This window comes from Anabrus simplex, chromosome X (assembly GCF_040414725.1).
Source record: "Anabrus simplex isolate iqAnaSimp1 chromosome X, ASM4041472v1, whole genome shotgun sequence".
NCBI lineage: Eukaryota > Metazoa > Arthropoda > Insecta > Orthoptera > Tettigoniidae > Anabrus > Anabrus simplex.
In genome coordinates this window covers 223,110,112-223,398,469 of record NC_090279.1, presented here as the reverse complement: position 1 = coordinate 223,398,469, position 288,358 = coordinate 223,110,112, and the positions used below count along the sequence as shown (strand labels likewise).

The following is a 288,358-nucleotide window of genomic DNA, read 5'->3' as shown; positions in this document are numbered from 1 at the left end:
ATTAGCTGCCTGATTAACGCGTGATAAACAATCACACCGCTAATAGAAGGAACAAGCCAGGCACATCACAAGATGTTTTTCGATTAAACAACAAGGCCATCGCAGCTGCCGTGAGACTGGACACGGAAATGAATGAATCACTGAACAGATATGAAATAACCAACAGACCAGGACTTGGTCACACTCGTGCAAGGTCTGAGCTCGTGGCCATTTAGTGATAGCAGCCAACGGCCATGTAAGAAAGAGAATATTTTTTAAGATCAAACAGAAGTAGTACACACAATGTGTTCAGGTTTGTTTAGCTTATCGCACAGGGACTTTGACCATTTGTTGTTGTTGCAAAACTGCATGTAGTATCATATTTCACACACAAATAGTCACAATGCAGATTGCAAGATGAAAGCCACGACACGCAAACCTGGTCGTCATCGCGAACGGGAGAAGTGCTCGCTCACGGGGGTAATCAGAGTTGTGGTAACTATGGCAACCAGAGGACGGTGGGTGGCGAGGTCAGGATGTGTCCATGTTTTCTAGCGGCCCCGGTCTCTAAAGACTAGACCACACGGCACCTCGTGCCTTCGGGGCTGTCTGGTCACAGCAAAGCCCCTTACAAAGGTAATCTATGTATATAAGCGTTTCGTCTGTACATTGTTCAGAATTTAAAAATTACGGTATTTCTATATCGGTAGTGTCCATAGCAACTAGAAAATGCACTTTTTAATTTTCCGTAATGTCTGTCTGTCTGCATGTATGTACACGCATCACGAGAAAACGGGTGAAGAGAATTTAATGATAATCGGTATGCAAAGTCCAGGTCAAAACCGCTACAATCTAGGCCATACATAATTTTATTCATGCTGAGAGAAATGGTGCTTAGGGAAAGGCCTAAAACTTAATTCTCCAATATTTATGTTATTAGTGGTCTATCTTAATGAAAGTCGGTATGTAAAGTCCGAGAATAAGTCGCTACAGTCTGGGTCGAAAATAATCTTATTCACACTGATGGAAATGGTAGTTTAGGGGAAGGCCTAAAATTTAATTCTCAAATATTTATGTTATTAATTTTCCTACCTTAACGGAAATCGGTATGCGAGTCGGAGAATAAGTCCTTACAATCTAGAGCATAAATAACCTTATTCACGCTGAGAGAAAGGATAGTTTAGGGGAAGGCCTAAAATTTAATTCTCAAATATTTATGTTATTAGTGGTCCTATCTTAACGGAAATCGGTATCCTAAGTCGGGGAATAAATCCCTACCTTCTAGGTCGAAAATAATCTTATTCACGCTGAGAGAAATTGTAGTTTAGGGGAAGGCCTAAAATATAATTCTCAAATATTTGTGTTATTAGAGGGCATATCAACAAATACTACACAACTAAAGCTATATAGTATCAAATTATATATATCTTTCCGATCATTTAGGTCTTATACAGTTTTACTGTACCAGCTATGATAACAGAGATATTAATGAATTTGCATTTTTGTTACTAAGTCCATATCAGCGCCGAGTCACGGAAAAATGGGTAAACAGAATTTAATGAAAATGGTATGTAAAGACGGGGAATAAGGAACTACAGTCTACGCTATAAATAATTTTGTAAGGGGCCCTAATATCAGAGAGTCGAAAGAAAACTAACTGTGAAGACCTACAATACAGAAAGCTCATACCATTGATCAACAACATCACATTGACCATTGTTTCTTGTGATGAGCTTTGTGTCCTCTTGCCACTCATCTCCGATAGATGGGATTACTGCTGTATACGGAGTATTTTTTTAAAATTTGTCTTACGTCTCACCGACACAGATAGGTCTTATGGCGACGATGGGATAGGAAAGGCTAGGAGTGGAAAGGAAGCGGCCCTGGCGTTAATTATGGTACAGCTCAAGCATTTGCCTGGTGTGAAAATAGGAGACCACGGGAAACCATCTTCAGGGCTGTCGACAGTGAGGTTCGAACTCACCACCTCCCGAATGCAAGCTCACAGCTGCGCGCCCCTAACCACACGCCCAACTCGCTCGGTCGTACGAAGTATAACAGACTGCCTGAATATTGGCGGGAAGTAGCTGGGGAGTTAGATAACTTTCTTCTTCAGCATTGTAACTGTTTCCTCTCGTCAAAACACTTGAGGAGATGAAAGTTATTATCTTGGGACACATGAATATTAAATAAACTATTTGTGGCGTGCCCGCAAATTGCCACGCAAATAGAAACAATTAACATTCCATGGTTCCCCATTTCTCTATGTAATGTTTGGGCGCCATGGTTACTAAACCAAAATTTATATTTACTAGCATAGAGACTTATACTTAAATCACAGGGGTAGGATTTTAAATAATTAACCATTAAGTATCGCTTAAGAAAGAAAATTAACGCAATATAAAATACAAATGAATTTATTATACAAAAAATGAGATGAATCGGAAAAGTTTCCTTAAAGCGTGGAGGAATTTATAATTTACTATTGCTTGCTTTATCTAATTGAAGCTCACCAATTGCAACTTCCGTTGAAGTCATCTGGTTTCCGTGGTTACTCGTTCTCTTCTTCTCGATGTAGAATTTGCTCCAAGGGCATCCTTCCTTCCTTCTCTGAATTGGTACGGGCTATCTGGACTAGCACTCCCTGCTTGCCTAGTCTTTAAATTAGACATTGGCCCTATATTTGTAAAAACTGATCAGCTTTGATCGTATGAGGAGAAAATTCAGAGATATGAATTTTTCCATATTAGTAGAAATCTCAATCCAACTGAGCTATACTATTTATACGGTACAGACTTGTACCAAAATTCCGTAGACTTGAACTAAACATCGTTCTTCGTCCAGAATATTTGCTGAAAATAACACAAGCCGTAAGCTTGTTTCGTCTCACGTAGATCCGATAACATTACCGCACGTAAGTACTGTATCGAAGCGATAATACATTATACAAAAATAACTATGTCGCGGAGCGACCACACACTGTTTCAAAAATCGAATCACGTCGTACAAAGTAGATGTTCACAGTAGATAGTGATGGAGTTTCCCTAAGTATCTCGCTGTACGGTTGTAAGGTCCCGTTCTCGTGTTGAGAATCAATATATATCCGGGCTCACCCCCACTCTTGGTAACAGTTCAATCTCAAAACTCATATACAACGAAGTATCTGATTCGATAGATCGAAGCATCAACTCCCCTTCTCTTCATCTCCACAAGTCCAGAAGGCGTGGCGATGATATAGCTGACCAGCTTGCAAGCCTCGCGCACGGGTCGCTGTTTACTAGCCTTGGTCATAAAATAAACCCACGACTCACGCGAAATCCCAAGCTTCAAGAATAACCCTTCGTATACACAAACATGAGATGAAATGAAAACAACTATGTCTCAACATATTGACCGTATTTAAAACATAATGAATTCTTATCCTACATAATATAATAATTTAAATACTAAAACGATGTTATTATATATAAAATATGATTCCATAAAGCCTTGATTACAAATGATTGACGTTGAATAAATATGTTATTACAAATAATTGCCGATGGCGGGTAAACTTGATATCAAATGATATCGCGTAAAATGATATTATATTACATTAGTAGGGCTGGAGAAGCCTGGACGGTTACAGCATGTCATTTCTCTGGTTCATTAATTTTCTGATATTGGTACGTAACACACTGGTTCATCATAGCAATCCAGCTACTCAATCCCTACTCTGAGGCACTGATTGGAATGAGCAGTGTGCATATTTAACGGAATAATGACAGAGGAGTGTTCACGGCTGTCTGCGGCCTGGTTATTTCAGCTCTGGAACTTTGGACTGTTAGATCGGCACCGTAGTACTGTTCGTTGAAAGTGAGAAAGTGCGCGGTTTTTCATTTGATCGAGTATTTTATATGATAACATTGCTTTCAATCGCTACATTCCTATTGACGTTTTTGTAATGACCTATGTTGAATTCAGTTAGGAAAACCACCAAGTCAGTCTTTCTGAGAATCCCGTAGCGAAGCATGGGTATATCATTTAGTGTATCTATATAAGAGTTTTGTCTGTACATGATTCAACATTTAAAAAGAATGCTATGCACTTTTAAATTTTCCGTAATCTCTTTCAGTCTGAGTCTGTCTATATGTATGCATGTTTGTACGGCATGACGAGGAAATGGCTCAAGAGAATTTCGTGAAAATCTGTATACACGCCGAGTGAAATGGTATTTAGGGGAAGGCCTAAAGTTTAATTCTCAAATATTTATGCTATTAGTGGTCCTATCGATAAATACTACATATATCTAAAGTTACATAGAATTTAATTTCCGATCATTTATGTCTTATACATTTTTACCATACCGGCTGTAATAACAAAGGTATTCATGAATTTTGATTTTTGTTGCGAAGTCCACATCAACACCGAACCACGAGGAAATGGGTGAACAGAATTTAATGAAAATCGGTGTGTAAAGTTTGGGAATAATGCACTACAGTTTAGGCTATTGTATTGGTGGTTGGTTTTAAACCCCTATCGAAAAGTATTACATACCGTACCCACTTTTGTTGTTTAGTCCCGAGCATGTGTCGCGTGGCCATGGGAAAATTGTGAATCAGAGGAACGTTCGCTTGAAGAATAAGACATGAAAGAAGGGAGGAAGGTGCTATAATATCCCAGAGGCTGAAGAAACTACAATATCAAAAATGTCATAAACAGGGTTAGGATTTTTAGGTGCGCACCTTTATTGTTAGGGTAAATTAAAGCTGTTCGGAAAGATATCACGGTGTGAAATTTTGTTTCTAGTGGTAAAAGAGGCATTTTCTATGCACATTTCCCCCCTTTTTGGGACATTTTTTTCCCCAACGTAGCCCATAATCTCCCTTCCCCCCATTTTTTTCTTTTAAGTTTAATTCCAATTTATTCTATTAGATTTAATCAATATAAAATATTTAACTTTCAATTAACGTCTCCTCAGCTTGCTGTGTACGTGCGAATTGTAAAGACCGCGCGGGAGTTTCTCTCGCTTTACCGCTATAATGCTCAGCCTGCTGTTCGCATGGAGGCGGAGCCTGCACGAATGAGAATATGTCGCAATGAGTTAGCACTTTGTGTCCAGTACCCTATTTACTGCTCTCACACTGATGGAACTGTTATGCGATGTACTATTTGCTATTCAAGAATTTTGTTACATGAAAAACACCAGGGATATCGCATCAAGAAACACATTCCCAGCTCTAAGCATCAAATGAATAAAACTCTTCAAGCAAACAAATCGCGGTAACCTCTATTACGAAATGCGTTCCAACTGAGTTCTTCAAAAAGCCAAAATCTGAAGGAATTAAACATTGATTTGTGTGCAGGTTTTACACAAGCAGGAATTCCTCTCAATAAGGTGAACCATCCATTCTTGAAAAATACACAAATATGTCAATGCCCGATGAGAGCACTTTAAGGAAAAGCTACATGGAGCCATGCAGAAAGTGTCTGATTGCGATGTGGGAATCACTGTCGTTGAACGATATGTCTTGAACATTAGCAGGGCAGAACGTTAAAAATGCACGAGCTGCAGAGAGCCAATGCCTGTACAGTGATGCAATCAATTATGAACTACTGGTATCGAGTTTTGAAAAACTTCTTCTTGTGGTCACGGACCAATTTCCAAGGCACAGCAACTTCTGTTACTGGATAAAATACATAATTTGCAGACAGAACTATATTGTGTCCATAGTTACAAGTACCTGACTGCAGTTATTAAACGATTAAAAGAACAACATATGGAAAAGGAAATACAATGGGGTATTTTTACTTCCGTGAGGGAGCAGTTAGATGGCTTTACCAAAGACAAACTTCAGTGTAATCTTGAGAAGAATCCAGACATTGAGGGATTCGCCACATCTGTAGAGTTGCCATTCCGAGTGGAGTGGTTTCTGTGGATGTCGAAAGAAGCTCTATCCCCTAACAGAAACAGACTTGATGCTTGTTGTTTAAAGGGGCCTAACATCGAAGGTCATCGGTCCAGAAACAGAATTACTTTAAAAAAGTAGAGATGCTTAATGTCTTGATGAACAACAGCTTCATGTTTTTTCCTTCTTTCGATGAGTGATAATTTGTTTGTAATTCAATAAACTAGCATAGAGAAAAGATAAATTGTTGAATTAGTTGAATAAACCACCAGCTTTTTGTCCCCTTTTTAAACCTTATTAGAGCATGTCTTCCCTTACTTTTTTCGTATAAAATTTGCACCTAAAAATCCTAACGTTGGTCATAAAATTGATCAACACTTACATTACATTGATCATTGTTGTGATCTGATTTGTCTCGTCAGTTGCTACTCATTTCCGACTGGTGCGTCTCAAGTAGCTGGGCACATGCTCGTCTTCTAGAAACTCTGCAACAAACGTTACCTACAACCAAATCGCAAATTTCCCCCACGCAAACCAGAGAAATCAAAGGAAAACCTATCAAAACTAAACAAAAGAAAGTTCTGTCACGAGAAACTCCTCAACAACCAAATCACAAGTTTCTCCCTCTGCTGATACTACAATTGCACTCGCACCAACTCAAGCAAACCTCGTCCGCAATCTTCCTTAATTTTCATGTGCTATAACTGTCTACAGCTAAATCACTCAGCCGCTAATTGTCCTGAGACGCGCTGTAACAGATGCAGTGATCATCACACGAGACCAACCCAAATGTACCAACTGCCAAGGCAAACACGCTGCGTTCTACCCAGGCTGCCCATGCTTTAAAAAAAAAAAAAAAACAGTCAAAGCTCACTATATTGGTAACACGCATCTCCATCCCCAAACACCAAACCCAAAAATTCCTTATTTATTAAATCTAAACGTCAACCAAAATAATAACCACTCAACTCACTCGCAACCTCTCATGAGAGAACTTACTTCTCTCTTCTTACAAGCACAAATTAAGTCAGGTATGCTTAAAACCCAAGACCCATCCCAACCGAGAAACACTGTATGCCTCAACAGCAATACCGGACGCCTCTAGACCTCAAGCTAGCCAGACGGTGGCAAGCGCCTCCAGAAATGCTAGTAGTCACACAACCCTTGCCCACCAATTCTGGACTAGACAAGTCGCCACCGCCACATTTCAACCACTCCACATTCGCACACATTCCTACCTTCCTCGAAATACTGGAATATTGCAACTAGAAACAACGTAGCACAGCAACAAAGTTGAAACGAAGAAGGCTCAAGGAATTGATATGGGACATAGGACCGCCAAGGTCTCATAAGCTGCTAGTGATTGAAGGTAGCGGGCGTGGCACAACTCCTAACTCGCTCAGTATCAACAGATGCATGGTTACTGGTTGAGGCTACGAATATCACAAGAACGGGACGGAGCCTGGTCAAATTCGTCAGCCTCGTGTCGCTAAATTTATAGGCACGTAAATGAACAAAATTCCGACACATCGGCGTTTCCGAAAACCGTGGAAGTAATTAGTGAGATGTAGAACCAGTGCCATTATTATTAATTATATTTCTACACATTAATCATTCGTAGGTTGATTTTAATATTAAAATGAATTAAGTGTCATTCTAAATACGTAGCGGTACCTTTCAGAGGTGGACCCTGCGTGAATCGCACCGGCGATGAACTTCCCATCTCGTAGACCACGCTCTACTGGATTTAACAAGGCGGAGTTCATGACTAAAATAACCCTCTGCTGCCTTGTTCGGTTGATCGAAGATGTTAGAAAAAACATTTTACACGCCTGTGTGGAGTCGTAGGCTGATGACACACGGAGCGGCGCATGTTTCTATTGTATCAGATGGGATGAAACAGAGACAGCGGTGCTCGCCGACTCGGCCTGTCATTTAGCTGGCGGTGCAGCGAGCGTTTTGAAGACTTTGTGTGCGCTCTGGAGCCGTTGATTTAATACATTCAGCTGAATCACGGCCGACTTGATGCGTCGCTCTAGCGAGGGATCCAATCGGCCGTGGCTGAATATACGCAGCGATTGCATCATTGGTATGTATTCCTCTATTAGATATCATGAGGTATCTTTGAAATTCAATAATATACACGTAAGAGAGTAAGTAGACTTTTGGAATAAGAATAAGAATAAATTATTTTTATATAATGTTAGCTAGCTTCCTCACCTAACGTCGCGCTCACTAACGTGTTTTGTCCACTGCCTGCTCGATACGCACCCGATGACTGCTTATAAGCAGTCATTTTAGATGCATTTAGTAACACGGTGGCCATTACATCGCGGATAGCCGGTTCGAGTCCCGCCTGTTGGTGGAATAATTGTTGACCAGCTTGTATACTGTAGCGAAGGCACCCGATGACTGCTTATAAGCAGTCATTTTAGATGCAGATCGAGCAGGCAGTGGTTTCGTCACAGTCGGCAAAAACCGCTCTGTCTATCAATCACAGGCGGCGGCCGCTCCGTGTGTCATCAGCCTTAGTGTCCAACTGTCAGTAGAAACCAAACAAAATGTGACGTGAAAAGCGGGAGAAAGGATTTAGTTTCCTTTTCTCCGTGGTTGAAGGGACGATTGTTATTTCGCTTCTAGTAACACGGTGGCCATTACATCGCGGATAGCCGGTTCGAGTCCCGCCTGTTGGTGGAATAATTGTTGACCAGCTTGTATACTGTAGCGAAGGCTGTGTACAGTGATGGCGTTGTTGATTGTGATTCAATCCATGGGACGGGTAGGCTGCGTGCCGACACCGGGGCAGGCACTACAAGCCGTACGACGAATACAAGGTCACAAACTTCACGAAATAAGTGTTCCAAATGAACGAATACTGTCTATGGAAGAAAAACTATACCGTAATATTTCTCCAAGTTAACAGTAGCAAGAATATGTAATGAATTTTAGAATTCAGTTTTCATTTGATCAGATAACACTTGTGAGAGAAAACACACTTCACTTTTAGATGTAATTTGTAGTGCAAGCAGCCTACCCATCCCATGGACCGAATCACAATCAACAACGCCATCACTGTACACAGCCTTCGCTACAGTATACAAGCTGGTCAACAATTATTCCACCAACAGGCGGGACTCGAACCGGCTATCCGCGATGTAATGGCCACCGTGTTACTAAAAGCAAATAACAATTGCCCCTTCAACCACGGAGAAAAGGAAAGTAATCATGCAGGCATTCAAGAGATGGTGAGTCCCATCGAGCATGTGTGGGATAGGCTTGACAGAAGTTAGACCCTCCAACAGGCTCTCATTGAAGAACGTGACCTCCGTCCACACGTAGGGCATACACCATACTGAAGCTCTCCAACTGTGATGTTTTCGCCCCTATTTGGACATTTCCGTTCTGAAAATGAACGCGAATCCATCGATGTTCTTTTGTATACTTCAACGGTAAAGAATAATGGTTTACTTTGGGTGTGAGGTATTGGCAAACGTTCAAAAATATATTCCCGTAATTTTTTTGACCTGTGTATTGTTGTCACTGCTCTCGTCGAGTCTCATCAGTTCTCGGACCGTTGTTTTCCCATCCCCACAGCCTGCTGTACAACTTCCATCACTGAAATTACAATATGGTGTAAAACTATTGTTGTGGAAACTGAATTTTTGTGATGACTGGCGTTAGCCGAGCTACACGAGATCATCATGGATAACATCGAACGCAGAGCCATGACTCAGGTTGAATGCTACGGCATTTTAACCCTAGTAACTCACCTTAGTCAGAAATTACCTGCTTGATACAGTTTCAACAACCAAGTTGAAATTTGTCTTCTATGTCTAGAACCTCTCTCCAGACTCCAGTCTGACCACAAATCCTGCTGAAGGATTCAGTCCCTCTGACTACAAAATACAAGTCAGACTGTATTGCTTTTCCACTAAGCAATCCCATGTTCTACAAACTATTGTGCAGACTTAGATGTCACGAGTATTTTGTCCTGAAATAAGAAGCGTGTAGTTTTGATATCACATCAAGTTTTATGTGAAACAGGACTTTACCAAAATTACATCGACCGAGACGTTGATAATTTGTGACTATTACTCGTAGCTAATCTCTCATGTTGGGTGTGTTCCAGGCCTCGTCCAGCAGGCCGCTCATGGCAGGAGTGCACTACACCCACATGTCCTGCTTCGGAGCGATGGGTTCCACAGTGGTGGTATCCTCTACGGGTGAAGTACTGGCCGGAGCATGGGCCACCGGGGTAATTAATGTGACCCGCCTCTGGTGGTTTACTGACAATATCGTCCCCAAGAAGGGTCAGATCGACGTACCTCGGCTGATGAACAAACTGTGGGCGTCTGCCACACTTCGAGATAACCTCGTCACTGTGCTGGGATTTATTCTCCACGTTCCCAAGAACCCGCTGTCTTACGAGCTGCACTACACTCTAACGCAGATCTACGACCAATTGCGACATCGAATCATTGGAGTGACCCCTCTACTCACCGGACTGCAGCAGCTGTCTAGCTTGCCACCGGGACAGCAACTTTACTTTATCTTTCAGCAAATGAAGAAATACGCTCCTGCCTACCTTCAGTGCGCGATCAACATCTGGATCCAGGCCTTGGCAAACAAGGAAGTCAATATAGAGAGTATGCTACAACCAAATGGTGAAGATAATTTGGTCGACGTCCTTGCTGGAATCCCTCCTAAACTGTTTGAGGGTATTAGTGAACCGATTTACTTCAGTCAGAAGGTTACCAAGTCTGTCTCTAAAGATATATCCACCTCAATGGGCTCACTCATAGCTAATATATTCGCTGCCTTGAAAGAAGGCTACTTACAACTTTCTCAAGACTTATTCGCAGCCATAATAGTCCACAGACCTCTCAACTACAACTTGCCGCACTTTATGGAGTCGGAGCGTTTCCTGGTTGATTACCTCAGAGTAGTTGACCTCAAGGTTTGGAACGACATTATTGGCAGTGTTACTGAAAAAGACATGCAGACCCCAGTCCTTTTAATGAGGACAATTTTAACTATGATATCTGAACATAACGTAGGTCCATATATCAGATATATTGCACGATTCATTTTGCCACAGACAGTTGAATTAAGAACGACCGCATCCAATTACTTGTATCCGTTCACGGCAAAAATAATGACAGAACCAACAATTGACATCCCATACCTTTTGACAGCCATAACTACAATTGAATACCCAGAAGATGTAGTGCGCTTGCGTGATAGAGTTCTTTACTACATTGAGCACAAGCATATCGACGTGGATGCAGTTACTTCAGGCTTCAACAGATTTGACCACACAATGCCGTTGTCCCTCCTCATTGGATTCCTCACCAGAGTGCCCCACAAATTACCAGATCTCCCAGAAGAAATACTGTCTACGGTAAAGGCCTTACAATTGTATCTCATCTTCCGATCATTCCACAGCACTTTCTCCCCCGTGATATCAAGCGATTTCATGGATATAATCGGCTTAGTGCCAGCACTGAAGTCACCCATCATACCAAAAGATATCAGAGAGATGGAAGTGCCACTGTATCTGGAGATGCTTGACCTGAATATCAAATGGCCGAAGGAGCTAGAAAGCATGCCCACTGAAGACTGTTCAGAACCAGTTCAGTGTCTGATAAACTTACTTATTACTTCGTGGGATCATCTTACTGACAAACCAAAAGATGACATTATACCTAAGGTGATAGAGGCAGTACAGAATAAAACAAAACCAAGGAAAATCAAAAGAATTCAGGGTGAATATCAAACAACAACGCCATCTTCGTTCGAAGTAACGGAAATGTTCCCACAAGGGGAAAGGAAAAAACCACCAAAACACCATAAATTACCTGGAGGAGAGGACTCAGAAAAGCCTGGATCACCAAAAGGACCACCAGGTGGCAACCCAGGTGATAATTATCCTCCAGCAGGGCACCCTGGTAAGCGTCCAGGCGGAGGACCAACTTATCCTTCGGGACCACCAGGTGACAATTTTCCTCCAGCAGGGCACCCTGGTAAGCGCCCAGGCGGAGGACCAACTTATCCTTCAGGACCACCGGGTAGCGATTCAGAAGACCAGTATCCTCCAGCAGGTTACCCTGGTAAGCGCCCAGGCGGAAGACCAACTTATCCTTCAGGACCACCGGGTAACGATTCAGAAGACCAGTATCCTCCAGCAGGGTACCCTGGTAAGCGCCCAGGCGGAGGACCAACTTATCCTTCAGGACCACCGGGTAACGATTCAGAAGACCAGTATCCTCCAGCAGGTTACCCTGGTAAGCGCCCAGGCGGAAGACCAACTTATCCTTCAGGACCACCAGGTAACGATTCAGAAGACCAGTATCCTCCAGCAGGGTACCCTGGTAAGCGCCCAGGCGGAGGACCAACTTATCCTTCTGGACCACCGGGTAGCGATTCAGAAGACCAGTATCCTCCAGCAGGGTACCCTGGTAAGCGCCCAGGCGGAAGACCAACTTATCCTTCAGGGCCACCAGGTAACGATTCAGAAGACCAGTATCCTCCAGCAGGGTACCCTGGCAAGCGCCCAGGCGGAGGACCAACTTATCCTTCAGGACCACCGGGTAGCGATTCAGAAGATCAGTATCCACCAGCAGGGTACCCTGGTAAGCGCCCAGGCGGAGGACCAACTTATCCTTCAGGTCCGCCGGGTAGCGGTCCAGGTGACAATTATCCACCAGCTGGGCACCCTGGTAAGCGCCCAGGCGGAGGACCAACTTATCCTTCAGGTCCACCGAGTAGCGGCCCAAATGACAATTATCCACCAGCAGGGTACCCTGGTAAGCGCCCAGGGGGAGGACCAACTTATCCTTCAGGTCCACCGGGTAGTGGCCCAGGTGACAATTATCCACCAGCCGGGCACCCTGGTAAGCGCCCAGGCGGAGGACCAACTTATCCTTCAGGTCCACCAGGTGGCGGCCCAGGTGACAATTATCCACCAGCTGGGCACCCTGGTAAGCACCCAAGCGGAGGACCAACTTATCCTTCAGGTCCACCAGGTGGCGGCCCAGGTGACAATTATCCACCAGCTGGGCACCCTGGTAAGCACCCAAGCGGAGGACCAACTTATCCTTCAGGACCACCAGGTGGCGGCCCAGGTGACATTTATCCACCAGCTGGGCACCCTGGTAAGCGTCCAGGCGGAGGACCAACTTATCCTTCTGGACCACCGGGTAGCGATTCAGAAGACCAGTATCCTCCAGCAGGGTACCCTGGTAAGCACCCAGGCGGAGGACCAACTTATCCTTCAGGACCACCGGGTAGCGGCCCAGGTGACAATTATCCACCAGCCGGGCACCAAGGTAAGCACCCAGGCGGAGGACCAACTTATCCTTCAGGACCAGGTTATCCAGCAACCCCAGGCTGGCCTGGTGAACCTCCAGGTTTCCCTGGTGGATTCCCTGGTTTCCCCGGCTTTCCTGGCGGATTCCCTGGCATCTCTGGTGAATCTCCTGGTTTTCCTGGTGAATTCCCAGGTTTTCTAGGAGAACCTCCAGGTTCCTCTCCAGGATTCCCTGGTTCTTCAGTGGCAATTGTGGAAGTTCCTACCTGGTATGAAATACCAGTGGAATTGGTAACATTTATCCACGTAATTCGAGCTGAACATTTCCCCAAGATAGACAGACAGGATGACAGCAAGAAAGCCAATCCTGATAAACCAGGAGAATTAATTCCAGTATATTCAGCAGGGTCACCAGAAGAAACAGCTCTGAAGCCTCTCCGAACATTTCTTTCTAAGCCTGATCTGTATGCTGTACTTGGGCCAGATTTTAATCCTACACTGTACCCAACGAAAGGTGAACTGAGGATTGCGATACTTGAGGCATCCCTCCACACTAAATATGTACTCGAAAACCCACAGTTGCAGGCCATTATCATCATGTACCTCAACTATCTGTTAAATCCACTGTCGCCTGAAGTAGAGTATCCCCCAGGAACTGTGCCCTATCCTTACGGACAAACACGCCTCCTCTTTGCGGAAGAGCCTTTTCCACTTATAAGTATTGTGTTCTGGCAGGAACAACCACGAGTTGACCACCCAGAAGAGCTTATACCCAGGTTTCCTCGAGGCAGTGTGATGGACGTGAAACTCCGCCCAATACGTGCGTTCCTATCACAGCCTAAGTTGTATGCGTTACTTGGAAGCGACTTCAACCCACAGTTGTACCATACCAAACTAGATCTGCTGCGTGCAATAATTCAAGCATCTATCAAGATAACAAAAGTTAAACAAGATTATGTACTTTATTATATATTGTCCAATTTCTTGAGGTATCTAGAAAATCCTTCAATGGAACGTCAGATCTCAAGCTTCCTAATGCTTCTAAAAGCCTTACCAGAACCAAGAGGAGTGAAAGAAAAGATGATGTATTATGAACTGGCAAATTTTCTAGGAACACCCGATTTGTTAAGTTTATTTGACGACACACAAAACTTAACCATGTTTCACACTATTGGACCTTCACTTAAGTTCCTACTCGAACAGGCTCTGAAAATAGAGGAGGTGACGAGCAACGCCAAACTTTTGGAGGCTGTCCAATACTACGTAGATAAAGTCCGGATGGATCGTTATGGAGCTCATCCTATCAAGTGGATCTTACATGAAGTGACATACACACAAATTACTTTTGATCTGGCAGACATATTTAAGTCCATTGACACCACGAGCCTCACACCTCAAGCCAGGGAGGCCAAAAATGATATTGTTAAGTATCTTAATGCTGGTTTCGATCCAAAACAGCACTTCAAAGGATTTAATGTCCGGAAATACAAGACAAACGGTGAATTACTACGGGCAGCTTTCGAGTGGATTCTAGATCACGACACTGTACCCGCGCACATTAAGACTAGTATCGGCCTGGTGCTGCCGTATGTCCGCACATCAGGACCAGGGGCAAAATCTGTTAATTTAAATGCTTAACTGTCAGTATCATGTATGTTATATAAATGTACTTTAGCTTGTAGAGAAGTGCTTTCCATAAAAACGTACTTTTCAAAAAGAAGGCTAGTATCATTTAATAACTGAGCCCGTCCAGAAGCGAAAATGGTAATCCTCAGCTCCAGGTGTATTTTATCTGGAGTCAAATTTCGAATGTTTGAGAGAAGGTTTGGAATGATGGTGAGTACAAGGTAAGATTATTCGGAATATTCAAACAAAGTAACTGTCTATGAAGTAACGCATCAATAAAGTGCAAAGTGGTTGTGTCATTCTGTAGCAGTACAGTAATGTGTGAACAAGCTCTACGGACACGCTGCCTACAAGCAGCTCATTATACATTTTTTACAATAATGTTTTACACTGATATTGTCATTTAAGACTTGGAAACCCATTCATTATCTCCATACTGCGCGGTTCACCAGCCACTTATTTTTTTCGGAAGTGGGTAACTCAACTAACGCATATCTCACAGTCATCCGAAAAACATTACTGCCTATTACTTCATGGCCTTGCTACATATAATGCTCGCGAATATGGTAGAAATCATTGGCAGCAGTGTTATTGAGACTATAATGAAGATCCTGCGTTTGGATATGAAGTGTCTATAAGGACTACAAGGTGCTAGAATGCAGCACGACTCGCATCACTGCCGTAACATCAGCCTAGGTTCGACTCACGGGGTGATACACACTTTTTTCCTTGATTAACGCGGTATACAGCAACTCATATCATCCTGTTCCAAAGAGTGAATTTTTATTTGCTCCTAAAAACGACCGTTCTTATCCGATGTTACGTATCCAGGTTGGACTACGACATGATTGTCTGTAGGTAGAATGTAGAGTACCCTGTATTTTCAGTGTAGTGGTTAGTGTGATAAGCTGCCATCCCCGGAGGCCCGGGTTCGATTACCGGCTCTGCTACGAAATCTGAAAAGTGGTACGAGGGCTGGAACAGGATTCACTCAGCCTCGGGAGGTCAACTCAGTAAAGGGAGGGGGTTCGATTCCCTCCTCAGCCGCACTCGAAGTGATTCTCCGTGGTTTCCCACTTCTCCTCCTCCCCAGTTGTATCCCCCGAACCAATGTACCAAGCCCTTCAGTCCGAGGGAAAACCAACCCTGGAGGGTAAAGAAAGACAATTGTTCTCTCTTGGTTTATGCAGATTTCAGCACGACGTTGTAAAGAGATTCTTGTATGTTGTAACAGCTTGGCATCCCTCGGTTATCAGTTGCCCAAGGTGACCAGGATCTTCAGGATCCTCCTTTAAGTGACCCCACAGGAAGAAGTCAAATGGCGTTAGATCGGGTGATCTGGCGGGCCAGTGAACGGGCCCCCCACTTCCTATCCATTTATTTGGATACGAAGCATGAAGATGGTTCCGAACGACTACTGATCCGTGAGGTTGGGCCCCGTTCTGTTGAAATCACATTCGTAATCGCTCGCGCAGTGGTACGACCTCCAGCAACTGCGGAAGGTCATTTTGAAGAAAAGATGTCCGCCGAAGAAATATGGTCCAGGATCACACACCAGACACTGCACTTGAAATGGACCCTATCTTACCAAACGGGGATTCTCCGCGCTCGAATAGAGCATATTGTTGAGAAATCGTATTTAGTTTTAAAACAGGACTCTAAAATAAAAGGCTGCATTAATGGTCACACTGCGTAAGCCCCATCGATAAAATGTTACTATAACATCGAACTGCTGCTGTAATAGCAGGTGATATGGGTGAATACAGTAACGCATGGCAGATGATGGTATGTTGTGCGTGTACTAATATGACAAAACAGCCTCTTCAGACGTTATAGGAATATCTCTAACGTAAGTGTTCTAGTTGACCACAATCTTCGTTCAAGGTTTCGGAACGTATCGGTAATCGGTAGTCTTCTGTCAGGAAAACTTCGTGATAGAGACGTTCTGCCTTGTTTCCGCATGAATGAGCAACATATCAACGTACTCGTCACACTGTGAGTGAGTGAGTCCCTTAAAATGGTGCACGACTATCGGTCAAAAACATATGGTTAGAATCGAACCGGTATCCAAACACGTTGCGTCAGCCACAACATACCAGATGCTCGCTAAAGGATTATTAGTTATGTATGGTCGTTCCACATCGAAAGCTAATATCCGTGTCAAAGTCTTCAAAAAGTCTTTACAGTGTTCATTTAACACTTTAAGATTCTGGAGCACGTGGCATACATATTAATTCGACCTACTTCCTCCAAAACATTCCAACGTTCACTTCCAGTACGTTCGCAACCTTCGTGGAGTGCAGTCGCTTTCGTGCTCGCTACGTGTGACTCATATAGTGTTCGTGAACAGGACTATGAATGATCCGCCCTACAGACTTGTTACGCAGATCCAGCTACAACACCTCTTGATCTTCAAGCCCTCCCAGTGGAGCAACATCACACTTTACGTACTCGACATCATGAAGAGAACGTCAGCACCAGCAACTTATCAACACAACGAGGATTAAGTACAGGTACACATAGTCATAATACTTCTAACATGAAGTACAATTTAGACCCTAAAACTAAGCGTCTTCGTGCCGATCCCAACTTACATACGGAACAGTTAATAGACATGGATACTGAGAAAGAAAATAACTCTTCCGACACAACTAATGACACAAGTGCATCAAACCAACTTTCTGTCAATACCCCATCATCTTCATTAAATCTCAGCCATAGACGCCCAAGAGAGTTTCGGTTTACTCGATCTGCCATCTAGTGGGGGCCTAGAGTAAAACGTTACGTCGAAATTGACGAGCAGACAGCCAGATGGCGTCAAATTGAAATGTCTGCACACGGTAGCTGAGGCCATACGATTATAATTCGCTGGGGCCATCAAGGACCACGTTATGTCTTGTTGCATTTGACACTGAACTTGGCCTTCTTTACAGCCCAAATTTCCCTCATTCTTTGTGAGTGGGCCTGCTTACGCTCCTCTGTCCAAGGGGCACCGTGTCTTCTCTTGGGTTGCTCGTCTCGGTTTAGCCGGTTCGTCAATATTTTCTTGCGGAAGAGATCTCTGTTAAGGGCGTCTTGAGCTGAGATATGTAGCATTTGCAGGTCTTCTTTCGTATTTCTAAACCAGGGAATTGTGGTTTTGGGGTTTGAATCAAAAAAGTGAAATATTTCTTTAGTTAACTTTCTTCCGTCCATTCTTTTCAGGTGACCGTAAAATCGTGCCCGTCTTTTTCTGATTGTGTCGGTAATTTTCTCTATTTTGCTGTAGACTTCCTTGTTGGATCTCTTTTGATGGATTCCATTTCTGTACTTTGATCCCAAGATTCCTCTCACAATTTTGCGTTCTCTTTTCTCCAGTTCTTCAAGGAGTCCTTTGTTGGCATTTAGAGACAGGGTTTCGGCTGTATATAGAACTACTGGCTTCAGAACTGTTTCATAGTGACGTATCTTGGTGTTTAGGGAAAGGCATTTTTTGTTGTAGATTGTGCGGGATGTTTGGTAGGCTATTTCCAGTTTGCGTACTCGCTCCTGAAGTGCTTCTTTGTCCAGTCCATTTTTCATGATGATCTCACCCAGGTATTTGAATTTGTCTACTCGGGTGATGTCCCCGTATTTTGTATGGAGTTTTGGTGGAGCCTCTTTGATGTTAGTCATTACTTCTGTTTTCTCAAACCAGTTTGTTCGGCAATTTCCTTTAAAATTTCAACTTGAGCTCTAGCGGTTTCTATGTCGGTTGAGAGAACAGCAATATCATCGGCAAATGCTAAGCAGTCTGTTGCGATCCCCTTGGATTTGGTTCCTATTCTCAATGGACTGTAGTTGGTTTCCTGTAATCTCACCCGCCAGGTTCTAATGATCTTTTCAAGAACACAGTTGAAGAGTATCGGGGATAACCCATCACCTTGTCGGACTCCTGTTTTGATGTCAAAGGAATGCGAGAGACATCCGTGGAACTTCACCTTGGATTTTGTATCGGTCAGGGTGGCTCTAATTAATGCCAGCAGTTTCAAATCAACTCCAAATTCATTTAAGATGTTTAGCAGGACTTCCCGGTCAATGGAGTCGTATGCTTTCTTAAAGTCCACAAAGACAGACACATACTGCTTGGACCTTAGTGTAGAATATCTGATGATCGTTTTGAGATTTTGGATCTGTTCAGCTGCTGAGCGACCTTTTGTGAACCCTCCTTGGTATTCACCTATTTGATGTTCGACTTGTGCTTCCAAACGCTCCAGGATGGCAAGTGATAGAATTTTGTAAGTCACGGGTAGCAAAGATATTCCTCTGTAGTTGTTGATGTTCTTCATGCTGCCTCTTTTGTGTAATGGGTGGATCAAAGCTATTTTCCAATCTTCGGGTAGGGTCTCCTTGCTCCAAATTTCTTCTATTTGCTTTTGCAAGATATATTATTATTATTATTATTATTATTATTATTATTATTATTATTATTATTATTATTATTATTATTATCTTCTACACCGCCGTCATCCCGTCCCAGTCAAAATAATAGGTACAATAATACTGATAACGGACCGTTCCTTGTTGTTGTTGAAGGGAACTTACATCCGATGTCAATAGGACGATTGATCTTGAGTGAAAATATCACTTCCCATCAACAAGTTCTGGACATTAAACCTTCTGGTAAGAATAAACTTCGTATCGAGACCTTATCCGGAATAGCAGCAAACAAACTAGTTGAATCAAACGTTCTGAAGGATAAACACCTTGATGTCTATATTCCAAGCAGTGTTGTGCACAGACTCGGGATTATCAGAAATGTAGACACGACATTTAGTGAAGATGAAATTCTAAAGGAAATTCAGAGTGCTATTCCCATTTCCCAAGTCAAACGATTTACAAAGAAGCTTCCCAACGGAGACACGCGAACAATTCCAGTCTGCCTCATAACACCTACCTCAACATATTTACAGTATATCCTAGTAACACGGTGCGAAGTTCAACCTTACATCTTTCCAGTGATGCAATGTCACCGATGTTTAAGATATAACCATTCATTATCTCAATGCAGAGGACAGCAACGCTGCAGTAGGTGTGCGGGACCCCATGACGTAAGAACTTGTACTGACACTGCACCACCAACATGCATGTATTGCCGCGGTCCACACTTAGCCACGGATAGAGAGTGTCCCGAGTAAAAGAAATGGTCCGAAATCAAATACCTTATGGCTCAGAATAATGTATCTCAAAAAGTAGCAATCCATATGTACCATAAGAGGAATTATTCTACTGCTGTAATGGCCCCGTCTTTCAATTGGCAAAGCAGGGAAGAATTCCCCCCTCTCTCACAATCAGCGGTCCCGTCTCCATCTGACTTTCACGCACGGATATCTCGCCGGCTAACATGCAGCCTCGGTATCCAGAACAGGTTTCTCGGCAAGTAAACAACTTGACCAACTCACAGCACCATCAACAACAAATGATGCCTCCTCAAAGACAACAAACGCCGACGAGAGTGCATCCTCGCACACCACAGCAATTCCACCGGCCCCAGAGACTTCCTCCCCCATCTACACCGCAATCAAATTATCCATCGATTCAATAACGTCAGTATATTCCCCGACATTTGCCTGTAACACCAATTTCCCACAACCCCTATTCCCCCCCCCCCCTCAACCTAAGAACATCATGACAACCGCCTCCCAAAATTATGAGCATTTGATCGGAAATATATTTAACCTTATCATGCTCCTCCTTACTCAAGCTCAATCTACAACGCCCGAGGCCTTTAACCCGGCTATAATACATAACATGATCGCAAGTATATTTATTTCAGATAATGAATAAAAATTCTCCAATGGAACGCACGTTCCGTACTTGCGAATAAAGAGACCTTACGGAGAGTTTTATACATTGAAGATATTGATTTCGCCAACTTGAGTGAAACCTGGCTTAAGAACGATTCTAATCTAACCATTCCTGGCTATCATGCCATCCGACAGGACCGAGAAGACGGTTATGGAGGGGTAGCAATATTAACCAACCGTCTTACTAATAAACGGTGTATAACTTTTATACAATGTTTATACACCGTTTACGCGAAATTCGTTACTAATAAACCGTATATAAGCCTCCTGCGTATACATCTGTTATAGTTATTCACTGAATTGCTTATACAGTCCAGGACCCTTGTATAAGCGTTGTATAGCAGCGTGTAGCGGAAAAAAGAAACGAGTGAGCAGTTTATTTTCGTGGTACTTATTGTCGGCAGTAATATAATTGTTGTGAAATATTCGACTTATCCATTTAACATTGAACACACGTTGAAAGAATGGACGATGATGTTGATGATCTTCACGATATTTTAAACATAGAAGACATACGGTACACCATTCAGAGGTTATGGAAGCTAGACATCTTCGTAAAGTAAAACACTTTAAAGAGACGGAATGACAATGAAAAACTATAAAAGAAATGATGGTTGGGCGTATTTTTGTGTAATAATGTGTTACAGCTTAATAGACCTTTGATATTGCGAGTTTATTATACACTATCTGCCCCTACAAAGATCTTTCTCAATTGAGTACCTACCGTATAAAAGGGGACATATTCCTCGAGATAAAAAGTGGCATAACTTGAAAACCATACGTAATATGATTTCCATACTTTGTAGTTGAATATGCAGAAATATGATGTACAAATGCCTAATAGAAACTTTTTTGATCAAACCTTTCTTTTAAGCTACAAAACAGTTTTTCCTTTCTCCTGAAAAGTAAGGATTTTGGAATGTGTACCCTTTTCAACTCGCCGATTCAATTACAATTGCTTGCGTTTTCCGTACTACCCCAGTTAGGAGCTTTTGGTATTTTCTTAAGCTTTTCCATTTCACAAGCAAGCTGAAGAAATGTTGATATCAGTATAAGTCAATTTCCAGCTGTCTCACGGAATGACAATGAAGAACTATAAACGAAATGATGGTTGGGCGTATGTTTGTGTAATACCGTGTTACTGCTTAATAGACTTAAAATTGCGAGTTTATTATACATTATCTATCTCTACAAAGATCTTAGATCTTTCTCAAATTTGAGTATAAAAAGGGATATATTCCTCGACATAAAAAATGGTATAACTTGAAAACCGTACGTAATATGATTTCCATAGTTTGTAGTTGAATAAGTAGAAATATGATGTATAAATGCCTAATAGAAACTTTTTTGATCTAACCTTTTGTTTAGCTACAAAACAGGTTTTCCTTTCTCCTGAAAAGTAAGGATTTTGGAATGTGTACCCTTTTCAACTCGCCGATCCGTTTTCCGTACTATCCCAGTTAGAAGCTATTGATCTTTTCTTAAGCTATTCCATTTATTTTTTTGGCGTTCATTACACAAGCAAGCTGAAGAAATGTTGATATCAGTATAGGCGAATTTCCAGCTGTCTCACTTAGTGTTGCCACTGCCTTTTCGATATGCCGTGCTACTGTGCGACTTTCCGGAAAGTTTTGCTCGTAGATAACCAGCAGAAGCGATCATATAGGCGGTGAACGTGCGAAATACGTCAGTGAACTGCAGGAAGAGATTCCTACTCCTTGGAACGAGTGTATACGTGTTGTTTAGTAATACAATGCGTATACCCCGTTTATTAGTAAGAAAAATGTAAAACGCGTATACAGGGTTTATTCACTGTATAACTAAACAAGAGTTAAACAACGGTATAAGGACTTTTTATTAGTAAGACCCCAAGAATACAATTCCATACGTAGAAGCAGTTATTGATCATTCGCAGATTGCAAGTTTTCAGGCCGTTGCCGCAAGAGTTCGCATTAACAACCAAGATATTACATTGGTCTCATTATATAGCCCTCCACGAACAAAAATTCAACTTCAAGAATGATATCGGCTTACGCAACAGATAGAGCCACCTTTCCTCTTTTGTGGAGATTATAACGCACATAGCACAACATGGGGTTGCGAGATAAATGATACATATGGTGATGCTGTCTTACAAATAGTGGATGAGTTCAATTTATTTGTGTTGAACGATGGACCGGCTACCCTGTTACCAGTACCGGGACAACGTCTCTCCGCTGTCGACCTAACCATTTGTTCTTCTAATATCTCATCTAATTTTCATTGGAAAATCTTGCCGTATTCAATGGGTTCTAACCATTATGCTATCATCATTCCGCCTGTTTTACCATTTCGTCCTTCACCGGTCAAACCCACTATTAAATGGAACGTTCAAAACGCTGACTGGGTCAAATACAGAAGGGGGATAGACGCAAATATATACTGTGTGTTACATAAAAAAACACGCTTAATAAATACAACGCCTTCGTACACACCATTAATTTAGTTGCCGCCATATCCATTCCTGAACGAAAACAAACCAACATCTCAAAAAGATTCCCTGCTCCAGGGTGGAATTCCGAATGCAGTCGACAGATAGCTAAGAGAAATCAGGCCCCCAGAAAGTTATAGCGAGCAACTACAATGGAACATTTCCTCAATTACAAGAAAATAGATGCGGCAGTCAAACGCTTTCTGAAAAGGGTAAAGAAGAACAGCTGGTGATCGTATTGTGAAAAACTGACCAAGGATACACCCCTATCGCAAATATGGTCGATGGTTAACAAAATGAAGAAAAAAACGCCAATCCCTAAAGCACTTAAATGTTGGGCAGAAGAGTTTTCAGATCTTATTTGCTCCACCTACGACCTCGCTTCCTCCAAAACAACGTCCACCGTTCGAACTTTCCCGTCCTACGCAAGATATTCTCACATCACCTTTCACGCTACATGAATTAGAACAAGTTTTAAAAACTACTGCTAACTCTGCGCCTGGATATGACCATATACATTACTGCATGCTTTCTAACTTATCTCGTATTGCCAATGAAATATTGCTATTACTTTTCACATATATTTGGAATGAAACCAATTTTCCCGACGACTGGACAACGCAGATTATTGTCCCAATTTTTAAAAAAGAGGTAAAGACCGAACGGAGCTTCTTCTTACAGACCCAACGCTCTATCTTCATGCATAGCTAAAACTTTTGAACGGCTGCTGAAACTTAGACTGGAGTGGTGGTTAGAGTTTCACAATTTATTGCCTCGATCTCAATATGGGTTCCGGAAAAGTCGTTCTACTTACGACCATCTTAGCATTCTGACTACGGACATTGAACATACATTTCTAAACCTTGGTTACCTTACAGCCATATTTCTCGACATATCTGGGGCATACGACAGCGTTAGTACATAAGTACATTCTGAAAAGCTACATGACCTTGGTCTTCCCGAAATATACGTGCGAGGTATATATGATTTATTTTTCCGGCGGACAATCTATATTCGAACCCAACATAACACCTTGTATGGGCCCAGACTAGTAACAAAAGGACTCCCGCAGGGTGCTATACTGAGTCCTTTACTGTATGCCATCTACACTGCAGATCTCGATCACATGTTTCAACAAACAGTCAAAGTTCTTCAGTATGCAGATGACGTATGTATCTACGCATCATCGCAGTCTCTTTGGTTAACATGTTTATGGTAGTTGACGCTGCAAGGAAACTCCACACCTGAACCTTTCAAACAGGTCTTAATTTATCCCCAACAAAATCCTCCATTATTGTCTTCACTCGAAAGCAACACCACTAAATATCACCATCTGTACATCTTGGGCTATATTTCTTCCCCTTACGGACTTCAGACAAGCTCCTAGGCTTATACCTCGATAGTAAACTTACATGGAGAGCCCACGTCGAGTACCTGGCAACTAAAGTGGGCCGAACGTTAAACATCATCAGAGCATTATGTCGAGTATGGTGGGGAGCTGACCCATCTGTTTTACTACTACTATATATATCGTTAATACGATCTGTACTAGATTATGGTTGCATCTGTTTCGCCAACGCAAAGCAGTATGTTCTTCGAAAACTAGATGTCCTACAGTTACGCGCACTCAAAATATGTCTCAGAGCCACGAATTCAAGTCCTACTAACGCACTATTGGTAGAGACTAAAGAAATGCCGCTTCAGATAAGACGTGATCTGCTTGCCAACAACTTTCTTCTGCAACGCTCGCCCATAACTAGCCACCCTCTCTCATCTAACCTGCGCCACCTCCTTCCACTGTGTGACAGAGGAACAAACAGAAGACTACGGACACCTCTATTGGTCAAAAGCATCAAGAAATTGCAGCACATCATACCCCTTACTCTTCAAGATACATCGCTTCTCAGTATTTCGACAGAGGTATGAACTTTCAGTATTTCAGTATTTCAACCATCCACATTTCACATAGCAACGAAAAAGTAACAACTTTCATCAATGCATATTGGGGCAGTTATACTCAAATACACACAGATGGGTCTAAGACCGACGAAGGAGTCGGATATGCGTACTACTGCCCTGCACTGAACACTTGCAAAATGTTCTCTCTTCCCAACGAAGCCTCAATATTCACCGCTGAAATACTTGCCATTAACTCAGCCATCACGTACGGCGTCCAGCACTTCAGCAGGATATTAATTCTCTCGGACTCCAAGAGTGCACTGCAAAAACTAGAACAACCATGCAGGAACACGCGTTCGCATCGTAAGTAGTATATACCAAGCTAAGAAAAACGGAAAAGAAGTTCATCTTATGTGGATCAAAGGTCACACTGGAATTATACACAATGAGACCGTAGACCGACTGGCAAAAGCAGAGCATTACAGAAGGCCAGTTCCAAGCACTACGCCTAGCATACACGGACTTCCAAAAGCCACATCAAGAAACAGGCCTACAAAGAATGGTCAAATTACTGGGCAACAACTCAACTCATCAAGGGCAAGCATTACGCCGCTATCCAGGGACACATACCACAGAAACTATGGTTCAATATACTATCTCTAACTCGCCGCCATATCACATCAATTATCAGAATGCGACTTGGACATGCATCTTACCCCAGTCATCTGTTCAGACTCAAAGTTATAGACTCCCCAAATTGTCCCTCTGGCCCCAATCAAGAAGCAGACCTCAACCATACAATTTTAGGACGCACTAGATACAAACCACAAGTAACCAATTTATATCAAACGCTTATACAACTCAAAGTTCCACTTCGCACTTCCGTTCCGTCGTTGTTCAACAGCTATGTCATCCGTACATATCGAGCAATAGCCAAATGTTTAAGTAAAGCCAATTTAACATTGTGATACATTTGTTCTATAGACTGTAGTTAAACTGTTCTCATCCAACACAAGGTCCTGTACCGCGGCTTTCTATCACCAATTAGTCACAATGCCATGAACGGTCCCATGTTGTAAAGATGTTGCTCTTTGACCTTCCTGTTTTCTAAATGTACAGAGCTGGCAGCATGGTCTTACGGACCAAATGCCAAAATGTTAATAAAAAATTAAAAAAAACGTTCACTTCATAGGGATGCATCGTGAGAAAACATGTAAGTGCTGTGATGTGACGTGGTAGGTGTGGATTATTATTTGTGTGCGTTGGACTTGGGAGCTTGTAGATTCGAATCGCATGCTGGCCGTCCTGAAAATTTCCCATTTCCACCATCAAGGAAATATCGGGACGATGCCATAATAAAAGACTAAGACCGATTTAGGGGAAAGCCGCCAAATCAGAGTGCATCCCTTAAAACCAAAAAAGTACTGAGTATTGTATCCACATACCTCGTGCTCCAGCCCTTTACAGATTCCGTTAATATCGTGTCAAAGTCTTTACAGTGTTCATTTAACTTCTTTACATTAGCCTCCATGGCTCAGGCGGCAGCGCGCCGGCCTCTCACCGCTGGATACTCTGGTTCAAATTCCGGTCACTCCATGTGACATATGTGCTGGGCAAAGCGGAGGCGGGGCAGGTTTTTCTCCGGGTACTCCGGTTTTCCCTGTCATCCTTCATTCCAGCAACACTCTCCATTCTCACTTCATTTCATCTGTCAGTCATTATTCATTGCCCCAGAGGAGTGCGACAGGCCTCGGCACCCGGCACAATTCCTATCCTCGCCGCAAGTTGGGGGCTTCATTCATCCCATCCCTGATCCGTTGTAGGTTTTCATTTAACTTCTTTACATTACGGAGCTCGATCGTATTACGGGTACCTGATCTTTGCAGAATGGTCCTTAGGATTTGGCGCGGAAATTTGCATAGTGGTTTTTATTCCCTAGATCCACGAATCAATTTACAGTGATGACACACAGGTAGCGGAGAGCCTTATCAACCTGAAGGAGAAATTTCAATTTATTTGGTGTTCATAAAATCAAATTATAAGGATTCTTACGCGTTTATTAAATCTAAAGTCTACCCGGCGTTCTCAGGTTTATTATTAAATAACGCACTTCACAACCTTTTAATTTTAAGACTTCAGTGTAACTTTTATTTCATGTCTGATTGTTTTGTAAACTCATTTTGGAAGCATAATATTCTTTTGCAATCTCACAATGAAGCATTAGCTATAGTATAGTTGAGACGTCAAGGAATATGTATACTTACATGGCAGATCCCTCTACAGTAATCCTACATACTGTGCCACCTTTGAGTCGCGACTAATTTCCAACGACTCAAACTAAAACAATAAATCAGAATAAAACACAGGAGTAAAATTAAACAAAATGAAACCGCTACTGAAAGTCAATCACAATCATGTCGAAATCTAGCAGGTAGTTGCACTTTACGTCCACACCTAGTTCGAACATGTCAAATTTCCCCACTACCATCCACACTATTCCCGACTAAAAGTTCATCTTCTGCAGATGCCTCCTTTGCACGAATTTCCAAAGGACTAGTCGGGAAAGGATCCCTGCTGCAGTCTTCAGCTTCACCAGACGAATTTCTCCATCACGTCCTGGAATAAGCTGTTCCACTACAGCTAAAGGCCAATCGATTCTTTTGAGGTTGTCTGCTCCAATAAGAACAACTTCCCCTAGAAGCAATTGACTACTCCTCTTTTGAGCAGTTAATGCTAATTGACCTAAATATCCTCTCCTAAATCGCTGACGAAAGCTATCTCGTATCCTTTGACGATTTCTGTTCCGTCGGTTAAGATCAGAATACACCACATCACAGTCAGCTAAGCCCATTTCTTTCAACATCTAACAAAAACATATTAGGCGAGATAGGGGCTAGATCAGCACTGTCTTCTGATACATATGTGAGCGGTCAAGAGTTCATCACGGCTTCGCAATCACACAAGACTGTTTCCAACTCTTCATAGAATAGCGAAGCTTTGCCAAGAGTTTTCCTTAACAGCTGTTTCAGCAGCCTTATTAGGCGCTCCCACCATCCTCCCCACCATGCCGCTGTGGGAGGATTGAATCGCCAGTCAATCTGATGAGCATAGTTGTATTTGGAAATCTTGTTCCAGTCCAACTGACTGAAAGCTTTGTGTGTCCCAACAAAATTTCTACCATTATCTGTATATACAACTGAAGGTCTACCTCGGCAAGCTACAAATCTTCTGAAAGTTCGTAGGAATGAACCAACGGAGAGTGACGACGTCAGCTCAAAGTGGACTGCACGGTACACCGCACAAGTGTATACATATCCACACTTTGCGATTATTTCTCAAAAACAATGGACCAGCGAAGTCAATACCAGTAGTCTCGAAAGCAACTACATCCCGCACTCGTGGCTCAGGTAAAGCAGGTGTACAAACGGAAACACTTCTCGCTTCATGTCTCCCACAGACAACACAACCTGTTAGAATGGCTCGAATAGTTTTCCTTCCTTTGAGGATCCAAATTATTTCCCTTAAGTGGCTTAGGAGACCTTGTACTTCTACATGACAAGACTTGATATGTGTCCAGAGCACCATCTTGTCAACCACAGGATGTTTAGAAGGCAGCATTGCAGGCATCCTGAAGTCCTCTAAATCTCTTCTTGCGGCTATCTTCGTTTTTAGTCGAATTATACCGTCGATATCCATAAAGGGACACAACGTAGATAATGTATCATCTTTTACTCCACTGAAAGTCTCTTGTTGCACCAAACGTACAAGGTGTTTCTCTGCTACATTGAATTCCTTCAGTTGAAGTCCACTTTGTTTCACCACATCTTTCCTTCTACAAGAAGTAATGAACCGTAATATCCAAGCAATGGCCCTTACAATTTTATCATAATCACTGGAGAAGTTACAGAGCGGTTCAGAATTACCTTCCTTCTCTCCTGTCCTATAATTTCTTCATCCGGTTCTGGTGCTTCTGAAGGCCATTCTCCAAGTGGAAGTTTCAGCCATGGTGGGCGCTCCCACCATCTAGACTCAAGCAGCTGTACAGCACAGCATCCGCGACTAGGAAGATCAGCAGGATTCATATTGCCTGGTATGTGTCTCCAAGCTTCCTTCACAGTCAGACTTCTGATCTCCTGAACCCGGTTCATCCACGTGATGACAGTAGTAGAGTCACTCCAGAAGAAAAATTATGTGTCTCTTTGTTCAAACTCCTTCCTCAAAGATGCAGTTAACCGCGCTCCGATGTTTGCAGCTAATAACTCCAGCCTCGAAATTGTCATTCCTTTGAGTGGTGACACTCTAGATTTTGCTTGTATCGGCTGTACATGTACACAGGAATTATATTCTAAACGCAAGAACACTGCTGCGGCATATGCAAACCTACTGGCATCACAAAAGGTGTGCAGCGAACAACTTGTTATCATATCACTCATTCCCATGAGCCAGCGAGGTATCTTCACTTCTTCAAGTTAAGGAAGCTCTTGTAACCATGCCAAGAACGCGTTTTTCACATCATCTGGAACTTCTTCGTCCCATCCCCCTTTCATGGCCCAGCATCGCTGCAACAAAAGCTTTGGACAAAGTGACACAGGACACGTGAAACCAATAGGGTCAAATACTCTCTGCGCTATTGACAGTATAGTTCTTCGAGTGACCAACTTTATGTCTACAGATTTGTGGCCACTCATGGCTAGAGTATCAGATCTTCTGTCCCAATAAGGCCTAGAACAGGAGTCGCAGTCTTATCTTTTAGGTGAAAGTCTGAATACTCCCAACCTCTCAAGTCAAATTTGGCCTGAGCAAATATTCTCGTTGCTTCTTCCTGAAAACAGCGTAGATCATCAGCTGATTGTAAACTGGTTACGCAGTTGTCAACGTAAAAACGTTTTCTAAGTTTCTTGATGGTAGCTGGAGAATACCTTCCATTTTCCACACTTTGAATATGTTTCAGATAAAAATAAATCACAGCACTCAATAAGAACGGGCTGCTTGTCACCCCAAACACAAAACACAGGTATGACGGAATATTTTCATTTCTCCCTGCATGTCTAAGGAAGTCCTGATCCTCTTCCTAATTTGGTAGAACCTAAAACGGAGAAGTAATGTAGGTATAATTTCAATTAGATTAATCCCTTTATCCAAGCATTGATACAACGAAGGATAGCCACACTCTCTAGAAGACGCATCGAAAACAGGTTTGACTCTTATTGTACCGTTTTCCTTAAATACGGGTCGATGTGGCAAATACTGCCCTTCATTCCACTGGGAGACAGGTACTTCTTCGATGATTCGTTCTTGTCCCCATTCATTTAGAATTTCATCATACAATGCTTTAGAACCATTTTCTTCTAGTTTTTGAGGGCATGTTCCATTCTTCTTTTCCCCAAATTGAAGTTTCTAGGAACTGGTGGATGTCCTTCAATCCATGGTAATCTCACTTCATAGCGGCCCTCTTCATTTACCTTAACAGTATCGAAAAAATTATCTAGAGTCGCCTGTTCTCTTTCTTCTTTATTTTTCCTTTCACCTGGATCTTGAATACCAAGAGTATCTAGCTCCCAAAGTTTGCTCACAGAATCAGTGTGAACAAACAGACAGTTCTGTCATAGAGTTGGAAGATTTGTGACCCTTTATCTTCCCTGTTATAATCCATCCTAGATAAGTCAAGTGCGACAAGTCCACACTCTAGAATCTCTCTTCTTCCAGTGAGAAGTTTTCCATATATATCCACTCCAACCAAAACTTCAACTGGCTTATCTTCATCGTAGAGCTTGATATCTTTCGCAATGGTCTCAATTAACCATGAGCCAGGCTGAATGACAGGCATTTGTGAACAAATGTTTTCTTGGTCTAGTGCTTCAAAATTACAAGCATATGTCCCATCTAGACTTCTTAACCTCACATTGTAAGCGAGGTGTGTTTCTGGATTAGTTGCCTAAGCCCCGAACAAACCATGAATCAGTGTCTCATCTCCGATGGGTTCATATCCCATACACCGAGCAGTGTCTTTCCTAATGTAAGAACGTTGTGATCCAGGATCCATGAGAACACATACTTCTTTTACCTTTTTTCTTATTATGGTCACCATGAGAGTTTGTAGAAAAACCTGACTACAGTTCACGTTCGACAGAGAATTCTCAACTGTTACATCTTCTTTTGGAGTTGGTTGTTTATAAGTTCTGGGACACATAACTGGGAAATGCTTTCCTTCAAATATTAAGCATTTCAGAATAATTTTACACTTCTTACTGACATGATCATTCTTAAGACGAGCAGAACAAGTTTTTTCTATTTGTTAGGCTTAAAATTAACGAGGCCGGCTGCTGTAGGAATGTTATTATGACTGCTTGAGTCTGCTCCTAATGCTTCGATACCGCCTTTGGAAGTACTTCCTATCCTAAACCCTTGGACTGCCTTTGTGATTTGCTCCTAATTTTCGACTTTGCATTCAGAAAAACTATTAATGTATCAAGTCTGGTTTTACCATCAAATTGAGCTGAGTTGATGTTACAGCTCCTTTGCCAAGCTCGCAAGACTTCAGTGAGACACGATTTAACTAGTGGAAAGAGCATTGCAGCATGTCTCTGTGTTTACTCTTAGGGTTTCTAGAGCCCTTGACTGGGTCTCAATTTTGTCATACAGGGAGGAAAACTGACCTGCTTGTGTTTAGAATTCATAGCTAAAATCAATTTAAGTAGTTCCCTGACATAGAACTCTACTAACACATCATCCCCACCAAACCTAGATTTCAGCACTCAATAACCTTGCTATAGTTACAGCCTATAGGGGAGAAAATTTTTCACCACTTCCCTAGCTCTAGTGTTTGGCTCCATGGCTTGTAACAAATATTGAAATTTATCGGAATCATCTATGTCAGTATAATCATTTATTTTCTTAAATTGTCCCCAAAAGATTAGCCATTCCTTAACTTCACCACCGAACTTCTTTAACTCAAGAGCAGGCAATTTAAATTTTCTCCTGGTTACGTTTGGGTCAGAAATATAATCATCATTAGCATTTAGAGACTTTTGCAAGTAAAGAGTGAGTATTCATCCGCGGCCTGCACCTCCGTATTCAATTCTTTTGTTTTGGTAGCTGTATTTCGTATCAGCAATTCTAAAATTTCTACATCCAAGCGCGCCAGCTCCTCGAATTTCTCAGGTAGCAATTCCAGATCAGCCATAATCTCCACATTGTCTTGAGCTTCTTCATTTACTCTAGAGTTTCGTCTTTCTTCCAAGAGTAAATGCCGCCCGTACTACCGCTCTTTTCTTCTTCAACGTATCCATCTGTCTGTACAGTTACACAACAACTGGGGATGGATATGTTCACAATTTACGTACGGTATGTTGCAACCCACAATTTAATAGAATCCTGTCATGGTCGCCATATATTAAATCTAAAGCCTATCCGGCGTTTTCAGGTTTATTATTAAATACCGTACTTCACAACCTTTTAATTTTAAGACTTCAGTGTAACTTTTATTTAATATCTGATTGTGAGATTGCAAAAGAATAGAATACTTCCAAAATGAGTTTACAAAACAATGACACGTCAAGGAATATGCCAGAGCCCTCTTCAGTAATCCTACAGCGTTATTTGGGCTGGTGAGCCACAACGCTACTGTATGTTTCACAAAACTCAAGCTCTTAAACCAAACATGCGGTTTGTACCAAAATCTTCCAATTCGTCTCAATAGTAAAGAAAAAAAACTTGCATTTCTTGAAAAGTCAACGGAAATAATTAATACGGTCACTTTCTTTTGCGATCACTACCATGGAAACCACGAAGATGATGTGCACTCTACTTTATATTCAGGCGTTGCCTAGGATATTTCCGCCGGCGCTGTCAGTAAGACCGAAATTCACGGTTTCCTCGATCTCAAACAAGTCGCATAATTTAGAATTCGACCGCTTGCGCTGCGTATAACACGAGATAGTATCATACGAGTCTTGAGATGGCCGGGCTGAGCAATATAATGTACATTATGATAATGTCGTTGGTTTTGTTTCCTTTTAACTCTACTAACACAGGAATGAAAATTATGATGAAAGAAAAGACCGTTTAGAGAATAAAAATGGAAACCAGTCTTTGCGCAGAGATACGGAAACTTCCCTGGTGCCCGTTATCTGAAGAGTGTTTACCGCACTGACACCGCAGTCACCACATTCCTAGTCTTACCCTGTCCTATAGATGGTGCTGATAGCTCTGAAGATGGTTTCCCGTAGTGACACTACACAGTCACCACATTCCTATAGATGGTGCTGAAAGCTCTGAAGATGGCTTCCCGTAGTGACACTACACAGTCACCACATTCCTAGTCATAGCCCTGTCCTAAAGATGGTGCTGATAGCTCTGAAGATGGTTTCCCTTAGTGACACTACAGTCACCACATTCCTAGTCATGGCCCTGTCCTAAAGATGGTGCTGATAGCTCTGAAGATGGTTTCCCGTAGTGACACTACACAGTCACCACATTCCTATAGATGGTGCTAATAGCTGTGAAGATGGTGTCCCGTAGTGACACTACACAGTCACCACATTCCTATAAATGGTGCTAATAGCTCTGAAGATGGTTTCCCGTAGTGACACTACACAGTCACCACATTCCTATAAATGGTGCTAATAGCTCTGAAGATGGTTTCCCGTAGTGACACTACACAGTCACCACATTCCTATAAATGGTGCTAATAGCTCTGAAGATGGTTTCCCGTAGTGACACTACACAGTCACCACATTCCTAGTCATAGCCCTGTCCTATAGATGGTGCTGATAGCTCTGAAGATGGTTCCCCGTAGTGACACTACACAGTCACCACATTCCTATAGATGGTGCTAATAGCTGTGAAGATGGTTTCCCGTAGTGACACTACACAGTCACCACATTCCTAGTCTTAGCCCTGTCCTATAGATGGTGCTAATAGCTGTGAAGATGGTTTCCCTTAGTGACACTACACAGTCACCACATTCCTAGTCATAGCCCTGTCCTATAGATGGTGCTGATAGCTCTGAAGATGGTGTCCCGTAGTGACACTACACAGTCACCACATTCCTATAGATGGTGCTAATAGCTCTGAAGATGGTTTCCCGTAGTGACACTACACAGTCACCACATTCCTAGTCATAGCCCTGTCCTATAGATGGTGCTGATAGCTCTGAAGATGGTTCCCCGTAGTGACACTACACAGTCACCACATTCTTAGTCGTAACCCTGTCCTATAGATGGTGCTGATAGCTCTGAAGATGGTTTCCCTTAGTGACACTACACAGTCACCACATTCCTAGTCATAGCCCTGTCCTATAGATGGTGCTGATAGCTCTGAAGATGGTTTCCCTTAGTGACACTACAGTCACCACATTCCTATAGATGGTGCTGATAGCTCTGAAGATGGTGTCCCGTAGTGACACTACACAGTCACCACCTTCCTAGTCATAGCCCTGTCCTATAGATGGTGCTGATAGCTCTGAAGATGGTTTCCCGTAGTGACACTACAGTCACCACATTCCTATAGATGGTGCTGATAGCTCTGAAGATGGTTTCCCTTAGTGACACTACACAGTCACCACATTCCTATAGATGGTGCTGATAGCTCTGAAGATGGTTTCCCGTAGTGACACTACAGTCACCACATTCCTATAGATGGTGCTGATAGCTCTGAAGATGGTTTCCCTTAGTGACACTACACAGTCACCACATTCCTATAGATGGTGCTGATAGCTCTGAAGATGGTTTCCCGTAGTGACACTACAGTCACCACATTCCTATAGATGGTGCTGATAGCTCTGAAGATGGTTTCCCTTAGTGACACTACACAGTCACCACATTCCTAGTCATAGCCCTGTCCTATAGATGGTGCTGATAGCTCTGAAGATGGTTTCCCTTAGTGACACTACAGTCACCACATTCCTATAGATGGTGCTGATAGCTCTGAAGATGGTGTCCCGTAGTGACACTACACAGTCACCACATTCCTAGTCATAGCCCTGTCCTATAGATGGTGCTGATAGCTCTGAAGATGGTTTCCCTTAGTGACACTACAGTCACCACATTCCTATAGATGGTGCTGATAGCTCTGAAGATGGTGTCCCGTAGTGACACTACACAGTCACCACCTTCCTAGTCATAGCCCTGTCCTATAGATGGTGCTGATAGCTCTGAAGATGGTTTCCCGTAGTGACACTACACAGTCACCACCTTCCTAGTCATAGCCCTGTCCTGTAGATGGTGCTGATAGCTCTGAATAAGTGTTGTACGACTTGGTGCAAAGTAAGACACAGAATACTACAAATATTGTCACGTTATTGCAAAATGTATAAGAATGCGTCCGACACAAGAATAACACGTAACCTGCTGCACCTTGAGTTCAGGAAAGCAGAATGCTGTCGATGTCTTAGAAATCAGCACGGACCATCCAGGTCTCATAGACAATATTGCCTGCTTGTATCAATATGACGGTCAATGGGGTATTTCCTTATAGTTTATTTTTTTACAATTTACGTCGCACCGACGGAGATGGGTCTTAGGCGACGATGGGATAGGAAATGGGAAAGTAGAGCTGCCGACAGCAAGCAAAGCACGCAACACGTCCCTTTCCCTTGGGGTTTATTGATCCTCATACGAAATGCCAAGTCAATTGGAAACTGATGTCTCTTAAAAGAATGATCGGAAGTTAAGTCAAATCGAGGGATTAGAGCTCTCTGTAGCTTTAACTCCGCTTATACATACTTCCTGGAATTAGGCCCTTATCTGGTTCCATTTAGGAGCCGTCACGAGAACAAGATTATGTGGAGGCAAACCATTACGCAGGAAAATGAAGTAGCTATCGTCGACGCTAGTGTACGGCCAATGGCTGTCACAGTAATTAAGAATGGCAACTTTTGTCATCTCTAGCAGAAGCGAGTGTTTTGTTATAAATTTCAATCACGATATCATCTGTGCTGAAATTCTGGTTTGTATTTCAATATCTGTCACCATCTGCAGCGGCGTGTTTTGAAGAAGGGTCAAACAGAACGCTCCCCCAAGAATAATAATTGTCGCACCAGAAGGAATGGATATGTCAATTCACACACACTAATGAATGACTATTTGCCATTGGGACTTTATCCCATATTGAGCCGCGCCTATCGAATATCGTCAGCTGCTTTGGAATTTTCATATTTGAATTTTGAGGAGGTGACCCCTCATGGGCCTGCACGTTATAGGGACTGCAACTGTGACCACACCGTTATTTTCATGCAAGATTGGGCAACACTCTCACAGGTTTGCTGCGAGAAACCTTCAGTAGCGACTGCACCATCTGTAGGCGGGTTCCCCCGAGCTAAATAACTTCTGGTTGTTGGGATATTTGCAGGATAGTGTCTATCAGAGACAAGGTCGCTCTGATTTCGTTCGATATGCTGCGGGAAAGTGTCGACCATGAGGTGTTACGGATGCAACATGCTGCTGAGTCGGGCCAGGATAACCGTTATCATGTGTTTCACCTTTCCAGCTTACAACGCCATATTTTCCCCTGATGGCAAGACTTGTGGCATTATTGCTTAGTCAGCTACTGTGCCGCGCTCAACACAGTCAGTTTAATTTTGGACACCCGGTAGGGTATAACACCTCCAATCTGAGCTAAAAATAGTTCTCATTAATTTCGGTGAAAAGGAAGGCTTAAAATGTAATTCTCAAATGCCAATGTTATTAGGGGTCCTATTGATAGACACAGTATATCAAAAGATAAACACACTTCCAAAAAATTAAGGGAACATATTTTGTAAAGTTAATTTGGTAGATGGGGTTCCAATGGTCGTACAGCATACCTTGAGACCTTAGCTACTCAGCGCATGTCAAATTGAATTTATACTCCATCTGTTTTGAGGAGTCACCTGACAAAGTGAACAGCGGTGCGTCCGTGTGTCGTTGTCAGGTACACACACTACTGCGGTCATTTGAGCACGTTGTACGTCAACCAGCACATCCCGTGAGACATCTTACTGAGGTTCAAGTCGCAAGGGCCATCACTTTGATCCAGGAAGGATGGACTTTTCGTCCTGTTGCTGTGGATCTCAATGTCTCTCCGTCAGTTATTCACCGCTTGTGGAATCGCTACAATGAGACAGACCAGTTCACAAGTAGGGTTGGACAAGGTGGTGGGAGCATGACAACCCGACAGAATGATCAATATCTAACCATATGTGCGTTGCGGCGTCGTTCAGCAACTGCCAGAGAACTGCAACAAGACACCAGAAGGGTCACTGGAGTCACGGTTTCTGACGAAACAGCAAGGAACAGGTTAAGAGAAGTGTCCTTACGACCCAGATGTCCTGTTCGAGTGCCCCGTTTAATGCAGCAACATCGCGCAGCTCGCCTTCTGTTTGGCCGAACCCCCCAATGGAGACCTGTGTTGTTCACAGACGAGTCCAGATTTCTCCTGACACAGCGTGATGGACATGAACGTGTATGGAGACGCCGTGGTGAGCAGTACATTAGGTCCTGTGATGTTGTACGGATCATGTCTTGCGAGAACTGGACATTCAAGAGACGGAATGGCCAGCAATGAGTTCCGACCTTAATCCTATCGAAAATGTGTGTCGTGTTCCACCACAGACCCTCCAAGACCTCGAACAGGCTCTCATTGATAGTGCAACGTGGCCTCTGTCGACTTATACGGAGCATGCCACGTAGGTGCCAAGCTGTGATAAATATACGATACTGAAGCTCTCCAACTATGATAAAAATCCACCCTGGAGGACTCTTATCACTTTGTTTTCGCCCCTATTTGGACATTGCCGTTTCTGTTCTGAAAATGAACGCTCTTTTGTACACTTCATCGGTAAAGAATGTCCGGCTCCATGGCTAAATGGTTAGCTCGCTGGCCTTTGGCCACAGGGGTCCCGGGTTCGATTCCCGGCAGGGTCGGGAATTTTAACCTTAATTGGTTAATTTCGCTGACACGGGGGCTGGGTGTATGTGTCGTCTTCATCATCATTTCATCCTCATCATGACGCGCAGGTCGCCTACAGACCTGCACCTGGCGAGCCGAACTTGTCCTCGGACACTCCCGGCACTTCATTTCATCGATAAAGAATAAAGGAGGTATTGTGTTGTGAAGCTTGGCATACGTTCAGAAACATGTTTTGAACTGTGTAGATCATTTACCGTACCGGCTATTGTTGCTCAGTCCATATCAACGCGTAGCCAAACAAGGCCCTATGGTAGTTTAGCGGAAGGCATAGATGACAAAAGGCAAATAAAATACAGTTCTACCATACCGGCCATAAGATATATTCATCAATTTAGACTTTGGTTGCTTAATCAATGTCAAAGTCTAGCATCGCTAACAAGGAAAACTGTGTGGTCATCAGCCCATATCAGCAAGGAAGACTGTACTATCAAAATGAGAAAGAACGAAGAAGGACATATCATAGTCGGAAGAAAACTAAATATAAAGGTCACAATACATTTTCTTACGTCGCACCGACACAGACAGGTCTTATGAAGCGGTCGTGGCCTTACTTAAGGTGCAGCCCCAGCAAGTTCAGACCTGCGTACCCCTAACCGCACGGCCAACTCGCCCGGTACCCAAAAATATAGAAATTCCATAGCAATGATCAAGACTAGCGTTTGTTGGAATGTGCGGGAAATAGATGTTCATACTCGTTCATCGAGCTATGAGCAATGTGGCGGGGTCATTCCAGCACCGGAAATTGCCACTCTATTGTACTCACGTGATTCGGTTTAGAATAAGGTTGCTATACGAGACACCTGGCTTCCTCTTACACGGAAAGGAAGAGACTGAATCAAGATCAGCAATAAGAGCGACAGAGAGTACGTCACAACAAGTCGATCCGGCGGTGGAGCAATATGTAATCACGAGAGACAGGAATTTGCCTATTTTTTCCTGTGTTCAGAAACGTAGGCTTTGGACACATAAATCCGGTTCCTATCCGTTCCGGATCTTGGCTGTGCTCGTCCTGTCACTTGCGGCTCTGTACAGGTCCACGTTCTCATGTTCTTCTTCTTTTTCCTGAAATTTTTCCTTGCAGGACGGTCGTATCCGCTGTTGTTCCGCATCATGTAATGGATCCTTCTTGCTTTCACGGTGGTCAATACTTCTTTCTCTTTCTTCATAGAATCTCGACATTTGTGACATGCGATGTATTCTTAACATTCTTCTATATAGACACATCTCAAAAGCCTCCAAGCGCTTTGTTTCAACACCATAGAAGAGTGAAGTCTGATCTTCGTCGACATTTCTAACCCGTGATTCTTAAACAGATTGCTCATCTTCCCTGGCTTCTCCAATTCGGGTCTTCACCTCATCGGAAAGATCCCACTGGTCATTTATGGTGGTACCAAGATACGTGTATTTATGAACTTGTTCAATGTTGTTCTTAAGATGACATGCAAGAGCATAGTTTTCGTTTTTTGAGTGTTGACATCTAGACCATATTCTGAGCTCGTTTGTGTAAGTCTATCTACAAGGTACTGTAAACTATCCTCACTATCAGAAAAGTCGTCGGCATATCGGATGTCGTTGATCATCTCCACTTCATCAAGAGCTTCCTTAAAGATGCGTTCTGAATAGATCCTGAAAATCAGTGGCGATAATATACAACCCTGCCTTACACCTCGTAGAAAGTCTATGTCCTCCTTATTTTCTCTGTCCAACCTCACAGAAGCCGACTGGTTCCAATATAAGTTAACTATTATAAGCACGTCCTTGTCATCGAAACCAATGCCTACGATCTTGTGGTGTTTTGTCTTCCGGTTATCAATAAAACAGGCATAAATGTCGCACTTCAGGTCTCTGCACCTTTGAAACAGCACCTGGATACAAAACAATGCTTCACGCGTACCAAACTGTGTAGGAGAAATTTGTTCTTCACAGATCTTGTATATTCTTCGGTGAATGATCCTCAAAAATATATTTAGTAAGTGACTCATGAGGCTGATGGTCCTGTACTGTTTTAGCTCCGTATTTGTTTGGGCAATGTACTAAATTCAGATCTAAGCCAATCCCGTGGAATGCAACCAGAGTCGTAGATGTCGTTGAATAATACAGTCAATCATTTTAAATTATCTTCACAGAGAAGCTTTAAAATATCAGAATTTACATTGTCGGCGCCAGGTGATTATCGCAGTTTGCACTTCTAGGTCCTCTATCGCAGTTGAATTCAGGAGGTTCAGGACGATTATTGATTTCATTGTGCCTATAAATGCCTACTTCAAGGGTCTGTGCCTATTTGGACTATAATTGCCTATTTGATGCCTTTTGAACCTATTTTAAATAAGCTGATTTTCTTCCAGTGCATTATATTGTAACTGATGTGCTCGACAGAATTATTTTCTCATTTCTCAAGATCTGTTTACGCCACGAAGAAAAATGGGAATTCTCGGAAGTCACCAGAAATAGTTCTTGGGAAATGTCCGTCAGAAGAAACACGGAACAATTTGACTTCGAACCCTTCAAGCCTTCATCATTTGATGGTCCCAAAGAATGTCTTAGGATTGCGGCGGATTCCCCCGCTCCTGTACCATTTCTCAAAATTGAATTGAATAATGAATCTGTAACTGCTCTATTAGACTCAGGCAGTGTTTGTTCCATTATTTCGGCTGAATGGTATTCCAAATTAAAATCTGTTTGTAAATTTTACGATTTTTGTTCGTCTTCGGTTCAATGCATTTCGGCTAACACTTCTCCGTTAGAAATTTTAGGTTTTCTGTATGCCAAAATTAGAATTGCTAAATTTACGTGGAAAATTAAACTGTTTGTGGCTAAGCACTTGTCTTACCCCATTATACTGGGAGGGGATTTCATGTCTCACACCAGTCTAGTGCTCGACATTCAGAGCAAGTCGTGCACTTTCAAATTTGCTGGTAATTTCAAAATCCCCTTACTTAAATGTAGTTCTGTGTCATGTTCATCTGTTTCGCCTACCCAGGATGAGATGTTGTTAGACCTTAGACATCTACCTGAGGAGCAGGCTGATAGTATTCGTAAGTTGTGTCAGTCGTTTCCAGAGGTTTTCTCCGATACTCTTGGTGTTACTGACCTTATTGAATACAAGATTGAAGTTACGGATTCGATTCCCGTTCGATTTCCACCTTATAGGTTATCTCCACCTAAAATGAAGGCTCTGAAGGAGATCATAGATCAGATGTTAAAAGATGGTATACTTCGGCCCTCTAAGTCGGCGTATTCATCGCCTATTTTTCTAGTTCCGGAACCCCAAGGTGGCTTCAGGCCTGTGATTGACTATAGGGCTTTTAATCGGAAGGTGGTGTTACAATCTGTGCCCCTTCCCGACCTTCACTCTTGTTTTTCATGGTTTCGAAAAGCTAAGTTCTTCACCATCTTAGACCTCAATCAGGCGTATAATCAGATCCCTCTAGCTGAAGAATCCAAACATCTTACAGCTTTTGCCACGGATTGGAACTTGTATGAGTACAACCGCGCGCCTTTTGTGCTACCCATGGGAGCACCTGTGCTTACGAGACTGCTAGATAGGGTCTTCTCCGACATCAAATTCGAGTATTTATACCATTATCTTGATGATGTCGTCGTATTTCCTGAGACCTTTGAAGAACATCTAGATCATCTGAAAGAGGTCCTGAGTCGCCTGCGTAAGGCAGGGTTAACGGTGAAGTTGTCCAAAGTTGCTTTTGCTAAGCCTTCCATGTCATTTCTAGTGCATATTGTGTCGCCCGATGGTGTCGCTGTAGACCATTCTAGAACACAGGGCATCCGTGATTTCAAACATCCCAAGGACATCAAAGGTATTGCCCGATTCATTGGCATGGTGAATTTCTTCAGGAAATTTATTCTTAACTTCGCTAATAGAGCGGCGCCCTTGAACTTACTCCGTAGGAAAGGCGTTAAATTTGAGGGGACACCTTCTCAACAAGCCGCTTTCGAAGATCTCAAATTAGCGCTGTGTAATGCCCCTGTCTTTGCCATGCCTGATTTCTCGAAGAAATTCATCGTCCAAACCGACGCGTCGTCGTCGGCGGTGGCTGCAGTCCTTCTTCAAGAGAATGAACTAGGGAGGCGACCCATCGCCTATGCGTCTAGAATTTTATCGGCTCAAGAAGCCAAGTATTCAATTTATGAACTTGGAAGGTTTGGCAGTCTTATATGCTCTAGAAAAGTTCCGCCTCTATCTGGAACATGTCAAGTTCGACTTGGAGACAGATAACCAAGCCTTAAGTTGGGTCTTAGGTAGGCCGCGTCGCACTGGTCGCATAGCCCGCTGGGCCATCTGAATTTCTGCCTCCCAATTTGATGTTAGGCATATAAGAGGAACTGAAAATGTTGTGGCTGACGAACTAAGCCGTATGTTTTACAATGATGTAGAGCTCCTTGAACAGGAACACAGTTCTTCAGTTCCCGAGTCCATATCACCTGGTGTAAATGCCATACTAACGGATGCTCCCATGTTGTTTAGGGATCTTGAAAAATATCAACGTGAAGATCCAATGCTGGCTCCTATTATGGAAACCCTTTCTTCTGTGAACATGTCGTCCCTTATGTATTGAGGAATGGTGTTTTATGTTGCCCGTCGAGGCATGATCAGAAGATGAAAGTTGTGGTTCCAGCTGTTCTTGTACCTATGATCTTCAAGTACTACTATGAGACCCCATTAGGGGGGCATTTAGGCATCTTCAAAACTCGAGAAAATATCCGAGAAATGTTTATCTGGAAAGGTATGGACGCTGAAATTCGTGAATTGGTAAAAGCCTGTAAATCTTGTTGGCTTAGTAAACCCACCATGTCCACTAAGCAAGGGCTATTGTCTTCTCATCAAGCGTCGCGCCCCATGAAACGTCTTTATATCGACTACGTAGGACCCTTCCCCCAATCAAAGCGGAACGCCAACAAATTTATTCTTGTGTGTGTAGATCGTTTCACACGATTTTCCTGGCTATTTCCGACTAAGCTGGCTACCGCTCAGTCCACCATTTCTTGCTTAAATTCCATCTTTGCTTCTTTTGGTCCGTGTCGATATTTAGTGTCCGATAATGCCAAAGCCTTTACCTCCAAACTCTTCCGTAAATTCTGTTTTGATCTCTCCATCTCACATGTAAAAACTTCTGCATACTATCCTCAACCATCTCTGGCTGAACGTGTCAATCGTAATCTTAGGTCGGCTCTAATTGCCTATCATCACGATGATCATTCTAGGTGGGACACGTCCTTGCATTGGTTAGCTTTTGCTTTGAACTCAGCGGTTCATGAATCTCATAAGTTTACTCCAACTTCCTTGATGTTTAAGTTTGTGCCCAACACGCCGCTCTTTAACCTTTGGTCTCTTAGTGATATTCTACCCGAGACAATAGATCCAGATAATATTAGAGATCTATGGAAGAAGGCTAAGGCCAGTCTTAAAATTTCTCATGAAAAGGTTAGGGAAAGATATGATCGTGGACGGAGGCCCACCAATTTAAAAATAGGAGACCAAGTGACGGTCAAAAACTTTGTTCCCGCGGGCAAGCTTGCCCCCAGATTTCATGGGCCGTGCACCGTTTTGGATTTCTTAACTTCGGTAACATTATTAGTAAGCAATCCAGCCTCCGAGAGGATCTTTAGGGTTCACCTGTTTCAGGTGAAACCGGTGTAATGTAATTGCTAACTTGCCATCTGTGTCTTCCAACGGTGTAAACGTTATATCTTCTATTAATGTTAGGCCTTCTGCCCTTTGTTTTCTCATCTGCTTTGTATAAATATGTAAGACCTTCTCCTAAGGTTACTCTGCTGCCTCTTCCTTCCGGCCATTACCAAGCTCCCGTCTCCTGCTAAATCATACCAGTGGCTGTAAAAATAAAAAAATAAAAAATTATCTACGCCGCTGACCCTTCTGCCTCACCAACAAGATCGTACCCTAAAATAAGAAATCATATGTCAACAACAATTCTGCCGCCGAGATTTTATTGTTTCAGTGCCCCGCAGCCGTTCGGCGCCTTACCGCCACCGTGGTGGGGTAAGGGCCCACTCCACTCCCGTGACGTCCTACAGTGTACGGCGCGCCGGAGTGTATCTCCCGGCACAGGCTGAAGTGCGGCGCACCAACCGCAGCTTATCTGGGGACTGTAAACAAACTTCACATCTGCGGCGTCCTTCACCACGACTACCACTCTCATAGTAGCGGGAGAGGTGTATCTCAGGGTACTTGAGGGGTCCAGGCGACCTCGACTGGGCATTGGCAGCGGCGACTGGTCTGGCCGTCAAAATTAGCAACATGTATTTGGCAGCATACAACAAGAAAGACACTCAAGTCTGGAATTTATCTAGTCATCCACCAAAAGGACTTTGAAATTTTTTTTCTTTCTTCAAAATTCTTCTTCTATTCAACGTTAAGAGACTTTTCATCTATTAATGTTTCTTCCATGTACTTCAACAAATCTATTTGCAAGTAAGCAAACATTTTCTTGAAGTGATGATTAATGTTGGGTTAAACAAACTTGGACTTTTGTTTTGGAAAATTATTCTCTTCAACATTCTTCTGTGTTACCCCTTGGAAGGACTTTTGGGGGGGGGGCGGGAGGTCTGTACCGGTTAGTACACCTATACGCCGCACATATGAATTTTCCGCCTCAAAGTACTCCTCTACAGCTGAAACTCTGAACTTTAAAACTGAATTAATTCAACCGTTTATCAAAAGATGTCACTGAGTTAATTTCGAATTGTTTTTGTTTACTAATTATCAGGAAGTGTGGACATTCTCTCACAGATGTCTCTACCAAAAACTATGATCATGCACCCTGGTGCGAAGTGAAGGAACTTTTCTTGAAGATGTTTTGTATTCATAAGTTTGTTCTTTACTAAATGCTGTTCTTTCATTTGTGGGTTGGCAATATTAATCTTTCTTTCCGCCAGTTTTGAAATGAGCCAATCGTAAATTTCTGTCATTAATTTTTAGCCAATGGCGTCTTTCTTCCCCACTGTTGAGGTGTAACTGTAAGCTACCCAATAAACGTCTGTGGGTGTGTCTTAATCATTCATGAAAGGTCTCGAATCTTCCCCGTGAGTATAAAAACTGCTGATTTTCCTGGCTCTCCGCCACTCGTACAACATCTAGTTTAGTGTATGGAAGTATAGCAGGAGGCGGGAAGCGCCTCTTTCATCCGCCAGCAGCTCTTCTTAAGGTAATGGCCTTTTAACATCTTTAATTCTTGCTAGCTCAGCAGTTTAGCCCTCGGGGAAGATCCAAAACCTTTTCAATGTAACCTACCTTTCGAAAATGTAACTTGAGTGCCGGCTTATGTAAAAGTTTCTTATTATGAAACTGTAAATCGGGGATAGAGAGTGCCTTACCCTCTCAAGCTCCCCTTCATTTTGACTTGAGGTGACTACGTTTTCATAACCGATTTTCTTCTCTTAATGTATTAAAATTGTCTTATACGAGTCACCTCCCTAGTTTGGGAATAACCCCTGTATCACCGGCCTAGTGCCCCTTAGGTTTTATTAGGTTTGATGCAGGAGCGCAATCGACGCCTCCATTCATATCGGTATTTTGGGCCATTTAATTAACCTATTATTTTTTTAAGGCCCTGTAGGCTGGGTACGAGATACCCCTGTTTAATTCTTGTAAGTTGCGCCTCTATGGCAAGTGATTGTAAAGCATTGTATTGCCTTTAATAGGCTTGAAAGATTGAGAGCGGGTCAGCTCTTTATGGTGTTTTGAAAGGTGCCTCTAGGAGGCTTGACATTACTAGGCGGGAGCAAGTGCTCCATGTAATTAGGGGTTTTCTGCCCTTTCGTAATTTGTGGTTGTGAGCTGAGAGCTCAGGAATTATAAATCGTGGGGCTCGTAGCCCAGATCTTGTAATGATCCCCTAAAATTTGTGTTTTCGCTCGTAAAATTATTATTGTACCTGAATTTTCATTGTTATTTCACCCAGTGAAAATTTGTTAAATCTTGTTGTCTATTGAAAATATAACCTTTATTTACATTTTAATTTATCTTTCGGCCTTGTAGTTAGACCCATTCGAGCCCGCGCCTTCTTTCACCTCTGCTGATCCACGGGTATCCCCGTAACATTTTTAAAGGAAAGAAATGGTGTTGTTGGTTCCCTTGTTAAGAAAAGAATATTTTCACACGAAAATATTAATGTCGTGTGCACTACGTCTGCAAAGATGGGCAAAGCAGAAGTTCAGAGCTGGTATAATGACATCTTAAAACCAAGTTTACCCAATGGACAAAACATTTTATTGTTAGATTCCTTCTCTGGCCACAATGCGCTTGTTCATGGCACGGAAGTAGAAGTTATGGCGATTCCAGACGGCGCTACAGCCATTTGACGTGTATGGGTTTCGGATTTAGAAAACTTATACAAGACGAATGTATTCCAGGCTGCGACTTATGAATACCGGTATCGTGCTACACCACCGTAACACCATGTTAAAGTTGCAATCACAATTACATTTCCAGTTGAACCCCCAACCCCCATGGCACTACAGCCCTTGAAGGGCCTCGGCCTACCAAGCGACCGCTGCTCAGCCCGAAGGCCTGCTGATTACGAGATGTCGTATGGTCAGCACGACGAATCCTCTCGGCCGTTATTCTTGGCTTTGTAGACCGGAGCCGCTATCTCACTAACAGATAGCTCCTCAATTGTAATCACGTAGGCTGAGTGGACTTCAAGCCAGCCCTCAGGTCCAGGTAAAAATCCTTTACCTGGCCGGGAATCGAACACGGGGCTTCCGGATAAGAGGCAGGCACGCTACGGAGCCAGCTGACATCTCGTCGATTCAAAAACATGTGGAAGTACTATACGCGAACCTTTTCTTGTGCCGCTGAATCGGCAGACCTCGGTTATCTTTGACATCCATATCGGCAACCTTTGAAACACAAACATCTGGCGTACACTTTACGAACAAGTACTGTTTCTGTTCACACAGCAGAAGCCAAACTATATCATTCATGCTAGTAACAAGATTCGCATCGAGAAATGTTATATAATGTATGTGTGACACAGCTGTTGACGTAAGATAATAAATGTTTAAAAAATTCAAATAGATCGATCATATTATCGATTCAATTCAGATTTAATGTTCATCCTGTTGGCAGTATAACTGGAACCGCCAGCGCTCCCTCGGGCTCAAGAAAAGGTTCGCGTACGCACTCGCGGTACCGCAGTGGATACCTTGATGATCATCCTGGACAATTTGAACACCCGAGGAACATCAATGAAACAGCGTATGGCTTTTAGTGCCGGGAGTCAACCTGCGCGTCGTGATGAGGACGACACATACACCCAGCCCCCGGGTCAGCGAAATTACCCAATGATGGTTAAAATTCCCGACCCTGCCGGGAATCGACCAGGGACCCCAGCACGCTAACCATTTAGCCATGGAGCCGGACTACTATTGTAAAGCATACGTGCCGTGATAAAAGCATGGTGCCTGTTGTTAATTGAGTTTTCTTTTCACTATTTTTTAATGTTTCGAATATACCAATGATTGTTTTCATTCACTATCAGTTACTGACGGTGAGTTTGTCCGATGTAATGTATACGGAGTCATTTATTGTGTTGCCTTGTAATTGTTTGTCGTTGTACCAGTTCGTACAATAGCCATTTAAATTTTTGCGTATGTAACTCCTATTGTACACTGTAGTGTGATACCGGTACTTGTTGAATACATAGACCTTCGTCAGCTATAACGCAAAAGTACTGGTAAAGTAAGACTACAGGTCTGCCTGTATATCTACTGCATATATAAATGCACATCTTTTTTTATTTTTCAAGGCTTTTCTTATTACGTCTCACTTTACTACATTCCATGTCATACTCATATCAAAGTTGTTTATGCATTAAATTGATTTATATTCGACAACCATTGCTGCAATTGAAATGTGTTTTGTCTGTCACTGCAAAACACAAGTAAAACGTTCAGTACAAGCACATATAAAACATTCTACCTATATTCCTTAGTACGCAATACGGAAAATACCTGTAGTTTCAAACTCGGAGTTTATAATTGATGTTGCTGTCGTCGTCCGCGATTTCGATTCGTTATGACACAACTGACAGCGTACACATTACATTCATTGAGATCCTCTACACGGGCACGTTATTTCTTTAAATAAAAAGATGTTTAACGTTGTTTAAAGGTGGGTGATTTAATTTAATTAATTTCATATGTATGCCCACTCTAAAGGACACTACCGACAGCTTTAAGGCGTTTTAGAAGTAAATAAAAATTTAAGCGTAGGTCGGACGCGGAACCCCATCCCACGTTTGACCACGTCCGATGGTGCTTAACTCGGGGTTGTACCCACGAATGTGACAACTCACCGGAATTAGCAGCAATGAAAATATAAACTTTGAATAAAATATGGGTATATTGGTTTAGGTTATTCATTATCATGTGTGAAATGAAAGGTTATTTAAAGGATTTCAATAATTATAGTACAAAAGAAGCAAGGTATAGCGCCAGCTAAGCAGCCGGCAAGCGCGGGAAGAAGGAACACGTGCGGCGGCGAACCAGTTGGTGGGGGCAGAGGTGCGTCTCCAGGCAGGCAGGTATTCTTCGCTGATCGCGCGGAACTTGAAACTTTTTTCTTTTTGCTAATGGCTTTACCGTACGTCGCACCGACTCAGACAGGTCTTATGCAACTTTTAGGCCCCTTAGTTATCGCCCTAATGAATGTCGGCACCCATAATTGATGCTGGCATAATTTTTAAGTGTACCTCAATGTGTTTTCCAAGTTTCATCGCGATCGGCGACTTAACCATTGCCGATGTTCCCTTGTCAGAGCAAGTAACTTCAGAGTAGGCGTACTGCCTATCTGCTTATTCACAAAACCACACGAAATGAAGAAAACAGAACAACGAAAGAAAAGAAAAAGGAACGATCAAAACGAAATAAAACCACAGTTACATTAGCGCCATCATTTAATTTAAGACCCCTGCTCCCGGGTTCGGATGCTAGTACCGGTGCGTTATAACGCTCCTCACCTAGCAGTTTAGTGAAAATAATATGTAAAGTATATTATTTAATGGATTGTGTTACGTTATTAATGTTCTTTTGTAAAGTAGCTATTAACAGAACAGTGGCGGCTCGTGGCTGTAAAGTATGGTGAAGAGCTATTGCCCGTTCGGTTTCGAGCGACAGATTTAGGAACTTCTTTCTTTCTTAATCTGCTTACCCTCCAGGGTTGGTTTTTCCCTCGGACTCAGCGAGGGATTCCACCTCTACCACCTCAAGGGCAGTGTCCTGGAGCTTCAGACTCTGGGTCGTGGGATACAACTGGGGAGGATGACCAGTACCTCGCCCAGGCAGCCTCACCTGCTATGCTGAACAGGAGCCTTGGTGGGGGATGGGAAGATTGGAAGAGATAGACAAGGAAGAGGGAACGAAGCGGCCGTGGCCTTAAGTTAGGTACCATCCCGGCATTTGCCTGGAGGAGAAGTGAGAAACCACGGAAAACCACTTTCAGGATGGCTGAGGTGGGAATCGAGCCCACCACTACTCAGTTGATCTCCCGAGGCTGAGTGGACCCGTTCCAGCCCTCGTACCACTTTTCGAATTTCGTGGCAGAGCCGGGAATCGAACCCGGGCCTCCGGGGTGGCAGCTGATCACACTAACCACTACACCACAGACGAGGACAAGATTTAGGAACTACGTGTTGTTTTTGGTTGTTTTGTACTCGTACCTGTGACTGGCGGAGGGTCCAGCACCTGACCACGATTTATTGAATTTAATGTTTCGTCATGACCACGAAAAGCTAGTTCTTGCTTACTTAAATAGAGCACTGCATCAATTACCAACTGAAGGAAAAGCCTATTTAAATGTACATTTTCACTGAACTGTACAATTACAATATAGAGTCTGGCATTTTCCTTCAGGACATCAAAGATCGTATTTTGGTTTGTTTCCAATGTCTTGAAATCTAGCTGCCGTATTTTATGTTCTGCAGAGTCCGAGTGCTTATGTAAAGAACGTGTTATGTTCAAAAGGGCTGAAAATCCTTCTTTATTCCAAACGTTATTTTTATTGATAAAAGGCAAGCAACAACTTCTGTAGAGCTGGAGAGGAGCACAACCATGGAAATTCCTTAAACCACGATTTTTTGAAACTATGATTGTAAGATTTACCGGAATGTTTCACTTCTTTTGTAGCACAAATTTGCAGTAATTCAGTAGGGCGATCAAAACGCAGAACTTCATTCTGATCTCCGTTTCTCCAATGTGAAAATGGTGTTTATAATAAAATGCACACTATGTCATAAATAGGATACATATTTAAATAAAACAGCACAACACTACGAATGAACCACGATGCATAAGTACTCGTACTTCACACAGGATGACGCAGGGAAGACGAAACATTCCGCTCTTCCAACAACTTCACCAGCACATTCCGCTATGAGTAAAGTACGCGGGTGACGTCACGGTTGTCATGGCAACCGCCAAGGCCAAGCGCTAGGAGGGAGCACTTGGGAGGTAGAGCCAGCTGCGGAATCTCTCGTCTTCACTCAGTCGCACGCGCCGTATTGTGGCCGACAGCCGGCGCTTTCGTGAGTTCCCCTGGTTCTCATCAGGTGATGAGGTGCTCCAAACGCCGTACAGTAAAACATTTTCTTTCCGTAAAACCAACAAATGCCATAAGAAAAATAAATTTAAGTAATTCATTATGGTAAAAAATAAGTGGTGAAGTGGCACTTCACCTACTTCACCTGAAAAGCCGCCGCTGTAATAGAATGATAAGAGTTTTAGTCATTGGTCACCCATCCAGGGGATGTTGCTTAAGTTTTGAATGCAGTTGAGAATAAGTTATTGATTTGTAGTTATTAATGCGGTTAGATGGAGCTCGTTTGGTTTATTCACTAAGCGTATGGCTGACGCAGTATTTAATGGTTCAAATACGCGGCAGAGTTGGGACGGTCACCCATCCAAACGCTAACCACGCCCGAAATTTACCATTTATGTGGTAATATCTGACTACACATTCTGCAAACTGTTTCGTTTGCATTTAATGTGAGTGTGCAGATGTAATTTGGAATAACAGCATTATTAATGGGCAGCATGTCGTTATGTGCACCGCCTCGTCTCCGAGAACCAGTGCTTCATCTTATTAGGTGTTTTCAAGGCCTGTGAAGGCTGGTGTAGTGAGGAAGTACTTGATGGTTCTTGCTTTACTTGGCGGGAGAGGGAGGGGGGGGGGGGAATTACCGATTTGGTTCTTCAGGGTCTCGGCTACTCAATCCACGGAGGGGCCCTGAACGTTGTGGACTTGATTAGATATGAGGGTGAGGAGTAACGTGAGAAGGGAATTAGTTACTTGGTTGGGTTGAAACATGTTTAGGTTCGGTTGGATTGCACGTGTTGGCAGTGATGATGGTGGTGGTTGTTGTGCTAGGGGTGGCAAGGTTTGGGCTTTTTTAGCTTTGTTAAGTGAGTGAGTGGTTTTCTCGTGTTTGCTAATAACTGCTTTTTTGAAGTAAGGGCAGCCAGGAAACGAGGCCGCGTGGTTGCCGTGGCAATTCGCGCAGCGCGCCTGGCCCCTTGGCACCTTGCAATCGTAATGACGGTGGGGGCCACCGCAGCGACTACAGCGGGTGCTATTCTTGCAACTAGCTGCTTGGTGGTTTAGCTGGAGGCAGTTATAGCAGAGAAATGTGAGTGTTGAGTGTTGGAGGGAGGGGGAAGTGTGCTTTGGTGCAGTGCTGGTGTTTGGCTTCTGAGGCTTGTGTTGAGTGTGGTGTTTGGTTTTCTTCTTAGGAGCCTGTGAGTTTCTGAGTTGGTGTGGAGGTGGTGGTTTTCTTGATTTGGGTTGACTTGTGGATTTTGTGTGAAGGTGGAAGCGGCGGGGGGGGGGGGGGGTACTGGGATAGTTTGAGAGTAGGTTTCTTCACTGTCTGGACTGGTCTGGTCGTTAAAATCTGAGGTTTGTGGGACGGCTTGGGAGAGAGAATCTGCTGTCTTGGGAGTAGCTTTGAGGTTGGGTCTGTTGATTCGTGACCTTTGGGTCAATCTGGACATGTTGGTTGGATGTATTATTTAGAGGGTTGATGATAATTGGTGTTGGAATATTTGTTGGTTTGAGGGCGTCTAGGATGTTACGAAGGGATGTGTTTCTGCGGGGGGGGGGGGGGGGCTGACCATCAGTAAGTTGTTGTGGGATTCTTCTATTACTGCAAGGTGTTCCTCGAAGATTGGCATTAGGGCGGTGATAATGGTTTTCCTGGTTAGTTGTACCGGATCTGGGTTGGTAAGTGGGAATATTAGTACTTTGCATTTTGGTGAAACTGGGAAGGTGGTGTTATTTCGGACGCAGAATAGAGGTTCATTGTAGTCAATCTCTTCTTGGGTTTCTTCTTCAGCTGTTGGTTCTTCTTCTTCTTCTTCTTCTTCGAAGTTGCTTTAGCTGTCTGCTTCAGGTGGGGCGGATTGGATGAGCGGTGGAGGGGGCGGCGGTGAGTACCGGGGGGGGGGGGAGGGGGATAGGGCGGAGAGTAGTTTCGGAGTGGGCTTGGATTGTGTTGAACTGTTGGTGGTGATGGGATGTGTTGTGCTTGAGTGAGAAATGTGTCTTGAGGAGCTGGCAGATTGGTAACAGAGTCACATAAGGCTTACCAGGCTTGTAGAGTGGAGTCTATGTAAGACTGCCATTCTTCTGACTGGTTCATAGTATTTAGTGTAAGGAGAGTGGTAAGGTGAAGCACTGGTTGGGTCAAACTCTAGTGAGGACCGGCGTGATAGGCGCTCTCTTAGTGGACACGATCGGAACAGGTATAGTCCGGTCTGGTCTCGTATGGCTGGGTGACTGACGGCGACCACAGAAAGTCCTCTTTGACTACATCAAATTGGTCGGACCGCTCTGAAAAGTTACATTAGCGCGGTCTCGTTCAGCTAGTGCGTTGCCTACGACATATACTAGGCCGGGAAGTGTGCGCTAGTTCCCAACAAGGTTCGCAGTACCGCTGCCAGATGTCTCGACATCGTGCTATAGTTTGCATGTGCTGTAGTGTATTGACATATGGAGAAAAGTGTTTTTAATACGTTTACTAATAGATTTTACTTACTGTTAGTGTTCAAATGGACTCCAAGTAAATTTCATTTACTCTATAAAATATGATATATCTTACTGTAAGTCCAATTCGTCAAAAAAAAAAAAAAAAAAAAAAAAAAAAAAAAAAAAGAGAGAGAGAGAGAACAATTGGAGTTTTCAATCATTTCCAGCCGATCCAGTTATAAAGGAGAAGTGGATAATTGCTACGTCCGGACAGGGGGGGGAGGGGTGCAAATTAGGTTCGCTTTGGTCGCCTGGGACGTCATCCAAACTCTGTAATTTACATTTTAAATATTGAGACTTCAGTTAATGGATTACAGATTCATTAGATCACTTCACTGCCTCCGACTACCGCATCAAAAGACACGAATTAGGCCTATGTTGGCTTTCCGAATGGAAAAATTACTAGAATAACATCCCTAATAAAAAATCCCCCTGTGGGTGGGGGCGGTAGAATAAAACCCACGGTATCCCCAGCCTGTCGTAAGAGGCGACTAAAAGGGGCTACAGGGGCCTTAAACTTTGGAGCGTCGGTTAGCGACCACGGGCCCTTAGCTGAGTCCTAGCATTGCTTCAACTTACTTGTGCTAGGCTTCTCACTTTCATCTATCCTATCCGACTCTTCTTGGTCAACTCTTGTTTTTTCCGACCCCGACGGTATTAGGTTACCCAGGCCTATGGAGTCTTTCATTTCCACGTGGCCCCTGTCTTCCTTTGGCCGATATCTTCATTTTTTGAAGTGTCGAATACGTTCATTTTTCCCTCAGATTAGTGTTCGCGATTATTCTATTTTCTTTCAGATGTACTAATTTTAATAGGCCTAAAATATATGGAAGTCTTTTTTTGCTATTGGTTTTACGTCGCACCGACACAGATAGGTCTTAAGTTGACGATGGCATAGGAAAGGGCTAGCAGTGGGAAGGAATCGGCCGTGGCCTTAACACTCCAGTGGTCGCGCGGATCACAATAGTGATCCAGCCGTTTAGTTTGTTTCGTTGCTATTTTTCGGTATGAATGTTGACCTTGAGCCAGTGGCGGCGCGTGACTTTCGTCACTGGGGGTTCAACACAAGGAAGAATTCTTGTGCCCCCCCCCCCCATTCGCCCCCACATACTACCACTCCGACTTTGGTCCAAGTCCCTTCGCTTTCATCACTCACAAAAAATAAACAGGGAAAACAAAACATCCTGTTGGTAATTTCGCACCCACACATCCACTCGATTCTTTTGCATAGGGCCTATATCCATTCTGAATTTACGCACGATTTCTTTACTTTTAATCTGCATCGTTATATCAAGATCAGGCAGTGGGCGGCCGGCATTCTTAATCTCAAGTTTGCGCTCAAGAGAGAGAGAAGAAAATTTTGTCTTTCTAGGTATCTGGACACTGTTCATACTCATTTTGTAGCTCCTTACCTTTCCCGAGCACTAAGATTGTGGACGCAACCACAATGCACAAAAACACACACACGGACATTAGACTGTAACTTCTTTATGTTCTAAAAATTAAGTTTCTGTACGACGCAATAGTACACTGACACGCTTGCACAGCGTACAATAATATAACGAATCATGATAAATACTGCAAAATTTTATAAACACTAGTATCACATTTGAAAAACAGAAGGAAGCTTTAGGGATGTGTGTTCGCACTATTGACAACGTTGGTAACTTAATTTTACGAACTCGTGTGGGCAGGGCAGTTAGCATTTTCATTGGTATTATCTTCCCCTAGTTTTTGCCTCAATGATTTTTAAGTTAAGTTTCTCTCCAAGAAGTAATTACTCCAAAGAAGGCAAATGAATAGATGTTCAGTAAGTATTAATAATATATTTGGGACAAAATATCAATCGGAATTTGGCAGTTTAATGTGACTTTTGGTGGTAATGATGCTTTCCAACACTAGTGTTAACTATATGTACTATTCTTTGCTGCCGTAGTTAAATTCCTGTAAGGGCAACAGATGGCAGGCATGTACTAGTTTTTTAACCCCAACAACACGACTTGCGATTACGAAGACGGGTGAGAGAGAGTGGCATATTGCGCATGCGTAAATCACGGATATTCGTTTCTGCGATATCCTAGTCGGCATCTCCCCGCACCTCACCACACCCTTCGCCAAGGTACGGACGGAGATGTGGCCTTGCATGGGGGGTGCATTCCAGACGAGTATCCAGCTCGCTTGAATTGAAAGTCAGTACGAGTATATTACGGATAGATGAGCTTAGCAAAGGCTTCGAGATTGACAAGGCACTTGTGAAAATTAAGTAGTTAAGTACAATGTGATATAAACTGGAGGTTCATTGCTCCGTTGCGCTATACCAGAAACCGCCACTGCCTTGAGCATCTGTGTACCTTCCTCGCGCCCCATCCCCTCTCTGATAATGCAGTAGTCTGCTAAGCTTGACTGATGGATGTTGCGTTATATAGCAATTTATTCTTGTGGATCACAACTGTGATCCGTGCGACCGCTAGCGTGACTTCTTTTGACTTTGTTTGTTTTCTTATTACGGTGCCTAAGCTCAGTTAATGTGCATATATCTACTCTGTTTTATGAGTTTATATTAATTATTGATATATAAGTACAAAATGGATGACTATGAGAATATAAATCGATGGCTGAATGAACCAGACAGTGAGGTACCTCATAAACATTATGGAGGGAGTAAGTGAGACAAATCACAACGGCCGGTAATTTTTCAGGTAATTTTTATAAATGCATGCATAAATGTATTATATTGTACAGAAAATAAAGTTATTTTCACAATGCATAATCATATTCATTGAATAAATAGCACAGAATAGCCTTATATCACAAAGAAAGTACGGATCACTTGTGATCCGCGCGACCACTGACGTGACGTTTCTTCGCGCGACCACTGGAGTGTTAAGGTACAGCCCCAGCATTTGCCTGGTATGAAAATGGTAAAGCACGGAAAACCATCTTCAAGGCTGCCGACAGTAGGATTCGAACCCACTATCTCCCGGATGCAAGCTCACAGCTGCGCGCTCCTAACCGCACGGCCAATTCGCCCGGTTGTTTTATATTATCTTGGATGCTATTGATATTAAGATGCCTTTTCAGAAAAACCTGTCAGTCTGGAGTTGTCTTCCTTGGTTATCTTGTTCGAGTTGCGGAAGAAAATTCCATGTGGGAATCATGCTTGAGAGACTACTGACAGTCCATTGATGTGCCTCATTAGGATGGAAGATCGTGGAGCATTACGCTACCCCTCAAAATATTTGTTTACTTCCTGCAAAATGTATTGAATTTTACGCGTCACTCATTACGTTATCTCGGAAATACGAATTTAGTTTTAAAAAACCTAACGTTGCTCCTAAGTTCATTGAAGCATTGACGAGTGTGATCAGAGAGTACTGATTGCAACACTCATTACAAAACTTTCAAAACCAATACTCGACAATGAAGCTCATACAATTACATATGCTCATGCCTTGGAAAAGAACTTCAGGACAAAGCCTTTAAGGTGGAAGATCTTAAAAATGTGAGTGATACGAGCACTAATCATGGTAAGTCATTTTAATGTATTACTTTTATTATTTATTGCACTTGACTTCGTCTAAAGTATTCCGAATACCACTTAAATGTGCTTTACTTTACATCCAATCACTCAAAATCACATTTAGGTGGTCCTAACTTCATTATTTGTGGATTTTTACGTCTTTAGAAACCAACATGTACTATTAATTGAATGTATTTCGCGCGAGCAGCATAGCACGAAGTCGAGACCTCTAACGGACGTTTGTAAAACTACTTGCGACCCGCATTTCTATCGGTCCACTTCCCGGCCTTGTATATCTCGTAGGCAACGGCTAGTGGTAGAGCATGGAAGCGCGCATGCGCGTTTCGTGTTTGCACGGCCGACTAGATGTTGGCAATGTGTTCGCAATGAGGTGCTTCTTGGCATGATATTGAAATCTGATAGTTATGCGCTGGTGAGTTTATTTTTTATTGTGTAGTGTGGTGATTATATTTTTTAAATTATGCTTACAAACCTTGGAATTTGTGACATTCTTCTGCGCCTGTTCGTACTTCGAGCAGAAATTTTATGGAAACAAGAACAAAGTGATTTCTCGCTATAACTTCGTCCTGAACAAGGATTTTAATTTATGTGCTAATTCGTTTTTTAATGGTGTGGTGATTTGCTTTTCTTTAAGTGTGTTAGGAAATATTCGAATATATATCGCTGTGTGCCTTTTTTGTATTCCGGACAGGAAAAAAGAGCAAAGTGACACTATCATTTCATGAATTCTCTGTAGACCAGAACAAAACTACGGAGTGGCTAAAAGCAGGTAGCACTCTCACCGTAGTTTTCCGTTTCTATTTCGGGTATTTACCTTCTTTCTTTCTTGCTCTGTTTACCCCTCCAGGGTTGTTTTTTTCTGGGACTCAGTGAGGGATCCCACCTCTACCACCTCAAGGGTAGTGTCCTGGAGCGTGAAACTGCGGGTCGGGATACAACTGGGAAGGATGACCAGTACCTCGCCTATGCGGCCGCAACTTCTATGCTGAACAAGGGCCTTGTGTTGGATGGGAAGATTCGAAGGCATAGACAAGGAAGAGGGAAGGAAGCAGCCGTGGCCTTAAGTTATTTACCATCCCGGCATTTGCTTGGAGGAGGAGTGGGAAACTATGGAAAACCACTTCGAGGATGTCTGAGGTGGGAATCGATACCCCCCCCCCCCCCCTTACACAGTTGACCTCCCAAGGCTGAGTGGTTGCGTTCCAGCATTCGTATCACTTTTGAAATTTCGTGGCAGGGCCAGGAATCGAACCCAGGCCTCCGGGAGTGGCAGCTAATCACGCTAATCAGGTATTTTTACCCATGAATTTTCTTTCATAGAATAATCCTTTAGGCCGTGTCGTATTTGCCATATGACAGCAACACAACACATTTTTTCCAAGATAATCTGAACTTTAACATTTAAACATTGACAAGTAAGAATCCCTACTGCTATGACGGTAAGGCCAACGTATGAAGTGTTGTTACCTGAGCAAGGGGGCCGATGACCTAGATGTTAGGCCCCTTTAGACAACAAGCATCATCATCGAGCAGAAAATAGTTTACAATTTATTTACTCAAAATACTTTTCTCTCACTGAATTTTCATTTAAAATTCTTCTTCTTCTTCTTCTTTCGCTATTTGTTTTACGTCGCACCGACACAGATAGGTCTTATGACGCCGATGGAATAGGAAAGGGCTAGCAGTGGGAAGAAACCGGCCGTGGCCTTAATTAAGGTACAGCCTGATGTGAAAATGGGAAAGCACGGAAAACCATTTCCAGGGCTGCGGACAGTGGGGTTCGAACCCACGATCTCCCGAATGCAAGTTCACAGCTCACAGCTTTACGCCGCGCGGCCAACTTGTTCCACCCTACTGCATTTCATGTAAAATTTATTGTCTGAATTTAGCACGGCCATCTTGCCCGGTATATAACATTCTAGAGAAAGGTATGAATGAAATGTAATCTGAAACTATATATATTTTGAAATTAAAATTTAAACATGTTTGACCGAACTCGATAGCTGCAGTCGCTTAAGTGCGGCCAGTATCCAGTATTCGGGAGATAGTAGGTTCGAACCCCACTGTCAGCAGCCCTGAAAATGGTTTTCCGTGGTTTTCCATTTTCACACCAGGCAAATCCTGGGGTTGTACCTTAATTAAGGCCACGGCCGCTTCCTTCCCACTCCTAGCCCTTCCCTGTCCCATCGTCGCCATAAGACCTATCTGACCCGGTGCGACGTAAAGCAACTAGCAAGAAAAAAAAAGTTTGAGTTTGTTATGCATACAACGAATATGGAAAAAGTAAGACTTTTATGTTTTGTCCAGCCCCATTCCTGAGAGCAGCGCTTGAAGAATTTTAAAACTCTAATTGAACAATGACTCTTAATCTCAATATTAACATCAGAAGACAAAAGTATTGTGGTAAGTTCTGCTATGTATCTAAATGCCATGATAATAAAAACGACTACTATTATTCCTCAAAATTAAGGAACGTCAGTTGGACTACTCCACCCTCCGCAGTTTCATTTCACGACGTTGTTTTGACACATATCAATGAAAGTTGCCTTTAAGATTAATCACTTTAACAATACTAGTCAATGTAACATACTATTTTATACCCTAAATTAAGATACAACGCCAATCAGAGTCAATATCAGAACGTCAGCTGGACTAAGTCATCTCCCCGCAGTTTCATTTCACGACATCATTTTGGCAAATAACAACGAAAGTAACCTTTAGGATTAATCGTTTTAACAGTTTTAACCTATGTAACATTCTCCATAACTCTAAATTACGATAAATCGGTAATCAAAGTCAATATATTTTCCATAAAGAAGTATGTATTTCTACCGCAAATAGGTCGGTCGCCAGCGCCACGTGTCGAGCTGTGTAACTACTCCGATTACAGTGCGTGGTCCCGATTGTCAAGGCCGGTAAGGAGCTAACTAGAGCGACGCATCAAGTCGGCCGTGGTGTTTGGTTCATAGTACGATCCTGTCACTGGGCGCTAGTGACTTGCAGTAGCCGTTAGTCTGTTGCAAGGTTCTTAAACACTACCATCGCCCTCTACTATGACTGCGCTAATACGCCGTCCCAATACAGCAATATACGCGATATGGGCCTAGTTCCCATTTCCACCACCGAGCGCTACTTCGCTGGCATTGAAACACGATTGTTCATTACAGCACACGTTAAGTGCTTAGTATATTTCCGTTCAAATATATAGCCAATCACTCAAAAAACATATATGAATCACACCTTAATAAAGAAATTTAGTGAAGAAGGTACCCCTCCGCAGCGGGAAAGCTGTACAAAATAATGTTAACGGTTGATAGTAAATACTGTAGAGAATTATATTCATACAATTTTCTGTTGAAGTGTTTCGCGTTCTCGCGTTCAAATCTTCCAAAGATCTGTTATTTATGTGGCTATGTTAGCACACTCGCAAATAACTTCGCTACCGGGCGAGTTGGCCGTGCGGTTAGGAACGCACAGCTGTGAGCTCGCATCCGGGAGATAGTGGGTTCGAACCCCACTGTCGGCAGTCCTGAAGATGGTTTTCCGTGGTTTCCGATTTTCACACCAGGCAAATGCTGGGGCTGTACCTTAATTAAGGCCACGGCCGCTTCCTTCCCATTCCTTGGCCTTTCCTGTCCCATCGTCGCCATAAGACCTATCTGCGTTGGTGCGACGTAAAGCAACTAGCAAAAAGAAAAATAACTTCACTCAATAACTATGAATGTCCGATTTCAGAACAACTGAAGTGAGGAAAATCACGCAACACAGGCACTAAATAGTCACTCATAGATGCAAGAGGATTTTTATGCACAAATGGTTGTGCTTTCAATACAAAATCATGAATAACTTTAAAAATTCACAGTGGCAAATCAGATGGGTACTGCAGCCTGCTGTTTTAATCTCTTTTATAAATCAAGTCCATTAGCACTGTTGAGCACCTTGGTCTTGTCAAAAGAATCAAGCATCTTGTCCGGCTGCAATGTTGCTACATTTGTGCTACGGACACGTATGTCGAATCAATTTTTTATCGATAACTTGTATTTGACAGTGGTACCTGCATTAAAAATCGTGAATATATGTATACGAATGGTCTTTTAAATGTTATAACGCTATTATTACTTCAGTCGCGAAAATATATTTCGGGCGCAGCACATTCATTTTCTTAAACTTAGGCGGCTCGATGTTTTTGCATGTAAAAAAAAATGAACCTGTCTCACAGTTTAATTTGATTGCATCTGATACAGTTTCTTGATAAAATCACCATTTATATCCTGGGAAACATCAAACATAGATAATTTTTTGTGTGTGTGTGTGGGGGGGATTTCTTACTTTTCAGAATGTGCCATTTGTCAAAAGCAAGAGGCATTTCACTATCAACAGAATAACAGATCTTCGGTTTAATGTGTTTTGAACAAGACATTCTTCTTATCCTGCTAACATTAGTCTTACGATTGTCACTCACAATGCGCAACACGAATAAACCGCAAGCTTCGAATTCCTTTACTGTTTTGAGTGTTAATATATAGCTCTGTACCTAAAAGCCTCCTAAACAAGAAAAATGCTGCTGTAACCTTTATTTTGTAGTCACAGCAGAAATTATAAAACAGAAAAGGTTATTGACTAGGGTAATTCGATTTCTACTTTCGCTTGCACGACAATCATCTTGAGTAGTATTTATTCGCTAACATGGAATGAAGCGTCTTGCTGTTGAAAGAAGGTGTCGAGTTTCTTGTCATATAACAACTGCTGTTCGATGGACTACCAACAAACACAATCTCTCTGCTTCATTTAGGCGCTGACTTTCTGCTAAGAGGCGCTCTTTTACTGAGAGTGTTATTCCAGGCTCGCAGTTTATATTTCCTACATAGCGTGAAAGTGTGGATTTATTCGGTGTGCCAAACATATCGTTTCGGTGATCTTGAATTGAAATTCGACGAGAAATTCTGTTTTGAAGTAACATTTAGCCATTGATGACGTTATTCATTGAAAGTAAATTCATGAAACCATTCCACTTGCCGATCTGCTTTTCATCTTACATTAAGGCACACAGTAGTAAATAATATTATGAACATAAACATTAAAACGGTTCACGACCCAAGAAACAAGCCAAATAAGGAAAACACTGGCTCAAATTACACCAGCACTATTAGCAATGATCACAGAGTGTGTGTCGTCAAGCAGACTAATGCCAGCTTCTCAGCGCTCCTAGCGCCTGAACTTGTAACTACGCCGTGTTCGCTCGTTTACATGTGTGACTGGGCGAATGAGAAGGCGTATTAGCGCAGTCATAGTAGAGGGCGATGACACTACTAAAGGTTGGGCCCAACGCGAGCCGAGCTGCTATTGGTTAACGAAATGACGTCACAGTAGGAGCAAAACAGCCGAGCCCAGAGCGCGCAAATCAGTAAGAATCCCATAATATCAGCAACATTACAGATTCTCAGAACTAATTGCAGACCAGACAAAGATTACTGCTGTTATAAGATTGAAAAAGAGTACAGCATAGTAACTTTTCATTATTTCCATTACGAAAAAGGCGTAAATGAACCGTGACGGCACACTGACCAACGCTTGAAATTTATTAACATTTCCAAGTTCCTCTATTTAGTTTGAGGAAGGTTACGCGCTCTCAAATCTGTAAACATAAATATTTAGAGATATGAAATCTTTGTCATATTAAATCTTTACAGGAAAAATTCCGTGATGGAACTACCGTATGTTAACATACGATATACTGACTCACTTCCGCAGGTATCGAGTTTAAAGCTTAACACATATTATAACAGCAGCAGAAGTAAGTTCATAGATAGTGCTGGAAAACCTGCAACCTGTTTTCCAGTCTTTGACCGGTCAGGGATGTAATGTATGAACCGTATATAGCCTATTATTACAATGGGGTCGCCACTCACAAAGTGATTTATTAATGACTGATAAATGCTATGAAATGATAATGGAGAGTGTTGCTGGAATGAAAGATGACAGGGAAAACCGGAGTACCCGGAGAAAAACCTGTCCCACCTCCGCTTTGACCAGCACAAATCTCACATAGAGTGACCGGGGTTTGAACCACGGTATCCAGTGGTGAGAAGCCGACGCGCTGCCGTCTGAGCCACGGAGGCTCCGCATAGATAGTCTACTTTTTAAAAATTAAACAATAAGAAAGAACAGGAAAAACACTTCATTAGAACACAGTCCTACCTGTGAGATTAGATGTCATGAAGTGGTTGCTTTTGAAGTGAAATCCCCTGTCGTGCCTTTCGCCGATGAGCTGCTATGGATTTTTCAGTTCTTGTCCGAACGTTCATTTGACGTATGCGTATAAATATTCGCGTTCTAACAAACATTTTTTAAATATTTCTGGTGGTACAGCGGGGAATTTACTGCTAATTATTTGACACACTTTGAGTATACTATTAGGTATGCGACACAGTTCAGCACGTCCGTGAGTGTCCCTGAAAATTAACTCAAATTCCTTTATTTGGTTTACCATTCTAACGATGGAACGAGTACACCTCCCCGAGATAACATTTCTATCCATCCCCCCAGGGGCTGTACCAGAAGAAATGTAAAGCATTTCCTCAGTGGGACTTCGCATTGACCTGTCATATTTTCTTTCAAGGTCGGCGATGTACCCTGCGAGGTACCGAAATCCCTCTGCTGAACAATCAGGTGTCGCTGTAGATTGCGGTGAACCTTTTTTTTTTTTTTTTTTTTTGCTTTACGTCGCACCGACACAGATAGGTCTTATGGCGATGATGGGACAGGAAAGGCCTAAGAATGGGAAGGAAGCGCCCGTGGCCTTAATTAAGGTACAGTCCCAGCATTTGCCTGGTGTGAAAATGGGAAACCACGGAAAACCATCTTCAGGGCTGCCGACAGTAGGGTTCGAACCTACTATCTCCCGAATACTGGATACAGGTCGCACTTAAGCGACTGCAGCTGTCGAGCTCGGTCGGTGAATCATTAACGGCACGGTTTTCTATCGCAACGATACTGTACTATGAACACACAGATTTCACTCCAGCTACTATGACACTGTTCACGCAACTAATGAAAAGAAAATAAGTGCACCTCACTGCACGAAACACAGCAACTTAACAGAGATCTCACAGAAACGAACTACGACACACACACTACGCAAAATACAGTAGGCCACTATATAAACCAACAGCAATATACGGAAAGAAATTACGTATAGTTATTACGTGAAAACTAACATCTACTGCGCAACCAATCTGGGCCACCCGTGAGTCTGTTGCAAGGTTCTTGGTCTGTTGGGAGCCATAATGGCGAGTGGAAGCATGTTTCATTGCGGATCTAGGCTAGCCCTCAGTGGTTTTTTTTTTGCTAAGGGCTTTACGTCGCGCCGACACAGATAGGTCTTATAGCGACGATGGGATAGGAAAGGCCTAGGAGTTGGAAGGAAGCGGCCGTGGCCTTAATTAAGGTACAGCCCCAGCATTTGCCTGGTGTGAAAATGGGAAACCACGGAAAACCATTTTCAGGGCTGCCGATAGTGGGATTCGAACCTACTATCTCCCGGATGCAAGCTCACAGCCGCGCGCCTCTACGCGCACGGCCAACTCGCCCGGTAGCCCTCAGTATAACCATGGATTATGGCTAATTAAGATTGTGCGAGGATGTTGTTCATCGTCAAGAAATCTTTGGTTTCTATTTGACATATTTCGTTTCCTTCTGGTATGTAACAACGCGTGACTCCAACATGGAAGCTTCATCGGATCTGTAAGTTACCTTTCCCTTGACCTTACCCTGCATCAAAGTTTTCATCATCAAAAGATCTGCGACTTCGTGAAAACCTATCTCTCCGAAAGTTTTCTGGACTTAAAGTGGTCCTTTGGAAATCGTTTGATTCTTGAAATTAATCTAAACTATTTAAAAGAAAAAATTCGGTCTGTTTGTAATTCTTGAGAAGCATGGGTTTCTCATTTTGTAATTTTCAAAATACTTGCTCCCAAATTTCGATTATTGTTATTATTTAATGTTTAAAGTTATGTTCTCGGGAGTAACGTGGTGGTACGGTACCGGTACTGCTAAGTGTAATGCCTGAAAGAGTTCCCACAAGCGTTTATTTATAGTTTTCGGTCCCTTATGGATTATATTTATTGGGTGTTATCCTTCCTCTTAATTTTATCTTATTTACTGGAGATTAGTTATTCTTGATTCTCTTTGTTCTTTCCGTTGCCTTGAAATGCACTCGTGAAAACGTGTGACATCCTAGTTCACCATTCAGCCGGATCGCGTTCTTGCCCCCTTGTATTCGCATGGCCGTATATGTCAATAAGTAAATTATATCCTAAATAAAACTAACAATGTTTTTGCGAGTATTGACAGTGCTTTATTTATTGAGCGGTGCTGCATTGGCTTGGATATGTGATTGAAGTTTTAAAACTTTCCTTTTGAGAGGCTTCTTATCAAGTTTCAGAACTTTCGGTCTTCTACTTGAGTGGCTTGAACCAATGTTGTCTAATAGAGTTCGCACAAATTTTCATAGCACAGAAAGAGGAGGTTTCTCGTCTTTACGCTTTCTACGCTTAATTCCACTGTTGAACATGTCCTTCGAAAAAAATCACCTTTTAGTACTAACTCTCTTCGGGGCAAGTAGGCTACTGCGTAGCGGAGGTGACAAATTCCGTCGTTCACTGCGGAAGTGCCACAGACGATGATTTTTGGTATCTGAGGGCTCCTCGACCTTGAAAACGAATAAGACACAATAATAATAATAATTTCGTGTGGCTATTTCTAACCGAGTGCAGCCCTTGTAAGGCAGACCCTCCGATGAGGATAGGCGGCATCTTCCATTTGTAGGTAACTGCGAGTTGTTGTGGTGGAGGATAGTGTTATGTGTGGTGTGAGAGTTGCAGGGATGTTGGGGACAGTACAAACACCCAGCTCCCGGGCCATTGGAATTAACCAATGGAGGTTAAAATCCCCGACCCGGCCGGGAATCGAACCCGGGATCCGCTGAACCGAAGGCCAGTACGCTGAACATTCAGCCAACGAGTCGGACATAAGGCACAATGTTGGAATTTGAGTAGCTGAAGAAGAGATATGTTCTAAACAGCCTTTATAGTCTGTTTGTTCTTTTGCCACACGAACCATAATGACATTTTTCCGCTTAGCGTCTTAGATAACTGAAGAAGAGCTCGATTTCATCGCTTGTTAGGTTCCTCGTCAATGTATAATGCAAATCTATACTTACAAGGCATTTTACGCAGGCCACAGTGGATTGGGTAGTCAAGATCTATGCCTGATACATTTCCCCCGTGAGTCTTTTTTACTTTCTCTGAATGCATTTGAATTTTCTTAATATATGACAAGAAAACATTCATTAACCAACTGAGGCGTTCATCTTCAGTACTAAAATATGCTCGTTTGTTCTCATTTCTGGAATATGTCCCATGTGAGGTGTTGCAGACGTCATGCGCACGGAACAATTTCATAAAATGCTCCCTAAAACAAATCGTTTATTTTCAACTGTATTTAATGCTTTCGGGACCAACCACCTCCATACTTTTCAAACCAGAGATTATTTCATGGGAAAATACAATATTTTTGGCTCTTGCTATATTCATTTTCTCAAAATTTGTTGGGCGAGTTATTTTTCTGGTTGGTTTCCAAATTTAAGATTTCTGAGTTTGATGAGGCCTCTCAAATGATCGCCGGTCACGGTAGCAATGTTTATAAAAAAAGTCCAGTGATAAATTTCGGCATCGCCCGATTCTTATGACGTGCCGGTAACTCGAATCAAAACTTAGGTACAGGGGCCTAATTTCATCAGCTTGAAGTCGTATCTCATGCGTAATACTTCCTCTGTATAATGTTTCGAACATTGAACAATCACTGGAAACTTGTGAAACGAAATTCCACTACCTTTAATTTATCGTGAATAAACCATGACTGGAACTTCGAATGCTTAACATCAGACGAATACATAATGCATTTACAACCAACTCGGTTAATAAACACGTTTACAGGCGCGAACCAGCAAGACAGGGGGCAAGAAAGCGATCCTAGCGGTCCGACATTGAACTTCAGAGTGACCACTTCAATAGCGTTTTACGGGCTCTATTTCCAGGCCTTGTATTATAACGTAGGCAACAGTTCTTTCTTTATTCCGATTATTGTGGGATTGCTGCGTTGCCTACGCTATAATACAAGGCCTTGAAATGCACTCATGCAAACGGGTGGCATCCTAGTTCACCATTCAGCCGCTAGGATCGAGTTCTTGCCCCCTTGTATTCGCGTGGCTGTATATGTCAATAAGTAAATTATATCCTAAATAAAAAGAACTGAGTGTTTCTGCGAGTATTGATAGTACTTTATATATAGAGCGACGCTGTACTGGCTTGGATATGTCACTGAAGTTTCAATACTTGAGGGGCTTCTTACCAAGTTTCAAAACTTTCACTCTTCTACTTGAGTGGCTCGAAGCAATGTTGTCTAATAGAGGTCTCAAATTTTCATAGTAGAAAAAGAGGTGGTTTGTCGTCTGTACACTTTCTACACTTAATTTCACTGTTGAACATGTCTTTTAAAAAAAAACGTACACCTTTTAGTAACTCTCTTCGCAGGTACGGCGTAGCGGAGGTGACAAATTCCGTCGTTCACTGCAGAAGTAAACACAGACGATGATTTTCGGTATCTGTGGGTTCCTCGATCTTAAAAACGAATAAAACACAATGTTGGACTTTGAGCAGCTGGAGAAGAGATATGTTTAAACAGCCCCTACAGTCTGTCTGTTCTTTTGCCACAGGAACCATAATGTCATTTTATTCCGCTCGGCGTCTTAGGTAGCTGAAGAAGAGCTCGATGTCATCGCTTGTTAGGTTCCTCGTCAATGCATAATGCAAATGTAGGCTATACTTATGAAATATTTTACGCAGGCCACAGTGGGTTGGGTAGTCAAGATCAATGCCTGATACATTACCCTCGTGAATCGTTTTTACTTTATATGAATGCATTTCAATTTTCTTAATATATGACAGAAAATCGTTAATTAACCAACTGAGGCGTTCATCTTCAGTGCTAAAAGATGCTAGTTTGTTCTCATTTCTGGAATATGTCCCATGTGAGGTGTTACAGACGTCATGCGCATCGAAGAATTTCATAAAATGCACCATAAACAAGTGGTTTGTTTTAAACTGTATTTAATGCTCTCGGGAAAACCACCCCCATACTTTTCAAACCGGTGATTTTTTCAGGGGAAAATACAATATTTTTGGCTCTTGCTACATTCATTTTCTCCAAATTTGTTGAAAAAATTATTTTTCTGGTAGGTTTCCTAATTTAAGATTTCTGAGTTTGAAGAGGCCTCTCAAATGATCGCCGGTCACGGTAGCATTGTTTACAAAATAGTCCAGTGACAAAGTTTGGGATTGCCCGATTCTTATGACGTAACTAGGATCAAAACTTGGGAACAGAGGCCTAATTTAATCAGCTTGAAGTCGTATCTCATGCGTAATACTTCCTCTGTATAATGTTTCTAACATTGAACATTCAATGGAAATTCCACTACCTTTAATTTCTCGTGAATAAACCATGAATGGAACTGCGAATGCTTAACATCAGACGAACACATAATACATTCACAACCAACTCAGTTAATAAACACGTTTACAGGCGCGAACCTGGTAGAGAGAGGGCAAGAAAGCGATCCTAGCGGTCCAGCACTGAACTTCAGATTGACCACTTCGATAGCGTTTTACGGGCTCTATTTCCAGGCCTTGTATTATAACGTAGGCAACGGGCTGGTGGCTGCTTGTAAATTTGCCTGCACCGGTAACCATGGTGATGTTTATTAAATGAAGATTGTTGAAGTTTGAATGATTTGATGTTGTGGCAATATAATTTTTCCCTGGCATGAATTCTGTATCCTGAGCTATAAGTCGCGTGAACTTCGATTTGATTATTTTTCGTCCCCCTTCGGAGGTTGTTTTCTTTAGCCTATTTCTGGCTCATGATTGAATTCTTATTTATTTCTAAAGCTTGTGAAAACTCATGGCATGAAACTTGACCCTACTCAAGTTTATCTAAAATCTCTGAAGTGTGACTGCTAAATTTTGGTGGAAATCAGTTGAGATCGAGGGTCAGTAATTGTAGGTGGGCAGTAATTAATCTACCAGATTATCTTTCTTAACTTAAATGACGGCCGTCTATACAATATTTGATTACCTTTTAATTATTTTTCCTTCCAAGTAAATTTTATTAATTCACTTTATTATGTTGCAGCTCATTGAGCCTGATTTGATAGTATTGTTCCTTCCCAGTTGTTAAACCAGTTCTAATACTTTAAAATTAAACCTTTTGAAACTCAGTATCTGGTTGGTCTTTCTTTCAACTAATCTTAACCGGTTAATACTGTGCCAGCTTAACTCAAGGTATCCACGGCAACTCCTTGTGTACTGAAGGTAAGTTTTTCTTTGCTTTGGTCTTTATTCGTGTGGGGTATGTGCCCAGTTCTTCGGTTCGACTTATGTATTGTTTTACCTTGTCTTGTACTCATACCAGCTGGTGCACTTGGAACATGAAATACAATACATTTTCAGAAGTAGGACAACACACACAATCATAAGTTTACTGAAATTAAGCATGATATGGAAATCCTCAAAATTATGAATAAAGGACCCCTCCTTAACATAGCAGAGAACTGCTTTATACATTTGGACCAATATTTTAATCCAAATTACAATCTTAATGACATTTCTGAAAAACCAAATATTCTATTTGACCTGATTCACATTTTCAGAAACACAAAATCAAATAGTCAAGGTCTGATTTTTCGTTCTATTTACAGTACTTTACTTAGGCATTCTTCTATATTTCCGTATCCCTCAGCCCCAACTTGACAACCACCCCTCCCCCCGACCCTTTTCTTTTTCAGCTTTCGTTCCTTCCTATCTCCTCTCTTACTCCCCGCACCTCCTTCAAAAGACTTTGTTTGAATCTTACCCACTCCACTCCTCATTCACGCTTCATTTCCAGCTCCGCTCAGCTTGTTACAACACAAGGTAAATCCCATATGGCATATTTCATTTACATATATTCTTCCCCGTGACTTAACTCTTTCTATCTTAGCTGTCATTTATTCAGTGTCGACTGTACGGTCCGCATTGAACTGCGAAATCCAACCACCATTATTTACTATTATGTATTAAGCCTCCATGCGCAACAATCATCATCCTTCAAGATTCTAAAAACAGAAGAGCCTTTCTATCATCATGCTTTGCATCCACGTGTACTGAATTTATGAATATCTTGAGAAGACAGAGTATCTTCGGCTCAGTTGATCTTTGAATGGAAAGCAGCATCTCTAAGGAGCCAGCCTATATTGAATTCCTTGACCAGCAATTTAAGGATCTCTTTCTTTAACAACTTTTTAAATGTTGTACAGTGCATTAGTTTTTTTATGAATCTCTATCATGGAGCTATTTTTAATGTAGTGCAGCGCATCTCTCGAATCTTAACTTCTTACATGGTATGTACATTTTAAAGACCTTTGTGTCTTTACATTGTGTAATTTCTTTCATACATTTGTGTTTGATTTGCTTTAGGCTGATGACCTACTATTAGGTCGAAACTAGTCCCTGAACATGTAAGTAATTTAAAACATTGTACAGTTTGTATTGAAAAGGTGGACCTTAATAATATATTATTTAAATACTATGGTATATGTTCTGGCAAGAGAAATGTTTTTCATAGAAGATCTCCGCCTACAACTGCAAGTACCCTCTACACCGGCATATCAGAATTTGCTCAAAGACCTTCAGAGAAAAAGGGAAGAAATATGGCTGGAGTTCTACTCTACAGACGCTATGTTAAACAGCGAATGGAAAAACCCCGGATATGAACTTAGACATGTAATGACGCGATTTTCTCTTCACGGATTTCACCACCGGATATGCAGCAGAGCCAACTACCATGAACCAAACGAATTACAGTGTTTATGCAAATTATGCGGGAAAAGCTGTGAGAGGTACCACACAATGTCATGCTGGAAAAGATTAGTGTCATTGACTAAATTCTGTCTCGATGAAAATGAGAGCTAAAAGTTTCTTTGCACATTGTGGGAATCTTTTCTCTATTATTATTATAATTACCCGACGGAGTGACGGTATCCTCTTGCGTGTTGAAAATAGCTGCTAATCGGTGCGTTTAATTTCCTATTTTTTGCTCAGTTTATTAAAATGTTTGTGACAGTTTTTGATCAAGAAAAACAATTTGCATCAGAAGGATTTTACGAGTTTGATGAAACTAGAAATACTGTAAAGTGCGGAATTGAGTAGCAGAGAAAGGACACATGCCTGAAACAAGGAAAAGGCGCTAACGATGACAGGCAGGGGTAAAACGAGCAAAATATGATACAGAAGCATTCATTTTATCTATAACTCAAGTTTTTATGGAGGCATATATTCCACTGGAAAAAATTGATCATCCGAAGATGAGAGAGTGGATGGAGAAATATATACCAGTTTTGTGCAATACTATACAATTTTTCTGAGGAAGAAATTTGAGGTTATGTTCTTCTAATAACTTTGAGTGGTTATGCTAGTTTTCTCGTTTAATGACATTTAAGCCTATAAAATGTATGCTGGATCCCTCATTTACTTAAAATTATAAATCATTTAATTCATTCAAGTGATATTAAAGAGCCCTCTAATATTAGGCCTATTGATTTTTTTTATGGTTCATGTTTGTGGGTTACTGTAGTCACGTCCTAGTTTGTGAACCATGGGCAACGGCGGAGTGGCCTAGTAAGTGGTCCTGAAAGTCGGGATACCAGTTGCTATGGAATGGGAGTGGGCATCTCGGACATATACTGAGTCATGGCCCTCCTTGTGCTCAGGCGGCTAGGACTATAAAATTCACCGGTGGTCCATAACCCGTTAGAGGAGAGATCCTCACTTGGACTATGTGCAAGTAGGGTAGCATCCTGCTTCATGAATTTACCGAGCTCAGAACATTTTAAGCAAGCCTCGGACCTATGGGAGTAATGGAGTCCCACTCCCATTTGACAGGCGAGGGACTCCTTGGAAACAACTCGGCGAACGAAATGGAATTCGATGGGGAGCTATCAATATTAATGGGGCTTATGGAAGAAAGAAAGTAGAACTGGCTGAGTCAGCAAAGAGGATGCATGTGGATGTGCTAGGAGTAAGTGATATTCGGGTAAGGGGAGATAACGAGGAAGAGATAGATTATAAAGTGTACTTGATGGGTGTTAGAAAGGGAAGGGCAGAGTCTGGGGTAGGGCTCTTTATCAGGAATACCATTGCACGCAACATAATTTCTGTTAGGCATGTAAATGAGCGAATGATGTGGGTAGATTTGTCATTTGGAGGAATTAGGACTAGAATTGTGTCCGTGTATTCACCATGTGAGGGTGCAGATGAGGATGAAGTTGACAAGTTTTATGAAGCATTGAGTGACATCGTGGTCAGGGTCAACAGCAAGGAGAGAATAGTGCTAATGGGCGATTTCAATGCGAGAGTTGGGAACAGAACTGAAGGATACGAAAGGGTGATTGGTAAATGTGGGGAAGATATGGAAGCTAATGGGAATGGGAAGCGCCTGCTGGACTTCTGTGCTAGTATGGGTTTAGCTGCTACGAATACATTCTTCAAGCATAAGGCTATTCAACGCTACACATGGGAGGCTAGAGGTACCAGCTCCACAGTAGACTATATCTTAACCGACTTCGAATTCAGGAAATCTGTTAGGAATGTACAAGTTTTTTGCGGATTTTTCGATGATACAGACCACTATCTGATCTGTAGTGAACTAAGTATCTCTAGGCCTAGGGTAGAGAAAGTGAAATCTGTCTGCTGCAAACGAATAAGCGTTGAAAATCTCCAGGACGAGGAAATTAGACAGAAGTACATGGATATGATTAGTGAGAAGTTTCGAACAGTAGAGAGTAAGCAGGTTCAGGATATAGAAAGTGAATGGGTGGCATACAGGGATGCTGCAGTGGAAACAGCAAGGGAACGCCTAGGAACAACTGTGTGTAAAGATGGGAAAAGGCGAACATCCTGGTGGAATGATGAAGTGAGAGCAGCCTGTAAATGTAAAAAGAAGGCTTATCAGAAATGGCTCCATACAAGGGCCGAGGCAGACAGGGATTTGTACGTAGATGAAAGAAACAGAGTGAAACAAATAGTAGTTGAATCCAAAAAGAAGTCATGGGAAGATTTTGGTAATAACCTGGAAAGGCTACGTCAAGCTGCGGGGAAACCTTTCTGGACAATAATAAAGAATCTTAGGAAGGGAGGGAAAAAGGAAATGAACAGTGTTTTGAGTAATTCAGGTGAACTCATAATAGATCCCAGGGAATCACTGGAGAGGTGGAGGGAATATTTTGAACATCATCTCAATGTAAAAGGAAATCATCCTGGTGGTGTTGCAAACAGCCACGCTCATGGGGGAGGAGGAAAATGATGTTGGTGAAATTATGCTTGAGGAAGTGAAAAGGATGGTAAATAAACTCCAGCAGGAATAGATGAAATTAGACCTGAAATGGTGAAGTATAGTGGGAAGGCAGGGATGAAATGGTTTCATAGAGTAGTAAAATTAGCATGGTGTGTTGGTAAGGTACCTTCAGATTGGACAAAAGCAGTAATTGCACCTATCTATAAGCAAGGGAACAGGAAGGATTGCAACAACTATCGGGTATCTCACTGATTAGTATACCAGGGAAAGTATTCACTGGCATCTTGGAAGGGAGGGTGCGATCAGTCGTTGAGAGAAAGTTGGATGAAAACCAGTGTGGTTTCAGACCACAGAGAGGCTGTCAGGATCAGATTTTCAGTATGCGCCAGGTAATTGAAAAATACTACGATAGGAATAGGCAGTTGTGTTTACGTTTCGTAGATCTAGAGAAAGCATATGACAGGGTACCGAGGGAAAAGATGTTCTCTGTATTGGGGGACTATGGAATTAAAGGTAGATTATTAAAATCAATCACAGGCATTTATGTTGACTATTGGGCTTCAGTGAGAATTGATGGTAGAATGAGTTCTTGGTTCAAGGTACTTACAGGGGTTAGACAAGGCTGTAATCTTTCACCTTTGCTGTTCGTAGTTTACATGGATCATCTGCTGAAAGGTATAAAATGGCAGGGAGGGATTCAGTTAGGTGGAAATGTAGTAAGCAGTTTGGCCTATGCTGACGACTTGGTCTTAATGGCAGACTGTGCCGAAAGCCTGCAGTCTAATATCTTGGAACTTGATAATAGGTGCAATGATTGTGGTATGAAAATTAGTCTCTCGCAGACTAAATGATGTCAGTAGGTAAGAAATTCAACAGAATTGAATGTCAGATTGGTGATACAAAGCTAAAACAGGTCGATAATTTCAAGTATTTAGGTTGTGTGTTCTCCCAGGATGGTAATATAGTAAGTGAGATTGAATCAAGGTGTAGTAAGAAGGAAGAAGGAAGTCAGCTCCCAGACGAAACTATCTTTACATCGGTCTGTTTTCAGACCAACTTTGCTTTACGGGAGTGAAAGCTGGGTGGACTCAGGATATCTTATTCATAAGTTAGAAGTAACAGACATGAAAGTAGCAAGAATGATTGCTGGTAAAAACAGGCGGGAACAATGGCAGGAGGGTACTCGGAATGAGGAGATAAAGGCTAATTTAGGAATGAACTCTATGAATGAAGCTGTACGCATAAACCGGCTTCGGTGGTGGGGTCATATGAGGCGAATGGAGGAGGATAGGTTACCTAGGAGAATAATGGACTCTGCTATGGAGGGTAAAAGAAGTAGAGGTAGACCAAGACGACGATGGCTAGGCTCGGTTTTTAACGATTTAAATATAAGAGGTATAGAACTAAATGAGGCCACAACACTAGTTGCAAATCGAGGATTGTGGCGACGTTTAGTAAATTCACAGAAGCTTGCAGACTGAACGCAGTGTTAATAAGCAGTAAGGGCCTCTGATGCTGTTGACGGCGATTTGTCTCTCGGACTGGGATGTTAAGCGTTGGATCAAACACCTTGGAGTAAGCTATGCGCAGACACTGGGTTTCACCCTCTCCCAGGCCTTTTTGGAGGCCATACAATATTGATCAATGAATCATTACATCAACAATTATTAGTATAAAAACAAACCCTATGACTTAGATGAGTTTTAGATTCTTGGTGACCAAAAATTATTTTAAATAAAGAGCATGAGAACAACAAGATTTAAATGGAAAAATCCACGAAGAACAAAAGACCAAGAATGGAGGAGGATAGGTTCATCACAGTGGGGTATGGCCCAGCTTAGTTTTACAAGTTTTATTTCATCTTTTACATAAGAAATACAAAGCAATATTATCATTACTACATAGCTAATGGTCAAGCAAGGTGATGGATATCCTGAGCAGCCACAGTCCTCAGAACGGGTAGTTGGGATGAGACTTCATTCTGAAACAGAAATAAAACTCTTGTCCAGGAAAGAGAAGGAAGAGTAGAAATGGATGGAAACAAAGACAAATATTATGACGTTACATCTTCTATTTTAGGAACAAGAGTCCTTTGCGTATGTTCTGGAGAAAGAGGTCAGGACACTGTAGATGTGCCAGCATGGCCTGCTGACCTGGACATGTTTTAAGGTCCACTTTGTATGTACAAACTATAAAGAGCATGAGAACAACAAGATTTAAATGGAAAAATCCACGAAGAACAAAAGACCAAGAATGGAGGAAGATAGGTTCATCACAGTGGGGTAGGGCCCAGCTTAGTTTTACAAGTTTTATTTCATCTTTCACATTAAGAATCTTCCCATAACCACCACAAATTGCATGGCAAACAGTGTGTCAAAGATACAATAACCCTAAGCTTATAGCAATGTCTGCTAAACCTTCCATCGCTAAGTAAAGCGTCATCGACAGATCTATGATCGCTTCTAAATCAAGTTTCAAGTAATATAAATGCACTTGAACTTATATTCCTTTGCATGAAACTCTCATATCACAGTTGATTCTGCAACAAATTGATGAGACCAGCAGAAAACAATGGGAGCTGTCGTCATCAAAATAAAAATTTGCGAGACTAGACAAATTATGTCGATTTTTAGAAGACATTAAATCAGATCAGACGTCCAAACCAGCTGTATCGTCCCATTTACGGCATGCTACTGACATCAAACACACTAAAATGTCTCTACTAGCAATAGTGATCGTGTTCATCCTCTTTACAAATGTTCAGATTTTTCTAGCAGCAATGTCCAACAACGAATGGACTTTGTCAAAGAGCATAGATTGTGTTCAAATTGTCTTAGGCCTGGACACTTCATTAGTAACAGTTCTTCAGGCTCCTATTATTCATGCGGCTTGAAACATCACACTCTACTTCATTGAGCCAATCAACCAGTCCCGCGAAGGCAACTTGAAGCCACGCCTGGAAAATGCTGATGTCAACCAGCAACAAACTGTTACAGCAACGTACTGATCGTTAAAGGCAAAACCTCAAATCCAGATATTACCTTACACTGCACTGGTTAAAGTACATGATGGATATGGAAGACTGCAAACTTGTAGAGCGCTCCTAGACTCATGTAGCCAATTACACATCATTACAAATGCCTGTGCAGAACGTCTCAGCTTAAGGAAGGTTCAAAACCGAATACCAATACAAGGTATAAGCAACGCTACTACCGAATCTCGGTCACAGCGCTACCGTTAATGTTCACTCCATGCACAACGATTACGAAGTAGAAATCAACTGTCCTGTGTTGCCAAGAATGGACAATTGACCATCTGGTTCAACACTTCTGGGAACTAGAAGACATCAATCAGCCGATCAGATCACAGGACGACCTGGAGTGTGAGAAAAATTTTACTGCCAACACCAGGCGAAATGCTGAGGGAGATTAATGGTACATCTCCAACTTTGCGAGGATTCAACAGAACTTGGTGACTCGCTCACAATGGCTAGGTCACACCTTCATCGTCTTGAGAGACTACTGAAGAGGAACACCCAACTCAAAAAAGACTACATGAACTTCTTAGAGGAATACGAAGCTTTGGGACATATGGAGGCTATAGACACGTCGCAACCTCATGAACACAGCTACTACATGCCCCATCACCCAGTTCTTAAAGAGGCAAGCTCTACTATGAAGACGAGGGTTGTATTTGACACTTCTGCCACCACTACAAGTGGAAAATCGCTCAACAACATCCTCTGAATTGAGCCGACTATCCAGCAAGATATCTGGTCCATCATTACAAGATTCCACACTCACGAAGTGTTTTTATAGCCGACATTCGCCAGATGTATCGACAAGTAAATGTTGACAATCGTGACTGCAACCTTCAGAGAATCGTATGGCACAGATCGCCGAAAGAACCTATAAGACATTAACAGCTGAAAACAGTCATGTACGGAACAGCTTCAGCACCCTTTCTCGGTATTAGGTGCCTTCAGCAGCTCGCTATTGAGGAGTCTAGCAGTATACCCAAGGCAGCAGAAATTCTCCAGAGAGATTTCTATGTGGACGACTGCATGTCTGGGAAAGAACCCTTTGAGGAAGCTCTACGAATGCAAGAACAACTCATTGACCTCCTTCAAAGGGGAGGTTTTCAACTTCGAAAGTGGTATTCCAATCATCCACGAGTACTCAAAGCTGTTCCTCCAGAATACAGAAGCCCAATTGCCCCTTCAACTCGATAATGGCAATAATGTCAAAACTTCAGGACTCTTGTGGCATACTGCCACTGATCAGCTACAGATTGTGAATGGCACTGGGTGTACTGACGTCAACGGAACTGTTACGAAAAGAAAGGTACTTGCAGTCATAGTGTCAATATACGATCCGTTAGGACTGATGGGTCCATTCATCATCTCCTGCAAATATTTCCTGTAGCAACTCTGGCAACTGCGCTTAGGTTGGGATGAGAAGCTACCGACAGAACTACTCCAGTTCTGGGAGCAATTGCAAAATCAGTTTCGTTTGTGGTATTTGAACCAAGTATTGGCAAGGACTAAATTATGATCAGTGCAGAATTCAACCAGCCGACTTCCTCTTTCGTTCCTTTGTCCCAATCCGAATTCTCCTACTGTATTACCTTCCTTCCTTCGCCTACCACTGCATTCCAGTCTCCCATCACAATTAGATTCTCGTCACGTATTACATACTGTATTAAATCTTCTATCTCTTCATATGTTCTTTCGATTTCCTCATCATCCGCTGAGCTAGTAGGCATTTAGACCTGCACTATTGTGGTGGGCACTGGTTTGGTGTCTATCTTGACAACAATAATTCTTTCACTATGCTGGTCATAGTAGCTTACCTTTTGCTCTATTTTCTTATTCATTACTAGCAAGATACCCGTGCTTCGCTACGGTATTATACGGAAATTTATAATTGAATGCTTATTGTTTTAGATATATAATCTGACGAAATTCACGATCTGACTCGTTTTCTGCGAGAATCCACCAAAATTCCCGATCTGACTGGTTTTCTATTATTTTACGGCACGTTTCCTCTCATTTTTCAATCTTCCTTTCCAGCAATCGATTTCGTACTTCCCGGGCTAGGCTCAGGTATTCCTCCCGGTCAGATGGGTCCGTAAATCTTTGCCATCTTTTCCTATAATCATTTTTAATATGGATAAAATCCTTCAGGAGATCCGGCGTGGTGTCACATTGGGTGCCTTGGAGGCACTGAACCCGCGGCCGCACTGCATTCTTAGTCATTACCCGTCCAGGAGCCGTTTCCAGCGCGGTCCGCACATTTGATGACGGTCCGGAATATTATTATTATTATTACTATTATGTATTGCTGGAATGGCTGATGACAGGGAAAGCCGGAGTATCCGGAGAAAAACCTGTCCCGCCACCGTTTTGTCCAGCACGAATGTCACATGGAGTGACCGGGATTTGAACCACGGAACCCAGCTGTGAGAGGCCGGCGCGCTGCCGCCTGAGCAACGGATGATCCTTATAAGTACATTAATAACAGTAAAATCAATTGGTCTCACCTCCTTCTACATCCCACCGCCGTTAAGTTTATTTACCGCCACCCCCCCCCCCCCCCAAATTAAAAGAATGCTTGTTTCTTTATGTTTAAGGGAGATTCCAAACACCAATGTTCACGTCTATTACCTTCAGTTTTGAGATATAAGTATCCCAATAAAAATAATTTACTTTCTGCACTTCATATCACAATACTCCCCCCCCCCCAAGTGAATTTTCCCGCAAAAAAATACTTGTTTCTTTAATAGTAAAGGATCTTCTTAAATACCAATGATCACGACTCTAACTTCTTCAGTTTTTGATTTATGTGTCCTCATGAAAGGAATTCAACTCCTTTACACTCCCGCCCTCCAAGATGGTTTCCCCACCAAAACGCGCTATTCTTTGTTTTTAAAGGAGATCCAAATACGAATTTTCACGTCTGTAACAACTTTAGTTTTTATTAGATGTATGTATTCTCCTACAGTTAAGCCAATTAATTTTTTAATTCTTCCCCCCCCCCCCTTCATTGCATTTTCCGAGAATACGTGTTTCTTTGCTTTTAAAGCAGATTGCAAATATCAAATATCACGTCTGTAACGTCTTCATTTTTGTGATATCAATAGCCTAATTAAAAGAATTCAACACCATTTTCAGTCACTTTTACCACCCCCCTCCACCCAAGTGGTATTTCCGAAAACTAAAAACACACGTTTCTTTATGTTTAATGGAGATAAAAAATACCTTAACTTCTGTAACATGTTAAGTTTTTTTTAGATATACTGTAAAAATTATAATTTTAAAATTTCACCCCTTTTGAGTTCCCCTTAAGTGGAGTTTCCAAAAACAAATCACCTCTGTTTATTTACATTTACAGGAGATTCCAAACACCCACTTTTTACGTCTGTAACGTTTTACGTTTCCAAGATATTCTGTAGATATAGTCTTTCAAAAAATTCACCCCAATTTGTCACTCCTGTTTAACCGCCATTAATTGGATTTCCCAAAACTAAGAATTACATGTTTCTTTATTTTTAAAGGAGATCCCATATACAAATTTTCAGTTCTGTAATATCTTTCGTTTCTGAGATATATGTATCCCCATTAAAGGCATTCAACCCATTTTTCACCCCTTTTACACCCCTCCTATTAGGATTTACAGGAAACAAAAAAATACGTGTTCCTTTATTTTTAGAGGAGATTCTAACTACCAATTTTTACATCTGTAAATTTTAAAGTTTTAAGATGTAGACGCACTCATTTTAAAAAATTCACCTCCCCCTTTTCACCCCCAATATTTGGATTTTCCAAAAACGAAAAAAATACGTGTTTCTTTACTTTTAAAGTAGATCCAAAATACCAATTTTCAGGTCTGTAAAATCTTCAGGTTCTGAAATATAAGTAGCCTCATTAAAGGCATTCAACCCATTTTTCACCCTTTTACACCCTTCCTATTGGGATTTTCCGAAAACAAAAAAATACATGTTTCTTTATTTTTAAAGGAGATTCTAAATACCAATTTTTACATCTATAAACTTTCAAAGTTTTGAGATATAGATACACTCATTTTAAAAAATCACCCCCTTTTCAACCCCCCAATCATTGGATTTTCCACAAACAAAAAAATGTGTTTCTTTATTTTTAAAGGAGATCCCAAACACCAATTTTCAGGTCTGTAATATCTTCAGCTTCTGAAATATAAGTAGCCTCATTAAAGGCATTCAAACCATTTTTCACTCCTCCTATTGCGATTTTCCGAAAACAAAAAAATACGTGTTTCTTTATTCTTAAAGCAGATTCTAAATACCAATTTTTACATCTATAACCTTTAAAAGTTTTGAGATATAGATACACTCATTTTAAAATATTACCACCCTTTTCACCCCCCCTTAATTGGGTTTTCCAGAAACAAAAAAATAAGTGCTCCTTTATTTTTAAAGGAGATCCCAAACACCAATTTTCAGGTCTGTAATATCTTCAGTTTCTGAGATATAAGTATCCTCATTAAAGGCATTCAACCCAGTTTCACCCCTTTTCACTCCTCCTATTGCGATTTTCCGAAAACAAAAAAATACGTGTTTCTTTATTTTTAATGAAGATTCTAAATACCAATTTTTACATCAGCAAACTTTAAAAGTTCCGAGATATAGATTCACTCATTTTAAAAATTCACCCCCTTTTCACCCTCCCATTAATTGATTTTTCAAAAACAAAAAAATACGTGTTTCTTTATTTTTAAAAGAGATCAAATGTACCAATTTTGAGGTCTGTAATATCTTCAGTTTCTGATATATAAGTACCGGTATCCTGATTAAAGGCATTCAACCCATTTTCACCCTTTTTCACCCCTCCTACTGGGATTTTCTGAAAACAAAAAAATACGTGTTTCCTTATTTTTAAAGAAGATTCTAAATACACAATTTTCACATCTATAAACGTTTAAAGTTTTGGGATATAGATACACTCATTTTAAAATTTCACTCCCCCCCCCCTTTTCACCCCCTTACCGAAGGAATATCCAAAAATCCTCTCTTAGCGAGCACCTACATCATAATGTGAATGTATACCCCAAAATTTCATTTCTTTATGTCCAGTAGTTTTGGCTCGGCGATGATGAATCAGTCAGTCAGTCAGTCAGTCAGGACAAGCTATTATATATATACAGATTAAACCAACTCCTGCATTTCCTCTGTTTGATTTTGTGTTGATAATTCGGTAGTCGCCTGACCAAAAATCCTGTTCTTCCTGCCAACGTACTTCACTTACACCAACTACATCTAACTTTAGTCTATCCATCTCCCTTTTCAGATTCTCTAATCTACCACAACGATTCAAACTTCTAACATTCCACACATCGACTCGCAGAATGTCAGTATCTATTTTCCTGTTGATCGCCCGCTCTCATGTAGTCCCCACCCGGAGATCCGAACGGGGGACTAGTTTACTTCCGGAACATTTTACCTAGGAGGAAGCCAGCATCAGTACATCATTCACACGGAGAGGGCTGCACGTCCTCGGAAGTTAGTTACGGCTGTAGTTTCCCGTTGCTTTCAGCCGTGTAGCAGTATCAACACAGCTAAGCCATGTTGAGTATTATTACAAGGCCGTATCAGTCAATCATCTAGACTGCCGCCCTTGCAACTTCCGAAAGGCTGCTACCCCCCTTTCGATGAACCATTCCTTAGTCTGGTCTCTCAACAGATACCCATCCAATATGGTTGCACCTGCGGCTCGACTATCTGCTTCATTGGGACATGCAAGCCTCCCCACCGCGGCAAGGTCACGTGGTTCGCAGGGGAGAGAAGTCATGTTATGCAAACATCCAAATATTCACTGTTAAATCCAAAATCTTCAAAATATGCATTATGCATGCATTTTCTCCTAAAAAGGCCAAAACATGCAAACATGCACGGAAAAAGAACGATTATTTGGAATTGTTAAGTCATAAAACGAACATTTGCAAAATTTGAGAAGTGTAACTAGCTTAATAGAAAACATGCATTTAAATGGAATTCTGGGCTCTACTCATCATACTCTGCTATTACGGACTGATGAGTCAAGTAGCAGTAGCTGTGGCGACAAGGAACTCCTATAGATCGCTCATCATGCTCACAGGGACCAATAACTGGAAAATCACAATTTAATATTCCTCCTATCTTTGGCAGAGAAAGAGTTATACGCCATGTACCGTGCATTTGTAGAATTTTATTTTTTCACTAAGAAAATGTTGAACCCAATCACACGTTTTTAAGTGTTGTGCTTAACAGGCCAAACCCGCATACAGGAAATTTTGATGCAGGGCTCACTTTGCCAAACCCATATATTTACGGGAAACGTGATTTGAATTCCTGCTGAATGGCCAATGAGCCTCAAGTGTACAGCTATGTTACATTTTGTTGCCGTAGTTATGAGAAGAAGCATTCAATATTTACAGTGGAACCTCGATTCTCCGTTTTTGGAGGGACCACAAAAAAAAAAAAAAAAAAAGTACAACACGGGAAAACAAAAAATCTACGAACGAATGAATGATCAACAATTTGGCTAAACATCACAAAAATGAAATATGTATACTTATAATCTTACAAACGCCCGTAAACCAAACCAAACTACAGCTCCAATGGGCCTTCCGCCTACCAAGCGACTGCCCTCGGTCCGAAGGCCTGCAGATTACGAGGTGACGCAGGGTCAGTGTGACGAATCCTCTCGGCCGTTGTTCCTGGCTCTCTACAACGGGGTCGTCATATCACTCTTAAATAGCTCCTCAATTAAAAGGTAATCGTAGAATGACTGAACTTGGAACCAGCCCTCATATCCAGCTAAAAATGCCTCACCCGGCCAGTAATCAAACCCGGGCCCTTCGGGTGAGAGGCAGGCAAGTTAGACCGCGGGGCTGCCTTCAAACGTTAATTACTGGTACGTGACGTAAAAAACTTGCAACTTTACATTCAGTTTTACTGGGGAAACTTTGTCAAATTCCTTCGAAAACTTCTTTTATTTCAGCTACTAACCTGTAATACCCATAACGCCAAGCCAAGCAACAATCGACCACAAGTAGTTTTTCATTTTCTAATCTAATAAAATAAAGCACATTAGATACAAAAGCGCCCAACATGATGGCGAAATCCTTTTTTTTTTTTTTTTTTTAATCATCCATTGTAATTCGGTCACTGGTATACTGTTCCTAGTCAGTTTATGGAAATCTAGTACCGCGTAAATTAAGTCTACATCGACTTTTAAAGGTTACCTTGAACTCGAGAATATGGTTTTGAATGTAATCAATCCTCAAGTTCTCGAATACGTTATATTCAATTCTGCCCGTCACTAATCACAATCAAATTAGAAAGAGAAAAAATATCATTAACACTTCCAAAATTATGATTATTCGCGACCTTGAGCACAGCTGGAAAGCACACTCACTGTATAAGTCGGTACGAGTGCGAAATGATACAAAGTTTTTAAATGTAACGCGCGCAAATAAAACGACTGCAGTTTTTATAAAATTTTAACACAAAACCGTGAAATTCCAAGTCTTATATTAGGACGAAAACAGTAATAGGTAAATCCCAAAACATCCCATGGCTTTATGTACCGGTATGTAAGGTGCAACATCTGTTCTGGTCTCGATAACATAATCGTATGCGATAATATTAAAATACTAAATATGTGTTACTTAACACATTCACGCCCATCATCTGAGTGGCTATTTAAAGGGCTGGCCCAGCTATTCCAGCTGTTAGTGGCAGAGCAAACAACAACGAATTCTTTTCACAATAAGTTCTAAACGGAACAAGCTATGGAAACAAAATTTTCCACATACCTCAATGAAGTCCTCTAGTACCTCTGTAGGGTGTGGTAGGTAATGTCACACTTTCCTGGGGGAATGGGAACACTAAACATTCCAAAAAATAGCGTGTTTCACTAATAATTTTATTTTTGAAGCACACTTTGCACCTTCTTCAGGGGAACTTGTCCATATTTGATGGTGGAAACTTTAAGAGAATATACTCTTTTATCTTCGCATCTAACCTAAATGATTGATCCTTGGCCGGTGCCCTTTTTGGCGGCAAAATTGCAGGACGTTGACTTGGAGCTAATGACGTAGATGAAGCTGAGATTTCGGAGAGAGGTGACTGTACTTGTATGTCGGGTTCACTTTTTACCCCGTTTGAGAATTGCCTGGTGTTCCTTTAGGTCTTTTGGTACACCCCTATTCGACCGTATTGTTTCACATACGGCAGTGTTCTGTTCCCGTAATTGTTTCACGGGTCAAACGCTATTTGTAATAATTGTCCATATAGACTGTATACCCCTGGCCAAGATAATTTTCAAGCAGCTGAAAAACTGTGCTTTGTAAATTCGCATCACTTGCATAATTTATATTGTCCCAACACGCCATGGTTATACTTCAGAATGCGACTATACACACGCTTGTGCTATCACAAACCAACTACGCAGCTAGTTGTGCGAGCGCTGGGCTACCTTCAGAAACAAAACAAAGAAAATGCATTGGGAGGGAAAATCGCTGTGGCCATGTGGTTTTCGGTGAGTAGAAACATTCATAAGGGTATTACTTTCATCTCTCTCGCACATATTTGTGACCAAAATAGATCCCACCTGCGTAGGAATGGCTCGAGTTCAAGGTTGCGCTTATCCGGGCTAACTTGGATGCGGTCCACAGCATGGTGACGCGCTATAGGCAATAACTCGGATACGGGCGTGAATGTGTTAAGTAGGAGCAGTTTTGATTCCTGCCTGAAAGCCCAGTGACTATACAGTGCCTGAGGGAAATGCCGAAAACCTGTTCGGCGATACACTCGAAAAAAGTAAAAAAATAAACACCTAACCCTGTACATCATGCAGACGTTTTGCAAGTACGAACATTTGACGAAACTCATTCCGTCTTCAAATAGAGCTACCGAAATGCGCTCTGTTTCCTTCCAATTGTTGTGGGCACACTCCGCTTTATGATTTCCGAGGATTCTCTAAACAACAGTATCCGAATACGATGCTAAAATGATCCCTAAGTTCTACGCCGATAGCTTTTCCATGACAGCACTTCCTCAAATGAGCACAATGACGGGACGTCAACATCAAGATTCGTAAGTATGCCGTAGCCGTCCTTTCGTAAGATACAGTTTCTTGAAAAACACGTGATCGAGGATTTAGCGTTGATGGGACTGACATTTCTGGACGGTTGATGCGGGAAATTGTTTCTTTGAGGAACGGATAATGCGGGATTTTTACAACGCAATTTAATTAGGATGCTCGCGGGACCACGTAATCTGAACGAATAATACGGGAAAACTTAGTTTCCGGGAACGTATAATCGAGGTTCTACTGTACTTGTTTATCAAGTATTATATATTCTTCCTGTTCTGGTTCCAAGGTGGCGTGTGAAGGTAAACATTCATCTCTTGCCAACGAAGAAACTTAACCTTTTCTCGTGAAGAGCAATTCTGAAGAGGAATTTCTTGAACATGAATATGTGTTCAGTGATATTCGTCAACAGGAAAACATGTCATGTAGTGGAAGTGAGGTCTGATGAGGAAAAAGTGCCACCTCCTACCAAGAAGTGGAAGACATCAGGCAAAGTAAATAAAGGCTCTATTTTCGTGGTTGTCAGATATGTTCTTTCCCATCATTCATGATTTTTATGATGATAAAGTAAACTCGTGTCCTCATCCCGAGGTGGTGCAGCTGTTTTCAGGCACACCCCCATTGTAGGTGAGTTGCATGTACCATTTCAACCACATACCAGCCCTCCTGCCATTCTTAAATTTCTGGCAGTACAGGGAATCGAACCCGGGCCCCCGAGGACGGCATCTAATAACACTAACCGTTACGCTACGGAGGCAGACATGATGATGATGATGATGATGATGATGATGATGATGATGGTGGTGTGTGGCCCCCGAAGAGGCCGAGTGCAGGTCTTTCGAGTTGACGCCGTATAGGCGACCTGTGCGTCTGCGAGAATGGGGCCCTACTTGTGATGAATTCTAAAGCTTAAGTGCTGAAGACGGCACACACACCCAGTCCCCGAGCCATTGGCATTAACCAATGAAGGTTAAAATCCCTGACCCGGCTGGGAATCGAACCCAGGACCCTCTGGACCAAAGGTCAGCACGCTAACCATTTAGTCATGGAGCCGGACATTTTGATGATGATGGTTGTGGAATAAATCATGAAACTCTTCATGATCATTCTTTCATTAAAGCTTCAGATATCAAATTCCCAAACTGATACAGATTTCAAAACCCATAGGGAACTGGAAATATTTGTCCTGAATTGTAAAGAGCTTTTCAGCTAACTCATTCTTGGTTACCAGCATTTCATCCCAGTGTGCCAATTCGGGCTTATCAGTTGGCAACTAGCACACCTGCAAAGACACAGGCAAAGATTCGAGGTAGTCTGTGCAGTAACCTTCCTTAAACGCTGGCAACCAACAATGAGTTGGCTACAAAATTTATACTTTTCAATAACTTGATCATAAGTAGTTCCTCTTGAAGTACTTATCAACTAATTTCTGCCACCGGGCGAGTTGGCCGTGCGCGTAGAGGCGTGCGGCTGTGAGCTTGCATCCGGGAGATAGTAGGTTCGAATGCCACTATCGGCAGCCCTGAAGATGGTTTTCCGTGGTTTCCCATTTTCACACCAGGCAAATGCTGGGGCTGTACCTTAATTAAGGCCACGGCCGCTTCCTTCCAACTCCTAGGCCTTTCCTATCCCATCGTCGCCGTAAGACCTATCTGTGTCGGTGCGACGTAAAGCCCCTAGCAAAAAAAAAAAAAATTTCTGCCATTATTTCACAAGTCGTTACTTTAGACAAGCCTCATGAAATTGATAAAGAGACTGAGTGGTTTAGTTGCTAGCTTCCCATCCACAAGGCTGAGGTTCGAATCCCGACTAATCCTGGGTTCACATGGCGACAGGACGAGCATCCAGCCTAACCCCTGGCCAAAACAAAAATTACCCCAGATATAACTGGAATAAGTAACTGATAACCTGCTCTAACATATCGTAAATAGTTGTGCTGTCAACCTATTGCAAATGTAACCCATCTCTTTGACAAAACAGACTCGTGACAAACCAATTTAAACCCAAATTACACACACGCATATGTTTTAAGCATGCCTCAGACCTATGGGGGTGACCGAGTCCTGCAACATTTGATAAGCTATCAGCTATCAACTGGAAACAACTGGCGAGCAAATTTAAATACAATATTCATGCAACCGTTGCTGGATGAACACAAGGCGGTGGGGGCAATGTTATGGTCTTGGAAATGTTCTCGTCATAATCTCTAGGTCCTATTGCCCATATGGAAGGCACATGAATCCATCCTCAGCAATCAGATCCATCTGTACATGATAAATATCTTTCATCAGGATGAGATCTTCCACCACAATTATGTGCCTTGCCACGTGACAAGAAGTGTCCGCACATGGCTGGAAGAGCACGATGAAGACGTCAACATTCTTCCCTGGCCCCCAAACAGCCCCGCCCTGTATCAAATTGAACCGCCACACATCCTTCAACAGTTGTGGGGCGCACAGGCTCCAGATACCCTTGAAGACCTATCAGCATCTGAGTCGCTATCTGTGCTCCGAAAGATGGTTACAATGGTCATAATAATGTGCATATGTACTCACTCTGAAAACGGACAAGTCCTGGTGTTGTTGTCCAAGGAGTCCATGAATGCCATCTCGTCATCACTCAGAGAGAAATCAAACACCTGGATATTTTCTTCAATGCGGGACTTGTTGGCTGACTTGGGGATGGCCAATGTTCCAATCTGTATCTGTAACAGAAACAAGACGGGCTCTCTAACCACAACATATAGCCACTGCTTTATCAAGGAACCCGTCAGTGCACTGACATATAGCTACATCTTCAAATTTACAATCTCCGACCTTACGTCATGAAATGAAAGTTTCCTTGAACTTATTTTTTTCATGATTTTATGATTTCCTCAAAAATACACTAGGATTTTGAAGTCCCATGGTAAGGAATGATCTTATTGGTTGCCTACTGGTGAGCAGAATGATTACATTACACACATTCCTATTGGTGATTGTAGAGAACTAAAATAGATACAGACTTTAAAAAAAAAAATTTGTAAATTTAAATGTATAGAACTATGGCAATAATCGATATATCGGCGGCCTAGTGAGCATGAGAATTGTAGAGCATAGTATTTGTTTGGCAAGTCAAAGCAGCAAGTTGCAGCAAGGAATGAAGGTTAAACAAAGCAGCTGGCATTCTGTTTATTGATGTAGTGAGTTACACTGTTTTGGTAACTTTTCTGAGTTGTAAAGCATTGTGTGACATGTGGTTATGGAAAATGGAACACCTTTTCACTGGATGAGAAAATTAATTTTTTTAACAAGTTGATGCCCACGTGGGAACACAAGTGAACTTGGCTCAATCTGCATATTTCTACATTCCACACAATCGTGAAGAAACAAGTGGAAATCAAAAAGTTTTGTCTGTTGCGGCCCTCCCTTCTCAAAAGATTGCAAATCCATAAAGAGGAGTCGGAGTCTCATCTGAAGGAAAAGGTGCTACATATCGCTGCGGATCTACACCATCAGGGCATTAATCGACCTAATCTTGTTTACAAGAGTGTGTGCTACGGTGAGCACGTCATTGTCTTCATCCAATCATGTGTTTCTCCTCATCACTGCTCAGGGGACAGCGAACAACTTGTTTGCTTGGGTTTGATCAACCTCCAGAGATTTGGATCAAACTGAATCAGATAGGGCAAATCTGCTGTACAAATAGAAAAGAAGACTTTCGATATATTTTGACTGCGGCATGGAGAAGGCGGCGACTTGACTAAGCCTGCAGACAAACTTGATCCTGTTATTTTGATGTGTTATATGGTTTATATTTCATTTTCATTATTCCTGCATTATTTATATGATTACTATTGGATAATTTAATAGTGTCCGGCTCCATGGCTAAATGGTTAGCGTGCTGGCCTTTGGTCACAGGGGTCCCGGGTTCGATTCTCGGCAGGGTCGGGAATTTTAACAATAATAGATTAATTTCGCTGACACGGGTGCTGGGTGTATGTGTCGTCTTCATCATCATTTCATCGTCATCATGACGCGCAGGTTGCTTACAGGCATCAAATCAAAAGACCTGCATCTGGTGAGCCGAGCTTGTCCTCGGACACTCCCGGCACTAAAAGCCATTTCATTGTTTGTTAATGATATCCGTTGCAGAGGACTGTAGAGCGACATTTTAAGTGTTATTTACGTTTTTAGTATTTTGTTTACAAGTACGGCAACCATATGCTGCGTTACTACGTGTGACCAAGTGCTAAAAGGTTATCTTATTGATATATAGTCAGCGCTATTCTGTGTTACGGATTCATTTTCACGGTCGGTTTGTAGTTTATATTTTTTAAGGTTCTTTATTCCGCTTTACGAGGTCTACGATAAATTGTGGTACCATCTTTCACTTTGTGTTTATGATATTTGTTTATATGATTGCTACGGAGTGATAACAAGATATTATTTCACGCTCTTTTATGTAAAGCTTTCCCAAGAGAATTTTTGATCAGTTTTTGGCGTTCATTTGTTGTTATTAAATTAAAAGTCAAAGCATTTTTTGGGTCTTTTTTCTAATCTGCGACTTTACAGAGAAGTGTTGACAGCATTGTCTGCGTGCCCGGTGGTTGTCGACGTATAGTGTTATATTAATCTCAGTTTAATCGTACAGACTTGGTAGTTAATAAATTGTAAGAGCATAAGCTGATAAGGAAAGTCAAATTAACAAACGCAAAGCTTGTTAACAACACCGTATTACATTTTATGACATGGAGACGGGATTCGTGAAAGCCAGTAATGGAGCAGCAGATTCTTCGAGTGTTGTATATCATGTTGCAAGCTCCCAAAATAATTTAAGTTCGAATGGAAAACCACGATTACCCTGTCCCCACTGCAGCAAACACTACATAAACCTTAATACGCACATAAGTCGATCTCATCCTGATATCCATCGTAAAATAATAGTATAGAGACAGCCTACCATAAACCACTCTGCCGCTTCACAAGGTGATGAAACGCACAATAACGAAGAATTTCGCTCTCAAAATGAGAGTAGAAAACCGGTGGGACCAATAGACGAATATAAAAAGAGCTTGAACCCGTGGAAATGTAAGTTTTCTTAAGAAATGAGCACAGATCAATTCGACAAGACTGTCGACGAATTCGCTTTTTGTCTTGGCCGAAGTCATAGATGCTCTACCAGGTCCTAAACACCCGGCAAAAATACTATGAGGCAAGAAAAATGAAGAGAGATGCAAAGTTACAGAGAACTTACAAGCAGCACTCAAATCCGCAGAGGGCAACAAATAGAGATAAAGAAAAGAGACGTAATAAGTACCAATATCAACAAACGCAGTATTTCTATTACAACCAGCAAAGAAAAGCCATCAGAAACGCTCTGAACGACCAAACGACTCACTGTACGGGTGATATCGAGGATACTGAGAATCATTCTTCATCTATTTTTGCCACATCTAACAACTGTGAACGCGAACATTACTACGACCTGCTGTACAAGACGAAACCTTCAATGTAACGGTGCACAAAGACGAGGTAATCCTCGTGATGAAACGAATGGCTGAGGACACGTCGGCAGGACCCGACAGAGTTCTAGTCAGAACCATCAAAGATGATATGGCATCAACTAGCATAGCTAAAATTGCTACGAGAATGTCCGACAGGGCATGTTCCATTACTGTTCACAAAGGCGCGCACCATTCTGTTACCTAAAAATGGAGATCCGACAGAACTGTCAGAATGGAGGCCAATCACTATATGTTCAGACCTTCATCGTGTCATCGAGAAAGTCTTTGACGCAAGATTAAGGAGTTACAACCAATTTAACGAACATCAAAGAGGATTCATCAAATCACCTGGCACCATCATAAACACCGCTTTACTCAGATCTGTATTAAACTCAGCAAAACACAACACACAAGATGCTACCCTGGTCTTCCTAGGCATAAGCAAGGCTTTCGACAACGTGGGCCATTTACACTTAATGAAAACGTTAGCTACGTCAACTGCGCCAAGCAAGCTGAGCAATATAATTTGCAAGCTTCAGGAGAATACTACAACAAAGATCCAGGCCAATTTCAAGAAAATGAATCCCATTAAATTACGCCGTGGCGTAATGTAAGGATCCCCATTGTCGCCAGTTTTATACAATCTCACAACAGATCACATTTTTCGAGAAATTGGTGAAAAAGAACTATGTGACATGCATGGTTATTCCCTTGTCAACGGACTGCAACTTTTAACAATATTAGGCTTCGCAGATACGGTTATTGCAGGAATAAACCGAGACTCTGCAGTAGAACTGACGAAACTAGCTTTACAAAGGTTTCGTGAACTTGGTCTAACAATAAACCCTGAAAAACCTAAAGTTATTAATATCAGTAGAGGAGAAATACACGAAGGGCTCATTACAGTTGAAGAAGGTATGGAGATTAAATGTATTTCGTGGAACGAATGTGTCAAATACTTAGAGATAAATTATGCAGATACTATGTTATTTGATTCCAAGAAAATGACACTCCTTCAGCACAAACTCACCTCATTATCATCCTGTCCCTGGCTTCATCCGGATCAGAAATGTTCAATTCTAAATTGTACAGTTTTCCCTACGTTGACTTATGTGCCGAACCAAGCCTGCCTTGGTGGTGTACTTCCTTTATTCCTACTTCTCCTTGACTGACGTTGTCGCCATTAGCGATAACATTACCCGAATGTGACGTGAAACTTATAATTTCTCATTGAAAATGGCGCTCTAGCCATCTGTGTTTATACACAGTCTCTTTGACACAGTCTGTCTCTCGCTCTCCGAGTGTTAAGTTGGTCTGCTCGCGATGCCAACAATGGTCGGATCGAACGTGATAAGCAGACTGGAATTTAATATGTGCTTCTTGATCTGCGAATTGCTATTATCGTGGATTTATTTGTTTCAAGGCTCGGTTCTCTGCTTGAAGTTATTTTGATTGAGATATATTTCATGACTCCTGATTGCTGCTTCCAGGTATTCATTCATTTTATTTCATTTACATGCCAGTTACAAAAACTGTTCTGTGTGATTGTATTTCGGTAGTCTTTTATCACCTGTCTTTGCAGGCTCTTAATTACTTCATTTTATGTGTGTGTTTTAATTTTTCCTTTCTTTGTGTGCACACGCGTGGGAACGGAGAGCGGTATTTACCTATCTGTTTGTTTGGGCCTGTGTGTGTTTGTGGGTTTTGAGACCATGCATTTTTGTTTACTCATCATTTGAAATCATGGCTGAGCATTGGTGTATTGTGTGATTTGACGCTACGGGGTTTAATCCATGTTTGTCCACGTGAGGCAATTTGGATGCCCCGTGTAGCGGGTCGAAGAGTGTTATGATTGCTACGATTATATTTGGATCAGCCTTGCCTATATTTCGCAGCGGTCCAGCAATGCATCTGCGGTGTTCGAACCATGCTCGTGAGCCCATGATATCTTTTGCTATCCTGTGCGATAGTATACGTCGCGTGCCTTTACACTCCAGCCTGATCTGGGTCGATTTTATATTGGGTCTCTCTTCTTGTTCATACGTGTGTGTGTGTGTGTATGTGTGCGCGCGTGCCTGTGCTGTCTGCTTGTGTACGGTCTATAGTACTCTCCGTATCTCGTAATTTTAATTTTTCTTTATTTCATTTTATTTTTCGTTTTAGTTGGCCGGTTTGGGCCATGTGTAGTATGCTATTTTATATTTCTAGGCCGTTATTTGGTCCATTGTCGGCGATTAGTTTTTGTTTTTGTAACTCTGGCAACATCTTCTTCTCCTTCACTTCTGCTCCTTTTTGGGAGGCTGTGCTTTGCTTTGTTGGAACGCGCTAGCATGGAATGGACGCTCGCTTGGAGCGCGGATGCAAACTGTTGATATCTGCGCGGCCCGTATTACCGCGACTGTATCATTGCTTTAGTGGTTCCATTTTCTGATTCCTTCGATAATGTGTTTCACGTCACATTATTTTTCTCAAACGAATTTGTAAATTCTATGTTGTCATACGTAAGTGTGTAGTGCGATCGTGTGTGCTGGCGGCCTGTTACACGAATCTTACTATGTCACTGAACGGGATACTACTTGATGTTTCAATTTTCTACAATTATGTAAGTAACTTTTAATGCAGCCTCACATTTCTGTTTTCATTCTTATATTATGTGTGTTTATAATAAACCCCAGTTTCCTTGATCCATTCTTTTATTCATGGGGGTTACGGGTTCATGCCTTTCTGTCCTTTCGCTTCCCTTTGTCTACGCACGGATCCAGCTCCGAGCTGTTTTAGCTCGTTCCAGTCCATCCACAGCAATTTGCGAAGAGAGGTAAGCGAGGTAAGTATCTGCGCATATATGTCGAGTACTGTGTTGATGTGTAACGGTAGCAGGGTATGGGGGTGGTGCACTTACCAGTTCCTCTGCGTTCCTGCAGGTAAAATACCACGGCGATTTTTGTAAGATGCTGATAAACGTGTTAAGATTACACTAAAGGAGATCTTATCCCTTCCTACTGACACTCCGGATTCTATGATTTTCTCAGATAAACAGTGCAAAGGGTTAGGTGTTTTTAGGGCAAGCTGGAAAGCCTTGATTCAGAATATAAACTGCTGCAACATTCTGGAACGGAAGGGGAAGCAAAATATTGAAGCCACTAGAAACCTAGATGAAAAAATTAACAGATGCTTAACTGAGTTAAACGTAAATGGTAAAACTGAGGATATGAAGAACAGGCACGGAGAGTATGACACCAAGAAACTCAGAAATAAATTACGAGAAACTGAATTTGAGAAATGGGGCCAGTTGAGAAGTAAAGGTCAGGGAGTGTGTCTGTACAAGGAGTTCCCTCCTGCAAACCGCTGGGTTAGAAACCACGATGGCCTTTCTAGCACGGAGTGGAGAGATGCACTGAAAATGGCATGCATCCGAGTGGAGGAAGATTTTGAAAATATCGAGCTCGATAGCTGCAGTCGGTTAAGTGCGGCCAGTATCCAGTATTCGGGAGATAGTAGGTTCGAACCCCACTATCGGCAGCCTTGAAGATGGTTTTCCGTGGTTTCCCATTTTCACACCAGGCAAATGTTGGGGCTGTACCTTAATTAAGGCCACGGCCGCTTCCTTCCCACTCCTAGCACTTTCCTGTCCCATCATCGCCATAAGACCTATCCGTGTCAGAGCGACGTAAAGCAACTAGCAAAAAAAATTGAAAATAAAAATACTTGGATGACATTTGAATAACAAGTGGTTTTAATGACCGACAGAAAATCACTGAAATGCAACTGTAAAATGACTTGTGATATTTTGAGCATTTGTATGTAAACAGATCAGATTATCAGGTATTTGCTATGAGTACATCACTTTAGTAACAAGAAACTTTTAAGGACTTTCAGACAGTTCAGAGTGTAAAAAATAGATTAAAAAAGGTTGGTGCTAGAGCTTAAAAATGTTAATCATTGTATTTATTTGGTGAAAAATCGTCTATGAAGATGTGTATCCCTACATGTCACCACAGCAATTTTAATTAATATGTCGAAACCGGTACCACTATTGAATAAATGTTGTAGATAACATGTTACACAACTTGTAATTTGTACTAAAACGTATCTCTGTGATCTCAGTTCAATACGGAAACAAAATGAAGTTTATATCTTTGAAGTACGCTCAGAGGGCAGAGGATGTTGGGCGTAAGCCATTCAACTATGTATTTTTTAAGCAACCATAGTGTTGGCTTCCTATTCTCTTGTTCATTGTGATAACTACCATTATATTACACTATCACAGTGTTTGGAATTGAATTCGGTAGCAGTTACCTTTCCACCCAAAATGAAAAACTGTTTAAGTCCCCTGTGTTTTGCTTTGATCTGAATATCAATAAGGTGTTGTTTACAGAGCTTTCCTCTCCCCCAGCATTGTCAGAATGATGGGCAGAGCGAGTAGAATGAAGGAATGTCTCGTCTAAACACACTATTTTCCAACCATTATATCCGCACTGACAAATTTTTCTGAGGTACCTTCTCATCCATGCCACGATATCAGGTTTTTCTATCAACAACTTTCGAGAATTAGGCACCTAGTCCATTGGAACCCCATCTCTTTCAATAACCTTCAAAGATACTCTCTGCTACAGTTAAGTATTTTTTCTGATTTTAACACACGGTTCAATTTCTTCAATTTAGGTACAGTTTTTTTTCCCCCCTTCCATCACATAAAATTCACTTATTTTCCGACGTATCACACCTTTTGTGAAGTTGTGTTTTGATCCTTTTCTTATGGACAATTTTCATGTCATCAGATGTAGAAAACTGCAGACGACCCTTAGCTATAAACGTCTTCCCTTTCGCTATTATACGCATTACCAGTGTCTTTGAAACCCCATTGCTTCACTTGTTGAAGCCACAACATTATAATTCAGTTTATGAACGGTTTTCTGTTCTCATAGGTGAGCAGCTACGCTATAGACTATCTGGCTTGTCCCGTTAAAAGCCGTCCAGATTTGCTACCAGACTAAAATGACATCATCATCATCATCATTTAGGTCTTCCTGCAGGTCCTTTCCCCTCCACCTGTCTTTCCAAACTTATTTTGGCTGTTCTTGTAGGCTCCACCCTCATCACTTGCCCGTACCACCGTAGTCTGGATGTGCCAATTCGGTCTAATAGGGATGCCTTTATTCTGGCTTCTTTCCTCACCACCTCATTTCTTAACTTGTCCACCTTGGTCTTCTGGATGGTGGATCTAAGAAATTTCATCTCTGATGCTTGCAGTCTTGAAGAATCTCTCTTTGCACGGTGCAGTACCATAGGTCAATATTGGTATGAAATAGCTGTTAAACATCATCAGTTATGGAACAATGTCATTGCATAAAAGTGTTCTTACTTGTTGGCAGAATGCTGATCCCTTTTGCACTCTGTAATTATCACAGGAGATTACACTTCCAAGGTAAGGAAAACTATACACACACTCTAGCTGGTGGTCTCCTAGCTTTACACTTGCTTCAAATGACATATGCTACACAACACTATATGCATACACAGTACACGCTAAGGGAGATGGGATGATAGCACTACAACAAAAGAAGAAAATATGTAAAACAGACAAAACAACATGAGCGCGAAAACGGATACAGGAGTGGCAACAAAACAATTCTCACCACGTCCTCACAGTGTGCACAGTACAGTGACCCCCTCCACCACTCATCCATTCTGAGAGAATGTGCGGGGAAGTGAGGTTTCAAGGAAAATGCATGGGATACAACATTTACTAGTGAATGGAATACAGCATGAGCGCGGTATCAGCTGTAAACACAGCGAGTGCACAAGCGTGCCACCAGAGACATTTAAAGCATCATTTCCTTCAAGTTTTCGCGCTTGTTTGCTCCGCCAAGAAACACATAAAGCATTAAAGGTCATAGTACTGACGATACATAAGCAATCACCACCGAACATATTTCCTGAGTGGCCTAAGGACTATAAAGACCCAGCCTGTTACATCAAGAAACCTACCAAAAGACAGTAATAATGCAAGAAACTCTTACTACACTCGTCAACAGACAGGACGTGTTTACTTCTGTTACATGGGTATGTCATTCATTAGAGTGGATATACACAAAGTTTACTGATATGCTTCATAAAACACTCGCGTAGAACTGTGAGTAGATTTACTGTTAGTGGGCACGACGATCAGATGCTGCTCTGTAAAACGCCGCCATTACATGTGAGCGGGTGACGTGTCAGCACCGCCCAATGTTATCAAGCATGAGAGCTTGACGAGCCATATGCGGACACAGAAGTTGCTCACAACTGAACTTACATCTCTCTGTCGATTCTCTTGTGAGCTGTCACAACTGTCCGCCTCCGTAGCGTAACGGTTAGTGTTATTAGCTGCCGTCCTCGGGGGCCCGGGTTCGATTCCCGGTACTGCCAGAAATTTAAGAATGGCAGGAGGGCTGGTATGTGGTTGACATGGTACATGCAGCTCACCTCCAACGGGGGTGTGCCTGAAAAGAGCTGCACCACCTTGGTATGAGGACACGAGTTTACTTACTAAGTACGCTAGAGATCAATTTTTGTTTTAGGACACTACGTCCTCTAACAATTTCCGTAAATTATTTTCAAAACACACGGTATATAAAGACATGCATGTTTGATGTCCTAAGGCTGTGGAGCAGGAGATGTGTGGATTTCTGTGCTTTCCATTTCCTTACCAAACTCGATAAACTTGAGCATATTGGTCCTTAATTCGTCCGTATTGACTCGTAATAATAATAATAATAATAATAATAATAATAATAATAATAATAATAATAATAATAATAATAATAATGTACAACGGGTGATTGTTTGGTCCGCCCTGTCAATATATTTTTAGTATTTGAATAATTTATACGTACAGGTTTCGGGAGCCTTAACCCCCTTCGTCAGCGTATTTACATCAAAATCTACCTTATCCAAGTCTCAAGATACAACATCTCATCACATTAAGAATTTTCCTGTTTAACCTCAACACCAGTCACTATACAGTACGTACACTTTGCTGTTTTTTGTATAATAATGCCTGTTGTACCCAACACGTAACACATGGAACACTCGTGAATTGTCCACTCATTCCTCCTATCCTTTATACTCTTATGACGTGTATCATCACCCTGGATGGATCTACTGGCTGAGTCAGGCACTGGATACCTTGTCACTGCCACCAGGAATCTACCATCTTAACATCCAATTTGACATCCTTTGAAGTTAATACCCTTATAGGTTGCATTGATATGTTCGTCGTCGTATGCATATTAAAGATTTTAGCCATGTACGTGCCGTCAGGGCAGAAGACGTTTGCTCGATTGTTGCAGGACCAGACTTTTTGAATCAGAGCGGAACAAACCTCCCGTTATGTTTCCTCTTGTACTATAAAAAAGAATAAAGAAAAGCAATTTTTACCTAGTTAAAATGTATATTAAAATACTTTGTGATATAAAATATTAGGCCTTACATATTGATAAAGCGGAGGAAACCTATCCGCTTGCCGGCCAGCCACATAACCTGACTATTTAAGAGGGGAAGGGGTGTGGGCCGGATAGTTATAACTGATGCTATCTATTATCCTTCTTCTTTCTCTTCACATATTGGTTAGCCAACTTAAATAACGGATTTTCTGCCTTAATGTGTTCATTTAAATTGTTGTCAATATTTTGTTTGTGATCTATGTAAATTTCTAATTTCTCCAGGATGTCCATGTATTTCCCTTTGTTTGCTGAATGTATTAATTTCATGTCTTGTTCGACGTTGGTGAACGAATGAGTATTTTCGAGGATGTGTTCGCACAAGGGCGAATATTTTCCGTACTTTTTGGCGTTTATATGTTCTTTATATCTAATGGCTATATTTCTTCCTGATTGTCCGATGCATTTTTGGTTACAGTTACGACATGTCAGTGTGTATATCCCTGATTTATCGAATTAATTGTCTGTGTTAATCTTGCTTGAATTTGCGAACATATTATTATTAGTACAGTATGCTACTTGAATACTGAATTTCTTAAATGTGTTAGCCAGATGGTATGAATGCCTGTTCCTATATGTGAATACTACATGTTTTTCCTTTCTTTCTGTTTTTCGAGATGTATTTTTTGTTTATTGATAATACTATTCTTTATTTTATTGACAGTTTCTTGTGTAACCATTGCTTTTTGCTATATCATAAATTAATGTCATTTCTTTTTTTTTCATTCTTTTTCTGACAATGGTGTGTTTATTGCCCTGTAGATAAAGCTAGAAAAAGCAGCCTTTCTATGCTGTCCTGGATGGTTGAACTCATTTCTAATTATATTATTGGTATATGTTGGCTTTCTATATATTTAGTATTCAAAATGGTTATTATGCCTAGAGATTGTTATATCCACGTAATTCAAGGATTTGTTCTTTACTGATTCTATTGTGAATTTAATGTTTATCCATGTTATTTAAAATGTCCAATAGTTCCTCTGGTTTTAGAATTTGTTCATTAATGATCACAAAAACATCATCTACATATCTCAGGCATAGCTCTAACCCTTGTATTTTATCTATTATCTTAAAGGCCTCCAGGTGATCTAAATAAATATTTGCTAAAATACCTGACGCAGGTGAGCCTATTGCCACCCCCTTTTCCTGTTTGTAAATCTTATTATCAAATGAAAAGAAGTTATTCTCCAGTGTGAAGGTTAGAATTTGTATAATAGAAAAAATTAACATCATAAGAAAGAATCTGTTTCAACACAGTGGGTTAAATAAAGTAGAAATTGAAGAATTTATACATATTCTAACAGGACAGGACAGTGAGACGAGAGGAGACAGGGATAAAGTAAGTTCATCACACAAAAAGTTAGTCACCCTAGGGCACACGCACAGATGAATCGTTAAGCCTGTAATAGGAAGAGAGAGAGAGAGAGAGAACAGGACAGTGAGACGAGAGGTGACAGGGATGCAGTAAGTTCACAACACAAAAAGTTAGCCACCCTACTGCGCACGCACAGGTGATCGTTAAGTCTGTAATAGGAAGAGAGAGAGAGAACAGGACAGTGAGATGAGGAGACAGGGAAGTTAGTCACCCTAGTGCGCACGCGCAGATGAATTGTTAAGCCTATAATAGGAAGAGAGAGAGGACAGGACAGTGAGATGAGGAGACAGGGATAAAGTAAGTTCACCACACAAAAAGTTAGTCACCCTAGTGCGCACGCGCAGATGATCGTTACGTCTGTAATAGGAAGAGAGAGAGAGAGGACAGGCCTGTTGTGTGTGTCCTCCGCCGCCTGCAAGCTCTGCAACCCACCCAGCATCGACGCTTCTAGATACCACGAGGTGTGACTGCAGCGCGCTGACATAATCGTGTGTGACGTTAGTCAGCAGATATAAATTGGGTGACGTCTTCTCCACTGCAGGCACTCCCACAATGTCCAGCAATCAGACTACACCGTATGTCAGACATGGAGGTACTCTCTTAAAAAAAGTGTTCTGAACAGGTGGACTAATTCTGGTCGGGAGGTCTCACCTCAAGACATCTCCGCCTCAAGTTTCCTGCCTCCCGTATCACCGATATGTGTCCTGTACTAACATTCTGCTATTCATAAACTTTACTACAAGTTTGCTCCAAGTTCTCCAACTTCGACCTACGATTCTCCTATCACGAACTTTAATCCAAGTTCCCTGTATAATTCTACAAACTACAGATAGTCATCAGCTATCACGGACATTCGTTCCTTCAAGCGTCCTATCATATCAAGATAGACAGCAATGTACATACGAATATTAATACATATGATTGTACATATTTTTCTGACTATCAGTCTACTAGTTTATGTCATTATTTAACGTGTGCAGAGCTTCAAGCATCAAGTCAGTTTTCGTTCCTTTTTTGTATATATTGTGTAAAGATTTACAAATAATAAACTTTTATGTTGTGCTTTGTACATCGAGTTCCTTGTATACAACACAACAATATGGCGACGAGGAAAAGTTAACACCGCCATCGACAATATGGCAACAAGAAAACATAGACACGCCATCAACAATATTCTGAAATTCATTCTTTACGACAGTATATTCGCCATAGTGCCACGTTATATTCCCTCAGCTCACTAGGACAATATTCTATCGCCGACATTTAGCATTTGTGCAGTGCCATTATTCGGAGTGTGTACGCCCAGTCGATCTGTGGACACCAGGCCAACATTTCACATCACGGACACAGCACCTGCTTTTCCAGTGCATTCTTTCTCCTCTCTCTCTCTCTCTCTCTCTCTCTCTCCGCTACGTTCGCTGAAGGTCAAGCTCACAGCTGGTTCTATGACACCCTGCTGCAAACGTTGTGCTCACTGTGTCATCCGCAAGCATGGCTAATACGGAACAATTAGCGGCTATATTGCAAACTTTGCAACAGCAATTTATGCAACAGCAGCAATCAGCATTGCTTACAGCCATTCAGGCTCTCTCTTCATCAGCGCAGAACACTGCCGTTCCTGCCTTTTCTGCCTTTGACCCAGAGAAAGAAGAATGGTCGGTACATTTTGCTCGCCTTCAACAGCACTTCATCTGTCACGCCATTACGGACGAGAAGCGCCAACAAGCTCTTTTTCTCAGTTCTGTAGGAAATGCAACCTGCGAATTACTTCAGAAATTAAACCCAGAAGAACAGATATCAGAAGTTCCTTTCGCTCAGCTCCTAGCTCGCCTAAATGAACATTATGCCAAGGATCCCCACATTGTAGCAGCTCGCTATAAATTTTTTCAATGCAGAATGAAACTGCACCAGACTCACACAAAATGGAATGTGGAATTACGTGCTCTCACCAAGAGTTGCAAGTTCTGTTCTAAGGATGGTTGTAGCACGCCCTACACTAATTCGCTCATTCGGGACATGGTCATTCTCCATACTCCACAAGACAAAGTTCGTTTTGACGCTGTAAAAAGTCGTAAGCCTTCTTTAGAAGAAGTACAGCATATTGCCACAGTCTATGAAATGACTACTAAGACTGCAGCTGAAATAGTTACCAAACATGAAGTCGCTCAATTATCTCATCCGGCCAGCAAGCATTCTGTTCCTTCGAACCGCCAGGTCAGCTCGCTCACTTTGAAGCGTTCCCGACAGGTTCATTCTCGCTCTTCTATGAAGACACACATTCAAAAGAAAACTGCACAGCTCCTGCCTTCCTGCAGAGGATGTTTTAACCATCACGAACGCCGTGACTGCCGCTTCTTCAAGTCCTCCTGTGATCGCTGTCATAAAATAGGGCATGTCAAGACTGTCTGTCACAGTACGTCCCGCCCTGCCCGTACTGCTCCTGCGAAGAAAACTACTCAGAAGACAAGACAGCGCATGGAAGTTGATCAAATCAACCTCATTCTACCTACAAGAAATTCTAGTAAGAACATCATTCCGATCGCTTTCCCAGGTCACTCGACTGACTTTTGATTAGATACTGGATTGCCTGTCTCCATCATCAATCTTTCTACATATCACAGCTTAGGATCGCCGCCCTTCTCTCCTGCTGATGTCCAGCTTGTTACTTTTAACAAGAAAAAGACTGATATTAAAGGAAAAATCACTGTTCCCGCAAGATATAAAGATATTCATCAAGTAGTTACCTTACTGGTTGCCAATAACTATACTGCAACCAACATTCTAGGCATGGATCTCTTCAATTTATTCGGATTTCAGCTACATGACAAGGTCAATGTTGTCTCCGCCTTGCAACCTACCTCTGATGTCACTAATCTCCTAGAGCAATTTCCAGAAAGTTTTCGACTCCACCCTAGGCACAGCCGGAAGGCTACACGGCTCATATCCAGTTTAAATCAGGAGCCAAGCCTCGCTTCTTCAAAGCACGTCCAGTCCCACTTGCACTTCAGGATCAAGTTACGCAAGAACTACAGCGACGGCTAGTAGCTGGTATCGTAGCTCCAGTCAATTCCAATAAATGGGCTACTCCGCAAATCGTAGTTAAAAAAGCAGATAGCAATATCCGCATTTGTGGTGATTTTCGCTGTACATCAACTCTCAGACTGAAACTGACGTTTTTCCGATAACCCGTCCGGAAGACTTATTTCGCCGTTTAGCCGGTGGACAGTTCTTCTCTAAAGTGGATCTCAAGGAAGCTTATCTACAGCTACTCTTAGATGAAGAATCCAAGCAGCGCCTCACACTGAATACCCCTCTTGGACTTCTTCAGCTCCACCGCCTACCTTTCGGTGTATCTTCGTCCGCTGCGATTTTCCAGCAATATTTAGAACAACTTACCGCCTCCATTCCCGGTTGTGCTAATTACCTTGATGACGTCATTGTGACCGGCAAAGATCATCAAGATCACTTGAATAATCTGCGCCTACTCCTCCCAAATTGAAAGAAAATGGCTTACGTGCTAATCTTGCTAAGTGCACCTTCTTTCAACCTCAAGTTCAATACCTAGGTCATATCATTGATAAGCATGGCATTCGGCCCAGTGAACAGAATGTCTCTGCCATTACCAACATGCCCACACCACAGAACATCAAACAACTAGAATCCTTCATCAGAAAAGCTAACTATTACAGCTAGCTCATTCCACGCTTCGCTTCAGTAGCAGCTCCTCTGAATGCCTTATGCAAGAAACGTGTTAAATTTCATTGGTCTCAGCAATGTCAGCATGTCTGGCAGACCACCAACAAGGCCCTTGTTCACGCTGTCATGCTTACTCATTTTCAGCCCGGGAAGCTACTCACTCTTGTCACGGATGCATCTGATTATGGACTCGGCGCCGTTCTCTCCCAGAAGGATCGCCCCGGACAAGAACTTCCTATAGCCTTCGCTTCCAAGACACTCAACGAACACCAACGTCACTACTCTCAGATAGACAAAGAAGCCTTAGCTATTATCTTTGGCATTCGCCGCTTCAATGAGTATCTATATGGTAACCATTTCCTTACCATCACTGATGACAAGCCTCTTGTTCACTTATTCCATCCTGGTAATAAGATCCCTGAACATTCTCTATGGAAACTTCAGAGATGGTCAATATTTCTCTCCGACTACTCCTATCAGATTGTCTATCATAGCACATCCCAGCATTGTAATGCTGATGCTCTCTCTCTCGCCTACCTGCACGTCCTGATACTACCTTCGATTCTTAAGAATCTGAATGTCTTCAGTAGACAATGAACTTGAAGACACAGTCTCCAGTTTTCCCACTGACGCTACTTGCATCGCCAAAGAGACTGATAAGGATTGTACACTAGCTACAATTCGTACTTATATCCGCAGTGGTTGGCCTCTTCAACACAAGCTTCCTACCAGCCTTGCACCTTATCATCGTTTTCAGCATCGTCTCACAGTTCGCGCCGGAGTAATCCTATTAGAAACAGGTATCCTATTCCGAGTGGTAATCCCAATTAGTCTGCGCAAGCAAGTTCTCAACTTGTTACATGAAGGTCATTGGGGAATATCGCGCACCAAGCAACTCACTTGTGAACACTGTTATTGGCCCAGTATTGATGCCGGCATTGAGAAACTCTTCCGCCACTGTGAACCTTGTCAAGTAAATCAGAACGCACCGTCATCTGACCTCGCTCCATGGCCTCCTGCTACTTCTCCTTGGGAAAGAGTACACGTAGACTTCGCCGGACCTTCTGTCAACTCTATGTGGCTGATCGTGATAGACTCTCTATCTAACTTTCATTACGTCGTAGAAATGCATTCTACTACTATGAAAGCTACCATTCGAGCACTTCAGAAGATTTTCACTACTGCAGGTTTACCTCAAGTGCTAATTTCGGACAATGGACCTCAATTTAGTGTCGCTAACTTCCAGAACTTTTGCACCCATAATGGCATTCGGCATATTTTGGCACCTCCTTTTCATCCACAATCCAATGGTGAAGCTGAACGTTTTGTCCAGACTTTCAAGAAAAACATGAAAAAAGCCATTTCTTCAGATTAATCCAAGGATCAAGCATTATTACAATTCCTAGGAAGATATAGGACTATGCCTGGTACTGACTACCTCACTCCAGCTCACAAGCTCCATGGACGCCCTCACAGAACTTTGCTTTCTTTGTTGCAGCCTCTTCCTGCCCAGCCGCATAACTCGCAACCAAAGTTCACCGCCGCCAACAAAGTGTATGTCCGGACTTTCAAGTCCAATCCTCTCTGGATACCTGGTATCATCTGTCATACCTTGGGACAGCATCTCTACGGCATCCAGACCGCCGAGAAACCCATCTGCCGCCACTAAGACCAGATCCGCCTCCGCTATCGTCCATCTCCCTCTGTTGATACCCTTATCACAACTCAGAAATCCATCGCAGAAAGAGCTCTGAACCATTTAATCACGGTGGGTTCTTTTCAGGACGATTCTATGCTCCTCCGCCCAGACCAGGCTCCAAACAACACAACAAACAAGGCCGATTCTCTAGCCCAGCATCCCTGCCGCCACCAGCGCAGTCGCCGCTTCACACCGTACCGGCGTGATTAGGAGGGTAGAGTGTTGTATGTGTCCTCCGCCGCCTGCAAGCTCCGCAACCCGCCCAGCATCGATGCTTCTAGATACCACGAGGTGTGACTGCAGCGCGCTGAGGTAATCATGTGTGACGTCAGTCAGCAGATATAAATTGGGTGACGTCTTCTCCACTGCAGGCACTCCCACAATGTCCAGCAATCAGACTACACCATATGTCAGACACGGAGGTACCCTCTTAAAAAAGTGTTCTGAACAGGTGGACTAATTCTGGTCGGGAGGCATCACCTCAGGACATATCCGCCTCAAGTTTCCTGCCTCCCGTATCACCGATATGTGTCCTGTACTAGCATTCCGCTACTCATGAACTTTACCACAACTTCGCTGCACGTTCTCCAACTTCGACCTAGGATTCTCCTATCACAAACTTTAATCCAAGTTCCCTGTATAATTCTACAAACTACAGATAGTCATCAGCTATCACGGACATTCGTTCCTTCAAGCGTCCTATCTTATCAAGATATGCAGCAATGTACATAAGAATATTAATATATATGATTGTACATATTTTTGAGACCATCAGTCTACTAGTTTATGTCATTATTTAACGTGTGCAGAGCTTCAAGCATCAAGTCAGTTTTCGTTCCTTTTTTGTATATATTGTGTAAAGATTTACAAATAATAAACTTTTATGTTGTGCTTTGTACATAGAGTTCCTTGTATACAAGGAGGACAGTGAGACGAGAGGAGACTGGGATGCAGTAAGTTCACCACACAAAAAGTTAGTCACCCTACTGCGCACACACAGATGAATCGTTCGCCAAATATCTGTTTGTACACCCCCGAGGGAGTGTTTAGTTGGTACCAGTACCGGTACGCTATTGCGCTCTTCATCTGGTCTGTTTGGGAAAATAAATATAAGAATAATAATTTTATAATGGTTGATAAGTAAGTAAGAAGAAGAAGAAGAAGAAGAAGAAGAAGAAGAAGAAGAAGAATGAATCGTATTTTGAGATCTGTTTCATGTGTACTGTAATGTGAGAATGGCTCAGAGGTAACCTTCACGACTGTGTTGACCATGTCTGGATATTAATAATTTTCTTAATTTAGTAAAGTACAGCAATTGAGTTCAGAGTTTACCTTACTGAGGAATGGTACTCTTTCTGAACTTCCCTGAGGCTAACATTTCGTAAACTACTTTGTTCGCTGTTTAATGATAGCGTGCAGGTGTTAATTTTAAAAAGAACAGTTTTTTATCGGCAATTGCGACGCACCGAGCTTTGTTCCGAGACGAGTGCTTCACCTGGAGTTTGTGAGTAGCTTGTGCACGTTTAAGGCATTCTGTGGTAGGAAGTGAGCCTGGCGGGGGGGGGGGAGTCTTGGTGGTTTGTGTCCAGGGTCTCAGCTACTCAATCCACCGAGGGGCCCTGGACGTTGTGGACTTGGTTGGGGATGAGGGTAAGGAGTTACATGAGAAGGGTGTTAGTTGCTTGGTTGGATTGAAACATATTTAGGTTTGGCTGGAGTGCAGGTGTTGACAGTAACGGTGGTGGTGATTGTTTTGGCAGTGATGGCATGTTTTGGACTTTGTTAATTGAGTGAGTAAATTGCTTGTGTTTGCTAATAACTGCCTTTTTGAAGTAAGGGCAGCCAGGAATCGAGGCTGTGTGATTGCCATGGCAATTCGCGCACTGCGCTTGGTCCTTTGGCACCTTGCAATCACGGTGACGGTGGGGGCCACCGCAGCAATTACAGCGGGTGCTATTGTTGCAGCTGGCTGCTTGATGGTCTAGCTGGAGGCAGTTATAACAGAAATGTGAGTGTTGAATGATGGGGGAGGGGGAAGTGTGTTTTAGTGTAGTGGTGGTGTTGGGATCCTGAGGCTTGTGTTGAGTGTAGTGTTTGGTTTTCTTCTTAGGAGCCTGTGATTTGGCTGTTTGGGTTGGTGGAGGTAGTGGTTTTCTTGATTTGTGCTGACTTGTGAATTTTGAGGGTAGGGGGAAGGGGGTATTGGGATAGTTTGAGAATAGGTTTCTTCGCTGTCTGGGCTGGTCTGGTCGTTAAAATCTGAGGTTTGTGGGACCGCTTGGGAGTGAAAGTCTGCTGTATAGGGAATAGCTTGGGTGTGAACGTGCTTTGAGGGCTGTACTGTTGGGGGGGGGGGGGGGGGGGTGAGGAAGAGGTTTTGGTCTGTTGATTCGTGACTTTAGGATCAATCTTGACATGTTGGTTGGATGTATTATTTAAAGGGTTGATGATTATTGGTGTTGGTTTGAGGGCGTCTAGGATATTAAGAAGAGATGAATTTCTGCGGGGCATGACCATCAGTAAGTTGTTGTGAGATTCTTCTATTACTGCTAGATGTTCATCGAAGATTGGCATTAGGGCAGTGATAATGGTTTTCCTGGTTTGTGGGACCGGATCTGGGTTGGTGAGTGGAAAGATGAGATCTTTGCATTTTGGAGAAACCGGGGGGACGCAGAATAAGGGTTCAGTATAGTCAATCTCTTCTTGGGTTTCTTCTTCTTGATGCAGGTATTGGAGGGATCTGGTTTGGGGGGAGAGTGAATGGGTGCGTTGAGTTCACGGGGGGGGAGAAGGGGTATAATGAGAATTTTGTTTTGAGAGGATGAATACTGTGAGGATGAGAAGGATTGATCTTGGTGTAGTGAGCTTGGTGCAGATGCAAGTGTTTGCAGTCCCAGTTGTTCTCTTAGGTAGTTGATAGTGGTGTTGAGATTTTCGGAATTTTGTATGAGTTGGGTTTAGAGCATGATTGGGTTGGTGATGATTGCAGGTGAAGCACTGGTAGGTCAAACTCTCTGTTGAGGACCAAAATTGCGTACTTGCCGCTCTCTCAGCGGGCACGGTCAGAACAGGTATAGTTTTGTCGTATCTCAATGAGACAAGCCCCGAACCAATGCCCCACTGAGGGCTACTGACAAATTTGCTTGTTGGGTGTACGTGTGCCCGCACAAGGCTGGCAAGCCTATAATAGAAAGAGAGAGAGAACAGGACAGTGAGACGAGAGGAGACTGGGATGCAGTAAGTACACCACACAAAAAAATAGTCAATAGGAAGAGAGAGAGAACAGGACAGTGAGACGAGAGGAGACTGGGATGCCGTAAGTACACCACACAAAATGTTAGTCAGCCTAGTGCGTAAGCACAGATGATTGTTAAGTCTGTAATAGGAAGAGAGAGAGGATAGGACAGTGAGACGAGAGGGTACAGGGATACAGTAAGCTCACCACACAAAAAGTTACTCACCCTGGTTCGCACGCACAGATGAATCGTTAAGCCTGAAAAATGGCAAAGCAAACAGTCCCATGCTCAACCATGAGTAGGCCTATAAGGCAGTAGCGATCAGTGAGACATTGATGTTTCAAGCAGACAGCGTACATCAAGATTGGTAGATGCATGGATGTGACAGAGTGGCAAAAAAGGGCAATCGTGTTTGGCTGTGCCCATGGCCATACGGTGCACGAAGGTGCTGGATTAGTTGGTGTTTCGCAGCGGACTATTCAATGTTTCTACAAGCAGTGGTTCACTACATGACACCATAAAATACGCCAGAATTGTGGTCGGAAAAAGATCATTGCTGAAAGGGACTGGAGACACGTTTCACAGCTTGTGAATCGTAATCGCTCCCAAACCAGATAGGAATTACTGCAGTCAGTGAATCAAGGTCCATCCCAACCTGTTAGTAAGAGAACATTGCGATGGGAACTGCATTTTTTAAATTTATTATTATTATTATATTATTATTATTATTATTATTATTATTATTATTATTATTATTATTATTATTATTATTATTAATAATTATATACAGTTGTATCAGCACACACTTTATTAAAACATAACCGGTTTTCGGACACTAAGGTCCATCATCACTGTTAAAATTTAAATTTAATTTCACATAAGTGAGTCGTCAAAATTGGTTAAAATGAGTTTAAAATGTAGCCCTGTTGACATCAACTGTAAAATAAGAAAAAGAAAAAAGCAAGTGTAAAAATATGAAATAATACATTTAAACTTGCAATGTTGTTGTAAAAGGTATGGACATACCATAGGAAGGGCTGGCTTTTCCTCGTGCTCAGGCTGTTGGTCGAGTACTGACAAACGTTTAGCTTTAAGTACGGAACCGCGCTGCAAGCACAAGATGTAACGTCACCTCAAGGTTTCGTTGGAAGCACCTGATGTTACGTCAACTCAAGATTGTAAACAAAATGTTGCTTGCGACCGTTTCATATAAAATTTTATCTGGTTCCCTTGTCTGCGCCCAAAATATTTCAATGTTTTCATGTGTATTTAATTCAAATCCATAATTACCCTTAAAGATTAACTTCATGTCCTTTTAGATCCCTAAAAAGCTGCGGTTATTGTTGTAAATGTGTTCCGTAAAAGCTGAATATCTGTTGTTCTTTACTGACTTGAAATGTTCTTGATATCTTTGATTTAAGGTTCGCCCAGTTCTTCCTATATAAAACATTTTACAGTCGTTACAAGTGAGCCTGTATACTCCCGAATTGGTATATATATCTTTTTTATTGACACTATGTGCATTATATATATGTTCCGATATTTTATTTCTGGTTCGAAAAGCTGTTTTAAGTTGAAATTTCTTAAATATATTCGCAATTTTAAAAACTTGACTTCCAAAATATGTAAATGTTACAAATTGATTACGTTCATGGGTTTTCTTTCTTTTCTCATGGTTTTTCTTTTTTTTTCTCCGTTTTCTTTCTTACGTATAATATTGTCGATCATTTCTGGGTTGTAGCCATTTGCTTTAGCAATTTGTTTTATTATTCTAATTTCTTTCAGTGTGTTTTCATTACTCAGGGGAAGTTTTAAATATCTATTAATACAGCTGTTGTAAGCTGCTTGTTTGTGAGTTCCTGAGTGGTTAGAATTTTTATTGATGGTGGTGATGGCCTGTGTGGGTTTCCTAAAAATATCAAACTCTATCCTATTGTTGGATTTTGTTAATGTGAGGTCCAAGAAATTTAACTTTTTATCGATTTCTTTCTCCATAGTGAATTTAATGTTGCTTTCAAGCAAATTCAAACAACCCAGAAATGTTTCGGGAGTAATGAGGTCTCCATTTAAAAATACTACCGTGTCGTCAACAAAACGGACCCATATTTTTATTTCTTTCTGACTTGTGTTCAAGATGGCTTACTCAAGATAGCAATTCAGTATCGAATTCTTTGGAAGCTATTTCCAAAATACAATCAACAGAAATAAACTAAGAAACTATAATGGTATCATACGACGTGACCAATATGTATTCCAACATTCCTATCAAAGAGAAGAAAATTTAAAGAATTAAGACAGACTAAGTCACATACAAATTAACGAAACGATAAACGTATTAACTCTAATATTACAAAATAATTACTTTACATTCAACAGAAAGTACTACCAGCAAAACACAGGTTTACCAATGGGGGGTCCACTATCAGGTTTCTTAGCCAATATTTATTTAAATAATCTTGAGTAAACCATCTTGAACACAAGTCAGAAAGAAATAAAAATATGGGTCCGTTTTGTTGACGACACGGTAGTATTTTTAAATGGAGACCTCATTACTCCCGAAACATTTCTGGGTTGTTTGAATTTGCTTGACAGCAACATTAAATTCACTAATTTACATTCAACAGAAAGTACTACCAGCAAAACACAGGTTTACCAATGGGGGGTCCACTATCAGGTTTCTTAGCCAATATTTATTTAAATAATCTTGAGTAAACCATCTTGAACACAAGTCAGAAAGAAATAAAAATATGGGTCCGTTTTGTTGACGACACGGTAGTATTTTTAAATGGAGACCTCATTACTCCCGAAACATTTCTGGGTTGTTTGAATTTGCTTGACAGCAACATTAAATTCACTGTGGAGAAAGAAATTGATAAAAAGTTAAATTTATTGGACCTCACATTAACAAAAACCAACAACAGGATAGAATTCGATTATTTTTAGGAAAAACCCACACAGGCCATCACCACCATCAATAAAAATTCTAACCACCCAGGAACTCACAAACAAGCAGCTTACAACAGCTATATTAACCCCTTAACTGCATTTGACGCCTAAAGGTGTCAACAGCTGTCGCACGAGTATTGAGTTTGATGCCTTTAGGCGTTCTTGTACTTCTAAATGTGTTCTTACGTAGGGTTAGCTTCCCATAGGCGTCTGACTATTCTTTATCGCTTCTGCCATCTACTATCGTAATTTAAAAAAAATTCCATTCATATTAGATGTGATTATTGCTGTCCTATTCATTTTTATCTGGTCTCACGCCAGTCGGGTAGTTCGCGCCTAGGCGGCAGTCCAACAGCTGTCTCGTGTTGCCTCGTACGGTCCGCACCAAATTCTTCATAAAGAAATTATTTGTGTATATGTACATTGAAATAACTAAATTTGCAAGTTGTTGTTGTTGTTGTTGTTGTTGTTACTACGATACATTTGTTCTGCGAACTCCATTGTCCACGTCCTGATAACTTTTTATAAATTGGTCTGTACGCCTATATGACGGTAAACTGTTCCGTGTGACGTGATAATAGCTTGGTTAGGAAAGACGTTGAATTATCTGAGAATCCACCAACCGGATGTAGCAATCACTCAAGAAAACGTTGTGTTGTGTGCCTGTCAAACCAGAGGCGACGGTAAACTGTGAGGAATGTGACGTGGCACTTTGTGCTTGCCCTTGCTTCCGTATTTACCACACTGTGCGCAATTTCTGAATGACCTATGAACCAGAAAGAATGTAGAACCTTTTGATGCATATCTGAAAACTTGAAAAATATCATAATAATGAAAGGAACACTTTTTAAATTCACTTTTGTATGAACACACAGTGTATATACGTATATATTTACGGGTTTACAAGAAAAATGGTAATAACATAATGCTATTGAATTTCTACTATATCACTCATAATTTAAATAAATCAAGTTGAGTATTTACATCTATGCCGGCTCGTGGTGTAGGGGTAGCGTGCCTGCCTCTTGCCCGGAGGTCCCGGGTTCGATCCCCGGCCAGATCAGGGGTTTTTACCTGGACCTAAGGACTGGTTCGAGGTCCACTCAGCCTACATGATTAGAATTGAGGGGCTATCTGATGGTGAGATAGCGGCCCCGGTCTCGAGAGCCAAGAATAACGGCCGAGAGGATTTGTCGTGCTGACCACACGACACCTCATAGTCTGCAGGCCTTCGGGCTGAGCAGCGGTCCCTTGGTAGGCCAAAGCCCTTCAAGGGCTGTAGTGCCATGGAGTTTGTTTTTGTTTTTTTGTATTTACATCTGCCGTACGCTACTGTACCCATTCCAAAAGTGCGCGTTGCGCTGAATAATTACCCACTGGCTGGTTGATGTTATGAAACTATTCCCCAGTTAATGGGTTAACCCTTTCCGGGACACGGCGCAATATATTGCGCCTCGCGGGAAGTGCCCCAGCAGTTACGGCGCAATATATTGCGTGTCGAACTTCCAAGCATCATATCTTCGCTTCTCTTTGACTTTCAGCAATGATTAAAGAATTTGTCGTTTCTGCCATCTATCGGCTATATTACGGAAGCTTGCGCTAATTTGCATTCTCTTTGGGAACGCTGTTAACTTAAATTTTTTATGTGAATGTCTACCGCACTTGCGAGTCAATGCGATCAGATAAACATGGCTGCTCGCAGGCAAGCGGAAGTTTTTGAAAAGTGATGAAAAAATGTTTGAAATATTAATGAATGATGAAAGTGAGGGTTCAGATTTGTGTGAAATTGACTTAGAAAGTGTTGACGATATTGTGCCCGAAGTTTCAACTTGTGACGATGAAGGTGTAAGTGACAATGATGAAGAATTATAACCAGCTACCGCGAAGAGGCAGAAACGAAATATATCAACTGATCATCGGGTCTGGGAAAAAGAAACGGGTATTAATAAATTTTTACCTACTGATTTCGGCTATAAGCCTGATCTTGCCGGAATCCAGGATCAATATTTGAATGAAAACTCTCCAGAACTAGACATTTTCAAAATAATTTTTCCGCATACCTTAGTGGAAAAAATAGTCATAGGAACGAACTTGTATCACTCGCAATATGTAGAGAATAATTAGGTCATTTCTCCCACATCCCGAGCGTCAAAATGGACTGATGTTACTGTCGAAGAAATGTATTTGTTTTAGCAATAAGTATTAATGGGTCATGTAAACAAACATACCTTGGAAGAATATTGGTTTGTGCTCAGCCCCGTGCTTTGAGGAACATCATACAAAAAAACTTTTAAGCAGGTAAGTTGTGTGATATTGTTGTTTTTCATTTCATTCATCTGTATTTTATCCATTTTTGTGAATATAATGTCCAATGAGTGTGTTTTGCTATTTATAGAGAGATTTATTTATGTGCCTGTAAAAACCTAAATTGTGGGGTATGTGAGCGTTTAGAAAACCCGACCTTGAAAGGGTTAATACATTATTAAACCTTCCCCTGAGTAATGAAAACACACTGAATGAAATTAGAATAATAAAACAAATTGCTAAAGCAAATGGCTACAACCCAGAAATGATCGACAATATTATACGTAAGAAAGAAAACGGAGAAAAAAAGAAAAACCATGAGAAAAGAAAGAAAACCCATGAACGTAATCAATTTGTAACATTTACATATTTTGGAAGTCAAGTTTTTAAAATTGCGAATATATTTAAGAAATTTCAACTTAAAACAGCTTTTCGAACCAGAAATAAAATATCGGAACATATATATAATGCACATAGTGTCAATAAAAAAGATATATATACCAATTCGGGAGTATACAGGCTCACTTGTAACGACTGTAAAATGTTTTATATAGGAAGAACTGGGCGAACCTTAAATCAAAGATATCAAGAACATTTCAAGGCAGTAAAGAACAACAGATATTCAGCTTTTACGGAACACATTTACAACAATAACCGCAGCTTTTTAGGGATCTAAAAGGACATGAAGTTAATCTTTAAGGGTAATTATGGATTTGAATTAAATACACATGAAAACATTGAAATATTTTGGGCGCAGACAAGGGAACCAGATAAAATTTTATATGAAACGGTCGCAAGCAACATTTTGTTTACAATCTTGAGTTGACGTAACATCAGGTGCTTCCAACGAAACCTTGAGGTGACGTAACATCTTGTGCTTGCAGCGCGGTTCCGTACTTAAAGCTAAACGTTTGTCAGTACTCGACCAACAGCCTGAGCACGAGAAAAAGCCAGCCCTTCCTATGGTATGTCCATACCTTTTACAACAACATTGCAAGTTTAAATGTATTATTTCATATTTTTACACTTGCTTTTTTCTTTTTCTTATTTTACAGTTGATGTCAACAGGGCTACATTTTAAACTCATTTTAACCAATTTTGACGACTCACTTATGTGAAATTAAATTTAAATTTTAACAGTGATGATGGAATAAGAAGATGTACAATATTATAGGGAAGGATCCACCTTTCAATACTCCGTAGTAAGTTGAACTAAAAAGTAGTTACAACCTGTTTATTGGGACCGGTTTCAACACATTTCAAGTGTCATCATCAGCCAATTAGCGAAGATCTTAAAACAACTAATATATTGAACACAGGCAAAATATTAACATTATATCATATCGTAGCAATTCAGTTAATGTTCAAAACACAATAATCACAGTCAAGAGAGTAAACAGAACATCACTATCTTGCGCCGAAAACAAATATAGTTGAAGTTCATAAGCAGATCAAGTATGCACTTATGTAAAGTCGTTGCTAGGCAGGTCTTGTAGGCATTTATTTCTCCGGCCGAAGAGTAAAAGGTGACGTGAATGAAGTCTTAGGAAAACAGTGTAGGATTTAATTTAGTCAAATTCAAAGTGGATATATAGGTTTTAAAATAATTTAAAACGTTAAAAAAGAATAAAGCCAAATAAAAATATAATAAAAAATAGGAAGAAATAATGAAAGAAATACGAGGTTCAACTCGAAACAACTTGCCGTAGTAATTGATAAAGAAATGATAAATAGAGAAAGGGGGTGGGGAACGTTTATTAGAGGATGGTGATGGTGGTTATTGTTATTAGAGGAAATACAATTGGGCAACAATCCTTTATATAACACTAATTCGAGGAAAAAAGAGGAAGGGAACCGACACTTCGAAAAATGAAGATATCGGTTAAAGGAAGACAAGGGCCACGAAGGGCGTGAAAATGAAAGACTCCGACCCTGATGCTATTAGGTTTGCGAGGGCTAGGGAGTCTTTCATTTTCACGCCCTTCGTGGCCCTTGTCTTCCTTTAACCGATATCTTCATTTTTCGAAGTGTCGGTTCTCTTCCTCTTTTTTCCTCGAATTAGTGTTATATAAAGGATTGTTGCCCAATTGTATTTCCCCTAATAACAATAACCACCATCACCATCCTCTAATAAACGTTCCCCACCCCCTTTCTCTATATATCATTTCTTTATCAATTACTACGGCAAGTTGTTTCGAGTTGAACCTCGTATTTCTTTCATTATTTCTTCCTATTTTTGAATATATTTTTATTTGGCTTTATTCTTTTTTAACGTTTTAAATTATTTTAAAACCTATATATCCACTTTGAATTTGACGAAATTAAATCCTACACTGTTTTCCTAAGACTTCATTCACGTCACCTTTTACTCTTCGGCCGGAGAAACAAATACCTACAAGACCTGCCTAGCAACGACTTTACATAAGTGCATACTTGATCTGCTTATGAACTTCAACTATATTTGTTTTCGGCGCAAGATAGTGATGTTCTGTTTACTCTCTTGACTGTGATTATTGTGTTTTGAACATTAACTGAATTGCTACGATATGATATAATGTTAATATTTTGCCTGTGTTCAATATATTAGTTGTTTTAAGATCTTCGCTAATTGGCTGATGATGACACTTGAAATGTGTTGAAACCGGTCCCAATAAACAGGTTGTAACTACTTTTTAGTTCAACTTACTACGGAGTATTGAAAGGTGGATTCTTCCCTATAATATTGTACATCTTCTTATTTCTCTATTCAATACGGAACAATCATGAAGTTTTTAACTTTAAAAGTGATGATGGACCTTAGTGTCCGAAAACCGGTTATGTTTTAATAAAGTGTGTGCTGATACGACTGTATATAATTAATAATAATAATAAAATTAACTACCGTATATCAGCACTGTTAATAAGAAATGGCTTTGATATTTTATAATGATTATAATGGGAACTGCATGCAATGGATGTACGGAATCAGTCACCTTGCAAGAGGCCATTGCTTCTATGGGCTAGATCATCATCCAACGGGGACAGTAGCTGGCTGGCGGAACGTAATGTGGTCTGACAAATCACGTTCTTGCCAGTATTCCAATGATCCAGTGACGACCGTCGCTGAGTGCACTGGAGGCCAAATGAAGCATTTCGTCCTGGAGTATGCTTATTGATACCAGATGTTTTAAGATGACAACAGCAAAGTTCAGCAGGTTTGGACGCATCCCCCACCCTATTCCATCTTGATTGACGTGCAAAATCATCTAATTTGAACCCCATTGAAAATATGTAGGACATGTCGGAACAGCACGTAAAACATATCGCCGCAATTTGGTGGGATTGCGCGATCAAATCCTCAGCGAGTGCCTTAACCTGCACAACCTTGTGGACCGAATCCAGCCGGTTATGAAATCCAGAGGCAGAGTTACACAGTATTAAATGATGCTCCAGAAGTGAGGTGAGGTTATTTCCATGTATATACCTCACGATAAGTAAGTGTGTAGTAAGAAATAAATTAGAATAGATCTTGGTTTGGATTTGGAGAAAGATAAGTTTTCCTACCAAGTAGCGCAGTATGACCTGTGCCACCGTCTTGTTGTGCTTCTCGGCCAAGCTCTTCAGTTTGGGATCGTCCAACAACCTGGGAGCTCCCACGGCGTCTTGTTTGCTAGGATTTGCCAGAGGACTGTAAGCCGTCACCACGACGTCTCGTGCTCGACAGAAGGCTATCAGCTCCTTCTGGTTCAGGAATGGGTGACACTCCACCTGTGACCAAAAAACTTGCTATAGGGACATGCGTAGCAAAAAACCATGGTAAGTACAGTGTGGGCATCTCACCATTTTCAGTTCCAATTAAAACAGGCATGGTCCTTTCTCAGACATCATATTTACAAAGCATAATACCTACAATGTTAGATAATATATCAGGAGCTATATTTGTACTAGGTTTCTTGTTTTCATCTTTTCCTACGATGATGCACTTGTTTGAAGTGCCACGCCGGCTTCAACACAAGCCATTTTGATTTCCTTACAGACAACACATCAGATGTTTTCCACCCAAAGCCTGCCTGTAACCTCACTCTGTGCTTTCCCTAAAACAGTGATAGCTCCTGATCATTTTATCTTAATAATTAAGGACACTAACGAGAGAAGAAAAAAGGTGGATCAATGGTGGGACCCCAGACGGTGGGAGAGATGTAGTAAACAGCGTGCCCAGGGAAACAAAGGAAGTTGGCAAACAAACAATGGAAATTGTACATGCAATGTATGCCAAACATAAGACTGAAGTTGGGGCAACAGAATGGTTTACATCACACTGACACCGATAGGTCTTATGGTGAAAATGGGATAGGTGTGGGAAGGAAGCGACCGTGGCCACAATTAAAGTACAGCGCCAGCAATCTTCAGCGCTGCCAACAGTGTGGTTTGAACCTAACATCCCTCGAAGGCAAGCAATATTTCTTTTAGGAATGTTACTGGTTCAAGGCAGGGAAACGTTCTGTTGCCATTATTACTTGAAATGCCATTTGCCCATGACTTTTTCATGTGGGGAAACAGACACTACAAAGTACAAGAACTGGACACACCAAATGACAAAATTGCAAATTACAGTAGGACATGTTACATACTATCCACTTCATATCCGTATCGACTATAAGATCCAATTAATTGAAGGAACAAGAATCCACCTGATCGATACTTTCACTTTTATTTAGCCTTAGGCTATTTCAATAGACATTAAATTAAAAGTTCAGAACATGTTTCGAATGTGTTGCATTCATCATCAGCTGCTTACATTTGGCAAAAGTAAAATTAGCTAAAAACAGTCTCACAATTTTCTTAAAACCTTAAAAACAACTGTTAGTAGTGCGTGTGTGAATGGATGTGGGGCGGGGGGGGTAGAGGGGGGCGGAATGCATTGAAGGCGATTGTTAGTTAAACTATGACTTATTATTAAAAATCTTAATGTTAAACACTGATGGACTAAAATATAGTTCACTATAAGTCTTGTGAATTTTCCATAAGTTCGTTGATTACTGAAGAACTTGTATGCACTATGTGAAGTATTTCTGTTGAGCTATTGGTAAAAAGTTTCCTTAAGAAGGCATCCGGTGTTTCCACGTCTCTTATCTCCTGTTGAGTGGAGAGGTGTGGCTTGTTTCGAATATGAAGTTTGCTAATTTGTAGTTTGAATAAAAACAGTTGGATCATCTGTATCACGATCTGTAACCGGCAGGAAAAATGCGGCTATTAGTTGGAGTTTGAAAAATGTAACGGATAATAAGTCTTTGAGTGTAGGAAAGTATAAAAGTATGAACTTACCCTTGTCTTGCGTGTTAGTTTAACTTCCCGTACTACGGGAGTGGGTTTAATCCGGCTGCCTTCAACCTTGTATCATAACTGTGTGCTGTAGTTCGTGAGTTAGCCTGATTAGGAGGGAGGGGAAATGCGGACGTGTCGTCATTTGCTATATCGGGCGGGGAGGAGGTTTCTGCTTGTGACGTGTCGGCCTTGTGATTGCTTGAAGTGTGCGCTGGGCGTGTTTGCTTCCTTCGTAATAACTCAATATATCTCGATATGCATTCAAATAAGGGGTTTCTCTGTTCGTTTACTTCATTCAAATTCTTGTCCTTATTAAATGACTTGTCTAGAAGGATATGAATATTTTCTGGACTGTTCATTAACCTTCCCTTGTTTAGCCTATTGAGAATTACTAGGTCTTGTTTAATGTCTGTGAATCTATGGCCTGTTTCACTCATGTGTATACTCCCATTGCAGAGAATCTTTTATGTTTCTGCGCATTGACGTGTTCTAAGTACCTTATTGTGAAGTTACGTCCAGATTGCCCTATGTATGTGGCCTTGCACTGATTGCATGTCAGTTTATAAACACCTGAATCCTGGAACCGCTCCTCGCTATTTCGATTGACCATATTGTGGTTGAAAAATTTATGTCTTGTATTCTTATTCGTCGAGAACGCTATTTTGATGTCATGCTTCTTGAATAAATTGGTAATTGCATAAATGTTGGGATTGTTAAAGGTGAACCTTACGTACTTTTTTGTTGCTCTGATTGTTTTGTTAAGTTTGTTTGAAGTTTACTTGCGTTTGGCAATTAATCCGTTAATGGTTTTTAAATTAAAACCATTAATAAGGGCCTGCTGTCGAACGAAGGCTAATTCTTTATTTCTCTCTTTGTTGTTTAACGGGATTTCAAAAGCTCTGTTGATGAAACTGTGGTATGCTGATTTTTTGTGTGAATCGGGGTGTAGGGAGTTACTATGAATGGTTGTTGGGGTGAATGTAGGTTTTCTATAAATACTAAAGTGCATTTCATATTCATATACATAGTGCATACAAGTTCTTCAGTAATCAACGAACTTATGGAAAATTCACAAGACTTATAGTGAACTATATTTTAGTCCATCAGTGTTTTTAACATTAAGATTTTTAATAATAAGTCATAGTTTAACTAACAATCGCCTTCAATGCATTCCCCCCCCCCCCCCACATCCATTCACACACGCACTACTAACACTTGTTTTTAAGGTTTTAAGAAAATTGTGAGACTGTTTTTAGCTAATTTTACTTTTGCCAAATGTAAGCAGCTGATGATGAATGCAACGCATTCGAAACATGTTCTGAACTTTTAATTTAATGTCTATTGAAATAGCCTAAGGCTAAATAAAAGTGAAAGTATCGATCAGGTGGATTCTTGTTCCTTCAATTAATTGGATCTTACAGTCGATACGGATATGAAGTGGATAGTATGTAACACGAACGCCAACCAGGCAGGAAATATTGCGAACACCTACTTAAAGTTAAAGGTAAAAATAGCGAAAGTCAGCAAAGACATAGTTTTTCTTAAAGAATGCCTTAAAAATGACCTAATACCTAAATTTCTAAAAGGAACTCAAAAGAAAAAATTGCATTCGGAATACCACTCAGCAACTCAAAAAATGGTCAATCGAACCTGGTTAAAGAGGGAAATTAAATTCATGTATAAAAAGAAACAATTTCTTAATCACGAACTATACACTACTCATCTCAAAGCGGCAACCACCCTTTTACCGTTAGAATGGAATTCTTTCCTCATATTTAGCAGAGATAAAATAGAAAAGTTAATGGATAAGAAACAGGTTACTTTAAATAATAAGTTAGATAACCTAAAAGAAGATCGTTCGAAGAAGGGGAACGAGTTACAGTTTAAATCAGCAACTAGACAAATCACGTACCCACCCGCTGTTGAAAATTGATCAAAAACTGTTTTTACAGAACAGGAATTGCAAATTTTGAGTAAAGGCCCGAAATATAATTGGCAGGCTACTAATAGAAGTAAGGAGTTAACCCTTACCTTAGCTGAAACCGAAGCAGCCATTCAGACCCTTCCATTTGAAATACAGAACGATTTGAGATATGAGGCTAAGAAAAAAATTCCGTCCCTCATAAACGGTTTCAAGAATAACACCCATAACACTAGTGCAAACAACGAATTACAACGGAAAATCAAGCAAAGCGACGTAGTTGTAACCAAGGCAGATAAGGGAGAATCAATAGTTATTCTGAACAAATCCGATTACATTGAGAAAACCGAAACCTTTTTTAATAACAACAAGTTTAAAATAGTAAGTAAAGATCCCACCCTAAAGATTCAGAGAAATTTGAAAAGTATACTCAAACAAAATACCTTTCTTCTTAGTGAGCAGGAATCACAAAAGCTGATTAATATGAACCCAGGACTCCCTACTGCAAGAGCTTTGCCCAAATTGTATAAAAAAGATATACCTATTAGACCGATAATCAACTTTCGTAAGAGCCCTACATATAAAACATCGCAATACATTCATAGATTCTTAACACAAAATTACGTCTACTACACCAACACAGCCGTAAAAAATTCTAGCGATTTCTGCAAGAGAATTAAGGACTTCAAACTCAAATCCTCTCACACAGTATGTTCCTTCGATATAAAAGATATGTACACCAATATCCCCATAGAGAAGGCTATTAAAATCGTAAAAACCAACCTATTAGAATATAAAAAGGTAAGCACTACCCGAAATAGAAGAATTTATGGTTATCCTTGAATTCGTACTTAGTCAGAACTATTTTATGTTTAACGGTAAGATTTATCGGCAGGATGGCCTCCCCATGGGCGCTCCAGCCTCGGGCATACTAGCAAACATTTACTTGGATTACTTGGAACATTCCTACATTATAGACCATATCAAAAGACTTGATTTATGGGTGCGCTACGTTGATGATACGTACGCCATAATTGACAAGGTTCATAATGACAGTTCTAGCATTTTACACATGTTGAACACCTTAGACCCCAATATACAGTTTATGGTTGAAGAAGAAGAAAATGGTTCAATTAATTTTTTAGACGTGACCACAACTAAAAAAGACAACCAATTTCACTTTAGTATTTATAGAAAACCTACATTCACCCCAACAACCATTCATAGTAACTCCCTACACCCCGATTCACACAAAAAATCAGCGTACCACAGTTTTATCAACAGAGCTTTTGAAATCCCGTTAAACAACAAAGAGAGAAATAAAGAATTAGCCTTCGTTCGACAGCAGGCCCTTATTAATGGTTTTAATTTAAAAACCATTAACGGATCAATTGCCAAACGCAAGTAAACTTCAAACAAACTTAACAAAACAATCAGAGCAACAAAAAAGTACGTAAGGTTCACCTTTAACAATCCCAACATGTATGCAATTACCAATTTATTCAAGAAGCATGACATCAAAATAGCGTTCTCGACGAATAAGAATACAAGACATAAATTTTTCAACCACAATATGGTCAATCGAAATAGCGAGGAGCGGTTCCAGGATTCAGGTGTTTATAAACTGACATGCAATCAGTGCAAGGCCACATACATAGGGCAATCTGGACGTAACTTCACAATAAGGTACTTAGAACACGTCAATGCGCAGAAACATAAAAGATTCTCTGCAATGGGAGTATACACATGAGTGAAACAGGCCATAGATTCACAGACATTAAACAAGACCTAGTAATTCTCAATAGGCTAAACAAGGGAAGGTTAATGAACAGTCTAGAAAATATTCATATCCTTCTAGACAAGTCATTTAATAAGGACAAGAATTTGAATGAAGTAAACGAACAGAGAAACCCCTTATTTGAATGCATATCGAGATATATTGAGTTATTACGAAGGAAGCAAACACGCCCAGCACACACTTCAAGCAATCACAAGGCCGACACGTCACAAGCAGAAACCTCCTCCCCGCCCGATATAGCAAATGACGACACGTCCGCATTTCCCCTCCCTCCTAATCAGGCTAACTCACGAACTACAGCACACAGTTACGATACAAGGTTGAAGGCAGCCGGATTAAACCCACTCCCGTAGTACGGGAAGTTAAACTAACACGCAAGACAAGGGTAAGTTCATACTTTTATACTTTCCTACACTCAAAGACTTATTATCCGTTACATTTTTCAAACTCCAACTAATAGCCGCATTTTTCCTGCCGGTTACAGATCGTGATACAGATGATCCAACTGTTTTTATTCAAACTACAAATTAGCAAACTTCATATTCGAAACAAGCCACACCTCTCCACTCAACAGGAGATAAGAGACGTGAAAACACCGGATGCCTTCTTAAGGAAACTTTTTACCAATAGCTCAACAGAAATACTTCACATAGTGCATACAAGTTCTTCAGTAATCAACGAACTTATGGAAAATTCACAAGACTTATAGTGAACTATATTTTAGTCCATCAGTGTTTAACATTAAGATTTTTAATAATAAGTCATAGTTTAACTAACAATCGCCTTCAATGCATTCCGCCCCCCTCTACCCCCCCGCCCCACATCCATTCACACACGCACTACTAACAGTTGTTTTTAAGGTTTTAAGAAAATTGTGAGACTGTTTTTAGCTAATTTTACTTTTGCCAAATGTAAGCAGCTGATGATGAATGCAACACATTCGAAACATGTTCTGAACTTTTAATTTAATGTCTATTGAAATAGCCTAAGGCTAAATAAAAGTGAAAGTATCGATCAGGTGGATTCTTGTTCCTTCAATTAATTGGATTACAGTAGGACATTCGGTATGAAGAGGAGGAAGACGATAAGAGTCAATACAGTACCGTGTAGGAATAGGAAACAAATATTGGAGGTGGACAGCTTCAAATACCAAGGAAAAAGGCTGCATAGAGAGATTAGCAGTCAAATGCATTCTACGACAATGTAACGTACCAAGAAAGTAAAATACAATACAGAATACACAGCAGACACTACAGAGGACAGTAAAAATAAAGTCAGTGAGAAATGAAGATGTCAGGAAGGAAATATGACTAAAGAGCTTGCATAACAGAATTGAGAAGAACTGACTAAAGGTCCTAAGAAATTTTATTTCGACTGGTTCACATGTTTTCAAGTTGATTGAAACAAGACCGACAAGATTTACAAACACACAACAGTACTTTCAACCTAGATCCAAGAACTTTCTTAAAGTGCCAAGTGTTTCATATCATTGTGTACATAATTTGTCATTATGTTGTGGGTCAACCTATTGATATGTATTTAGGCAATTGCCATTGTGTATATGAGGAAAGCAACGGGAAACAACCTCACTTCCCACTTCCCTAGTACGCCTCTTCAGAGACACCTAGGCCATCTATGACAGCTAATGGTGGACCTGTTGAGGATCCAATCAGCCTTTGGGCTCAATATCCAACACATTGTGTATATAATTTTGTCATGTTTTATGTCAACCTATTGAGATGTATGTAAGCAATCCTCATGATGATCGTTATCAGATTCCCTTTGATTTAATTATTCTACAAGAACTGAGGATGACTCCAAGGGAGTCTAAACTGATTTTCACTTAATAAATTTCAAATATTTTACATTGTGCTGAATGGTGGAAGATCCTTCTAACTCTATTATATTGACTAAAGGTAACTGTCCATGATGCAACTAAAATGATATATAGCTTTGATTTTTGAGTGCCTCTGTGTAAACAGTGACACAATTCAAAAACTTGCACGTGCCACTCGAATCTAGTGCAACTTTCAAGTTGTGTGGAATGTCAAAAGTGGCATCGTGTACACAGCGGTAGAGAGGAAGTTGCGCCACCTGAAAAATTTAGATCATTCTTGAGCTGCAACCTGCTCACGTTGTCGTTTGCTGGGGCATCATACTCTGAATTACATAAATAAGTACGCACCTGCACATTATTTATCAGCATTCTAATTGCATAATTTACATAATTCACGTACAGGTTACAACATTTCAGAGCATGAAATGGACACGACAGAACACAATGTTTACAAAAGGTTACAGCAATGGCATATAGAAATAAAGAAAACCAGCAGAGTGCTTTGAATGAAACCAGAAGAGTATAACATGTCATTGGCGCTACTCTTCTCAGCAGGTACATTCCTAGGAAATTCTTTGTCAACAATGTGCAGCAAGTTTAAGTCCACAGTGTTCAATATCTAAAATCCATTTCCTAGGCCAACATTTCTGTTTAGCTCTTTCTCTTCGCCGCTGTAATAAAATCAACGATAAACAAGCTGCTGCCAATAACGCCTTGTTAAAAGATGGGGTTGCTACCATCAACATTAATATCCACTGAAAGAGTTGATTGATGATGACGCTTGTTATTTAACTCGCAGCGGCCGAAATTACGCTCAGGCCGCGCTGCGGGCATAGCCCGTAGTAAGATTTGACAATTCACTAAAAATCAAGAACAAGCTATGTATGCACTCTGGGGGTTACATCGTGTTTCTTCATGTATCAGTTACGAGAGTATTTAAGCAAATGGCAGTATTATAAGTCTAAGTCAGAGAATTTACGATATTCTCGATCAAGATGCATCAGTAGATGTTGTCATTCACTGAGCTCTAAGACAAGGCTTCTCGCGGCAAACATGTGCTTGACGAAAGTGATATTATCGATATTTTATGATATGTTATAAGTTTATGCACAATTGAACATATTATTGACATATGAATTCGAAACAACTTATAACATTTCATTACGGCCTAGCGTATGCTCCCGCGTGTTTCAAATTTGCGTGAATATATAAGATTGTCTATATATTAGTAAAGTTGTCTGATAGAAGACTGCATTTTTCTTCCTCAGAAGTCTTTTGTGGTAAATGGAACAATATTTTTACATTTGAGTAACTTTTAAGAAAATTTATCAATTAAAATAAAATTTCATAAGAGCTCCTATTTTCATTGTTGTAATTATTACTATTATTGTTGAAAAGCAATTATTTTTATATCTTGTCCATTATTGTTGTTTCTTAATTGCATTGCACATTTTATATTAGCAAAATAGGGTAAATGTATCAGTATTCCAGTAAACTGTACTTGCTTAGTTATCCGTCACGACCTTTTTCCATTCGCAAAACATGGTATAATATATAAACAATTTTAAAATTTCAAGTGATAGCTGACATAATACAAACAGCATTTTTCAAAACTAGATGCTCAAACAAGCACGAAGAAAAAGGAATCGTGCAAATATCTCCTAGAGGTACAGAGATATAATGTTTTAAATATCCTTAAAAATTCCCAGTCCAGAACGTTTGTTAGGGATATTAAGACCCAGACTGGAATGGGTTAAATTGGCCTAACATCTAGGTCACCGGTTCCTAATGGTACGAAATGAGACAAAATGTTATGCCAATTTTAAAGTTTAAAATCCTCCACTGACCAGAATTCAAAACGTGAGGACGAAGAATGAATGGATGGATATGAATTTAAAACAATCAGTGGATCCAACCCGCAACGCCCCACGTTCCCAGAAACTAACGTTAAACAGGAGTATTCTATAAGAGAATACTGAATCGAAGATACTGGTAGTCTAAAGGGGTCCAAAATCGAAGTCATCGGCCCCTCATAATGGTGCTTATCGCTAGGAAAGTAGAACTATGGTATTTGATGTGCTGCGATACTAATCAAAAGTAGGGTAGACTCGCGGTATTCCACACATTAGGGTACTACTCACTGGTAATGGAATGTGCGCACACGTAACACAGGCATATGGTGTTTCTCACATTGCGGCACCATTTACTCGTACAGGCAACACAAACCTATGGTGTTCATCACATAAGTGTACTAACCACAGGGACTCTTACTATCCTGTGGTGTTCCTCACATAGTGGGTACTAATCATAGGCAAGGCAGAACCATGGTATCGCTCATATAGTGGTACTAAGCACAGGTACTGTAAAAGCCAAAAGCACACAATGTCGCTACTCATCACAAACTTATCATGTACCTAATAAAATGGTACTACGCGCAAGTAAAAGTGACCCACGGTGTCCCCGCGTAGTGGTACTAATTATAAATAGCCTCATGTTTTGATTCGATCATCCCTTGGTCGCCCTTTTTAGTCGCCTCTTACGACAGGCAGGGCATACCGTGATTGTATTCTTCGTCTGCGCCCCCCACCCACAGTTGACTAAGAAAGTTGCAAGTGCAAAAATCTGCACCACTTAAGTAGTGAGGTGTAAACACAAGTTTTCGAGTTGCACAGCAAGAAAAAGGACAAACTGATGTGCTGTGAGTAAACAGTGCATGCCATTCTTCATGCACAATAGAAGTGGCACGCAAGTTTTCTTGCATCGTGGACGAGTATCTTACGATGCTTAGGACAGTATGGAAGAGGAAAGGATAGAGAAACAGATGATGGAGGCTAAAGAAAGCTAGTGGAAGACCCAGTATAAGAACAAGAAACTTGGAATGGAACAGAATTACAGAACAACAGAGGAAGTTTGAGAGGAACTGCGTGGAGCTGGATAAGGGCAAATGATCATAACGAAGATTAATGAGGTGAAGAAACAATTTATTTCAATAAGAGTTCTGCAATTAATCTCAAAATATGGTTTTTAATTTTAAAGTTTACTTTTTACTTCTAACGTTTTCTGAGGGCTACCATCCACCTCTTTCAGCTGCCAAGGAGTTCATTTCCGCTTCTCACAGAATCGACACTCAACAAAGATCACCAGTCTTGATGCAGGTAGTGTAGTACAAGCAAGCAAACAAACTATGTTTTCTCATTTTTATAACTATCTTCTCAATTTTCCTTCTCAACGTGCACCAATGACCATGTTAAGACAATCATGACAAAAACCATCCCCAGTTAACACGATTAAACAATATTTTCACGTTAACAATGCTTGGCGTTGATATGGACTAAGCAACGAGGGTCTAAATTCATGAATTTTGTTATAGTCGGAAATTGTATTCTCTATAACATTTGTTATGTGATGGGACCAGTAACATAGGTATTAAAAATTATATTTTAGTCCCCTTCCCCTAAACTACCATTTCATTCAGTGATATTCTTGTGATATGCACTTGGCAACAAAAGTTATCATAGCCAGTACAAGACAAATTCAACAGGACCACAAATAATACAGGCATTTGAGAATTACATTATAGGTCTTCACCTAAGATAGCCCAGATTGTCGTGCCTCATGCCCCAGCTTTACATACCAATTTTCATTAAATTCTCTTAAGCTATTCTGAGGAAAGCAACGGGGAAACTACCTCACTCCTCTTCTCCCTAGTACGCCTCTTCAGTGACACCTAGGCCATCTAGGTCAGCTATTGGCGGAACTGTGCAGGTTCAAACCACGCTTCGAGCTGAATACCCAACACACACACACACACATCGTCGGCAGTTACTCGTTTCTGCGTTTACAGATTTCCAGGCTAACAGCTCACTTCAATTTGCAACAGTTTGTGTTTAAACTTCCGGTGACTGTACAGGCCAATTCTTGCATAGAACACATGTCCACACATTGCGCAGCTGAAGGATGTGGGAGATCTTGGCTCGGTTTGGTGAAGTTTGCATTCCTGTCACTTATTATCTTCGTATCTGCAGCATTCTTGTTCCAAGTTTTGAATTGAGGCAGACACTTTACTGCCAAAGTAAATGGTCCTTGGGAAATATTTCCCACGTTTGTGGGTTTATTTCTGCAATCTTTAAGGTTTGCTTCAGTTGGTCTTTTAAATGTCTCAGGGGGCACCCCGTGGTCTTGAACCGGAGCAGAGTTCACCATAGAGAATCTGGCGTGGCAGTGTGGTGTCAATCATACGGAGCACGTCTTGCCCATCTGAGGCGATGACCAACAACCAATGCTTCTACACTCTTAGCACATGCTTCCTCGAGAACTTCAACATTAGAGACGTAGTTACCCCACATGATGTTCATGATGGAGCATAGTAGTTTTTACTGGTGAAAGCGCTCCAACCTTTTCATGTCACGGCTGTATAAGGTCCACGTTTCACAGCCATAGAGAAGTGTAAAGATGACTACAGCCTACTACACCATTAATTTTGAGCGAATTATATTGTTTTTATTCCTGAAGAATGTGTGATAGTCAGCCAAAAGCCACATGGGCAGCATGTAGCCTGTTTTCCACATCCTGTTTTGAAGTACAGCTCTTTGGAAAGATACTCCCAAGGTAAGTGAAGTGGTCTACTTGGTCTGGTTTAGGCCCGGTTTCTTCAACGAATGTTAAGGGTTACCTCTGCTGTTAAGGAAACTTAACACATAATTTAACAAAATGGTCGTCTCATCAAGAATTGTTAACTAACTCTAAAATTGTTAACACGTGCGTTAAATTAACCTCGCAGTACCCCTGTGTTAAACCTCTTAACAGCTGCTAAAATTTCAAAATGGAGGCATGTAGAAGACTGAAGTTTGAAGTTATACTGCTGTATGAAGACTATTTATAAACTCAAGAAGGCAAAGGACGATCTATACTAAGAAATAACCTTTCAGAGTTGTCAGGAGAAAGATTTCTAATTACCAAAGCCATAACGAACAAGGTACTAGACGATATTGAAAATAGGTTAGAGTTTCCAACAGACTGAAACTTATCAGTCTCTCCAGTGCAGCAGTTGCTTATAGATTTTACAAGGAGGGGTCAGACCCTGCGTCCAATCGATTTCAACGACCTTAATGTAGCTGTTGGGGAACACTCAACAGTAACTCGTGTATAAGGGTTTAGGTCAATACTCTTTCGTTTTCGAAAAAAAAAAAATTAGGACAAATGTTATGAGGCAGCATCCGCTTCGGACCACGTCGAGGTGATAGAACACTAAAATGCTAACACATTTAACTTAAACTTATCAGGTCCGCAACCTAATAATTTCCGAAAAAATTATGAATCCCCGATTCTAATGCAACGCGTATATACTTGAAAAGTTGCAAAACAGACTAGAGGAGCAGTGGCCGAGTGGTCATCGTACTTGTCGCGACAATGAGAGTTCGAGTCCCGCCATGGCCATACTTTTTTGTACAAATTAAATGATTATTTCAGGGAATGAGAAGGTAAAACTACAAATAAAAGTAATAATCAAATTGCAATGGAACTTTATTTTCTACCTCAAATTTATATATACTGTACCAGAAACACCGCTATGTGAAAACAAGTTTGAAGTATGTGTGTTAAACTTCGCGTGAGGTGGAGGACAGGAAGCCCGCCGAACTCACTGACGTGCACAGCCGTGACGTAGCAGCTTCGAGCCAGCTTCACGCAGCCAGGCGTGACCATATGTGGTAATGTTCCGACCCATGTGTAAAAGTCTACTTGGAGTTAAGATGATGCTTTTACACCGCCAATGTGGAGGGCATCATTACAGATGCAATCTATCAAATTCTGGAGAAAATCCGCCATACACTTTGGGAGTTATAGAGGTGGACAATATCCATGTTTCTAGATGCTTCGTCAGCTCCGGTTAAAAAAGGAGGGCGATCCAGGCTGCAGGGTCAGTAATACTCCACCGTCTCTGCGATACGGGTGACGGGTGGAGCTCTACAAGTGCGACAGACTGAACCTATGGTCGAACAAAACTTTGCATCTATAGTGCTTGGTTCCAGCGGAGGCAGAACTTTATCATTTTCTTCAAGTGCCATATTAGGACTTGTGTTTCAGTGACAATCTGAAGGCACATATAATATTTCTCGTGAGTGTTGTAACTCTTCCAAGTGCTACATTTGAACTTGCGTTCGAAGTTGTGTTTCGTAAACAAACTTTGGTAACATAGAAATTGTGGAAATATAGAATATATCTGAGTGCCACATTTGAACTTGTGTTTAAACTTGTGTCAACTTAACAGACTGTGGAAACATAGAATGCCCATGCCATATGTGAATTTGCGTTTTCCTCTCGTGAAGTTCCGAGAGAACATAGAATTTTTCAGTGCCATATCTGAACTTATAATTTCTACTTCATAATAATTATTCATGAACAGTGTTAGATTCTCTTCGAGTGCAGTTTAATTTTAATAATTATTTAAAGACAGTACTGAGCATGTCTTCAATGCACATAATTTTGATAATTAATTCAGAGACGGAATAGGATATTTCCGAGTGCAATTAAATTTGCTTAATTTATCATGAACATGCTAATATGTCCTGAGCTTGCACAAACTGTGCGTCTTGCACTCAATATTGTATTCTGATTATAAATTGACGAAGTCAGTAAATTAGGAACTATGATGATAAAGATTAGTGATCTAATAGAACGTTCCAGTCTGTCATGCCAATATTAGCAGACTTGCATCGTGAACTTGACATTATAAATTGTACTTAATTTTCCCAAGTATTCATTCAGCTGACATCCAACATGTGGTCAGATATTCAGTTTAATTGTCCTACTTTCAAGTGATAATTTATGAACATTTGTGATTCAACAAGGTGTTTGAATCAAGATTTGAGTGTCAATTTCATTAACATTTGACATATCCCACTTGCAATGAGTGAATGCAATATTTAAAGGTCAATGTTAATTTATTTAACAGTGCTACAAGTGAGTTGAATGCCATACGGGGGACTTGTGTGTGTGTCACGCCTCACCTCTCAGTATTATCGTGTGAGATCGAACCCCACAATGTGTGCACTTAGAAATTCGAGAGCTTCCAGATCCTCTAGAACTTCGAGAACTTCACGTCCAGGATGGGTGTGGTTCCTGTCCAGGCCGTGCCCAGCAACCATCCCGGAGTCCAGAGATTCCAGCCTGCTACAATGCTTCTACTCAACTTGTATGGAAGGTGATATGAACAATAAAACCAAATTTTCAAAGAAATCTAAGTTCAATGAACCAATACCCCTCTCTGTACCAACTCCAATGTTTACGTGCCACATCCTTGGAAATATTCCATGCTCTTCAAGCTAGTGAGAGTGGCTCCACAAAAGACGGGCATTCTTTTTTCCGGTACAATATATATATATATAATCATACCTGCCAACTTTACAAAACAAAAAATCAGGAGATTTTGATATGAAAATCAGGAAAAATCAGGAGATACAATTGGTCAAAACTGCTTATTCTACATGTTTTGCACAATACAGTACTACGGTACATTTATAACACTTATTGTCTCAAAGCACAACACTGTTGCTATACGAGGCTCACAGGAAGTATGCGAGTGAGATGATCGGTTTCTGATAAGCTTACTGAAAATAGAATGAACTCATGCTCCACATGTGTGAACTATGCCATTAGTTAGCAAATGCATAGATTAACATCGTATTGCATCAAGTGCCCGCACAATGCTATTTGGATCAAATAACTAGCTGATGTACCCGTGCTTCACTACGGAATTCTCAGGAAGACTGTCCCAATGGAAGTCAACATAGGTCGTTACAATGATGGCAGTATGAATGTCGTGATTAAAAGCAATGCTGTACGAGTGGCGTGTCCATCCACCTTTTTTAAGACGAACGTAGATCCCTCGCAGAATTATTAGTTTTAAAACAACATAAGGCACAAGCTTTCTGCCATCACCTGTTACAGCAAGCATTGCAGTACATCGTTTTTCGCTTGCGGTAGTGCGCACGAAAAAACACTCAAAGCCCCTTCTTATAAATAGTTTGACTTTGTGGTACATGGAAACTGAATGGCGGTTCCTGTTTGGGAGAGCAAATATTCCTTCACTTTACGTTTCTCAATGACAAAGTGATGAAAATCAATTAATTTTTCGTTGAAATCATTTGGCATTTTTGGCATAAAGTTGTTCTTTACAGAGAAAGTCAATTTCTCTTCATAAAAGTAACCATCGCACCTTTGCTAACCTTCAAATCTAAGATACTGATTCCATGTGCAGCAGCTATTTTTCATCCTTTAAAATACAGCATTTCGTGAGAAACGGCATATCCAATGTTGCGTAAAGAAATCACATACTTAAGCAGATCCTCCTCTGCTTGCGGAAACTAGCCGCCTTTTGGTACACAAAATGCTTTGCAAGACTTCTTGGTCACTTGAAGTGACCTACTCTGTTCTTTTTTTCTTCATGGGGCCTCTATTAGTTCCCAAAAGCATCGAACTCTAAGATCTTTTACCAACATGTTTTTCCTTCATTCCCACCTGGATATACCTGCTCCCTTCAGAAAGCTGTAGGTTGTACTTATTGGATCTTCTTGGATTTTTTCTTTCTCTTCACCTGCTAGTCCTAGAGTGGAGAGTCTGAATCTGCCCAGCGCCTCACATTCGGAAAGTATATGTTCAGCTGATTCCTCTGCTTCATTGCATTTCCTACATATGTTGTCTCTTATTACTCCAATTCTATGTAGGTGTTTTTTCAGATGGCAGTGTCCTGTCAACAGTCATACTACCCATCTTATATTTTCTCTGCCGAGTTTCAACAGTTCTTTAGTATGCTTCTTGTTTGGTCCTTTTATCAGTTCCTTTGCAAGCCTGCACCCTGGAGTATTTTTCCAGTTTTCCATTCGTTTCTTTTGTACGCATTTTTCTATGTAGTGTCGGGCTTGTCCATAGGAAATCCCACATACAGGTTCTGGGCCTACAAAATGTGTTTCTGCCCCTTTCCTGGCCAGTTTATCTGCCTTTTCATTTCCTTCTATACCTGCATGCCCTGGTACCCATATTATTTTGACAATGTTGTACTTTGAGAGCTTCAGAAGTGAATGGAAATACCAGAAAATTCTGGATATTATCCGGACTGCTTCTAGTGCCTTAATGGCCGCTTGGATGTTCGTAAAAATGAAAATGTTCTTATTCCTATAGTTCATTTTCAGATTTTCTCAAGACATGTTGTGATAGCTATCACTTCTGCTTGAAAGACTGTAGTGTGTTTGCCCAGGCTCATCTGGATTGATCTCTCAGGTCATCCCCAGTCTTTGAGCCATCAGTCCACCTCACTATATCTTTGTTTTCAGTATTCCATTTGTTGATATCCCAGTCTTCTTTTTTTATTATTTGGGTCTCAAACGGTTTTTCAAAGTTGTACTTTGGTATCATATGATCAAAAGGCATGTGTAGAACTTCCTCTGTTATTAGTCTGTTAATTTTACAGTGTCCTAGATTGGGTCTTTGTGCATTCCAGCACTCTGATAGTGCCAATCTACGCGAGCTCATTCTAGCCTGTCTTTTTATGAAAGTGCATAGTGATGGGAGATCTAGTAAAGTATTCAAGGCTTCTGTCGGCATAGTTCTCATAGCCCCAGTTATGGCTATCATGCCGTTCTCTGTAGGCTATCCAACCTACTACTGACTTTACCGTGGCTTACTTTCTGCCAGCAGATGATTGCAGCACAGGCCATCAATGGTCTAATGATGATTGTATATATCCACATTACCACTGATGGTCTTAGGTCCCATGTCTTTCTGACGGCTCTTTTACATGCATACAGCAAGTTCTTGGCCCGGGTTATGTGGATTCCAGGTTAGATTTTTATCTAACACTACACCTAGATGCAGTGCCTGTTCTTGCCCAAAGAGCTTCAGTGACCTCTTTCCCTCTAATTTTCTCCTTCTTTTAAAAGGGACCAGAGTTTTCTTGTTCGGGTTGACTAATAGTTGTTCTTCCCGACACCAGTTCTCCACAAGGTTGAGTGATTTTTGCATGAGGCCCTGGATAACACTCATCACCTTACCTCACACCACAATCACTAGGTCATCTGCGTATCCTTGTGTATAAAAACCTTGTTCGTTGAGCATAGCTATGATTTTGTTCACCACGAGGTTCCACAGTAGAGGAGAAAGAACTCCTCCCTGAGCACAGCCTCGGGTGGCCCTAACCATCAGCGTTTCTTCAAACAGGGTTGCTTTTATCTTCCTTCCATCTAACATGGATTTAATCTATTTGACGACGGTTTTACTCACCTTGCTCTTTTCCAATGCTTTGATCACAGAGTCATAGGTTGCATTGCTGAAGGCTCCTTCTATATCTAGAAATGCCACCAGTGCAATTTCTTTATATTCTAGGCTTTCCTCTAGTTTACGAAGTAACTGGTGAAGTGCTACTTCAGTGGATCTGCCAGGTCTATATGCAAACTGATTTTCATGTAACGTTGAGTTCAGTTGCACTGTTCTTCTGATATATTTATCCAGAATTTTCTCCATTGCTTTCAGCATGAAGGACGTTAACTGACTGAGTGTGTGTGAGGCGCTTGTGGTGGGCGAGGTATAGCAGAAGGGGAAGTGGGGGAAGCAGGTGAAATGTTGTGTGGGGTGGAGCTAACAGGAGTGGTGTTGTGATAGGCTAGGAAGGAAAAGTAGGGGGAATATTGTGTAGGGTGGAGCTAATTTTCTTCTTGTTTCAGACTTATTTTAATAGTCTAACTGTAACTCAACTTCAACTACGGTTATTTTTCAATAGTTCTCCCGATAACTATACTTTAAGAAAATCTTATATATCTCCAATTTTATCTTCAAGATTAACAAGTATACACGTCTCCAAGATAAAGAAGAACCCTTACGCCGATTTTGCTTCGTCACTTGGACACTGACTTGTTGGAAATTTTAATCCAACATGAATGAATATTTTATCTTATCATCACAACCATCACATGTGTTTTAATTGTCTTGTCATTTTGTCAAAACTTTTAGCTGATTTTATCATCATAACCATTACATGTATTTTAATTTCTTGCCATTTTGTCAAATCTTTTAGGTGAAGATGTTCCATAATCGGAACGAACCATGTCCTAAGAGATTAAGCTGGATTATATCATGTAATTAATAAAACCATTACATAGAAATTGACAAGTATTGGAAGGTGGGAATCTCCTTATAATTTAACCTTAAACTTTTAAAAGTCGATGTAGGCCTAATTTACATGGTACAAAATTTCCAGAAACTGACTACGAAGAGTATACCGGAGACCAAATTACAATGGAAGATTAAGAAAAGAAGGGATTTCACCATCATGTTTGGGTGCTTTTGTATCTAATGTACTTTATTAGATGAGAGAATTAAAAACTACTTTTGGATAGATTTTCCTTTGGCTTGACGTTACTAGATTTTTCAAAGAGTTTGGCTGATCAAAGTTGTTGAACTGAAAGAAGTTTTCGTGGGAAACCGACAAAGATTCCCCTGTAAAATTGAATATAAAGTATTGAGATTTTGAACTCACATACCAGTAATTAATGCAGTTTCGCGGTCTAACATACCTGCCTCTCATCCAGAGGGCCCAGGTTCGATTCCGACCAGGTAAGGCAATTTTACCTGGATATAAGGGCTGGTTCCAGGTCCACTCAGCCTACATGATTACCATTAATTGAGGAGCTATCTAATGGTGAGATGGCAATCTCGGTCTAGAGAGCCGGGAATATCGACCGAGAGGATTCGTCACATTGACCATGCGTCACCTCGTAATCTGCAGGCCTTCGGGCTGAGCAGTGGTCGCTTGGCAGGAAAAGGCCCATTGGGAGTGTAGTTTGGTTTGGTTTATGAGTTTTTTGTAAGATTATAATTATACATATTTCATTTTTGTGATGTTTGGCCAAATTGTTGATGGTTTTCATTCATTCCCAAATTTTCCATTTTTCCGAGTTTTATTTTCACGGTCCCTCGAAAAACGGAGAATCGAGGTTCCACTGTAGTTTGAATTTTTTGTACAGCCTTCCCTAGAACTTCTCTGTATCTGTCCCAATGAGTTCTTTTTGGGTCTCTGTACATCTCAATCCCACATAGTCTCGCATCTATTGCAAATTGGATGTGCTGGTGGTCTGCCAGTGATGGTTCCTCCAGCACCTTCCAGTCTTTAATAAAGTCTGCAATATGAGTAGTGCTTAGTGTAATGTCTATTACCTCCCTACGATTTTTATTTATAAATGCAGGCTTGTTTCCTAGGTTTAGTATCGTCAACTTAGTTCCAATTACTCTAGTAAAGACTCGCCTCTTGCATTGCAGTTCGTGCTGCCCCATGCCGTGTGGTGTGAATTTGCATCTGCTCCAAGGACTAGATGTTCGCCTTTCCCCTTCGCGTTGCAAATTAGGTTCTCAACTTCTTCTGTTGGGGGTAGCACTATTCTGTTACCGCGATAGCGCAAGTTGCATTCAGACAATTAATACTGCGCCCCGCTGCCCTATTCCCGTATGTTTCGGCGCAACTGAAAACTGCGAGTTTATATGATGCAGTATTACTCGAATTCTTGCTCACTGTGAACTAACAAACAATTTTGAGACCACAGAAAACACATTTCCTGTTCCCGAAACACTCATAAAATACGTTTGTGCCAAACTGGAATAGTGTCACTAGTCACTTCTGCGCTGATTCTCTCACTGTACTAGTGCAGTGGTATTTCCTACCGGCTGATAACAGCACGTTGCCAAGTATTCGGAATGCCCGGTTTTATAGTAGGAAGGCTGCTGTTACCTGGATAGTTGAGATCTTTATTCAAAACGCATCCGGAGCTGCCTGATGGATGACGAAGAAGTGGATGCGTCAAATACGTGAACATTTCTTTTTCTCCACTTTGGACCCAGAAATACCAAGAGGAGTAAATTAAGCAAGGGCGTTAATTATGTGAGAAAATACGGTACTACGGTCACCTTTCTTGAAAATAGTAATGATACTGGCATTTTTGAGATCATCGGGTACCTTTTGGGTTTGTCAAATTGAGAGGATGAGGGTGAGGAGCCTCGTTTTTAGGGGTAAGCCTCCACCTTGAATTAGTTCCAGATGGATGTTGTCTGGTCCAGGTCCTTTCCTAGGTTTCAGCCTATCACGTGCCACACACAATTCCTGATAAGTTGGTGGCATTACCATCCATGGCTGAGGGGGAAGTTGCTAAGCCTGCCGGGGGTCTACATAACTTCACATCCGTAGTTACATACTTCAACTGCCCACCACGTGTCCTCCGGATGGTGCTAAGAAAGCAACAGAATATGATAGGGCTATGGCTGCTGGGGGTGGTGCTAAGAAAGTAGGGATGGGACAAACGGTTACTTTCCTGTATCATGTTCCACTGTATCCATTACAGTGTAGTATTAGGTTGCAGTATTAGGATATAAATGTAACCTAATACAAGGTACAGGGCAGCTTTTGGGATGAATAGTCGTTAAACCCCTGCTGCCTCTTGCAGCCCCTAACCAGTACATAAATAGCGGTACTCTATCTCCCTCTCGCTTTCTCCACTACCTTCATCCCTTTCACCTGGTCGAAACTTACTATTCCAAGAAGTGTTCGCAGTGACCCATTTACATTCCTAGAACTACTACTACGTAGTCAAAACAGGAACCAGTTAAATTACTTTTTAACATCATGCACATTATTACATATATACAGCATAGTGATGGACAAGCAAAGAATACCAGAGTAATTTATATTAATTCATGATTATTATTTCATTTATAAAACTATACAAATTAAAACCCAACATGAGCTGCAATACTTTAGGAGAAGATTAGTCTATACTCTACGCAATAGGTAGGAATTCATGTTTAAAAACAAAATCCTGCCCAAGTTCTTTGAGCTTAAGCATGTTCGGCGATCATTTATCACTTGCCCTGCTTTAGAGAATAATCTTTCGCAGGGCACAGAGGTAGCAAGAATGTTGAAGTTCAGCCTGACCAAGTTCGATAAAGTTGGATAGAGATAACAGTTCTCCTTCCACCATTGTATTGGGTCCCGACTTCAGTGCAGCAATTCGTCATCCAAGTAGCGGTTAATTTCAATGGCAGCAGCTGACAATGGTGTACCTAATAAAGAAACGAACGATTATAATATGTCTCATAGGTGTTCATTATTATTATAATATATATATATATATATATATATAATTCGCTGGGGCCATCATCAAGGACCACGTTAAGTCTTGTTTCATTTGACACTGAACTTGGCATTCTTTAGAGCCCAAATTTACCTCATTCTTTGTGAGTGGGCCTGCTTACGCTCCTCTGTCCAAGGGGCACCGTGTCTTCTCTTCGGTTGCTCGTCTCGGTTTAGCCCGTTCGTCAATATTTTCTTGCGGAAGAGATCTCTGTTAAGGGTGTCTTCAGCTGAGATATGTAGCATTTGCAGGTCTTCTTTGGTATTTCTAAACCAGGGAATTGTGGTTTTGGGGTTTGAATAAAAAAAGTGAAAGATTTCTTTAGTTAACTTTCTTCCGTCCATTCTTTTCAGATGACCGTAAAATCGTGCCCGTCTTTTTCTGATTGTGTCGGTAATTTTCTCTATTTTGCTGTAGACTTCCTCGTTGGATCTCTTTTGATGGATTCCATTTCTGTACTTTGATCCCAAGATTCCTCTCACAATTTTGCGTTCTCTTTTCTCCAGTTCTTCAAGGAGTCCTTTGTTGGCATTTAGAGACAGGGTTTCGGCTGCATATAGAACTACTGGCTTCAGAATTGTTTCATAGTGACGTAGCTTGGTGTTTTGGGAAAGGCATTTTTTGTTGTAGATTGTGCGGGATGTTTGGTAGGCTATTTCCAGTTTGCGTACTCACTCCTGAAGTGCTTCTTTGTCCAGTCCATTTTGCATGATGATCTCACCCAGGTATTTGAATTTGTCTACTCGGGTGATGTCCCCATATTTTGTATGGAGTTTTGGAGGAGCCTCTTTGATGTTAGTCATTACTTCTGTTTTCTCAAACGATATCTGCAAACCAGTTTGTTCGGCAATTTCCTTTAAAATGTCAACTTGACCTCTAGAGGTTTCCATGTCTTTTGAGAGAACAGCAATATCATCGGCAAATGCTAAGCAGTCTGTTGCGATCCCCTTGGATTTGGTTCCTATTCTCAATGGACTATAGTTGGTTTCCTGTAATCTCATCCGCCAGGTTCTGATGATCTTTTCAAGAACACAGTTGAAGAGTATTGGGGATAGCCCATCACCTTGTCGGACTCCTGTTTTGATGTCAAAGGAATGCGAGAGACATCCGTGGAACTTCACCTTCGATTTTGTATCGGTCAGGGTGGCTCTAATTAATGCCAGCAGTTTCAAATCAACTCCGAATTCATTTAAGATGTTTAGCAGGACTTCCCGGTCAATGGAGTCCTACGCTTTCTTAAAGTCCACAAAGACAGACACATACTGCTTGGACCTTAGTGTACAATATCTGATGATCGTTTTGAGATTTTGGATCTGCTCGGCTGTTGAGCGACCTTTTCTGAACCCTCCTTGGTATTCACCTATTTGATGTTCGACTTGTGCTTCCAAATGCTCCAGGACGGCAAGTGATAGAATTTTGTAAGTCACGGGTAGCAAAGATATTCCTCTGTAGTTGTTGATGTTCTTCATGCTGCCTTTTTTGTGTAATGGATGGATCAAAGCTATTTTCCAATCTTCGGGTCTCCTTGTTCCAAATTTCTTCTATTTGCTTTTGCAAGATATCAAGTGATTCCTCTGGGGCATATTTCCATACTTCTACTACTACTGAGTCTTCCCCCGGCACTTTCTTATTTTTGAGACGGGCAATGTGGCGCTTGATTTCATCTCTGTCGGGTGGTCTGGAATCTGGGTGCCTGAGTAAGGGTTCCTTGGTCTCAATGGGGCTTCGCGGTTTAGAGCAATTAAGTAAATTCTTGAAGTAATCTGCCAGAATGCTGCAATTTTCTTCATTTGACGTCGCCAGTGTGCCGTCCTTTCGCTCAAAGCATAGAGATGGTGGTTTATAGCCAGTGAGTTTGCGTTTGAAGGCTCTGTAGTACTCTCTGCTTTCATTCTTCCTAAAGTTTTGTTCTATCTTTTCAATGAGAGATTTTTCGTATTTATGTTTCTCAGTTCTGAACACCCTAGCTGTTTGGGCACGTTGGGTTTTGTAGGTTTCCCAATCATTTTCTGATTTCGTAGAGTAGTACTGTTTCCACGCATTGAGTCTTTCTTGGAGGACTGATTCGCAGGTACCATTCCACCAGGCATGCTTTTTGCTTCTCTTGATTTCTGCGACGTCTTTGGCGGCCTCAACCAGCAGACTTTTGGCGTTGTTAAAGTCACAGTCATTTGGTCTAGCCATCTCCTGGAACTCCTCGACCCTTTGCCGAAGTTTATCATTGTCAAAGCGTGTGATTTGTTTGGTTGCCTTCCTTGTGTTTGCGGGAATTGGTTTGAATTTGATAAGAGACATATAGTGATCTGAGGCCACATTGATGCCTTTCTTTACCTTGACATTCATAATCTCAGGGCTGTTTCTCCTGGAGATTGCAACATGATCAATTTGGAACTCTCTGAGGGTTTGGACGGGAGAACGCCAAGCCATTTGATGATTATTATTATTATTATTATTATTATTATTATTATTATTATTATTATTATTATTATTATTATTATTATCCGTGCTTTCAATATTTAATAGGATAAACTACGGTAGTGGGTGAAAAGTTCAAGACATTGACATTGTGTGTTAGTGAAAATGCGTTTAAAGGTTACCTAGTTTCGTCATAGAAAATAACAGAGAATAGATATATCTCTGCGACCTGAGTCACGGCCAGCTGGACTCCCTACTCACGGCACGATGTCGGGAGCTGGAATCCAGTGCGACTCTGAGGATTTGAATCCAGCATCTATGGAACATGGCCACAATATCATGGACGTGGAGCGCACGCATGATACATGCAATAGAAGTATTGAGCAGAATGCGGAAACGAATCTGAGGCTTGATATCACTCAACAAATTATGGAGGATATGCTAAAAGAGGAAGAACAACTGGAAATCGCCAGGGGCCTGTTGAAAAGTATTCTTGCAATTCAGCAGAAAAATATGAAGATTGAAATTCAGTAAGGTTTAAGGAAATTGGAGGAAGCCCTAGATGCGGGATCTACGCACAGAAAAGCCTGGAAAGCAACTAGAGCATTAATGCAAAAGGATTTGACCGATCAAGAGAAAGTAGAACAGAGCACCGCAAACAGAAACGTAGAACAGGATAACTGGGAAATAGCTTTATCCAAGAAGAAGAAGAAGAGGGAACAGAGGCAGAAGAAGGCAGATGAAGATGAAGGTACTCAACCTGAACCAGTACCGGTATCTGAAACTGTTAAAAAGAACGAGCAACGGAAACGTTCAACTATAAGAAGCCGCCCAGAAGCCGTACTTATTAAACCGATGAATGGCAAGACTTTTGCAGATGTTGTGAAGGATATCCGCAGCAAGGTGAACCCAGAAGACAGTGGCGCCAGTGTTAGATCGATCAGGAAAACTATGTCTGGAGCAGCTCTTCTTGAATTTAATAAGGTCACGGAAAAGGAGAATAGAGACAATTTTAATAAATCACTTAAAGGCGCTCTTGGACATGATGGCGAAGTAAAGGTTTTGACGCCTAGAACTACATTGGAAATTCGGGATATGGACAGTGCCACCACTATTTCTGATGTAGAGGAGGCTGTAAGACGTGAATTAGAAAATCTTAATCAAGAATTGAAGGTCTCAATCACAAATCCGAACAGCAGGGGACAAAAACTCGCCATCGTGGAGATAGAAGATAGCGAGGCACGAAAGCTGTTAGACATAGGCAAAATTAAACTAGGCTGGCTATACTGCAGAGTAAGACTGTGGGCCGTAGTTCCTCGGTGCTTTAGATGTCTGTCATATGGGCATCAAGCACGAAACTGTAAAGGATTGGACAGAAGTAAGCTCTGCTTTAAGTGCGGAGAAGCTGGTCACAAGGCAGTAGGATGCAAAACGAATCCACGATGCATAATTTGCACAGATCGATGCATAATTTGCACAGATATGGGCGTTGAAGAGCCAAAACGACATCATGCTCTTGGCTCAGGCAAGTGTATTGTGTTTCGTGAAGCACTAGAAAAGGCCAAAAAGCAGTGGTGAATGGTACAGATCCTTCAAGCCAATATACACAGGAGTAACTGCCAATGATCTATTGACGCAGATAATCTATGAGATAGGAGCAGACATCTTGATTCTCAGCGAACAATATCAAGACAGAGAACAACCAGGCTGGTTTTCAGACAATCTAGGGACAGCTGCGATATGGGTACCAGACCTTGGAAAATACTCAGTTACAAATCAAGGATGCGGAGATGGGTTCGTCTGGGTCCAAGTTGAGAAGGTAATTTTTGTCAGCTGTTATTTTACCCCGAACGAGGCTATTTCTGACTTCCAGACAAAACTAGATGGGCTTGAAGATACTCTGCAAGGGATGAACACTAACCTAGTTGTTGCTGGTGATTTTAATGCTCAAGCAGTTGAATGGAACATGCCTCAAACAGATTCTAGAGGGCGGCGTACAATGGAGATGGTCGCGAGATTGGGATTAATGGTTATCAACGTTGGTAATGTGACAACCTTTCGGCGACCAGGGTGTTAGGGAACCATACCAGATGTAACCTTTGCTTCTGAAGACATTGCATCTAGGATAACTGAATGGCGAATAATTGAAGAATATACTGGAAGCGATCATCAGTATATCACTTTTCGTGTACTTCAAGAGACTCCGAATCTAAGGATTACCACGCCCAAGTCAGAAAGATGGAACATAGCCACTATGGACAGAGAAAAATTTCATGAAGTAATACAGAATGGAATGGATTGTATGACGGATACATGTCACGGAGGCAAAAGAAGCATTATTGCTAATAAATGCGTGGAACACACCATGAGACTCCTTCAGCAAGCATGCGACGCATCTATGACCAGAATCAAACAACGGAGAGGCAAGCGTCCAGCATATTGGTGGAATGAAGAAATTGCTGAGTTGAGGAAACAATGCCTGCGACTCAGACGAAGGACACAAAGAGCACGACGTAACGACGCAGCTCTCTCAGTAGAGTATAAGACTATGAAGAAAAGACTGCGAAATACAATTAAAAAGAGTAAAGCCGACAAGTGGTGGGAAATGTCCAAGGAAGTGGATGAAAATCCATGGGGATTAGGGTATAAAATTGTCATGAAGAAATTTGGGATGATACCAAGCCCTATCATGGATCCACGCACCATGGAAGAAATAGTACACACACTATTCCCTGATCATGCAGAGAGGATTGATGATGAGGCCGAGAAAGAACTAGACAATGTACCACCTTATACAATTGAAGAATTGATAACAGCAATTAATTTCCTTAGAAATAAGAAAGCCCCTGGTCCAGATGGTATTCCAGCAGAAGTACTAAAGGTGGCAGCCGAATTATGTCCTCAACTGCTGTTGAGAATGTATAATCATTGTTTGAAAGCGGGAATTTTTAGCTTTCGTTGGAAGATAGCTAGATTGGTTCTGATCAGTAAAGGGAAAACTGGGGGTTACAGACCTCTATGTATGCTGGACACTGCCGGGAAAGGTTTAGAGAAGCTTCTACAACCGAGAATACTAGCAGCAGTCCGATTAGCTGGCGACCTATCCGACCAACAACATGGATTTCGCAGAGGTCACTCAACGCTAGATGCTGTGAAGGAAGTGGTGAAGACAGCAGAACGAGCTCAAACGGGTAATCATTATTCTAGGAAACTGACGCTTCTTGTGACTCTAGATGTTAAAAATGCCTTCAACTCGGCAAGATGGAGTGATATTTTGGAAGCTCTAGAAGAAACTTTCAAGCTACCAGAATATCTCATGTATATACTGCGAGACTATTTGAAAGACCGTACATTGTTATACGACACGGAAGACGGTCAGAGAAGAAAACGGCTCACAGCTGGTGCAGCGCAAGGCTCAATTCTCGGACCACACCTTTGGAACATCGTGTATATGATTTATTACGGCTGGAGATGCCAGAAGACGTAAAACTTGTGGGTTATGCTGATGATGTGGCTGCTGTGATAGTAACCCGTAACCTAGAGCTGGCTCAGTTTAAATTGAATCAGGTGATGCGACGTGTCAAAGAATGGATGATAAATCACAAGTTAGAACTCGCAGATCACAAAACGGAAATTGTCCTCCTGACGAGGAAAAGGATTAATACTGTTGTACCGATGCAGATCGGACAGATAGCCATCGAAACAACTAGGAGCACAAAATATCTTGGTGTAACGCTTGATACTAAGCTTACATATTGGGACCACATCCAACGGGTAACAGATAAGGCAGCGAAAACCATGACTGCACTGAACAGACTCATAGGAAATATCAAGGGACCGATATCTAGTAAAAGGCGGCTTCTCATGTCAATTGTTCAATCGATACTGCTATACGGTTCGGAAATTTGGGCTGAATCGTTAAAAATTGTGAAATATCGGAGAAGAATTGCGGCTGTACAACGGAGAGCAGCTTTACGAATTGCTTGCGCATATCGCACAGTATCAGAACCCGCGATTCTAGTAGTAGCAGCAGTAGCTCCCATTGACTTGTTGGCCTTCGAAAGACAAGAAATTTGGCTCACACAAGAAGAGCTAGGAAGGAAAAGGGCAAAGGCTTTGGCTCTTAGTTGCAGAATGCAACGATGGTAAACAAGATGGGAAGATGATTCTAGAGGGAAATGGACGAAAAGGCTGATACCTTCTCTGGGCGTATGGGTTGGCCGAAATCATGGTGAAGTGAACTACTATCTCACACAGTTCCTGACAGGTCATGGATACTTCCGAAAATTTCTTCATAGGCTAGGGCTAGCAACTAGTCCGGTGTGCATATACTGCGGCGATATCGATGACGTATCACATACTTTCTTTGTGTGTGTTCATTGGCTGCCACAAAGAAGATGCTTAGAAGTTATGCACGGAGAATTGATGCCAGAAGGGATCGTGTCAGTAATGCTACGAAGTCGAGAATCTTGGGACCAGGTGGCAGTCTACGTAGAAAATATTCTGCGTCAGAAGAAAAAGGACCTGGACGATTATGACAGATAGTAAAGCAGAAGAAGGAAGATGAAGCACAAGATGCATTAAGCACGACATCCGCCCTAAAGTAATGCGAGAGCGGTTCCGGGGCGGAGATAAACGTCGTGGGAAAAGGGAGTGTGGTTTTTATTGGGTAAGAATCTCCACACACTTGTTGAGTGCGGACCCTCACAAGCGTCTTATGAAAGATTTTCCACACTCCCTCGCAAAAAAAAAAAATTTATTATTATTATTATTATTATTATTATTATTATTATTATTATTATTATTATTATTTATCACAATCATATCAACCTACCTGTGGGTTTTCTCGAAGATGTCACCTTATCAAAATCAGTCCAAATAAAGAATTCACTCCTGTTGTCATCTCTTTCCAGAACTTGTTTACCGTCATCTGCTCTTGTTTGTTTAATTTTGATAGCAGTTCGATTACACGCTTCTTTGCTAGTTCTCCTGCAGTCTTGTCTGTGAATGCCAGTAACTTGAACCTTGGATCCAGAAATGTACATAAGGCAATCGCTTCGTTGTACTCTAGATTTTTGAATCTTGTAGTGAGTCCCTCATATAATTTGTTTACAACGCCGATTACTGTTTCACTGAAGGGCTCAATTAACAGTTTTCGGCAAACATTTGTGAGGCCATTTGTCAAAATAAGTACTTGGCTGCCTGTTACATACTTATGGCCACTCATTATGAGTGTAACCTCTTCAAATGGCTTGAGAACAATACAAAGTTCCTTACAAAATGTCCATTCCTCTTGCGAAAGGACCGGGATACCTCTATTTATGAGAGCTATTGAAGTTTTTACTGCGTCCTCTAGTTCACAAAACCTTTGTAACATATGGTAGGTGGAATTCCACCTCGTGGGGACTTCCTGAATGAGTTTCTTGGGATGAAAAGAACCCATGTTCTTTTGCGCTGTCAGTAGCTTCTCCATGCCCGTCGTGCTTCTCTTAAAATACGCCACTACATGTTTTACTTTCTCCAGTAATAACTGTATCTGTTTCAATGCATTATGGACGATTAAATTTAAAGTGTGCACATAACAGGGAAAGTGCTTCCATAGAAGTTCATTTACAACAGCATTTTTCATATTAGATGCGTTGTCCCTTACAACGGCTACAATTTTTTCGGACTAATGAAATTTGTCTGAAATACACCTAATTTCAGCAGCTAAATTAACACTTGTGTGGCTATGAGGCAAAATTGAACATTTCAGCAAAACTGACTCTAGTTCAAAATCTTCATTTATGAAGTGTGCAGTGACAGCTAGGTAGCTCTCTGAATTCCTAGACGTCCAGGAGTCTGTAGTTAAACAGACACTGGAAGCAGACATTAAATGTTGACGAACAACTGTCATACACTGTTCATATGCTGCTGGAACAAGTGATGATGAAATAGTCTTCCTATCAGGCAAAACGTAGGCAGGGTTTAATCCAGTACAAAACGCTGCAAAACCTTCATCTTCCACTATAGAAAAAGGCTGAAAATCCACCGTAAACAACTGTAATAGTAGGTTGTCCAGCTTCTTTTTCTGCACATCACTCATTTTTCTTTGCACTGGCAAAAATAATGACAGCGACTGTTGCTTCACTGCCCCACGGGCTGCAGGTGATGATGAAGATTCAGGAGGAGGGATAGGTACACGAGGTGCCACTTGCGATGGTTGTCCAGGACCTGATATTTGAGTAGTATGAACATTATCAGACCCACATCCACTGGTAGAGTTTTGAGAGTTTAACACGGAAATATTTATTGTTGGGTGCCTTCTTTCAATATGTTTCTTCAAGTTAGAAACCGTTCCCCTGTAACTAAATTTTTGCCCACATAAATCACACCGGGCAGATTTATTTACATCGTCTGTGACAGTAAAATAAGACCACAGAGGACTCGTCTTCTGTCGTTTACTCATCTCGTACAGCACAGTGTAAAATATGAAATATTAACTGGAAAGACCACGCGGAACTGTTTCGAGAAACTACACAACTGTATGTATTACCTCTTGTAAACCTAATACAACGCGCTTGAGACAACTAATGAATATCTGTAATTCTGTGACCGGCTGACAAGTAACAGTGTAGGAATGTCAGTACTGCCTCTAAGCGGTTACAAATGTATCGCTCACGCCTACGCAGGAGTGCGCGCTTAAGTCTAGCTGCCATGCTTGCTCGCAGTCTAACATCCGCTAACTAATCAGGAGCTACCTTGGTTTCGCTGAGACAGTTACTTTTGTATTAGGGTCTCGGATGGAACATAATATTTATGGAACAGCTTACTACGATGGAACAGAATACAGTATCATAATACGATATGTAACTCCCATCTCTATATGAAAGCAACAGAATATGATAGGGGTAAGGCTGCTGGGGTTGGTGCTAAGAAAGCAACAGAATATGACAGGGCTAAAGCTGCTGGGGGTGGTGCTAAGAAAGCAACAGAATATGATAGGGCTAAGGCTGCTGGGGGTGGTGCTAAGAAAGCAAGAGAATATGATAGGGCTATGGCTGCTGGGGGTGGTGCTAAAAAAGCAACAGAATAAGGTAGTTCTAAGGCTACTGGGGGTCTACGTTGCTCCATGTCCCTAGGTATAACCTTCAACTGACTCCCCCCCTGTGGTGCTAAGAATATGATAGGGGTAAGGCTGCTGGGGTTGGTGCTAAGAAAGCAACAGAATATGATAGGCCTAAGGCTGCCGGGGGGTGGTGCTAAGACAGCAACATAATATGATAGGGCTAAGGCTGCTGGGGGTGGTGCTAAGACAGCAACATAATATGATAGGGCTAAGGCTGCTGGGGGTGGTGCTGAGAAAGCAACAGAATATGATAGGGCTAAGGCTGCTGGGGGTGGTGCTGAGAAAGCAACAGAATATGATAGGGCTAAGGCTGCTGGGAGTGGTGCTGAGAAAGCAACAGAATATGATAGGGCTAAGGCTGCTGGGGGTCTACGTTGCTTCACGTCAGTACGTATAACCTTCAATTGCTCTACACGTGCCCCACCCACCCGAAAGAGAAGACGAGACCATATTGTCGAAAAAGACCTCTCGGTCAAAGAATGAATAAGGTGATGTGCAGTCCTTTCCAGGACCTTTAAGTTCGTAAAATTGAACCATCTCTGCACTTTTGCCATCTTCGACAACCGATGCATAGAGATTTTAAAATAGCATTGGAGAATGCCTCAGAAGGTCAAGAGTTCAAAGTTGTAATTCATGTAGACCGACAACCACAAGCTGAACATAGGGATCCATATAACACACCTACAACTAGTGATGCGGGACTTCGTTCTTCACAGCAGAGACACAAACTTGGGGCGGATGACGCTCTTTAGTACCCTCTGCTGTAGAGAAGATGGATACTTCATTACCACCCCCCCCGACTCTATTCAAATTCTAAAGCCCCTCTTACTAAATCGGTTTCTGCTTCAGATTACTCTTATTGTTTCAGGGAAAGGGAGAGTAAAAAAAAACTACACCTTACTCTATCGCAGTCTCCTTAATCAGTTTTTAATGAAAAGTTCCCAAATGGATGGTGACTTCAACAATAACCCTGGACAACATAATCTGAATGGCTGTAGGCAAGGGACACTGCTATTATAATGAGAACTTCCAAAGTCAAGTGTGACAGGCAGGCAAGGGGGCCTGCCATTATAGTGAAAACACCCCAACTCGATTGTGACTGGCAGTAGGAAAGGGGGACTGCTATTATAATGTAAACTCCTCAACTAAACTGTGACTGGCAATAGGAAATGGGGTCTGCCAATTTAGTGAAAACTCCCCAACTCTGACTTTACATGAGAACATATGACTACATCCCTGTGGTGCTTCTTGTATAATGCTAAGAACAATGCGAACTAATTAAATCTTATTCGCAACATGTACAGTATTTATTTTACCTAAAATTCCGTAGCGAAGCATGGGTACACGAGATAGTAAATTATAATAGCAAGTGATCTCCTCACCTGGTTGGTAACAGGCTTGATGGTACACACATCCAGTAAACGCTGCAACTGATTATTGTTGAAATTAGATACTCCGATGCTTCGTGTCAGACCTAACTTGACACACTCTTCCATCTGCTTCCACGTGTCCAAATAGTCGGCCGTACTCTGAGCAACCGACCCATCCTCTTGGCGAGGTATCCATGTTCCCGTACCTTCCTGACAATAACAAAAAATTCTATGAATAATATTGAATATGAGAAAAATTTATGCTCTTTTTTTACTGTGATTGACTTTCTCTCAAACATGTACTTGGCATATCAAGATGTACAAAGAAAACTGGCCATTCAATGAGCGAAGATACCTGCCCGCTGGTACTGGAAAGAAAAACCACTGATTTAGGAAGAATCCCATCCTCATCCGTCCTCCATGGTGCTCCTTGTTCCAATGCAGGCTTGTTAGTGGCAACAAAAAGAGATGACAACACACACAAAAAGGACAGTCATCACCGACACCCGAAGTTTAACAATTACAACTTTATTTAATGTTAACCAAGAAAATTAAATTATATTTCATATCCATTAAAAAAAGGAGTAGCATATTTCAATTCCACAACACATTTCATAGGTAAAAGGTCTCACGCTAGAGAATGTCCAGGATGGACGTAGGCAATGGCAGAAATGCACACCAGGGAAGCGTATGGCGAAACAGCTTATGAGGCTTGCTAATGTAAACTTGTTTTTCAGTAACCGTTACAGAAGACACACATTGAACTGGACCGTGCTCACAGTGTTATGAATTTTACCACACACAAGATTTGTATGAATAATAATCCCTCTGTGGATCAGAGTATTAACCTCCATATCGCAAGATATTGGGTTCAAAACCCCGCAGAGGTAGGCAGAGAGAAGTGCCAAGCAGAGTTCTCCCCAGAAATATTTGTCAGCCGAGTGGGGAATATTACATAAAACTTCAATATGAAAACATTTCATTTATTTTCCCTCAAAGCATTAATAATAACATCACACAGGTAAACATTAACTGCAAAATAGAACTATTTTAGTGTTATTAACACAAACAAGACATAAACAGAGTATTTTGAACTTCTACTGTTCTATTGCTTGTTCCAAATCTGTAACAGCAGACTTAGGCTGTGGACTGCAATACGGCTTTGTAACGTCATGAGGAATAGAGGGCTCGCATGCGATTCCACGCTAATCCAGACCCCTCTCGCGCACGGCGCTATGCGCTGGTCAAGCTAAACATTTGATCTCCGATGTAATTGATGCAATTATGCTGACAACAATGATTTATCAGTTTTAGGCCCGGTTTCATCAACACATGTTAGTACTTAACAAGGTGTTAAATCATTTTATCACACGATTTAAGAAAATTTGCGTTTCATCAACAACTTTTAACATTAACAAATGTTAAACTGCGTATTAAAGTTAACATCAGCCATTTCCAATGTTAAATGGCTAACATTAGCATTTAGCAACCTGTTCCAAAATGGCTGCTGTGAATCACGCTTTCAATGCGGAATTGCTCTATTTAGATCTTTTACTAAACAATCCTGATCGAAGAAAAGTTCAGCGACGTAATGACTTTTGAAAATTTGACGGATGCGGAATTTCTTCATAGATACAGGTTATCGAAAATAGTCATTGCTAAGGTTGTTGACGAAATTCGAGTGAGGTTAGAATACCCTACGAAAAGAAACTTCACCTCTTTCTCCAATGTTGCAGGTACTGATAATATTACGATTTTTTGCTACTGGTTATTTTCACATAATGGTCGGAGACAATGCTGGAATTTCTAAAGCCACTGTTAGTAGAGTTGTTTGACGAGTGTCTGCAGCAATAGCATCCATGAGGAGGAGGCATATAACATTACATTCCCTTCAGTAGAAGAGCGTCAGCAAATTATCCGCGACTTCTATGAAATTAGCCGTTTTCCTAGTGTTTGTTCTAGGTGCAACAGATTACACACATGTAAGAATCCAATCACCTGGAGGCAACTGGGCCGAAATATATCGTAATCGGAAGGGATATTTCTCTGTTAATTTTTTGCTAGTTGCTTTACGTCGCACCGACACAGATAGGTCTTATGGCGACGATGGGACAGGAAAGAGCTAGGAGTTGGAAGGAAGCGGCCGTGGCCTTAATTAAGGTACAGCCCCAGCATTTGCCTGGTGTGAAAATGGGAAACCACGGAAAACCATTTTCAGGGCTGCCGATTTCTCTGTTAATGTTCAGGTGATTAATGAGCCTAACCTCCAAATCAGGGATATACTTGCTAGGTGGTCTGGTTCTGCACACAACAATACAATGTTTAATAACTCCCATATCAGAGCACAGTTTTAAGTTGGACAATTAACGAAGTGATTTTGTTAGGTGACAGTGGATACCCGCTAAAAAAGTATCTGTTAACCCCATTGAAACCATTGCGGGCTTTCTCCCACGCCTCGTCCTTTTGTTTTATCGTCAAGCCAGCAATGCGCTTGCACTCAATAACTTATGTATATTTACTAACTAATTCAATTAACAACTCTTTTTCGAAGGAGGAAAAATTAGAACTACGATTCCGTTTCACTTCTCGCGCCATATTTTACAGCTGTACGCAAACAAAAGCGCATTAGAGCGCGCTGTAAAACAGCATGTTCGTACCGCTGCCTCCTTGATTCGCACCAGGGGCCTATTCCACGAACGAACTTTGCAACTTTTCACTTTGCACTTTGCACTTTTCAGTTCAGATTTTGTTCCACTATCGCTTTTCAGATTTAGCTTGCAAAGTGAAAAGTGAAAAGTTAGAAATCTTTTCACTTTTCAAGCCTGTTATGTTCCTCTATTGGTACAGAAATGCAAAGTGCAAAGAAATGAAGTGAAAGGTTTTCATAAATCTTGCAAAGAGATGATTCCCTTTTCATATGTTAATTAACAAGTATGTACATTAGTTTCTCGGCGTAGAATTTGGTTTAGTGATATAAACACGTCACGACGTGAGCTTTTGTTAGCATCAAGTGAGGACAGTGATGAAGAATCCAATAATGGAACGTACAAAGACAGGATTAATTTTCATAACCTCACTTCGACGTAACAACGCGAGTGTTTTCGTATTATCCCAAGAGGCTGACTATATTCTTGAAATGATCGGTAATTTATTGAAAGATAAAGAAGTAAATTCCTTTCCAAAAAAGAACAAATTCTTATGTTTACATTTTTTAGTAAATGGTACCCAGCTGTACTGTGTAACAGCAATGCATGGGACATCAAAATCAATTATTTGCAGAACTGTTACCAAAGTCGTAGATGTTATTGTAAATGTAATATTTGCTAACAGTACGTTGGCCTGATAATCCACTTAATATAGCGACGGGATTTCTAATGAAGGGTGAATGTCCTTCTGTGTGTGGATGTGTTGTCGGTACTCTCGTTAACATTGATGTGTGTCATCATTTGAGAGGTTATCTTTAAAGTTGTCAAAAAAGGATGTCACGTTTCTCCTTGACAACTTCCAGCACAGACAGCTTCTTGTAAATAACCTTTCTTTCCCACGATAAAAACTTAAACGGTACGACAATTATATCGCCAAGTTCGCCGCGGAAAGTAAAGCATTAAAATCATAGAGTATTAGGCCTATACAGTTTGCTCATAGAATAAACTCGATCGGATCACTCATTCGCAAAGACTTTTCACTTTGCGAAGAAATTGAAAAGTACAGCCTAGTTCATGGTGGAACAGAAAGACTTTGCACTTTGCAAGAATTGAAAAGTGAAAAGTGCAAAGTTGAAAAGTTGCAAAGTTCGTTCGTGGAACAGGCCCCAGTTCGCAATATTGGGAGAGTTTGTGATGTTTGGGACATCACTGTATATTTTTAATTATTGAACTATATATTTAATTGATAAGATGTATATATTTAATCACTGATAGGTCATTTTAAAATTAATATGTATATATATATATATATATATAGGGCTTTTATCATCCATTTCAATCATCATTTCATTTCTTTGTATCGCGGCTATAACGTATTCTGAACGAACAAATTATTGGGTAAAGTATTTCAACATCACGCATATTTATAACTTGCAGTAAATTTTCCAATAGCCGTTGTGAGGTGACCAGAGTCAGCAGGCTAATTTCAGCCCAATTCCAGGAAAAGTACGTCAGCAAGGTTACGAGAGATATTGCACTCTCCACATCATGATGAGACAGTTGATACATTATTAACACCCACTTTTCAAACTATGCTTGGGGACGCTTTATTTCAGCGGGGAAGTTCAGCCTATGTGAATGAACGTAATGAAGCAACGTGATGGATGCACAACTATACAAGGGAGAAGGGATGAGACCTCGAATCTTACTGGACCATGTGATATGGCTGATGGAAGGAGACTTTTGAACCGATAAATACCACCGACAAGGGCTGGAGAGGACATTCGGAGATTCGGAGATTCGGACATTCTGATTCTGATTCTCACGCTTGGAAGATACTCTTACTACGATTCTACGTCTACACATCGGAGAAGATTTTAACTTAGTTAACTTCGCATCTGAGTATATTCTACTCAAAAGTTACTCTCATTGGGACTGTTTATCTCAATGACGAGAGGTAGTCAACGGGAGACCGGTTTTTGACTAGTATATGGCAGGAGAGCTTTTATTATGAGTTTAGCTACGCTACTGTTCCGTAATACGGAAGAATACAAGTGTATTCTCTCCATGAACATAACCCATGGTGGTTTTGCATTTAAAATTAGGACTCATTACGACTTTATGTAAGGAGTACAATAGGAAGTGTTAAAGACAGGAAATGTGGATGTAGGACTGGAATCCAACAACAGATGAGGCAGCCTGTACGAGAGATCCACCCATCCTCAGCTTCAAGACAACAGAGTCTACATTTGGTGAGCTTATGGCATAAGTTTCTGCAAGTCTTCGCGCAACAGTTCATTTTTAAAATTAATTTCATTAAATTTTCTTTTGCTTCCGTAAGTTCAGATTTTGTTAATACGCCGTTACGTCACGTTTTTCATCTTAATAAATAGCTGTTTTAATTTGTATTTTATGAAATGATTATTAATGATCCTTAAATTCCAAGTTAGTGTACTTAATGATTTGTGTTCCGTTCACCCCACCCCTGGGAGATTTTTGAGTCTCATTACATATTTTTATTTATTATTATTATTATTAATTATCTACTTTTGTTTTCAAGCTATAAGCTTGAAGACTGGCGCCCTTGGGATACTGTTTCTGGAGAAACAATGACATATCATTTATTTATTTTAATATTAAAGTGACCCGCCACGCTATAATTTTGTCATACATCTGTGGGCCAAGTGGGTACGTCACAAGTTAGCAGTCGATTAGTTAACATTTCACAAGAAAAGTTTGATGAAACGCAAGAAACCTAGCAAGATGTTAATATTTTAACTCCGTATTAACTAACTACTTGTTAGTACATATTTAACATGTGTTGATAAACCCAGGCCTTATAGTATTTACATGGAGCACCCAATGAATCAAATATGTATTAATATTATGTAACTAGCACATATCTAGGTCATAATGGCAGGGCGGTGTGTGCCCATTAAAAGGGTCCTAGGGAGAACAACTGCCAAATCTTACAATGTTGGAATGCAAAAGATTTCAGATGACACATCTAATGTTCCCTGATAAAATTAATTAAAATTCACCCACGAACGTCCAAGAGAGATTCCGTTTATTCCACCATCTAACAGGCCTACAATAAAACTGAACATCAAAATTGATGAGCAGGCAGCCTATAGCCCACACACAGTAGCTGAGGCCATATGATTACCATCATTTTAATGAATTCATAATAAAATTATATTTAGGGTAAACTTGGAAAATATGGGCACTAAGGTAATATGGGCATATTTAAGAAAATAGTCATTCACACAATGGTGACAAGTAGAAGCATGCGCTCTGCTAGGTTGGTGATCCTGAAATGTCATAGCTGCTTAATATGTTGAAGATTATCTTCTAATGTGTTAAAATAAGCTGAAAAGAACATGTTTTGAGGTAAGTATACCAGTCTACTCTTCCAAAATTGAGCTGTTACAGACATGCCAACTTTCAAAAGTGAAAAATCAGGAGAAATTTCGTAGCGAATCGCGACGTATTACGACACATCACTGATGGCAGAACATGTACAAATTCATTATAATTCAATACATTAACAATTCTATTTGCCCATATATATTTTTTCCATCATTTACATGTGAATACTAAATACTGGACATACCTGAACTATAGGAACATGTGACTTCTCATCCTTCAACACGTCATCACATTACGACTAATTATTGTTCAGCACACCAGTAGCTAACTTAGCCTTCTTCAGAAACTCGGAACTAAATTTTTGTTCAAAGCACTTGCCTTGCTGAACTGATTTCAAGGTCAAAAGTTTCTCCAAAGTTTGTTCAGACAGCAAGGATCTGAACTGTGTCTTTGTCTTTGTGACTCTGCTGAAAATCCTTTCACATTCTGCATTGCTATGTGGAATTGATAAAATAGCAAGCATCACCTTAGAGGGCCTGTCATATTTAAGTACATCATCAGCTGATTTCATCTGACCTACCAATGCCCATTGAACATCAATTCTTCCTTTTGCCAGGTCTCTTTCTTCGAGCTGAAAGTTACAGAACTGGGAGTGCAGAATATCAGTTTCTTTATCCAAATGTTCCGTTTCACTAGTCAAAATGTTCGGACACTTGTTTATGAAAAATCTTTTTTTTTTTTTTTTTGCTAGGGGCTTTACGTCGCACCGACACAGATAGGTCTTATGGCGATGATGGGATAGGAAAGGCCTAGGAGTTGGAAGGAAACGGCCGTGGCCTTAATTAAGGTACAGCCCAGCATTTGCCTGGTATGAAAATGGGAAACCACGGAAAACCATTTTCAGGGCTGCCGATAGTGGGATTCGAACCTACTATCTCCCGGATGCAAGCTCACAGCCGCGCGCCTCTACGCGCACGGCCAACTCGCCCGGTATGAAAAATCTAAGGCTAGAAAATGATGCCTTACTTATAGAAGAAATATTTACAAATTCTGCATTAATTAAAACTTCATCTTTGAATATAAATTTGTGTACCATGTAGTCACACGATGAAGAGAAACACTTTCTAACAGACTTAAAGAATATGAACTTTTCCTCAGACTTCACTAAAACAAACGGAGAGTTCCCTATCATCAGATCACAACCATCCTTTTGATTTGCTGGAGTATGGTAATCTACATCAAAGAGAGAGGAGGATCTTTTAATAACGTCTGGTTTCACAAACCTTGTCATCACATTCTTCAATAGTTCCTCCAAAACTGACCTCAATAAGTGGATGTGCGTCATACTTGACTGAAGAGCTACGTTTGGATTCTCAAAAAAATCCATTAAACTTGAGAGAAAAAAGCAAAAAGAGTTATGTAAATTTGATTAAAGGAACATGAAAAGTCGTTCTTCACGCGACAATGCATAGCTCTTAGTGTCATAAGTAGTTTAATTTTTTAAATGTAACTGATGACTGGGTTTTCCTTTTAACTGAGGAGTGAGGTGAAATGTTATGACAATCCTTAACGTTTTCAGACAAACAAGACACATCTGCACTTAAACTGTGCTTAGGAATTTTGTAAGTCTTCGAAGTTCCCATCTGAGAATCCTTACTCACAATTTCGCTCCTGAATAATGTAACTACCCACTGAAGCAAAATCCTATCTAAACACCTTAGTGATAACCATCGAGTAGGCCCATGCTTCAGAATTTTCCTGATCCCTGTGTTGTGTAAAGTCTGAAATTCTCTGAACTTTTCTTTCCTCTTTGCGCACCTTTCTAGATAATAAAATATATCAATTATACTTTCATCTACATTTACGGGCAAGCATGCCGCACCCTTCTCGGCAGCAAGAATAATTAGGTGACAAGAGCAGCCTACGATGATTATGTTACTATTTTTCCGCTCCAAACATCCTGCCACACCATTCTTTAATCCTACCATTACTGGAGCATTATCAGCACCAAGAGCTAGGCAGTTTTAATGGAATGCAGAATTCCTGAAAAGTTGAGAGCAAAATTTTGGCAATGTTAGCTCCAGTAGCATCCCGTTCTAAATAAGGCACAGAGAGTAGACAACTCTGAATTTCATTGAGTTCAGGCCTAAAAAATGTTACAACAATGGGATATATCTTTAAGTCGCTTTTATTGCTACCATTAGTAGCAACAGAAAATGCATTCACCTGCAAATGTGATACAATTTTCGCCCTTTCTTCTATGCACATTTCTGTAATGACAGCCGCTGTTTTCATTCTAGCACACCCACATCGTTTAGCGATTTCCGAATCATGAAACATTTTGCAAGACAAAGGACGCGCGTGATCGGCACAATTTACAGGCAGGTTATGTTCTACTATAAATGACGTAAATAACGCCTCGGCATTCGTCACAGGATTTACATTTTGGTTTTTACATGAAAAGTTCAGTTTCTGGTTTCTTTCTACACACTGGACACTCTCCTTATGTTTCTTCGTTTGCATGTGCTTGATTATATCGCATTTCCCGCCATGTGCAACTGCAAAATCACACCTACATATAGTACAGAATGTGAACGTTGGTCCCTTTCTGGATTCACTCAAACACGGAAACTCTTCCCTATAAGCACTTTTAAACACTACATCATTTTTTTTTTTTTTTTTGGCCAAAACAAATATTAAGGCACAACACGAGCACTTCTGCAGGTGTTACCCCGGGTAGAACGACTATGGTGAGCTACTTCTGAGGTTAGGTTACTCCAAAGAGAACGTTACTCGCTTGCAAAGAGAATGACTGTATTATAGACCAAAGACCAGCACGACTGGCCACCGTGCCCCGTACTGCCATCTGGTATCATTATTAGAACTACTGTCGACCAGCCATACTCAGCCATATATCGATAGGAGGAGGAAATCCGCGGGAGTTCAAAATAATACAAAAATTACGGATATTGCTCTGAAAATTGGGAGATCGGGCCCGGCGATCGGGAGATCGGGAGGAACGATGAAAAATCGGGAGACTTGGCACATCTGCTGTTATAATAAATCAGTTAAATAAGGTAAGGAACTATGCGCAAAATATGTTTATTTTTCAAGAAATGTTATTACGGGCTGCTTTCAAGGTTAGTGTAGCATATGTTGTAGCGAGTGGACATGCGCTTGGAAGTTAGTTCTTTCTCAGTAATGCCAATTTCTAAAAAGTGTCACTAGGGCAAAAATGGGCAGTGACATTGTAGGTAATATGGGCATCATCAAATTTCATTGTATTTACGTGACGCGCTCTGAGTGAGACTTATTATTTTTTATTTTTACAGCAATCTTTACGTTTATAATGCTAATCAATTAATATACCCTAGAGCACGTAGCTGTTTCACAAAAACTATATATATTTTTCCAGGTAATGATGCAAAATAGGAATGAACGAGCGTATATCCATCAGATTAAGGGATAAAGAGGATATGTCGCGTGCTGTAATAGATGCAAGAAATGGCGATTGTAACCATTGTCCGCTCATGGACCATCCTAACTTCCTTCATCTGTCCCTTTCTCTTCGCTAGTAAGAGCAGTACCTAGCCCTTTTTAAAAAAATTAGTCCAGTTCCAGAACTGAAGATGACGACTAGCAACTGGAGAAGACATAAGTGTTCTACAAGAGAACTTACTAGTGAAGAAAGTCTGGCTTCAGCACAGGCCTATCGCGGGAGCCAGTAAAGCAGGTATAGCGGCAAAGCGTAAAGTCATAAGGAGCAACAGTTCCCTGTATTTGTCCTGTGCATAAGGTGAATTATTATGATCAAAATGAAGGGCAGAAGTGGAGTAAGTGTTGTGGTTCATGTGCTAAGTGGTTCCATGAGGACTGAGTAGAGATGGAAGGTGATTCTTTCTATTGTGACAAGTGTAGTTAATAAAACTTTGTCAATACTTATGACTCAGAAGGCTCTTGTGTGATTAGTTTTGTTAGATTAATACTTTTTTTATATATTACACACAATTTGGGCCAGTTTTATGTTATTTACATTTTCAAGTACAGTGCAAGCGATTCCTAGTTGATAACTTAATAATCGTATTAGTTCTACTCCCTTGGTAGCATGTGTTCATGATCGGGGCTTAATTATAATATATATTTACCCCTTTTTTCATATATTCATGTTCAATACAACCACCTTGTTATAATGCAAAATGAATGTAATCACGTCTGTTACTCTAATTATCATTTAATAAATTGTGCCCATATTCCCGACAATTATGCCCATATAACCTTAAGAGTTTGGCAAATATAGGCAATTGCAGGGTTTGTTGCGTAGCTGCATAGTACGTAAACAACTACGGATTGGAGGCTGGTTCAAGCTTTATTAGAATGGAAATGGTTGTAAGTTTTCAAGGATTTTTTACCAGGAAAATGGAAGTTGTTTTAGTGCTCCTTTTTTAAGGTACATCTTCTGGTGCCCATATTTGCCAAGCTTACCCCATTTATTATCTTCTGATAGTCCCTTGCCACTAGTTCCTGTACCCAGCACTGACAAGCACATTCTAGTGGCCTTCCAACACATACAGTGGGTCTAGATTGCTGCTGCTTTATCAGAAGACATAGCACAGCTGCGCAGAACACCCCCAGCTGCCATAAAAACACTGCCTTAACCTTTCCACTGCCGAGTTTTGATAGCCAGCCGAGCCTTGTGGGACGGGTTGTTTTTTTTTTTAAGGAAGAAGCACTTTGACAGATACATATTTACTGATACTATTAATGGAATGCATATCGTACCCTTAGCCCTACAGCCCAATACGATGTCAGGGATGACCATATTTTACGACCGGATGCCCTTCCCGACGCCAGCCTCAGTTGAGAATATAATTAATATGAAATGAATGATGATGATGAATGAAACTGAGCACAGAAGTGTAAGGAATCGGCTGTGGCTTATGAATAGGAACTGTCCTGGCATTTACTTGGGAGTGCAAAAGGGAAACCACAAAGAAAAGAAATTCTCAAGATAGCTGACGATGAGGTTCGAACCCCTCGCCTGCTGAGTGCAGAGCTTGGCTCCATAGCCGTAGCATGTTAATACGCGCGGCTACTCCGCTCTGTGATACTATTACTGAAATATAAAATTCTTTAACCAAGAACTGGTAATATCAAAATCATTTACATTTGGGGAAAAAATAATTTATCTGAGGAAGGGGTGACAATTCCGCACGAGACTCACCATTACTACTTTGTCTCGCACTTTCTTGTAGTTCAGTATTGCCACTTAGATATTCTCCACCTTCATTAACAAAATATAGCTCTCCAGAAATACTATTTTTGAGGAAACATTCAATTTCTTCATCAACAAGAGATAAATGTATACTTCAAGACGCCATGATGGCTACACGTAAGCGGGAAAGATGTTCCACTCCAACGAAGCTAAAATAAAGCCAGATCACTTTCAAAACATGAGAAATGGAGTGGTATATCTGCAGTACAGAACTTCTTTGAGCATTTCCACACAATCTCAAAGCATGACATTATATCGCGTTCATTTGTGAGACCAGTGAAGTACACACACCACCAAAACGTATACATACGGGTTTGGCGGACGTGGCACGGCAGTCAAGAACGTATATATATGTGTCTGGCAGTGATTGGGTCAATAATCAAATATTTCTTTGGTTGGTTGCTGGGACAAACATTCAATGAAGCAGAAGTTGAAGAAAAGCCAAGCCACATATAACATTTTCAGCATGGCAAAGAAAATTTCAACACAACAGAAATAAGGATCTGTGGGATACACCACCAACATCAGTGTTCTCGAGACAGCACATGTTCACTTCTTAACTAACAGCTCAAGATATTTTGGGGACTCTGTGAAACAGTACGAAGGTAATAAACTTAAAACACTTCACCAAGTTATTCAAGAAGCCACAAGATGGCATACAACTTCAGGCAAAAGCTAGCCACAATGCAAAAGGGAAGAAGGAAATCAACAAATATAGTAAAATGATTTATGTAGAATTATAACAGACAATATTTCCCTCTATGTGGCAGGTAGGGTAGCAATGTACAAGGATGATCTTAATACACTGATAATACAGGTCTAACTCTAGTACCATCTAAGAAACTACTGAATGTTTATGAATGGCAGCTAGGGTAGTAATGTACAAGGATCATCTTAATACACTGATAATACAGCTCTAACTCTAGTACCGTCTAAGAAACTACTGAATGTTTATGAATGACAGCTAGGGTAGTAATATACAAGGATCATCTTAATACACTGATAATACAGGTCTAACTCTAGTACCATCTAAGAAACTAGTGAATGTTTATGAATGGCAGCTAGGGTAGTAATATACAAGGATCATCTTAATACACTGATAATACAGGTCTAACTCTAGTACCATTTAAGGAACTACTGAATGTTTATGAATGGCAGCTAGGGTAGTAATATACAAGGATCATCTTAATACACTGATAATACAGGTCTAACTCTAGTACCATCTACGGAACTACTGAATGTTTATGAATGGCAGCTAGGGTAGTAATATACAAGGATCATCTTAATACACTGATAATACAGGTCTAACTCTAGTACCGTCTAAGAAACTACTGAATGTTTATGAATGGCAGCTAGGGTAGTAATATACAAGGATCATCTTAATACACTGATAATACAGGTCTAACTCTAGTACCGTCTAAGAAACTACTGAATGTTTATGAATGGCAGCTAGGGTAGTAATATACAAAGATGATCTTAATACACTGATAATACAGGTCTAACTCTAGTACCGTCTAAGAAACTAGTGAATGTTTATGAATGGCAGCTAGGGTAGTAATATACAAGGATCATCTTAATACACTGATAATACAGGTCTAACTCTAGTACCATCTAAGAAACTACTGAATGTCTATGAATGGCAGCTAGGGTAGTAATATACAAGGATCATCTTAATACACTGATAATACAGGTCTAACTCTAGTACCATCTAAGAAACTAGTGAATGTTTATGAATGGCAGCTAGGGTAGTAATATACAAGGATCATCTTAATACACTGATAATACAGGTCTAACTCTAGTACCATTTAAGGAACTACTGAATGTTTATGAATGGCAGCTAGGGTAGTAATATACAAGGATCATCTTAATACACTGATAATACAGGTCTAACTCTAGTACCATCTAAGAAACTACTGAATGTCTATGAATGGCAGCTAGGGTAGTAATATACAAGGATCATCTTAATACACTGATAATACAGGTCTAACTCTAGTACCATCTAAGAAACTACTGAATGTCTATGAATGGCAGCTAGGGTAGTAATATACAAGGATCATCTTAATACACTGATAATACAGGTCTAACTCTAGTACCGTCTAAGAAACTACTGAATGTTTATGAATGGCAGCTAGGGTAGTAATATACAAAGATGATCTTAATACACTGATAATACAGGTCTAACTCTAGTACCGTCTAAGAAACTACTGAATGTCTATGAATGGCAGCTAGGGTAGTAATATACAAGGATCATCTTAATACACTGATAATACATGTCTAACTCTAGTACCGTCTAAGAAACTACTGAATGTTTATGAATGGCAGCTAGGGTAGTAATATACAAGGATCATCTTAATACACTGATAATACATGTCTAACTCTAGTACCGTCTAAGAAACTACTGAATGTCTATGAATGGCAGCTAGGGTAGTAATATACAAGGATCATCTTAATACACTGATAATACAGGTCTAACTCTAGTACCGTCTAAGAAACTACTGAATGTTTATGAATGGCAGCTAGGGTAGTAATATACAAGGATCATCTTAATACACTGATAATACAGGTCTAACTCTAGTACCATCTACGGAACTACTGAATGTTTATGAATGGCAGCTAGGGTAGTAATATACAAGGATCATCTTAATACACTGATAATACAGGTCTAACTCTAGTACCATCTAAGAAACTACTGAATGTCTATGAATGGCAGCTAGGGTAGTAATATACAAGGATCATCTTAATACACTGATAATACAGGTCTAACTCTAGTACCATCTAAGAAACTACTGAATGTTTATGAATGGCAGCTAGGGTAGTAATATACAAGGATCATCTTAATACACTGATAATACAGGTCTAACTCTAGTACCATCTACGGAACTACTGAATGTTTATGAATGGCAGCTAGGGTAGTAATATACAAGGATCATCTTAATACACTGATAATACAGGTCTAACTCTAGTACCATCTAAGAAACTACTGAATGTCTATGAATGGCAGCTAGGGTAGTAATATACAAGGATCATCTTAATACACTGATAATACAGGTCTAACTCTAGTACCATCTAAGAAACTACTGAATGTCTATGAATGGCAGCTAGGGTAGTAATATACAAGGATCATCTTAATACACTGATAATACAGGTCTAACTCTAGTACCGTCTAAGAAACTACTGAATGTTTATGAATGGCAGCTAGGGTAGTAATATACAAAGATGATCTTAATACACTGATAATACAGGTCTAACTCTAGTACCGTCTAAGAAACTACTGAATGTCTATGAATGGCAGCTAGGGTAGTAATATACAAGGATCATCTTAATACACTGATAATACATGTCTAACTCTAGTACCGTCTAAGAAACTACTGAATGTCTATGAATGGCAGCTAGGGTAGTAATATACAAGGATCATCTTAATACACTGATAATACATGTCTAACTCTAGTACCGTCTAAGAAACTACTGAATGTCTATGAATGGCAGCTAGGGTAGTAATATACAAGGATCATCTTAATACACTGATAATACAGGTCTAACTCTAGTACCGTCTAAGAAACTACTGAATGTTTATGAATGGCAGCTAGGGTAGTAATATACAAGGATCATCTTAATACACTGATAATACATGTCTAACTCTAGTACCGTCTAAGAAACTACTGAATGTCTATGAATGGCAGCTAGGGTAGTAATATACAAGGATCATCTTAATACACTGATAATACAGGTCTAACTCTAGTACCGTCTAAGAAACTACTGAATGTTTATGAATGGCAGCTAGGGTAGTAATATACAAGGATCATCTTAATACACTGATAATACAGGTCTAACTCTAGTACCGTCTAAGGAACTACTGAATGTTTATGAATGGCAGCTAGGGTAGTAATATACAAGGATCATCTTCATACACTGATAATACAGGTCTAACTCTAGTACCATCTAAGAAACTACTGAATGTCTATGAATGGCAGCTAGGGTAGTAATATACAAGGATCATCTTAATACACTGATAATACATGTCTAACTCTAGTACCGTCTAAGAAACTACTGAATGTCTATGAATGGCAGCTAGGGTAGTAATATACAAGGATCATCTTAATACACTGATAATACAGGTCTAACTCTAGTACCGTCTAAGAAACTACTGAATGTTTATGAATGGCAGCTAGGGTAGTAATATACAAGGATCATCTTAATACACTGATAATACAGGTCTAACTCTAGTACCGTCTAAGGAACTACTGAATGTTTATGAATGGCAGCTAGGGTAGTAATATACAAGGATCATCTTCATACACTGATAATACAGGTCTAACTCTAGTACCATCTAAGAAACTACTGAATGTCTATGAATGGCAGCTAGGGTAGTAATATACAAGGATCATCTTAATACACTGATAATACAGGTCTAACTCTAGTACCGTCTAAGAAACTACTGAATGTCTATGAATGGCAGCTAGGGTAGTAATATACAAGGATCATCTTAATACACTGATAATACAGGTCTAACTCTAGTACCGTCTAAGAAACTACTGAATGTTTATGAATGGCAGCTAGGGTAGTAATATACAAAGATGATCTTAGTACACTGATAATACAGGTCTAACTCTAGTACCGTCTAAGAAACTACTGAATGTTTATGAATGGCAGCTAGGGTAGTAATATACAAGGATCATCTTAATACACTGATAATACAGGTCTAACTCTAGTACCGTCTAAGAAACTACTGAATGTCTATGAATGGCAGCTAGGGTAGTAATATACAAGGATCATCTTAATACACTGATAATACAGGTCTAACTCTAGTACCATTTAAGGAACTACTGAATGTTTATGAATGGCAGCTAGGGTAGTAATATACAAGGATCATCTTAATACACTGATAATACAGGTCTAACTCTAGTACCATCTAAGGAACTAGTGAATGTTTATGAATGGCAGCTAGGGTAGTAATATACAAGGATCATCTTAATACACTGATAATACAGGTCTAACTCTAGTACCGTCTAAGGAACTACTGAATGTTTATGAATGGCAGCTAGGGTAGTAATATACAAGGATCATCTTAATACACTGATAATACAGGTCTAACTCTAGTACCGTCTAAGGAACTACTGAATGTTTATGAATGGCAGCTAGGGTAGTAATATACAAGGATCATCTTAATACACTGATAATACAGGTCTAACTCTAGTACCGTCTAAGAAACTACTGAATGTTTATGAATGGCAGCTAGGGTAGTAATGTACAAAGATGATCTTAGTACACTGATAATACAGGTCTAACTCTAGTACCGTCTAAGAAACTAGTGAATGTTTATGAATGGCAGCTAGGGTAGTAATATACAAAGATGATCTTAGTACACTGATAATACAGGTCTAACTCTAGTACCATCTAAGAAACTACTGAATGTTTATGAATGGCAGCTAGGGTAGTAATATACAAAGATGATCTTAATACACTGATAATACAGGTCTAACTCTAGTACCGTCTAAGAAACTACTGAATGTTTATGAATGGCAGCTAGGGTAGTAATATACAAGGATCATCTTAATACACTGATAATACAGGTCTAACTCTAGTACCGTCTAAGAAACTACTGAATGTTTATGAATGGCAGCTAGGGTAGTAATATACGAAAATGATCTTAGTACACTGATAATACAGGTCTAACTCTAGTACCATCTAAGAAACTACTGAATGTTTATGAATGGCAGCTAGGGTAGTAATATACAAGGATCATCTTAATACACTGATAATACAGGTCTAACTCTAGTACCGTCTAAGAAACTACTGAATGTTTATGAATGGCAGCTAGGGTAGTAATATCCAAGGATCATCTTAATACACTGATAATATAGGTCTAACTCTAGTACCATCTAAGAAACTACTGAATGTTTATGAATGGCAGCTAGGGTAGTAATATACAAAAATGATCTTAGTACACTGATAATACAGCTCTAACTCTAGTACCATCTAAGAAACTACTGAATGTTTATGAATGGCAGCTAGGGTAGTAATATCCAAGGATCATCTTAATACACTGATAATATAGGTCTAACTCTAGTACCATCTACGGAACTACTGAATGTTTATGAATGGCAGCTAGGGTAGTAATATACAAGGATCATCTTAATACACTGATAATACAGGTCTAACTCTAGTACCGTCTAAGGAACTACTGAATGTTTATCAATGACAGCTAGGGTAGTAATATACAAGGATCATCTTAATACACTGATAATACAGGTCTAACTCTAGTACCGTCTAAGGAACTACTGAATGTTTATCAATGACAGCTAGGGTAGTAATATACAAGGATCATCTTAATACACTGATAATACAGGTCTAACTCTAGTACCGTCTAAGGAACTACTGAATGTTTATCAATGACAGCTAGGGTAGTAATGTACAAGGATCATCTTAGTACACTGATAATACAGGTCTAACTCTAGTACCGTCTAAGAAACTACTGAATGTTTATGAATGGCAGCTAGGGTAGTAATGTACAAGGATCATCTTAATACACTGATAATACAGGTCTAACTCTAGTACCATCTAAGAAACTACTGAATGTTTATGAATGGCAGCTAGGGTAGCAATGTACAAGGATCATCTTAATACACTGATAACACAGGTCGCCTCCCATGCGAACCATGTGACCTTGCCACGGTGGGGAGGCTTGCGTGTCCCAATGAAGCAGATAGCCGAACCGCAGGTGTAACCATATTGGATGGGTATCTGTTGAGAGACCAGACTAACAAATGGTTCATCGAAAGGGAGATAGCAGCCTTTCGGAAGTTGCAAGGGCGGCAGTCTAGATGATTGACTGATATGGCCTTGTAATAATACTCAACATGGCTTAGCTGTGTTGATACTGCTACACGACTGAAAGCAACGGGAAACTACAGCCCTAACTAAATCTCGAGGACATGCAGCTCTCTCTGTATGAATTATGGCTTCCTACTGGGTAAAATATTCCGGAGGTAAACTAGTCCCCCATTCGGATCTCCGCGTGGGGACTACACAAGAGGGGGTGATCATCCAGAAGATGGATACTGACATTCTGCGAGTCGGTGTGTCGAATGTTAGAAGTTTGAATCGTTGTGGTAGATTTGAGCATCTGAAATGGGAGACGGATAGACTAAAGTTAGATGTAGTCGGTATAAGTGCAGTACGTTGGCAGGAAGTACAGGATTTTTGGTAAGGCGACTACTGAATTATCAACACAAAATCAAACAGAGGAAATGCTGGAGTTGGTTTAATAATAAGAAAATAGGGCAGCAGATAAGCTACTACAACCAGCATAGTGAAAGGATTATTGTCATCAAGACAGACACCAAATCAATGCCCACCACAATAGTGCAGGTCTATATGCCTACTAGCTCAGCGGATGACAAGAAAATCGAAAGAACATATGAAGAGATAGAAGATTTAATACAATATGTAAAAGGTGACGAGAAATTAATTGTGATGGGAAACTGGAATGCAGTGGTAGGGCAAGGAAGAGAAGGTAATACAGTAGGAGAATTCGGAATGGGACAAAGGAACGAAAGAGGAAGTCGGCTGGTTGAATTCTGCACTGATCATAGTTTAGTCCTTACCAATACTTGGTTCAAACACCACAAACAACGGCTTTATACGTTGACGAGACCTGGAGACACTGGAAGGTATCAAATAGACTTCATTACGATTAGGCAGAGATTCAGAAACCAGGTGTTGGATTGCAAAACTTTCCCAGGAGCAGACGTGGACTCTGACCACAACTTGTTGGTCATGAAATGCCATCTGAAGCTGAAGAAATTGAAGAAAGGAAAGAATGCAAAAAAAGATGGGATCTAGACAAGTTGAAAGAAAAGAGTGTGAGGGATTGTTTCAAGGAACATGTTGCAAAAGGACTAAATGGAAAGGCTGAAGGAAACAATAGAGGAAGAGGGGATAGCCATAAAAAATGAAATCAGCAAGGCTGCTGAAGAAATGTTAGAAAGGAAGAAAAGATCAACTAAGAATCAGTGGACAACTCAGGAGATACTAGACCTGATTGATGAACGACGAAAATACAAGAATGCTAGAAATGAAGAGGGCAGAAAAGAATACAGACGATTAAAGAATGAAGTGGACAGAAAGTGCAAGGTAGCTAAGGAAGACTGGCTGAAGGAGAAGTGCAAGGATGTTGAAGGTTGTATGGTCCTAGAAAAGGTAGATGCTGCATACAGGAAATGAAAAAAACCTTTGGAGAAAGGAAATCTAGGTGTATGAATATTAAGAGCTCAGATGGAAAGCCACTTCTAGGGAAAGAAGACAAAGCAGAAAGATGACAGGAACATATCCAGCAGTTGTATCAAGGTAAAGATGTAGATAATTTGGTTCTGGAACAAGAAGAGGCTGTTGATGCTGATGAAATGGGAGACCCAATTTTGAGGTCAGAGTTTGACAGAGCTGTGAGAGACCTAAATAGGAACAAGACACCTGGAATTGATGACATTCCCTCTGAATTACTGACTGCCTTAGGAGAAAGCGGCATGGCAAGGTTATTCCATTTAGTGTGTAAGATGTATGAGACAGGAGAAGTCCCATCCGATTTTCAGCGGAATGTTGTTATACCTATTCCCAAGAAAGCCGGTGCTGGCAAGTGTGAAAACTATCTCACCATTAGTTTAGTATCTCATGCCTGCAAAATGTTAACACGTATTGTTTACAGAAGATTGAAAAAACAAGTTGAAGCTGAGTTGGGAGAAGATCAATTTGGCTTCAGAAGAAATGTAGGAACATGTAAAGCAATCCTGGCTTTACGTCTGATCATAGAGGATCGAATCAAGAAGGACAAGCCCACGTACATGGCATTCGTAGATCTAGAAAAGGGATTCGATAATGTTGATTGGACCAAGCTATTTAAGATTCTGAAGGTGATTGGGATCAGATACCGAGAACGAAGAATGATCTACAATCTGTATAAAAATCAGTCTGCAGTGATAAGAATCAAGGGCTTTGAAAAAAAAAAAAGCAGCAATCCTGAAAGGGGTGAGGCAAGGCTGCAGTTTGTCCCCCCTCCTTTTCAATGTTTACATATAACAGGCAGTAAAGGAAATCAAAGAGGAATTTGGAAAGGGAAACACAGTCCAAGGAGAGGAAATCAAAACTTTGAGATTTGCCGATGATATTATTTTATCTGAGACTGTAGAAGATCTCGAGAAGCTGCTGAATGGTAAGGACGAAGTCTTGGCTAAGGAGTACAAGATGAAAATAAATAAGTTCAAAACAAAAGTAATGGAGTGCAGTCGAATGAAGGCAGGTGATGCAGGAAATATTAAATTAGGAAAGTCTTAAAGGAAGTAGATGAATATTGTTACTTGGGTAGTAAAATAACTAACAATGACATAAAATGCAGATTAGCACAAGCAAGGAAGAGCTTTCTTAAGAAAAGAAATTTGCTCACTTCAAACATTGATATAGGAATTAGGAAGATGTTTTTGAAGACTTTCATGTGGAGCGTGGCAATGTATGGAAGTGAAACATGGATGATAACTAGCTCAGAAAGAAAGAGAATAGAAGCTTTTGAAATGTGGTGTTACAGGAGGATGCTGAAGGTAAGATGGATAGATCAAATCACAAATGAAGAGATACTGAATCGAATTGGCGAGAGGAGATCGATTTGGCTAAATTTGACAAGAGGATACCGCGGACTTGTTCAGTTGGGTTTTGAAGGAAGTGTAGGTAGTAAGAACGGTAGGGGTAGACCAAGGTATGAATATGACAAGCAGATTAGAGCAGATGTAGGATGCGGTAGTTACGTGGAAATGAAAAGGTTAGCACAGGATAGGGTGGCATGGAGAGCTGCATCAAACCAGTCTATGGACTGATGACTCAAACAACAATACAGGTCGAACTCTAGTACCATCTAAGGAACTAGTGAATGTTTATGAATAGCACTGATTGGCAGCTAGAGCACTAAGCTCCATGTTTTGTCTAAATTAAAATCTTTCGTCACCGATACTATTACCTTCATTGAAAATGGCCAGTGGACAAGGTACAGGTCCAAGTAGTCCAAGCAGAATCTAGCGAGTGAATCTTTGAGAGCAGGGACCACCAGATCAGGTCGCAGACATGTGCACCACAGCTGCAACAGAACCAGTAAAATACAGCTGAACCTCATTTATAACATTTACTTCTATGTTTTTTGCAGTAATATGCAAGATTTCTTTGGGTAGCAAACTTTGCCCCCCCCCCCCCTTTTTTTTTTTTTTTTTGCTGGGGGCTTTACGTCGCTCCGACACAGATAGGTCTTATGGCAATGATGGGATAGGAAAGGCCTAGGAGTTTGAAGGAAGCGGCCTTGGCCTTAGGTACAGCTCCAGCATTTGGCTGGTGTGAAAATGGGAAACCACGGAAAATCATCTTCAGGGCTGCCGATAGTGGGATTCAAACCTACTATCTCCCGGAAGCAAGCTCACAGCTGCGCGCCTCAACGCGCACGGCCAACTCGCCCTGTGCTTTGCCCATTAATGTTTAGGCTAATTATACGTTTCATCAATAATGTGTTGCATCCGCCTGGTCCCCATGAATGAAACATATTAGTTTACTTACTCGTTCATAAGTTATACAGAATTGTCACAGACAACATGGAATTCAATAAGCGGACTCTAGAAATAACCTCTCTGCACTACCGCGGATAAAAGTGTTGTATTTATGGAACGCACTATCGCTGTGAATGTGTATATAACCGTCTAATATATGACTGTGTGCAAAAATCAAAAGAAGCAAAGAAAAATTTACGATTTTTGAACCAGTGTAAAGCACCAGTCCTCTGGCTACATGCAAGTATTGCATTAAGTCCGAATCATTGGCTGAATTGTCAGCGTACTGGCCTTCGGCTCAGAGGGTCCTGGGTTCATCACTTCTGATTAATTCTTCCGACTCAGGGACATCATACCACACCATCACAGAAACGTGCAATAGTGATTCCATCCCTCCAGGAAGGGCATCCGGGCATAAAATAGGGCAAAATCTACATGTGCGACACAGTTCGCACCCACGACCCCACAGGTGTGGGAAAAGCGGTACCAAAAAGAAGAAGATTGACTTTGCATTAAAATTTTAAATTTGTGAATATCTTCTTCTTGATTCCGAATTTGGCCAACTGTGGACCGCGCGAAACTTAATGCTTTCTGGCCAGCCTTCTTCTTTTCTCTTCCCAGAACTACTTCATTCGTTCACTCCTTATTTTTCTCTGCTCCTCAGATATTACAAATTTGGGCCTGTTCTTCCGCTGCTCTTCATGGAATTTGTGGTCATCTACTCGAGTTCTGAACTTCTTTCTGTTGAGGATCAATTCTGATGTTATTTTAATTTCTTCTGCGTCCTTCTTAACCTCCTCCACCCATTTCGTTTTCCTCCTCAATCCAATTATATAATTAAATATCCTTTTAGTCAAGCGGTTGTCATTCATTCTGACGAGATGTCCGTAAAATTTCAGTCTTCGTTTTCGCATTGTGTCCGTGATCTTGTCGGAATACTTGTAGAGTTCCTCATTTCTCCTTTTCCTCCACGTACCATCCGTAGTTTTCTGAGATCCAAGAATTTGCCTCAGAAATTTTCTTTCCTTCTTCTCAATTTCTTTAAGTTCCCCTTTTTTATTTAATATAAAGCATTCTGAACCGTTCAGCCCCTCTGGTTTTACAACAGCGTTGTAGTGTTTAATTTTGGCTTTGTAGGATATTGCCTATTTATTGTACCTGTTCTGTGTCAGTCTATAGGCCAGTTCTAATGTTCTAGCTCTTTCCTTGTTTGACTCCTTGTCTAGTCCATTGGGTTGGATCAGTTCTCCCAAATACTTAAACTTTCCTACTCTTCTAACCTTTCCGCACTTTACTTCCATGCTTTTCTCTCCCTGATGTCGATACTCCATGTACTTCGTCTTTTCGTAGGAGACTTTCAGACCTGTTTTCTTAGCAATGTCATGAAGAAGGTCCAGCATCCTTTTGAGCTAAGAGTGCAAGATCATCAGCAAAAGCCAGACATTTAATTTCCAAGTTTTGCCCCTTGCGCCCAAGATGAATTTCCTGTATGCCTTCTACTTTCAGAGAGTTTTCTCAGGTTCTTATGGCTTTCTCCAATACAATGTTAAACAGGATGGGTGATAATCCATCTCCTTGTCTGACTCCTGTCTTTATTTGGAATGGATCGGAAATTTCTCCAGCGAATTTAATTTTTGAGATGGTGTCTGTCAGGGTTTGTTTTATTATTTCTCTTGTTTTCCTGTCGATTCCAAACTCTTCTAGGACATCAAATAATGTCTGTCTATCAATTGAGTCATATGCTTTTGGGAAATCGACGAAGATTACCACTGTGTTCTGGCCCCTTAATGCTCTAGTCTTTAGAATACCCTTGAGGTTGAATATCTGTTCTGTACATGACCTTTTCCTGAAACCAGCTTGGTATTCTCCAATGAAGGAGTCTATTTGTTCTTCAACGCTGTTCAGTAGCAGTTTGGAGAATATTTTGTACGCGACTGAAAGTAGAGATACCTCTGTAGTTATTAATTAATATCCATTCAGCTACCTTTCTTGTGGAGCGGGTGGATAACCGCACATTTCCAATCGTTCGGAATCCTTTCAGTTTTCCAAATCTCTTCTATGAGATGATGTATTCTTTCTGCAGCCACTTCTCCAATCTTCCACATTTCTGCCACAATGCCATCTTCCCCTGGTGCTTTGTTGTTTTTAAGCTCTCTGATTATACATTTTATTTCATCTAGACTTGGTGGTTTGGAATTTGGATTCTCATTGGATAGTTTCAGGACAGACAATCTTTCATGCGGTTCTTCACAGTTGAGCAGCGTTTGGAAGTAGTTAGCCAAGAGCTGGCAGTTTTCTTTATCATTTGTTGCTATGCTACCGTCTGTTCGTCTGAAGCACAGATTTGGTGATGTGTATCCCTTTAGGTCTTCTTTGAAGGTTTTGTAGAACTCCCTGGTGTTGTTCCTTTTAAATTCCTCTTCTATCTTCTCTATCCTATTCCTGTCATATTTTCTCTTCTCTGTTCTTATGATCCTAGCTGTTCTCTTCCTTGCTTCCTTGAAGTCTTCCAAGTTCTCGCTGTTGCTGTTCGAATGCCATCTCTTCCAGGCCTTTAGTCTACTTCCTAACGCATCGTCACATTTTTTGTTCCACCATCTATGTTTCCGCTTCCTTGGAGGATTCCCCAAACCTTCAGCAGCTTTGTTCATGGAGTCTCTGATTTCATCCCAGTTGGTCATCCTTAGTTTGGAGAGGTTCTGTTGGTATTCCAATTTATTCTGCTCCAGAGTCTCTATATTGATCCTGGGGTTCCTTTGCTGTCTCGTTTAGATCTATTCGGCTGGAATCTTACTTTTATCTCAAGAGAGATAGTGATCTGAATCAATGTTCAGGCTTTTCCTTACTTTGACATTTAGGATTTCTTTCTGGTTTCGTGCTGTTATTGCAACATGGTCAATCTGAAATTCACCCAACATTGTATTAGGAGAGACCCAGGTTTTTTTCTTTTTTGGGAGAGCTTTGAAGTATGTGGACATGAGTTTCAGGTTAAATTGTCTACAGTAGTCAATCAGTCTTTTGCCATTTCTGTTCATTCTTCTGTGTGTTGGGTAATCTCCCACGACTTTTCTATGTTTCCTTTCTTTGCCTATATGAGCGTTGAAGTCCCCGACCAAAACCTTTACATGATGTTGTGGAATTTTGGAAGTTATATCTTCAAGAGTTTCCCAAAATTCATCCACCTTTTCTGGACGTTTCCTGTTCATTTATAGGGGCATGTGCGTTGATGATTGTGTAAGCTTTGTTGCCAGATCTAAAGGAGAGAAATGAGAGCCCCTCTGTTGGTGACGTGAAGTTTATGACGGACTCAGTAATGCTCCTTTCGACTACAAAAGCCGTTCCTAGAATTGGTATGTTAGAGTTGTTTCTTATTGCAGGTTTTCCTTTATAGATTCTGAAACCGCCTGACTCGAATGAATTTTCGTCCAGAAATCTCGTCTCTTGTACCGCTAATATGCAGATATCCCGTTCCTTTATAATACTGGTAAGTTGTTTTAATTTCCCGGCCTGTAGAGAAGTGTTAATGTTCACTGTTCCCAAAAGGTGTTTTTTCTTGGGTCGAGTCTTCTGCATTGAAGTTCTGGGAAGCTCCGACTCTTCCCTACATGATATTCCAGGCTCTCCAGAATCCGACGGCTTGGTTGCACTGCTCTTGGCAGTGGGGGATTTCCATTTCTGGGTACCCCCTGGAGTAGTTTTTCCTGAAAATGTTTCCATCATGTTTTAAGTTGAAGTTAGGTGGGAGGGCAGGAACAGCCTGCTCCTCAAGAGTTAAAACTGAGGTTGTAAGCCCCAGAGTTTGTTCTAGACCGCCCCTTACATGGGGAACAGATGCCTTTGCAGCTACCCCTCACCTGGGAAACAGACAGTGCTGTTGGATAGTGTACTCATACTATTCCCCGAGTACTGGGCAGCCTCTTCCGCAATCTCCACCGTTCCGAAGTCCATCTCCGCTGTAGATTCCGTTTACGTCTTCACTCTTAACCCTGAGCTGGGACCTTTACCAGATGTTACACACTGGGTCAGTGTGCTCTGGGACTCACATAGGCAGGGGCGCCAATCCCTGGGCAGGGCTGCCTCCGAAGAGGAACCCTACCTGCTACCCATGCAGTAAAAATATGACACAAACGAAAGAAGAACTTCACTAATATCATCTTTATTATTCATAATGTAAAAATCTGATGCATAAGTGATCGGAAATTGTATTTTGGAACTTCGTATCTTTATTATTCATTAGGAAAAAACGCACAAAATTATATTTTGCACAACTTTTATAAAGTACATTTTCTTAATGGAGAAATATGACATTTTTCATTTTAGTGCACTCTCGAGTTTGTCAAGCACTTTCCTCGTAACTGACAGACAGAATACCTAATCTCAGAAGTACTAGTACGTCAGTAAGGTTCGCATGGTAACAACAGTCAGACACTCAGTTCTTCCACCGGTCTACAAAACGAGTGAAGCTGCGAAACACGAGTCATTCCAGGATAAGTTAGTGAGTGAAGTTAGTGAGCTTAGTTTGAGTTGCAGTGAAATGCTCGGGGACGACACTGGACTGAGGGTACAGTCAAGCTGGAAAGTACAAATTGCAGAAAGTGAAACGCTCAAACTCGAGTACACAGTAGTGGAGATTGTTGGTTGGTTTATTAGCAGACTCGTCTTTCCACAGCCATTCTGCTCAGTACGAAACGCTCATCCTGAGCCTCTTTCACGATTTAACTTTTCATTAGGAATGAGGATAACTGAAGGAAATCTTGACTCAGCTGCTGCCCGGGATGTTCAATTTAAACTGGAGGAATTTGAGACATCTAAACAGCTAGTCTCTACTAACGACGTCTTGATAACCACAGTCTTCACCATCATGTAAAACAAACCGCAATGAAAGGGAACCAAGTTGTGGAGATTTCAGTCAAAGAGAATAGTAATGTTATTGTTTTTACGTCTTACTAACTACTATTATGGTTTTCAGAGACACCGAGGTGCCAGAATTTTGTTCCGCAGTAAATCTACCGACATAGGGCTGACGTATTTGAGCACCTTCAGATACCACCTAACTGAGCCAGGATCGAACCTGCCAACTTGGGCTCAGAAAGCCAGCAACTTAACTATCTGACCACTCAGCCCAGCTGGTCAAAGAGAAAATGCACATCCGAGTATTACACAAATCTACACCTGAAATATGTGAAAAAAACATGGCAGCTGATTCAAATTATATTTTGAGCTGCAATGGTATTGTTAATGAGCTGTACGCAATACACAGTGAATGCAACAAAAATGTTAACGAAGTATGTGGTGATATTTCAAGTGTCACTTGTGCGTACGGATGAATGTGAAACATGAGTATTCCTGACAACAGCACTACCATTTCATGAAAGAGATATTACCCAGTTCTGGAACATTTTGAAGGGATATCCTAAGTGAACATTCTGGCAAGCGAACCTGAAATTTTAGGATGTATAACCAGACTTTTTACTGATTACAATTTACTGCAGAACACTATCAAAGTGTAGAGAAAGGTCCACCTATTCAACACCAATAACTTAATATAGTATAGTACGAGGGCGTTTTTTATTTTTTTAACCTCCGGAGGGTCATAAATGAAAGACAAGTGTACGTATCCAAATTAATTTTCCAAATGTTAGGTACAAATGTGGTTACTTTTCAACATAATCACCATGAAGGTTGACGCATTTGTCATACCTGTGGACAAGCTTTTCGATCCCCTCTGCACAGTATGTTGCCGCCAGCGAGTTCATATAGGCCTGAACGTTGGTTTGAAGATCTTCATCCTCCTGGAACCTCTGCCCCCCAGCCACTTTTTCAGTCCCGGGAAGAGGTGGAAGTCCCTCGGCGCTAAATCGGGACTGTACGGTGGGTGGTCGAAAACGTGCCACTGAAATTCCTCCTACAGAAGTTGTTGGGTGACACAAACACTGTGAGGGCGTGCGTTGTCATGAATGAAGAGGATTCCAGACGTCAGCATGCCTCGTCGTTTGTTCTGTATGGCCCTCCGCAGTCGTCGTAAAGTCTGGCAATAAACAGCTGCATTGATCGTAGACCCCCGTTCCATGAACTCAACAAGCAACACACCTTTTTGGTCCCAAAAGACTGTAGCCACCATCTTCCTTTCGTTGAAGGTTTGCTTAAACTTCTTCGGTTTGTATGGTGAGTGCGTGTGCATCCATTGACGTGATTGTTTTGTTTCAGTGGTGACGTACGAAACCCAAGTCTCATCGCCAGTCACAATTTTCTTCAACAAATCGCCACCTTCGGCCTCATAACGGGTAAAAAACGTCAATGCTGCTGCCATCCGGCAACTTTTGTGGTCAGCAGACAACATCTTCAGAACCCATCAGGCACACAATTTCCTGTAGCGCAGGTGTTCTGTTAGGATCATGTAGAGAGATGACCTTGAAACTGCAGGAAATTTCTCACACAACTCGCTTACGGTAAACCTTCGGTTCTTGCGAACCTCTTGATCAATTTCGTGAACAATGTCATCTGTAGCGACAGACTTACGTCCTTGCCCCCCTTCATCGCGAACATCGGTCCGGCCTTCTCTGAACTTCCTGCACCATTCACGCACAAAACCATCACTCATAACGTTTGGACCGTATACTTGACTCATTCGTCGATGAATGTCAGCTGCACTATTCCCTTCTGCTTCAAGGAAACGTATCACACTACGCACCTCACATTTGGCGGGAGCATCAATAGTAGCGGCCATGTTTCCGTGCCAATACCTCGGCTCACACTGGTGTGAGGAAGTTGGCTGTGACCATGGGTAGAGGGAAGGACTTGCGCAGTCACCTTCCATGCACGAACAGTTCCCATAGCTTGTGTGGTTCATTACCTGCGCGATCGGAGGTTGAAAAAAAAAAAAAAAGCCTTCATACATGTAACCCAATAGGTATCATTACCAGAATATGATGAGTCAACTACTACAGAGGTTAGTGCATCGATTAAGTTTAGGAGTTATAATTATTTGAGTGAAACTGTAAAATGATCATACCACTGTGAGAAATGGCTGGCCACCGTGGGGAGTTGGGTGCCACGTAGGCCAGACAGCAATGTCTTGACCTTAAACCCATTTAAAGACCTATTTTAAGATTTATATAAATCCTATTATAAACCCATCCTAACCACCACATTAACGAGACATGACAACTCAAAAGAACTCCAAGCCGCAGAAATTAAGTTCTTTTACGCACCATTATACAGAAGACGAGGAAAGATAAGATCCGGAACAAACAAGTTTGAGAGGAGTTGGGAACAGGAGACTCCCTACTACAAAGGATCCAGAAGGCAAGAGTGAAGTGGTCTGGGCATGCAAAAAGGATGAGTGCAACAGGACTACAAGAAGGGAATATTTTAAAAAAGGTGAAGGGAGAAAGCCCAGTAGACAGACCCAATGAAAAATGGACCGATCTGGTAAAGAAAGATGTTGAGGAGAGAGGACGAGATTGGGAGGAGGTTATGAGAGAACAATGGTTCATGGACAGACAAAGATGGAGGGGGCTCGTACACCACACGTGGGCACTGGAGATGGTCAGCGATGATAATGGTGATTATTATTATTATTACTATTGAGTTGCATGTTAAGTAAGGCTTTTATATGCTATTTCAACAGGAATCAATCAGTCATAAACACAGCATTCGTAATTTGTCAACTCATCAACAGGTTGGCTGGCGCCTACAATAATCATCTACTTTCAGTAGTTGCTCTCTCAAGTATAATTAGTTTGATAAATATAATGATCACATTTCCTAGCATAAATACAAAGGTAAAGTCTCCTACTTTTTTATAAAGGCAAAGAACCATTTATTTATATAATATTTACGCCATATTAAAATTTGAACATTTGTCTATTATTGTACACAATTACCATTTTTATTGATGCATTTTCGTACACGCTGTGACAGTTTTCGTGTGCCCAAGTCATACCAGATCACCGCCATACCATTGAGGAAGCACTGAACCTCATCTTTCACCTCATTTAGTCTCAGTTGTGAAGTGTAACACCCAGGTGTCGTCACCCGTGACCACTGAATACAAAAGGTTGTTCGGCAAAAATTCAGAACAGGTTACATTTTCCAACGCATGCATCTAGGCGCGATTGCACTGTCATTTGATTCTCTCTCGCGAAGGGCTTGATCGTGCGGTGGACAGAGCTGCCAACTGTTCACATAAAGAAACAGTCCTAGTGCAGCGGCACTACTTTTAAATTTACAAATCTCGTGACAAAGCCATTGGTCTGGATTGGTTAGGGTAAGTTAGTGACAAAGCCATTTGTCTGGATTGGTTAGAGGTTAGACCATTGGTCAGTGACAAAGCCATTGGTCTAGATTGGTTAGACCAGTGGTAAGCCCCCAGGTTAGAAGCCGCGAAGCGGCCCTAGACCTCTAGTATCCCGCGTTACACCTCCACTGGTCCTGGCAGTTGTGTATTTCTTGTGCGCGGATTGGTAACGGAATTCATTTACTTCATTGTTACGAGTGACGTCATATCCCATAGCGTCTCACCCAATGGAAATGCTGGAACGTAGTTAGGCGATGGACTATGGCGCGTGATAAATTGTATTAGGTTATAAAAGCAAAATTACTTCTGGGGGAGTGGCGGGTGGGTTCTCAACTGTCGCAGTGAACACATCTCTCCTCTACAAGGTATTCCACATAAGATTTCCAACATGTTACATCCTTATCATGCTATAAAAGTAATTTAACCCTTACTGAATTTCTACCGGTTGTTCTTCTCGTCTCCATAACGGCGAAGACCGAACAACAATCACGCAAGTGGCAGCATCTCCCTTCGCCCAAGCCGCAAAAATTCAAACAAACGCTGATGACGAGATGAAAGATGAAGTTCAATGCTTCCTCAACGGCATGGCACCTAGCTGGTATGATATGGGGGGTATGGTGCGCATTCATATCCCTGAAATATCACTATGAAATTTGTCACAAATGGAACATAATAATTGCTTTTACACATATCAAGTGAAAAATCTGCGGCAAATTAAGAAATATTTGATTTTTGGAGAATATTATGTATACGTATTTTACCACTTTACAAGTACATTTGGTGTTACGCTCACAGTGACACACGTATGTCTTTTGTCTTACACTTTCAACAATTTCGTGTGTGATGTCTGTGTTCACTGAAGTTCTTTGCTTTCGTTTCAATGCTTTAGTTGTCAATGACATCATTTCCTGAATTGTATCGTGATAGCCTATGCAATATTTAATAGGCAACAAAATGGTATGGCCAATGTACATAAGAATAACTCTGTGAACTTGTGATTTATTGGTCCAGGGCTACTTTCATTCAAAGAAAAATATTTATTGGTCCAGGGATCATGCTATTTTTCTGTTGACCTCCATTTTGCTGTTTGAACTGGCCGCTCTAGTCATATGGACAAAGATAATGAGAATCCAGACATAGCCCTCCCATTCCACGCTGCTAGCCCTGGACCTGAAGAAAGTAACAAAAGACGGCACCAGCAGCAGAGTACGACCTAAACCGGTCCTGTCTACAAGCCTTAAGTATGTTTTCATATTTCTCAAATAACGACGGTATTTCTTAATTTGCCGCAGATTTTTCACTTGATATGTGCAAAAGCAATTATTATGTTCCATTTGTGACAAATTTTATAGTGATATTTCAGGGATACGAATGCACATCGTACCCTGATATGGGCATATACACTGACTGACAGAGCAAATGCAACACCAAGAAGGAGTGGTTCGAAAGGGATGAAAGTTGGGGAAAAAACAGAGACGGCACGGACGAATAATTGATGTTTATTTCAAACCGATATGCAGGTTACACAATGCACACGGCATCGACTCAGTAGGATGTAGGACCACCGCGAGCGGCGATGCACGCAGAAACACGTCGAGGTACAGAGTCAATAAGAGTGTGGATGGTGTCCTGAGGGATGGTTCTCCATTCTCTGTCAACCATTTGCCACAGTTGGTCGTCCGTACGAGGCTGGGGCAGAGTTTGCAAACGGCGTCCAATGAGATCCCACACGTGTTCGATTGGTGAGAGATCCGGAGAGTACGCTGGCCACAGAAGCATCTGTACACCTCGTAGAGCCTGTTGGGAGATGCGAGCAGTGTGTGGGCGGACATTATCCTGCTGAAACAGAGCATTGGGCAGCCCCTGAAGGTACGGGAGTGCCACCGGCCGCAGCACATGCAGCACGTAGCGGTGGGCATTTAACGTGCCTTGAATACGCACTAGAGGTGACGTGGAATCATACGCAATAGCGCCCCAAACCATGATGCCGCGTTGTCTAGCGGTAGGGCGCTCCACAGTTAATGCCGGATTTGACCTTTCTCCACGCCGACGCCACACTCGTCTGCGGTGACTATCACTGACAGAACAGAAGCGTGACTCATCGGAGAACACGACGTTCCGCCATTCCCTCATCCAAGTCGCTCTAGCCCGGCACCATGCCAGGCGTGCACGTCTACGCTGTGGAGTCAATGGTAGTCTTCTGAGCGGACGCCGGGAGTGCAAGCCTCCTTCAACCAATCGACGGAAAATTGTTCTGGTCGATATTGGAACAGCCAGGGTGTCTTGCACATGCTGAAGAATGGCGGTTGACGTGGCGTGCGGGGCTGCCACCGCTTGGCGGCGGATGCGCCGATCCTCGCGTGCTGACGTCACTCGGGCTGCGCCTGGACCCTTCGCACGTGCCACATGCCCCTGCGCCAACCATTTTCGCCACAGGCGCTGCACCGTGGACACATCCCTATGGGTATCGGCTGCGATTTGACGAAGCGACCAACCTGCCCTTCTCAGCCCGATCACCATACCCCTCGTAAAGTCGTCTGTCTGCTGGAAATGCCTCCGTTGACGGCGGCCTGGCATTCTTAGCTATACACGTGTCCTGTGGCACATGACAACACGTTCTACAATGACTGTCGGCTGAGAAATCACGGTACGAAGTGGGCCATTCGCCAACGCCGTGTCCCATTTATCGTTCGCTACGTGCGCAGCACAGCGGCGCATTTCACATCATGAGCATACCTCAGTGACGTCAGTCTACCCTGCAATTGGCATAAAGTTCTGACCACTCCTTCTTGGTGTTGCATTTGCTCTGTCAGTCAGTGTAAAAACCGCCACAGCGTCTACGAAAATAAATCGACCAAAATAGTAAATATGTAGAAAAATAGACAAATGGGGTAAATATTCTATAAATAACACTATTTTTTAGGATTACCCTCATAATATCCTCAAAAGAGTCATTCAGTTATTGATATAAACTGATTCTTCATTAAAATGCACACTGCTCATTTTAATCTTCTCATATTTATTTTCATATAGGTATATATACTGATGTGTGTTCCAAAAATACTGAACATATAGAAAAAATAAATCTGGCTTTAATGGGTTTGCCATTTCATTCCAAACAAGTTCAGTTCTCCTTAACATGTCATTTAAGCATGGCAATAAATAAAACATAGGGACAGGCAATGTGGGTGAAGTTGACATAAGGGATAATGTTTTGCTCACGGAAAACTTTACAAGGCCCTCTCGCAGATCAAGTCGTGTTGATATCAGGAGATAACGACTACAAGGAAAACTATCACTGCAAATTCAAAACTGCGAAGCCACGGCCGGTTATTTCTAGAGTTCTACCACACTAATTTTAATTTTTATATCATTCAAATGCTCTGGATTACAAAAAAGAAAAAATGTCAAAGTGGCAGGCTTATTTGAAAAACCCACTGGAAAAGTGTAAAAACCAGTAACTCCTAAACTATTTGATCCCCCAACCTAGGAAACCAGTGACGTCTCAAAATACTTGCTGCATACTCCTTTAAAAGGTATGTTAAACTGATCTGAAGAAAACTATTAAAAGGGCTACCTCCGGCAGCAGAACCAAGCAAGCATCAGGAAGGATATGAGCTATAAGTCTGTATACTTTCAGCTACGTCTGGAGCAGGATGCAATTCACTTTAAAGAAACAATAACACGAGAAAAATTCATAAAAATCATGCAAATTACTTTCATATTTATAAAATTTTAAAAATGCTCAAAAGAGAATTGACACGTCTTACCTTCAACCAGAAGAAATTGCCAATAACTGCTTTCCATGCAAGGAACCTCACTGCTTGTAAAGAATAGATGAACAAACACAGACGAGGGGACTCACCTTGCTAGTGATGAAGACATCCTCCCGCTTGATGACACCCTCTTCTATTTTATCTCTGATACCAGCACCCACTTCTGCTTCATTCTCGTAGACAGCAGCACCATCAAAGTGGCGATATCCTGCATCCACAGCATACTTCACGGCCTGGCGAGTCTCCTTTGCCTGCACAAAGAAACATCCATCTTACTACAAGAGTGCAACATAATTATGCTATACAAACAAGAAGCTGCATTGCAGCAAATAAAATTTCAGAGAGTCAGAATAAACTGGACTATTCACCAACCATTGTTGTTCATAATTATCAGAGATGGATTTAGTGTGTGTGCGAGGAATACCCATCCCCCTCCTATTCTGGCAGAGTCTTCTGTACATTGTGTTACTCAAACTGGCTTAAATCTTTTGACCAGTATGTAACAAAATGTCATCTGCAAAACTGAACACAATTTGTTTGGAATGTGAGTGCCAAAAGTGAATTCCCAGAACAGTTCATGAATACTTTGTACTTCATCATTTTCAAGCTCCAGTTTTCTGGGTGTCAAAAATCAAATCAAAATCTCTTTATTTGCAAATGAGGTGTCTACCTCGGTGGCAAATGGTACACTAAAATACATTATTGTCAAACACTAAATATTAAATTAACAAGAGAACAAAATTTTCCTATAAACAATATTATACAATTTACGCTAACAATTTTTTCTATTCAACACACAGCTCATCCTTAATAAATTTATATTGTTTACAAAATTCTACTTATAATATCTCCTGTACTATTTACAAATATAGTCAACTCATATACAGTATGTGGAATTACTTCAAATGATACTGTACAACTGGTATAAGATTAAAATTTACATTGCATTTATTTACTTTTTCTTTTCTTTACCCATTCTGGAACCTAAGTAGCATAACGACTTGCTGCGTCTTAACCAGAGCCCCTTTTACCACCACTTTTCAGAGTTCCTGAAGGGCCTTCACAGCTACTGTAGCGGTCCCAGGGCCCTCGAAGTCCCCACTGTACTTCACCCCTATAGGCAGTCCCCTACTTTGGCTGTCCAAACTCCTTAGACCAGGGGATGGAATTAATTTATTCACACACATTTTTTTATTTACAATAACCTGCACTAGTCGATTGCCCTCTAACACTTTATTTATTTTCTCTGTTGCTGTTTATTCTCTTTTTGAATATCTGTACAGATTTTGGAAAAGGATCAAACACTACCCCTGGTAAACTGTTCCACTCCTTCACACCCTTCCCAATGAATGAAAATTTACCCCAGTCGCTTCTGCTAAAATTCCTTCTAATTTTATACTTGTGGTCAGTCCTGCCGATATAATTATTTTCCAACTGAAGCCTCTCACGGATTTCTCCCCATGCTACTTCTCCTGTATAGGCTCTATATAATCCTATAAGTCTAGTTTTCTCCCTTCTCTTACTTGAAGTTTCCCACCCTAGTTCCTTTAACATTTCTGATGCACTACTCTTTCTCCTGAAATCCCCTGTTACAAATCTTGCTGCTTTCCTCTGCACACTATCTATTTCTTTTATTAGGTATTCTTGGTGAGGATCCCAAACACTGTTAGCATATTCCAATAATGGACGAACCATACTCAAGTAACTTTTTTCTTTTAATTCTTTGTTGCATCCTTTAAGTAGCCTCATTATGACATGTAACGATCTGTATGCTTTCCCAACAATGTCATCCACATGACCCTTCCAGTGCAAATTACTTTAAAATCTCACAGCTAAGTATTTGCACTTGCCATCTTTTGGGATAACTACCTCATCCAAAGTATATTCAAATTCAGTTTTAAAGCTCCTGTTTGTAAAAGTTGTAACAGTTGATTTGCCTCCATTAACCTTCATATTATTTTCTTCAACCCATTGTTGGATACTTTCAAGGTCCCTTTGTAATTTTGAACAATCCTCAATGTTGTTTATTTCTCTATAAACAATTATGTCATCTGCATACAATCTTATTTTCGATGTTATATCGTTCCCTAAATCATTTGCGTATATTAAGAAAAGTAACGGACCGATTATACTACCCTGTGCAATTCCCTTCCAGACTTTCTCTTCCTGAGATACATTATTTCCTACTTTGACTTTCTGAACCCTTGAATTTAGAAATGTTTTTATCCAACGTATAACCCTTACGTCCAATCCTATTCCCTCCAATTTCTTTAATAATATTCCATGTTCCACTCTATCAAAGGCTTTGGAAAGATCTATGGCTATGCAATCTAACTGACCTCCTGAATCCAGTTGATCTGATATGTCCTGCTGAAATCCCACCAGTTGTGCCTCACAAGAAAATTTCTTTCTAAATCCATACTGGCTCCTCATGAACCAATTTTTATCATCACATATCCCCCTGATGTACTTTGATATTAAACTCTCCAGTATTTTACAAACTATACTGGTCAGGCTGATTGGTCTGTAGTTCTCTGGTTTCCTTTTATCACCCTTTCCTTTATAAATTGGTATTATTATAGATTCCTTCCATTCCTTTGGTATTACACTATTATTTATGACATAGTCAAAGAGAAATTTTAAATAAGGCACTATGTACCACCCCATTGTCTTTAATACCTCCCCAGTAATTTGATCGCTTCCTGCTCCTTTTCCTTGCTGAAGCAGTTGGATTTCTCTGAAAATATCTTCATTTGTGAATGAGAAGCTTCTTGTTTCCCTCTCTCTCTCTCCCTCTCTATCTTCTGTTTCGGTTTCCAACTCTTGACAATCATCTACTGAATCTCTAAATTCCCTACTAAATAGGTTTGCTTTCTCAGTATCTGTTAAAAAGTGTTCACCCCCTTCTCCCACCATTGTAGGAATTTGGATTCCTTTTCCTTTTTGATTCCTGATATATGAATACAGCTTTTTCCATTTCCCTTTGTGGTCATTACCCTCTTGAAGTATGCCATTCATATAATTCTCTTTTACTTCGTTTTTCAGTCTATTCAGTTCCCTCATTAGCTGTTTTCTAGTTTCTCTACTCTCCCTACCCTCTTTAGTGTACAAGCACTCAAATTCCTGTTCTATGTCCTCCTTGCTGACCTCTAATTACGCGGTGTCGATGGCCTCCTTACTGAACTCTCCCCTTTCACGTAACATGCATAAAGGAAAAATGTTAAAGGTACATAATCAAGAAACACAACGGTTAACATTACATGACAGAACAATATTGTTCGTTAAAAGCCATCGCATATCCGTACTTCTTTTACTTATAACCTACAACAATATTCAAGACTGACAAGAGGGACTGTAAAAGAGCTAGCTAGGCCTCTGTGAGAAAAAAAATCTCAACCTAGTGGGGAATTTCGGGCACTTACGAAGTTACTTATACAGAATTGAAGACCAAATAGGCCCTACAATATTAACTTACACAACATTACGAAAATTTGGCCAAGAGGCATTACCTTGAGAGTCCCCAAACCTGAGACGGGACGCAGATTCCTTACTTTGATACACCGGTCAACAACATTCGTCAACTACTACACTAGAAGCATGGTAGATACATATCAATCAACAAATCGAACAGTTATTTCGACCGTTTTGACCATTTTCTTTAGCATCTTTTCCAACCAAGTCCTGTCTTGAAGGTTAATAACGAAAACGACAATAGGTGTAACCATTTTTTTCTTTTACCACATTATTTCGCTAAAGAGTGCTAAGAATAGAGATAATCAGTACCTGATACGTTCCAAGTCCTAAAACAGGGCATAAATAACCATTATTGAATTTAATACTAGGCGTAGTCGGCATTTCCATAATCACATATACATAAAACTAGACATAACAGCTAAGAATAGCCTGAACAAAACCTGGAAAGAACATAGTAAAAATCAAAGAAACTGTGTAAAAATAACCTATTTCAAAGCAAGGACGATGCACGTTGGCTGACCGCTGACCCACCGAAAAATTTCGAATATCGGCCCTGTATCGATAAAAGAGGGTATCGATAGAAACGGCCGTACTGTGACCATGCGCTGCCTACGGCCACTGCCATTGGATGAAGATAGAGCAGGCAGTGCCTACGACATACACAAGGCCGGGAAATACAGCACGTAGGGATGGGTCGTTCATGAACGAACTGACTCTTTTGAACGACTCATTGGAGAGAACTAGCTCAGACTCTTGTAAGAGCTAGCTCCCTCCTTGCTCCTTATATATATATATACACTGACTGACAGAGCAAATGCAACACCAAGAAGGAGTGGTTCGAAAGGGATGAAAGTTGGGGAAAAACCAGAGACGGCACGGACGAATAATTGATGTTTATTTCAAACCGATATGCAGGTTACACAATGCGCACGGCATCGACTCAGTAGGATGTAGGACCACCGCGAGCGGCGATGCACGCAGAAACACGTCGAGGTACAGAGTCAATAAGAGTGCGGATGGTGTCCTGAGGGGTGGTTCTCCAATGTCTGTCAACCATTTGCCACAGTTGGTCGTCCGTACGAGGCTGGGGCAGAGTTTGCAAACGGCGTCCAATGAGATCCCACACGTGTTCGATTGGTGAGAGATCCGGAGAGTACGCTGGCCACGGAAGCATCTGTACACCTCGTAGAGCCTGTTGGGAGATGCGAGCAGTGTGTGGGCGGGCATTATCCTGCTGAAACAGAGCATTGGGCAGCCCCTGAAGGTACGGGAGTGCCACCGGCCGCAGCACATGCTGCACGTAGCGGTGGGCATTTAACGTGCCTTGAATACGCACTAGAGGTGACGTGGAATCATACGCAATAGCGCCCCAAACCATGATGCCGCGTTGTCTAGCGGTAGGGCGCTCCACAGTTACTGCCGGATTTGACCTTTCTCCACGCCGACGCCACACTCGTCTGCGGTGACTATCACTGACAGTCACTGACAGAACAGAAGCGTGACTCATCGGAGAACACGACGTTCCGCCATTCCCTCATCCAAGTCGCTCTAGCCCGGCACCATGCCAGGCGTGCACGTCTATGCTGTAGAGTCAATGGTAATCTTCTGAGCGGCCGCCGGGAGTGCAGGCCTCCTTCAACCAATCGACGGGAAATTGTTCTGGTCGATATTGGAACAGCCAGGGTGTCTTGCACATGCTGAAGAATGGCGGTTGACGTGGCGTGCGGGGCTGCCACCGCTTGGCGGCGGATGCGCCGATCCTCGCGTGCTGACGTCACTCGGGCTGCGCCTGGACCCCTCGCACGTGCTACATGTCCCTGCGCCAACCATCTTCACCACAGGCGCTGCACCCTGGACACATCCCTATGGGTATCGGCTGCGATTTGACGAAGCGACCAACCTGCCCTTCTCAGCCCGATCACCATACCCCTCGTAAAGTCGTCTGTCTGCTGGAAATGCCTCCGTTGACGGCGGCCTGGCATTCTTAGCTATACACGTGTCCTGTGGCACACGACAACACGTTCTACAATGACTGTCGGCTGAGAAATCACGGTACGAAGTGGCCCATTCGCCAACGCCGTGTCCCATTTATCGTTCGCTACGTGCGCAGCACAGCGGCGCATTTCACATCATAAGCATACCTCAGTGACGTCAGTCTACCCTGCAATTGGCATAAGTTCTGACCACTCCTTCTTGGTGTTGCATTGCAGTGCAGTGTTTTGTTATTATCTTTACGCTGTTCTTGGAATGTGCATAACTTCGACTGGAATGTTTTGTTATATTTACGCTGTTTTGGAGTGCAGTTAATTTTAAGTGGAACGTTTTATTATTATGATTACACTAGTGTTGGTTTTCAATATATTAGAGGTAATTTTCGCACATTTCCGTACGCATTTCCGTCGCATTAACACAGAATCTGATCTACGTATACGTGAAATATTTTAGGTGTGTGTGTTTGTTTATATCGTATGGTTCAAAATCGGCAACACTGTCTAAGAAACGTCAGGGCCGGACAGCCAGCGGCTCGACTGTAGTGATGGGTAGCTCGTGAATGAGTCGTTCAAAATGAACGCTTCACTCCTATGAAGTGTGAACTAACCACTCGTTTTCAATGAACTGGTAGTTCAAACACTTCACAGTTCTCACACTTCATATCAATTACAGTTCTCAAACTTCATATCATACACAACTCATTCGATTCGGCTGTCGCTCGCTCACGCTCTCTCTCTTCCCTACTCTGACTAGTTACGTAATTCATTTCCTCCTTGACCCCCAGTCCCATCCTACCTGTCAACAGTGTTATTACGCCATTAATGATAATATACGAAGACACGGACAACCCGACAGAGTGACCACAACAGACATGCAAATAAAATGCGTACCTTGTGAATCTGGAAGTAAAAAATGCGCTGAATCCACAGTCGAAAGAGTATCTTGCTTGCAGGAGTGTTCATCTCACACAACACTTATGGTACCGGTAATTAATTAAACAAAACTGCACGTGGGGAATAGACTAATTAAATAAAAATATAAACATGAACGGACTTTGTATCACTTCTTATAAGTAAAGAATGCCTTGAATCCACAGCCTAAAATGTATCATCCTTGTATGAATGTTTATCACATAAACAAAATTTCACTTTGGAGAATGTCCGACTAGTTGACTGAATGGTCAGTGTACTGGCCTTCGGTTCACAGGGTCCCGGGTTCGATTCCCGGCGGGAATTCATTGGTTAATTCCAATGGCCCGGGGGCTGGGTGTTTGTGCTGTCCCCAACATCCCTGCAACTCACACATCACACTATCCTCCACCACAATAACACGCAGTTACCTACACATGGCAGACGCCGCCCACCCTCAACGGAGGGTCTGCCTTACAAGGGGCTGCACTGTGCTAGAAATAGCCACTCGAAATTAATACTTTGGAGAATAGACTAATGCAGGATGTTAAAGGGTTTATTGTGTCACCTATTCAATACATTATAAATTTTTAAACGCTTAGGAATTTATTATTAAATCCATTTGAGACATGTTTCGCCCTTCATTGAGGGCATCATCAGTTATAGTACCTCCTCAAGGCTTAAATCGGGTCTTGATTAGTAAATAAATTGTAAACATTAAGATACATTACAATGGGAAAGTCACAGTTAAACAATATAAGTTTATAGACACAGTAGTCGGCACCAATGCGTAAAATCACTGGGTATTTTAGCAGAGTCCAGCAGTGTAATTAAATTTAAAAAAATCAAAATGAACGGACTTTATATCACTTTTAAAGACCTGAAGCTGGAATCGCCTCTCCTAAAGTGCTGTAAGTACGACGATTTAGCTCTTCCACTAGCTTCTCGGCCATCTGTTTCACATCACCACGAATATCAGAGTTATTGGCAAATCTGTAACACCATCTTTTCAATGACCGAATGAGGAGTATAACTTTTGACGCATTGCTCATTTCCTCAGTACAATCTTTGAAAACTTTCACCACTTCGCACACTTGTGTTATGCTTGCAATGTCGTCTGCAGAAGCGGTTGTATTGACAATGGATGAGTGGACTTCAATTAAAAATGAGAGCTACTTGTTAGTGACAGTACACTATATGAAAGGTGGTGGTGGTGGTTATTGTTTTAAAAGAAAATACAACCAGGCAACTGTCCTCTATTAAAACTTATCAGAGAGAAAAAGAACTGAAGTGATCCGACACTTCGAAAAATGAAGGTATCGGCCAAAGGAAGACAAGGGCCACGAAGGGCGTGGAAGTGAGACTTTCTAGGCCTCGAATGCTCTAATAACGTCGGAGTCGGAAAAGAACACGAGCTGAGCAAGGGAGGTCGAATAGGATAGATGAAAGTGAGGAACCTGGCACAAGTAAGTGGAAGCAATGCCAGGACTCAACTAAGGGCCCCGTAGTCACCAACCCACGCTCCAAAGTTCAGAGCCCCTCGGCCCCTTCTAGTCGCCTCTTACGACAGGCAAGGGATACCGTGGGTGTTATTCTATCTCTCCCGCCCACAGGAGATTCATCAAGGTAGATAAATAGACATTTATGGTAGTGGTAGTCATTTTCATTCTATTTCGGATTGAATTTTTAAGAGGAAAAATGTTATGATATGATGAATAATGTTGGTAACCCTGGTGTTTTCTGCCAGAGTACAGCTAAACAAGGTATCACGTGGCAGATAAAGACACTGTTGAGTGCATCATGCGAATAAGATGACCCTAGATTTAATGTATTTCCTTCGTAATATAAGACAGGTCTCCCTATTTATCTTTTCCCTGTCCCTATCAACCATCATCTAGATGCTGTAAGCAGGTAAGCCATTTGGTCCATAATTACATAGCTCTGCCATCTGTTGGCAATATTATTAAGTATTGTGAAGCTTTATTGAGTGAGATACTGTGAACGAAGTCAAATACAGTAGAGACAATACACGACACTGAGCGAGATATCGAGGGACAGCTATTGGAGCTCACTCTAGCGGATAGACCTGAACGGTACTGATTTTGTCATAAGAGCATGTGCATTTTTATGTGAAGTTTTTGGTGTTATTTATGCGTTCTCAATGAGTTGACATAATTAAATAGTAGCGTGTGTCATTCCTTGATATCTCCTCTCAACATGAGGGGAAAGGTATGTGCTGTATTTGGCTGCAGTAATTACGAAGTAGAGAAAAATGCGCGGTCGTTCTTCAGGTTCCCTCGTGACAAGAACATGTAAGTAATATTGTGTTTGCATATATATTCTTCCAGTGACAGAGATTTTTATAGTACTTCATAATCTTCTGATCTGCTCGACCCATGTTTTAACGGGCTTAAAATATAATACGCATATTTTATTGTATAGTGCAGCAGTTAACCTTCAATACCGATGTGTTGTTGTAGGTGTGATCTGTGGGTTTTGAAATGTCACAGAAGCGATTTGGATAAAGTGTACAAGAAAGAAGGGACGTTACGCTTATATAAGAATTATAAGATCTGTTCAGATCATTTCCAGGCCAGCGACTTTAAAAATCCTCGACTATACAGCCAAGGGTATGTTACATTTTTACTCTAATTGTACGTAAATATTCCTCAAGGAATCACTATCGACAACATTTTCAAACTTTTCTTTCTTTTATCCCTCTTCTCAGATTAAAGCCGGGATTTTATAGATTTTCTTTCTGTTAGTAGGCTTCATGTTAGGAGGAAAATTGTCCAGCTATTAAATGTTAATTCATTGCATCATATGTGTAAGGAATGTGCCGATATTTTTATTGACAAATGTCTTAATGTGATGATACAATGTTTTTAAATGAGGAAAAAGACAAATCCAACCGTAAGATTTCAGGCAGGTATGCTAAAGCTAAAAAATGCAATGCATAAATGAAAGATCAAGCCATTTCACAGCAGTCCATTTCACACCTTGTTTATATGTCTAATTTCAGTCTTTAAATAATAACCTTTTAAATAATTCTTCATTCATTTATCCAGAATTGCTTTAGCAACTTCAACGTTAATATCTCAATACCACTTTCTTTCTAGACGTAATTTATTTATCCATTTCCGTATATACATTTCCACTGATATTTGAATTTAGCGCGATTTGTTCAGGTCAAGTCACTAGGAGCGCCACCGTCGAATTGTCTCCCATTTTAGCAAGGCGAAATCCGTAAGTTTTGTGTATTGTGTCTACTGTATTTGACGAAGTCGCTGCTGAACGACATACGACATCAGGCTTGATTACTTCATGAACGAACTACTTCATTTGAACAGTTCACAGTAAAGAGTGTGAATGAGTGAAGTAGTTCATAGGAATGAACTGGTTCGACCCATCGCTAGCCTGTGCTTTCTTCCCTTGCTGTGGAGGAACTACCGCTAGGAGCGGTTGCGCGCGCATGTTCCAAGGTCGAAAAACATCGCTCTTTCAAATGAAAATAATTCCGTTGTCCTCAGAATTACGGTTTTCGCTGCTAGAAACTTTTGGCATAACCTTCGAATTTACAGAAGAATGGAAAGAGAAGTTGTAGCTGAGCTGGGAAAATATAAATTTGGCTTCAGAAGAAATGTAGGAACACGTGAAGCAATCCTAATTTTACGTCTGATGTTAGAGGATCGAATTAAGAACAAGCACACGCACATGGCGTTTGTAGATTTAGAAAAGGTATTCGATAATATTGATTGGACCAAGCTATTTAAGATTCTGAACGTGATTGGGATCAGGTACCGAGAACGAAGAATGATCTACAATCTGTATAAAAATCAGTCTGCAGTGATAAGAATCGAGGGCTTTGAAAAAGAAACAGCAATCCAGAAAGGAATGAGGCAAGGCTGCAGTTTGTCCCCCCTCCTTTTCAATGTTTACATATAAGAGGCAGTAAAAGAAATCAAAGAGGAATTTGGAAAGGGAATCACAATCCAAGGAGAGGAAATCAAAACCTTGAGATTTGCCGATGATATTTTTATTTTATCTGAGACTGTAGAAGATCTCGAGAAGCTGCTGAATGATAAGGACGAAGTCTTGGCTAAGGAGTACAATATGAAAATAAATAAGTCCGAAAGAAAAGTAATGGAGTGCAGTCGAACGAAGGCAGGTGATGCAGGAAATATTAGATTAGGAAATGAAGTCTTAAAGGAAGTAGATGAATATTGTTATTTGGGTAGTAAAATAACTAACGATGGCAGAAGTAAGGAGGACATAAAATGCAGATTAGCACAAGTAAGGAAGAGCTTTCTTGAGAAAAGAAATTTGCTCACTTGGAACATTGATATAGGAATTAGAAAGATGTTTCTGAAGACTTTCGTGTGGAGCATGGCATTGTATAGAAGTGAAACATGGACGGTAACTAGCTCGGAAATTAAGTGAATAGGGGAGAGAGGGGCAATGGGACGCGTCGGGTAATGGGACGCACCCCTCTAAATCCCCTCCCATGGTAGTAAGCATTCTGTAATCTGCTGCAATATAATGAGGAGTCACCATAACGTTGATGTGAGCAGAATGTCAGCCTGAGTTGCATGCGTTTCTTGTGCTGTGCAGAAATATTCGTTTTGTTACATCATCTTACATCAGAAGAGATGAATTTATATTAATGTACGTACTAAACTGTCCGCTTTTTTCTCGAAAGTCCTCAGTTTTCTTAACGTGAAATGCGATATCTTGTAATACACACGTGATTTCCATTTTTCCTTCATCGGTTATTAAATGGCAGGACAGAAGGTGTGAAGGTGTCTAGAGGGGTAATCGTACGCGCTGCGTCTCATTACCCCTTCAGCGCGTACAATTCTGTTCTCGCCTTCTTCAGTTGGCTAAGCTGTTTTAGGGCATGGCGATTGTCGTGTTGTCTATGAATTTGCGGACAGGAACAATCTTTCTAACAATTTTAACAACACTACTAAATTAGCTGGCCGCAAGGTTTCTTGACAAGAAACCCAGAACTCAGTCTGCGGAAACACGAAGCTACTAGCGTAAGCAGAATTTTATCATTTAATAAGACAGAAGTTGACAGACTTTATCACAACCCCTTGACTGTCAGTGATAAACGTAAGTTTCCTACATCACGTATTTATAACGTTGACGAAACCAGCATTTCGACCGTCCAGAATCCACCTCCAATAATTGCTCGCGAAGGTCAAAAGCAAGTAGGGACAGCGACTGTACGTTTCATATACCAGCCATGTTTACACTGAGGATGTCCATTGCAATAACACGTGGAGTATTTACGTGTTCTCCAAGTCAGGATAAATGAATGAGGACGTGGCTCAAGCAATCATCAGGGAACAATCCAACTCATCTTTTCGAGTCACACATCACTTTCCCTTTAATTTCTGCAAGGAATACGGAATTGTTTTTGTATCAATTCCTCTCCTGTCCCTATCAGAGCATTAACATTTTGTGCGAAAACACAAAAGTCTAAGCCTAAGCAGCACTCAGAAATTTTGACAGCAACACCTAGAAAATCAATATTAGAGGAGTTAGAAAAGAAGAGAGAGAAACGAGTACACAATGGTCAAGAACACTCAAGTTGCAAATTCAAGAAAATGAAGAAGACAAAGAAGGTACTTTTTCAAGACAACAACAGTTCGTCAGATGTCCGACTCGTTGGCTGAATGGTCAGCGTCCTGGCCTTCGGTTCAGAGGGTCCCGGGTTCGATTCCCGACCGGGTCGGGGATTTTAATCGCTTCTGATTAATTCTTCTGGCTCGGGGACTGGGTGAATATGTCCGTCCCAACACTCTCCTCATCATCTTCAGACAACATACTACACTACCAACCACCACAGAAACACGCAATAGTGCTTACATCCCTCCATAGAGGGTTGGCGTCAGGAAGGGCATCCGGCCGTAAAACAGGGCCAAATCCACATGTGCGACACAGTTCGCACCCGCGACCCCACAGGTGTGGGAAAAGCGGCAGGAAAAGAAGAAAGAAGAAGAACAGTTCGTCAGATGATATATGTGACGACGAAGTTTGTCAACATGATCATAATGATGATTACACGGAAGAAATGATGTCTGGGTTGGCACGGAGGAATACCACCAACGATGTTTGGTGAAAGACCCCACATAGGTGGGTAATGGTACGCAAAACCAATTTCCACATTTTGGTAGAATACTCGGGAACATTACTACTTCTGTACTTGTATTCCACACTCCGTATTCCTAACTATATTTCCTATCATACTGGAGTATTGTAGAAATTTTGGATCCAACGTAGTACCTTATACAGGTGTTTTGCCTTAGATGCGTGCAATTGCCCCTCTCTCCCCGAAGCTTTTGAAATGTGGTGTTAGAGAAGAATCCTGAAGGTGAGATGGATAGATCACAAATGAAGAGATACTGAATCGAATCGGTGAGAGGAGATCGATTTGGCTAAATTTGACGAGAAGAAGAGATAGAATTATAGGACACATCTTGAGACACCCAGGACTTGTTCAGTTGGTTTTTGAAGGAAGTGTAGGCGGTAAGAACAGTAGGGGTAGACCAAGGTATGATTATGACAAGCAGATGTAGGATGCAATAAGGTGAGCACAGGATAGGGTGGAATGGAGCGCTGCATCAAACCAGTCTATGGACTGATACTCCAACAACACCACCTGAGGACACATTATTTTTCTGAAAGGCTTTTCTGAATGGACTGTGTTAAAATTCATAACTCTAAAAACAACATTTACATTTTGTCTGTACATTATAAAAATGGTAATTTGGTTACAATAAAGAGACCTTTTGATATCATGTTTAAGACCTTAGAGACCATTGGTTCAAATACTGTCTGTGAACTAATATATGATTTTTTTTTTGCTAGGGGCTTTACGTCGCTCCGACACAGATAGGTCTTATGGCGACGATGGGATAGGAAAGGCCTAGGAGTTTGAAGGAAGCGGCCGTGGCCTTAATTAACGTACAGCCTTAGCATTTGCCTGGTGTGAAAATAGGAAACCACGGAAAACCATCTTCAGGGCTGCCGATAGTGGGATTCAAACCTACTATCTCCCGGATGCAAGCTCACAGCCGCACGCCTCAACGCGCACGGCTAACTCGCCCGGTCTAAGGTATGATGGCGGTGATTTTTGCTTTAAGTGGTGTCTTTTAACACAAATTAGAGGTTTGTCCTGGAGCGGTTAAGAATTGCTACAGTCCAACCCATTAGAAATTTGAAAGCCACCCCCCCCCCCCCTCCCGCCGGGAAGAGGGGTTTGTTTACAGTTGCTGGTACCGGTGCAATTTAATGCTCCTCACCCAGCCGTTTAGTAAAAATTTAGTATTTAGCGGAAAATACATAATGGATTAGTATGTTTTTAGTGGTTATTTAGTTATTAGTTAAAGGCAAAATTAGAGATTAATAAAAAGTGCTGACTATGGTCACCCATCCAGTGAGTGACCAAGCCCGATGTTGCTTAACTGTGTTAAAAGTTTGAATTTGTTTTAGCTAATAATTACATGTCAATTATTTAGTGAAGTTAAATGGATCAAGTCCAGCTATTCACTTAATGGGACGGCTGACACAGAATTTAGTGTTTCTGATATGTGGTAGCATTGGCATGGTTACCCATTCAAGTACTGACCACGCCCAAAATTTACTTTTGTTGGGTATGGGAGCTTATCTGGACTGTTCGCAGAGGCTAACATTTTAGTAAACTGTTGTGTTTACAATTTAATGAGAGCGTGCAGATGTTAATTTGAAGAAAAAAAAAAAACAGCATTATTTATCGGCATTTGCGTTCGAGCCTCGTTCCGAGACCAGTGCTTCACCTAGAGCAGGGCCTCTCACGGTGCAAGAGACGACTTCGCTTGTTTGACCAGAGTGCAATAGCGCTGTCTCCCTCTTCCTCACTTGCTCCGTAGCGCTCCAAATCCGATCCGAGTAGCCCAGAGACGAAGTGATGGTGTGCACACAGGAACGTGTGAGTTTTGGGCGTTTGAGAGTTTAGTGGGCAGTGAGGCTAGAAGGCAGCGGTTTACAAAAGGAAGCGAGATTCTCATGTTTTCTTGGCGGGATGATTACTTGGTGGGTGGTTTAGTGCAGGATAAGTGTTGGTTTTTTTTTTTTTTTTTTTTTTTTTTTTGCGAGTTGTTTTACGTCTCACCGACACAGATAGGTCTTACGGCGACGATGGGACAGGAAAGGACTAGGAGTGGGAAGGAAGCGGCCGTGGCCTTAATTAAGGTACAGCCCCAGCATTTGCCTGGTGTGAAAATGGGAACCGACAGTGGGGTTCGAACCTACTATCTCCCGAATACGATAAATTGTGTATTGGGCAGGATGGGTAGTGGGGGGATGAGTTCGGGTGAAAGTAACTTTAGGAGGGTGGTTGTGTCTTGACTGGGCAGGTGCGGGGGGAGGGGGGGGGTTGTTGTCCGAGGATGGTGGTAGGCCCGCTACACGTTCGAGTATAACGTCTGGACCCTAGGCGATATCCAAAGAAGAAACCAAGGAAGGGTTTCTTGTTGACACAGAATTTAGAACTGTTTACTTTATATTTAAAAATCCTATGACAACACTAAAGGAGATTTTCATTTCTTCATCTTTAACTTTGCTGACATGTCCAGTTACAATCGGGATAACTTGGTTCCATCTTTCTCTGGCAGTGATACCGTATGCGTTTCTAAAACAACTTTGTAGTGCACGAGATCCTCATTTTCGGTGTGAACAGAAGAGCAAGTTGCTCCACGCCTCCCGTCTCATTTTATAGCAAAATGATTACCACCAACTGGTGCGCTGAACTTAAGGGGATGGAATTTCTGTATTATAAAAGAATGTAGTTAAAATTGCGGCTGGCAGCCCCCTTCGGTATTTCCTGGAGGACATGAGCGAATCTGGTGTCTCTGTGTACACTCCTCCATCATCAGACTTACCGCAAACACTGTGTTGTAGGAGCAGAATTTCGTGTGTTCGAACCTTGCCTGCGAGGAGCTACTGTGTAACTGAGCGAAAGGTGAGGCCCACAGCATGAGCCTGTTCATTTTCAAGTGTTGATTGGGTCATCCTACATAACAGTTACTTGAAGAAGACAGTCGATAATTAGGTAGCGACATCAAATAAGTGTTTTTTTCTGATGGTATAACGTCTCACGAACACATCTGGCGACACGGATGTAGGGGTTGTAGCCTTAATTAAGGTACAGCCCCACCATTTGCCTGGAAACCATGGACTGCCGACGGTGGATTCGAACGGACCATCTTCCGAATGCGACCCTAACTGCAGGCCAAATCGCTCGGTTATAAGATAATTTGTTGGGGGATTATGATTTTCTATCAAAGATTAATTTTGAATATTTCACACGGACTATTAATTTCCAGGAAACATTTTGTAAAAGCAGCAGCAGCACCACCAGTGGAAAGTGGTGCAGTGCGGCGCGAGACAAACCGGAAGTGCCAGGGGGGTCAACGTATCCTCCCTGAAATCGATAAGGACCGCTCACAGATGTACCACCTGAAACTGTCCACCTAATCGATAACACAGTTAAAACTGCACACAAGTTCGTAAATATTGTTGCACTTCCAACTTCGTGCTGATGGGCATCACATTCATATTTTCTTTACATTCTGGCACTTAACCTGATCAAGGCAAATAGCTCAGTGTCTGGAGATGGGAGCGCTAACCGTCAGGTATCGGGTACAAGTTACACTTTGTGTCCTGCTGTAAGGCGAAAAGCAGCGATAGAATGGAACTTGTGGGCGTTGATTTAATAATTCCAGGTCCAAAGGAACCTTACCTCAAGCACTTAAAAGGAAGCCCTTGATAATAATTTCGTGTGGCTATTTGCAGCCCTTGTAAGGAAGACCCTCCGATATGTAGGTAACTGCGTGTTATTGTGGGATGTTGGGGACAGCACAAACACCCAACCCCCGAGCCATTCGAATTAACCAATGCAGGTCAAAATCCCCGACGCGGCCGGGAACCGAAGGCCAGTACGCTGACTATTCAGCCAACTCGTGTCCTCATCCTGACCCACATACCATTCTTAAATTTCTGGCAGTACCGGTAATCGAACCCAGGCCCCCCTTACGCTGCACAAGACCATGAGAACTCAATACGAAACGAATATTTTTATTTCGTTTTTTTTAAATTATGAGCCATGAAGAACAGTAGGAGCCTACTGCAAGAATTTGATTGAATTCTTATTCGTTTCCTTCTAAGAAAAGCGAGCAAGTTCACATGAAAAACAAGAGAATACGGTAACTGTGCTGTAGCTTCCTAATGTGTTCATTAGAGCGGTTCGGTGGTCAGTCTCGTGTCAGCACTCCGGCATCTCTGTCTCCCAGAAAGTAGTTATTGGGCCGTAAAACCAATAATAATCCAGTCCTTGCAACCCGTGCGACGTTTGCGTAGTAGGTTATTTTAAGTGGAAGCACACTAACTACTTTCACAGGTGCCGGAGTGTTGTCTCGCAGTGCCGGTACATCTACCGACAGAGCGACTGAGCTGCTCAGCCCGACAACACGGCTCCATGCCTAAATGGTTAGCGTGCTGGCCTTTGGTCACACAGGTCCCGGGTTCGATGCCCGGCAGGCTCGGGAATTTTAACCATCATTGGTTAATTTCGCTGGCACTGGGGCTGGGTGTATGTGTCGTCTTCATCATCATTTCATCCTCATCACGACACGCGTCAAATCAAAAGATGTGCAGCTGGCGAGCCGAACTTGTCCTCGGACACTCCCGGCACAAAAAGCCATACGCCATTTCATTTGTCCTGAGAAACGGAAATATTACGAGGTATGACAAGGAATTGTTCATTTCGTCTTTCTATGACTATGATAAGGTTGCGTAATAATGTGCTATATTTTCTTTGTATTTTAACAGAAAAGAATCAGTAGCTACATTGTGAAGGCAGTAATGTCAAAACCAAACCCCATGGCGCAACAGTCCCGATGGGCCATGGCGTACCAAGCGACCGCTGCTCAGCCCGAAGGCCTGCAGACTATGAGGTGTCGTGTGGTCAACACGAGGAATCCTGTCGGCCGTTATTCTTGGCTTCCTACACCGGGGCCGCCATTTCACCGATTGTAATCACGTAGGCTGAGTGGTTCGAACCAGCCCTCGGTTCCAGGTAAACGTCCCTGATCTGGCTGGGAATCAAACCCGGGGCCTCTGCGCAAGAGGCAGGCACGCTCCTGGCGAAGGCAGTGATGTACTGCCGGGTATTTCACATTGTGTAGGAAAGGCAGAACTGTTTTAAAAAAATGCCCATTTTTGTAGTGGTATTGGATAAAATTATGTACAGTATAAGTTTTCTGAAAAAATACGTCGATCTGAAAAAAAGGGGGAAACATTTGTAAGGCCTTTTGTAGAGTTCTTCCGAAAGAAATGAGTTCAAATGATTTCCATTTATTGGCAAGGCCTAGGTTCGAGGGGTGAGATAGTGCTAGTGTGAACATGTGGTGGACTCCACCTGGACTGAGAGATGGGATGCTCTTTACGCACAGTCCCGTTGTGCGCGGAGCCAATGAACGAGGCTGCCCGACTTGTGATATGTGTCGGCCATTGACTCTACTCTCTCGTCAACTACACAATGGAGCACTGGGCATCAAGTGTATATTTAAGCTGAGTAATAATAATAATAATAATAAATGTATTGGCTTTAAGTCCCACGGGACTGAGCCAGCTCAAGCATATAGTAGGCTATTTATATTGATGCAAAATGCGAGTTATAAAAGGAAAATGTTCATGACTGTCTTGTCACTTGTCAAAAAACTGCTCGATTAAAGTTTTCAGAAGAAAAATCAGTGGTTTCGCATTAATGTAGCATTTTATCAAAACACAAAATGTTTGCAGGTCGTAGTAAATGAAAACACGGAAGTACAGCGTCCTTTGTTTCTTCTTCCGAGCCCCCGCGAACTCGTCTCAGGCTCCTGCGATCCGACCTCCCTTTGGCAACTCTCGTCCTCTTCCGACCTTCCCTTTCTTCATTCCTCGAAGTGTCGAATCTCTTATTAGTATCCATCTTTCTTCTTCCTCCACACTTCGCACCTGTCAGCTGAAAAGATTGGAGATCATCTTTGTCCTTTAGAGTTTTCATGCTTATCATCGTCTCCTCCTTGTGTTTTGAGGCTGATATCTCCATGCCATGGGTTTAACGTCACACAGAAGACAGTCCAGTATTTACCTGGTGTGAAAATTGGAAACCACGGAAAAGAATTTAGTGACCTCGACTTGGCGGTGAATCTCTGATCTCACGCAGGTCCACATCGCTCCTCGTGATGGCGTTCGTGAAAAGCAGTTAGTTGAAGAGATCGTAAAGCAAGAAGAGGTACGGATGCTAATAACAAGTGACCACCTCCAAGAACAATCACAGTTTAAAATCGTTTGAAGAGAAACTACTATTTCTGAAGAGGAGAGAAAGAATGACGAGCTTTTGGGAAGAGAAGAGAAGAGAAGAGAAGAGAAGAGAAGAGAAGAGAAGAGAAGAGAAGAGAAGAGAAGAGAAGAGAAGAGAGTTGGCCAAATTCGGAAAATAATAATAATAATAATAATAATAATAATAGTTTTACGTTCGACAAACGGAGACGTCACAGGTGTTCTTTAACGTACTACAGATTATAGAGACGTGAGTCTCACCCGGCCATAGACTGAAGTATTGTACACACAAGTTCGGCTTTGTTTTTGTTTCAGATTTCGAGGATGAAAGGAATTTAAAACAGCACATCAATTCGTAAACCTTCATTGTTTCAAAAGGAGACATGGCGAACATAGCACCGTGCTTAGCCGGTTCGAGTCTCGTTGCCGGCGGCGTGCTATACAATGCCTAGTCGCCACCTGTCCGCAGTATTCATACGGAGTGAGGCATGGGCGCCCATATGACAGGCTTTTTTTGGGGGGTGGGGGGGAGGGTAGACCTGGGGTTATGTAGTATTCTTAATATTTTGGAAGATGAATGGCGACTTGTATTGCGCGGTAGAATAACACCCACGGTATCCCCTGCCTGTTAGTGGGGGGCGGTACTACCACTTCTACGCAATACCGACTTTGAAATTATTTTCTTAAAAGAAAAACACCTGACTACATTAGTTTTTTCCTTTCCCTGAGAGCTAGGGGAGGCCGCGGCCCCCCTTGTCCCCGAACATGGGCGCCCTTTGAGTGAGCCATATGACGCTGTTGATGGAGACGTTAAGCCTTGGTGTAGGCTACGTGCCGGCACAGCGTTTCACCCTCCCCCTATCATCTCATTAACGTCTCTGATGACGTAGAGAAACGAAACACATACTTAGTTTTAATAAGGTGTTGCAGATTGCCCTTCATTTCATTCTTGGCAGCTTAAGTCTTCAACTTCACAGACACACCAGGCGAACTACGCCAAGGGGTAAGAGAAGAACCTTGTCTATCAGGTTCGCTGCACTACACTCAGTTTTGAGCCAAACTATTCGAAGTGCAGGTAAATGAGTGTACATCATGGCTCCAAGCCGGAAAAACCAAGTCAAATTCAAGAATGGAATTTCAAACAGAGCATTTCACCATGACATTCAGAAGTGCTTGTTACCTGTCTTCATCTGAAATACTTCGTTATTCTGGAGCTAAAACAATCAATCGTAAATTAATTTCGTCGTCATTCTTCTTGTTACAGTCGGGCGACATCCCTTGTGCGCATGCGCCGGGCAGGTCGAGAGAGGCTCTTCAACTGTACGGCTTCAGTCGGAGCGAAGTAGCAGAGGGCTGCGGCCGGAGATAACTGTGCTGCGGGTGAATGGTCTGAAACACGTGTGTGCTATGGGAGTGTGACAAACATGAAGGAACATCGAGTTAAAGCCCTCAGGGTGACCACCACCAACAGCATTAAGAGGTAAGTGACCTTGTGCTAACGGGACACGCTCCTCTCAGTGGGAAATCGCATTTTCATTTTCAAATTAGAATTCAGCCACATTTTCAGTGTGCGTCAAATAATTGAAAAATGCCACGAGTTTCTAGATTTATAAAATGGATTATTGGTAGCTAATTACAGGCAATCGGGCTGCTCGAAGTAGTCACATGGGTTACACAGCTGGCAAGGAGGGATTCTGTCGTAAGGCGACTTTATCTGTCCTGAGAACCTCCAATCTAATATTTTGGTAGCCTGTAAAGTGCTGTCAGTAAGAAAGACTGGGACAGCTAATACTGTTTTCAGACTGGGCGTGGATATCTTATTCATAAGTTAAAAGTCACACACAGGTAGTCACGGGATCTACAGATTTACAATCCGAACTCCTCGGATGTGTATAACAGAACTACTGAGTACGCAGCCTCGCAGCTGCGGATCATTAGCGATTAAATTACACTTATTTCGTTCTGCTAAGAAATAACCTACCGGTACTTATATTTCAGCGTGAAGGCTCCAGGTGCGCTCAACTTGGCGACCACGGGGCCCTTCCACTTGTGCCAGGCTGCTCCTATCCGACCTCCATTGGTCAACTCTTGTTCTTTTCCGACCCCGACCTCTATTAGAGCACTCGAGGCCTAGAGAGTCCTTCGTGGCCCTTGACTTCCTTTGGCCGATACCTTCATTTTTCGAAGCGTTGGATCCCTTCCATTTTTTTCTGTCTGATTAGTGTTATATAGAGGATGGTTGCCTAGTTATACAATAATCACCAGCTTTCAGCGTGAAGATGGAAAAGATCTGAGTATGGAGATAATTTATCTCTTGTGCCAAGACATATCCGACCCCGTAGAGAAACGGGAGAAGGGTTGGACAAACAGAGTATTTTAATCCACATCGTAGTGTCCACCACCGAGTGAAGAGATCGAGTCACGTTCGTAGCCTGAAGATGGTTTTCCATTTTAAAGCGAGGAAAATGTTGGGGCTGTAGCTTCATTCCTCGTAATGAGCCTTCAGTGAAGACCGTGGATGGTGATGGTGGTACAACTGGGCAGGACACTCATCAGAGGGAAGGGATCCGATACTTCAAAAAATTAAGGCATCGGCCAAAGGAAGAAGTGCTCTAATACCGTCGGGGTCGGAAAAACAAGAGTTGACCAAGGGAGCTCGGATAGGATGAGCCTGGCAAAAGTGGAAGAAACGTCAGGACTCAGCTAAGGGTCCCGTGGTCGCCAACCCACGCTCCACAGTTGAGAGCCTCTGGGGATACCCGCCTACAGGGGGAGCTGATCGAGAAAACTACAGGGCTATCATCTCATTGAACTTTTACTCCAGAGGGAGAGGGAATGAAAACATCGCAGTTAGGTCTTTGGTGACGATCGGACTAAGACCGGAACCTCCTCCAGGCCCGCCGAATGCAAGCTCACAACTACTCGCTCGGTGACGGGGCCCTTCCCTTTCTCTCCGTACTTTAAAAAACCCTTGTGTTTTACGGGAACAACTTGAGTACTACACACCAAACAAACAGCTCCCACACTGAGCTTAAAGACTGTACATGGAACCCCTTTAAGTTGATAAAAATATTTGTGCTACATTTCTCTGACTTGCAAAGCCAAGTGCTGTGAGCTCAAGCGTTACTGGTTCATTGATGCTCTTTGCCAAGTTCACTAAACGCTCCGTCTGTTGACGTTTCGTTACAGAAAATACCAAGTGCAACACAAACAGGCTGCCAAATTACTGAATTCATTTGAAAGGGCTAAATTCACGAATACACATACAATAGAAAGAAAACATTCCACATTCACAAGTTCACGGACTGGTCACTATTCCCTGTGAGGTTTTTGACCTTGTACGGCTTGTGCGACTCTTTTCGAACATTTCGGCGTTGTGACATGTTTTACTAGAACATTTAGCCCCGCGTCTTTTATGACCGTGAGTTGGACAGATATGTCTTCTTCATTTAGACAGTATTAAGTCCCTGTTTTACGTCCGACTCGTTTGGGAATGGTCAGCGACTCAGCGTACTGATGATAATTTCTTGATGCAAATCATATTTTTTTCAATGTAAATTATACGAAGATCCCCGTAAAAAAATCTTCAGAAATGAATGAAGTTACATATTCCATTTGCATCAAGTATCTCTTGTTTATTATATCAACCTACTACTACAATAAATAGTGTAATCAATCTTTTTCTTGATCAAGCTAATCTTATAATTTAGTGTTATAACGTGTCCAAATATGAAGCTAAAAGAACAGATCACCTTCAGTAATATGTCTTATTTCATATCTGTATGTATTTACTATGAGAGAAATGTAATTACTCTAGTGTGCGATTTATTTATGTTTATGCACTTAGGTAACTCAAAATATACCGAGATATAAAGGCTACCCTAATGAGCAAAATATGGAACGAGCCCACTCAGTATCGAAGAAGAATAATAAGAAGAAGAATGGTTAATTTCCTTGACTTGACGACTGGAGCACAACATACGAACTAATCCGCACTAATTCCTAACCCAACGAAATTGGGAAATGGCCCAGAAGCTCCAATGCACTGTGCAATCGCAATGAGTCAGTTCTCTCTGAAGGAAGGTCCATCAATAGTGTTTGCTACTATTTAGTCTACATCGGAAGAGTTGAGTAAGTGAATGCTATGCTATCACAATCCATAGTCTTCTTAGCGGCGTCTCAATGCATAACCTTCTTCAGAGTGTGCTGCTGTAAACAGCTGCCTTCTTTATTTCGTATATTGTAAGCTAAATGCATAGCCTTCTTGACGGTAGCTTCATCCGCAGTCTCAGTATACAACCATTGTACTGCTGTAAACAGCTGCCTTCTTTATTTCGTATATTGTAAGCTAACTGCATAGCCTTCTTGACGGTAGCTTCATCCGCAGTCTCAGTATACAAGCAGTGTGCTGCTGTAAACAGCTGCCTTCTTTATTTCGTATATTGTAAGCTAACTGCATAGCCTTCTTGACGGTAGCTTCATCCGCAGTCTCAGCATACAAGCAGTGTGCTGCTGTAAACAGCTGCCTTCTTTATTTCGTATATTGTAAGCTAACTGCATAGCCTTCTTGACGGTAGCTTCATCCGCAGTCTCAGTATACAAGCAGTGTGCTGCTGTAAACAGCTGCCTTCTTTATTTCGTATATTGTAAGCTAACTGCATAGCCTTCTTGACGGTAGCTTCATCCGCAGTCTCAGCATACAAGCAGTGTGCTGCTGTAAACAGCTGCCTTCTTTATTTCGTATATTGTAAGCTAACTGCATAGCCTTCTTGACGGTAGCTTCATCCGCAGTCTCAGTATACAAGCAGTGTGCTGCTGTAAACAGCTGCCTTCTTTATTTCGTATATTGTAAGCTAAATGCATAGCCTTCTTGACGGTAGCTTCATCCGCAGTCTCAGCATACAAGCAGTGTGCTGCTGTAAACAGCTGCCTTCTTTATTTCGTATATTGTAAGCTAACTGCATAGCCTTCTTGACGGTAGCTTCATCCGCAGTCTCAGCATACAAGCAGTGTGCTGCTGTAAACAGCTGCCTTCTTTATTTCGTATATTGTAAGCTAACTGCATAGCCTTCTTGACGGTAGCTTCATCCGCAGTCTCAGTATACAAGCAGTGTGCTGCTGTAAACAGCTGCCTTCTTTATTTCGTATATTGTAAGCTAAATGCATAGCCTTCTTGACGGTAGCTTCATCCGCAGTGTGCTGCTGTAAACAGCTGCCTTCTTTATTTCGTATATTGTAAGCTAAATGCATAGCCTTCTTGACGGTAGCTTCATCCGCAGTCTCAGTATACAAGCAGTGTGCTGCTGTAAACAGCTGCCTTCTTTATTTCGTATATTGTAAGCTAAATGCATAGCCTTCTTGACGGTAGCTTCATCCGCAGTCTCAGTATACAAGCAGTGTGCTGCTGTAAACAGCTGCCTTCTTTATTTCGTATATTGTAAGCTAAATGCATAGCCTTCTTGACGGTAGCTTCATCCGCAGTCTCAGCATACAAGCAGTGTGCTGCTGTAAACAGCTGCCTTCTTTATTTCGTATATTGTAAGCTAAATGCATAGCCTTCTTGACGGTAGCTTCATCCGCAGTCTCAGTATACAAGCAGTGTGCTGCTGTAAACAGCTGCCTTCTTTATTTCGTATATTGTAAGCTAACTGCATAGCCTTCTTGACGGTAGCTTCATCCGCAGTCTCAGCATACAAGCAGTGTGCTGCTGTAAACAGCTGCCTTCTTTATTTCGTATATTGTAAGCTAAATGCATAGCCTTCTTGACGGTAGCTTCATCCGCAGTCTGAGTATACAAGCAGTGTACTGCTGTAAACAGCTGCCTTCTTTATTTCGTATATTGTAAGCTAACTGCATAGCCTTCTTGACGGTAGCTTCATCCGCAGTCTCAGTATACAAGCAGTGTGCTGCTGTAAACAGCTGCCTTCTTTATTTCGTATATTGTAAGCTAAATGCATAGCCTTCTTGACGGTAGCTTCATCCGCAGTGTGCTGCTGTAAACAGCTGCCTTCTTTATTTCGTATATTGTAAGCTAAATGCATAGCCTTCTTGACGGTAGCTTCATCCGCAGTCTCAGTATACAAGCAGTGTGCTGCTGTAAACAGCTGCCTTCTTTATTTCGTATATTGTAAGCTAAATGCATAGCCTTCTTGACGGTAGCTTCATCCGCAGTCTCAGTATACAAGCAGTGTGCTGCTGTAAACAGCTGCCTTCTTTATTTCGTATATTGTAAGCTAAATGCATAGCCTTCTTGACGGTAGCTTCATCCGCAGTCTCAGCATACAAGCAGTGTGCTGCTGTAAACAGCTGCCTTCTTTATTTCGTATATTGTAAGCTAAATGCATAGCCTTCTTGACGGTAGCTTCATCCGCAGTCTCAGTATACAAGCAGTGTGCTGCTGTAAACAGCTGCCTTCTTTATTTCGTATATTGTAAGCTAACTGCATAGCCTTCTTGACGGTAGCTTCATCCGCAGTCTCAGCATACAAGCAGTGTGCTGCTGTAAACAGCTGCCTTCTTTATTTCGTATATTGTAAGCTAAATGCATAGCCTTCTTGACGGTAGCTTCATCCGCAGTGTGCTGCTGTAAACAGCTGCCTTCTTTATTTCGTATATTGTAAGCTAAATGCATAGCCTTCTTGACGGTAGCTTCATCCGCAGTCTCAGTATACAAGCAGTGTGCTGCTGTAAACAGCTGCCTTCTTTATTTCGTATATTGTAAGCTAAATGCATAGCCTTCTTGACGGTAGCTTCATCCGCAGTCTCAGTATACAAGCAGTGTGCTGCTGTAAACAGCTGCCTTCTTTATTTCGTATATTGTAAGCTAAATGCATAGCCTTCTTGACGGTAGCTTCATCCGCAGTGTGCTGCTGTAAACAGCTGCCTTCTTTATTTCGTATATTGTAAGCTAAATGCATAGCCTTCTTGACGGTAGCTTCATCCGCAGTCTCAGTATACAAGCAGTGTGCTGCTGTAAACAGCTGCCTTCTTTATTTCGTATATTGTAAGCTAAATGCATAGCCTTCTTGACGGTAGCTTCATCCGCAGTCTCAGTATACAAGCAGTGTGCTGCTGTAAACAGCTGCCTTCTTTATTTCGTATATTGTAAGCTAACTGCATAGCCTTCTTGACGGTAGCTTCATCCGCAGTCTCAGTATACAAGCAGTGTGCTGCTGTAAACAGCTGCTGTAAACAGCTGCCTTCTTTATTTCGTATATTGTAAGCTAAATGCATAGCCTTCTTGACGGTAGCTTCATCCGCAGTCTCAGTATACAAGCAGTGTGCTGCTGTAAACAGCTGCCTTCTTTATTTCGTATATTGTAAGCTAAATGCATAGCCTTCTTGACGGTAGCTTCATCCGCAGTCTCAGCATACAAGCAGTGTGCTGCTGTAAACAGCTGCCTTCTTTATTTCGTATATTGTAAGCTAACTGCATAGCCTTCTTGACGGTAGCTTCATCCGCAGTCTCAGTATACAAGCAGTGTGCTGCTGTAAACAGCTGCCTTCTTTATTTCGTATATTGTAAGCTAAATGCATAGCCTTCTTGACGGTAGCTTCATCCGCAGTGTGCTGCTGTAAACAGCTGCCTTCTTTATTTCGTATATTGTAAGCTAAATGCATAGCCTTCTTGACGGTAGCTTCATCCGCAGTGTGCTGCTGTAAACAGCTGCCTTCTTTATTTCGTATATTGTAAGCTAAATGCATAGCCTTCTTGACGGTAGCTTCATCCGCAGTCTCAGTATACAAGCAGTGTGCTGCTGTAAACAGCTGCCTTCTTTATTTCGTATATTGTAAGCTAACTGCATAGCCTTCTTGACGGTAGCTTCATCCGCAGTCTCAGTATACAAGCAGTGTGCTGCTGTAAACAGCTGCCTTCTTTATTTCGTATATTGTAAGCTAACTGCATAGCCTTCTTGACGGTAGCTTCATCCGCAGTCTGAGTATACAAGCAGTGTACTGCTGTAAACAGCTGCCTTCTTTATTTCGTATATTGTAAGCTAACTGCATAGCCTTCCTAACGATAGCTTCATCCGCAGTCTCAGCATACAAGCAGTGTGCTGCTGTAAACAGCTGCCTTCTTTATTTCGTATATTGTAAGCTAAATGCATAGCCTTCTTGACGGTAGCTTCATCCGCAGTGTGCTGCTGTAAACAGCTGCCTTCTTTATTTCGTATATTGTAAGCTAAATGCATAGCCTTCTTGACGGTAGCTTCATCCGCAGTGTGCTGCTGTAAACAGCTGCCTTCTTTATTTCGTATATTGTAAGCTAACTGCATAGCCTTCTTGACGGTAGCTTCATCCGCAGTCTCAGTATACAAGCAGTGTGCTGCTGTAAACAGCTGCCTTCTTTATTTCGTATATTGTAAGCTAACTGCATAGCCTTCTTGACGGTAGCTTCATCCGCAGTCTCAGTATACAAGCAGTGTGCTGCTGTAAACAGCTGCCTTCTTTATTTCGTATATTGTAAGCTAACTGCATAGCCTTCTTGACGGTAGCTTCATCCGCAGTCTCAGTATACAAGCAGTGTGCTGCTGTAAACAGCTGCCTTCTTTATTTCGTATATTGTAAGCTAACTGCATAGCCTTCTTGACGGTAGCTTCATCCGCAGTCTCAGTATACAAGCAGTGTGCTGCTGTAAACAGCTGCCTTCTTTATTTCGTATATTGTAAGCTAACTGCATAGCCTTCTTGACGGTAGCTTCATCCGCAGTCTCAGTATACAAGCAGTGTGCTGCTGTAAACAGCTGCCTTCTTTATTTCGTATATTGTAAGCTAAATGCATAGCCTTCTTGACGGTAGCTTCATCCGCAGTCTCAGTATACAAGCAGTGTGCTGCTGTAAACAGCTGCCTTCTTTATTTCGTATATTGTAAGCTAAATGCATAGCCTTCTTGACGGTAGCTTCATCCGCAGTCTCAGTATACAAGCAGTGTGCTGCTGTAAACAGCTGCCTTCTTTATTTCGTATATTGTAAGCTAACTGCATAGCCTTCCTAACGATAGCTTCATCCGCAGTCTCAGCATACAAGCAGTGTGCTGCTGTAAACAGCTGCCTTCTTTATTTCGTATATTGTAAGCTAAATGCATAGCCTTCTTGACGGTAGCTTCATCCGCAGTCTCAGCATACAAGCAGTGTGCTGCTGTAAACAGCTGCCTTCTTTATTTCGTATATTGTAAGCTAACTGCATAGCCTTCTTGACGGTAGCTTCATCCGCAGTCTCAGTATACAAGCAGTGTGCTGCTGTAAACAGCTGCCTTCTTTATTTCGTATATTGTAAGCTAAATGCATAGCCTTCTTGACGGTAGCTTCATCCGCAGTCTCAGCATACAAGCAGTGTGCTGCTGTAAACAGCTGCCTTCTTTATTTCGTATATTGTAAGCTAAATGCATAGCCTTCTTGACGGTAGCTTCATCCGCAGTCTCAGCATACAAGCAGTGTGCTGCTGTAAACAGCTGCCTTCTTTATTTCGTATATTGTAAGCTAACTGCATAGCCTTCTTGACGGTAGCTTCATCCGCAGTCTCAGTATACAAGCAGTGTGCTGCTGTAAACAGCTGCCTTCTTTATTTCGTATATTGTAAGCTAAATGCATAGCCTTCTTGACGGTAGCTTCATCCGCAGTCTCAGTATACAAGCAGTGTGCTGCTGTAAACAGCTGCCTTCTTTATTTCGTATATTGTAAGCTAAATGCATAGCCTTCTTGACGGTAGCTTCATCCGCAGTCTCAGTATACAAGCAGTGTGCTGCTGTAAACAGCTGCCTTCTTTATTTCGTATATTGTAAGCTAAATGCATAGCCTTCTTGACGGTAGCTTCATCCGCAGTCTCAGCATACAAGCAGTGTGCTGCTGTAAACAGCTGCCTTCTTTATTTCGTATATTGTAAGCTAACTGCATAGCCTTCTTGACGGTAGCTTCATCCGCAGTCTCAGTATACAAGCAGTGTGCTGCTGTAAACAGCTGCCTTCTTTATTTCGTATATTGTAAGCTAAATGCATAGCCTTCTTGACGGTAGCTTCATCCGCAGTCTCAGCATACAAGCAGTGTGCTGCTGTAAACAGCTGCCTTCTTTATTTCGTATATTGTAAGCTAAATGCATAGCCTTCTTGACGGTAGCTTCATCCGCAGTCTCAGCATACAAGCAGTGTGCTGCTGTAAACAGCTGCCTTCTTTATTTCGTATATTGTAAGCTAAATGCATAGCCTTCTTGACGGTAGCTTCATCCGCAGTCTCAGTATACAAGCAGTGTGCTGCTGTAAACAGCTGCCTTCTTTATTTCGTATATTGTAAGCTAAATGCATAGCCTTCTTGACGGTAGCTTCATCCGCAGTCTCAGTATACAAGCAGTGTGCTGCTGTAAACAGCTGCCTTCTTTATTTCGTATATTGTAAGCTAACTGCATAGCCTTCCTAACGATAGCTCAATCCCGAGTCTTAATCCACAACCATTTTTTAAACTGTACGCAGCGGAACATGTTGTTCCAGTAATATACAATGTAGTGTTTAATTCATCGCGCATAGCAGCCGAAACAGTGAGATTATTCACAGCATGAATTAATTTACTTCTACAACTATTACAATTAAAGCAAAACAACATTGTACTTGTGATGTACCACGCCCGTACTCTCAATTCGTTTAAAAATATATATTTACAATTCAATTAGCAGAGAGCAAGCGCCGTGTTAAATAATACTGAGGTCTTCGTCCCCCACGAGGTTACGGCCTGGCCTGGCCTCGCCTCGCACTCAGCACTATCTGCTGGGATGGCAGATGTACGTTGCAAGGCTGAATGAACACGATAATAATATTATTGCTATTACGTCCCACTAAGTCTTGGGAGACGCCGGGGTGCCGAAATTTTGCACCTCAGTTCTTTTACGTGCCCCTGTTTCCAGTTATTGGATCGGATATGAACTAGCGGCGAGCATAGGCCTGTCGCACAGCTCTGGGACAATGATTAATGGCTGATAGTAGAAATGATATTGGAGAGTGTTGCTGGAATGAAAGATGACAGGGAAAAGCGGAGTACCCGGACAAAATCGTGCCCCGCCTCCGCTTTGTCCACATGGAGTGACCGGGATTTGAGCCACGGAGGCTACTGAATATCTTCAAATACCACTTGTAATGGTGACGGTTAACTTCTTGTTGGGGTCATCAGTTTGATGCACGGTAGCCTGTGCTAACCTTTCTACTCCAACCAAGCGAACAAGATGTCTTCTACCTCACCTTCAGCATTATTCTGTAACACCACATTTCAAAAGTTTATTTTTTTTCTTTCTAAGCTAGTCACTTCTATACAATGCCACGCTCCAGACGAAAATCTTTCTAATTCCTATCTCAATGTTCGAAGTGAGCAACTTTCTTCCTTGTTTATGTCCTCCTTGCTTCTCCCATCGTTAGTTATTTTATTACCCAAGTAACAATATTCATCTACTTCCTTTAAGACTCGCTTCTTAATCTAATATTTCCTCATTACCTAACTTCATTCCATTACTTTTATTTTGGACTTGTTTTTATGTTGTACTCTTTCTCCAATACTCTGTCCATACCATTCAGCAATTTCTCCAGATCTGCAGACTCATAAAATAACAATATGTTTGGAAAATATCAGAGTTTTGATTTCCTCTCCATGGATTGTGATACGCTTTCTAAATTCGTCTTGGATTTCCTTTACGGCGTTCTATATAAACAATGAAAAGGAGAAGGGATAACCTGCAGCCGTGCCTCACTCGTTTCTGGATTGCTGCTTCTTTGTGAAAGGCCTCGATTCTTATTTCAGCAGACTGATTTATTGCAGATAATTCTTCTTTCTCGGTAGGTATCCAACTACAGCTGTTTGTTAAGGGAGGCCACAGCCATTGAGCATGTAAGATGGCCGAGACATGCCCACATTGTACGACGAGAAACTGTATGTATGTTTAGTCCTCAGCCCGAAGGCTGGTGGGACCCTCAACAGCTCTGCCATCAGCTGTCATAGGTGGCCTAAGCATCACTGAAGAGGCGTACTAGGGAAATGACGAGTGAGGTAGTTTCCCGTTGCTTTCCTCGCCGAGCTATTACATATCAGTCTGCCAAGCCCGCTGAAATGCATACACCAACCCACCCTATGAGCAATATTTTCACACCATTCATAGCAGGGACTGACTGCAGAAGGAATGGCATTACTAGCATCGCTCATACCTCGGTCACTTTCATTTTGTCAAAGCCAAGGATAAGACAGAGACAGATCAATGAAAGTAACAAGATTGCTCTAGCCCATTCCAGGTCCCGCCAGCAAAGGCAAAGGCTGATTATTCCAGTGAAGGTAACCAGCTAACTGGTGTCTATCGAAATTCGAACAAACCTGTGAAGAGTAGCTCGTCACTTCGCCGCCAGTGAAGCGCATCTCTGAAATCGTGACTCCATCAGCACTGCTGATAGGGCTGTGTGCACACACTCCAAGGCTCACGAACCTGTATTCTTGATTCAGCCGAATGTACTTTTCTAAGACCATTCCTGCACGTCTGATGGCAGCCTACTAGGGTACGGGTAACGTGCTTTCCTCTCACCTGGAAGCGCCGGGTTTTCGATCAGTCACTGGATTTGAGGTCCAGTCAGCCTACGTGAAGACAATGGAGGAGGTATCTCACGGTGAAATGGGTGTCCCGGTCTAGAAAGGCCGGGAGGATTCGTCGTACTTACTACGCGCCACATCGTAGTCTGAGTGGCGGTCGCTTGGAAGGCCAAGCTGCACACGCCATTATTACGAAATTTCGAGTGCAGTCATAATAGTATTAGTGTCCTTTTTATATGTATTCTTACATACTTTTCTAGAGAAATCTTTAATTAACAATATTTTGAATTATAATTCATTTCTGTAATAATAATCTATGGCATCAGCTAACGCCATCTCGTCAGTTTCGACGTTCTGTTTTACTCTAGCCCTACTAGGTGACAGAAACTGTCTGTGGCTGAGATATAATTAATTTTGTCGGGTGAACACCAACTTGCCGACATCGTACGACATAGAGTGTCGAATGGACTTTTTTCCACCCTTCAAAAATCAGACTACATCTGCCGGGTTTGAACCCGCTATCTTGGAACCGGGAGACCGACACTACCACTGATCCACAGAGGCAGCTTGAATGTCTATCATTTCACCTGATCAGTTTTACCAGTTTGCCGCCTCTTCTGCATTGGCTCTTAACCTGGTCCGACCTCGGTATTAGGTTTTCGAAGCCCTTCTTTTGCCGATTCCTTCATTTTTCTATGTCTTCCCTCTGATCAGTGTTGGAGCGACGCACGGTTCAGTCGGCACCATATGTAATTTCCCTGATCTAGAATGGCTTCAACGCAAAATGGCTTTCTGTCAGTTGCGTACTACCTCGATTGCCGTGCGACACCGTTACCATAGGCTTCCTCCGGCTCAACCTGCGCCTTGCAACTGTTCGGTCTGTGAACATATCGTCGCTGCCGGGACAAAACCTCCTATGTGAAATACTTTAGCTTAGAAGTTTGGCCGGTAAGGTGCAATGTTGTGCGAATGTTGTCGAGGCATTCTCGCTCTTCATAATGTATGTGCTGCGGGTCAGTATATCACATAGGAGGTTTAGTCCCGGCAACGACGATATACAGTAGTGCATAGTGCGGCTCCACAGCATTCCTTGATCGCAGTCTCATTTAATGTAGTTTAGCTTTCGGCCGTATTGCTCGTACTGGGGAAGGTCAGGAGTATCTATCAGAGAATAGTATTAATAATGTTATTATTTTTACGTCCCACTAAATATTTTTACGGTTTTCGGAGACATGAGGTGCCAGGAGTTCTTTCACGTGCCAGTAAATCTACCCACACGAGGCACCTTTAAATGCCACCAGACTGAGCCACGATCGATGCTACCAGCCACTCAGCCAGGCTTTTCAGGTTAAGAACTGTTGGTAAATCTAAGACTCTGAACGCAAATTGAACTTTAAAGCTTTAAATTTTCGACAGCAAAGGCAAGCGAAAAATAATTCATGCAGTAGAAGGTTTTACCTGCCAATTGTGTGGCTTGCACGATATTGAATAAACTGTACTTCCTGTCCAAAGGAACAACACCACCAGCTCATCAAGAAAGGAACACAGAAATCAGCGCCTGCACTAGAACTAGATCTAAAGAATGGCACTGAAAGCAGTCTAACTTGCACACATTGAATACCTTACGGCTGTTCCGTGGTTTACCTCGCAATAAACACTGTTTCTAGGTTTCCGATGGAAAAATTATAGTGTTTCTCACTCAGAATTCACTTATAAGCCGAAAAAGAGGGTTCTACGCCGACCGAAGAAACTGAAAATATTTTAGAAAGAGACGAACTATTACCTTGTTTGTTCTTACGCATTAAAACGTTAGCGGTAAGGATTATGTCTTCAACCCAGTGTTTTTCAGTAGCACCTTTATTTCCGGCTGCGCAAGTCCAGGGACGGACAAAAAGATGTGCTGTTAAACAGTGCTGCAGTCTCCTTCCCATTTTCTGAAACTTACTACCGCTAGGTGGCACTGTAATATTCTCATATTATCTGATATTGCGTATTTATACCCGTCTAATAGAGCATTTCCCGATAGCACGGAGCTGTTATATTTATAATAATAAGAACAAAACACTTTTCACGAAATTAAACATACATACATACATACATACATACATACATACATACATACATTATCATTATAGACTGTTATGCCTTTCCGCGTTCAGTCTGCAAGCCTCTAAGAATTTACTAAACGTCGCCAGAGTCCTCGACTTGCAATTAGTGTTGTGGCCTCATTTAGTTCTATACCTCTTATCTTTAAATCGTTAGAAACAGAGTCTAACCATCGTCGTCTTGGTCTCCCTCTACTTCTCTTACCCTCCATAACAGAGTCCATTATTCTCCTAGGTAACCTATCTTCCTCCATTCGCCTCACATGACCCCACCGCCGAAGCCGGTTTATGCGTTCAGCTTCATCCATCGAGTTCATTCCTAAATTAGCCTTTATCTCCTCATTCCGAGTACCCTCCTGCCATTGTTCCCGCCTGTTTGTACCAGCTATCATTCTTGCTACTTTCATGTCTGTTACTTCTAACTTATGAATAAGATAGCCTGAGTCCACCCAGCTTTCGTTCCCGTAAAGCAAAGTTGGTCTGAAAACAGACCGATGTAAAGATAGTTTCGTCTGGGAGCTGACTTCCTTCTTCCTTCTTACTACACCTTGATTCAATCTCACTTACTATATTACCATCCTGGGAGAACACACAACCTAAATACTTGAAATTATCGACCTGTTTTAGCTTTGTATCACCAATCTGACATTCAATTCTGTTGAATTTCTTACCTACTGACATCAATTTAGTCTTCGAGAGACTAATTTTCATACCAAACTCATTACGTCTGTTATCAAGTTCCAAGATATTAGACTGCAGGCTTTCGGTACAGTCTGCCATTAAGACCAAGTCGTCAGCATAGGCCAAACTGCTTACTACATTTCCACCTAATTGAAACCCTCCCTGCCATTTTATACCTTTCAGCAGATGATCCATGTAAACTACGAACAGCAAAGGTGAAAGATTACAGCCTTGTCTAACCCCTGTAAGTACCTTGAACCAAGAACTCATTCTACCATCAATTCTCACTGAAGCCCAATAGTCAACATAAATGCCTGTGATTGATTTTAATAAACTACCTTTAATTCCATAGTCCCCCAGTATGGTGAACATCTTTTTCCTAGGTACCCTGTCATATGCTTTCTCTAGATCTACGAAACGTAAACACAACTGCCTATTCCTATCGTAGTATTTTTCAATTACCTGGCGCATACTGAAAATCTGATCCTGACAGCCTCTCTGTGGTCTGAAACCACACTGGTTTTCATCCAACTTTCTCTTAACGACTGATCGCACCCTTCCTTCCCCAAGAAGCCAGTGAATACTTTGCCTGTTATACTAATCAATGAGATACCTCGATAGTTGTTGCAATCCTTCCTGTTCCCTTGCTTATAGATAGGTGCAATTACTGCTTTTGTCCAACCTGAAGGTACCTTACCAACACTCCACGCTAATTTTACTACTCTGAGGCCATTTCATCCCTGCCTTCCCACTATACTGCACCATTTCAGGTCTAATTTCATCTATTCCTGCTGCCTTATGACAATGGAGTTTATTTACTATTCTTTCCACTTTCTCAAGCATAATTTCACCATCATTTTCCTCCTCCCCGTGAGCTTGGCTGTTTGCAACACCACCAGGATTATTTCCTTTTACATTGAGAAGATGTTCAAAATATTCCCTCCCCCTCTCCAGTGATTCCCTGGGATCTATTATGAGTTCACCTGAATTACTCAAAACACTGTTCATTTCCTTTTTCCCTCCCTTCCTAAGATTCTTTATTACTGTCCAGAAAGGTTTCCCTTCTGTTTGACCCAGCCTTTCCAGGTTATTATCAAAATCTTCCCATGACTTCTTTTTGGATTCAACAACTATTTGTTTCGCTCTGTTTCTTTCATCTACGTACAATCCCTGTCTGCCTCGGCCCTTGTTTGGAGCCATTTCTGATAAGCCTTCTTTTTACGTTTACAAGCTGCTCTCACTTCATTCCCCCAAGATGTTCGCCTTTTCCCATGTTTACACACAGTTGTTCCTAGGCATTCCCTTGCTGTTTCTACTACAGCATCCCTGTGTGCCACCCATTCACTTTCTATATCCTGAACCTGCTTACTATCTACTGTTCGAAACTTCTCACTAATCATATCCATGTACTTCTGTCTAATTTCCTCGTCCTGGAGATTTTCTACCCTTATTCGTTTGCAGACATATTTCACTTTCTCTACCCTAGGCCTAGAGATACTTAGTCCACTACAGATCAGATAGTGGTCTGTATCATCGAAAAATCCCCGCAAAACTTGTACATTCCTAATAGATTTCCTGAATTTCGAAGTCGGTTAAGATATAGTCTATTATGGATCTGGTACCTCTAGCCTCCCATGTGTAACGTTGAATAGCCTTATGCTTGAAGAATGTATTCGTAACTGATAAACCCATACTAGCACAGAAGTCCAGCAAACGCTTCCCATTCCCATTAGCTTCCATATCTTCCCCACATTTACCAATCACCCTTTCGTATCCTTCAGTTCTGTTCCCAACTCTCGCATTGAAATGGCCCATTAGCACTATTCTATCCTTGCTGTTGACCCTGACCACGATGTCACTCAATGCTTCATAAAACTTGTCAACTTCATCCTCATCTGCACCCTCACATGGTGAATACACGGACACAATTCTAGTCCTAATTCCTCCAAATGACAAATCTACCCACATCATTCGCTCATTTACATGCCTAACAGAAATTATGTTGCGTGCAATGGTATTCCTGATAAAGAGCCCTACCCCAGACTCTGCCCTTCCCTTTCTAACACCCGTCAAGTACACTTTATAATCTCCTATCTCTTCCTCATTATCTCCTCTTACCCGAATATCACTTACTCCTAGCACATCCAGATGCATCCTCTTTGCTGACTCAGCCAGTTCTACCTTCTTTCTTCCATATGCCCCATTAATATTGATAGCTCCCCATCGAATTCCATTTCGTTCGCCAAGTTGTTTCCAAGGAGTCCTTCGCCTGTCAAATGGGAGTGGGACTCCGTTACTCCCATAGGTCCGAGGCTTGCTTAAAATGTTCTGAGCTCGGTAAATTCATGAAGCAGGATGCTACCCTACTTGCACATAGTCCAAGTGAGGATCTCTCCTCTAACGGGTTATGGACCACCGGTGAATTGTATAGTCCTAGCCGCCTGAGCACAAGGAGGGCCATAACTCAGAGTATGTCCGAGATGCCCACTCCCATTCCATAGCAACTGGTATCCCGACTCTCAGGACCACTTACTAGGCCACTCAGCCGTTGCCCATGGTTCACCGACTAGGACGTGACCACAGTAACCCACAAACATGAAATTAAAGAGTATAATATTTCTTCGTCTATGTACCGTGCTGTTTATGTTTTTCAAACGCAGAATTACATTTGTAAATACCTGTATCATTCATTCTTATGTGTATGCTTGTCTGCATTTGAATGATAACATCAATAAAATTGTATACGGTATGTGCACTGTTAAAAGCCCTGTGGAGTGGTTGTTCTTTCTGCTATGAATTTGTGGGAGGAATCCCAGAATGTGGATCTAGGATTAATCGTTGTCAGTCAGAAAAACTCGTGAGTTGTGTGGTAATTAAATCATGTACATTAACGGGACAAAGAAACGCTAAACCGAATACTCAGTGCAGTTGTATTTTCTTTATATTCCACAAGGGCTGAGCGATAAAAAGAGGACCACACAGCTGTAAGTGTGGCTACCTTAAGATCAGCATCGTTGAATATTCACAGTCGCTTTTAGTATGTGGCTGTACGTAGGCCTACACTAAATACACTCATGTTCATAAAAACCAGAACACCTTCAAGGACTATAGATAGGAAGTTCATATTCACGGAGCAGGTGCATTAGTATGTTTTGAAGAAATGATTAGCATCTGAACCATGTCGGGCCTCATGTTCAAGGTCCACGTCCATATCTTGGCGTACCACCACTGACTGGCAAAATGTGCCTGCGACTCTCGTCGCTATAAACGGAAGGTAATGGATCAGTGTGACTTGAGCAGACGTGCAGGATGCCTCGCAGACGCGTGCGAGAACTGCACCGTCAAACGAGTGAGTTTGAAAGAGGGTGCATTATTGGTATGAGAACGTGAAATTGCTGCTCGTGTGGGAGAAAGTGTGTCGGCAGTGCAATGGGTGTGTACAGAATGGTTCACAGAAGGCGGTAGAACACGACGAGGTGGGTCTGGTCGCACCACCCAGATCGACACCTCAACCGAATGGCATTGCAGGACAGATCTGCGTCCTCCTCGGCTCTGGGGAAACAGTGGAACAGTGTAACACATCGTACACTATCAGGAGTTTATTACGGTCTGGATTACCGGCGCGTCGTCCACTTCTCCGCCTGCCTTTGAATAATGTGCATAAAGATGCTAGACTGCTAGACATCACTGGGGACAGGAATGGCAGCAGATAGCGTTTTCGGACGAATCCAGGTTCTGTTTGTTTGGCAATGATGGCCGCATTTTAGTTCGCCGCAGACAGGGGGAGAAGCATCACATTGTCTCAAGGCCTTATCGTGTGGGGTGCTATTGGGTACAACCACAAATCACAGTTGGTGCGTGTCCAGGACACTGACCATCCTGCGATCCGTAGCCATACCCTTTCTGCACGACACCCCAGACGCCATATTTCAGCAGGACAATGCGCGACCACATGTTTCTGCACGAACACGTCACAGAAAGTCACGTTTTAGCCGTGGCCCGCCCGATCACCGGACTTGTCGCCAATCGAAAATGTGTGGGATATGGTGAAACGACGGGTGCGGCGCCGTGGAACTGTGGAACCAGGTGAATGCAGCATGGATGGCTATACCCAAGGACGCCATTCGCACCTTATATTCGTCGATGCCATCACGCATGGAACATGTTATCAGTGTCCACTAGGCAACAGGACACATGCTGCACCTACGTGACTGAAATGCTAATCGTTTCAGCCGGACAAACTCACGAACATGTCCTGTGAATATGAACTTCCTGTCTGTAATCTTTGAAGGTGTGCTGTTTTTTACGAACATGAATGTACTAAGGGAATGTACCAACATGAATCATGTACTAACAAATTTACAAGTGTGATCTAAAGTACCACCAACAGAATTTTCATTGTTCTTAGTTTCCTTTGCAAAGCATTGCGCTGTCGTTGATGAAAAGCAAGTATTTATTTCTCGTAGTTAAGACAGTTGTTTCGCTAAAACACACATTCTAGCGTGAAAACTACATCTGTGTGTAGACGATATTTCAACTTTTTTTCGAACAGCGCACCTCCAAACCACTCGTGTGCTCTTTGACGGCTACACAGTAACCGACTAGCTTGTGACACCCGCGCGCTATTGTGGCTCAGACGGTAGGCGCTGGCCTTGTCAGTCAAAGTTGCTCGATCAAGGTGCTAAAAAGACATTTAGTGGCAAGTAAAATAACTCCCGCGGGACGAAATTCCGGCATCTCGGCGTTTCCGTAAACCGTAAAAGTAGTTGGTGAGACATAAAACCAGTACAGCCTTTTAAGAAAAACTGGACAAATATTTATATTGAATAATGAAATAAGTAGACATTTTAGTCTTTAGATTTGATGTTAACCGTGTATGAGCTGCCGGTACTCAGTAATGTATTTTGAGGCAGTTGTTCGTGTTGTGTATTTGGCGCTTATTTAATGCAGGTGTTGGGGAGCGTCTGTTCCGCTATGGTGGTTCAAATTGTTGTAGGAGGGCCTAAAGTTTGCGTGTGCTAATATTTCTAGGTGGAATTCTAGTATGTTGACTTAGTCGGGATGTCTTTGAGTATTGGAATGTATTTTGGACGCCGGTGTATCCTCGTAAATTAGTTAGGGTGACTTTCTGTGCTCTTATAGCGTAGTCTAAGATGTGAGGTACTTTCATTATATCGTGTAATGTTACTGTGCGAATTGTGTAGTCTTTAGCTGCTCAGTTTTGTATTTGCTGGAGTCTCTGGATGTTTGTTGACGAAATGAAGCCGATGGCGGGGAAGGAGTCTTGTTTGTACACCAGCTTATTGCAACGAAATAACAGTTAAACTTTTGTATACAATTATTGTGATGTATTTTATTACCCATATCGTAATAGATACATTAATAAACAGATACGTGACCTTACAATTTAACACAAATACAAGCAATGTACCATAACCGGGCGTTTCATCGTGCAACAATCTTGTTTGTACACTTGCAGAAGAAAATGGAAATATCATTCAAAACACTTGTTTCCTTGGATTTAATACCCCGATGAGTGTCCTCTGGCCTTGAAAACTGCCTTGCACCTTCCCTGCATGGAATGAACCAGTTTGTTACGTCTTTCTGGATCGGTTTTATCCTTCTTCGTCAACTGCACTTCTTAACTGCTCAAATGATTGAAGTTTCCTTGCATGAACCCTTATTTTTAGGTCGACCAACAACATTTCTGTGGGTTTCAAGTCAGGGGATTGGGCAGGAGTTCGCAGTTGCGTTGGTAAGTTTTATATTAGCCATTGTTTGCAAATATTAGCTGTGTGCTTGGGGTCATTGTCTTGCTGAAAGATCTAGCGAGACCCCAACCCCATGTTTACTGCACTCTGTTTGACATTGGTCTTTAAAATGTTTAAATAACCTCATCTGTCCATGATGCCATTGATGATTCCGATATTCTCCACTCCACAAGACGACATGCACCCCCAAATCAGAAATGATCCACCTCCATGTTTTGCGGTGGCTACGGTATTTGCAGGTTTATTGGCTGTATTTACTTGTCTTCATACATAACTGTTTCCATTCGAACCGTATAGAGATATTTTGGTCTCATCTGACCAAATAACTTTGTTCCAGAACGTACAATCCTTGTTTTCACACTCTCTGCAAAAATTCATTCTGGCTTTTCGATTGTTTTAGTAACAAACGGCCTTTTCCGTGGCCGTCTACTGTGATAATCATATTTCCATAATATGCTACGAATTGTCTGACTTGATATTTTCTTTTTCGTATTTCCTTCCAGCATTGCGCGGATCTTATGTGCACTTAATTGTGGATTCTGTTTTACTTGTTTCACAATATAACGTTCGTCTCTCCTGTTCAGTATCTTTTCTTTTGCTTTTCTTGGCAAATTATTTGTGGTTCCTCTATATCTGAATTTATCCAGCACATAGTGTATTGTGGAATGCGGTTTATTTACTTTGCGTCCAATTTCAGGCAAAGAATACCCTTGCAATCCAAGAGATAAAATTACATTTTTTAGTTCGTCACTTAACTCATGTAACTCACGGCCTGGTGCACACACTAGCACAGCACAGATACACACCAGCTAACTAGGAGTGTTCCCGAGCAAATACGAGGTAGTGAACGTGTACAAACAAGACTGTTGCAAGCAAATAGGCCACTACACAACATATTTCACTCCCATTCTTTAAAAATGATGTACCGAGACTTTTGATCGCTAACATCAAGTTCTCAACACCTTGTGCAATAACTTATCCAAGTCTCGTGCATTGGTTATGTACTATTTAGAAATTATAAAGACATTATATTTGTTAAATGGCGTGTACAAACAAGACTGTTATGCACTGTATATAGGTTTTACGTTGTGTTTGGACATTGAGCTGCCTTTACGTATATGAGGGGATAAAGCATAAGTATTTGTTGTCTTGCTCGAGTTATTGTGTTGTGTAAATGTTCTGTGGGTGTGCGTTGTGGGTTTAGTGTGATACCAAAATATTTGTGGTTTTGTACCCATTGTATGGGATGGTTGTGAAGTGTGAGTTGTTGCAGTATTGGGGTTCGTTTCCAGGTGAAGATTATGGCTTTAGTTTTTTGTATGTTCACATCAATTTTCCATTTTATAAGCCATGGTTGAAGTAATTGTAAATGTTGTGTGGCAGTGTCAATTTTTTTGCTTTTAGACATAATGGCTGTGTCGTGGGCGTATATGGCAGTGAGGGTGTCGTCTGTACGTGGTATGACGTTAATGTATTGGCGGAACAGAATACTGCCCTGTGGAATTCCTTCATGTATTTGTTTGTGGGTGGATTTGGTGCCGTTTACGTGTGTGTAGAATGTTCTCTTTGAAAGTTAGTTATATATAATTTTCATATAGGCCTATACTGGGTGTAGATGGTTAAATGGTTAGCGTGCTGGCCTTTAGACAGACGGGTCTCGGGTTGGATTCCCGGCAGGGTCGGGAATTTTAACCATAAGTGGTTAATTTCGCCGGCACGGGGACTGGGTGTATGTGTCGTCTTTTTCATCATTTCATGCCCATCACGACGCGCAGGTCGCCTACGGGAGTCAAATCAAAACACCTGCATCTTGTCCTTGGACACTCCCGGCACTCACCGTGTGTGTGTTACGGAGTGAGCATCGTGAGCCAGGAGAGCCACACGTGTACATTGTTTGCGGAAATATCGCGAAAGGGCAAAGCCTCCTGCGATCTTATCTATAAATGTGCGTGCTCTGGGAATTGTAAACAACAACGGCTGATATGTCCCATTAGCTGAATACTAGCTTACTTCCGTGTTCCTACTTTTGGGGCTCTCAAATTGACGGGGCCCTTTTAGTTTCGGGGCCGAGGAGTGACCTGAGCGACATGTGGGCGGCTGGATGGCAACACTTTTTATTATATATTAAGAAAAATTGTTGGACCAAACAAAATGTGCAGTAAATATGTATAAAACATGCAGCATGCGTAAACGAAGGGTTAAATTCTTTGAACATATTTCAAGAATGTTCGACGACACACACAAACCCGATAGGAAAGGCAACTCTTACACCATCCAGAAGAGAAACAGGGCCAGCGAATGAAGGAATGGGCACAGAAACAAGCAATGTTTCCTCTTTCTGGAAGTACTGTACATCATTCAGGCATTCAGAGGTGTGATGGAGGATGATGCGATCCCGCCACAGAGCCGCACTCTCGGCCTTTTGGGGAATAAAATACTCTTAAATGTCTCATTTTCAAACAAACATTTCAGCATTAAGGTGGTGATTGTTTTAACCCTTCAATGCGCAATGTATTATTTCTTTCAAATATGAGTAATACATCTCAAATACGTATTTTTAAAATGTATTTGGATCAGTCAGTTTTGAATGTTTAATGTACCGGTATAGGGAAAATCTACTGTACACCTCAGTCTTAGGTATGTCCTCGATCACGAATTATCTCAGGTAAACAACATTTTCTTTGTTTTACCGTAACTGTTTAAAGTTTACACTTCACTCCAGCTGATTAGCAAGAAACATCATAAAAGATTTTTCATTTTTGACGCACTAGTGACACCTAGCGAGTTCGTCTGAAAGGTAGTAAATGCTCGATAATAAAATCGTAAAGTAGAAGTAAATTCTCCTTTGCACATAAATGTACCGCTATGCATTTGAGGGTTCCTCTTTAACATCAATCTGAGGGGAATATGGGATAGGACACTTCAAAAAATGAAGGTATCAGCCAGAGAAAGGCAACCTAATAACACCGGGGTCGGAAAGAAACAAGAGTTGCCCCAAGGACAGTAGATAGCATAGATGAAAGAGACGAGCAATAAGCGCTACGGAGGACCTGGAGATGTGTTCGTTCAAGTTCCACACCAATATCCATATTTTTTTTCTTGGTTTTCCCTGTGTCGTGTGGTGTTACAGACAATGCTGACGTTAGACACCGAATCAATGTAGGTTGCCTAAGAGTCACAGGCGTGAAGAACGGCTACGAAAGTGCACGTTATAAACACCGACCTCGACTACTGTGTGGTCAGGTGAAGGAGAAGATACAAAGAGCACGTTGAAGAATCGCTGCTGGTTGCCAGACGTCGCCCACAGCTTAAGAATTGGATTAATACAGAGTAATTACTTAATGAGGCCCGACAATGGGTAGTGGAGACGTTCTTAGCTAACAACGATCATGTGAGCTAGTTTGCCGTTGCTTTCCTCACGATATGAGCTCACAGGTACTAACATTAATCGTAGCTCACTCGAAGGTTAAGATCGGTTGTATCAGGCACGGCGGACTTGACAGTTGGTCAGTCAAAACAAAACGCTCCATGTTCTGATCATAGCAGGGGTGGCCATGGTCAGCGCAGCTTTCCAGGCTGAGTGGACCGGGAATCGAACGCGGGGCCTCAGGGGCGATGATGATAATGTATGCATTAATTTTAATTTGACGCCATCTAGCAAGTTCCGTTTCATTCTAGCAAACGACACCTCTGTGGATGAGTGTCACAAGACGTATTGTTCGTTATTCAGGGGTGTTTAAGATAAGTTTTAAAAATCTTTCATTACCTGCATCGGAAGATTCCACACACGAACCTTCTCAAGTAATTCTTGTGCCCAGCATGTCGACACCAGGCCTGTATCGGTGTAACAAATAAGTCTTTGTGATGGGAATTCGGACAAGCACGGTGGTTAGCGGGTTTGAGTCGCCCTCATCCATCAGCCGACAGAGTTCACTAAACATAGCTGTTCCGTTCACCAAATTCCTGCGCTTCCTAGTCCCGTTAGAGGGCACTGCTCCACGCCGGACAAGGTCACTGTATCGTGCAAGTCAAAATCCGCCCTGAATACCGCGTATCATCAACCCCAATCATCCTTGTTCAAACAATGAACTGTATTCATCTTGCACGTTCGACGACTGAAGGGACCCTCAGTCCCGGGGTCGGGAATGAGCTAATGAAGATGGAATGAAGGAACTATCTCGGCATTTGCCTGGAAGTCGACGGCGGAGTTCGAACCCACGCGTCTCCCGATTGCAGAGCCACTCCTTACGAATAATCCATGTATTACGACTTTCTGTTTTAGGTGGTGTAATTTGATACTTGTGTTTGTATGTCTAATCCTTGAGTTTGCCTGGTCCCGCGTTCGATTCCCAACAGGCTCGGGCATTTCAACCATAATTGGTTAATTCCTGTGGCACGGGGACTGGCTATATGTCCCGTTTTCATCATCATTTCATCCTCATGACGCCTACCTGCACCAGGGCTCTCCGGAGTTGATATGTTAGCATTCTTCGCGACCCATACAGGCGCTGACTTTGAGAAACGGACAAACTGAAGCATGATCCTGTCACTCATCCACCAGGCACCTTTTAGCCCAACGTGCTGTAGTCTTTGTTGCTTGGTGTCAGCCGTGACATCCGCTACCGAACCCACCACAATGACCACTAAATCAACGAGCCGGACATTTTAAGACCTGTAAGTCTTCCATTTCTTTCTGATTTCGAAAATTTGATATTTGTTCTTTTTTTTGCCAGTGGTTTAACGCCACACCAACACACGACGCAAGGCTAGGGATGTGGAGGTGTGAAACTTGGGGATTGGGCATTCGAACCCAACATCTCCCGAATGCAAGCTCACCGCGCGGCCAACTCAGTCGGTTTGAGAAGCTTTACAGTGTAACAACAACATTGCTCACAGGTAGACACTTCAGACAGTGGCGACTTCTGGTTTAGTGGAGGTAACATCAACGCAAACACACCGTCATTCCAAACACATTTTCAAGAGAAAATAACAAACAAGGCCAACAGAAAAGTTTATTTAAGATCTCACATCCAGTAATCCAATGGTCCGTTTCACGACTTGAGTTGTGTAGTTACATTCAGATTTGGACGCGGTTGTCCTTCATTTATAATTCTGCCTTTCCCCGTAAAAGAAAGCACACTAAATGGTTCTCTTAATAATCGGCCAATCGTAGCCGACTACAGTTACCATAGATGGCTCTGGTTAGAACTCGTGACCCATATGCTCAACTATTCTCTGATCGGTGATCCCATCATTCTCAAATTTTCATATTTACAATACAATTTGTCACCACTCACAAACAAGAAATACCAAATAAATTCCGGCCACAAGCCACGTTGCACTGCATTCCAAGAGATGCTCGTTTCTGCCTAGGTTTGAAATAACTTCCATTAAAATATGAACAATATTTATTTTTCGTTGAAAATACGAGGGATGTAAGACATCAATCGCCACTGACCTGTACATGGAAATGTTCAAAATGCCCTCTGTGGTTCTACAGAACCGTTGGTGGTTAACAGAGTTTGTAGAGACGATAGACTTTGCCCGGTCGAAAACAGAATTCTCTCTGCTCTCCGCAGCACTGACTGCGCGGCTTACATTCTGCAGATAGTGAGGGGTGTGCCTTCATCAAGGCATCGTCGTCATAACACGTGTGCGACCAACCACTAGGCTACGCAGTGAGTACCAACATGAGAAAGTACAAGTTCAGAGCGTTGCTTTTTAAAGCTGGTTTAGACGGATATCTGAGCCGGTTTTTAGCAATGTCTAATATCCCCAGGGGTAATTGCATTAAACCATCCTTCTTCCTGGTCTCTTGTTATTGTGGAGGTGGTGAATTTGACCGGATGCACTTCCTGACACCAACCCTGTGTGGCGATCTCCGTGTCATTATTCCAAGAATCCACGCTGACCACTCGTGACTGACTAATACTCGTACATCAGGATGGAGACCGGCATGTTTCACGTGTGCCTAACCTGGACAAGTACTTTCTTACTATAGATAAAACATGGAAACCATTAGTAGATTACAAAAAATAATCTATACGTCGTGCAGTTTGACGAGAGCTAACGACTAACACTATCGCGCAGCCCGTGAGCTGAAGACATGAATGGTTTATTATTGGTCTCGTCACTGGAGCTCGCGGATGGAGAAGAATAACGTACCTCAATACGACAGTGTTGACAGTTCTAGTAGCCCTGGTAGCTAACAGGACAGCAACAATTTAAGTTAGGTTTTGTTATTATTATTATTTTACAATTTGCTTTACGTCACACTGACGCAGATAGATCTTATGGCGCCGATGGGAGAGGAAAGATAGGAGTGGGAAGGCAGGTGCATTTACCTGGTGTGAAAATGGGAATGATAAAAACATCTTCAGGGCTGCCGACAGTGTGTGGGGCGGTAGAATAACACGCACGGTATCCCCTGACTGTCGTAAGAGGCGACTAAAAGGGGCCCCAGGGACTCTCAACTTGGGAGCGTGGGTTGGCGACCACAGGACCCTCAGCTGAGTCCTGGCATTGCTTCCACTTACTTGTGCCAGGCTCCTCACTTTCATGTATCCTATCCGACCTCCCTTGGTCAACTCTTGTTCTTTTCTGACCCTGACGCTATTAGGTTTGCGAGGGCTAGGGAGTCTTTCATTTACATGCCCTTCATGGCCCTTGTCTTACTTTGGCCGATACCTTCATTTTTCGAAATGTCGGGTCCTTTCCAGTATTTCTCTCTGATTAGTGTTATATAGAGGATGGTTAATCTAGTTGTACTTCCTCTTAAAACAATCACCACCACTCCCGAATGCAAGCTGATAGCTACTTGCTCCGTAAGTTAGGTTCAAATTTGTCCTTTGAGGACATCGTAAAACTGTTTGCAGCCAAAGCAGGTCATAACCTTTCTTTGTTTTAATTTTCTTACATTTTGTCAAGAGATTACGAGATTAAATAAAATGTCAAAGATTCAACTTGTTATTCATAATATTCGTATCCTAAGTAAATGTCCTACCGGGCGAGTTGGCCGTGCGGTTAGGAGCGCGCAGCTGTCAGCTCGCATGCGGGAGATAGTGGGCTCGAACCCCACTGTCGGCAGCCCTGAAAATGGTTTTCCGTAGTTTCCCATTTTCACACAAGGCAAATGCTGGGGCTGTACCTTAATTAAGGCTACGGCCGACTCCTTCCCATTCCTAGGCCTTTCCTGTCCCATCGCCGCCATAAGACCTATCTGTGTCGGTGCGACGTAAAAAAAAAAAAAAAAAAAAAGAAGTAAATGTCCTGTTGTAAAGCAATAACACACATCCTGATATGATAAGATTTGCGCCGATTTTGATACAGTATAGCAAAAAATGCGTTCGTATTCTGTATTCTGCAAATTTCAAATCGAGTATTTACCATCTAAGCTGAAGGAAAACTGGAATAGGAGAATTACTGTGTGGTAGCGATCAGTGGTAGTCTGGGGTTTAAGCCCCCTCGCCCCCCCCCCCTCCTTGACGAAATAAAATAAACAGAAACCGACAGTAAGCAAGTGAAAGTCTGCGGCTCTTTTGCATAATCACAGATACATAATTGTAAATCCAACAGATCTGTTGAATCAAGTGTGGAAAGTTCGCTGTAGAGTTAAACGGTTGACCTTGATCATATTGTTCTTGTTGTTCGCACACAAGCACATCCCCCTACGCTGGTGGCACTTCTTACACCAACGATTTAATGCGAAAATATGGAAAAAGTGAGAGGACTTGACATTGCGTTGAGAAGAGTTTCAGTCATACAAGTTTGAAGGTACAGGGGAGTTAAACTGCTGCAATGTTCTTTACGTTGGTAATAAGTACCCTTCATGCTGTACGAGTTCGAGGGTCAATCAAACGGAGGTGACTCATTTCCATGGTTTGTATCGCAAGAAATGGAGAGTATGTACCTCGATACCTTGGATTCTCCTGGCATCAGTGGCCTCCGCTCTCACACAGCCGCACAGGCCAATTCACCTTTGCTGCAACATACCAAGTATTCTCTTCTACTGCCATTGAAAATTGTCCGGCTCCATGGTTAAATGGTTAGCGTGCTGGCCTTTGGTCACAGGGGTCTCGGGTTCGATTCCCGGCAGGGGCTGGGTGTATGTGCCGTCTTCATCATCATTTCATCCTCATCACGACGCGCAGGTCGCCGAACATGTCCTAGGACACTCCCGGCACTAAAAGCCATACGCCATTTCATTGACACTTTGGAACCTATGGTCTTGTTTGAAATAAATTGCCAATAATAACCCATACTTCAGAAGAGGAATACAGGATTACATTTCATAAAATTGTCTTAGCTCGGACAGCTTCGTATTTAGGAATAATTATGCGTAACTTTCCTCAGTCACTCCCTCTTCACAGAGGACGGTTCACTTTTTCTCACTCACGAACTACTGAACTTCATTTCGATGATACCTGTGACCTCATTGATGAATCATTCCCACTATAGATTTTCGTGGGGTCGGCTCTTTGCAGTTTTCCTAATAGCTGTGCCCTCGAGGAGTAGATGCGGTTAACAGACTAACTTGGTTCTTATGTCAGATTATGTATGTTCGGCAGTGACAACCACACGAGGCACCTAGGAAACAAGACAGAAAATTCAGTCTCGAGTGTTTACGTCTGATACATGTTCACTGCAGATTTTCACTCATGTGCAAATATTCTTCAGCAGTCATGGTAAACTACTGACGATGGTGATTGTTATAATGTGAAAAGCCGCGTAGTTCTTATCTCCTCTATGTTGAGAAGTGTGTGGCAACAGGGCGAGTAATAAAAGTAGACCAACCAATTTCAGTTGGGGCAGCGTTGCTCACACCTCACAAAGACAGGCTCCCTTTGTTCGCCAGCAGCTGGTGGCGCGGCAGATGGTGAACGTTCGTCAACCTGATCCTATCAGCGTCAGGGGTTCAAGTTACTCATCACTACGTCGTAGTGTGCAAGAACCATGACATTATTCGTGTCTAATCGTCATATCATCCACACATTTCCAAACGGGGAACATAACAAAAGACATGTATGTTTGACAGGATAATAGGGGAGGTACAAACATGTGAATTAGGTAGAGTATAATATACTTGCTTCTGGTACGTCGCACTCAACATGCTTTATTGTTTCTCACTACTGACTCGCGAGTCTTCTCTTTCGGCCTGTCTATTTAATGACAGCGCAGTGGACGGCCGATCTTCGAGTGCCAGTGATACCGGGTAGGAGAATCGTCCAAATATCGGAGAGGAGCGATAGAAACATTCTGTGGCTGAATCCACCGCATTGAGAATCTGTTCACCGGGCGATTTGGTCGCGCAGCTGTGAGCTTGCATCCGGGATATAGTGGGTTCGAACCCCACTGTCGGCAGCCCTGAAGATGATTTTCCGTGATTTCCCATTTTCACACCAGGCAAATGCTGGGGCTGTACCTTAATTAAGGCTACGGCCGCTTCCTTCCCATTCCTAGGCCTTTCCTATCCCATCGTCGCCAACGCAAAACAGAACGTAGACGACGAGGCCTGGCAGCACATTGATGGGGCATTGCCCCGCCTGAGCCAACTTTCTAAACGGTATGACCGGCCAATGTCTTCCCTGCGAGAAAGTGTGCTCCGTTCTGTGTTGAAAGTTAGCGGCACACTCTGTTTTCAAGTAGGAAGTGTCTCGACTCTGTTTTATATTCCCTCCTGCGTGTGGAGTGGTGTACACAAACGATGCTATTGAACGCGGTACCATCATTTAGTTGAGGAGCCAGATAATAATAATAATAATAATAATAATAATAATAATAATAATAATAATAATAATAATAATAATAATAATATGGCCTCTGACACAGTGTGCAGTCGACCGCCTGCGCGGCAATTTTGATATACCATGGGGAAAAACCGGACCTGTGCTGGGCGATCTATGGGTGAGAGTCTTGTCACTCCATGTCACACGATGTCCATATATAGAATATGACTAGTGACATCAAATTAGCCGACATATTCTTCACTGATTACGATAAACTCTTTTTAAGAAACAATCTAGTGGCGATCTTGGATGTCATGATCTCTGTGGAATTATTCGGCCATCAAATAGGACGAGGAACATTAAGGAGGAGACTGCTCTAGACGGGCCCTGCCGCATTTTGCACGATGCTTGCCTGTAGCTAACTTCCTCCTCTTCGCAAGAATACCGTTTGTATAGCAGTGATGGCGACACAACTTAGATTCGTCCTATAGTTCTAAAAATGAAAATGAAAACCCACACGCTGTTTCCAATCATTCGGCCGCGTCAGGAATAGAATCAATGAAGCCCCCATCTAGCGGCGAGGATAGGAATTATGCCGGCTGCCAAAACCTGTCGCTCTCCTCTGGGGCAATGAAGACTGATTCCTGGAATGAAAGATGACATAGAAAACCGGAGTATCCGAGGAAAACTTGTTCTGCCTCCGCTTTGTCCAGCACAAATCTCACATGGGGTGACGGGGATTTGAACGACGGAACCACGGAGGCTCTTCCGATAGTTCTAATGTCGTTTAAAACAATCCGTGGACTATATGAACCACTCTATATTTCGTCTTTCGGGATAGGGTTTGAACCCACCTTCTACCGAACGTGGAAACTGTCAACAAAAGCAATCACATACGTACAAGTGGATTGTTATGCTTTTGAGCGTTCAGTCTGCAAGCCCGTGTCACTCCGTCACTCCCTCGGTCCTACTGGGAATTTCTCCTCAAACGGGTTAGGGACCATTGCACGACTCTGAATATGACCGGCCGTTAGGACCACGGCGTGCAAGCCGATGGTAATTCTATACACCCTATACGCGAATTCTAAAGCTGAAGCCCCCGGCGGGCTACAAGAGTTATTAACATTTCCAACTCAGGAGGAATCTTTTGGCCCAAAACCATGTAGTCATGGAGTTGGACTGAACGTCACTTGTATCCCAAATCACAGTTCTGTTCATTGAGCAAACTATAATTTCAGATATGTTACGAGAAATATGATTACGCTTGTTGTCATCGAGGTCATCGGGCCCTAATGGTACGAAATGGAATGACAAATTAAAAGTCCAAAAGTCTCCACTGGCCAGAATTCAAAACGTGAGGACGAAGAATGAATGGATGGAGATGAATTTAACACAATCAGTGGATATAATTATGCCTTCCGTTCACAGAAACTGACGTAAAACAACAGGATTACTGACCAAGGGACTGCTGCTATAGCATAACACTGAATCGATGATGCAGTCTAAAAGTTATCGGCCCCTCATAACGGTACTTATCGCTAGGAAAGTAGAACCATAGTATTTATCACGTTGCGGTACTGATCAAATGTAGCAGAGACTCGCGGGATTCCACACATTATGATACTACTCACAGGTTATGAAATTCGACATATAATACAGATCACATTGCGGCGCCATTTACAGGCAACGCAAACATATGGTGTTCATCACATAAGTGTACTAACCACTATCCCGTTGTGTTCCTCATATAGTGTGTACTAATCATAGGCAAGGCAGAACCATGGTAGCTATCATCTCATGGTCCTGCTCATATGGTGGTACTAATCATAGGTACTGCAAAAGCCGATCGCACGGTGCTCCTGTGTGTTACTAATCACAAACCTATTTGGTACCCAATATAGTGGTACTACGCGCAAGTAAATGCGACCCATGATGTTCTCCGCGTGGTGGTACCAATCACAAGTAGTTTCATAGTTCCAAGACAATCATCCCTTGGTCGCCCCTTTTAGTCGCCTCTTACGACAGGCAGGGGATACCGTGGGCGTATTCTTCGTCTGCGTCCCCCACCCACAGGGGGTTGTGTGTTTGGTCCGCGAGAGGTATTTTATTTCCCTCAAGTCCGCCGGCAAGCCGGTTAAGACCCCCGTATCCGCCACGTGGGAGTATCACCTCTCCCCCTGCTACGCCATTACGAGAAATATTCCTTAAATGTATACATTATTGTGCGACATATGCCAGATGACCGTGGAGAATATAAATGAAACGTTTCTGTGCAGGAAACAAAGACTGTGAAATGAAATGAAAACCTGCAGCCTGTCGCAATGATTAATGACTGACAGATAAAATGAAATGATTGTGAAAGATGACAGGGAAAACCGGAGTACCCGGAGTGACCGCCATTTAAACCTGGAACCCAGCGGTGAGAGGCCGACGCTTCCTGGGAACAAACACTAATTAAACAATAACAACAGAGTTTACACAACTCTGTACAGGAGCCTGATTTACGAAACTGCATTATGTATTCAAAACATTGATCTAAAACTGCGTAATAGCGATCGTATCTCGCCAAAACCTCTTCAGAATGACAGCCATGGTTAGTCCTATCACGGTTGTCTGTGGCGACCACCTCCCTTGGTCAACACTCGTTCTTTTCCGATCCTGACGCACCCCGATCAGCACCTCAAGGACGGTTGCACTTCAGACATGTTGTTGACTCTCCGCTCTCTCGATTATGAGACTGTACCGCTTTAGAAGGCGTTGACCTGAGCCCGCTATTTCAAAACGAAACGCACAGGGGGGGGCGCGCAGACGACAAAAAACTGACGGTCGCTTTTAACGACCACAGCATTATATTCTATAAAAAGATATTCCTAATTGGTGAAGGCAGATGACTGTAACATGAGGCCAATCAGGAAGTGTTTATAAATAGTTTGGGGTTTACTTCACATTCCCTGAAAAGTAAAGGATACCATGGCCGTACTTGAAGTGGGTTTGGGTTTCAAACTCCGCAATTATGACGGAAAAGAAATAAAGAATTTACAAAAAATTCTTAGACCAGCCTCCAAGTGGTTAGTTTTAGCAGTATCTGGCCCTTTCACTTTTGACAACTTCCAGGTCGCTTCAAACTTTGTTTAAGCACAGCATATTTCTAAGGAAATGAAACTCATTTGGTACAAAACATGTGAACAATCCTTGGAAAATAAGTAAAACAATCTAAATATTTTATACCATGTTTGGTCAAATATAAACTCTTTCTAGCTTTTGTGAGCACGATATAGGTCACATACCTGAAGTTTGTGACAACCACAGGAAAAGTTAATTGGACACCTCTAAAATGTAACTCATGTAAACTGGACAGAAGACATAACGCCTGTTCTCTTGTTCAGGAGCGGCAAACGTATGGCCGGCAATCCAGCGAAAAGAGATGAAGTATTTATTACGTTTCGTGCTAATTTATCATATTTTCTCCTTGATGAGCTGTAGGAAATAAATGAATAAAGAATTAATAAAACACGCAATAGAATAGGGTCTATCTTCTTTGGTAACTTTTAGTAATTAATTAGTATAATGCAATAACAATGAAATCAGCTATGTCGTCTTCCATTCTATTGTTGGACGTAGTTGTGTTCGCTCCAAGCTCTGCAAGATACTTTCTACGAACAGTTTTTGTCCCTTTTAAAACTGAACAAAACCAATTAACAAGTCAGCTTATTGATTGTCATTTAAAAAGTATTATGAGAGTTGCAACAAAAAATATGTCAACAGGTTTTGAACATCTTATAGGCGGTAAGTGATGATGATGCTTGTTTAAAGGGGCCTAACATCTAGGTCATCGGCCTTTAATGGTACCAAATGAGACGAAATGCTATGACAATATAAAAGTCCAAAATCCTCCACCGACCAGAATTCAAAACATGAGGACGAAGAACGAATGGATGGATATGTATTTAAAACAATCAGTGGAGCCGACCCAAAATGACTCTGTCACAGAAAATGACGTAAAACACTAGGATTACTGCTTCGATAGCACAGTACTGAATCGATGATGTTTACGGCCCCTCATAATGGTACTTATCGGTAGGAAAGTAGAACCATGGTATTTGTCATGGTGCGGTAGCGTACACTAGCGGTGTTCCACACATTATGGTACTACTCGCAGGTAATGAAATTCGGACATGGTATATAGACCTATGGTGTTTCGCACATTGCAATGCACACCTATGGTTTCCATCACATAAGTGTACTAACCACTATCCCGTGGTGTTCCTCATATAGTGGGTACTAATCATAGGCAAGCCAGAACCATGGTGTCGCTAATGTAGTGGTACTGTAAAAGCTTGACCGCACGGTGCTCCTGAGTGCTACTAATCACAAACCTATTTGGTACCTAACATAGTGGTACTACGCGCAAGTAAAAGCTACCCATGGTGTTCCCCGTGTGGTGGTACTAAGCAAAAAGAGTTTCATGGTTCTAAGACAATCAACCCTTGGTCGGCCCTTACGACAGGCAGGGGATACCGTGGACGTATCCTACATCTGCGCCCCCCCCCACAGGGGGTTGTGTGTTTGGTCCGCGAGAGGTCTCGTATTTTATTTCCCTCAAGTCCGCCGGCAAGCCGGTTAGGACCCCCTATCCGCCACGTGGGAATATCACCTCTCCCCATGCTACGTCAGCATAGTAGGTTCGCGGTAGACGAGAAGTGATGCCAGATATAATTATTTCTAAATTGTGTACCAGTTATGAAAGTGATCGAATGAACGTTACACCTGGCCGACAGGAGTGCTACAAACAGTAGGGGAAATTTAGAACGGATCGTTCCGACTTTCGATCAAGATTTAAAAGAAAAACCGGATTTAGCGCGCTACTGTCTCTGGCGACAGAGCACTAATTCCTGACGTGGCCAAGTGTAGTCCTATTTTGTACACATAAATATTTATACATTTTTTTACTAAATGTTTTAACGTTGCACCGACGAGGGACTAGGAAGAGGCGTCCGTGGCGGTACCAGCCCAGCTAACGGTGGGGTTCAAACCGATCATCTCCCGGATACGAGGTGATGAGATGACACATGTTCTTCCGATCAGTTCCCTGTGAGCTGAGGACGTACAACCATCGGACCTGCTTGGGATCCTACACACCGAGGACGATACAGTTCTTGCTTTTTACGTCCCACTAACTACTTGGGACGCCGATGTCCCGCGGAGTTCTTTTACGTGCCAGTATATCTACCGACATGAGGCTGAGAGCACCTTCAAATACCACCGGACAGATTGAACCTGCCAAGTTAGGGTTAGAAGGCCGGCATAGCCACGCCATTCTCAAATACCGTTTCTCTAATAACTTTAATCTTTTTAACATATTGTGCATGCACTTGCATTTTGTGGAGCATTTTTATATGGATTATCGCTTTACTTTTAAAAATACATGAACATGCAAACGAACATTGTTTTCTTGGAAATACATACATACATACATACATACATACATACATACATACATACATACATACATACATACATACATACATACATAATCACTGTAGACTGTTATGCCTTTCAGTCTGCAAGCCTCTGAGAATTTACTAAACGTCGCCACAATCCTCATTTAGGTCTATACCTCTTATCTTTAAATCGTTAGAAACCGAGTCTAACCATCGTCTTGGTCTCCCTCTACTTCTCTTACCCTCCATAACAGGGTCCATTATTCTCCTAGGTAACCTATCCTCCTCCATTCGCCTCACATGACCCCGGTTTATGTGTACAGCTTCGTCCATCGAGTTCATTCCTAAATTAGCCTTTATCTCCTCATTCCGAGTACCCTCCTGCCATTGTTCCCACCTGTTTGTACCAGCAATCATTCTTGCTACTTTCATGTCTGCTACTTCTAACTTATGAATAAGATATCCTGAGTCCACCCAGCTTTCGCTCCCGTAAAGCAAAGTTGGTCTGAAAACAGACCGATGTAAAGATAGTTTCGTCTGGGAGCTCACTTCCTTCTTACAGAATACTGTTGATTGCAACTGCATTAGCTTTACTACACCTTGATTCAATTTCACTTACTATATTACCATCCTGGGAGAACACACAACCTAAATACTTGGAATTATCGACCTGTTCTAGCTTTGTATCACCAAATTGACATTCACTTCTGTTGAATTTCTTACCTACTGACATCAATTTAGTCTTCGAAATGCTAATTTTCATACCAAACTCATTGCACCTATTTTTAAGTACCAACATATTAGAATGCAGGCTTTCGGGCATGGGTCAGACTGCTTACTACATTTCCACCTGACTGAATCCCTCCCTGCCATTTTATACCTTTCAGCAGATGATCCATGTAAACTACGAACAGCAAAGGTGAGAGATTACAGCCTTGTCTAACCCCTGTAAGTACCCTGAACCAAGAACTCATTCTACCATCAATTCTCAATGAAGCCCAATTGTCAACATAAATGCCTTTCATTGATTTTAATAATGTACCTTTAATTCCATAGTCCCCCAGTATGGCGAACATCTTTTCTCTCGGTACCCTGTCATATGCTTTCTCTAGATCTACGAAACATAAACACGCCTGCCTATTCCTCTCGTAGCATTTTTCTATTACCTGGCGCATACTGAAAATCTGATCCGGACAGCCTCTCTGTGGTCTGAAACCACTCTGGTTTTCATCCATCTTCCTCTCAACTCCTGTCAAAAATATTATACTTGAAAGATTTTTAATTATTCTGGAACAAATTGTAGCCACAGCACTAATGAGTACTGAAATAAAGAATGATGTTTATATGGGTGTAAATTATTTGGGAAACGGCTAAAAAATGCATATTATACAACCGCCATTTTGAATGTTGGACGATATGGACATGTTGAGAAAGCAACGCAAGATTTCATTTCAGTAACGCATTTTGTCTACGTTGGCCCCTCGTCGTGGCCATAAACAACTAGCAGAAAGAAAGAAAGAAAGAAAGAAACACTGCTGTGGCAACAGCGCGCTCAGTCACCCCAGGAAGCCCTTTGAGTGATCCAACAAAGAGAACGAGTTGAAGGGCGCCTGCAGCTGTGCGCTTCCTTCATTTTGATTTCAACAATCTGCCTGTTCCTGTACTGAAAGGATACATTTTGAATACTTTTAAAGTAACAAACTTTTCTTAAAGAAAACAAACAAACAAAACAAAACAAAACAAAACACTGGCCCGCAGTGGAAAAGCGTAACTGAGAAGATTTTGGAAGTAGTCCTACCGACTCAGATTGGCGTAAAAATGAGGAAAAGATACGCCGACAGGTAGCAAGTCCATGTCGTACGGTGTCCACCGCAACAGATCTACCATTTGCCAGAAATTGACGCGCAGGCAGCCTCAATGCTAAGGCCATACATTTATTATTAAAAAAATAACGGTTGTGAAATTAAGACATGGAAATGTGTTCACACACGGTCGCAGTCTGGTAGTGTCGCCCTCCGGATCCCAAACCCGGCTGAGGTAGTCACATTTTTGAAGGTCACTCTCCATGTCGTACGATGTCTGTCACACATTCATGGAGTTAATCCCATGAATGGTCAGCGTACTGGCCTTCGGGTCACAGGGTCCCAGGTTCGATTCCCGGCCGGGTCGGGGATTTTAACCTCCATTGGTTAATTCCAATGGCCCGGGGGATGGGTGATTGTGCTGTCCCCAACTCACACTACACATAACACTATCCTCCACCACATGACACGCAGTTACCTACACATGGTAGATTCCGGAGGGTCTGCCTTACAAGGGCTGCAATCGGCTAGAAATAGCCACACGAAATTATTTTATTTACCCCGCAAAATTTGTTTTAAAATGTAAACTTTTCCCTTTGAAAAGTTAATGATCATGAATGAGTATAGCGTAATGAAGCTTAAAGCTAAAATATTGATATTTTAGACAACTCCAGCATTCGCTGTTACTAAACAGGAGGCTGTGTGTACCGTAAGTACTACCGGCCGACTTCAAGCTGCGTAGACTGCGCAAATGGTTCAGAAGTTATGACCATTTTAGAGTGTAGTGGTAATTCGTTCCCTGTTGTCTGCTAGCAAGTTGCCTCTACCTCGCCGCTAGAGGTGCTAGTGTCGCTCCAGCTGTCAAATGGATGAACCTTCCTCTTATTAGAGCTTCGCGACTGTATATATTAGACTGTGGTATTAGGTTATATTTATACATTTTGTTGATTGTCTGAATATAATTGATTCGTTTGCTGTAGATTAGTAGCGATTTGTCTGCGTGTTTGAAGTGTATTTTTCCCATAATTTTTCTTATAATTACAGCCTCAACATTGCCATAATGCATTATTGTGTGTTAGGAAGTTAATTGTCATTTGTTGTCAATTCCTGGTATATTGCATATTATTATCTTTATATGCGTGTCACTTTTCTAAGCACCCCCTTGGGGTGGGGGCGCAGACAAAGAATACTCCCACGGTATCCACTGTCTGTCGTAAGAGGTGGCTAAAAGAGTCGACCTAGGCACGAATAGGGATTGCGGTTTGGTATCATGTGTTGGACCCCCTGTGGATGGGAGGGAATGAATACATTCACAGGTAATCCCTGCCTGTCGTAGAAGACTAAAAGGGTCATGTGGCCATCGGCCCCTCTTTATTTTTTATTGTTTTTGAGGGTTTCAAAAGTCTTGATGTGCGTGCTGCTCGGAGATGGGCCTCTTACGTGTGCGAATACGCCCGAAAGCCCCTCTTGTGACCACCCAGGGGAGCGCATGTACCCGTGCAGTAGTATCCGCCTGATAACATAGGTCCCCACACAGCCGAATGCCAGAAGGACTTTGGTTTTTATTTTTTCCTCGATATTTATTACTCTGTACACGTTATGGGGTACATGCTATTGCGGGTGATTGGAGGAAGGGAGTCCTAGGCATCGTCCAACGTCGGACCCCGGGCAATACCGGCTACAGAGGCCCCTGATCGGAGCATTCGGAGAGGGCATGGCCTCGAAACGTCTTCCACCTGCCCAAGGTGGTTCCCCACTGAAGTCTAACTTTTGATTCCTTGAGGGGTTCAACCCTGTGGGAAGGAATGGGATCACACTTCCCTAGGTTTCTGGTTGCTACCAGAACCAATGGACACGATTTTTAAGCTGGTAAAATCGATCCTTTTTAGTAGACACATTGAAGGCGTCTACGGCGAACTTGAGGATCTCCAGAAAATGCGCAACCGTAGTTTGCTTTTGAAGACTCATACAGCACTGTCAGCCGATCAGTTGCTTAAGTGCGACCACTCTGGCGAAATACCCGTCAAAGTGGAGGAGCACAAATCCTTGAATCTGGTTCGCGGAGTCATCTTCCACTGCGACCTTATTTTGAACACTGACGATGAGTTGATGAAAAATGAAATGACGTATGGGTTTTAGTGCCGGTGCAGGTCTTTTGATTTGACTTCCGTAGGCGACCTGCGCGTCGTGATGAGGATGAAATGATGATGAAGACGACACATACACCCAGCCCCCGTGCCAGAGAAATTAACCAATGATGATTAAATTTCCCGACCCTGCCGGGAATCGAACCCGGGACCCCTATGACCAAAGGCCAACACGCTAACCATTTAGCCATGGAGCCGGACGATGAGTTGATGGAAGGCATGAAGAACCGTGGCGTGACTCACGTCCGGCGCATTACGCGTAAAGTCAACGGTGAAGACGTTGCCACTGGCGCCTTCATTGTCTCTTTCAACTTGTCAGAGTTACCCGAAAATGTCACGGTAACAACTTCATGTTTGTGGGTTACTGTAGTCACATCCTAGTTCGTGAACCATGGGCAACGGCTGAGTGGCCTAGTAAGTGGTCCTGAGAGTCGGGATACCAGTTGCTATGGAATGGGTGTGGCCATCTCGGACATATTCTGAGTCTGGCCCTCCTTGTGCTCAGGCGGCTAGGACTATACAATTCACCGCTGGTCCCTAACTCGTTAGAGGAAAGATCCTCACTTGGACTATGTGCAAGTAGGGTAGCATCCTGCTTCATGAATTTACCGAGCTCAGAACATTTTAAGCAAGCCTTGGACCTATGGGAGTAACGGAGTCCCACTCCCATTTGAAAGGCGAGGAGCTCCTTGGAAACAACTTGGCGAATGAAATGGAATTCGATGGGGAGCTATAAATATTAATGGGGCTTATGGAAGAAAGAAAGTAGAACTGGCTGAGTCAGCAAAGAGGATGCATCTGGATGTGCTAGGAGTAAGTGATATTCGGGTAAGGGGAGATAACGAGGAAGAGATAGGAGATTATAAAGTGTACTTGACGGATGTTAGAAAGGGAAGGGCAGAGTCTGGGGTAGGGCTCTTTATCAGGAATACCATTGCATGCAACATAGTTTCTGTTAGGCACGTAAATGAGCGAATGATGTGGGTAGATTTGTCATTTGGAGGAATTAGGACTAGAATTGTGTCCATGAATTCACCATGTGAGGGTGCAGATGAGGATGAAGTTGACAAGTTTTATGAAGCATTGCGTGACATCGTGGTCAGGGTCAACAGCAAGGATAGAATAGTGCTAATGGGCCATTTCAATGCGAGAGTTGGGAACAGAACTGAAGGATACGAAAGGGTGATTGGAAAATGTGGGGAAGATATGGAAGCTAATGGGAATGGGAAGCGTTTGCTGGACTTCTGTGCTAGTATGGGTTTATCAGTTACGAATACATTCTTCAAGCATAAGGCTAATCACCGCTACACATGGGAGGCTAGGGGTACCAGATCCATAATAGACTATATCTTAACCGACTTCGAATTCAGGAAATCTGTTAGGAATGTACGAGTTTTCCGCGGATTTTTCGATGATACAGACCACTATCTGATTTGTAGTGAACTAAGTACCTCTAGGGCCAAGGATAGAAAAGTGAAATCTGTCTGCAAACGAATAAGGGTAGAAAATCTCCAGGACGAGGAAATTAGACAGAAGTACATGGATATGATTAGTGAGAAGTTTCGAACAGTGGAGAGTAAGCAGGTTCAGGATATAGAAAGTGAATGGGTGGCATACAGGGATGCTGCAGTGGAAACAGCAAGGGAATGCCTATGAACAACGGTGTGTAAAGACGGGAAAAAGCGAACATCTTGGTGAAATGATGAAGTGAGAGCAGCTTGTAAACGTAAAAAGAAGGCTTATCAGAAATGGCTCCAAACAAGGGCCGAGGCAGACAGGGATTCGTACATAGATGAAAGAAACAGAGCGAAACAAATAGTTGTTGAATTCAAAAAGCTAGTTGATTTACGTTGCACCGACACAGATAGGTCTTACGGCGACGATGGGACAGGAAAGGGCTAGGAGTGGGAAGAAAGCGGCCGTGGCCTTAATTAAGGTACAGCTCCAGCATTTGCCTGATGTGAAAATGGGAAACCACGGAAAACCATTTTCAGGGCTGCCGACAGTGGGGTTCGAACCTACTATCTCCCGAATACTGGATACTGGCCGGACTTAAGAGGCTGCAGCTATCGAGCTCGGTGAATCCAAAAGGAAGTCGTGGGAAGAATTTGGTAACAACCTGAAAAGGCTAGGTCAAGCAGCAGGGAAACCTTTCTGGGCAATAATAAATAATCTTAGGGAGGGAGGGAAAAAGGAAATGAACAGTGTTTTGAGTAATTCCGGTGAACTCATAATTGATCCCGTAGAATCACTGGAGAGGTGGAGGGAATATATTGAACATCTTCTCAATATAAAAGGAAATAATCCTGGTGGTGTTGCGAACAGCCAAGCTCATGGGGAGGAGGAAAATGATGTTGGTGAAATTCTTGAACTAAGTGCCTAACAGTCTGTCTTACAGCGCAACACTCGCAACATGGTGAAGGTACTTTCCTCCACTTGTACGGGAGATCCCCACACACACCGTGATTGGTCCGAATTCTATTTAATTTCGATCAGATCTTTCTAGGTTGAATAAACCCTGGCACCTTCTCAGTTATTCAGGGCATTTCTGAACTCTCTGGAGGGGCAAACAATTTCCCATCATGAGACCATCTCTCAGCCAGATTGAATTTGTTAGCTACGAGGTTCTGCGCTGTGCAGATAGGTGGATGTAGATCGGCAACGTCACCATGAATAGGTTGGTCTGGATCTTCCGACATCAGAATGTTGTACCGCCGTAAATTAGGTGGAGGGATGTGGCGGAGAATAGGAAGCCATTGCGTGGAAGTTGCTATAATATTGTTCCTGTAATAATGCGCAAGGCCTTTGCTGGCAAGATGTAGTGTTTACAGTGCACTATGTCTTCTGGTATTGGCTAGAATAAAATTGTTACTTTCATTTTCCTGTCTCAGTCTTATACTTGGCTTTGACAATATGAAAGTGGCTGAGGTATGAGCGATCCTAGTAATGTCATTCCTTATGCAGCCAGTCCCTGCTATGAATGGTGTGAAAATGTCACTCATAGGGTCGGTTGGTGCATGCATTTCAGTGGGCTTGGCAGACTGATGTGCAATAGCAACTTCTGGCTCAGTGAGGAAAGCAACGGGAAACGACCTCACTCCTCATTTCCCTATTACGCCTCTTCTGTGACACCTAGGCCATCTATGACAGCTAATGGTGAACCTGTTGAGGATCCAACCAGCCTTCGGGCTGAATACCCAACATACATGCAATCATGCGCATGGTGTTATTCAGCTGTAGGCCTACATCTATTAATCTTACATGAGGACTGTTTATCCACACCGGAGCGCAACATTCAGAGACAGAATAAACTAAACCTAAAGCTGAGCAACGGAGAGTGGCTGCACTGGCACCCCAAGTGATACCGCATAATTTCCGCAGGATGCTGTTTGTCTTCATTTTGGTAGCAGTCGTTCGTAGATGTTCTTTGAATTACAGTGTTCTGTCCAGTGTTACACCCAAATTTTGGAGATATCTGTGGTGGAGAAGGAGGATGTTATTAAAGTAAACTGCAAGTTCCCTTGTTGCCATTTTATTGTTCAGGTGGAAACAAGCAACTTTGGTCTTAGTTGTACTTGGCTGAAGTCTCCATTTTCAGAAGTAGTCTCCCAGAACAGAGAGATCATTGGTCAGCACCTCTTCTGTTCTCTGAAAACATTGATCGCTATCAGCAATTGCCCAATCACCAGCAAATCCAAACTTTCGGGGTAAATCTGATATATACAGTCTGAACAAGAGTGGGGCTAGCACTGATCCTTGAGGAAGTCCATTGTTTAATTTACTTGGCCTGCTGATTTCACTGCCAATGATGACCTGGAAACTTATATCATTCAACATGTTGCTTACAAGACGAGCCAATGTTTTACAAGGGATAACCTGTTGTAGTTTGTAAATAACACCCTCTCTCCAAACTGTGTCATAAGCTGCCTTAAGGTCTATGAATGCCACAGATGTTTTTTGGCGATTCTGGGACGCTGCCTCAATTTAGGTGGTTAATGAGGGTACTTGATCCGTGCTACTCCGTTGTGGTCTGAATCCTGCTTGTTCTGTCCGGTTCTATGGCTAAATAGTTAGCGTGCTTGCCTTTGGCCACATGGGTCCCGGGTTCGATTCCCGGCAGGGTAGGGAATTTTAATCATAATTGGTTAATTTCGCTGTCAGGGGGCTAGGTGTATGTGTCGCCTTCATCATCATTTCCACCCTCATCACGACGCGCACGTCGCCTACAGGTTTCAAATCAAACGACCTGTATCTGGCGAGCCGAACTTGTCCTCGGACACTCCCTGCGCTAAAAGCCATACGCCATTTCATTTCATTTCATTTCCTGCCTTTTCTATGGGAATTACCTCAAGCATTCTGTTGAGGATTAGTCTCTCAATTATGTGTAACATATACTCAACAGTGAGATAGGTCAATAGCTGTCTGGTCTGTCACTGGGTTTTCCAAGTTTCAATATGGCAATGATCTTCGTCAATTTAAACAAACGAGGTAGTTTGCCAGTCTGAACAATATTAGTGTCTAGCTTGGATAGCCGAGTCGAGCAGGTTTGCCACAATTTATCAAGAATTCGGGATGCATTCCGCCAAACCCTGTTACCTTATCGTTTTTGACATCGGTCAGAGCTGTGTCAATGTCCTTGGTGGTGAAGGGTCTAGTATATTCTGAACCAGAATTACTCGTGGCTTTTAGGTTGGCCAGCTCTTTCTTGATATACCCTGTATGTTTTCTGTCTCTAGCTGTTCGAGACAAAGAAACTATATGGGTAGCAACCATGACTTCCACGAGCGATTAGGGCACCTCCTCCGAGTTTTCTGAGGAGTGACCAAGCTTTTCTGCTGGATTTACTGTAGTTAATAGATTGCACAGTTTCAACCCATTTTTCCTTCCGAGCGTTATCAAGGCTATTAAGTATTTTTTCTGCAGTTCCTTATTCACCACTGGCCAAGAACTCTAGGTACAGCTTTTCACTTGTGTCAGTCCATCCAGGAACATATTCCTTCCTGAAACGTCTTGGAATGTGTCTTTTGGCTATGGCAATTACAGCTCCTACAAATCTCTCACAGTCTCCCTAGTATTCTTACTTTGTTGAAACAAAAATTTATCAAGGCTCCTCCTCTATGGATTCTTGAACGCGTTGAATGGCCAAAGTTCACAGCACTAGCTACCTTTACCGACGCAACTGACCGGAGCGTAGACGGCGATATAAACTTACATCACACAAGTTTTTCTTGCTGCTGCTGAGGAGTAATTCCATCCTTTACAGGAACTCCGCGCCGAAAACTCGTTCCTTGGTGGAACGAAGAAATTGCAGCAGCTATCAAAGAACGCCGTCGCGCTCGTAAACGCTATCGTAGGCAGCCTACGTTGGCCAACATGGTAACATTTAAAAAAAAACCGCGCTAAGGCGCGAGTTCTTATTCGACAGAGATATGTGTCGTCTATGACGTCTCATACACCATCATCTCAAGTGTGAACTAAACTTAGACGTATTTCAGGAATACAAGGAACATCTTTAGTACCGGGATTTTTCATTGCAGGCAATAACGTCATAGGCTCATCTTCTATTGCTAATCATCTAGCCAGTCATTTCACGGATGTGTCTGGTTTCGGGAATTACCATCGTGATTTCTTAGCTCTGAAGCGGGAGGCAGAACGTCATCAACTCAGTTTTCCACTCAAGCTTCAGAGGATTGTAACGTTCCCTTGACGGAGTGGGCGCTTTGCAAGGACACGTCTCGCGGACCAGATAATGTCCATAACCAGATGTTGAAACATCTTAGTGAGGGTAGTCTTTGATATATCCTTCGTGTGTCCAACCGAATCTGGGTTGAGGGTGAGTTTCCATCACAGTGGCGAGAGGGCATAGTAATTCCTGCCCTCAAGCCTGAGAAAAATCCTAAAGTACCGTATGTGTAAGCTTTTTGACAGGATGGTCAATCGCCGATTTGTGTGGTGCCTCGATAAAAGAGGACTTTTGTCCGAATACCAGTGTGTCTTTTGAGCCGCTCGCTCGACCACTGACCACTTGGTACGCCTGAGAGTTCTATGCAGGACGCTTTTATCCGAAAATAGCATTTGGTCTCCGTTTTCTTTGACTTAGAAAAGGCGTATGATACCACATGGCAACACGGCATCCTTTCAGTCCTGCATCAATGGAATTTCCGAGGTAACTTGCCGGTATTTATTGCGAATTTTTTGTCCCTCTATCTATTCCGTGTCAAAGTAGGATGGGCATATTCGCAATACCACGTTCAGGAAAATGGAGTCCCACAGGGATCGGTTCTTAATGTCACTCTGTTCGCGATTGCCATAAACGGTATTGTCGCTGCTGCTGCTGGTTCAGCAGTAATACCGTCGCTATATGTATACGATTTTGCTCTGCATTATACTTCACAAAATATGGCTATCGCTGAACGATAATTACAGCAAGCTATTAGAAGAGTGAAACAATGGGCCTTAGAACATGACTTTCGGTTTTCAACCAAAAAGACCTCTGTTGTACACTTTTGCTGGCAGTGCACTCTTCACGCGGATCCTGAGCTTTACTTAGGTAATGTCGCCCTACCTGTAGATGACACCGATTTCTTGAGCTCCTTTTCGATATAAAATTGTCGTGGGAGCCACACGTAAGGCAATTAAAAGAGACATGCGCTAAGAAGCTTAATATTTTGAAGTTTCTTAGCGGCACTAGTGTACTTGGGAGGGGGAGGGGGGAGATTTTACAGGGTAGATATTTTATTAAGGTTAGACTACGGCATTGCAGCATATGGATCAGTAAGGCAAAGCATCTTAGCCCAACTGAATAGCATTCACTACAGCGGAGTTAGGTTGCCCCACTGCTACCCTTACACGTGAGACGCCAGCAAATGCTTCTGACCTATGCTGCCAATTTTCGACAGATGCCACTTCACCCGAGCTACCCTTGAGTATTCCACGACGGAAACCGTCGGCTGTACGCTGCTTACCCTCGTGCAACGCGGACACTTGGATAGCAGTCACAGACCTCCGTGGTCAATACGACGGCCCGAAGGAGAACACGGACCCCTCCATTTATCGGAGACTATTCCTGTCCGTTGTTGGCCGGTGTTCCGATTCGGTCGTTGTTTTCACGGATGGTTCGAGGACAGAAGCGGGAGTAGGTTGTGCGTTCCAGGTTTCTTTTTCTCTATCGAAAATATGTAGTGTTTACACAGCAGAGCTCTGTGCTACCTGTGAAGCTGTCCGATGAGTGCCGGCAGTTTCTGCTGTGTACCGACTCCTTGAGCGTGCTACACTCTATAGATATGTTTCCTTGGGCACCCTCTGGTGCAGCAGATCCAGGACCTGCTGGCCGGCACTAGAATTACGTTTATGTGGCACCCAAGGCACGAAACGAGTTAGCTGCCAAGGAGGTTGTTACCTTGCCCTCGTTGCCTTGCAGGGTTCCTGCCAGTAACATTCGCTCTCAGCAGAGACATCTGGTTATGTCCCAATGGGATTATTGTTTTAAGAGGAAGTACAACTGGACAACCATCCTCTATATAACATTAATCAGAAAGAAAAAATGGAAAGGGTCCGACACTTCGAAAAATGAAGGTATCGGTCAAAGGAAGACAACGGCCACGAAGGGCATGAAAATGAAAGACTTCCTAGGCCTCCATACGTAATACCGTCGGGGTCTGAAATAACAACAGTTGACCAAGGGAGATCGGATAGGAGGAGCCTCGCACAAGTAAGTGGAAGCAATGCCAGGACTCAGCTAAGGGCCCCGTGGTCGCCAACCCACGCTCCTGAAGCCCCTTTTAGCCGTCTCTTACGACAATAAGCTGAGAGCGATACAACGAAGGTATGGAGGACTGCGCGTCGGGCTTCTTGGTCTGGGGATCGGTCATGGCATAGTAACGCACTCCTACCTACTGAAGGTGAACGCCCCCCAGTGTGTCATCTAACCGGGGTACACATCCTTACGGAGTGCTTCGCCGTCCTCATCCTACGAGATGACGTCATCCGTTTTATGAGGGATTATGGGCTTTTTCTTTATCGTATGTACAAGTCTGTTTTGTATTAGTGGAATTTTGTTAGCTGCGCTTTTATCCCTTTGTCTATTTTAGTTCCTAGTTGCATATTTTAATGTGTTATTTTAACTTTTAACTTGAATTATACATATCTCAGTACTTCAATGCCTTATTCCATTATCATCAATATTTTCTATACTTTATATTTATATATATAAAAAATAACGTGTATGTCAGCTTAAGCTGCCTAGGTTGGGCATTATTATTTTTCTCCTTAATAGATCTATAAGGCTTCAATGCTGTAGATCGGAGGAAAATAAAGATATCTATCTATCTATCTATCTATCTAAAATATCATGTCCTGACTGACTGACTGACTGACTGACTGATTCATCATCACCGAGCCAAAACGACTGGACATAAAGAAATGACATTTTGGGGATACATTCATATTAAGATGCAGGTGCTCGCTAAGAGAGGATTTTTGTCCATCGCTAAGGGGCTGAAAAGGGGAGGTGAAATTTTAAAATGAGTGTACCTATATCTCAAAACTTTAAATGTTTGCAGATGCAAAAATTGGTATTTAGAATATTCTTTAAAAATAAGGAAATACGTATTTTTTTGTTTTCAGAAAATGCCAATAGGAGGCGTGAAAAAGGCTAAAAAAGGTGTTGAACTTTAATCAGGATATCGGTACTTATATCTCAGAAACTGAAGATATTACAGACCTGAAAATTGATACTTTTGATCTTGATACTTTTGATCTCTTTAAAAATAAAGAAACAAGTATTCTTTTGTTTTTGGAAAATCCAATTAATGGGGGGGGGGTGAAAAGGGGTGGATTTTTAAAATGACTGTATCTACTGTATATCTCAAAACTTTGAAAGTTTACAGATGTAAAAAATTGTATTTAGAGTCTCCTTTAAAAATAAAGGAACACGTATTTTTTTGTTTTCGGAAAATCCCAGGAGGAGGGTGAATAATGGGTTGAATGCCTTTAATGAGGATACTTATATCTCAGAAACTGAAGATATTACAGACCTAAAGATTGGTATTTGGGATATCCTTTAAAAACAAAGAATCATTTTTTTACGCTTTTGGAAATCCATTTAGTGGGGGGGGGGGGGTGAAACGGGGGTGGATTTTTAAAATGAGTGTATCTATATCTCAAAACTTTAAAAGTTTACACATGTAAAAATTGATATTTAGAATCTCCTTTAAAAATAAAGGGACACGTATTTTTGTTGTTGTTTGTTTTCTGTAAATTCCAATAGGAGGCGTGTAAAAGATTGAATAATGGGTTGAATGCCTTTAATGAGGATACATATATCTCAGAAACTGAAGGTATTACAGAATTGAAAATTTGTATATGGGATCTTTAAAAATGAAGAAACACGTATATTTTTTGTTTTTGGAAAATCCAATTAATGGCGGTTAAACAGGCGTGACAAATTGGGATGAATTTTTTGAAAGACTATATCTACAGAATATCTGAGAAACGTAAAATGTTACTGACGTAAAAAGTGGTATTTGGAATCTCCTGTATATGTAAAGAAACACAGATGATTTGTTTTTGAAAACTCCACTTAAGGGGAACTAAAAAAGGGGTGAAATTTTAAAATGAGAATTTCTACAGTATATCTCAAAAAACTTAGAATGTTAACAGAAGTGAAAAATGGTAATTTTTATCTCTATTAAAAACAAAGAATCGTGTATTTTTAGTTTTCGGAAATACCACTTGGGGTGGAGAGGGGAGGGGGGGGGGTAAAAGTGACAAAATGGTGTTGAATTCTTTTAATTAGGCTACTGATATCTCAAAAATGTAGATGTTGCAGACGTGAAATTTGATATTTGGAATCTGCTTTAAAAGTAAAGAAACACGTATTCTCGGAAAAACCGATTAAGGAGGGCGGGGGGGGGGGGGAGGAGGTGAAAGAATTGAAAAATTATTTGACTTAATTGTATGAGAATACTTACATCTAATAAAACCTAAAGTTGTTACAGACGTGAAAATTGGTATTTGCATCTCCTTTAAAAACAAAGAAAAACGCGTTTTGGGGGTGAAAATCATCTTGGGGGAGCGGGCGTGAAAAGGAGTTGAATTCCTTTCATGAGGACACATAAATCAAAAACTGAACAATTTAGAGTCGTGATAATTGGTATTTAGAAGATCCTTTACTATTAAAGAAACACGTATTTTTGCCGGAAATTTCACTTGGGGGGGGGGGGGGAGCAGTGTGAAAGGAAGTGAAAAGAAGTGAATTATTTTTATGGGGATACTTGTATCTCAAAACTGAAGGTAATAGACTTGAACATTGGTGTTTGGAATCATATTTAAACATAAAGAAACACGCCTTCTTTTAATTTATTTTGGGGAGGGGGGCGGGTGATATTCTTAACAGCGGTGGGGTGTAAAAGGAGGTGAGACCAATTGAATTTACTGTCCATAATGTACTTATAAGGAGCCTCCGTTGCTCAGGCGGCAGCGCGCAGGGCTCTCACAGTTGGGTTCCGTGGTTCAAATCCCGATCACTCCATGTGACATTCGTGCTGGACAAAACGGAGGCGGGACAGGCTTTTCTCCGGATACTCCAGTTTTCCCTGTCATCATTCCAGCAACACTGTCCAATATAATTTCATTTCATTTTTCATTCATTAATCATTGCCCCAGAATAGTGCGACAGGCTCCGGCATCCGGCACAATTCCTATTGTCGCCGCTAGATGGGGGCTTTATTCAATCCATTCCTGACCCTGTCGAATGACTGGAAACAGGCTGAAGATTTTCGATGTATTTATTCTGATCATAAACCGATGATTTTTAATCTTTCCTGGGTTCGTTGTCAAGAGCCATCTTTTCTTTCGGAGAACGTTCTTAGATTACAGTAGGTTCTCCTGGCATATAAATACAAATTTAAACACATTTGAAATAAACGATAGGAATGACATAACCGTGCAATTGTTCACCTCTATAATAAGGTCAATAATGCACGAAAGTATGTCATTCGTATCGCCAGAAATCCCGCACACTTTGCCTACGCGCAACAATGGTGCTGGTCACATTGTCAACAATGACAATGGCTGCAGATGTAATTTACCGCCAAGTAGCGGTCTTGCATCTTGCTGTGGGGTCCAGAACATCTATAATAATAATAATAATAATAATAATAATAATAATAATAATAATAATAATAATGAAGAATGAAAGCAGAGAGTACTACAGAGCCTTCAAACGCAAACTCACTGGCTATAAACCACCATCTCTATGCTTTGAGCGAAAGGACGGCACACTGGCGACGTCAAATGAAGAAAATTGCAGCATTCTGGCAGATTACTTCAAGAATTTACTTAATTGCTCTAAACCGCAAAGCGCCATTGAGACCAAGGAACCCTTACTCAGGTACCCAGATTCCAGACCACCCGACAGAGATGAAATCAAGCGCCACATTGCCCGTCTCAAAAATAACAAAGCGCCGGGGGAAGACTCAGTAGTAGCAGAAGTATGGAAATATGCCCCAGAGGAATAACTTGATATCTTGCAAAAGCAAATAGAAGAAATTTGGAACAAGGAGACCCTACCCGAAGATTGGAAAATAGCTTGATCCATCCATTACACAAAAAAGGCAGCATGAAGAACATCAACAACTACAGAGGAATATCTTTGCTACCCGTGACTTACAAAATTCTATCACTTGCCATCCTGGAGCGTTTGGAAGCACAAGTCGAACATCAAATAGGTGAATACCAAGGAGAGTTCAGAAAAGGTCGCTCAACAGTTGAACAGATCCAAAATCTCAAAACGCTCATCAGATATTGTACACTAAGGTCCAAGCAGTATGTGTCTGTCTTTGTGGACTTTAAGAAAGCGTACGACTCCATTGACCGGGAAGTCCTGCTAAACATCTTAAATGAATTTGGAGTTGATTTGAAACTGCTGGCATTAATTAGAGCCACCCTGACCGATACAAAATCCAAGGTGAAGTTCCACGGATGTCTCTCGCATTCCTTTGACATCAAAACAGGAGTCCGACAAGGTGGTGGGCTATCCCCGATACTCTTCAACTGTGTTCTTGTAAAGATCACCAGAACCTGGCGGGTGAGATTACAGGAAACCAACTATAGTCCATTGAGAATAGGAACCAAATCCAAGGGGATCGCAACAGACTGCTTAGCATTTGCCGATGATATTGCTGTTCTCTCAAACGACATAGAAACCGCCAGAGCTCAAATTGAAATTTTAAAGGAAATTGCCGAACAAACTGGTTTGAGAAAACAGAAGTAATGACTAACATCAAAGAGGCTCCACCAAAACTCCATACAAAATACGGGGACATCACCCGAGTAGACAAATTCAAATACCTGGGTGAGATCATCATGAAAAATGGACTGGACAAAGAAGCACTTCAGGAGCGAGTACGCAAACTGGAAATAGCCTACCAAACATCCCGCACAATCTACAACAAAAAAATGCCTTTCCCAAAACACCAAGCTACGTCACTATGAAACAATTCTGAAGCCAGTAGTTCTATATGCAGCCGAAACCCTGTCTCTAAATGCCAACAAAGGACCCCTTGAAGAACTGGAGAAAAGAGAACGCAAAATTGTGAGAGGAATCTTGGGATCAAAGTACAGAAATGGAATCCATCAAAAGAGATCCAACAAGGAAGTCTACACCAAAATAGAGAAAATTACAGACACAATCAGAAAAAGACGGGCACGATTTTACGGTCATCTGAAAAGAATGGACGGAAGAAAGTTAACTAAAGAAATCTTTCACTTTTTTTATTCAAACCCCAAAACCACAATTCCCTGGTTTAGAAATACCAAAGAAGACCTGCAAATGCTACATATCTCAGCTGAAGACGCCCTTAACAGAGATCTCTTCCGCAAGAAAATATTGACGAACGGGCTAAACCGAGACGAGCAACCGAAGAGAAGACACGGTGCCCCTTGGACAGAGGAGCGTAAGCAGGCCCACTCACAAAGAATGAAGGAAATTTGGGCTCTAAAGAAGGCCAAGTTCAGTGTCAAATGCAACAAGACTTAACGTGGTCCTTGATGGCCCCAGCAAATTATATAATAATAATAATAATAATAATAATGTTCTGGACCGTCGTCGAATGTGCGGACCAAGCTGTAAACGGGTCCTGGACGGGTAATGACTAAGAATGCAGTCCGGCCGCGGGTTGAGTACCGCCAAGGCACCCAAGACGACACGACGCCGGATCTCCTGAAAGATTTGATCCATATTAAAAATGCTTAAAGGAAAAGATGGGAAAGATTTAGGGACCCAACTGACCGGGTGGAATACCTGGACCTGGCCCGGGAAGTACGAAATCGATTGCTGGAAAGAAAGTTTGAAAAATGGTAGGAACTTTGCCGTAATCTCTCAGAAAACGAGTCAGATCGCGAATTTTAGCGGATTATATATAAAACAACAAGCATTCAATTATACGAAGCACGGGTATCTTGCTAGTTAGAAATAAAGGCATTGCAAATTAGATCCTCAATCATTTTTCATCATTTATTTTAAATTCTAGTCAGTGGATGTATTTTAAAATGTTTATTATCAAGCCTTTTCGTACCAACAAGCATCATTACTTTCCTCTTTGCTTTCGTGTTGACATGTGGCTTGGCAACATCTATCGAAACGTCACGTCACATTCATATCAATAATAATAATGTTATTTGCTTTACGTCCCACTAACTACTTTTACGGTCTTCGGAGACGCCGAGGTGCCGGAATTTAGTCCCGCAGGAGTTCTTTTACGTGCCAGTAAATCTACCGACACGAGGCTGTCGTGTTTGAGCACCTTCAAATACCACCGGACTGGGCCAGGATCGAACCTGCCAAGTTGGGGTTAGAAGGCCAGCGCCTTAACCGTCTGAGCCACTCAGCCCGGTACATTCATATCAAAACTCAGCCCTAGACGCCCAAGAGAATCCGCCATCTAGTAGACCTAGAGTAAAACGGAACGCTGAAATTGACGAGCAAGCAGTCAAACTAAAGTGTTTGCACAAGGAAGCTGATCTCCCTCTGGGTGGGGGCAATGGGTGTTACGGTATCCCCTGCCTGTCGTAAGAGGCGACTAAAATGGGCCTCAGGGGCTCTGAACTGTGTAGCGTGGGTTGCGACCACGGGGCCCTTAGTTTAGTCCTGGCACTTCTTCCACTTGAGCCAGGTTCCTCCGTTGGTCAATCCTTGTTCTTTTCCGTCCCCGACTTTATTAGAGCACTCGGGGCGTAGGGAGTCTTTGATTTTTACGCCCTTCGTGGCCCTTGACTTTACTGTATTTGACAGATATCTTCATTTTTTTAAGTGACGGATCCTTTCCATATTTTCTCTCTGATAAGTATTAATAATAATAATAATGCTATTTCCTTTACGTCCCACTAACTACTTTTACGGTTTTCGGAGACGCCGAGGTGCCGGAATTGTCCCGCAAGAGTTCTTTTACGTGCCAGTAAATCTACCGACACGAGGCTGACGTATTTCAGCACCTTCAAATACAACCGGACTGAGCCAGGATCGAACCTGCCAAGTTGGAGTCAGAAGGCCAGCGCCTCAACCGCCTGAGTCACTCAGCCCGGCATGTAAGTGTTATATACAGGATGGTTGCCTAGTTACAATTCCTCTTAAAACAAACACCACCACATCCACTAAAGTAGTTGAGAGTATACGAGTATTATTTACACTCATGTTCATAAAAACCAGAACACCTTGAAGGACTATAGATAGGAAGTTCATATTCACGGAGCAGGTGCATTAGTATGTTTTGAAGAAATGATTAGCATCTGAACCATGTCGGGCCTCATGTTCAAGGTCCACGTCCATATCTTGGCGTACCACCACTGACTGGCAAAATGTGCCTGCGACTCTCGTCGCTATAAACGGAAGGTAATGGATCAGTGCGACTTGAGCAGACGTGCAGGATGCCTCGCAGACGCGTGCGAGAACTGCACCGTCAAACGAGTGAGTTTGAAAGAGGGTGCATTATTGGCATGAGAACGTGAAATTGCTGCTAGTGTGGGAGAAAGTGTGTCGGCAGTGCAATGGGTGTGTACAGAATGGTTCACAGAAGGCGGTAGAACACGACGAGGTGGGTCTGGTCGCACCACCCAGATCGACACCTCAACCGAATGGCATTGCAGGACAGATCTGCGTCCTCCTCGGCTCTGGGGAAACAGTGGAACAGTGTAACACATCGTACACTATCAGGAGTTTATTACGGTCTGGATTACCGGCGCGTCGTCCACTTCTCCGCCTGCCTTTGAATAATGTGCATAAAGATGCTAGACTGCTAGACATCACTGGGGACAGGAATGGCAGCAGATAGCGTTTTCGGACGAATCCAGGTTCTGTTTGTTTGGCAATGATGGCCGCATTTTAGTTCGCCGCAGACAGGGGGAGAAGCATCACATTGTCTCAAGGCCTTATCGTGTGGGGTGCTATTGGGTACAACCACAAATCACAGTTGGTGCGTGTCCAGGACACTGACCATCCTGCGATCCGTAGCCATACCCTTTCTGCACGAACACGTCACAGAAAGTCACGTTTTAGCCGTGGCCCGCCCGATCACCGGACTTGTCGCCAATCGAAAATGTGTGAGATATGGTGAAACGACGGGTGCGGCGCCGTGGAACTGTGGAACCAGGTGAATGCAGCATGGATGGCTATACCCAAGGACGCCATTCGCACCTTATATTCGTCGATGCCATCACGCATGGAACATGTTATCAGTGTCCACTAGGCAACAGGACACATGCTGCACCTACGTGACTGAAATGCTAATCGTTTCTGCCGGACAAACTCACGAACATATCCTGTGAATATGAACTTCCTGTCAGTAATCTTTGAAGGTGTTCTGTCTTTTTATGAAGATGGGTACTTATTTGCTATTTGCTTTACGTCGCATCGACGCAAATAGGTCTTATGGCGACGATGGGATAGGAAAGGCCTAGGAATGGGAAGGAAGCGGCCGTGGCCTTAATTAAGGTACAGTCCCAGCATTTGCCTGGTGTGAAAGTCACAGCTGCGCGCCCCTAACCGAACGGCCAACTCGCCCTGTAAACACAACATGGGCATTAACCCATTTGGAGAGCGAAACCCAGTTTCGGCTCTTCCGGGTTAGAATCAGATTCTTCGAGGGTTTCCATTTATTATACAAACTTGCTCTACATTTCAGAATGAACTGTGTAATGTGCTCATCTCTTGAACAGGCTACAAGCAGGTTTTTAGCTACAGTTTGCCGAATGTATATTTTATTACCAAAGCCGAGGCATCCTGATTCTGACGTTTCCTGTATCACATTCTGTTTGGCCGTTACTCATCTTCAGTTTGTAACAAATGAAGCGTAATTGAAGGCATGAATTCGTTTAATGGTTCATGAACAGTTTAAGTTTGTAATAATTCGTTATTAGAACATGTGCTATTGATAAACATTAAACCGAGCTCGATAGCTGCAGTCGCTTAAGTGCGACCAGTATCCAGTATTCGGGAGATCGTGGGTTCGAACCCCACTGTCGGCAGCCCTGAAGATGGTTTTCCGTGGTTTCCCATTTTCACACCAGGCAAATGCTGGGGCTGTACCTTAATTAAGGCCACGGCCGCTTCCTTCCAACTCCTAGCCCCTTCCTGCCCCAACGTCGCCATAAGACCTATCTGTGTCGGTGCGACGTAAAGCAAATAACAAAAACAAAAATATAAACATTAAACATCCTTTAATGATTCAGACTTTCACATATCTTGATGTCAAGATGTCCGAAGGCTGGTTAGCCACCAGTCCATCTTCAGTCGAGAGGCGTAACCGACCGTAAGAGGGACTCGAGACAAGTCAGAGGATGGCATCAGTAGGGCCCGGATTCATATGCACTTAAACCTCCAAAAATATGCATGCACATATGCTCTAAAAGTGTTTAAAATATGCACTAAAAATGAAACAAAATACTCTTACCAAACCCATTATTTAATTTTAACTCAGTGTTAAATTGATAAAAATGTTTCATTGCTTGCAAAATGATACATGGCAGTAGGTTATCAACAGTTTTCAGAAGTCAGACAGAATTAGTTTATACGCTGAAAATGATCGCACTACGTCGACGGACGTAACTGGGCAATACTTGTACTCTGGTACTGACTGCTCGGAACATTCTTTTGGGAAAGTCTACCCGATTCCATTTATGTAGTTGCTTATGGATTGGATATTCTTTAGTTCAGGGTTTGAGTCCAATACCGCACTGAGTTTCCTTTTAACCTTTTCTCCAGTTTCAACAGAAACGCCATTTTATAAACAAATGGCGTTTTGAATTAACTGAAGGGATTCGTGTACGTATGCACCGCAAGTTTCTAGGCCCTTAATCGCTTTCGAAAGACGAATAATGCACACGGATGAAACTCGCACTTTGCATCACGAGCACACGTAGTGTTTTAGCTACATCTTTCACATGATTGAAGGTCTGTGCGAACAGAGAAACCTGAGGCAGATGAGTTTTGTACGACTGTACAAGAGCTGGTGCTTTGTTGACGGATGAAAGGAGGGTACGATGATTTGGAAAACATGCTGGAAGAGACTAGCCAGCTGTATTTGTGACTAACAATTCACTAGGCCACAGAAGTTGCAGGGAATCATTAACAAATCTTGCAACTGTAGCGTGGTTGGTATTTTCTAGCACTTTGCGTGAAAGTAAATGAAGTTTGCCGGGTTCTTCTGGACATTATTTACCCTCTATGAAGTTCACAATGTATCGACCACACGAATCGGTTGTTTCATCTACCGATGTCCGGCTCCATGGCTAACTGGTTAGCGTGCTGGCCTTTGGTCACAGGGATCCCGGGTTCGATTCCCAGCAGGGTCGGGAATTTTAACGATCATTGGTTAATTTCGCTGGCACTGGGGCTGGATGTATGTCTCGTCTTCATCATCATCACGACGCGCAGGTCGCCTACGGGATTCAAATTAAAAGACCTGCACCTGGCGAGCCGAACATGTCCTCGGACACTCCCGGCACTAAAAGCCATACGCCATATCATTTTCATCTACCGATATCCAGACACAGTTCCTTCCAATGTCAGATGGTATCGAATCCACGACAGAAACGTGCAGTGAAAGTAAATAGTTCTTCCTAAGGGCATCCTTACATGCTTTTCAAGAAATGACCGTGGATGAGGATCATTCAATTAATGCAGCGGAATGTAGCCGCATACAAAAGCTTTACAAATATTAGCGGAAAATGTACGATGCTAACTTCAAACCGTGTTTTCACGTCTGTTAAAAGTAGCTGTTGCGTATTCTCTCTCTGTTCGTTTGATCTGAGATGTGAAATTGTTTTCGAATGCTGTTCAATGTGATTTTTAAAAATCGCATTTTACACTCTTGTCGCACATTGACAGTACACTACAACACCGTCACTTGTATAGTCACTATTGCCTAATATCCACTGTTTAATTAAAAAAGGCCTAGAGCTCTAGGTACTTTCACAGTTTAATCTGGTAAAATACTGCAATAGACGAAGCAAGTTAACAGATGAACGCATTCGTTTAAGTAAACCTTGGGAGGCTACTGAAAGGAGAAAGGAATGTCAGAAAGAAGGAAATACCTGTTGTGAAAAGTATCATTACCCGTTTACCTGCTTCTATTGCAACACTGAAAGGACTTTCCTTGAACAGGGAAGGCTTCTCGTGTTGCCAAGGGATGTACAATATATAATTCATTAGATTTTCATTTCGTTCAGAAATCTTAGAAAATCGATCACACATACGAGAAAAATATATCTGTATATGCACCAACGTTCAAAATATGCATTTTTAAAAAACCGGGTCCTACTCATCAGGCTCCCTGGGTACACCTAGGAAGACCCAGTCCGCGAGCCATATGTGACACGAGGGACACGATCATATCAGATGGCCGCCCCTATGATTACTTTTATATGTTGCTTTAATCAGATGTAAGCGGGCTGGATTTAATGTTTTATTTTCCCCGGTGTCTGGCATCTCCCAAGATGGCCGAGCTCTGCTTGCAGGCAAATGGCGGAACAGTACTTGCACCTCCATGTCCATTTTCATTAAGCATGCCGTCCGGCTCCGCGTGCTGGGGTCCCGGCCGAGTCGCAGCTACCTACACATGGCAGATGGTGCTCTGCCTTACAAGGGCTGCATCCGGCTAGAAATAGCCACACGAAATTATTATTAAATATGCCATGTAATTTAGTGGAATGAACTCGATGGATGAAGCTGTACGCATAAACCGGCTTCGGTGGTGGGGTCATGTGAGGCGAATGGATGAGGATGGGTTACCCACGAGAATAATGGACTCTGTTATGGAGGGTAAGAGAAGTAGAGGTAGACCAAGACGACGATGGTTAGACTCAGTTTCTAAAGATTTAAAGATAAGGTGTAGAACTAAATGAGGCCACAACACTAGTTGCAAATCGAGGATTATGGCGACAGAGGCTTGCAGATTGAACGCAGAAAGGCATAACAGTCTACAATGATAATGTAATTTAATGTGATCTCATCCCCGTAGTGTACACTGTTGCTTTGTCTGTTCCAGGGACGGTGCTGATACGTACAGCAGTCTGCAGCTGCTGCGACTGGAGCTGGAACTACGGCCGAGCATGCCACCAGCGCTTTTGGACTGTCATCACGGGGGTAAGCTGACATGTTCATCCGCGTACCGCCATGTTGCTTGACGCGGAGATAGTATGGAATTCGTGCTTTAACTTAAATTTCGCACACATGAAAACATCCGCCCTACAAAATTAATGACAGCCTACACCGACTACCGTGTACACACGCAATAAATATACTGTGGTAATATTAAAATATATTTCTGTAAAAAAACTGAACAATCTACACAAATCCTTTGGATAGCCCATAGGTGGCGCACCTAAAAAAAAAAAACTTTAGCAGACTGAATAAGAAGACTGAAAAATACACTACTACAAAAATACACTAGCGGTAACTCGAAAATGATCATGTCGCTCACTTTAATATAAGGGTATGTTTGTAACTGATGTGTTTGAACATTGTATGTATGGCAAGAAGGCCAGACTCAAAGGACGAGGATCACGTGACAATCTGTTTCTTCAGAAACCTAGACTCTACAATTTCGCTTTATTGAAAATAAAAAGACATGCTCAAAAAACAGGCTACAACTTAAGTGTGATTACATATTGTGAGATAAAAATTGCCTGTCTCTCAGCAGATTGGAGAACACATAAATTAAATATTTACAAACTCCTGTACCGATAACAATAATCGTCAATATCAACAAAAAAGGAAACCTATGAAATAAAATCTTTCTATGAAAGGTAACATAGTTTACGATTCCTCTCTGATAAGTCATTAGGCCTACAGGAAATTTCACTCAATTCTCTGAACACACTGTTTAAAAAGTACATGACTGCAGAAATCTTTCTAAAACAATCAGACACATATTTATCATTTTCTGAATATGAAATGCCGGCTCTGCGGTGTAGGGGTGGCATATCTACTTCTTACCCGGAGGCCCCGGGTTCAATCACCGGCCAGATCATAGATTTGTACCTGGATCTGAGTGCTGGTTCGAAGTCCGCTCAGCCTACGTGATTACAATTGCGGAGCTATCTGACGGTGAGATAACGGCCGAGAGGATTCACCGTGCTGACCACATGACACCTCGTAATCTGCAGGACTTCAGGCTGAGCAGCGGTCGCTTGGTAGGCCATGGCCTTTCGGGCCTGTTGTGCCATGGGGTTTGGTTTGGTTTGGATATGAAATACGTAATTGGATGAGCAGAAGTTAAGTTATCATTATTGTGTTATTTGGATTTAGGAAAATGCTCCCTGACATTTGTTACACTGGTGCTAGTCTTCTATTGTGTATTTCTTAAAATGAAATGAATGTCTATGGCTAGTTTGAGTTTCTCTGCGTGGTTTAGGCTTAAGTTTTATTTTTTCCAACTTGCTTTACGTCGCACCGACACAGATAAGCAAGGTCTTATCGCGACGATGGGATAGGAAAGGCCTAGGAATGGGAATGAAGACCCCGTGGCTTCAGTTAAAGTCAGCCCCAGCATTTGCCTGGCGTGAAAGTGGGAAACCACGGAAAACCATCTTCAGGGCTGCCGACAATGGGGGTCGGACCCACTATATCCCGGATGCAAGCTCACAGCTGCGCGGTCCTAACCGCACGGCTAATTCGCCCGGTTAGGCTTAAGTACGAATGTTATCATTTAAGATGTACAACCCTCCTCATATTATTGTCTTCTTAAATAATACTGCTTTTACAAACTCATTCTGAATTAATATTATCTGAGCACCTAAAAATTGAAAGTGCGTTCTAATTTTTCTCTAATGTGAGCACCAAAAGCACTTGCAAAGAAAAAGATTAATATCATAGTGAACAGTTATTTTGATTAGCGTTTTCTACTGCAGACTAGGATTGACAAGATTGGAGAAATGAAGACATACGAAACTAATAAATCATTTTTCAGATAATTGATAATTTGAAGCAATACCTTACCCTAATATTAAAAGGTTTTATCAAGTTGTATCAATCATATCTTACGGATTCTAGGCCCAGTTTTATCAAATTTGTAATACCCCAACACAGTTTGTGTGAAAAATATGTAGCCTTTTTCAGAACAGCTATTTGGTTCTAAACAATTATCTCCGATGAATTGGAAAAAGGCACAAAAAAAGAAGCCAAAATATTCTAAACTTCATGTCCATGCGTTCTCTGAATCAACCACCCTATAACCTGCTTAGGTCTCTTTATAACAGTTCCATTTTTCTACTCACATGTGAAAAGAAATACCAGATCCCTTCCGATAGCAACCTGTACAAATGAAGGTTGCACACGAATTCACCCTCGTGAATATGTTTCCAGTCCACAGGTAAGGCCTAACTTTAGGCCTAATATTGCCGAAACTGCTGTAATGTATCAGCTCCCACATTCCTTGAAAATATTTGTCAATATATTATCACTCCGTCACATATAATACTAAAACAGACCCACTAACAGGCATGATTCAAATCGAAAACATGTAAGGGTCTGTAAACATTACCACGTGCTAGCCATGCATTCGAAGCTGAAGCGCCCGCAACATGGCGATGCGCGAAAGTGTTCAATATTCTGCATAGCATCAGCGCGCTCTGTGAGTCTAGATAAGTAATATTAAAGTCTTTGAAACTGACCTGACCTACCCTAGCGGCCTCAATCAATACCTCTCCGTCTGCTCAGTACTGGCACGTAACTCCCCTACATGTCAGGCGTGGGTTCGATTCCCCGCCACCAAGAAACGAGCTTTCCACTTCCGGAGGTATAATAATAATTTCGTATGGCTATTTCTAGCCGAGTGCAGCCCTTGTAAGGCAGACCCTCCGATGAGGGTGGGCGGCATCTGCCATGTGTAGGTAACTGCGTGTCACTGTGGTGGAGGATAGTGTTATGTGTGATGTATGAGTTGCAGGGATGTTGGGGACAGCACAAACACCCAACCCCAGGGCCACTGGAATTAACCAATGAAGGTTAAAATCCCCGACCCGGCCGGGAATCGAACCCGGGACCCTCTAAACCGAAGGTCAGTGCACATAGCCTACACCTGGGATCAAAGAGCTGACCCCCCCCCCCCCCAGGGCCATCGTGGCCGGTACGGAAATGACCTTGCTACATGTCATTTGCCTCTGTGGATGGGCGGCGTACCCTAGCCGAGTCTGGCATGGCTACCGTTTAGTCGTACTAGGCGCTTTCTTTTGCCGATACCTTTATTCTATCTGACCTTATTGCAGCAAAAAACATTACTGACAGTTTCGGAACCGTGAGACACCACGGTGTAGTTAACACTAGGTCCGCAAAAGAAAGGGAACAGTTGGGTGTTTTACATCTACCGCCGCCTTTCAGTCTGTAAGACTATTTGTCCCGGCTTTCTGTTCAACATGGACACGGAAAGAAATTACGAAAATAATGACTGAATAATGCGGAAAGTGAAATACCCGGTACTGCAGGTACATAAATATTTCGCCAGGGGAAGAGTCAGGCTGATACACCGGGAGCGGTTGAATTGACAGCGCCAAAAACGCCGGCGGCCATACAAATAGGTTGTGTTGTCGGAGTTATCAGAAACCTGGTAAGAAAAGACTCACCCTGCGTTACAGAATCGCTTCACCACTGGACAATTTTGTTTAACGTTTTGCGAACACAGGAGCTATCCGGAAATCTTTTTTTCAGTATTATAGAATGTCAGTTGCTTCGTTCGATGAGCTGTTTGAACTTATTAAAGTGCATATTACTAAACGAGTGAAATGGTAGTGTAGGGGAAGACCTGAAATTTAATTTTCAAATATTTATATTATTAGTGGTCTTATCGATAATAGTACATAACTAAAGTTATATAGAATTAAATTTCCGATCATTTATGTCTCATACATGTACCGGCTATGATAACATAGACATTCATGAATTTGTATTTTTGTTGCTAAGTCCATATCAACGCCGAACCAGGAAAAAATGGATTAACAGAATACAATGAAAATTGGTACATAGAGTCGGCGAATAAGAACTACAGTCTAAGCTATAAACAGTTTTATTCACCCTGGATGAAATTGCAGTTTAGGAGAAGGCACCTACAATAAGTTATTGGTCCTATCGAAAAGTACTGCATAACAAAAGTTAGACAGAATACACTTTCCGATCATTTATGGTTTATTGTCAACGATCGTAGCCGTGTTGAAACGCCGGGTCCCGTGAAATCTCTGAAGTTAAGCAACACTGAGCGTGGTCAAGATTTGGATGGGTTGCCACGCCCTGTTGGTGGAGGTAAGGTAAGGGAATGGAGGAGCGGAAAGGAACTGGCCACCCTACCCCACGTAAACTCCGGCTCAGGCACATCTATGCGGAGGTTCGAACCTGCCTTCGGGCAGTTTTACCGCACCTACTGTACTGTAAGAGTGGTATTTTAGAGTTGGAAGAAAACTAAATATGAAGGCCTACAATATCGAAAGCGCATAACATTTATCAACAATAACATTATATTGGCCATTGTTTGTTGTGATGTTCTTTGTCTCTGATGCTGCCGCTCAACTCCGATAGACCGGGCGAGTTGGCCGTGCGGTTAGGAGCGCGCAGCTGTGAGCTTGCATCCGCGAGATAGTGGGTTCGAGCCCCACTGTCGGCAGCCCTGAAGATGGTTTTCCATGGTTTCCTATTTTCACACCAGGCAAATGCTGGAGCAGTACCGTAATTAAGTCCACGGCCGCTTCCTTCCCATTCCTAGGCCTTTCCTATCCCCTCGTCGCCATAACACCTATCTGTGTCGTTGCGACGTAAAGCAAAAAACTCCGATAGATGGAATTAATGCTGCGTACCGAGTATAACAGCCTGACTAAATATTGCCGGGAAATAGCTGGGGAGTTAGAAAACTTTCTTCTTTAGCATTCCATTCCTCTGGTTCATACATTTCCTGATACTGCTAGTACTTAACACACTGGTTCATCATAGTATTTCCAGCTATTCGATCCCTACTCTGACGCGCTGTTTTAAATGAGCAGTGTGCACATTTAGGGCAGAGGCTCACTTAGTAGTAGTAGTAGTAGTAGTAGATATTATGACCTGGTCTAGAATTACAATTTAGGCCTACTCCAAATTATAGCACCACAATTCACTAAATAATTCAAAATTCAACCCTGAAAAGAGCCGTTTCTTAAGGAAAGCTTCTTCTGCTGCACGCTTATTAAATCTATATTCATTTTATTCCAAATTAGCAGTGAAGAGGGGCTTTCTCCTCTGGCTTTGAGGAAGAATTTGCCTCCTCCAAGTCAGATAGTTTCTTCCCCCGCGAGTGTAGTGAATTGAGATTTTCCGTTTCATTGTGTATTTCTAAGAAACACATTATTAAAAGGGCATAGTTTTTGCCCTGGGACTCTCCATTATTCGACCCCCTCCCCCCGACGCCGAAAAAAGACGAAAAGTGTTCACGAATCACGGCTGCCTGCGGCTCGGTCATTCCAGCTCTGGAACTTTGGACTGTTAGATCGGCTGCTTAGTCTTGTTTGTTAAAAGTAAGAAAATGTGTGGAGTTTCATTTGACCAAGTATTTCATATGAAAGTATTGCTTTTACTCATGTCATTCGTACTGACATCATTGTAATGACCTATGTTCATTTCAGTTGAGAAAATGGTCTTTCTGAAGATGTAAAAAGGCAGGTGGAGATTGAGTGTCTGCCATTATAATGCTCCCCAACTTGATTGTGACTGATGGTAGGCAAGTGGGCCTACCGTTACAATGAATATTCCCTAACCCAGTCTTCATATGAGAAAAGGTGTTTGGCGACTTCCCCGTCGCGTTTCTAGGGTAACGTTAAGAGCTATGCTCACAATGTGTACGGTACCTAACCTAGAATTCTGTATAAAATGTAGAATTCCATAGCGAAGCACTGGTACATGAGCTAGTAAAGAATATACTACACTTCAGGCAGTTCCTATCGTGCGACAGAAGCGGGTGAACTGCTCACTGCCGCCACGTAGAGTATGATTCGCTGTTCTACCGCTAGCGGGAATAACGCCTCTGCTGACGTTTAGACCCGCCTGCCCGCTCATGGACGCGTGCAAACCGCCCGTGTAGACAACTCTACAAATACCCCATGGTTCTGTTCCACAAGCGGGTTTGTAGCCAACGAAACATGATTGTTTTTTTGAGCCTCTCCTTGAAAGTCACTTGTGCTTCATGGGGAAAAGTGTGGTGGGAGTAAAATGTCGAAAGAAAGACTTGCAGAACTGTTGTGTGGTAACATGGTGGGGGAAATGGAAAAGTCCCTGGTAATCGGAAAATCAACAAAACCAAGGTGTTTTAAAATTGCAAAGTTATTGTTTTTCTCGACAATGCCACTTGTCACTCACTAGTGTTGCTATCCAATGTCAAGCTAGCCTAACACAACTAGTGTTGTTCAACCTATGGACCAAGGAGTGATTTACACCTTTAAATCTCACTACAGGTGTCACTGATCAAGCTGACAACACCTACCTACTCCCTTGCATGGCCAGTTTCCATACTGCATGCTGTCAACTGGATCAGTTCGGCTATGAAGCAGATCAAACCTCAACACTCGTAAAGCGATGATGACATCGGCACACCTGAAAATGCTGCACTGATATCTACGCTGAGCCAACAACATGTAATGTAGACTAATACAACCAGCTTGCTACTCACTACAGTTTCCGGTCTGCTGTACAGCTTCTTAATATCTGCCGTATAGAGAATGAAGAAGACAATAATCCAAGGGACGAAGACCAGGAGGAGGAGGAAAGAGAAAGTCAGGAAAAAGTACGCACTCATGAACAAGATCATGACATCATGAAATTTGCTGTCAAGTTGACTGTACAGCGCTAAAGGCATGACATGAAGGAAGGTGAAACAGGTTTCTTTGTGGAAGAAGGAACAATTTGTGTGTATTAAAGGCAGAAATTGTCCGGTTTTCATTGAGTACGAGTGCAGGCCTATGCAAGAGTCTAATGGATCAGGGGCAATTAATTTGTGAATCTTTTCGTTCAATCCGGAAACTTGTCTAATTCGGAAAAGAAACTCAGACCCTTGCGATTCCGCTTTGAGCAAGTTTTACTGTAGTAGCCCTGTGGCCTCTCATTAGAAACTGAGTAACCATCGCCATCTTGCTTACCGTCTATGACAGAGTCCAACGTAATGCATCTTCCCCTCACCACGGAAGCTGGTTTATGTGTACAACTTCATCAGTTGAGTTCATTGCTAACCTAGCCTTTATCTCCTTATTCGAAATACCTCCTAACTCCTGCACAGCAGAGTTGGTCTGAAAACAGACCGGTGTAAAGTAGTCAGGAGATCGGAGCGGTCAGGTAGCAGTGTGCATTTGATCGGCATCCAGTGTTGGTGTGTGACGTTGAAGTGAAGTGTCGATTTCACCGCTTTCAAAAGGTGATCAGCGTTCGTGTCTGGATGACCAAGCCTGTGGCGAGAATGCAGTCGTACGATGGGTCAAGGCGTTTTGTGCAGGTCGGCTGTCCGGAAATTATCCGTAAAGGTTGATCTCAGTCATCAAACGATGTGGCACAGACTGATGAAATGTTTTAACATGAGGAAAATTGCGCCCCGTTGGGTTCCACAGAAATGGCACCGACATCCACCTGCACAGATACCGCAACGAAGGAGCGTATTGTTGACGAGACATGGGCATGAGTCTACGAGCCTGAATTAAAGTGGCGACAGGGTGAAGCTTATGCTGATTGTGGTATACGACTATGAGGATGTGCTGTGACTACTACTGCCGAATATCTGAAGCGACATCCACGTTTATCGCCCTATCTTGCCGCACTGTGACTTGGACCTGTTTCCCAAGTTGACGAGGGCACTTCGTCGCTGTCATCAAGAGAGGTCCCGAGACTTTGTGGATGACTAAACTGAAGGAATGTAATGCATTAGTTCATTACGTATTGGCACTACTGTCCGGGAGCTGCAAACTCAGCATCTTGGGAGAATACACTTCAAATTATCTACTTGTTCTAGCTTTTTTATGCCCAATCTGAAATTCATTTCTCTTGAATTTCTTACTTACCAACATCAATTTAGTCATAGAATACTTATTTTCAAGTTCCAGGACTGCAGGCTTTCAGCACAATCAAGTCATCGGCATAGGCCAGACCGCCTACTACATTTCCACCTAACTGATCTATGTAAGCTGTGAACAACATCCTTGTCTCATGCCTCGAATTACCCTGAACCAAGAACTCACTGCAGCCACATTATCAACATAAATGCCTTTGATTGTTTTTAATAACCTACCATTAATCCCATAATCCCCCAGTAGGGTTGACATATTTCCCCTGATTCCTCCATCTTTCCTTTTTTAGATCTACGAAATATAAGTGTAACTGTCTATTCCCCGAAGAGAATTTTTCAATTACCTGGTGCATACTGAAAATCTGATCCTGACAGCCCCTCTGTCGTCTAAACCTGAAACCACACTGGTTACTCTCAACCATTGATCATACCCTCTCAGTGAACATGCTGCCTGGTAAACTGATCAACAAGATACTTTGATTGTTGTTCCAATCTTACAACCTGCATTAACAGGCTGCCATAAATGACATATTACAAAGGTATAAACACAGAATTACATAATTTCAAAAGTTCTTGTCTGTGATGACATCATGTGACTCAGGAGCCTGTCCTCCATGGGTAGCTGGAACTGCTTCCATGTCTAAGCTATTTTATCCCTGCTTTTCCTGCTGCTTTGTGAGAATGGAGTTTTTTTTACTATCCTTTCTACTTCCTCAAACATAATTTCTCTGATATCGTTTTCGTCCTCCCTGTGAACTTGGTTGTTCGTGATGTCAACAGAAGAGAACACTTTCAAAATATTCCTTCCACCTAAATAATAATACGAAGAAGAACTGGGCGAGTACCAAGCTGGATTTCGGAAAGGCAGATCATGCGCTGAGCAGATTTTTAATCTCAAGAACATCATAAAGTACAAGATGCTGGGACGAAGCAAATATGTTGTAGTCTTCGTGGATTTTAAGAAGGCCTACGATTCGGTAGATAGAGAGACGTTATTCAGAATACTGGAAGAATTTGGTGTGGACAGTAAAACAAGGAATATCATCAAACAGACACTTACCAACACCAAGTCAAAGGTCAAGTTCATGGGTGAAATATCGGAGTCCTTTGAAGTCAAGACTGGTGTGAGACAAGGGGATGGACTCTCACCAATTCTCTTTAACTGTTTCTTGGAAAAGGTGATAAGGAAGTGGAAACAAGGAATCCCAGACAAAGAAGCATTCCGTATTGGAAGAGGGGCAGGTGCTATACGGATAGACTGCCTGGCATATGCTGATGATATCGCAGTCTTTGCCAGTGACATAGAAATAGAAAAGAAAAGAGCGGAACAACTCCATAGCATAGCAGAAATGACTGGACTGCAAATATCATACAGTAAGACTGAATTTATGACCAACATCAAAGAGGCTCCCCAAATGTTAAAGTTGAAAGAGGGGAAAGTAAAAAGAGTAAAGAGCTTCAAGTATCTTGGAGAAATAGTTCAAGAGAATGGATCAGAGAATCTAGCTCTGATAGAACGAGCGAGAAAAATGGAAACAGCGTATCAGCTCACTAGAGACACCTACAACAAGAAAGCTTTGTCATATGGAGCCAAATTAAGACATCTGGACACAGTCATCAGACCTGAATGCTTATACACAGCAGAAACCTTGGACATGATTGGAAAGGGAGATCTAGAGAACATTAGAAAGAAAGAGAGGAAAATGCTCCGGAAGATCTTGGGCCCGAAAATGAAAGGTGGGGAGAGGAGACTTAGACCCAACAAAGAACTATACCAGAAGACAGAGGAAGTCGTTGTATTGATGAAAAAGCGAAGGCTTCAATTTTATGGACATCTACAGAGAATGGACACCAACCGACTGACAAAAAGGATTTTCAGCTTCTTCAGCCTAAGGAAGACGGAACCAAAATGGTTTCGGGAAGTAAGGACCGACCTGGCCAGGTTAGGAGTAGGAAAAGAGGACGTACTGGACAGAAACAAATTTAGACAAAATGCGAAGGAGTTCAAGGGTTTCCAGGGGACTGGGGAAGAACTTGTGAAGAAGAAGAAGAAGAAGAAGAAGAGAACCTACACAGAAGAACAGAAGAAAGAAGTCAGTGCAAGGATGAAGAAGTACTGGCAGAATGTGAAGTCAGGACTGGTGAAAAATAACGTAAAGACTGTAAAACGTGGTCCATAGATGGCCGGAACGATAATAAATAAATAAATAATAATAATACCCGTGTGGGGATTTACCGGTTACCTCCATCGGGCGCGTCCCATTGGAATTGGGGAAGCTCACTGGCTCTGCCGCTAACAACCCTAGTTGTAAAAGGATGGGTACCCGTCCAAAGCAAAGTCAAGTCAAAAAGCATGATGGTACAACATTTCAAGAAACATACCCCAGGGGGTAAATCTTCGGATAAATCCCTCGTCGTGAACGCCACGGCGCACGAGTCTTGTTCGGATTCTGGGGGAGACTCGACATCATGTAAGAGACAAGTCGGAGAGTATCGGTGTACCACGAAGAGTCAAAAACTCAGGCCAAAATCTAAAACCTTTCTAGCAACTTTCAACATAAATTCACTTACACAAACTGGCAAGCTGAAAACCCTCACCAAAGCTCTTCACGAAAATCAGATATCCATAATGGCCCTACAGGAAACAAGGTACCCAGATGAAGAGATTTTTGAATCCGAAGGCTACCGATTTTTCAAGAGCAAGCGCAAAGAGGAATCCTCAATGGAGCTGTGATGCTTGGAACCGCGTTTGCTGTTAGAACCTGTGAATGACCGATTGTCTATACTCACAATTAAATGCGCAAACAAAACCTACGCCCTAGTTAACGCACATGCTCCTACAAATGATAAGAACAAGTCTGATCCAGATGAAGTCGATAATTTCTGGGACCTACTGGATGAAAAATTAAACAAAATCCCCAAACACCATGTCAAGCTTCTTTTGGGTGACTTCAATGTCCAACTACGTCGTGAACAGAAGTACAAGAAAGTTATAGGAAATTACCCTGCTCACAAAGAACCAATCCCAACAGCAAAAGACTGGTGTCCATTTGCGAAAATCACAACCTGCAGGTCATGTCGACCCACTTTCGCCATCTACCCAGAAAGCAATGACTTGGCGTTCTCCAGTCCAAGCTCTCGGAGAGTTCCAAAATGATCATGTTGCAATCTCCAGGAGAAACAGCCCTGCTTACTCTCTATTGTTTGGACATCTTCACTTATCATAACCACGTACTTCTGACTAATTTACTTGTCAAGTAGATTTTCTACCTTTATTCGTTTCCAAACAGATTTCACTTTCTCTTCCCTAGGCCTAGAGATACTTAGTTGCAGATGAAATGGTGGTTCGTATCATGGAAAAATCCTGCGAACATCTGCACGTTCCTAACAGATTTTCTGAATTCAATGTCAGTTAAGATATAGTTATTATGGATCTGGTGCCCCTACTGTCCCATGTATAGCGGTGAATAACCTTACGCTTGAAGATTGTACGGTATTTGCCACTCCTATTCCCATACTTAGCATGTGCTTTCCATTCCTGTTAGCTTCCATATCTTCCCCACATTCAGCCATCACCTTTTTGTATCCTTCAGTTCCATTTCAACTCTTGCATTGAAATCATCCATTAGCACTGTTTACCCTGATTATGATGTCACTCAGTGCTTCATAAAACTGTCAACTTCATCCTCATCTGCATCCTGACCTGGCGAATACACAAACACATTTCTCGTCTTAATTCCTCCAACTGCTAAAACTACCCACATTTATGAGTCTAACAGAAACTGTGTTGGTGCAATAATATTCCTGATTAACAGTCCTTCCCTTTTTAGCACCTCTTAAACACATCCAGTTCTACTTTTTCTCTTCCATAAGCCCCATGAAATATGTTGGTGTCTGGACTGTCAGATGGAAGTGGGACTCTTACCCCATAGGTCCATGGCTTACTTAAAATGTTCTGAGCATATTTGGAAGCAGAATGCTACGCTAGTTACAGAGTGAGAATCTCTCCTCTTAATGGGTTAGGGAGTACATGTCCAAGATGTCCACTCCTTTTCCACAGCAACTGGTATCCTGATTCTCGGTCACAGAGCACACCTCAAATCATATTTCTATCTGTCATGCCATCCCTGAGTGGAGGAACTTGGCTGTTAGCAGTTGGATCTGTTCAGATTTACCTCAACCTGCAAGTTCTTGTAAGTGAGGATTGAAACTCTTTATTTATTCAGATATTTTTATTACTCAATGTAACTGACTACATATTGACTTTAAAATGACAACATAATGAAGCATCATTTAAGAGAAGACAGAAGACAGGAAATAATTACATAAAAATAACTTAGTAAATACACGTTTCTGTAACCTGGGCAGGGAGGCCTTGGTTAGGATTTTTTATACAAGTCAGCAACGCCCTTGTTACACCAGTAAAAAAATATGACATATCGTGAAAAAACAGGTCTCGTAATGGGTTCCACTACTGAGGCTCCAGGAGTATGAAATTCACCACTCCCATCAAGATTTTTGTGATTTTGGAATTTTGAAATTGTGACAAGTTGCCTGCAATGCATTTTCGACAGTCACATATTCTGTAACATAAAGAACATTCTCCCAGTTTTGAAATGTGTACTTGTACTGTCTGTTTTGTGAGTTATCAGTCCATAGACTGATACGCTGCTCTACCCCGCTTATGTTTCCCTCAAAAACATCCTGGGTGTCTTAAGATGTGCATTGTCAAATTTAGCCAAGTTATTTTCTTAAGAAATGTCTTCCTTGCTAATGCTAGGAGAGAAGTCGCTGGCAAAGACTGAGGAATGGTCTCTTCCCGACAGAAACCATCAAACAAAATTCCACTACATTCCTTTATGATAAATGAAAAAATGTTTCTAAGATGCTTGAAGAACTTGAAATACATGAACATTCCTCCTGTTTAAAAATCTTGAATCTGCTAAAGTCTAGTGGATATGTTGCTATATTGGCACCAGTGATCTGGTTCTGAAGCAAGTACTGCACAAAAAATCTCTCTCTTCAGTTTATATTTTATTATTACATAATTTCTGTTTCTAGTTTCATGCAATTTGTATCACTAGAAGCCTGTTCGTTGCAGAAAGGGGTTGAAGCTTTCTAGGAAAAAGAAAAGGATAGGATTTCCCCTTCATGTCACCATCTGCTGATGAGAACACCAACCACGAAGAACACCTATTACAGCTTCGAGGTGTTCGCTCTCAAAATCTTTGCGACTTTTGTCAGTCGATTTTACCCACTTCCTTGTCCCACAGCTGCAAGTGACGAATGAGAGAGGAAGTCCACAACTTGTGACCATTGCTATGTTGCCAAGCTTCTTTCAACATATGGAAAAGTAGTATAACACACAAAGCAACTCAAACACTTGTCATGCCATCTATGCTAATAAAACATGGAAGATAATGCCTGAGGAGAACGATCGAGAACACTTTAACAGGTACCGAATTATTCCTCACCAGTTATATCATTTCTTGGTGATCTTAACAATATCACCTTTCCACCAATTGTTTGCACCAGCTCTCATTTGGCAATCTAGTCTTGAAAAATTCTGCTGACCATACTGACTAGTGTGTAACTTGCGTCCTTGACCCCAACACAGCCCCATTTATTATGGAGTACATCAGAACTGTTTGAGAGCTCAAAGTAATCAAGGCTTTGCCACTGAACTGTCCTGATGTTCTGTCACTGACAGATGTACTGGTGACTGTCGAATTGCTATGCAGTGATATACAAGGTCCCGCTGAAATATCAGATTATTTTGGGCCATCGAAGTTTCCGCTTCTCCACAATGTGAGCTGGCATTCTATGGACTTTATTTCACTGTTTTCAGTGGGTTTTCGACACCATACATAGCTAGTACATAGTTCTCTTGTGTGTAATGTGTTTTTGGTGTGATTTCAGATCTGAAGAAGAGCAGCTTGTCATGTCTGTCGTGCGAGAACGTGCCAATGATCGAGGATTTACTGGTTCCAGCGAGTGACACCAGCAGTAAAAAGCATCATGTAAGGAAGTGTGCTAGTTATCTTTATTAACAGAGGATACTGTTCATTTCCCTTCTTAATGCTCTCTCCTTGTGTTTTCAGAGATGTGAACATTGCCAGCGAGATGTCCCTGGTACAGTCCCTCTGCTCCACAAACTGTACTCCAATAAATTGTACGCGAGCTACGTCCTACTTACTGGTGAGTTCCTTATACTGCCCACAAAGCTTGGTAGTGTCATATAGAAACAATCGTGCCACTGCTGCCCAAGTATTGAATTGCTATGCAGTGATATACTAGGTCCCACTGAAATATCAGATTATTTTGCAATGCTGCTGAGAGAAGACCCCTAGGGTAGGAACAAGCCAACTTGACCAAGCGTCTGTTCACAGATTATTTAAGAAATACGCGACCAGTTGTACAGGAAGGAATCTAAAGTAGGACTTTTCAGTTTTGAGATTTTTGTGGTTCTAAAGTTGGCAAAGTTAACACTGCTTCTAGGTGCAGCTGCCATTAAGAAAACTACGTTTTAATTTATTTTCTCACTAATTACTGCTGTGACATTTTAATTGCCAACTTTGGGTCTCTTTCTGTGCAACGGGTCAAGTGACAGTGTTCCTACTGTGAAGTTGTGGGTTATCAACTTTTGAGAAATGGCCAACTGTTAGATTTCTTAAAAACACTGAACATCTGTGTCAAGCATTAGAATGTCCAATCGCTTGTTAGGACTACATACAGATTTGAATATTCATGCGTAAGCGAACACAACATGCCATGTTATGTGAATGCTCTGGACAATTAATCTGACCAGGTTCTAATGACAGAAGAAGCAAATTTCCACCTAACTGGTGATTTCAGTTCTCAGAATTGTTGTTACTGGGCACCACAGAATCCCAGGGAGATTGATCTGTTTTAGGCGTTGTCTGTTGCAGTTTGGTTCATATGGTTTTCAAAGACAAAGCTGGCAAATTGATGTGTAAATTCAATGTTATATGCAAACATGCTCCATTCACTTTTAAAACAACATGATATCGAAACCCAGACTGTCTGGTTCCTCTCACACGGCAGGAATTTCCATGGCTATACTGCGAGAAATTTTCAGATGGGAAGATCTGCAAGATTATCCAATCTGTGTGTGTGTAACTTCTTCTGAAGGTACCTTAAGTCACAGGTATATGAAAATAAACCACGGACTATAGGAGACTTTAAGAAAAACATAAGGTTACACTGGAATTAATTTCACCCATCACATTACATCAAACGATGGAGAGCTTGCGTGAGTCCAATGAACACATCTAATACAATGAGTGTTGAGATACAGAGTAATTCACCCATTGAACTGCAATTTTTCTTGAAAATAAATATACATTGATTGCGCTTTAATCTGGCTTAAAAGAGAACACTTTTGCTACAGCAAGTTAACACACTGAAACACAGTTCACATTCTAACAATAGTTCAACACAGTGTGGTAGATCTTAAAACACTCTTCTACATGCAGTGCCACCTTACACTTATCACATTCACCCCTGTTCTTTCCTCTGCAGTCATAGCAGACCTCGCACCTGCTTGCTGTTGCTGTTATTTTGACAGAGAAGTGACTGCAATGTTTTCCTTGTAACCTCACTGGTGGACATCCTGCACTGGGCCGGCCTTTGGTTGGATACACCCTCCGCAACATCACCCCTGAAACTGGAAAAGCTGGGCCTCTTTTTTTTTCAAGATTCAGCATGTGATGAATTACTTCAGCCTTTCCTGGATTCTCGCCTAATCTTCTTTTTTTTTTTTTTTTTTTGCTAGTTGCTTTACGTCGCACCGACACAAATACGTCTTATGGCGACGATGGGACAGGGAAGGGCTAGAAGTGGGAAGGAAGCGGCCGTGGCCTTAATTAAGGTACAGTCCCAGCATTTGCCTGGTGTGAAAATGGGAAACCACGGAAAACCATTTTCAGGGCTGCCAACAGTGGGGTTCGAACCTACTATCTCCCGAATACTGGATACTGGCCGCACTTAAGCGACTGCAGCTATCGAGCTCGGTACCTAATCTTCTTGCTACCACAGAGTTCAGTTCTCCTTCTATAATACACCACATATTATTTGGTACACTTTCAGTCTTCTAGGTTATACACACGCCCACCTGCGTCCCCGTCTTCATTTTCTTCAATAATGTCATCTAATTCTTCAGAATTACTAATGCCAACGTCACTCGAAGGTAATTCAGTATCACATTCATCGGAAAAACCGTCACTGACATCGCTTTCCTCCAAAAAACGTAATATTCAAGCTTCATCCGACTCGGCCATGACGTTGACTTAACTTTCACGAAAGTTTTACGCGGCAATTTACTCAATCATATTTAGACACTTTGGCGGCGAAATACTAGCTGAAGGGTAAAGATAGCTGAAATATGATTACCAACATCTCGTAGACATGTTGGGATTGCAAAGAAATATCGATATGTATCCGTGGAAACCTCAACAAAGCAGTAAAGAGGGTGGATGGAAATTTCCGTCATTGCATTTATGGGAACCCGCGGACAGTGACGGAGCAATGGGTTAAATCCATCACGATTTAGAAATGTGCACTTTATTGTAATCCATCATGCACATTGTTTACAACATACCAGTAAATGTTCCAGTAAAACGATTCTGAAATGTGTTGTTTATGCCCTATTTCGTGGCATGAATGAACCCAGGAATGTCATGAACTGGGGCCAAACTATGTCTCACACGCTGTTTAAAACAGAAACAAATCCTGGATATCGTTACTATAATTTAATTGGGTCTCCAGCCATGCCGCAATTGCTATAGCTCGAGAGCAGGGCCATAGACAACTTTGACGGGCCCACCGCACCCCCCTCTTCCTCCCGCTCGACAAAAAGTGCCCCAGGCAAGAAAATTGTGTTGGCCTAAATCGTGATGGATTTAACCCATTGCTTTGCAAATGACGGAAATTTCCGTCATTGTCCGCGGGTTCCCATAAATGCAATGACGGAAACACAATTACTTTCATCTCTTAATTGGCCTCCCTTACAAAGAAGGCAAGTGATTGTTTTGTAAATTTCTTATCCATTTTCTAAAGTTGAACCTTAAATCTAACATTTCTAAAAGCTGAAGTGAAGATTTTTAACTTCTTATTATATCTTGTTTTTGAATAAATACTGAGAATGATTTTTTCAATTGTCTTAAAAATTATTCCTTGTTTTACTCCAATATTCAGCACATTAACAAAGTCTTTATATAGGTATACTGGACTAGTTCTTTATAATATGTACATTAAATTAAATTTGACTAAATTCTGCTCTGCTCTATCTAAAAGGTTTGTATAATCTAACGTTCTTTATTATTTCACGAGGACTTGCAAGGTGAGGCTTGCATTTAATGTGGAGCCTACATGGAATGGCAAGGTAACTTCTTTTCTAAATAAAATGAAAGTAATATTCAGTAGGTATTTGAGATAAAATCTATTAGCATACAGTACAGTGTAAACTGGCTTCAACTTATCTGATCCCTAAATAAAAAGGCTTTACTGGTAGGCCTAGTAATATATTAAAAAGAAAGTAGAATAGATTATTACTCGACTAAAGATAAATATGATTTAACTTCCGGCTTGATGTTATACTATTACCATTAATCAAATCAAAAACAAACAGTTAAAAAACTGTAACAAGTAAGCTTACTACACGAACGCGACCACTCGACTAGAAAATTAAGATCAAAAACTAACATTGTTACAACAATAAAGGAAGGAGACAAACGTAGGAGGAGTAGTTACTCAGGCAGCTCAAAAACCTGTAGACAACAACAGTGCCGGTTCTTCAGAGCAATGTAAAACCTACTCTATATTACAAATATGAGAATATAAAGATAACTGCTAATAAATTACAAGTGTGATCAGACATTTTTGGTGGCTGATTTCATTTACTTTTCATTCTCTTCATTTAGATACTTTTTAGCCAACTATGGCCCGCGACGGAGGGCCAGGCCCCAGAAAACCGGTCTGTCTGTGGCCCTGCCCGAGAGGTTTTAAGTCATAAATTACTGGTTTACTTGGTAACTTTTACCCCTGCATACTCTGCTACGATGATGATGATGATGCTTGTTGTTTAGTTCTAGTTGCTTTACGTCGCACTGACACAGACAGGTCTTCTGGCGACGATGGGAGAGGAAAGGCCTCTGAGTTGGAAAGAAGCGGACTTAATTAAAGTACAACCCCAACATTTGATTAAGTTCCATTACGATTCATCCGTATTGAACTGTGATTACAATAGTATTTAAATATTTTATTATTAAGGTCCAAACTGTACAATGTTAAAATAGCCTTTAAAACTTTTTTTTTTCTAGTGGCTTAACATCTCACCAACACAGATAGGTCTTATGGAGACTATTTTAAAAACTATGAATAATTATGCAACAATCTTACACAACTCTACTTCTATTAATAAGACTAATAGTTTTTCAAAATCAGGAGTATATAGGATAAAATGCAATGCTGTAATTTTTCTTATGTTGGACAGACTGGAAGGAGCTTTAACATAAGATACTTGGAACATATCATTGCCTCAAAAAATGCAATAAATTTTCAGCTGTAGGACAACACATGCACGATTATAATCACAAGTTTACTGACATTAAGCAGGATACGGAAATCCTCAAAGTTGTGAATAAAGGACCCCTTCTTAATATTGCAGAACGCTGCTGTATACATTTGGACCAATATTTTAATCCAAATTACAATCTTAATGACATTTCCGAAAAACTGAATATTCTATTTGACCTACTCATTCATATTTTCAGAAACACAAAATCAAATAGTCAAGGTCCGATTTTTTGTTCTATTTACAGCACTTTACTTAAGCACTCGTCTGTATTCCCGAATCCCTCAGCCCTGCCTTGACCCTTTATTTCCCCTTCACTTCCTTCCTCTCTCCTCTCTGCACCTCCTTCTCAAGGCTTCGTTAAAACCTCACCCACTCCACTCCTCGTTCACACTTCATTTCCAGCTTCGCTCAACTTGTTGCAACACAAGGTGATTCCCATACGACATATGTCATTGATGTATATTCTTCCCCCTAACATAACTCTTTCTATCTTAGCTGTCATTTAACCACGTCAACTGTACAGTCCGCATTGAACTGCGAAATCCAACCGCCTTTAATTACTATTATGTATTTAGACCTCCATGCGCAACAATCATCATCTTTCAAGATTCTTAAAACAGAAGAGCCTTTCTAACATCATGCATCACATTCATGTATACTGAATATATGAATATCTTGAGAGAACAGCGCGACTTCGGCTCAGTTGAACTTTGAATAGAAAGCAGCATATTTAAGGAGCCAGCCTTTATTCAACTTCTACGCATCATCCTTGACCAACAATTTAAGGATCTCTATCATATACAACTTTTTAACGTAGTGCAGCGCATCTCTTGAACCTTACCTTAATTTCTTACATGGTATGTATATTTTAGTTTTATGTCATTGACACTGCACTGGGTCTTAAATTGCTTCAACTTTTAATGGAATTTTATTTTATGTAACCAGTCTTAACTTCAATTCTATGAGTTGGCAAACAATTTTTAAGAGCTTTGTGTCTATACATTATTTATTTTCTTTGATATATTTGTGTTGATTTGCTTTAAGGCTGATGATGACCTACAGTTAGGTCAAAACTAGTCCCTAAACGTAAATGTAATGTAAAACATTGTATAGTTTGTAATGAAAAGGTAGACCTTAAAAATAAAATATTTAAATACTATTATAGCCCCAGCATTTGCCTGTGTGAAAATGGGAAACCACGGAAAACCATCTTCAGGGCTGCTGACCCACTATCTCCCAGATGCAACCTCACAGTCGTGCGCCCCTAAGTGCACAGCTAACTCGCCCGGTTCCTTGTTGTTTAAAGGGGCCTAACATATAAGGTCATTGCCCCTAATGGTACGAGATGGACGGCATGATATGATAATTAAAAGTTTAAAATGTATCCACTGACCAGTGATGAACAATGATTGTCAGTGGATCTAATTCGCAATGCCTTATTTTCAGTAAAATGATAGAGGATGGATTATGGTAGAAATGCAATAGTATATCGTGCATGTTACTATTTAAAAAAAAATACATTAAAATACACAAAGACAAACGAACTAAAACAGAGCCTATTTAATAAAACATTGTAAACAATAATATACAGACTAATAATAAACACATACGATAGAACGGATGACGAGGTCTGTTGACTGTTCATCATCTCTTAAGATGAAGGAGATGGTACACACTCCCCACAGTAAGATGATCGCCGCAAGTACACACTGGAGGGGGTTCTCCTTTCAGTACATATAAGTGCGTTACTATACTGCGGTAGATTCGAAGACGACATAATACCACTGCTCCATATCTTCGTTGTACCTTTTATTGATCTCAGCTTATTTGGAAGTGGTGTGGCCTGTCACTCAATCTCCCAATGGGACAGCTCCATGGCTAAATGGTTAGCGTGCTGGCCTTTGGTCACAGGGTCCCCGGTTCGATTCCTGGCAGGGTCAGGAATTTTAACCGTCATTGGTTAATTTTGCTGGCACGGGGGCTGGGTGTATGTGTCGTCTTCATAATAATTTCATTCCCATCATGACGCGCAGGTCGCCTACGGGAGTCAAATCAAAAGACCTGCACCTGGCGAGCTGAACTTGTCCTCGGACACTCCCAGCACTAAAAGCCATATGCCATTTCATTTCCCAATCGGACATAACCAAATGTCTCAACTGAGAGCGAATATCACTTGCTGGAACCGTGTAAGGCAACGTAACAGCCTCCTTGGCAGCCTTATCAGCTCGTTTCCCTCTACACCCATGTGGCTTGGGAGCCACATAAACATGATTCTGGTGCTGGCATCCGAACACCCGGCCAGCAAGTCCAGGATCCGCTGCACCAGAGGGTGCTAAGGGATACATGTATCAATAGATTGTAATGAGCTCAAGGAGTCTGTACACACCAGAGTGTGCTGGCGCTCATTGGACGGCATGTACCGCAGAGCTTCACAGATAGCATAGAGCTCTGCGATGTACACACTACAGACTTCTGGTAAGGGAAAATTGATACCTGTTATGGTCGACAACGAACGCACAGCCCACTTTCATTTCTGCCCTCGAACCATCTGTGTAAACGACGACTGAATCTGGATACCGGCCAACAACGGACAGGAAGATCCTCCAATAAATCGAGGGATCCGTGTTTTTCTTTGGGCCAATGTACAGACCCAGGATTATTTCAGGTTGTCTTATTGTCCTCGGAGGTATCCCACTTGGTTGTCTGACAAGACAGGATACCCAAGTTCATCAAACAATCTGTGACTGCTATCCAAGCGTATTCCAACTGGCTGTGTTGCTCGAGGATAAGTAGCGTACAGCCGATGGTTTCCATTGTGGAACACACAAGGATAGCTTGGGTGAAGTGGCATCTGTCGCAAATTTGCAGCATAGGAGAGAAGCATTTGCTGACGTCTCAGCTGTAGAGGCAACACACCAGATTCAGCGAGCAGGCTAGCAATGGGGCTTGTAAAGAAGGCTACCGTTGCCAACCTAACCCCACTGTGGTGAATGATATTCAGTTTTGCAAGGGCGCTTTGCCTTTGTGATCCATATGCTGCACTGCCGTAGTCTAACCTGGATAAAATCGTACGAACACTGTACGGTCAGCCCCCCCCCCCAAGTAGTGCTGCTAAGATACTTCTTAGTGCTTTGCACTTTTATTGCACTTTTAACTGCCTCATGTGTGGCCCCCACGATTGTTTGCTATCGAAAAGGAGCCCGAGAAATCTATAAGTGTCAACTACGGGAAGAGAGACATTCCCTAAGAAAAGCTCAGGATGGGAGTGAAGAGTGAGCTTCTGGCAAAAATGTACAACAGGGGTCTTTGTGGTTGAAAATCGAAAGCCATGTTCTAAAGTCTACTGTTCCACTCTCCTAACAGATTGCTGTAATCGTCACTCTGCAACTGCCATATTGTGCGAGCTATAATGCAAAGCAAAATCTTCCACATATAACGACAGTATTACTGCTGAACCAGCAGTAGCAACAATGCCGTGCATACTCTGTTACAACGAGTATCCTTTACCCCATTAATAATAACTACTCGTTGACAAAATATTTACGGAATGGAAAGGCCCATGATTGACTATTTGCGTACTCGCCACAGATGGCATTCAGGCCCACCTAGCCATAGGCAGCACGATGTGGGAAAAAACGTTTCTGATATTTTGCACAAGTCTTGAGATCCTGCCTAAGACTGATCATCACTATTGGTGAGTTCGTCCATTGAACTTAAGGATTTCCATAACATGCGCAAAAAGCAAGGCAGTGACCCTAGCAATGTGGAAAGATACTACATGAATGGTTCTAAAATTAAAACCTGTCATCAAATTGCAATTCATAAGCTATTTATTTCCTTTGTTTAATTTTAATGAATTGTTTTTATAGGATTAGACAGTGATTGAAACAACACGATCAGTTTCTCATTGAATTACTCTATTTCAGTTCATTATCCTCGTTGTTCCTGGACAGTAAATCATGAATGCTTGGAGTTTGCAGACTGTCACATTTGTGCTTAAATATTTTGTTTGTTATATTGTAAGACATTTAGTTTCAGTTTCGACTTCGGTAATCTATAACTGTTAGGTTCCATGAAAAATAACATTTAACAACAGATTACATTTATAATTTTATACTTTTGTTGATCTATCTCAGTTTTATCCTTGGCTTTGACAAAATGAAAGTGGCTGAGGTATGAGTGATGCTAGTAATGCCATTCCTTATGCAGCCAGTCCCTGTTATGAATGGTGTGAAAATGTTACTCATAGGGTCGGTTGGTGCATGCATTTCAGTGGGCTTGACAGACATACGTAATGACAACTTCTGGCTCGGTGAGAAAAGCAGGGGGAGACTACCTCACTCCTCATTTCCCTAGTATGCCTCATCAGTGATGCCTAGGCCATCTATGATAGCTGATGGCAGAGCTGTTAAGGATCTAACCAGCCTTCGGGCTGAGGACTAAACATACAAACAAACAATCAAATTATATTTAATCGTGTCTAATTTTCAGGTATAATCCTTTTTTAATCTTCCCCAAATTTTATTTGCCAGGCTGAATGGCTCAGATGGTTGACGCGCTGGCCTTCCGACCCCAACTTGGCAGGTTCGATCCTGGCTCAGTCCGATGGTATTTGAAGGTACTCAAATACATCAGCTTCTTGTCGGTAGATTTACTGGCATGTAAAAAACTCCTGTGGGACAAAATTTTGGCACCTCGGTGTCTCCGAAAACCGTAAAAGTAGTAGTTACTGGGACGTAAAGCCAATAAGATTATTATTAATTTATTTATTATAAATTAATTTTCACAAACCAAGGAACCTAAGAGTTATAGTTAAATAACGTGAGTCAAGTATCAGTGAAGTGTCTATTTGGCCCTTTCACATCTCCTTTTTGAACACACTGTACATTTTGTGAAACTTTTGATGATGTGTGCTCTTCACAGGGGATCTTCAGAGTAACTGGGAGAGAGTTCTGGAGGCACTGCGGTTGGTGGCCACGTCGGAATCTCACGATCGTCGCCTTTTCCTCTCTACGACAGACACCGAAGGAAACACTCCACTTCTGGTTGCTGGACGCCGTCTGCTCAAGGAAGGGGCCTTCGAGCGTGCCGCGCAAGTCAGCAAGTTGCTCTTGCAGGCAGGCAGCGATCCCGATGCCGTGAACTGCGAAGGTCGCAACTTGCTCTCCTACAGCGTCCATCACATGGACGATAGCGTGGCCCTGACTAGGGTCCTGCTCAATGGTGGAGCGTCTGTATGGCCCGTCGCTGGCGTCCAAAATACGGGATCATCTGAACAGTGTTCTGCGTTCGCCTGGTTTCTTCGGGGCGTGATCCGACGGAGAAGACTGGATGAGCAGTGCGGCCGTACGCTCTGCCTCATATCGGAAGCAATGGGTGAGCATCCAACGCGCATGCACGGCCATGTGATGAGGACAATGTTTCGACATGCCAAGTGCTACAAAGTGCTAGGTCCTGTTTTCTATCAGCTAAAGATTTCTATGATGAGATACTGGACTCAGCCGCTGGCGCTGACTTTCATGTGCCGGCGAACGATACGGGCGGCTATGGGTCACCAGAGGATGCTGTCTAGCGACGTACGGCACCTTGGACTTCCTGCATCGTTGCAGAATTACATTACATTAGAATAGCAAATGAATGTGCTTTTGCATGGACTTGATTGCTGCTGCAAGATGTGAGGACATCTTACAGTCAAAGCCAACACTTAGTACAGTATTCCTTAATTGCTTGCAAGACAAACATTCATGCCAAATGGAATTCACTAGTCCATTCCCATGTAGGATCCATTACGTGTAGTGAAGGTTTTTGCCCTATTTCTTGCAGTACAAACACGCTGTTCCATGGGGAAGATACATATGATGAGCCCATGTTTTCCATGCTAGTGACACGGATATTTTGGTGGCAACAGAGTATTGGGATAATGTTCATACTGAAAACTAGGTTTGTCCGTGGGTTAGGGAAGTGAACCATACTATACAAAGTTGATGACATAAACTTCGGCCACAACAAGATCCTTGACAGTTGAGCAGAGGCAGGGAAGGTCCCGCAAACATTAGTTATGTAAATCTCTGCTGATGAAATCCAGCTTATAAGACACAATTGCACACATGCTTACTAGTTTGTACTCAATAAATTTGTAATAATCTTGTCCCATTTGATGCAAAAGAAATTACTGAAATTATAATATTAATCTTTATGTCTGTTCAAAAGTACCAGGCCTCTCAAGTTTTTCTATATCAATGAATAAAAAGTATCGATAGATTAGTACAAGGTATTGAACATTATGCAGTCTACAACAGCACATTTGTTGTTGTGTTTGAGATACTGGATTAATAATTCATAAAGAATTAACTGTAGAAAAATCATAGGTACAAAGAGATAGAATATTAGTGTGATAATGGCTCACCATCAGCAGCATTGGCTGTACCTCAGTACTGAGAAGATCTTGAGGTGACACAATACAGAACATACCTGTCGTCCAGCATAACTTCGTAATGTAGTTTCTTCTGACCACACCCTCTCCATAGTGGTGATTGTACAACTAGGCAGCCTTCCTCTATTTAACACTATTGAGAGAGAAGAAATGGAAGGGCCATGGAGGATAAAGACTCCCTAGGCCTCGAATGCTCCAATAGGAGTTGACCGAGGGTGGTCAAATAGGAACCTGGCACAACGCCACGACTCAGCGCAGAGGTTGCAAGTAATCAACTTCATTTTCCGTATCAAAATTTAATCACTAAATTTTACAATATTTAAAATTGTTCCACCGTTTTGATACTACCGGGCGAGTTGGCCGTGCGCGTAGAGGCGTGCGGCTGTGAGCTTGCATCCGGGAGATAGTAGGTTCGAATCCCACTATCGGCAGCCCTGAAGATGGTTTTCCGTGGTTTCCCATTTTCACACCAGGCAAATGCTGGAGCTGTACCTTAATTAAGGCCACGGCCGATTCCTTCCAACTCCTAGGCCTTTCCTATCCCATCGTCTCCATAAGACCTATCTGTGTCGGTGCGACGTAAAGCCCCCCCCCCCCCCTGTTTTGATACTCTTTTTGCCTTTTGGCAAATTTATTTGTCAACAGTACATGTTTCGTTCCTTATGTTCCTTACGTTCCTAAATAAGGAACGAAACATGTACTGTTGACAAATAAATTTGCCAAAAGGCAAAAAAAGTATCAAAACGGTGGAAGAATTTTAAATATTGTAAAACTTAGTCAGCACAGAGGTTCCGTGGTCGCCAACCTCAACAGGCAGGGGGAAGGACCTCCTTCTGTTTCAACCGAGGTATTGACCAGCTGGACTTCGCAGGAGGAGTTGCTCAATTTTGAAAAACAATCTCTTGGATGCGTTGTGCCAAAGAGCCACTGGATGAAATTATAATCGCTTATTTATATTTCAGAGTTTGGATGCGACATTCTGCCAACCTTTTTTGTTGCTGGATGACCCAGGATAATACATTTTTGCTTTATGCCGTTTTGTGAGCAGAAGTTTGTAAATGTTTTGCTTTTGAAAATTGTATACTTACTGAAAACTATTTAAAGTAGTATTATGGATAAATCCACCTTATTCATTGTACACGAACAAGAAACATTCTCTTCATCAAATGATAACTGTTATACTTTGACGATGTGTACTGTCAAGGTGGACAAGGTCAATACAGGAATAAATAACACCTACTGTTTTGTGGTCAAGTCTATCAATGTCTGCAACTATTATCTGGGGAAGGCCATGAAATGTGCACTTCAGGCCACTTTGATTGCACGTCAATTAGCATAGGTGGTGTGGACATGATCAAAATGTTCGACTGGCTTTTCCCAATTCTGTACTGGAGCCTTTATGAAATGTTTCCTAAATCATGGCACAATCTTTATCTAGCGGTTTCCAAAAACAGTACATCCATGTCAGCTGTTTCATCTTTATTTTACCCACATAGTTGTGATAATTCCCATAGCACCACTTCTTGTAATTTGACTGTGATTATCACAGTACGTCAGTGTCCCTTTTGACAAGGCAGATTTCAGTTTTTCTTCGTTGAGGATCATTTGAGTTCTCTCTGCCAGCGTTTCAA

The 288,358-nt window shown here is 41.8% G+C and overlaps 2 protein-coding genes across 2 annotated transcripts; one reads left to right on the top strand and one right to left on the bottom strand.

Moving 5' to 3' along the window:
• Window positions 1-74,826: 74,826 nt before the first annotated feature.
• On the bottom strand, window positions 74,827-187,132 carry LOC136886383 (1,5-anhydro-D-fructose reductase). The gene is made up of 7 exons (XM_067159151.1): window positions 186,963-187,132; window positions 183,269-183,430; window positions 170,531-170,647; window positions 149,257-149,454; window positions 116,867-117,070; window positions 87,657-87,805; window positions 74,827-74,970 (listed from the first exon to the last, which is right to left on the bottom strand). The coding sequence occupies exons 1-7, from the start codon at window positions 187,038-187,040 to the stop codon at window positions 74,940-74,942; spliced, it is 939 nt and encodes a 312-aa protein (XP_067015252.1). The 5' UTR covers window positions 187,041-187,132; the 3' UTR covers window positions 74,827-74,939.
• Window positions 187,133-203,270: 16,138 nt separating this feature from the next.
• LOC136885953 (uncharacterized) lies at window positions 203,271-286,461 on the top strand. The gene is made up of 5 exons (XM_067158652.2): window positions 203,271-203,402; window positions 261,682-261,779; window positions 275,617-275,717; window positions 275,799-275,895; window positions 285,218-286,461. The coding sequence occupies exons 1-5, from the start codon at window positions 203,347-203,349 to the stop codon at window positions 285,922-285,924; spliced, it is 1,059 nt and encodes a 352-aa protein (XP_067014753.1). The 5' UTR covers window positions 203,271-203,346; the 3' UTR covers window positions 285,925-286,461.
• The last annotated feature ends 1,897 nt before the right edge of the window (window positions 286,462-288,358 follow it).

What these genes read in the sequence shown, in the direction of transcription:
- LOC136885953 (XM_067158652.2), top strand. Translation starts at nt 203,347, where the DNA reads ATGAAGGAACATCGAGTTAAAGCCCTCAGGGTGACCACCACCAACAGC. An exon ending in TTTGGACTGTCATCACGGGG is followed by an intron (nt 261,780 to 275,616) that starts GTAAGCTGACAT and finishes GTGTGATTTCAG; the next exon opens with ATCTGAAGAAGAGCAGCTTG. An exon ending in GAGCTACGTCCTACTTACTG is followed by an intron (nt 275,896 to 285,217) that starts GTGAGTTCCTTA and finishes TGCTCTTCACAG; the next exon opens with GGGATCTTCAGAGTAACTGG.
- LOC136886383 (XM_067159151.1), bottom strand. Translation starts at nt 187,040, where the DNA reads ATGGAAATGCCGACTACGCCTAGTATTAAATTCAATAATGGTTATTTA. An exon ending in AGGTCATACTGCGCTACTTG is followed by an intron (nt 87,806 to 116,866) that starts GTAGGAAAACTT and finishes TTTCTGTTACAG; the next exon opens with ATACAGATTGGAACATTGGC. An exon ending in AGGACTTGTCCGTTTTCAGA is followed by an intron (nt 74,971 to 87,656) that starts GTGAGTACATAT and finishes TTTCTGTTTCAG; the next exon opens with AATGAAGTCTCATCCCAACT.